Source organism: Epinephelus fuscoguttatus, linkage group LG2 (genome assembly GCF_011397635.1).
Source record: "Epinephelus fuscoguttatus linkage group LG2, E.fuscoguttatus.final_Chr_v1".
NCBI classification, from domain to species: domain Eukaryota; kingdom Metazoa; phylum Chordata; class Actinopteri; order Perciformes; family Serranidae; genus Epinephelus; species Epinephelus fuscoguttatus.
This window is the reverse complement of record NC_064753.1, coordinates 51,694,780-51,914,015: the sequence shown is the minus strand read 5'-3', so window position 1 is coordinate 51,914,015 and position 219,236 is coordinate 51,694,780. Positions and strand designations below refer to the sequence as shown.

Here is a 219,236-nt window from a genome sequence, read left to right as displayed (position 1 = left end):
AAGAAGCCGAGTTAGTGACATGCAGAATGGCCGAGTTAGCAAGATGCAGTAATAGAATACGAGAGAGAGAGAGAGAGAAGGAGAGAAGGTGCCCGGTGTATTATAGGGGGGTCCTCCGGCAGACTAGGCCTAAGTCAGCCTAACTAGGGGCTGGTACAGGGCAAGCCTGAGCCAGCCCTAACTATAAGCTTTATCAAAGAGGAAAGTCTTAAGTCTAGTCTTAAATGTGGAGACGGTGTCTGCCTCCCGGACCGTAACAGGAAGATGATTCCACAGGAGAGGAGCCTGGTAGCTGAAGGCTCTGGCTCCTGATCTACTTTTGGAGACTTTAGGGACCACGAGTAACCCTGCGTTCTCAGAGCGCAGTGTTCTGGTGGGATAATATGGCACTATGAGCTCTCTAAGATATGACAGAGCTTGACCATTTAGAGCTTTATAAGTTAACAGTAGGATTTTAAATTCAATTCTGGATTTTACAGGGAGCCAGTGCAGAGAAGCTAAAGAAGCTGCATTCTGAATTAGCTGGAGCGTTTTTAAGGACTTACTAGAGCTACCTGATAATAGAGAGTTACAGTAATCCAGCCTAGAGGTAACAAAAGCGTGGACCAATTTTTCTGCATCTTTTCGGGTCAGGATAGGCCTAATTTTCACAATATTACGCAGATGAAAAAATGCAGTCTGTGAGGTTTGTTTTAAATGAGAATTAAAAGACAAATCTTGATCAAATATTACTCCGAGGTTTCTTACGGTAGTGCTAGAGGCCAGAGCAATGCCATCTAGAGAAACTATGTCATCAGATAAAGAGTCTCTGAGTTGTTTGGGGCCAAGAACAATAACTTCAGTTTTGTCTGAATTTAACATCAGGAAATTGGTGCTCATCCAGGTTTTTATGTCTTTAAGGCAATTATGGAGTTTAGTTAATTGGTTACTTTCTTCTGGCTTTATCGATAAATACAACTGAGTATCATCCGCATAACAATGGAAATTTATAGAGTGATTTCTAATGATGTTACCTAAAGGAAGCATATATAGAATAAATAGGATTGGTCCGAGCACAGAACCTTGCGGAACTCCAAAACAAACTTTAGTACGTAAGGATGATTCATTATGAACGTGAACAAACTGAAAACGATCAGATAAATAAGATTTAAACCAGCTCAGTGCAGAACCTTTTAGGCCAATTAAGTGATCCAGTCTCTGCAGTAGAATTTGATGGTCAATTGTGTCAAACGCCGCACTAAGATCTAATAAAACAAGTACAGAGACGAGTCCTTTGTCTGAAGCAATCAAAAGGTCATTTGTAATTTTAACTAGAGCTGTCTCAGTGCTATGATGCACTCTAAATCCTGACTGAAATTCCTCAAATAAATTATTATCATGGAGAAAATCACACAGCTGGTCTGCGACTACTTTCTCAAGGATCTTTGACATAAAGGGATGATTAGCTATTGGTCTATAGTCGGCTAACACTTCTGGATCCAGGGTGGGCTTTTTTAGTAGAGGTTTAATTACAGCTACCTTAAAAGACTGTGGTACATAGCCTGTTAATAAGGATATATTGATCATATCTAATATATGAGTGTTAACTAAAGGAAAGACCTCCTTAAGTAGCCTAGTTGGGATGGGGTCTAAGAGACACGTTGATGATTTAGATGAAGAAATCACTGCGGTCAATTCTTGAAGAGAAATTTGGGAGAAGCAATCTAAATATATATTAGATTTTACAGCTGTGTTTGAGGTTAGATAGGTACTATCTGAGGACAGGAGGTCATGAATTTTGCCTCTAATAGTTAGAATTTTGTCATTAAAAAAGCTCATAAAATCATTACTGCTAAGGGCTAAAGGAATACAAGGCTCAATAGAGCTTTGACTCTCAGTCAGCCTGGCTACAGTGCTGAAAAGAAACCTGGGGTTAATAAATATAGAAAAGATAGATAATATATAGATAAATGACTGTGACAGTGACTCTGATAAATGAAGAAATGAAGAACAGTCCCTCAGTGACTCTGATAAATGAAGAACAGTCCCTTAGTGACTCTGAGACATGAAGACATGAAGAACAGTCCCTCAGTGACTCTGAGACATGAAGAACAGTCCCTCAGTGACTCTGATAAATGAAGAACAGTCCCTTAGTGACTCTGAGACATGAAGAAATGAAGAACAGTCCCTCAGTGACTCTGATAAATGAAGACATGAAGAACAGTCCCTTAGTGACTCTGATAAATGAAGAACAGTCCCTTAGTGACTCTGAGACATGAAGAAATGAAGAACAGTCCCTCCGTGACTCTGATAAATGAAGACATGAAGAACAATCCCTTAGTGACTGTGATAAATGAAGAACAGTCCCTTAGTGACTCTGAGACATGAAGAAATGAAGAACAGTCCCTCCGTGACTCTGATAAATGAAGACATGAAGAACAGTCCCTCCGTGACTGTGATAAATGAAGAACAGTCCCTTAGTGACTCTGAGACATGAAGAAATGAAGAACAGTCCCTCCGTGACTCTGATAAATGAAGACATGAAGAACAGTCCCTTAGTGACTCTCATAAATGAAGAACAGTCCCTTAGTGACTCTGAGACATGAAGAAATGAAGAACAGTCCCTTAGTGACTCTCATAAATGAAGAACAGTCCCTTAGTGACTCTGAGACATGAAGAAATGAAGAACAGTCCCTTAGTGACTCTGATAAATGAGAAATGAAGAACAGTCCCTCAGTGACTCTGATAAATGAAGAACAGTTAGCAGCATTTAAATGTTGTCATGGTAGAACTCATTTTAACACCTGTCACTGGTGCACTAGTCTGATCTGTAACAACACACAGCAACTTGTAAATATGAAACTTACAACACATAAAACAAACTATCTGAATAATAACTATAGATATCAAGCTATAGCTTGAGCTGAATGTACAGTATTTCCCTCTCAGTATAAAGTAGCACAAAATGGAAATACCCAAAGTACAAGTACATCAGATTTGTACTTAAGTACAGTAGATACTTGAGTAAATATACTTAATTACTGTCCCTCACTGCATTTGTCTCATCATTATGCTTTCTGTCTACATTTTTATGGAGACGTGACAGTTTACTTGGTACACCTAGAACAAACAACAGCAGTTTAATATTCAGTCTGACATTTTATTGAAGTGTTGAGTTGTAGACTGTGGTGCTGTTGAACTGTACTGGATTACACTGACAGCAGTTTGACATTTAGTCTGTGCTCACCAATATAAATGGATCAAGCAGGTCAGATGTTCAGAGGAGAAGTTTATTCAGACATCAGGTATACAATTCATATCAGATAATCAATATTTAAAATGCTGTTGAATAAATACTACAATAAAGACAATTAATCTTTAAATACAATGAATAAATTACAATAAATTCTTAAAATCATTATTGAATGGTAAAAACACATCAATAAGAAAAAGAATACAAAGAACATTTAATAATATAATATCTTATATAGTGAGACTGAATGTTGCCTATTAGACATTCCCCACACGGATTACATGTCATATTTAACCACTACAGAGATATCAGTGACGAGGCTGCTCTCTGGGGCAGCCTGAGCGCTTATATACATGTTTATTATCTATGAGCGCTGACACCGCTGTCATCTAGCGGACCTCACATTGAGCTGGGCTGTGTATCAATACATTGACCACGGCTCTGAAGTTTAAACCATGCATGAAAACACTACGTTCCGTGACGACTCACGTGCCATTTCCGCTGATTGTTGCAAAATGCATGCTGGGATACCTGGCTGTCTGAAGTCCACACAAGTCTGCTCCGATGCATCCCCGGTGAAATGGGCGTGGCGAGAACACATCCGGGAATTTGGACTGAACTTGGCCAGATGTGAACTTTGAATTGGAACAGCACTTGGGCTGTGACTGATGACGTGTCACAAGTCCACAAGAACACAAGTCCGCACAAGAACGCATGTTGAGAAACGGCTCCTGTGTGTGTGTGTGTGTGTGTGTGTGTGTGTGTGTGTGAGATGGTGGGAGATAGGTGGGGCTCGTGTGTGGGCGGGGCTTACAGGGAGTGGGTGTAGCCTGAGGCTGAGGGACCAACTGACATGTTTGTTGTTTCCAAACAAACAGGAAGTAACTGAAGGTCCTGTGAGTCCTCATAAAGAGCCAAGCTGCAGGTGAGTCCATTCACCTGTTTGAGCTGCGACACGAGAGCATCGACCTGATGGAGGTGAGTGTGTGTGTGTGTGTGTGTGTGTGTGTGTGTGTAGTCAGAGCGCAGAGCTACAGAGTCTGATTCAGCTTTAACCTGATGTTCTCTGTAAACTGTGGTCACTGTCTCTGTCCTCCATATCTCCTCCATGTCTCTGTCCCTCATCTTGTCTTCATGTCTTCACTGTCTCTGATTATTTCTGTGATGATGTGCTGAGGGACTGGAGCTGTACAGATGGTTCCAGCTGTGGAAAGTAACTGAGTACATTTACGACAATACCCTTCCGAAGTAACAGATTACATGTTCCTGTACTTTACCCGAGTATTTATATTTTCTCAGAGGGAGATATTTTACTTTGACTGCATCACGTGTGTGGGCAGATTCAGATGATTGATCCATCCATCTTCTAACTGCTTCATCCTCTTGAGGGTCGCGGGGGGGTGGAGCCTATCCCAGCTGACACTGGGTGAGAGGCAGGGTTCACCCTGGACAGGTCACCAGACTATCACAGGGCTGACACATAGAGACAGACAACCATTCACACTCACATTCACACCTACGGACAATTTAGAGTCACCAATTAACCTGCATGTCTTTGGACTGTGGGAGGAAGCTGGAGCACCTGGAGGAAACCCACGCTGACACGGGGAGAACATGCAAACTCCGGGATCGAACCGGGAACCCTCTTGCTGTGAGGCGACAGTGCTATCCACCATACCACCGTGCCGTGGTATGGTGGCTGATACATGTGATCAGTAATAACTGATTGATACATGTGATCGGTAATAACTGGTCATTCTGAGCGGCTCCACCTTCACCAGCTGATCAACATCAAACTGATCAACACATAAATGATCAATAATTATAATATCATTTAGATTACTCTGCAGAAACAATACTTTTCCTTAAAGTACTTTATTAAGGATATGATGATGTTAATACTTTTTTACTTCAGTGAGATTTTAAAAGCAGAACTTTAACTTGTAATTGATCACAAGTTAATCACTAACTGTAACAAGTTAATCACTAACTGAGTATTTTTACTCTGTAACTGAAGTAAACGATGGGAGTCTGAGTCGGGGGTTTGAGGCGGTGACAGTTGATGTTTGCAGCATTTGTTTGTTCAGTGGAAACATGTAAATACAACCAGGTTCCTATCGGTTGACTTTCCCTCCGGCTCCCACTAAGAACCTCTGATTGGCCAAGGACAGGACAGGTGTGTGTCGTTACCTGAGGAGGTGATTAAAGCATATTGGAGATGAGACGGAGGAACATCAGACAGGAACACATGTGACAGGTCACTTTATAAACCTGACGGAGAAGGACATTTTAGCCTGATAGCTGAAGGCTCTGGCTCCTGATCTACTTTTGGAGACTTTAGGGACCACGAGTAACCCTGCGTTCTCAGAGCGCAGTGTTCTGGTGGGATAATATGGCACTATGAGCTCTCTAAGATATGACGGAGCTTGACCATTTAGAGCTTTATAAGTTAACAGTAGGATTTTAAATTCAGTTCTGGATTTTACAGGGAGCCAGTGCAGAGAAGCTAAAACAGGAGAAATATGATCTCGTTTCTTAGTTCCTGTTAGTACACGTGCTGCTGCATTCTGAATTAGCTGGAGAGTTTTTAAGGACTTACTAGAGCTACCTGATAATAGAGAGTTACAGTAATCCAGCCTTGAGGTAACAAAAGCGTGGACCAATTTTTCTGCATCTTTTCGGGTCGGGATAGGCCTAATTTTCACAATATTACGCAGATGAAAAAATGCAGTCCATGAGGTTTGTTTTAAATGAGAATTAAAAGACAAATCTTGATCAAATATCACTCCAAGGTTTGCTAGTGCTAGAGGCCAGAGCAATGCCATCTAGAGAAACTATGTCATCAGATATAGAGTCTCTGAGTTGTTTGGGGCCAAGAACAATAACTTCAGTTTTGTCTGAATTTAACATCAGGAAATTGGTGCTCATCCAAGTTTTTATGTCTTTAAGGCAGTTATGGAGTTTAGTTAATTGGTTACTTTCTTCTGGCTTCATCGATAAATACAACTGAGTATCATCCGCATAACAATGGAAATTTATAGAGTGATTTCTAATGATGTTACCTAAAGGAAGCATATATAGAGTAAATAGGATTGGTCCAAGCACAGAACCTTGCGGAACTCCAAAACAAACTTTAGTACATAAGGATGATTCATTATGAACGTGAACAAACTGAAAACGATCAGATAAATAAGATTTAGAGACCTGATATTTAACAGTCCGCATTTAATTCTCCTGTTTTGTCTTTCTGTCACAGAGGAGGTTTTAATTTTTATGAGGTTGTTATGCACAACTCCTCTTTGTTTAATTTTAGATTTAGATATGGGACCTGACTCCCAGTGATGGGACCTTTGTTATGTTAATCAGTGCACGCTCTTCCCACAAACATCCAACAGCCTCTGAAACAACATTTACCGAGTGTATTTACTCTGACTAACAGCTGATCACACTGATACGATATGATCTGAGGCTGTACTGGATCAGTGTGGACATGGGGGGGCAGCAGAGAGCTTCAGTCCTGATGACAGGGTTTAAATGTCGATGCTTTGAGCACTGTCAGTTCAGCAGGGGCTCTGTGTGTATAACTGGGTGTTTGATGAGCCCTTAAAGCAGACGCTCATGCCGACTCATATTTAACTCTGAGGCTGAATCCAGATGTTCAGACTTCACCACACTGACAGACTTTGTGTGTGCGTCCCCAGAAAGTCTGGGAGGACTGAGGGCTCCAGATCCTCAACTCATCCAGTCCACAGGACCCAAAGTGGACTGTGTGCAGACTTCACTGATTTAATTTCCCACAATTCATTGCAATCCAAATATGATGTTGCATTTTTTTGTAGCTGACTAAAAAACAAAACTTAGGTTTCTGTGACACAGTTACTGTAGAATATTAAACCTTGAAATAAAATTCAACACCATGATACAGAAACATGTAGAGATACAGGCTGTAGAGAGGAATCAGAACACATGTGTAACAGCAGTCTGCCCTGTGGGTGGCGCTGTGTGATGTCTAATATAAAGGCTGGAAACATGGCCGAACAACAACAGGAGATGTTGTGATGTCATTGACAGCTTGACCCGGCGTTTCTCAATGTGCGTTGTTGCGGACTTGTGACACGTCATTAGTCGCAGCCAAAGTACTGTTCCAATTCAAAGTCAGCATCCAGCCAAGTACAGGCCAAATGCCCGGATATGAACTTGCTCTGCCCGTTCCATCGGGGATGCATCGGGAGGTGACCTCTGTGGACTTTTGACAGCCAGGTATCCCAGAATGCATTTCTCACAGACCAGCATCAATGGCAGCCATCTTTGGGAGTTTGTACTCCTGAGTCGAACTTGCCAAGTCCAAACTCCCAAGTGCACAAGTCCAAACTTGGCGTACTTGGTATTGAGAAACACCTCAAGTTAGAGTTAGAGTTCGACTTCCTGAAGCTCCGCCTGCTGTGATGATATGTTAACTACTACTGTGGTTAATGCTAACATAGCTCCTTGGGGACTGAATCTATGTCCTGTAAGTTAGCGTAGCATAGTTAGCTCAGAGAGAAGGTCCCCTTAGAACAAACTGTCCTGTATGTTAGCGTAGCATAGTTAGCTCTGAGAGAAGGTCCCCTTAGAACAAACTGTCCTGTATGTTAGCGTAGCATAGTTAGCTCTGAGAGAAGGTCCCCTCAGGACAAACTGTCCTGTATGTTAGCATAGCATTGTTAGCAGGGTACCTGTAGGTCAGGACACAAGACACAGAGAGGCGGTCCGACCATTTAGCGCTGATCAATAACACGGATCGATCACATGACCTTCTGCAGGAGGCTGATCTGAGGTCTGTTTGTGTCTCAGCAGGATGGGTGTTGACAGACCCATAGCAGATGATTGGAAGAAACCCCCCACTCCTCCCCCCAACTCCTCCAGCCAATCAGAGATGGAGGTGGGGTCAAGGTGAGTCAGACATAGACAGTGCTTCTCAAAGTCAAGAATGCTTCCATGGTAGGACAGATCCTGCCATGTCAGGTCCAACAGAAACTTCCCAACATTCAGTGATCTCACATTTAAACAGGTTGGTGAGTATTCAGGTCATTAAAGAGGCTCCATTTTCAGTTCAGGTAAATCATGAGCACAGAATTTTGTGTACTTCAGCTGAGGATGAGGTGAGTGTGAGCTGTAGGTGAGTGTGAGCTGTAGGTGAGCTGTGAGCTGTAGGTGAGTGTGAGCTGTAGGTGAGCTGTGAGCTGTAGTTGAGCTGTGAGCTGTAGGTCAGTGTGAGCTGTAGGTGAGTGTGAGCTGTAGGTGAGTGTGAGCTGTAGGTGAGCTGTGAGCTGTAGGTGAGCTGTGAGCTGTAGGTCAGTGTGAGCTGTAGGTGAGCTGTGAGCTGTAGGTGAGCTGTGAGCTGTAGGTGAGCTGTGAGCTGTAGGTGAGTGTGAGCTGTAGGTCAGTGTGAGCTGTAGGTCAGTGTGAGCTGTAGTTGAGCTGTGAGCTGTAGGTGAGTGTGAGCTGTAGGTCAGTGTGAGCTGTAGGTGAGTGTGAGCTGTAGGTCAGTGTGAGCTGTAGGTGAGCTGTGAGCTGTAGGTCAGTGTGAGCTGTAGGTGAGCTGTGAGCTGTAGGTCAGTGTGAGCTGTGAGCTGTAGGTGAGCTGTGAGCTGTAGGTGAGTGTGAGCTGTAGGTGAGCTGTGAGCTGTAGGTCAGTGTGAGCTGTAGGTGAGTGTGAGCTGTAGGTGAGCTGTGAGCTGTAGGTGAGTGTGAGCTGTAGGTGAGCTGTGAGCTGTAGGTGAGTGTGAGCTGTAGGTCAGTGTGAGCTATAGGTGAGCTGTGAGCTGTAGTTGAGCTGTGAGCTGTAGGTGAGCTGTGAGCTGTAGTTGAGCTGTGAGCTGTAGGTGAGTGTGAGCTGTAGGTGAGCTGTGAGCTGTAGTTGAGCTGTGAGCTGTAGGTGAGCTGTGAGCTGTAGTTGAGCTGTGAGCTGTAGGTCAGTGTGAGCTGTAGTTGAGCTGTGAGCTGTAGGTCAGTGTGAGCTGTAGGTGAGTGTGAGCTGTAGGTGAGCTGTGAGCTGTAGGTGAGCTGTGAGCTGTAGTTGAGCTGTGAGCTGTAGGTCAGTGTGAGCTGTAGGTGAGTGTGAGCTGTAGTTGAGCTGTGAGCTGTAGGTGAGCTGTGAGCTGTAGTTGAGCTGTGAGCTGTAGGTGAGTGTGAGCTGTAGGTGAGCTGTGAGCTGTAGTTGAGCTGTGAGCTGTAGGTCAGTGTGAGCTGTAGGTGAGCTGTGAGCTGTAGTTGAGCTGTGAGCTGTAGGTGAGTGTGAGCTGTAGGTGAGTGTGAGCTATAGGTGAGCTGTGAGCTGTAGTTGAGCTGTGAGCTGTAGTTGAGCTGTGAGCTGTAGGTCAGTGTGAGCTGTAGTTGAGCTGTGAGCTGTAGGTGAGCTGTGAGCTGTAGGACAGTGTGAGCTGTAGGTGAGTGTGAGCTGTAGGTGAGCTGTGAGCTGTAGTTGAGCTGTGAGCTGTAGGTGAGTGTGAGCTGTAGGTCAGTGTGAGCTGTAGTTGAGCTGTGAGCTGTAGGTGAGTGTGAGCTATAGGTGAGTGTGAGCTGTAGTTGAGCTGTGAGCTGTAGTTGAGCTGCGAGCTGTAGGTGAGTGTGAGCTGTAGGTGAGCTGTGAGCTGTAGTTGAGCTGTGAGCTGTAGGTGAGTGTGAGCTGTAGGTCAGTGTGAGCTATAGGTGAGCTGTGAGCTGTAGGTGAGCTGTGAGCTGTAGGTGAGCTGTGAGCTGTAGGTCAGTGTGAGCTGTAGGTGAGTGTGAGCTGTAGGTGAGCTGTGAGCTGTAGGTCAGTGTGAGCTGTAGGTGAGCTGTGAGCTGTAGGTGAGTGTGAGCTGTAGGTCAGTGTGAGCTGTAGGTGAGCTGTGAGCTGTAGGTCAGTGTGAGCTGTAGGTGAGCTGTGAGCTGTAGGTCAGTGTGAGCTGTAGGTGAGCTGTGAGCTGTAGGTCAGTGTGAGCTGTAGGTGAGCTGTGAGCTGTAGGTGAGCTGTGAGCTGTAGTTGAGCTGCGAGCTGTAGGTGAGTGTGAGCTGTAGGTGAGCTGTGAGCTGTAGGTGAGCTGTGAGCTGTAGTTGAGCTGCGAGCTGTAGGTCAGTGTGAGCTGTAGGTGAGCTGTGAGCTGTAGTTGAGCTGTGAGCTGTAGGTGAGTGTGAGCTGTAGGTGAGCTGTGAGCTGTAGTTGAGCTGTGAGCTGTAGTTGAGCTGTGAGCTGTAGGTGAGTGTGAGCTGTAGGTGAGCTGTGAGCTGTAGGTGAGCTCTGAGCTGTAGGTCAGTGTGAGCTGTAGGTCAGTGTGAGCTGTGAGCTGTAGGTGAGCTGTGAGCTGTAGGTCAGTGTGAGCTGTAGGTGAGCTGTGAGCTGTAGGTCAGTGTGAGCTGTAGTTGAGCTGTGAGCTGTAGGTGAGTGTGAGCTGTAGGTGAGTGTGAGCTGTAGTTGAGCTGTGAGCTGTAGGTCAGTGTGAGCTGTAGGTCAGTGTGAGCTGTAGTTGAGCTGTGAGCTGTAGGTGAGCTGTGAGCTGTAGGTGAGCTGTGAGCTGTAGGTCAGTGTGAGCTGTAGTTGAGCTGTGAGCTGTAGTTGAGCTGTGAGCTGTAGGTGAGCTGTGAGCTGTAGGTCAGTGTGAGCTGTAGTTGAGCTGTGAGCTGTAGTTGAGCTGTGAGCTGTAGGTGAGCTGTGAGCTGTAGGTTAGTGTGAGCTGTAGGTGAGCTGTGAGCTGTAGGTGAGCTGTGAGCTGTAGGAGAGTGTGAGCTATAGGTGAGCTGTGAGCTGTAGTTGAGCTGTGAGCTGTAGTTGAGCTGTGAGCTGTAGGTCAGTGTGAGCTGTAGTTGAGCTGTGAGCTGTAGGTGAGCTGTGAGCTGTAGGACAGTGTGAGCTGTAGGTGAGTGTGAGCTGTAGGTGAGCTGTGAGCTGTAGTTGAGCTGTGAGCTGTAGGTGAGTGTGAGCTGTAGGTCAGTGTGAGCTGTAGTTGAGCTGTGAGCTGTAGGTGAGTGTGAGCTGTAGTTGAGCTGTGAGCTGTAGTTGAGCTGCGAGCTGTAGGTGAGTGTGAGCTGTAGGTGAGCTGTGAGCTGTAGTTGAGCTGTGAGCTGTAGGTGAGTGTGAGCTGTAGGTCAGTGTGAGCTATAGGTGAGCTGTGAGCTGTAGGTGAGCTGTGAGCTGTAGGTGAGTGTGAGCTGTAGGTCAGTGTGAGCTGTAGGTGAGCTGTGAGCTGTAGGTGAGCTGTGAGCTGTAGTTGAGCTGTGAGCTGTAGGTGAGTGTGAGCTGTAGGTGAGCTGTGAGCTGTAGTTGAGCTGTGAGCTGTAGGTGAGTGTGAGCTGTAGGTCAGTGTGAGCTATAGGTGAGCTGTGAGCTGTAGGTGAGCTGTGAGCTGTAGGTGAGTGTGAGCTGTAGGTCAGTGTGAGCTGTAGGTGAGCTGTGAGCTGTAGGTGAGCTGTGAGCTGTAGTTGAGCTGCGAGCTGTAGGTGAGTGTGAGCTGTAGGTGAGCTGTGAGCTGTAGGTGAGCTGTGAGCTGTAGTTGAGCTGTGAGCTGTAGGTCAGTGTGAGCTGTAGGTGAGCTGTGAGCTGTAGTTGAGCTGTGAGCTGTAGGTGAGTGTGAGCTGTAGGTCAGTGTGAGCTGTAGGTGAGCTGTGAGCTGTAGTTGAGCTGTGAGCTGTAGTTGAGCTGTGAGCTGTAGGTGAGTGTGAGCTGTAGGTGAGCTGTGAGCTGTAGGTGAGCTCTGAGCTGTAGGTCAGTGTGAGCTGTAGGTCAGTGTGAGCTGTGAGCTGTAGGTGAGCTGTGAGCTGTAGGTCAGTGTGAGCTGTAGTTGAGCTGTGAGCTGTAGGTGAGTGTGAGCTGTAGGTGAGTGTGAGCTGTAGTTGAGCTGTGAGCTGTAGGTCAGTGTGAGCTGTAGGTCAGTGTGAGCTGTAGTTGAGCTGTGAGCTGTAGTTGAGCTGTGAGCTGTAGGTGAGCTGTGAGCTGTAGGTCAGTGTGAGCTGTAGTTGAGCTGTGAGCTGTAGTTGAGCTGTGAGCTGTAGGTGAGCTGTGAGCTGTAGGTCAGTGTGAGCTGTAGTTGAGCTGTGAGCTGTAGGTGAGCTGTGAGCTGTAGGTTAGTGTGAGCTGTAGGTGAGCTGTGAGCTGTAGGTGAGCTGTGAGCTGTAGGAGAGTGTGAGCTGTAGGTCAGTGTGAGCTGTAGTTGAGCTGTGAGCTGTAGGTGAGCTGTGAGCTGTAGGTCAGTGTGAGCTGTAGTTGAGCTGTGAGCTGTAGGTGAGTGTGAGCTGTAGGTGAGTGTGAGCTGTAGGTGAGTGTGAGCTGTAGTTGAGCTGTGAGCTGTAGGTCAGTGTGAGCTGTAGGTCAGTGTGAGCTGTAGGTGAGTGTGAGCTGTAGGTCAGTGTGAGCTGTAGGTCAGTGTGAGCTGTAGTTGAGCTGTGAGCTGTAGGTGAGTGTGAGCTGTAGGTCAGTGTGAGCTGTAGGTGAGTGTGAGCTGTAGTTGAGCTGTGAGCTGTAGGTGAGTGTGAGCTGTAGGTGAGCTGTGACTCAGACACTGAACCCTCTCCTGGTTGTTTCAGTTTCAGTCCTCTGGACAGAGCGAGCTTCCTGTCCTACGCCACCATGTCCTGGATGGGTCCTCTGATGTGGTCCATGTCCAAGAAACAGCTGGACCTCAACTCCATCAGTCTGTCCCCTCTGGACGGAGCTGACATCAACGGAGATAGGTGAGACCATCATCATCATTACCATCATCATCATCATCATCACCAACATCATCATCATCAGCAGATCTTATCAGAAACTGAAATGTGTGCTTCGTGTGTGTGTGTGTGTGTGTGTGTGTGTGTGTGTGTGTGTGTGTGTGTCTATGTGTGTGTATGTGCAGGTTGCAGCGTCTGTGGGAACAGGAAGTGTCTGCGGTTGGTCTACAGAAGGCGTCTCTGACACGAGTCCTGTTCCGTTTCCAGAGAAACCGAGTGCTGGCAATCGTCGGTCTCTCCATCTTCTTCATGTTGGCTCTGTTCTGTGGCTCAGTGAGTGTCAGCGTTAGATGACATCATTGACTTAGAAAGAGGACGAAACATCTACATGTGTCTTTACTGTTTCTTTTACTGTAATGTCAGAGCTGCTCATGTGTTGGACATGTCCTCCAGTTTATTACACTGACATTATCAGGTACACCTGGCGGAAAAGTCTCGTGTCTCAGTGTGTCCTCTCAGTGTGTCCTCCCAGTGTCTCAGTGTGTCCTCTCAGTGTGTCCTCTCAGTGTCTCAGTTTCAGGTACTCACAATATTTGTCTGTCCCATCAGGGCGTCCTGGTCCATGAGATCCTGAAGTACATCATCAAACCGGAGGCGTCCACAGTTGGGGAGGGGCTCGGTCTGTGTTTCTGTCTCCTCCTGGTGGACTTCTCCAGGAGCGGGTGTCTCGCTCTGGTCTGGGCTCTGAACCTGAGGACAGGAATCAGACTGAAGACAGGGTTCTGTATGCTGGGCTTCCACAAGATCGTCACTCTGAGGACACACTGTGGACTGTCTGTAGGACAGGTCAGGAAGACACATCATGATGTCTGTTTCCTTCACAGTTCACATGTTTCACCTCTGAGTGTCCAACATGGACGGTGATTAGCTTAGCTTAGCTTAGCACCAAGACCTGAAGTAGGGGGAAACTTGTTAGCTTAGCTTAGCTTCTCTTAGTTTAGCTTGGCATAAAGACCTGAAGCAGGGGATTTATATATATAGATATAAAATTAAACACACAAATGTCGTGGTGAAGGCAAGTGAGAGACCTAAAGGATAAAAAATATAAAAAGTAAATAACTAAATACAAATAAAATAATGACTATGATAAGGGCAAAAAGATAGACTCATGAAGATAAATAAATTAACAGATAAAAAATAAGGTATAAAATCTAAAATAGACAAGATCACATAAAGGCGTCTGTGAAAGTGGGTGTTAAGAAGTGATTTAAAAGACGTCACTGAATCTGTGAGCCATATCTCCTCAGGCAGGTTGTTCCACCGCCGAGGGGCCCTGATCAGATCTAAGGCTGTGAGCTGGCTCACATGGTGTCAACATTTCTGCTATATAGCTTGGGGCCAGACCCAGGCGAGCTTTAAAAGTGATCAGTAAAATCTTAAAATCAATTCTAAAACAAACAGGAAGCCAATGGAGAGACATCAGGACTGGGGTGATGTGATGTCGTCTGTTAAAACCAGTAAGAAGCCCAGCTGCTGCGTTCTGAACTAGGTGCAGGCGGGACAGGGATTTTTGGTTAATGCCAGAAAGGAAGGAGTTACAGTCTTGAGAAAATGAATGTATGAACGACTTTTTTCCAGGTCTGAGTGTGAGAGCATTGGTTTTATTTTTGAGATGGTTCTAATTTGGAGAAAACGAGACAGGACAAGTTTTTTGATCTGTGGTCTGAAGGTGAGGTCAGAGTCAAATCGTACTCCCAGTGGGTTTTACATTAGCAGACAGTGGACCCAGGCTATTTTCAGTGAGAGTGGGTTTTGTGTTTGGGGGACTGAACAATATGATTTCTGATTTTGAGTTATCGAGTTGAAGAAAATTTTGTGCCATCAACAGCAGCTAGGCTTCGGGTGAAGGTATATCTGTGTGTTGTCCACGTAGCAATGAAAAGATACATTGTGTTGCTGAATGATTTATCAATCGATTGATCTATCAATCAGCTGACTCCCCTCTATCAATCAGCTGACTCCCCTCTCAATGTATTTATCCATTAATCTGTCTCTGTGTGTGTCAGATGGTGAATGTTTTGACCAGCGACAGTTACCGGCTGTACGAAGCCGTCCTGTTTGGTCCTTTCCTGCTGCCCTTCCCCATCCTCCTCATCGTCAGCGCCATCTACACCTGCACCATCCTCGACCACACCGTCCTCATCGGTTTCGTCATCTTACTCCTCTTCTTCCTCCTCCAGGTGTGTGGACACACTGCTGACTGTTTTACACTGTGACAGGGAGTGAGGTGCTGCAGACAGGATGTAGTTAGCTTAGCTTAGCATACAGGCAGGAAACAGCAGCTTTGCTGTGTCCCCTCTCAGGGGTCCAGATTTTATATAAACATGGAAACATGATATATATGATGAAAAATAGCAGTGTACACATCTCCCAAAATCATAGACAGTATAAAAATGTGCAAAGTGAAGATCAAAAAACAGATTGAGCACCAAAAGTATTTAATGTGGGCAAAAACATAAAGACACGGATGTGTTTCAGCTGAGGAGCCGTGGTCAGCATGATAAAACAACAGTGAATGGGCACTGACACACAGGTGAGGATAGAGAATAAGATCCACCTGTGTCTTTACCTGAAACCTGTCCATGTCTTTATGCTGCTGCTCATATTAAACTGAATCAGACATTCAGTCTCAGCTCCAGCTGCTGCAGCCATGATGACTTCATCAGTGAATTCATTCTGTCAGATACTTTTATTTATTCGTACTCATTAGTTTTTATCATGTTTATTTATTTTATTTGTTTATATTTGGTGAAGTTGTCGTTGACTAAAGGTTTGAACATTTTGCTCCGATCTCAGTCAAAGAAAAGTGTTGATATATTTTAGGTTATTTTAAATATTTCAGTCAAAACAAAACCAAAAATGTAATCATCAAAGATTTTTACCTTTTAATGACGTGATGAAAAACACAGAGAGCAGCAGACAGTATCAGATGTAGAGGTCTGATGTGGTCTGATGTGGACTGATCATGTTACAGCATTGCCTTGCTGACTGCACGGCGACCTTTGAATCCATTGACCTCTGAAGACAGGAAATATTGTTACATGTATTTTGTTTATTAAACTGAAAATATAAAACTGAACACCTGAATTTAAGTTTCTGTCATTCAGCAACAAAACAGACCGACGTTAGATAATGAAACAAAATAAACCCTCGTCTGGTTTATGTGATGTGAGAATGTGGTGTCTGTCTCTATAGGCTGTTTTTGTCCTGCTGTCTCATAGCATAATGACAGAAGAAGTAATCTGATTACATGTTGTTATGTTTTTGTGTGTGTGTGTGTGTGTGTGTGTGTGTGTGTGTCAGTTAGTGTCTGCGAGGCTCATCAATCACTTCCAGAAGAAGGCGGTTGAGATCACTGACAGTCGAATCCGAATCATCAACGAGATCCTCACCTACATCAAACTCATCAAGATGTACGTCTGGGAGAAGTCCTTCTACGGCAAGGCCACAGGTGAGAACGGTCACACGGTTCATCTGTACAGAACATCACTGTTACACAGGTACGAATGTGGCACCAATTCAGGTCTGCAAAGTGAAAACTTAAATAAATAAATATGTCTGCTGCTCTTTGTGATGAAACATCAGAAAAATGTAAAATAACAAAATTCAATTCAATTCAATCCAATTTTATTTATAAAGCCCAATATCACAAATCACAGTTTGCCTCACAGGGCTTTACAGCATACGACATCCCTCTGTCCTTATGACCCTCACAGCTGATCAGGAAAAACACCCCAAAAAACCCTTTAACGGGGAAAAAACGGTAGAAACCTCAGGAAGAGCAACTGAGGAGGGATCCCTCTTCCAGGACGGACAGACGTGCAATAGATGTCGTACAGAACAGATCAGCATAATAAATTAACAGTAATCCATATGACACAGAGAGAGAGAGAGAGAGAGAGAGAGAGAGAGAGAGAGAGAGATGCAGGTAATGACAGTAGCTTACAACAACATTATTGAAAGTAATAATATTATAGTTATAGTTCTGGCTACTGTGGTACAATATGTTGAAAGTATGTATTAATATCTGGCAGTATACATGTGTGACAATAGTCATATGTGTATAATAACAGTAGAAGTATGACTAATGACTAATGATGGCAGCAGCAGCAGCAGGAGGCATCTGGCAGGACCACGGCTGAACTGATCATTTTTTCTGAGTGATTTCTGATGTTGAACTGACTGACAGTGTAATGGATGAAGATGATAATGATGATGATGATGATGATGATGATGATGACAGTCAGCGGTGTGTTTACAGACATCAGGAAAACAGAGCAGAGGATGTTGGCAAAAGCTTCAGTCATCCAGAACTTCAGTGTGACCATCAGCCCCCTCGTCCCCATCTTCGCCATCATGGTCACCTTCATCGTCCACACGCTGCTGGGTCTTCCTCTCAACACTAGCTCCGTGAGTATTACTGATACCACTGTTGCTACCACAACCAGAGAGCAGATACATCTGTGTCCTAAGTGAAGCTAGCAGCATGAGCCAGCTCTGCAGGTCGACCTGCAGAGCTCTGCTGGCGTCTGCAGTACATCTGGAGACCTGGTGTTTTGTATCTTACTGTATGAGTGCAGCAGCAGTGTGTGTGATTCCATTCATTTATTTATTATTATTTATTAAATAGTCTGATATATGCACTATCATACCCTGCTGACCCCGCCCCCCGCTGACCCTACCGCACGGTGGTCCCGCCCCTGCTGGCCCCGCCCCCAGTCCTTTTTTGATGATTGACTCTGTGTTTGTTCATCAGGCCTTTCCTGTCGTCACCATCTTCAACAGTATGAGGTTTATTCTGTCCTTGTTGCCCACGACCTTCAACATCCTGGCTGAAGCTACTGTGTCTGTGGATCGACTCAAGGTGACTGATGATGACTCCGCCCACCTTCAACACCTTCTACCACCCAACCACTGTGTGCAGATTACCTGTCAATGATTAACTGTTAGATCAGTCCCTCCAGAAAATCGCAATCTTGCGATTGCAATTAACGCAAATTGAATGAAAGTTATTTCTGCGTTTTTCCGCATTTTCCGGCCGACCAGAAGTCGTCACGCATGTGATGTCATTTGAAACGTCATCAGACGCGTCATCAAATGCGCTAATGGCATTGCAGTTTTGCACTGTTTAAATGCAGACAATATGTGTTGAATGTATTAAAATGTACAGAAGATGGAGCTCACATGCTGTTGTACAGTCACATTGTCTGGTTTGAGAGCTACAATATTCACATTTTTTGCAACATTATTGGACTCCATGTTTTGAAACTAATTAAATAAGACTAAAGAAGAGAACTATAAAAAAACATTTGCAGCTATTTTTGTAATGTTTAGTATGATTATTATAGCAAGTGATTACGTGACTTATTTTTTTGGAGGTAGTGATTAAAAAAAAAAAATCACAGTTTTTTCTCCTCTTGTCATTAGCTGCAATTTCCCACAAAAATCACATAAAAATGCCATGATTTTTATCACAAGTTTTGACAAAACTGGCTGCAAAGGTTTTTTTGCCCTGAGATCCTGGAGGGACTGAGATACACATACAAACGTTTATAAAACACATAAAATGCCTTTTTAGATTCACAAAATAAAATGAATCAAAGGATAAAACATGCGTCAGTAAAAACAAAACAAAAGAAAAAACACAGAGCAGATACAGGTAACTGACGAGACAAACAGACACAGACCAGAGGACAAGGACTACACATGGTGGAGGGCTCTGTACATGAGAACCAGTATCTGGAAGTGAATCCTGAACCTGATGTGAAACCAGAGTAAAGAAACTAACCTGGGTCTGATGTGTGTCGACCTGTTGGAGCTGGTTCACAGACGAGCAGCAGCATTCTGGATTATTTTACGACTGTTCAGAGAAGATTTGTTCAGACTAGCAAAAAGAGAATTTCAGTCGTCCAGTTGGGAGGACACAGAAACACTGATCATCACCTCCGGCACAGGCCAAGACACCACAGACCTGAGCTCTGAAGTATTTATCAGCTGAATAAAACAAGTTCAAATCAATGATTTAACGTGATGGTCAAAGTACCTGGTCAGAAATAACAGCAGGATCCTAAAATCTGACCACATGGCTGAAGACAGGGACCCAATACTCTGAACAACCTTTGAAACTCTGCTGTCTGAAGCCATTATTAGAACCTCCCTGAGAAGTTGTTTGACATCCAGTCACTGATGCTAACAAACAGTTGTGTAATGTGACCCAGTGGAAGCATATAAAGTAAATAACATAGGACCTGACACAGAGCCCTGAGGGACACTGCAGACACACACACATACAGAGACAAAACTCCACCCATATATGTACATCAGCAGTCGGCTTTGGCAGCATCACTGTGTTATTGTGTTACCAGAGTCTTTAGAAATCCCACAGTCTGGGGCGTTGGTGGCTTAGTGGGTAGAGCAGGCGCCCCATGTACAAGGCTGTTGCTGCAGCGGCCCGGGTTCGAATCCAGCCTGTGGCTCCTTGCTGCATGTCCACCCCCTCTCTCTTTACCCCTTTCATGCTTACCTGTCCTCTCTTAAAGGCAAAATGCCCAAAAATATCTTTAAAAAAAGAGCAACGGTCAGATTTATAAACCGTCAAAACTACAAACGCTAACCCTTTCAGTTAAATTCAATCAAGATAATTACACCAACAGATCTTAGTGATTTCTGAATATGTTCTGAAATCATCTCCATATCAACTCTGTCATAAATCCTGAAGGTAAAAACTAATTCCTGTTTGTTTGTTTGTTTGTTTGTTTGTTTATGATCAGCTGGCTCACTTTCAGGAGACGTGACTGTGACGACAGATTCAGAAGGATTTAAAGTCCTGTGTGTTTATATCATGTGTATAATTGTGTTCGTGTGTGTGTGTGTGTGTGTGTGTGTGTGTGTGTGTGTGTGTTTCAGAGGTTACTGCTGACAGAGAATCCAGACTCGTACGTTGTCCGGAACATATACGACAAGTCAGCCGTGGTTGTCATGGAGAAGGCCACACTGTCCTGGACCAAACCAGTCCACCCCCCCGACACAGAGGACAGGGACGACCTGGTGTCAAAAAACCGACCCTGTGACGTGATGGCGACTCTGAGGAACATCTCCTTCACCCTGAACAAGGTCACACTGACGAGACGAGTGTTTCCATGGTGTTATTTAACAAGATGACGGCCTCTGTTAAATATGTCTATATTGATGAACAGTGACCTCAGAGGCATGTCACAGCGGACGGTTCAGATGGGTCATAAAAATCACTTCAGTTAAAAGAAAAAGGATGTGAAATAAGATTTATGATTATTAATATACCAATGTTAAATCAAGTTGTTGAAGTGAAGTCACCTCAGAGTTAGGGTTAGGAGTTAGGGTTAGAACAGCAACATCTGCATGATTTAACATGACTTCCTTAATAAACCACGCCCACTTCCTGTCTTCTATTCAAGTACAGATCAGTTTAGTCCTCACCTGGGCTGTGACATCACACCAGGTGATCTGGCTGATGTGTTAATGATGGTTTGTGTTTTCTCTGCAGGGCCAATTGATGGGTGTGTGTGGAAACGTTGGCAGTGGGAAGACGTCACTGATCTGCAGTCTGTTAGAACAGGTGAGTTCATCTGTGTGTCAGGGATGTCCCCCTGTCTGTCAGGTATGCTCATCTGTGTGTCAGGTATGCTCATCTGTGTGTCAGGTACACTCATCTGTGTGTCAGGTATGCTCATCTGTGTGTCAGGTATGCTCACCTGTGTGTCAGGTATGCTCACCTGTGTGTCAGGTATGCTCACCTGTGTGTCAGGTATGCTCACCTGTGTGTCAGGTACGCTCATCTGTGTGTCAGGTACGCTCATCTGTGTGTCAGGTATGCTCACCTGTCTGTCAGGTACGCTCATCTGTGTGTCAGGTATGCTCACCTGTGTGTCAGGTATGCTCACCTGTCTGTCAGGTACGCTCATCTGTGTGTCAGGTACGCTCATCTGTGTGTCAGGTATGCTCACCTGTCTGTCAGGTACGCTCATCTGTGTGTCAGGTATGCTCACCTGTGTGTCAGGTATGCTCACCTGTCTGTCAGGTACGCTCATCTGTGTGTCAGGTACGCTCACCTGTGTGTCAGGTATGCTCACCTGTGTGTCAGGTATGCTCACCTGTGTGTCAGGTATGCTCACCTGTGTGTCAGGTACACTCAACTGTCTGTCAGGTACACTCACCTGTGTGTTTGTATTTCAGCTCCACCTGCAGCAGGGCTCAGTGGCGGTGGATGGATCGATTGCCTATGTGTCCCAGCAGGCGTGGATCTTCTACGGGACGGTGCAGGACAACATCCTGATGGGGGAACCTATGGACCGATCCAGGTAGATAAACTTCTCTTCCTCCTGTGATGAAGGTGTCAGGTGACATCTGTAGTGACGTCCGGATGTTCTGCAGGTACAACAGAGTCCTGCACAGCTGCAGCCTGAAGGCCGACCTGGACATCCTGCCTCATGGTGACCAGACAGTGGTGAGTCCGACACACACACACATGACACACACACAGGTGTGTAGGTGTGAGCCCAGTGTTCTGTTATCATTAATCAATCAGTCTAATCAACGGCTACTGAGATGATCAATTATAAGTTCAGTTCAGTTCAGAGAGGTTTTAATGATATGACCTCACTGAAACATGGTCGTGTCAAAGTCACACTGTACGAGGTGCTAACAGGAAACAGTTTTTGAAATGCAAACAATAAAACATTATATAAACGTTATAGTGCGAACACAGCGACCAGGACACCTAAATGATCTGATGCAAGCTGAAACATTCTGATGAATATGAGCAATAATGTAAAAAAGAAAATAACATACAATAAAATAAAGATAAGAAAATAAAAGCTGCAGGTGTGTAAATTATTATTCGATCATCTTTTTTCACTCAGAATGTGAAACATCTTCTGGTTTTAAGCATCTGAACTGATTTCCTGTGGTTTGGTCGTGTAAACACTTCTGAAGACTTTTTTTTTCTTCGCATATTTAAGAATGACTGCAAAAGATAATAATTTATATTATTTTTAATTGACCACTTTATTAAAGTTATTTTCTTATAAAATATTGGAAAATACTTAAAATCTCCTCCAAACCCAGTCTAACATATTCACACTCACACTGTGTGTCTGAACAACATGGACACACACACAGTGTGTCATCAGTAGCAGATGTAACGGCCCTGAGCTGACGGTCCTCACAGATACAGCATAACTGTGTGTGTTTATGTCTCAGCTGGGGGAGCAGGGCGTGAACCTGTCGGGGGGGCAGAAACAGAGGATCAGTCTGGCCAGGGCCGTTTACTCCAACAAAGACCTGTACCTGCTGGACGACCCACTGTCCGCCGTCGACGCCCACGTCGGAAAACACATCTTCGAAGAGTGTATCAAGACGGACCTGCTGGGAAAGTCCGTCATATTGGTCACGCACCAGTTACAGGTGAGATTAAACTGGTCACCCACCTGCTACAGGTGAGTTTAAACTGGTCACCCACCTGCTACAGGTGAGTGTCCAGTTAACGTCAATGTCAAAGACCAATCAGACTGACTTGTGTCTGTCTGTCTGTCCATCAGTACATGGAGTACTGTGACAAGGTCCTGGTCCTGAAGGATGGGGTAGTCCTTGAAGCAGGAAGTCACTTGGAGCTGATGAGGGCGGGGCAGCACTACGCTGAGCTCATCACCACACACCTGACGGAGCAGCGGGTCACAGTAAGACACCAGCCAATCAGTACTCTCCTCTTGCCTCAGCAGGTGGACACTCCTCTGTCGTGACATCATCAGAGAAGATTTAAACTGTTTGATTTTAATCTCACAGAAACTCTGACAACGTTAAAATAAAAACAGGAAGTGTGTGTCAGCTGATCTCTGACTTCCTGTTTCCTGTTTTCAGCCTCATAAAGAAGAGAAGAAGAAGAAGAAGGAGGAGGAGATTAAACGTCACATGGACGGAGGGATCATCAACCCAGGTACACACACACACACACACACACACACACACACACACACACACACACACACACAGAGCAGCTGATTATTATTGTTGTTGTTGTTGTTGTTGTTGTTGTTGTTCCCCTGAGGACAATCAGTAATGTCTTTTATTCATGAGGTCATTATGAATCATGTTTACAGCTGAATCATTAACAGATATTAACAGATTTATGACCAGACGATCAGATGCAGAGTTATTGATTGATAACTGACTGATTATTAAAGTTATATTTGGATCTTCTCTCAGTGTCTGAATCAACATGTTGCTGTCTGTCTATGACAACATGAACTCAGTGCAGCAAAGAGAGATGAAACCATTCATCCATTCAACCATTAGTTCATTCATCCATTCAAAGGAATCAATAATTATTTGGATTTTGAAGCAGAAATGTTAAATATTAATATTCATAGTTTATTATAATCACAGGAAACATAACAGTTTGATGAGTGGATGATGTGATGAATGATGATCTGCTGTCACTGACTTCAGATCAGTGATTCAATCAGACTGACCACAGATCAGTCGTGTCTGTTGCTCTGTGTCAGAGAGGAGTCGTCCTGTTGAATCAGAGAGGGATTTTCTTCAGCAGTAAAGTGGTGTCAGGTAGGGCTGCATGGTATATGCGGTAGACGGTAGAAATGATATAAATTTGGCCCACGGTAGAGATTTGCACTCTACCGTCCTATCGTCGATGACGTCATCGCACCTGCCTCAGTGTGAAAATGGCTGCGAGCACAGAGACAGCGGAGCAAAAGGAGCTGGTTCACGTCCGTGATTTAGCGTAGCACGTGCAACATGTGTTGCTGGAGAACTTGTGAGTGAGTGAGTTAATGTCTTATGAACAGCCCCGGACTTCTCAGACTCTTTTAGCGACTTACCGCTCAGAGGGAACTCATTCAGTGTCTCCTCTGGCAGCAGCACAGCATCTCTCCCTCTCCTCTCTCGCCGTGCACACATGGGAGTTGGTTTTCGGCAAGAGAGTTTGTCATAAACCTTTGGTAATGTAAACCTATGTGACGCTAGGGGCTCCACAAAACTCCATATGTGAATGTGTGATAGTTGTGGTATCATAGCAGCCTGTCACAGGTTACAGCTGATGATTAGAGGAGAAATGGCAGAGCATAAAGGTCCAGGTGGAAAAAACACAACTCAGTCATTTAGGATTTTGCTAAAAGAAGGAAATTACCTTTTGATATAGATCCCAGGGGACATTTTGCACCATAGAGTACTGGGTTTTAATTTTGAGTTTTGAGATCTGCATTCTGCACAATAAATGCTCTAAAAAATACATTATATCTTTGCTTTTGTTGTTGTTGGGTTTTTTTTTTTTATCAATTTAGCTTTGCTAAGGGACTACAAAACCCATTCAGAAACACTTCTATTATAACTTTTACACTTAAATTTATACCGCAATATATACCGTTACCGTGAAGGGATTCGATTTATACCGTGATATAAATTTTAGGTCATACCGCCCAGCCCTAGTGTCAGGGTGCGAGGGACCGCTTCATCCCAGTGCTTCATAGGAACAAAAACCCTCGCAGCACTTTGAGTGACGTGCTCCACATGAGTTTGTTTCTATGACAACAATATCTTGACACTAGTCAGGTTTCCATCCACCCATTTTTATTCGCATTTTAAACAATTTCTAAAAAAAGACTTGAATGGAAACGCCAGAAATTCGAAAAAAGGCCGAAATATTGCAAAAAAGGTTTTACACTTGGAGGGGGTCGAAAAGTCAGCGTATCAATATTAGGAAAATGCGACTTTTGGCAATGGAAACAAATAAACAACAGCGAATAAACAATGATGTAGGCTACCGAATCCTACTTCTACTTCACACACACACCTGTGTGAACTTAGAGAGAGGTAATCACTCCAGTCTCAGGTGAGTGTATTTCACAACTTACCTGATTAAACTGGACGTGTTGAATACCGCTGCATCATGTGCACTGCCTGGTGTACCAACACAGACATCACAGCATTATGTAGGCTACGCTGACAACGCTGATATGAGTGTGATGAGAGCTCTCGCAGTGGCCAAGAGGTTCCCAAGGAATCTCTCCATCTCGTCATAGTCATGGATGTGCCGGTAATTGTTTACATCAGTTGTGGACATGAGACGCTCTCAATGACGTCATCTCACGGCGCCCTCTTTTTCTACGGGTGTTCTTTTGCATTTTTATATTTCATGAGAAGCGCCACCTTCTGCTCGACCTGTTGACTCCCAATAGTCGCAAAACAATAATGAATGGAAACGTGCATAAATTCGCATTTTCTTTTGCACATTTTCACAAAATTTGCTTAAAATTTGCGAATTTGGACGGAAACCCAGTTATTGATGTTAGGTAGGCTGGGATTCAACATGATATTGTCATGATATAATATCGCTGTGATTTTTAATCCCATAAAGCTTCAATTAATAGCCCAGGTTATTATTTGATTAAATGAGTGAACTCAGCAGACCTTTATTTGAGACAGGCCTTTAACTGAGACAGACCTTTATTTGAGACAGGCCTTTAACTGAGACAGGCCTTTAGTTGAGACAGGCCTTTATTTGAGACAGGCCTTTAACTGAGACAGGCCTTTAGTTGAGACAGGCCTTTATTTGAGACAGGCCTTTATTTGAGACAGGCCTTTATTTGAGACAGGCCTTTAACTGAGACAGACCTTTATTTGAGACAGGCCTTTATTTGAGACAGGCCTTTATTTGAGACAGGCCTTTAATTGAGACAGGCCTTTATTTGAGACAGGCCTTTAACTGAGACAGGCCTTTAATTGAGACAGGCCTTTATTTGAGACAGGCCTTTAACTGAGACAGGCCTTTAATTGAGACAGGCCTTTAACTGAGACAGGCCTTTATTTGAGACAGGCCTTTAACTGAGACAGGCCTTTAATTGAGACAGGCCTTTAACTGAGACAGGCCTTTAACTGAGACAGGCCTTTAATTGAGACAGGCCTTTAATTGAGACAGGCCTTTAACTGAGACAGGCCTTTAATTGAGACAGGCCTTTAACTGAGACAGGCCTTTAACTGAGACAGGCCTTTAATTGAGACAGGCCTTTATTTGAGACAGGCCTTTAACTGAGACAGGCCTTTAATTGAGACAGGCCTTTATTTGAGACAGGCCTTTAACTGAGACAGGCCTTTAATTGAGACAGGCCTTTATTTGAGACAGGCCTTTAACTGAGACAGGCCTTTAACTGAGACAGGCCTTTAACTGAGACAGGCCTTTAATTGAGACAGGCCTTTATTTGAGACAGGCCTTTAACTGAGACAGGCCTTTAATTGAGACAGGCCTTTAACTGAGACAGGCCTTTAACTGAGACAGGCCTTTAATTGAGACAGGCCTTTAACTGAGACAGGCCTTTAATTGAGACAGGCCTTTATTTGAGACAGGCCTTTAACTGAGACAGGCCTTTAATTGAGACAGACCTTTATTTGAGACAGGCCTTTAACTGAGACAGGCCTTTAATTGAGACAGGCCTTTAACTGAGACAGGCCTTTAACTGAGACAGGCCTTTAATTGAGACAGGCCTTTATTTGAGACAGGCCTTTAACTGAGACAGGCCTTTAACTGAGACAGGCCTTTAATTGAGACAGGCCTTTATTTGAGACAGGCCTTTAACTGAGACAGGCCTTTAACTGAGACAGGCCTATAATGGAGACAGGCCTTTATTTGAGGCAGACCTTTAATTGAGACAGGCCTATAATTCCTGTCACACAAAACTGTTGCTCAATAAACATGAAAATACAATCATATATATTATTAATATTTATTACCTTTTTTCAACATTAGTGTTTATGTAATCAGATAAAGTTTTCAGTCTGTTCATCACTTCAGACATTTCATTAGCAACTAAATCTTCATCTGTTGGACTGAAAAAGTAATTGATTATATTAATTTGAATTTGTCATATTGATAACTTAAATAATAAAAAAATCAATACTTGGCTTTGTGTGATGATACGATGCTGCCACATTAAATTATCATGATGCTTTGCTGTATGGATTTTTTTCCCCACCACTAGACGTTAACTAGGCAGCTAATGTGATGAGTGCTGACACAGTTCTGAGCTTACTGTGATTAAAGCCCAACAATCAGAGTCCTCCGGCCGATCTACTCCTGAGACATGAGCTGTTCTGTCTCTGCTGTGATGGCGGCTGAGCTGAAGAAGCAGCAGTGACATCACCGGCGCCTTCCTGAAACGTTCAGAGACCTTAAACTTAAAGCATTTAGAGCAGCCGCAGAAAAATGGCGGAGCGCTCTGAGAACAGATGCTGAGAGTGGCGCTCCAGGCGTCTGTATGCAGCCTGATACACTCTGTCCTCACTGGGAACAATTAAAAGTAAAGACTCTGTGTGGACTCAGGTCCTGATAATCAATAAACAGGAAGCAGTGTGTGACTGTGACTTCCTGTTTTTTACCTTTCAGCCTTTGATGCGTCGGACGAGGACCTGGACGCTCCGTCAGCTGACAGTAAACGTGAGTTTCTAAACCTGCTGAGGCCAGCTTCATTCCACACAACTCTCATGTTTACACGCAATCAGTCACCAATAATGGATCAATAACATGATTAATAACCAGCTGTTTGTTGTATGAAGCTGCCGATCAGCTGATCAGTCAGGAGAACAGCAGAGACGGACTGATCTCCTGGAGAACGTTTCATCAGTACTGTAAGGCTGCTGGAGGTCAGGACACACACACACACACACACACACACACACACACACACACACACACACACACACAGTGGCCCTTCAAAATAAAAGCCTGTGTGTGGTTTCTTCCTGCAGGATACTGTGTGTGCCTCCTCATCCTCCTCCTCTTCATCGTGCTGATGACAAATGCAGCTCTGAGTTACTGGTGGCTCAGTTACTGGTTACATCAGGGACACGGGGTGAGACACACTGCACTACACTTCCCATCATGCTTTACAGGAAGTTCAGTCATTGTCAGGGGACATCAGTTCCTGTCTGTCAGAGACAGGAACCAGAGGAAGAAGTGTCACACCTGTGATGTCATCAGGTAGAGAGACGTGGAGCTGAGTTACGTTTTCAGGTCGTCTGTCACATCCGTGTGAACACAATGTTTCAAGAACACCTGGAGGAGATTTCTTTGGCACAAACATCCACGTGGACGCAGCAAAGCTCCTGAATTAGATTCATTTAGATTTTTTATAAACAGTTACCAGCTCTGTGTGTGTGTGTGTGTGTGTGTGTGTGTGTGAGCACTAGGGCCCATCATAACTACTTTACCCCACTGTCACCAGCAGCTTCCTGTCGGACAGGAAACATCTTCATCCTCTCCTTTAGTGAAAGTACACCTCTGATCCTCTCTGGTTTTATCTGCTCGGTGTTCCTCCTCTCTTCTTTGGTGTTTTTTTGGCACCACGTTCCTGTTTTTTGTAGCATCCTGTTGGATGTGTGCTGCTCACGGTCGGATCACTACCTTCTTATAATGCCCCACCCTCAGCAGCGTGCTGTGACCAGGAACATGCTGAACACAGTAAATATAATGAACTCCAGTCAAGGGGCGGGGTCTCTGCAGATAGACACACCTCCATCGCCTGTGGGTGGGGCCACAATGATGACTGGGAGGAGTCACAGCTGTATGAGAACCTGCAGAGGAGATCTTTAATGTGACAGACGATCAAAGACAGGAAGTCTCACTTTGAGACATCTGATCATTTATAAACCAAACTATCAGCTGATTCACTGACAGAAAAAATAACTGTTAGTTTTTAATGTGAGGACTGACTGAAGGTGTGAACGCATATAAACACTGTTCAGCAGCAGCAGCAGATGTTGATCACAGCTGGACTAAGGTTGTTCTTGTTGTTGTCATGTTGTTCCTCAGAGCTCCAATGTGACGTCATCACAGCAAGGAGACGTGACTCTGAACCCAGAGCTCCACTACTACCAGGAGATGTTTGGGGGGATGATCCTCATCCTGCTTGCCATCTGCGTCATCAAATGCGTTGCCTACGACAAAGTATCGTTCCATGCCTCCACCACGCTGCATAACAACCTGCTGGAGAAGGTCAGACAACTCAACATGTTGTGTTGTCAAGGTGTGACAACGATGTTCAGATGAAGGGTTTACCCTACACCAGAGTGTAGCAGAGACAACAAAATACTGTAGAAATAACAGAGTACAGCAGAGACAACAGAATACTCTAGAAATAACAGAATACAGAGGAGACAACAGAGTACATCGAAGACAACAGAGTACATCAAAGTAAAGCAGAGAGACAGAAAAGCAAGCAGGCAGACACAGCAGAAGGACAAATGATCAGAGAGAGTTGCAGATATCACTGGATAGATTTGAAGATGACAGTTTTTATTTCGTGGTGTTGGTGAACATGGTCTGACATGTTGGTCCATGACAGTGTTGAGATGTGGTGACTGTGACGGCTGCAGAGTTTCATTCATGTCATTTTCACACTGACCTGATGACTCAGTGAGTCCTGGTGTGTTCCTCCTCTCTGAATCTGTCCCCTGATAGTGCTTCCTGTACTCTGTGATGTTTTATATGATGTGAGTCATGTAAAGTGTCACATGAATCCTCCTGTTATTGCTCTGACAGCTGTCACTGATGAGCGGTCTCAGCTGATTAGTCACTGTCTCCCACAGGTCATGGCCAATGCAATGAGCTTCTTTGACACAACTCCGTCAGGTCGCATCCTGAACTGTTTCTCCAGGTACCAGGTGGAGGTGGACACGTTGGTGCCTCATAACCTCAACATCCTGCTCATGTTCTCTCTGATGGGGCTCTGCATCTGCATCATCAATGCACTCATCTTCCCCGTCATGCTGCTGCCTGTGTTGATCGCCATCCTGTTCTTCATTTTCATCCTCAAGTGAGTCGGCGCTTTTCATCTGAGACAAACATGAACATGACCTTTAATTACTGAGGTGATGTCGCTGACCTGAAAACAGTCACGAAGGAAAACAAGTGCACGTCATGATCCTGACCTCATGTGAGTAAAAGAGGAAACACAAACAGACAGGGCTGAGTCATCTGCATAAAGATGGAGGTTATACATGAAGCATTAATTACTGTAAAATAAACCATGTAATGATGAATACTGAATCTCAAACTGTGAACACATGAACTGTTACACAAGCTGAAGCAGAGTCATCACATTTAACTTATGATCAGTTCAGTTCATATTAAATCACAGACTTTAACATTAAACCGACCTCGAGGCTCCGCCCTCTGGATGATAGCTCATTATTCTATTTAGTCTCTGCTCTGAAGTCACAGAGATCTTGACACGAGCTCAGTGACCATAGTGTTGGTTATAATCTGTGGTTTTGCTCGGCTGACATGAAGTCACACTGATTTGAGGTTTCAGTCTGTTTAGTAAAACTGTAACTTAGTTCGTCAGTAATGACGTTTGATTGGTTAAATCAGACATGTTTGGTTCATCAAAGAAATCACATATAATAAAAAGTATTTTTGTAGGAATCATGATGCAGCAGCCACTGAAATGTCTCTGAACTCAGATGGAAACATTGACAATGTCTCACAGTGTCAATATTCAATAATATTTGTTGATTAGTTGTGTCACTTCTTCTTCTGTGGTGAATGACTGTAACAACAGTCTGTTTCCTGCAGGATGTTCCTGAGAAACGTCTGTGTTTTAAAGAAGATGGAGAACATGAGTCGCTCTCCGTGCATCTCTCTGTGCACCTCCGTGGTTAAAGGCCTCAGCACCATTCACGCCTACAACAAGACGCACGACTACATCCAGCTGTAAGAGCGTCCTTCATCACTCCTCCTCTTCATCTCTCAGATAAAGCCTCTATTGTTCTGTTTTCAGATGCAGCACATGTTGTTGATAATTGGTTGTGAACGTGTTGATCTCAGCAGTTTAACAGAGCTGAGCTCTGATTGGCTGTTACAGAGTCAGACAGAGGTGACGTCTGTGTCCTGACTCATCTCATCCTGTTTTTGTTTCAGGTTTAAAAAACTGTCGGACATCAACGCGAATCACTTCTTGCTGTTTAACTACTCGATGCGTTGGCTGTGTTACCTGGTGGACTCTCTGTGTGTCGTCATGACGCTCATCGTCTCTCTGCTCGTCGTCCTGACCTCCAACAACTTCTGCAGCGCCCCCATGAAAGCCCTCGCTCTGTGTTACATCATACAGGTGAGACTGTCACCTGACACACACACACACACACACACACACACACACACTGACACACAAACACTGTAACAAACACACTCAAGTACATCATTAAAAATACCAATCAAAACAACTGAAGAAAATAAGATCATCAGTGCCAAAGATAATTTAAACTGAGTTCTGTTGGCCCACATTAAAAACACATTATTATCATTGTTATTACTATTATTATTATTATTATTATTATTATTAGATGATGATGATTTTATTATAAGATTCAGAGAGAGGATGATCCATAATGACAGACAGTGGCAGGTTTAACTGAGGACAGGAAGAGTTTCATACTGATGATGGATCAGTTCAGACAGCCTGAGGTCTGCACATGTCAAAATAAATATAACCCTCAGCTGATATCAGTGAACACATCATTTATCTGATTCAGCTGATGAGTCTAACATCGATATAAAGTGTGTATTTGATTGATAATAATCTGAACCTTTGTGTTTCCAGCTGACGGTGAACTCTCAGTACTTGATCCAGGCCATGATCGAGGTTCAGGCCAGATTCATCTCAGTGGAGCGACTGCTGGAGTACATCACGGTCAGTTTGCACCTCTGGTGGTGATGAACCTCCAGACAATCATCAGCTGAACCTGCTGCTCCTCTCAGCTCTACAGACATTTATACTTTCAGCTCATTGTGTATCTGTCCAACTACAACTTCACTGTCCTCATAGTGACTGTCCTCGACCTGCTCAGGTAGTGAAGTGAATGTCTGAGGCTTCAGGCTTCAACTTCTATCAGAATATCAATAAAATATATAAATGCACATCTAAACATGTTTTGTGTAAATATAGGCAATGCTGATGAAACTCTACATGACTGCTTCACCAGATTATAAAGGTTATGATTACAACTAACAATGACAACAGATAGCAGTAACAACAGATTCTCCATCAACATAGATTTTGAAAAATTCCCAAATACTCACAAAGACTCCTCCAGAAACCTCCAGACTCCTTCAGACTCCTTCAGACTGCTTCAGACTCCTCCAGACTCCTCCAGACTCCTTCAGACTCCTTCAAACTGCTTCAGACTCCTCCAGAAACCTCCAGACTCCTCCAGACTCCTTCAGACTCGTCCAGACTCCTTCAGACTCCTCCAGAAACCTCCAGACTCCTCCAGACTCCTTCAGACTCCCAGCCTACCTTCCAGACTGAGATGAACCCTGCTGCCTGCTGGTCTGCTCTCTGATAACTGTTGTTTTTTTGTTCAGGGCTCTGAATCTGAGGAGTCGCAGCAGCTGCAGGTGGATCAGGTCTCGGAAGACTGGCCTCAACACGGAGCCATCACCTTTGTGGACTATAAGATGAGGTACAGACCGAACTCACCGGTTGTCCTCAACGGGCTGCAGCTCCACATCAGAGCCGGGGAGAAGATCGGCATCGTGGGAAGAACCGGCTCAGGTAGGAACCGTTAGTGCAGCTGTGTCACTCGAGAACATTTATAATAAATGTACAGGTGATGTGTTTCTGCTGGTTTCTCCTGTGGTTCAGAAACTCTTGAAGTCCTCCTCACAATGTTTCACCTCAGCAGATCTCTGCAGGGCTCAGACGCTCTGTGAATAAGTTTTATCTTAACCAGAACCTTGTCTTAACTCAGAGGGGACCTGGACCTGGATCAGGAGTTGAGAGATGATGGATGTGTGGTTCATGTTGTAATGACACGTGTCTCTGTGTGTCCAGGGAAGTCGTCTCTGGCGGTGGCTCTGTTCCGGCTGGTCGAACCAGCTGCAGGAAGCATCTTGATAGACGGTGTGGACATCACGTCCATCAGTCTGTCTGATCTGCGCACCAAACTGTCCATCATCCCCCAGGACCCTGTGCTGTTCACTGGGACTGTCAGGTAACCATCGCTTCCTGTCATCCTCCACTTCCTGTCACCCTCGGCTTCCTGTCACCTTCCGCTTCCTGTCACCCTCCTCTTTCTGTCACCCTCCGCTTCCTGTCACCCTCTGCTTCCTGTCACCCTCCACTTCCTGTCACCCTCCGCTTCCTGTCACCCTCCGCTTCCTGTCACCTTCTGCTTCCTGTCACCCTCCGCTTCTTGTCACCTTCCGCTTCTTGTCACCTTCTGCTTCCTGTCACCCTCCGCTTCCTGTCACCCTCTGCTTCCTGTCACCCTCTGCTTCCTGTCACCCTTCGCTTCCTGTCACCCTCTGCTTCTTGTCACCTTCCGCTTCCTGTCACCCTCTGCTTCCTGTCACCCTCCGCTTCCTGTCACCTTCCGCTTCCTGTCACCCTCTGCTTCCTGTCACCCTCCGCTTCCTGTCACTCTCCGCTTCCTGTCACCCTCTGCTTCCTGTCACCCTCTGCTTCCTGTCACCTTCCGCTTCCTGTCACCTTCCGCTTCCTGTCACCCTTTGCTTCCTGTCACCCTCCGCTTCCTGTCACCCTCCGCTTCCTGTCACCCTCTGCTTCCTTTCACCCTCCGCTTCCTGTCACCCTCCGCTTCCTGTCACCTTCCGCTTCCTGTCACCCTCTGCTTCCTGTCACCTTCCGCTTCCTGTCACCCTCCGCTTCCTGTCACCCTCCGCTTCCTGTAACCCTCTGCTTCCTGTCACCCTCTGCTTCCTGTCACCCTCCGATTCCTGTCACCCTCTGCTTCCTGTCACCCTCTGCTTCCTGTCACCCTCCGCTTCCTGTCACCCTCTGCTTCCTGTCACTCTCTGCTTCCTGTCACCCTCTGCTTCCTATCACTCTCCGCTTCCTGTCACCCTCCGCTTCCTGTCACCCTCTGCTTCGTCACCCTCCGCTTCCTGTCACTCTCTGTTTCCTGTCACCCTCCACTTCCTGTCACCCTCTGCTTCGTCACCCTCCGCTTCCTGTCACCCTCCGCTTCCTGTCACCCTCTGCTTCGTCACCCTCTGCTTCCTGTCACCCTCCGCTTCCTGTCACCCTCTGCTTCCTATCACCCTCCGCTTCCTGTCACCCTCTGCTTCCTGTCACCCTCTGCTTCGTCACCCTCCGCTTCCTGTCACCCTCCGCTTCGTCACCCTCCGCTTCCTGTCACCCTCCGCTTCGTCACCCTACCCATTTGTCTCTACTGAGACAGAGGAGGAGATTCTTGACACGACTCAGAGATGTTTAATAATCAGATCCTCCTGAAGAGTGTCCATCATCATCATCATCATCATTGTCATCATCCTCACAGACAGGTGTGTATGTGTGTGTGTGTGTGTGTGCAGATACAACCTGGATCCTTTCAACAGATACACTGATGAAGAGATCTGGACAGCGTTGGACAAGACCTTCATGAAGGACACAGTACGTTACATCATCATCATCATCATCATCATCACTTATTAACATTATTATTGTTGTTGTTGTTTATTGTCAGTCAAAGTTTCTCCTCAGGACATGTTTGACTCTGATCAGGTCCAGCTGTGGTGACTGGACATTAGCGGTGTGGTATTTGTCTCTGATTGGTTGAACAATTTCTTCTTCTGTGGTGTTTGCTCAGATCTCCAGTCTGGACAGGAAGCTGCAGGCCGAGCTGACGGACAACGGAGGGAAGTTCTCTGTAGGACAGAGACAGCTGCTGTGTCTGAGCAGAGCACTGCTACGCAACTCCAAGGTCTGTCTGTGTGTCTGTGTGTCTGTGTGTCTGTGTGTGTCTGTGTGTGTCTGTGTGTCTCTCTGTGTGTCTGTCTGTGTGTCTGTGTGTCTGTCTGTGTGTCTGTGTCTGTCTGTCTGTGTGTCTGTGTCTGTCTGTGTGTCTGTCTGTGTCTGTGTGACTGTGTGTGTGTGTGTGTCTGTGTGTCTGTCTGTGTGTCTGTGTGTGTCTGTGTATCTGTCTGTGTCTGTGTGTCTGTAAGTGTGTGTGTCTGTGTCTGTGTGTCTGTCTGTGTGTCTGTCTGTGTGTCTGTGTGTGTGTCTGTGTGTCTGTGTGTGTGTCTGTGTGTCTGTGTGTGTGTCTGTGTGTCTGTGTGTGTGTCTGTGTGTCTGTCTGTGTCTGTGTGTCTGTCTGTATGTCTGTCTGTCTGTGTGTCTGTGTCTGTGTGTCTGTCTGTGTGTCTGTGTCTGTGTGTCTGTGTCTGTGTGTCTGTCTGTGTGTCTGTCTGTCTGTGTGTCTGTCTGTGTGTCTGTCTGTGTGTCTGTGTCTGTCTGTGTGTCTGTCTGTGTGTGTCTTTCTGTGTGTGTCTGTCTGTCTGTGTGTCTGTGTCTGTCTGTCTGTGTCTGTCTGTCTGTGTGTCTGTCTGTGTGTCTGTCTGTCTGTGTGTCTCTCTGTGTCTGTGTGTCTGTCTGTCTGTGTGTCTGTCTGTGTGTCTGTCTGTGTCTGTGTGTCTGTCTGTCTGTGTCTGTGTCTGTGTGTGTCTGTGTGTCTGTGTGTGTCTGTGTGTCTCTCTGTGTGTCTGTCTGTGTGTCTGTGTGTCTGTCTGTGTCTGTGTGTCTGTCTGTCTGTGTGTCTGTCTGTGTGTCTGTGTCTGTGTGTGTGTGTCTGTCTGTGTGTCTGTCTGTGTCTGTGTGTCTGTGTGTGTGTGTGTGTGTCTGTGTCTGTGTATCTGTCTGTGTCTGTGTGTCTGTAAGTGTGTGTGTCTGTGTCTGTGTGTCTGTCTGTGTGTCTGTCTGTGTGTGTGTCTGTGTGTCTGTCTGTCTGTGTGTCTGTCTGTGTGTCTGTGTGTCTCTCTGTGTGTCTGTGTGTGTGTCTGTGTGTCTGTGTGTCTGTCTGTGTGTCTGTGTGTCTGTCTGTGTGTCTGTCTGTGTCTGTGTGTCTGTCTGTGTGTCTGTCTGTCTGTGTGTCTGTGTGTCTGTCTGTGTGTCTGTGTGTCTGTCTGTGTGTCTGTGTGTCTGTCTGTGTGTCTGTCTGTCTGTGTGTCTGTCTGTGTGTCTGTGTGTCTGTCTGTGTGTCTGTGTGTCTGTCTGTCTGTGTGTCTGTGTCTGTCTGTCTGTGTGTCTGTCTGTGTGTCTGTGTCTGTGTGTGTGTGTCTGTCTGTGTGTCTGTGTCTGTGTGTGTGTGTCTGTCTGTCTGTGTGTCTGTCTGTCTGTGTGTCTGTGTCTGTGTCTGTGTGTCTGTCTGTCTGTGTGTCTGTCTGTGTGTCTGTGTCTGTGTGTGTGTGTCTGTCTGTGTGTCTGTCTGTGTCTGTGTGTCTGTGTGTCTGTGTGTGTGTCTGTGTCTGTGTATCTGTCTGTGTCTGTGTGTCTGTAAGTGTGTGTGTCTGTGTCTGTGTGTGTGTCTGTGTGTGTGTCTGTCTGTGTGTCTGTCTGTGTGTCTGTCTGTGTGTCTCTCTGTGTGTCTGTGTGTGTGTCTGTGTGTGTGTCTGTGTGTCTGTGTGTCTGTCTGTGTGTCTGTCTGTGTCTGTGTGTCTGTCTGTGTGTCTGTCTGTCTGTGTGTCTGTGTGTCTGTCTGTGTGTCTGTGTGTCTGTGTGTCTGTCTGTCTGTGTGTCTGTCTGTCTGTGTGTCTGTCTGTGTGTCTGTCTGTGTGTCTGTGTCTGTGTGTCTGTCTGTCTGTGTCTGTCTGTGTGTCTGTCTGTCTGTGTCTGTGTGTCTGTCTGTGTGTCTGTCTGTGTGTCTGTGTCTGTGTGTCTGTCTGTCTGTGTCTGTGTGTCTGTCTGTGTGTCTGTGTCTGTGTGTCTGTCTGTGTGTCTGTGTGTCTGTCTGTCTGTGTCTGTGTGTCTGTCTGTGTGTGTCTGTGTGTCTGTCTGTGTGTCTGTGTGTGTGTCTGTGTGTCTCTCTGTCTGTGTGTCTGTCTGTCTGTGTGTCTGTCTGTGTGTCTCTCTGTCTGTCTGTCTGTCTGTGTGTCTGTGTCTGTCTGTCTGTGTGTCTGTCTGTGTGTCTGTGTCTGTCTGTCTGTGTGTCTGTCTGTCTGTGTGTCTGTCTGTGTGTCTGCAGGAAACAGTCTGTGTCCCAGAGAGAAGCTCTGTGTGTGTCTCTTTCTCAGAGTGTGCAGTGGGCAGTTCTTTTCAGATTAAAAACACTTTGTCCGGGGTGTTGGTGGCTTAGTGGTAGAGCAGGCGCCACATGTACAAGGCTGTTGCTGCAGCGGCCCAGGTTCGAGTCCAGCCTGTGGCCCTTTGCTGCATGTCATCCCCTCTCTCTCCCCCTTTCACACTTGGCTGTCCTGTCCAATAAAGGCAAAAATGCCCAAAAACATATCTTAAAACAAAACAAAATAAAAATAAAAAAAAACCACTTTGTCCGTCTGTCTCTCTGTCTGTCCCTCAGATTGTCCTGTTGGACGAGGCCACAGCGTCCATCGATGCAGAGACAGATGCTCTGCTGCAGATCACCATCAGGGAGGGATTTAAGTCCTGCACCGTCCTCACCATCGCTCACCGCATCAACACTGTGATGCAGGCCGACCGCATCCTCGTCCTCAACCAGGGAGAGGTAAGACTGCAGACTGTCGTTCAGCTCATTTGTAACACAGGTGTAATACGGGTGTAACACAGGTGTTATACAGGTGTAATACGGGTTTAATACAGGTGTTACAAACACAGGTGTAATACAGGTGTCACACAGATGTAATACAGGTGTAATACAGGTATAACACAGGTGTAATACAGGTGTCACACAGGTGCGACACAGGTGTCACACAGGTGTCACACAGGTGTAACACAGGTGTAATACAGGTGTCACACAGGTGTAATACAGGTGTAACACAGATGTAATACAGGTATAACACAGGTGTAATACAGGTGTCCCACAGGTGCGATACAGGTGTAACACAGGTGCCACACAGGTGTCACACAGGTGCGATACAGGTGTAACACAGGTGTCACACAGGTGTCACACAGGTGTAATACAGCTGTCACACAGGTGTAATACAGGTGTCACAAATGCAGATGTAATAAGTGTCACACAGGTGTAATACAGGTGTTACAAACACAGATGTAATACAGGTGTCACAGACGTGTAACACAGGTGTAACACAGGTGTTATACAGGTGTTACAAACACAGATGTAATACAGGTGTCACACAGGTGTAATACAGGTGTAACACAGGTGTAATACAGGTGTAACGCAGGTGTCACACAGGTGTAATACAGGTGTAACACAGGCGTCACACAGGTGTAATACAGGTGTAACACAGGTGTTATACAGGTGTAACACAGGTGCTATACAGGTGTAACACAGGTGTAAAACAGGTGTTACAAACACAGGTGTAATACAGGTGTCACACAGGTGTAATACAGGTGTAACACAGATGTAATACAGGTATAACACAGGTGTAATACAGGTGTCACACAGGTGCGATACAGGTGTAACACAGGTGCCACACAGGTGTCACACAGGTGTAATACAGGTGTCACACAGATGTAATACAGGTATAACATAGGTGTAATACAGGTGTCCCACAGGTGCGATACAGGTGTAACACAGGTGTCACACAGGTGTCACACAGGTGTAATACAGGTGTCACACAGGTGTAATACAGGTGTCACAAATGCAGATGTAATAAGTGTCACACAGGTGTAATACAGGTGTCACAGAGGTGTAACACAGGTGTAACACAGGTGTTATACAGGTGTTACAAACACAGATGTAATACAGGTGTCACACAGGTGTAATACAGGTGTAACACAGGTGTAATACAGGTGTAACGCAGGTGTCACACAGGTGTAATACAGGTGTAATACAGGCGTCACACAGGTGTAATACATGTGTAACACAGGTGTTATACAGGTGTAACACAGGTGTAAAACAGGTGTTACAAACACAGGTGTAATACAGGTGTCACACAGGTGTTATACAGGTGTCACACAGATGTAATACAGGTGTCACACAGGTGTTATACAGGTGTCACACAGGTGTAATACAGGTGTAACACAGGTGTTACACAGGTGTAATACAGGTGTCATACAGGTGTCACACAGGTGTTATACAGGTGTCACACAGCTGGTTCAGGTGCTACACTGTTGTAACCTGGGTGTTTCACAGGTGTTTCACAGGTGTTTTTGTCTCTCTGTCGTCCCTCAGGCTGTAGAGTTCGATCACCCAGATGTGTTGAAACACAGACCACACTCACTGTTCTCGTCCCTGCTGGCTGCCTCCAACACTGTGGTGTCATGATATCCTCAAACACAGCGCAGTGACCTCGGAGTACTCTGACCAATAAGAGCAGTCTGATGAGTGACTGTAGTTCAGTTTGTTTCAACATGAATGTTTTTTATTGTTTTATTGTTACGTTGATGATATAATAACTGAGTGTGTCTGATGTGATGAAGAGTTTTTATCTGTTTCTGTATTAAACTGATTTATTTTTAACCTGTGATGAGTTCATGGTCGTTTGTGAGGATCACGGTCTGACTCCAGGTCTGATCCGTCAGTGGACACCTGGTCAGACCTGATCCAGGTGTTTGTCTCTGTAAAGACTGAAAAACAACAGAATCACCTGTCAGAGTCCAACAGAGGGACATTACACCTGACCGCTGTCCTCCTGTCACCTGGTTCACTCTGATAACAATAACAACCATGTGATCAGACTGTAGAGATAATGGGCGGAGCCACTGTGATGTCACACGTTAGTTTGTTGACTCCTGTTTAGAAGCCTGGAGTTCAGTCGTCACCATCTTGTTTTTTTGGAGCCAGTGGTGACCATATTTGGACCAGAGGTGGAGCTGTGAAGGAGTGAGGGGTGGATCTATTATCAGGCAGCTTGTCACTCAAAGAGGCCCCGCCACCTTAATGATGTGTAGCCTTAATAAATCATGAACAGGTGAGTTCTATAAAAATGTTGAAATGATCTCCAGAGACCAGACAGGCTGTAAACATGTTGGTTTCTACATGTGAACATGGAGCTCTGTGGGGACGCACTCTAGTGGTCATCAGAGGAACTGCAGGTTTTGGATGTTTTGGCCTCAGAGGCTGCTGATCAAAAAAAAGTACTGGACTCTCCTCGGCAGAGTCCAGGAGGTGAAGTGGTCTGAACAGACGACCTGCTGGACCTCAGGTCAGGTTCCTTCAGGCGGAGCTTCAGGTTTAGATGTTCGTCTGAAAGACAGTAAAATCTGATGTTTTATTAAAGTTCGTTGTTTCTCTGGATGAACTGCTGGATGTGTCTCTGGTGTCCTCCGGTGTCCTCAGATGTCCTGTAATCCGTCTGTCCACACTGACTCTAGAATAACATCAGTACTTCACTGTATCGTTCATCAGAACTGACAGTATTACTGCCTTAGATAATAAAACGTCTTGGTTTTCTATTTTCTATTTCTATTTTGGTACTTTCTATTTATATGAATAATTTAGGTATGGATGTAGATCCAACAAAAGCTCATCTTTATGCAGATGACACAATATTGTACACCTCTGCAACATCATTGCAAGAGGCAATGAATTACTTACAGTCTGTCTTTAATCAGGTGCAAAAATCCCTTATAGGTTTAAAGTTGGTATTAAATGCTAATAAAACAAAATCCATGGTTCAGGTTCTCCTGATTATGAGATAGTAACACAAAATGGTACTCCAATAGAGAGTGTAACCTCCATTAGAGAGGGTAACCTCCATTATAGAGGGTAACCTCCAATAGAGAGGGTAACTTCCATTAGAGAGGATAACCTCCAATAGAGAGGGTAACCTCCATTAGAGAGGATAACCTCCAATAGAGAGGGTAACCTCCATTAGAGAGGGTAACCTCCATTATAGAGGATAACCTCCAATAGAGAATGTAACCTCCATTAGAGAGGGTAACCTCCATTAGAGAGGGTAACCTCCAATAGAGAGGGTAACTTCCATTAGAGAGGATAACCTCCAATAGAGAGGGTAACCTCCATTAGAGAGGGTAACCTCCATTAGAGAGGGTAACCTCCATTATAGAGGATAACCTCCAATAGAGAATGTAACCTCCATTATAGAGGGTAACCTCCAATAGAGAGGGTAACTTCCATTAGAGAGGATAACCTCCAATAGAGAGGGTAACCTCCATTAGAGAGGGTAACCTCCATTATAGAGGATAACCTCCAATAGAGAATGTAACCTCCATTAGAGAGGGTAACCTCCATTAGAGAGGGTAACTTCCATTAGAGAGGGTAACCTCCAATAGAGAATGTAACCTCCAATAGAGAGGGTAACTTCCATTAGAGAGGGTAACCTCCAATAGAGAGGGTAACCTCCAATAGAGAGGGTAACTTCCATTAGAGAGGGTAACCTCCATTATAGAGGATAACCTCCAATAGAGAGGGTAACTTCCATTAGACAGGGTAACCTCCAATAGAGAGGGTAACCTCCAATAGAGAGGGTAACTTCCATTAGAGAGGGTAACCTCCATTATAGAGGATAATCTCCAATAGAGAGGGTAACCTCCAATAGAGAGGGTAACTTCCATTAGAGAGGGTAACCTCCATTATAGAGGATAACCTCCAATAGAGAGGGTAACCTCCATTAGAGAGGGTAACCTCCATTATAGAGGATAACCTCCAATAGAGAGCACTGTAAAAAAACAATGTAAAAAAACGGTAAATGACTGGCAGCTACGGCTGCCAAACAAAAACCGTCAAATAAAAGTAAAATATTGTAATTCAAATAAAGTTCAAAAACATTAAATTTACAGAAATTGTCATTAAAAGTTCTGCAGGAAAATACCGTTATTTTACAGATTTTTACTAAATTATTACAATCAAACACCTTCAATAAAGTGATAATTCTCAAGTTTTTGCAGAAAAATACCATCATTTTACAGATCTTTACTTAACTGTTATAGTTAAACACCTTCAATAAAGTGATAATTCTAAAATTTCTGCAGAAAAATACTGTTATTTTACAGATTTTTTACTAAATTATTATAATCAAACACCTTCAATAAAGTGGTAATTCTCAAGTTTTTGCAGAAAAATACAGTTATTTTACAGATTTTTACTAAATTATTATAATGAAACACTTTCAATAAAGTGATAATTCTAAAATTTCTGCAGAAAAATACCGTTATTTTACAGATTTTTACTAAATTATTATAATCAGACACCTTCAATAAAGTGATAATTTTAATTTTTCTGCAGAAAAATACTGTTATTTTACAGAATTTTGCAAAATTATTACAATCAAACAGCTTCAATAAAGTGACAATTCTAAAATTTCTGAAGAAAAATACTGTAATTTTACAGATTTTTACTAAATTATTATAATCAAACACCTTCAATAAACCCCAAAACACCTTTAAAATGCAGTCAAAATGACTGGCAGCAACGGCTGCCAAACAAAAACTGTAAAATGAAAGTAAAATATCCTAAAAATGCTTACATTTACAGACATTTTCATTAAAGGTTCTGCAGAAAATTCCATAATTTGACAGATTTTTCCTAAATTATTACAATCAAATGCCTTCAATAAAGTGCCAACACATGCTTAAGATTGTAAAATAACAAAGTAAGAAGTCTGAATACACTACATAAAACAGATTAAAATTATCTGTAACTTGCAGTGTTTGTTTAGATGTAAAATAATGTAAAAAAAAAACCAAAAAACTGTAGAAGTACAAACTCCAATATTCAATTATTCAGTTTTTTGTAGAATTACAGAATTTTTTGTCGAATTTAATATTTTAACTACTGTACTGATTAATAGCAGACTTTTTTCCAATCCTCATAAAACATAATCTTTAAGATTATTGTGAAATATCCTCAACCGAAAATATACTTAAGAAATAAAAAGTAGATACATCTAAAGATTTTCAGTTTCAATTAAAGTGGGGAAGGGAAACATAATTACAAATAAAGTACAAACCACAACTGATTCTAAAACTGTTTATTTAAAGTATTCAGATGTAAATTTACAATATCAACCAGTTATTTACAAACAGTTCTTCAGAGCCCCCCAGGAGGTACTGAAAACTAAAAATTATATTTCTCCATGTCTCTATTTTGTCTGTTAGCATTACTATCATGATGAGTTCATAATTTCACCTTTGAAACAGGTGGAGAGTCATTGACAGGGTGGTGGTCTGCTGTTTTTAGCTTGTTTTTTCCTGTTCAATTTTCTATTATTTTCTACAATATTCTCCTGACTCCTGGGGGTTCTGTAAACTGTAGTTTTGGTAATATTTGTGGACAAGCATATTTTAATTTAGAATCCTACCTATACAGTGCATTAAGTAAAAACAAAACATAACACAAAAGGTCAATGAATCCGTACCAGAAGTGACAGTGCAACATGGCAGATAACGAGGAATCCTCCTCCAAATTGGCAGCAATCAGTTGGATCTTTTGTGCATCTGCAAGGAAAAAGGGGGAAAAAGGACACAATAAGATTCGCTGAGAAGTCCTTCCTGTAAAAAGTAGGATTTCAGGTTTTTTTTACCATTTCTTTTAACATGCTTAAAGAAATATTTCACTTTACATGAAAATACAGTCAGTATCTACTCACTTTCATGCTCTTTCATGCTGTTAAAAGTTTCTAGTCCAAAAAACACTCCTGGAGTTTCACTGTTGTAGCATTTTCCCAAACAATTGCATTAAACAGTGACTACATTTCAAACGTGAAAAACATTTTTAAAATGCCTCCAGGTCTGGTCTGGTGTAATCCAAATCTCCCAAAGCCCCAACATGCAGAGTTGACTTATTTACACCATGTTTTCAGGCCAGAATTCTCAGGTTCTTAGCTCTGAGTCATGTTCAAGCTCACCTACAGTTCACACTAGGGCTGTCAAAATTGCTCAAAAATGACGTTCGAATATTCCTTCTAAAAATAACTCATAGGTTCGAACCATTCAAAAAAAAATTTTTCGCATTATGTCCACAAGAGGGCAAACTAATACAAGGAAACATACTTGTATATGTATTAATACAAGGAACCGTAACTACTTGTAGGTATTTTTATTTCAACATAAACGTTTTTGAAAACATTTACATACCTACACATTAAAACACATAAAACAATTATCTATAACATTAAGAGAGGGTAACTTCCATTAGAGAGCGTAACTTCCATTAGAGAGGATAACCTCCATTAGAGAGGGTAACCTCTAATAGAGAGGGTAACTTCCATTAGAGAGCGTAACTTCCATTAGAGAGGATAACCTCCATTATAGAGGATAACCTCCATTAGAGAGGGTAACCTCCATTAGAGAGGGTAACTTCCATTATAGAGGGTAACTTCCATTATAGAGGGTAACCTCCAATAGAGAGGGTAACTTCCATTAGAGAGGGTAACTTCCATTAGAGAGGGTAACCTCCAATAGAGAGGGTAACCTCCATTAGAGAGGGTAACTTCCATTAGAGAGGATAATTTCCATTATAGAGGATAACCTCCAATAGAGAGGGTAACCTCCATTAGAGAGGGTAACTTCCATTATAGAGGATAACCTCCATTATAGAGGATAACTTCCATTATAGAGGATAACCTCCAATAGAGAGGGTAACTTCCATTATAGAGGGTAACCTCCATTAGAGAGGATAACCTCCAATAGAGAGGGTAACCTCCAAAAGAGAGGGTAACCTCCATTAGAGAGGGTAACTCCCATTAGAGAGGGTAACCTCCAATAGAGAGGGTAACCTCCATTAGAGAGGGTAACTTCCATTACAGAGGATAACCTCCATTAGAGAGGGTAACCTCCATTAGAGAGGGTAACTTCCATTAGAGAGGGTAACTTCCATTAGAGAGGATAACTTCCATTAGAGAGGGTAACTTCCATTAGAGAGGGTAACCTCCATTAGAGAGGGTAACTTCCATTAGAGAGGATAACCTCCAATAGAGAGGGTAACTTCCATTAGAGAGGATAACTTCCATTAGAGAGGGTAACCTCCATTAGAGAGGGTAACTTCCATTAGAGAGGATAACTTCCATTAGAGAGGGTAACCTCCATTAGAGAGGATAACTTCCAATAGAGAGGGTAACCTCCATTAGAGAGGGTAACTTCCATTAGAGAGGGTAACTTCCATTAGAGAGGGTAACTTCCAATAGAGAGGGTAACCTCCATTAGAGAGGGTAACTTCCATTATAGAGGATAACCTCCAATAGAGAGGGTAACCTCCAATACAGAGGGTAACTTCCATTATAGAGTGTAACCTCCAATAGAGAGGGTAACCTCCAATAGAGAGGGTAACTTCCATTATAGAGGATAACCTTCAATAGAGAGGGTAACTTCCATTATAGAGTGTAACTTCCATTAGAGAGGGTAACCTCCAATAGAGAGGGTAACTTCCATTATAGAGTGTAACCTCCATTATAGAGGGTAACTTCCATTAGAGAGGGTAACCTCCATTAGAGAGGGTAACCTCCAATAGAGAGGATAACCTCCAATAGAGAGGGTAACTTCCATTATAGAGGGTAACCTCCAATAGAGAGGATAACCTCCAATAGAGAGGGTAACTTCCATTATAGAGTGTAACCTCCAATAGAGAGGGTAACTTCCATTATAGAGGGTAACCTCCAATAGAGAGGATAACCTCCAATAGAGGTAACCTCCAAAGAGAGGGTAACCTCCATTAGAGAGGGTAACTCCATTAGAGAGGGTAACCTCCAATAGAGAGGGTAACCTCCATTAGAGGATAACCTCCAATAGAGAGGGTAACTTCCATTAGAGAGGGTAACCTCCATTAGAGAGGGTAACTTCCATTAGAGAGGGTAACCTCCATGAGAGAGGGTAACTTCCATTAGAGAGGGTAACCTCCAATAGAGAGGGTAACTTCCATTAGAGAGGGTAACTTCCATTATAGAGGATAACCTCCAATAGAGAGGATAACCTCCAATAGAGAGGGTAACTTCCATTAGAGAGCGTAACTTCCATTATAGAGGATAACCTCCAATAGAGAGGGTAACTTCCATTAGAGAGGATAACCTCCAATAGAGAGGGTAACCTCCATTAGAGAGGATAACCTCCATTAGAGAGGGTAACCTCCAATAGAGAGGGTAACCTCCATTAGAGAGAGTAACCTCCAATAGAGAGGGTAACTTCCATTAGAGAGGGTAACCTCCATTATAGAGGGTAACTTCCATTAGAGAGGGTAACCTCCATGAGAGAGGGTAACTTCCATTAGAGAGGATAACCTCCAATAGAGAGGGTAACTTCCATTAGAGAGGATAACCTCCATTAGAGAGGGTAACTTCCATTAGAGAGGATAACCTCCATTAGAGAGGGTAACTTCCATTAGAGAGGGTAACCTCCAATAGAGAGGGTAACTTCCATTAGAGAGGGTAACTTCCATTATAGAGGATAACCTCCAATAGAGAGGATAACCTCCAATAGAGAGGGTAACTTCCATTAGAGAGGATAACCTCCAATAGAGAGGGTAACTTCCATTAGAGAGGATAACCTCCAATAGAGAGGGTAACTTCCATTAGAGAGGATAACCTCCATTAGAGAGGGTAACCTCCAATAGAGAGGGTAACCTCCATTAGAGAGGATAACCTCCAATAGAGAGGGTAACTTCCATTAGAGAGGATAACCTCCATTAGAGAGGGTAACTTCCATTAGAGAGGGTAACCTCCAATAGAGAGGGTAACCTCCATTAGAGAGGATAACCTCCAATAGAGAGGGTAACTTCCATTAGAGAGGATAACCTCCATTAGAGAGGGTAACCTCCAATAGAGAGGGTAACTTCCATTAGAGAGCGTAACTTCCATTAGAGAGGATAACCTCCATTAGAGAGGGTAACCTCCAATAGAGAGGGTAACTTCCATTAGAGAGCGTAACTTCCATTAGAGAGGATAACCTCCATTATAGAGGATAACCTCCATTAGAGAGGGTAACCTCCATTAGAGAGGGTAACTTCCATTATAGAGGGTAACTTCCATTATAGAGGGTAACCTCCAATAGAGAGGGTAACTTCCATTAGAGAGGGTAACTTCCATTAGAGAGGGTAACCTCCAATAGAGAGGGTAACCTCCATTAGAGAGGGTAACTTCCATTAGAGAGGATAATTTCCATTATAGAGGATAACCTCCAATAGAGAGGGTAACCTCCATTAGAGAGGGTAACTTCCATTATAGAGGATAACCTCCATTATAGAGGATAACTTCCATTATAGAGGATAACCTCCAATAGAGAGGGTAACTTCCATTATAGAGGGTAACCTCCAATAGAGAGGATAACCTCCAATAGAGAGGGTAACCTCCAAAAGAGAGGGTAACCTCCATTAGAGAGGGTAACTCCCATTAGAGAGGGTAACCTCCAATAGAGAGGGTAACCTCCATTAGAGAGGGTAACCTCCAATAGAGAGGGTAACCTCCATTAGAGAGGGTAACCTCCAATAGAGAGGGTAACCTCCATTAGAGAGGGTAACTTCCATTACAGAGGATAACCTCCATTAGAGAGGGTAACCTCCATTAGAGAGGGTAACTTCCATTAGAGAGGGTAACTTCCATTAGAGAGGGTAACCTCCATTAGAGAGGGTAACTTCCGTTAGAGAGGATAACCTCCAATAGAGAGGGTAACTTCCATTAGAGAGGATAACTTCCATTAGAGAGGGTAACCTCCATTAGAGAGGGTAACTTCCATTAGAGAGGATAACTTCCATTAGAGAGGGTAACCTCCATTAGAGAGGGTAACTTCCATTAGAGAGGGTAACTTCCATTAGAGAGGATAACTTCCAATAGAGAGGGTAACCTCCATTAGAGAGGGTAACTTCCATTATAGAGGATAACCTCCAATAGAGAGGGTAACCTCCAATACAGAGGGTAACTTCCATTATAGAGTGTAACCTCCATTAGAGAGGGTAACCTCCAATAGAGAGGGTAACTTCCATTATAGAGGATAACCTCCAATAGAGAGGGTAACTTCCATTATAGAGTGTAACCTCCATTAGAGAGGGTAACCTCCAATAGAGAGGGTAACCTCCATTAGAGAGGGTAACTTTCATTATAGAGTGTAACCTCCATTATAGAGGGTAACTTCCATTAGAGAGGGTAACCTCCATTAGAGAGGGTAACCTCCAATAGAGAGGATAACCTCCATTAGAGAGGGTAACTTCCATTATAGAGGGTAACCTCCAATAGAGAGGATAACCTCCAATAGAGAGGGTAACTTCCATTATAGAGTGTAACCTCCAATAGAGAGGGTAACTTCCATTATAGAGGGTAACCTCCAATAGAGAGGATAACCTCCAATAGAGAGGGTAACCTCCAAAAGAGAGGGTAACCTCCATTAGAGAGGGTAACTCCCATTAGAGAGGGTAACCTCCAATAGAGAGGGTAACCTCCATTAGAGAGAGTAACCTCCAATAGAGAGGGTAACTTCCATTAGAGAGGGTAACCTCCATTAGAGAGGGTAACTTCCATTAGAGAGGGTAACCTCCATGAGAGAGGGTAACTTCCATTAGAGAGGGTAACCTCCAATAGAGAGGGTAACTTCCATTAGAGAGGGTAACTTCCATTATAGAGGATAACCTCCAATAGAGAGGATAACCTCCAATAGAGAGGGTAACTTCCATTAGAGAGCGTAACTTCCATTATAGAGGATAACCTCCAATAGAGAGGGTAACTTCCATTAGAGAGGATAACCTCCAATAGAGAGGGTAACTTCCATTAGAGAGGATAACCTCCATTAGAGAGGGTAACCTCCAATAGAGAGGGTAACCTCCATTAGAGAGGATAACCTCCAATAGAGAGGGTAACCTCCAATAGAGAGGGTAACCTCCATTAGAGAGGATAACCTCCAATAGAGAGGGTAACTTCCATTAGAGAGGATAACCTCCATTAGAGAGGGTAACTTCCATTAGAGAGGATAACCTCCATTAGAGAGGATAACCTCCATTAGAGAGGGTAACCTCCATTAGAGAGGATAACCTCCAATAGAGAGGGTAACTTCCATTAGAGAGGATAACCTCCATTAGAGAGGATAACCTCCATTAGAGAGGGTAACCTCCAATAGAGAGGGTAACCTCCATTAGAGAGGATAACCTCCAATAGAGAGGGTAACTTCCATTAGAGAGGATAACCTCCATTAGAGAGGGTAACTTCCATTAGAGAGGATAACCTCCAATAGAGAGGGTAACCTCCATTAGAGAGGGTAACTTCCATTAGAGAGCGTAACTTCCATTAGAGAGGATAACCTCCATTATAGAGGATAACCTCCATTAGAGAGGGTAACCTCCATTAGAGAGGGTAACTTCCATTATAGAGGGTAACCTCCAATAGAGAGGGTAACTTCCATTAGAGGGGTAACTTCCATTATAGAGGATAACCTCCATTAGAGAGGGTAACCTCCATTAGAGAGGGTAACTTCCATTATAGAGGGTAACCTCCAATAGAGAGGGTAACTTCCATTAGAGAGGGTAACTTCCATTATAGAGGATAACCTCCAATAGAGAGGGTAACCTCCATTAGAGAGGGTAACTTCCATTATAGAGGGTAACCTCCATTATAGAGGATAACTTCCATTATAGAGGATAACCTCCAATAGAGAGGGTAACCTCCATTAGAGAGGGTAACTTCCATTATAGAGGATAACCTCCAATAGAGAGGGTAACCTCCATTAGAGAGGGTAACTTCCATTATAGAGGATAACCTCCATTAGAGAGGGTAACCTCCAATAGAGAGGGTAACCTCCATTAGAGAGGGTAACTTCCATTACAGAGGATAACCTCCATTAGAGAGGGTAACTTCCATTACAGAGGATAACTTCCATTAGAGAGGGTAACCTCCATTAGAGAGGGTAACTTCCGTTAGAGAGGATAACCTCCAATAGAGAGGGTAACTTCCATTAGAGAGGATAACTTCCATTAGAGAGGGTAACCTCCATTAGAGAGGGTAACTTCCATTAGAGAGGATAACTTCCATTAGAGAGGGTAACCTCCATTAGAGAGGGTAACTTCCATTAGAGAGGATAACTTCCATTAGAGAGGGTAACTTCCATTATAGAGGATAACCTCCAATAGAGAGGGTAACCTCCATTAGAGAGGATAACCTCCATTAGAGAGGGTAACTTCCATTATAGAGGATAACCTCCAATAGAGAGGGTAACCTCCATTAGAGAGGATAACCTCCATTAGAGAGGATAACCTCCATTAGAGAGGGTAACTTCCATTATAGAGGATAACCTCCAATAGAGAGGGTAACCTCCATTAGAGAGGGTAACCTCCATTAGAGAGGGTAACTTCCATTATAGAGGATAACCTCCATTAGAGAGGGTAACTTCCATTATAGAGGATCACCTCCATTAGAGAGGGTAACCTCCATTAGAGAGGGTAACTTCCATTAGAGAGGATAACTTCCAATAGAGAGGGTAACCTCCATTATAGAGGGTAACTTACTTACTTTTCATTTGGGGTCCATATTGAGAGCCTTTAAAAAAAAACTCAGGCCTAAGTTAAGTTTTTACTTAGATTAAAGACATGCTTTCCATACTCAGCAAGGCAAAGATTGGTGCAGAGCACATTCTTATCAGTGTTAGATTATGGTGACCTAATGTAGATGCATTCTTCTTCCTCTTTATCAAAAAAAGGAAGCAACGTCATACGCACGTGACGACAGGAGGGTACGGCGGTGCGTGAATGGATTTACCCCTCCCACTTGTGGTAATTGTACTGATATTTCTTATCCCGTGCAAATTGGCCATTAATAATACTGACGTCCTGTGGTAAAGTGACATTACCCCATGTGCCCATGTAAAACTAATCCCGTCCGAATAGTGCTTAAGAGTCACATGAGGCGCAGAAGGCGTCTTTTGACTGGTTTAATGTGAACATTCTCCGAGTCTGAAGCGGAAGGTGAACAGAGACAGCTGATGGTTCCTGTTCTCTCGGCCTGAGGCTGCAGGTTCGTTGAGTTCAGACTCTGTTGATCTGGTCTCATGGTTGGTCTCAGATTCAGTCGATCCTGGATTCAGATCAAATGAACTGCTGTCAGAGACAAACTGAACCAGCAGCTTTTCACTGTCTGAAGACGATGAAGGACACTGACCTCTGCTAGAACTTTACTGTGGACATTACGTAATCATATCAGCAGCAACGTGTTGTCTCACATCTCACACTGCAGTTTTGCACTGACTGGAAGTGACAACAGCTTTTTTGACAGCCTCTGCTTCTTTATAAACTACGATCTGCAAACAGGTGGTGGAGTGTCATCACCAACATCTGTCCACTGCCTCTTCCCACAAATTATCTACTTACTTCAATGAACCGGTGTTGTATCATATCATGGTTGTTGTCATTCAAAATGAGCGTATTTTCTTGGCCTTTACGTCGCAGTGTGTGCTGACGATGACGTGCCCTCCTCCTCCTCCTCCTCCTCATACTGGCTGTAATCATCCTGGAATGATGTCACATCAAATAGCCCCGAGGAACCTTCCTGATAAACAAACCATCTGAAGCTCTGATTGTCTGTCAGACACATGTCAGATCCTGAAAAGTAACTTTACCAACACAGCAAAGAGACTCCATCACAGGTGTCGTTTGTTGTTGTTGTTGTTGTTGTCAAACCTTCATCTGAAAGGTTTCCTGACGGCTTCTGTTCAACAACAGTTTTGGTTCTCAGTCCAAAGAACATGTAGAAGTTCATGTGTTCACTGTCACCAGCTCAAAGACACCGTGTCAGAAGTTAACGGTGACCGTTGAGGGAGAGAAGTGTCCGTCAGTCCACAGTTTGTTGGACAGTTTGAGTGCGTTAGCAGTAAACTGTATTTTCCTGACTGTGAACACACTCACCACGAAGTGTTCAGTCTGAGATCTGACACACACTGACTTGGGTCCTTCTTATGTTCTCTAATGATCTGCAGACTGTTTGATGTTGAAGACACATTAGTGTCTCTAAATGAACACGTCAGACTGTCTCAGAGGACTGAGGACAGTGTGGACAGAAGACAAGCTGTGACACTCTTTCAGAGGAGAGAACAGTGAGTTACACATGAATAAACCCAGAGAAGACACATCCACTTCCTGTCAGATAAAATATGTCCTGTCATGTAAACGTACTGAGATGAATGAATGGGTGAATGAATGAATGAAAATAGACCTAATGACAGAGAAGGTGCAGCAGGATGGAGGAGAGACTCCACCCACCAATCACAACAGGTGTCATCAGAAGATTAACAGGAAACACGGAAATCAAACAGGATGTGACAGAGGACAGAGGTCAGGTGGTTCCTGCAGCAGACAGATGGACGGACGACATCAGAGGGAAGCTGCTGAGATGTCTTTAATGTTCACACTGGGACTGTGACACCTGAGCCAAGATGGAGGACGGCGTTCACTCAGGTTATCAGCTGACTGACGGTGAGCAGCTGCTTTTACTTTTAAAAGACTCAGAGACAGGAAGTCCTGCTGTGCCTGTTTCCTGCTGTTTGATTTTAAATCTCACCGTCATCAGACTGTAGAGAAACATAACGAGCTCGCACTGCTTCGTCACGTCTGACGTCTTCATCTCTTCGTCTTCACATTAACATGATGTCCTCCTGATGTCTCTCCAACTGACTGTCTTTAAACATGATGCAGTTGGATCTCCGTCAGCAGCTGTGTGTCTGTCCTGACTTGATCATATTTTATTGTCTATGTGAGATGAAACATTAACCCTTCATCTGCTGATCAGAGCAATAATCCTTCAGTTTGTATGATCTGAGTAACAAGCTTTAACTCTCAGATTATCTCTGTAATCCTGCAGCTGCATTAATGATCCTCACTCACACATTCAATCACATTTATTTCACATTAAATTCACATAAAATCAAACACACGCTGACCTCACATCAGTCACTTCAGTCATATGACTGAGAAGGATTCGTTCAACTCAACTTCATTATCATTAAACTGGTGCAACAAAAAAAAACACTGAAGTTTTATATTCGTTTGACATTGTTAATGTTTTTGTTTTAACTGTGAGGCGTCTCCTCTCTGATATCTTTGTCTCCTCTCTCAAAGTTTTGGTAACATTTCATTGTCAGATTTTCAGTCCAGTCTGACAATGAATTTTTTTTTTTCTGACTGGAATATAAAAGCAATCATTTGGTTTTTCATGTGGACATAATTGGGTTTTTTTTTTTTTTGTTTTTTTTTTACATGTTTTTATTTCCATACTGAAATCTCTTGATCAGGCCGAAGTTAGGATCAGTTTTTGTGTGTTTACTCAGAGTAACATTTTATATGTTTTTGAGACATCAAAGACCATGATTTGGGTTTTCTTACATTTGACCTCCAGGTCCAGTTTCAGTAGTTTAGTTCTGAGGTATTCAGGTTCTGTTGGAGACGTCTCTGGTCGGGCACGGAACAGAATCAGGACGTCTGCGTGAAGCAGGCATTTAATCTGTGAGTCTCAGAGTGAGATGTCTTTGTCTCCTGTCTCTGATATCTACGTCTCGTCTGTCTCTTAACTTTGTTTCTTCTCGAGAGTCTTCAGTTCGTCTGATACTTTCGTCTTGTCTCTTTGAAGCATGAATCTTGTCTCTGTGATATTTTCATCTGTGCTGAGATAAACTCAGCGATGTTCCTGCGACCTCTCACTGTGACATCACATCAGACCTTTTATTATAATCATGACATTTTATTTCAATGAATCATAAAAAAATAAATCTCTGTCTCTGAGCTGCGTGTTGTCCTAAAGTAGATTTACCTCCAATCACCATTTATTAAATCTCCATCCATTAAAGAGCACCACCCACCCTCCACCCGTCCTCAGCCGCGTCCACTAATCCTGATTACAGAGGGGCAGAGAGGACAGGGTCTCTGCCTGAACACATCACTACTGACAGCTGGACCACAGGGACGAGACAAGAGCAGAGACAGGAGGACATACAGGAGGACAGACAGGAGCAGAGACAGGAGGACGTACAGGAGGACAGACAGGAGCAGAGACAGGAGGACATACAGGAGGACAGACAGGAGCAGAGACAGGCGGACGTACAGGAGGACAGACAGGAGGACATACAGCAGGACAGACAGGAGCAGAGACAGGAGGACAGAGCAATGAATGTGGAGGACAGCTGAACTCTATCAACATGGACAGCAGAGGGAGGAGAGGAACTAACGGATCGTTCAAACGTTCGTCCATCAAACGCAGCGCGTCGTCTGGATCACAGAAGGTAAGACCTCTTCAAACTCACACAACTTTAAGTTCACACACAGGGTGTCCACAGATCACAGGGTGTCCACAGATCAAAGAGTGTCCACAGTGTCCATCTCGTGTGTCTCAGTCAGGTGAAAACTGTTTTTTACAGCCTGATTGTTGAACCATGTCAGGAGGAGGTCTGAGACTCGGTCCAGATGTTAAACAAAGCAAATGTTTCCTTCTCTTTAAGACACATCCAGCAGTCTGTGGACTCATGAAGGAGTCTGAAACCTCATCTGAATTTTATCTGATAGGTGGACACATGGCCTAAACTCTGAAATCATGTGAAAATAAATGTTGAATATTTCCACCTGATGGATAACAGAGACGTTAAACAAGACAAAGTGACTTTGAGAAACTGCCTCTTCATGAAACATCAGTCATTAAATCGGAAGATCAGCCTGAAGTAAATCAACCAGCCAACTCATCGCAAGTCATTCACTCTGTGAAGACCTGAGGACACTCAATGTATCACACACCTCAGAATATACAGAACACACAAACACAACATCATCTGTAAAGCTGCAGTTATCTGATCTGAGCCTCCAGGAAGTTCCCACCCATCAGGTCCTACCTCCTTCAACCAGGTCTCACTCTGAAGTCGTTGAATACTGGCCTTCAGCTCAAGACTTCTGGCGTCAGGCACAAAGAAAAAAGATGTACTTTCACATCAGCATGATACACAGCTGGTCACTGTTATTGTGGAACGGCACTCAGTGGTGTTGGGGGGAAACGCCGCAGGTCAACAACAAATGTCAAGGTGGCAGAGTTTAGACACACACACCACAACCACTGACTTTCACCCAGGAGGCCGGGGTTCACTTCCTGTAAGACTGTAAAGCCAAACCTGGTTCTTTTTTCCTAAACCCAACCGTGTGTGTGTTGGCAAAACATAACCACAGGTGTGTGTGTGTCGGCTAAACGTAACCACGTGTGTGTGTGTGTTGGCTAAACGTAACCATATGTGTGTGTTGGCTAAACGTAACCGTGTGTGTGTGTGTGTGTGTGTGTGTGTGTGTGTGTGTGTGTGTTGGCTAAACGTAACCACGTGTGTGTGTGTGTTGGCTAAACGTAACCACGTGTGTGTGTTGGCTAAATGTAACCATGTGCCACCATCAGTTGGTGGTGTTTTACTGACGTAGTGCTTTTATTTTGAAAGAGACTGTATGCAAATTGTACATTTCCTGTGAAAACAGAAGTGTATTTTGAAAACAGACAATGTATGTAACAGGCTGAAGTTGACACGGCGTCCCAGAACGTCAACACGTACTTGATTCCCTCGTTGATTGGCTTGTTGTGGTAAGAGAACTGAGACTGGTTAGATGAGCCAACCAGAGGCCAAGCTGTTTCTCACCTGTGTGAAATCTTCTGCATTAAAACTAAACACGCCAGGTTCGATTTGAATTATCCGGCTGCCATGTTCCATTTCCATCCAATGAATAAATAAATAAATAAAAATAAGAAGGGCTAACGCTAACTACACAGTACACAAACTCATCAGAACCCAGATCTGCTGCTAACGTTAGCTGTTGTTGCTAACCCCGTTCAGTGACCAACAGGTAATGTTAGCATACCAGCTACAGTACAGTATGTTAATGTCTTCATCATATTCGAGCTGAAGCAGAAACCAAACTGATGAGATGCTCCCTCTGAAGATGAACAACTTCATTGGTCAATAATTATATTTCCTCTTTGACGTCAGGGTCGGTCACGTGAAGGTTCTGTTGGGCAGTGAGTGTTTGAAACAACCCTCTGAATCAGGTTTAAAAGTTTCAATGTGAATTTTTCAGATGAAATTTGATGAGCTGAACTTTGACACTGTGACTTAAAAAGGACCTGATGGATTAATGATCAGAATGTTAATTTAAACTGTACTGATCATTAAAAACAAACTCTTAGTTTTGGCCTCGTCCTCTCTGATTGGCTGGAGCTGCAGGTCCACTTCCTCTCCCTGATATAACGAGTCATTATGCAAACGAGTTGTTGGTCTGAACAACATTAATCTCATTTAAAACACTGATAATCCTGCTGCTGCTGCTCACACTCTGTTCACTGCTCACTGTAATCGGTTCACAACACACACACACACACACACACACACACTTCAGTGTGTGTGTGAGCAGCTTTGTAATAAACCTCATTTACATCCAGCACCACAATGAAAAACAGATAAGTTCCACCTTCAAAATGTGCTCAGAGGGGTTCCTAATATTCTGACCACCTCATGCTTGTAAACAGGAAGGACAAAATCATAGAAACACTGTTTCTTAGTGATCTGAGGCCCACTGCACAAAACACCTCCATCCATCACAGACAGGTAGTTACCCATGATGCACCTCCATCCATCTCAGACAGGAAGTTACCCATGATGCACCGCTATCCATCACAGACAGGAAGTTACCCATGATGCACCTCTATCCATCACAGACAGGTAGTTACCCATGATGCACCTCTATCCATCAAAGACAGGAAGTTACCCATGATGCACCTCCATCCATCTCAGACAGGAAGTTACCCATGATGCACCTCCATCCATCACAGAGAGGTAGTTACCCATGAGGCACCTCCATCCATCACAGACAGGTAGTTACCCATGATGCACCTCCATCCATCACAGACAGGAAGTTACCCATGATGCACCTCCATCCATCACAGACAGGTAGTTACCCATGATGCACCTCCATCCATCACAGACAGGAAGTTACCCATGATGCACCTCCATCCATCACAGACAGGTAGTTACCCATGATGCACCTCCATCCATCACAGACAGGTAGTTACCCATGATGCACCTCTATCCATCACAGACAGGTAGTTACCCATGATGCACCTCCATCCATCACAGACAGGAAGTTACCCATGATGCACCTCCATCCATCACAGACAGGAAGTTACCCATGATGCACCTCCATCCATCACAGACAGGTAGTTACCCATGATGCACCTCCTATCCATCACAGACAGGTAGTTACCCATGATGCACCTCCATCCATCACAGACAGGAAGTTACCCATGATGCACCTCCATCCATCACAGACAGGAAGTTACCCATGATGCACCTCCATCCATCACAGACAGGTAGTTACCCATGATGCACCTCTATCCATCACAGACAGGAAGTTACCCATGATGCACCTCTATCCATCACAGACAGGTAGTTACCCATGATGCACCTCCATCCATCACAGACAGGTAGTTACCCATGATGCACCTCCATCCATCACAGACAGGAAGTTACCCATGATGCACCTCCATCCATCACAGCTGCTGGTCCTGGAGGACAGGACGTCCATGATGAACTGGTCAGTCCATGTCAGATGAGCTCGGGCACAGAGAAGTGGGCGGAGCCTGGTAGAGTCTGAACTGTCATTGGTCGATGCAGCGATGTGTTTACTGGCAGTGGTTTTCCAAAGTGTTCCTGAGCCCATGTGGTGATATCCTATATACAGTCATGTTGGTTTGTAATGCAGTGACGTCTGAGGGGTCAAAGGTCACCCACATTCAGCCTTGTCCCTTACATGCAGAGATTTCTGCAGTCTCTGAATGTGTTGATGATATTATGGGATGTAGATGTGAAATCTGTTTGTCCTCACAGTTTGTATCAAAGTGTCCGTGCTGAGCAGCTGAGCCTTTAGAGGGCGCTGCGGTCAGAACATTTTGTTGTTGCTCCCGTAACAACTTTATTTCAACCTGCTGCAGCATCAAATTCAGAGTGAGTGTATGTTTACAAAGAAACAATAAAGTTGACCAGTTTGAACATTAGATATTTCTGGACTGTGTTCAGATGAATATGGGTCAAAAAGAATTTACAGATTGCTGCATTCTGTTTTTATTTATGTTTTGCACAACGTCCAGGTTGTAATTACACAGTCTGGGTTCAATGCTCCTGAAAAACACTGAAGCTCTTATTACTATTATTATTATTGTTATTATTACTATTATTATTATTATCATTATTACTATCATTACAGTGATGACAGTAACAGAGTCATTAGCGTGGATTGATGCAGTTTAAAGGGCCGTTCCGTGTATTTTCTGAGCAGCAGCAGCAGCAGGATCAGGACGTTAAGAGGATTTGATGCATAAAGAAATGGAAAGCTCTTCTGTCCCAGTAATTAGCCGGATACATTCAGACATGAACCGTTAGTGATGGTTTAATGTGGAGCTGCAGCTTAATGTACATGAGTACACCCCCCACACACAATGTATGTCAGATGTAAACCACTGAGGAGCTTCAGTTCATCACTCTGATGTTTCATCAGTGTTCAGTGATTGAAACAGGATGTTACCACAGGTCTTCATCTACAGTGGGCATGAGACGAGTGTGTTGTGTGTTCACAGGATCAGATGACAAACTGATTCACAGTGAAACATGTTGACGTTAAACATGAACAAAGTGTCGCTCCATTAGAAGACAAAGAGGACGACTTCTGATCTGTCCTCATTCAGCTGAAGGAAGTTCGTGATGTCCTTTGGACAGTTCATAAGACAGAATCAGACTCGTCGTTAGGTTTGAGACAGAGAGACAGCTGTGTGTCGTCAGCTTAGATCTGGTTAGAAACTTCTGAGAATATCCGTCAATAATTAGATTCTTTGTGGATCAATCAAACTGATCGGGAGGAGACAGAGCAGATTTTAATATTGTGATCAATCAGACAGCAGATTTCAAATGTGTTGTCTGTGTTTTCATCATTAATCCGCCTCCTAATTTCTCCTGTCGCATCGTCTATTTATCTTCATCTAAAATGTCCATCGTCAAAGTGACTTCAGTCCGTACTGAATCTGCTTCCACACACAGAACACTGCAGATCTCCTGCAGATTTTAGGAATATAGATGCTGAACGAGACAACGGAAAACAAAACAAAACAAAAAAAACCCCAAACAAACAGGGGGCAGGTTGTGGAGACAACGATAGGTGACAATGAGGAGTTTGAAGAGGATACGATGAGGGATGGGGAGCCAGTGGAGGTTATGGAGGACGGGGGTGATGAGGTCACAGGAGTGTGTGAGAAGACGAGCAGCTGAGCTCTGGATGATGAACCATGGAGGAGACTGTCTCAGTCTGGAGGTGATGAATGAGTGAATGAGAGTCAGTGCAGCTGAGGAGCAGAGGGAAGTCGAGGGAGGTGCAGCTGAAGAGCAGCGGGAGGTCGAAGGAGGCGCAGCTGAGGAGCAGAGGGACTGGGCTGAGGTGGGCGATGTTTGTGAGATGGAAGACGTTGTGTCGTGATGTGCTGGTCAGAGGAGAGGGTTTGCTCCAAGATGAAGGTTGCAGACATGAGGAGAGGAGGGAGGAGTAGGGTTACAGGTTGTAGAGGAGGGGGCCAAGAACTGAACCTTGGGGGACACCTTGAGGTGCCAACACCTCACAGCTTCTCCTTTCCTCTGGTTTTAAACTCACCTCTATTTGGCTTCGTTTAATCTGCTCAGACAGAGAACTCAATAACAAACAACTTCTCCCTTTTTTAACATGAGGAACACTGATGATGTCGTGTTTGCTCTTTGCATGGTGTCATCGTCTGACCTGACAGGTGACTTCATCAGACCTACTGAAGTTTAGTTGTTTAACTGGATCTTTGACAGGTCGTTATCCAACCTGCTTCATTCCTACAGGTCGTACATGATAAATGTTTGTTTGTTTGTTTGTTTACTTCCTGTCCTATATGATAAATGTTTGTTTGTTTGTTTACTTCCTGTTTGTCCTCAGACTCAGAGAGTGTGGATCGAGAGAACTTTCCAGAAGAGAGAATGTATCCAGATTATTCCCGGCAAAGACACCAGCAGGTACAAACACACCTGAACCACCTCACATGTGTCACTGTACCACCACGTAAACATGTTTCTGACACAGAAAAGCAGTGTTAGTGACGTCTATCAGTGAGGATTAGAGATTACAGATTACCGATTACAGATTACAGATTACAGATTACAGATCACACTTCACACATTACAGATTACAGATTTCAGATCTCAGATTACAGATTACAGATTACAGATCCTAGATTACAGATTACAGATCTCAGATTACAGATCGCAGATTACAGATTACAGATCACACTTCACACATTACAGATTACAGATTACAGATCACAGATTACAGATTGCAGATTGCAGATTACAGATTGCGGATTACAGATTACAGGTTACAGATTACAACCATCTGAAACTTCTCCTGGTTAGAATTCCTAGCCTGAGTGTCAGACTGAAGCTTCCAGAACCTTCAGTCTGACATGGCTTCCATTGAAGGCGATTTACAAGGGGGAGGGAATTTGATTTTTCCCTAACCAATCAGTAGAGATCAACGACTCACCCAGAATCTGACGTCATTAGTATCCATGCCTCGGGGGTGCCGAAAACAAGTGAGCATTGCCTGTTTAAAATGTCTCCGTCGTCGTGCACGCCCAGCCGCATCGCCATTAAATCCAGTTTAGCAGCTTCCTTAATTTGGTCCTCCATTAACGCGAGTAGTGGCGAAATACCTCGATAGCAGCGTTCATGTGGTCTGTAGGATCTTTAGCGGTCGCCATTGTTGCTATCCTCACCAGTTACCCACCGTACAGCTTGACATCAGCGTGGTGCTGATTGGCTAATCGCTAGACCCCCGGCGTTCATTGGTCCGTCCAGCGTTTGGACGAGATAAATCGCAAATTCATTGAAGTATGCCAGACCAGAGATGCAAGCCTACTCAGTTGAGTGACACTGGAACCAGGCTATAGAATTCCTTCAGTGTTGATTGTTGAGGAGCTGAATTATCCTCAGAGCTCTCTTCCTCTCAGAAACAAACACTGACACAGCTTCTTCTTTCTCTAATGGTCGACACATGAACATGATGTGATTCTACAGGTCAGCACACGTCACATGATGTCACATGACGTCACATGACATCAGTCTGAAGCTCCATCAGTGTTTCCTTCTGCAGCTGCAGCCAGTCACGACAGAGGGATGTCATATGTCATATGCTGTAAAGCCCTCTGAGGCAAATTGTGATTTGTGATATTGGGCTTTATAAATAAAATTGATTGATTGATTGAAAGATCTAATTTCCTGTTTCTACTGTCATGTTATTGTTGTTGTGGTTGTTGTTCAGGTGTGGTTGTGGTCAGTTGGTGGCGCAGCACACCTTGGTCCCTCCAGGGGCCAAAGAGGAGGGGGCTCCTGTGGTTCAGGTGGAGGTCCAGCCTGCAGAGAGGTGGAGTCCTCTGAAACACACCCAGACCTCATCCACCGACGCCTACGGAGTCATCGAGTTCCAGGGAGGAGGACACGTCAACAAGGCCATGGTACGTTAATATATGCTCTAATATTATACTTATATTTAATTTATAACCACCATCATCATTATCATCATTATCATCATATCAACAAGGACATGGTGATTTGCTATTTAATATTTATTATTATTATGGTTTCAAACTGCTGCTGGACCACCGGATCAATGTCATACCTCTCCTCCTCCTCCTCCTCCAGTACATCCGGGTCTCGTATGACTCCAAACCAGACCACCTGCTCCACCTGATGGTGAAGGAGTGGCAGTTGGAGCTCCCCACGCTGCTGATCTCGGTGCACGGAGGACTTCAGAACTTCGACCTGCCGCCAAAACTGAAGCAGGTTTTTGGAAAAGGACTGATCAAAGCAGCGGTGACCACGGGAGCCTGGATCTTCACCGGAGGAGTCAGCACTGGTACCGTCCCAGTAACTTACTGGTTTTTATGTGGAACAAATGAGATGTGACGTGTTGACAGAGACAGGCTGATTGTTTACAGTCTTTATGCTAAGCTAAGCTAAGCTAAGCTAACCACCTCCTGAATATCTCACTGTCTGATATAGAGACAGAAAATGATGAACTTCTTAAAGTCAGCAGGACGACGGACATCATCCAGACTGTGATTCAAACCTGAAACAGGACCCATGTCAGCAGCTCCACCTGTAACTGATGGATGATGTTTTGTTTAGTCATCACATGGGGGCGGCAGTAGCTCAGTCCACAGGGACTTGGGTTGAGAACCGGAGGGTCGCCTGTTCGAGTCCCCGTCTGGACCAAAAATATGGAGCGTGGACTGGTGGCTGGAGAGGTGCCAGTTCACCTCCTGGGCACTGCCGAGATGCCCTTGAGCAAGGCACCGAACCCCTCCACCACTTGGGGCGCCTGACCAAAGGGCAGCCCCCTGTGTGTAATTGACAAGCAAGAGTGAAAACATTGAATTTCCCCTCAGGGGGATTAACAAAGTGAATAAACTTAAACTTAAACTTAAACATGACATCATAGCACTCGTCCTCTAACAGGATCCTGATCTCTGTGGTGTTTCAGGAGTGATACGTCATGTCGGAGATGCTCTCAAAGATCATTCGTCAAAGTCCAGAGGGAAAGTCTGCGCCATTGGCATTGCACCATGGGGCATCGTGGAGAACAAAGAGGACCTCATTGGGAGAGACGTAAGATTAAATAAAAACACATCATTCACTTGTCTTCAAAAACATTTCTGATTTTTATGAGACACAGCAGCTGTGAGGTGTCACTGTGGTTGTTACTGCCGAAGGACCAAAATGGTCTCACTCTGAGGTCATTGAATATGCTTGGACGGTGACTTCTGGAGTCAGACACCAATGAAAACAACTTCTTACTCATCAGCATCATACGCAGCTGGCTAAACGTAACCGTGTGTGTGTTGGCTAAACGTAACCGTGTGTGTTGGCTAAACGTAACCGTGTATGTGTTGGCTAAACGTAACCGTGTGTGTTGGCTAAACGTAACCGTGTATGTTGGCTAAACGTAACCGTGTGTGTGTTGGCTAAACGTAACTGTGTGTGTTGGCTAAACGTAACCGTGTATGTTGGCTAAACGTAACCGTGTATGTGTTGGCTAAACGTAACCGTGTGTGTGTTGGCTAAACGTAACCGTGTGTGTGTTGGCTAAACGTAACCGTGTGTGTTGGCTAAACGTAACCGTGTGTGTGTGTGTTGGCTAAACGTAACCACGTGTGTGTGTTGGCTAAACGTAACCGTGTGTGTGTTGGCTAAACGTAACCGTGTGTGTTGGCTAAACGTAACCATGTGTGTGTGTTGGCTAAACGTAACCACGTGGGTGTGTTGGCTAAACATAACTACGTGTGTGTTGGCTAAACGTAACCACGTGTGTGTGTGTGTGTGTCAGCTAAATGTAACCGTGTGTGTGTGTGTGTGTTGGCAAAACATAACCACGTGTGTGTGTGTGTGTGTGTGTCGGCTAAATGTAACCACGTGTGTGTGTGTTGGCTAAACGTAACCGTGTGTGTGTGTGTGTGTGTGTGTGTGTGTGTGTCGGCTAAATGTAACCACGTGTGTGTGTGTTGGCTAAACGTAACCACGTGTGTGTGTTGGCTAAATGTAACCACGTGTGTGTGTGTTGGCTAAACGTAACCACGTGTGTGTGTTGGCTAAATGTAACCATGTGTGTGTGTGTTGGCTAAATGTAACCATGTGTGTGTGTGTTGGCTAAACGTAACCACGTGTGTGTGTGTTGGCTAAATGTAACCACGTGTGTGTGTTGGCTAAATGTAACCATGTGTGTGTGTTGGCTAAACATAACCACGTGTGTGTGTGTGTGTCAGCTAAATGTAACCACGTGTGTGTGTGTGTGTTGGCTAAACGTAACCACGTGTGTGTGTGTGTGTTGGCTAAATGTAACCACGTGTGTGTGTGTGTGTGTTGGCTAAGCGTAACCACATATGTGTGTTGGCTAAACGTAACCACATGTGTGTGTGTTGGCTACATGTAACCACGTGTGTGTGTTGGCTAAATATAACCACGTGTGTGTGTTGGCTAAATGTAACCACGTGTGTGTGTTGGCTAAACATAACCGTGTGTGTGTTGGCTAAACGTAACCACATGTGTGTGTGTGTGTCGGCTAAACGTAACCACATGTATGTGTGTTGCCTAAACGTAACCACGTGTGTGTGTCGGCTAAACGTAACCACATGTATGTGTGTTGGCTAAACGTAACCACGTGTGTGTGTGTTGGCTACATGTAACTACGTGTGTGTTGGCTAAACGTAACCACGTGTGTGTGTTGGCGAAATGTAACCGTGTGTGTGTGTTGGCTAAACGTAACCACGTGTGTGTGTTGGCTAAACGTAACAGTGTGTGTGTGTGTGTGTGTTGGCTAAACGTAACCACGTGTGTGTGTTGGCTAAACGTAACCACGTGTGTGTGTTGGCTAAATGTAACCACGTGTGTGTGTTGACTAAACGTAACCACGTGTGTGTGTTGGCTAAACGTAACCACGTGTGTGTGTTGTCTAAACGTAACCACGTGTGTGTGTTGGCTAAACGTAACCACGTGTGTGTGTTGGCTAAACGTAACAGTGTGTGTGTGTGTGTGTGTTGGCTAAACGTAACCGTGTGTGTGTGTTGGCTAAACGTAACCACGTGTGTGTGTTGGCTAAACGTAACAGTGTGTGTGTGTGTGTGTGTGTTGGCTAAACGTAACCACATGTGTGTGTTGCCTAAATGTAACCACGTGTGTGTGTTGGCTAAACGTAACCACGTGTGTGTGTTGCCTAAACGTAACCATGTGTGTGTGTTGGCTAAACGTAACCACGTGGGTGTGTTGGCTAAACATAACTACGTGTGTGTTAGTAACCACGTGTGTGTGTGTGTGTGTCAGCTAAATGTAACCGTGTGTGTGTGTGTGTGTTGGCTAAACATAACCACGTGTGTGTGTGTGTGTGTGTTGCCTAAACGTAACCACGTGTGTGTGTTGGCTAAACGTAACCGTGTGTGTGTGTGTGTGTGTGTGTGTGTGTGTGTGTGTGTGTGTGTCGGCTAAATGTAACCGCGTGTGTGTGTGTTGGCTAAACGTAACCACGTGTGTGTGTGTTGGCTAAATGTAACCACGTGTGTGTGTGTTGGCTAAACGTAACCACGTGTGTGTGTTGGCTAAATGTAACCATGTGTGTGTGTGTTGGCTAAATGTAACCATGTGTGTGTGTGTTGGCTAAACGTAACCACGTGTGTGTGTGTTGGCTAAATGTAACCACGTGTGTGTGTTGGCTAAATGTAACCATGTGTGTGTGTTGGCTAAACATAACCACGTGTGTGTGTGTGTGTCAGCTAAATGTAACCACGTGTGTGTGTGTGTTGGCTAAACGTAACCACGTGTGTGTGTGTGTGTTGGCTAAATGTAACCACGTGTGTGTGTGTGTGTGTTGGCTAAGCGTAACCACATATGTGTGTTGGCTAAACGTAACCACATGTGTGTGTGTTGGCTACATGTAACCACGTGTGTGTGTTGGCTAAATATAACCACGTGTGTGTGTTGGCTAAATGTAACCACGTGTGTGTGTTGGCTAAACATAACCGTGTGTGTGTTGGCTAAACGTAACCACATGTGTGTGTGTGTGTCTGCTAAACGTAACCACATGTATGTGTGTTGCCTAAAAGTAACAAAGTGTGTGTGTCGGCTAAACGTAACCACATGTATGTGTGTTCGCTAAGAGTAACCAAGTGGGTGTGTGTTGGCTACATCTAACTACGTGTGTGATTGCTCAACTTAAACACGGGTGTGTGTTGGCGAAAGGTAACCGTGTGTGTGTGTTGGCTAAAAGTACCCTCGTGTGTGTGTTGGCTAAACGTAACAGTGTGTGTGTGTGTGTGTTGGCTAAACGTAACCACGTGTGTGTGTTGGCTAAACGTAACCACGTGTGTGTGTTGGCTAAATGTAACCACGTGTGTGTGTGTTGACTAAACGTAACCACGTGTGTGTGTTGGCTAAACGTAACCACGTGTGTGTGTTGGCGAAATGTAACCGTGTGTGTGTGTTGGCTAAACGTAACCACGTGTGTGTGTTGGCTAAACGTAACAGTGTGTGTGTGTGTGTGTGTTGGCTAAACGTAACCGTGTGTGTGTGTTGGCTAAACGTAACCACGTGTGTGTGTTGGCTAAACGTAACAGTGTGTGTGTGTGTGTGTGTGTTGGCTAAACGTAACCACATGTGTGTGTTGCCTAAATGTAACCACGTGTGTGTGTTGGCTAAACGTAACCACGTGTGTGTGTTGCCTAAATGTAACCACGTGTGTGTGTTGGCTAAACGTAACCACGTGTGTGTGTTGCCTAAATGTAACCACGTGTGTGTGTTGGCTAAACGTAACCACGTGTTTTGGTTGTTGAAGGAAAAAAACATCAGTTGTTGGTGTTGTACCGACGTAGAGCTTTTATTTTGAAAGAGACTGTATCAAACTGTACATTTCCTGTGAAAACGGAAGTGTATTTTGAAAACAGACAATGCATGTAACAGGCTGAAGTTGACACGGCGTCCCAGAACATCAACAACCAACACACCCAGGGTACCTTGGACGTCATATGTGGACGAGTTTGTTCTGTGAGGTAAAACGAATGATGTTGGTGAGGGTGAACAGGAACAACAGTAAAACATATTTCAGCCTCCTTAAAAAGAAACTTCAGTTTCAGTTTGAGTGACCTCTGTACCTTACCGTCCGTTCGACGGTGTGTGTCAGACGGGGAGCTGAAGTCATTATGTGGCCCTCTGTGAAGACACCAGACATTAACATGAGCAGTAATATAAGCTGACAGAACTCAGGAGCTGCTGATCGACTCACTCAGCGCGTTTGTTACACTTTGAATTTACAGAACCAAACTAACATGGCGTCTACAGCAGGACTTTACTGTGTCATGTCTGCTGTCTGCTTCTCCAGACTAGAGGTTTGAGATTGATATCACACATGTTTATATGAAGAAAAGTCACATGGGTAAATGACTTCAGAAGGGATTGGGAAACTTTTATTTTATACTCAAGCTACAGACTGACAAACAGAGCCGCTCTATAAAGACTAAACACCTTCCCGTAATGACCTGAGACTGATGTGTGGCTCCTCCCACCTCTGATCAGACCAATCACATGTGTTCCTTACAGGTGAGTCGGCCCTATCAGACCATGTCTAACCCTCTCAGCAAGCTGTCCATCCTGAACAGCAGCCACTCTCACTTCATCCTGTCTGATAACGGGACCAGCGGGAAGTACGGCGCCGAGGTGCGGCTCCGCCGTCAGCTGGAGAAACACATTGCCCTGCAGAAGATCAACACACGTGAGTCACGCACCTGTGACACCATGTGACACGCTCAAACAGCCAATCACTGCTGTCCTGAGAACAAACAGGAAGTGTAGAGTAGCCTCAGTTTTTTAAAGGGCCAGTTCACCCAAACTAATGAAAACACGTTCTCTCCTCAGATACATGTGATGCGTTCGGTCCGATCTCAGACACATGTTTCATTTGTTCTGATGTCACATATAAAACATATAAATGTAACATAAACCTACACATAAACACTTTATTCTGGCAACTGCGCTGGTTGATCAGGACTCAATCAGCCAACAAACAAATCAGAACTCTCCAATAGCCACCTGGTCACCTGTCAGCCAATCAGGTGCTGTCCTTAGATGAAACCTTTAGCCCTGCTGGAGTAAACATGAGACACATCATGTGACTTGTGGGTTTCCCTTTGTCATCCTATGCCTGGAGCTGTGTGTGAGGCAGGGACACCAGAGGGAGGCTCAGACGTCACTTGATCCACCGCTAACCGAAAACACCAACATGACTCAGCTGTGGACAATCAGACGTCCTCACAGGGACAGGAAAACATGAAAAACTGAGGACTGTGTGTCTGTTTTATCTTCTTTCATCTGTTAGCCTAGCTTAGCACAAAGCCTGGGGGCAGAGGGAAACTGTTAGCCTAGCTTAGTACAAAGACTGGGAGCAGAACAATGTAAAACTTTATTATAAAATGATTCAGTTAGTGTGAAATCAAGGATCCTGAGAAACAACGTGAAGATGTGAAGCAGCATGACGTGTGTTCTGTGTGTGTTGTGTGTGTCAGGTTTGGGTCAGGGCGTCCCAGTAGTGTGTCTGATCCTGGAGGGCGGGCCTAATGTCATCTCCATCGTGTTGGAGAGTCTCAGGGAGGAGCCCCCGGTCCCTGTTGTTGTCTGTGATGGCAGCGGTCGTGCCTCTGACATCATTTCCTTTGCACACAGATACTGTGGCGAAGACGGGTGAGTGACATTCGTACATTAAACTCAGTTTGGTTCTCAGCCAGATGAGACATCTGCTGCAGGACAGACTTGATTCAGTTTGACTTTAAAACTCGGACAGTTAGAAACATGAACCATCACAGATCAACAGCTGGACAGATGGACCGTTTGACAGATCAACCGTTTGATGGATCGACTGTTGGACGGATCAACTGTTTGATGGATTGACTGTTTAACAGATGGACCATTGGACAGATTGACCATTTGATGGATTGACTGTTGGACAGATCGACCGTTTGATGGATTGACTGTTGGACAGATCGACAGCTTGACAGATCAACCGTTTGACGTATCGACAGTTGGACAGATAGACTGTTGGACAGATCAACCGTTTGACGGATTGACCGTTTGAAAGATTGACTGTTTGATGGATTGACCATTGGACAGATCGACCCTTGGATTGATCGACTGTTGGACGGATTGATCGTTTGATGGATTGACCGTTGGACAGATCGACTGTTTAACGGATCGACTGTTGGACAGATCAATCGTTTGACGGATTGACTATTGGACAGATCGACCGTTGGACAGATCAGCTGTTGGAAAGATTGACCGTTGGACAGATAGGTCACTGTAGTTTGTCAGTCCTCTTCAGGTTTCTGTAAATGGATGTGTTCAGGGACCAGTTTTCAGACAGGTTTGTTAGTCTTTTGATGGACACCTGACTGTTTCTTCTCCTGCTACTCTCCGTCGTCCCCCTGGAGAACGTCACATGACTGTGTACTGTTTTTCCTGCTCAGGTTGCTGACTGACAGCGTCAAAGATCAGCTGATGGTCACCATCCAGAAAACCTTCAACTACAGCCGCAGCCAGGCGCAGCAGATCTTCATCATGGTGATGGAGTGCATGAAGAAGAGAGCGCTGGTACATTGTGATGAGTTCAGTCCTCATTCACATCCAGCTGCCGTCAGTGTGTCGCAGTCACCATCATCATCATCATCATCATCATCATCATCAACCTGCCCTGTTGCCGAGTAACAACTTCAACATGTATGTTTTCCCAGTGATGAGGTGACAGAATCTGAATGATGTTTGTCTGACTGAAGGAAGCCACACAGTGATGTCACAGTGATGTCACTGGGTGGATGGAGGGTGGGGTTAGCTCTTCAGTGTTAACGCAGGTCAAAACTCTGCAGCATCTCGTAATATAAAATGTTACTATTAGACTGTTTCAGTTTGTGACCGTCATCATCATCATCATCATCATCAAACTCACTCCATAGGTCTGTTTCCTCCTCCAGCCTTCACTCTTCCTCTACAGTTCATCAACACGTGGCCTCTGCAGACTGTTACTGTGTGACATGAACACAGTCAGCTCAGTCTGTATCGGCGCGTCTGAATCATTTTACTGACACGTTCATTAATAACGTCTCTGTGTACATTAAGTCACTGCAGCTGTTAAAACCAGCTGACTCACCTGAAGCTCTGTGATTGACTCTTTGTTGAAATGAAGCTCTGATTGGCTGTTTGCTGGTGAAATGCACCCTGGGAGTTGTAGTTGATGCCTTGTAGTTTAGACTTTGAGTTTTCAGTTGATCATCAGAGGCTGTGAGTCATTAACACTGAATCATATTTAATTAATTAATTTCTGAATGAACAGAATATTTGAGTCCATCTGTTGGCAGAGGAGAGATGCTGATAAAATGCTGACATTTATCCTCTGCTGGTATTTATTAGTGTCTGTTGTCAGTTTTCAAAAATATATTCATATATAAATTGTACAGCAGCAGTCTTTGTTTTTCACTGAGAGACAGACGGAGCAGAGATCGTTCTCCTGTGTGTTGGATAAACTGTTTTATAATAAACTGGACTCACAGTTACGTTAGTGGTGACCTTCAGCTCCAGTATAAACCTTCCTTTTTATGGAGCACACAGTCCGACACTATTAGAATGATAATTATTGACAGATTTACATATTGAAACATCATGTTTTATGTTAAAAAACCATTTGGATGGCACTTTTTATTTCAGCGTTGGTCAGTGAGCCCACGTGATTCAATGTAATCGAGGGTTTGTATGATGTTCTACAATATGGTGGCTCAGCAATGACATTACATAACGAACATAAAGAGGTGAGGTTCAGGTGGAGACACATGGACGCACTTCACAGTGAGTTCACATGGTGTCTGTACTTTGGTCTCCTCGAGGAGACAGTCCTAAATGTTGTGACCCACCCACCTCCCAGACCGCTTCCTTAAAGACTGACTTTGTCTTTTTATACCATCACTCGGTCTGTTTCCATGACTACAGAGTACAAATGGATTTATAATGCTTCAGTTAAATCTGCTGCAGACCTGCTGTACAATCTGATGTTCATGTATCAGTGTCATCACTGATGGTCACAGTGGATTGTGGGTAACATGGTCTCAGCTCTGCTGATGTAAAACAGTAAAACACAGAGGAACCTGCTGACTGTTACATTAACATAATGACAAAGGTTTGACCTTCGACCCCAAACTACAGCGTTTAATGGAGATTGTTCTGTGACCCTGCAGCATTTATTTAATCCCACAATCCTCTGCTTCTTCCTGAGAACAGCTGCAGCAGCACGCCACTCACAAAGTCAAATAAAATCACTTCGATTCACTTCAACTGATACAGAGTCAGATTAACCTGCTGCTGACACAATAAATCAGTACTGTCTCTTTAAGAGTTTAAACCCACCTGTTCACAGCTCACCTGGAGATTCACATGAATCTGTTCAGCAGTTTGAACCGTCTCTCATGAGTCCTCAGTCTGTCCTCAGCTTGTCTGTCCTCAGTCTGTCCTCAGCCTGTCTGTCCTCAGTCTGTCCTCAGCTTGTCTGTCCTCAGTCTGTCCTCAGTCTGTCCTCGGCTTGTCTGTCCTCAGTCTGTCCTCAGCCTGTCTGTCCTCAGTCTGTCCTCAGCTTGTCTGTCCTCAGTCTGTCCTCGGCTTGTCTGTCCTCAGTCTGTCCTCAGCTTGTCTGTCCTCAGTCTGTCCTCAGTCTGTCCTCGGCTTGTCTGTCCTCAGTCTGTCCTCAGCCTATCTGTCCTCAGTCAGTCCTCAGCCTATCTGTCCTCAGTCTGTCCTCAGCCTGTCTGTCCTCAGCCTGTCCTCAGTCTGTCCTCAATCTGTCCTCAGTCTGTCCTCAGCCCGTCTGTCCTCAGCCTGTCCTCAGTCTGTCCTCAGCCTGTCTGTCCTCAGCCTGTCCTCAGCCTGTCCTCAGTCTGTCCTCAATCTGTCCTCAGTCTGTCCTCAGCCCGTCTGTCCTCAGTCTGTCCTCAGTCTGTCCTCAGCCTGTCTGTCCTCAGTCTGTCCTCAGCCTGTCCTCAGTCTGTCCTCAATCTGTCCTCAGTCTGTCCCCAGCCTGTCCTCAGTCTGTCCTCAGTCTGTCCTCAATCAGTCCTTAGTCTGTCCTCAGCCTGTCCTCAGCTTGTCTGTCCTAATGTCTGTCCTCAATCAGTCCTTAGTCTGTCCTCAGTCTTTCTTCAATCTGTCTTCAGTCTATCTTTGGATAAAAAGATTCAGCTAAACTGACCGTGGTGATTGAAGACAGACTCACAGAGCTGCTGACAGGACAGACAAGTGTTTCTCTGGTTTATATCAGGGGACGAGATGAGTCGAGTCAAGACGAGATGAGACGAGACGTTATATCAGTCAGGACAGAGCTGTTATTTCAACATGTTTATCATGAGCTGTGACGAGACAAGACGAGATGTGGTGTAGGCAGGTTGTGGTTGAGGACAGACATGTCTCCAGGTGTAAACGTGTGCAGATAAAGGTGTTGGACCTGCTGTAGGACAGCTTCCTATGGACTCTGTCCTTCTATACCTCTGCTCTGTCTGTCCACATCCTCCTTTACTTCCCTCAGACACTTCCTGTCTCCTCACAGTGTGCAGATGTTGTGTATTTTGTGTGTAGTTGACAGTGTTGTGTGTTGTGTGTGTAGATCACAGTGTTCAGGATGGGCTCAGAGGGACAGCAGGACATTGAGATGTCCATCCTAACGGCACTGCTCAAAGGTAACACAACAGATTTATACAGGTCACATGACATCACTCAGTCTTTTACCATGACAACAGATCTAACTCTGTAAACATGTCAGTGTGAGTGAAATGGTCCTGCAGTGAATGTGTCACAGTGGGACTAACACACCCAGATCATGTGACTCCTGCATGTATACAGTCAATCAGACCCAAACTGGCCGAGGCGCTCTGAGCATGCTCCACAGTTTCCGCCCCGGGCTTTGACCCGGAAGTCCAATAGCATTAAATGTGTAAGAGAAGAAGAAGCCGGTAACAACATGGAGAAATCTACATCCAGAGCCGTGACTTTTTGGACGGACCAAATGTACAGAGCTGTAAAGTTGTCCACCATGGTAGCAGTTAGCTGCTAGCTAACCGTAGCTAACTTGTTTGTCCATTGTTTGGTCTGTGACGTAATAGGTCAACAGGAAAAAGGTCCAATACTAACAAGCTGAAAGGGGGCATATCTCCACCTATCGTAGAGGAGTCGCACATACTTGGCTCAATAAATGGATTCCCCTCCCGTGCTTGTATACTGGGACAAGGACAGTAGGCCAGTTAGATGTCCTCGTCCAGCTGGGACTGTAGCTCCACTTCACTGTTTCCATGGAGACGGACTGAGTGATGTTGAAAACTGATCATGAGTATGACCTTCAGCTGACCTCCCTGTGACTCTGAAGTCTTTCTATCTATTTATCCATCCATCCATCTACTTTCATCCGCTTATCCGGGGCGGGTCACGGGGGCAGCAGGCCGAGCAAAGCACCCCAGACACCCCTCACGCTCCATTCTACCCTCACTCGTGACCAAGACCCCAAGATACTTGAACTCCTTTGCACGAGGCAGTAACTCTCCCCCAATCTCAAGAGGGCAATCCACTGGTTTCTGACAGAGAACCATGGCCTCAGACTTGGAGGTGCTGACTCTCATTCCAACTGCTTCACGCTCGGCTGCAAAACGCCCCAGTGCATGTTGGAGGTCACAGTGTGATGGAGCCAACAGAGCCACATCATCTGCGAAAAGCAGAGATGCAATTCTCTGTGCCTTGAGATCCTGTCCATGAAGATCACAAACAGGATTGATGACAAGGGACAACCTTGGCGGAGGCCAACACCCACCGAGAACGTGTTCGACTTAACACCAAGTATGCAGACATAGCTCTCAATTTGGTCATACAGGGACCGGATGGCTCGTAGCAGTGAGTCTGGCACCCTGTACTCCCGCAGTACCCCCCACAAGACCCTCAAGGGACACGGTCGTAAGCCTTCTCCAGGTCCACAAAGCACATGTAGACTGGATGGACAAACTCCCACGACCCCTCCAGCAGCCTCGCAAGGGTAAAGAGTTGCTCCACTGGTTCACTCTTCCACGGCCAGGACGAAATACGCATTGCTCCTCCTGAATCTGAGGTTTGACAATCGGTCGGAGTCTCCTTTCCAGCACCCTGGAGTAAACTTTACCCGGGAGGCTGAGCAGTGTGATGCCCCGGTAGTTGGAGCACACCCTCCGGTCCCCTCTATATTTTTTCTTGCATTTTGTTTTTATTTTCACTTTTGTTTTTATTCAGTGGTCTTATCTGTATTTTTTTTTATCATTGCTATTCTCCTGACTTTGATCTTGTTTTTATCTTCTATTATTTATTATCATTAATTATTATTGTATGACACAGTGTGCATTAGTTTCCCAGTCCTTTTTCTGATTTTACTTTTTTATTCTCTGTATTTTTCAATCAAAATGTAAAGCATTTTGAATGACATTGATTTGCTTTAAAAGGTGCTATATAAATAAAATTTGATTGAATGACTGATTATTTGAAGATGGGGACCCCAACCCCGGTCTGCCACTCTGCAGGCACTGTACCCAACCTCCACGTGACACTGAAAAGGTGTGTCAGCCAAGACAGCCCAATAGTGCCAAGATCCTTCAGCATCTCAGGGCGAGTCTCATCTACACCCGGCGCCTTGCCACTGGGGAGCTTTTTAACTAACTCAGCAACCTCTGCCAGGGATATGGGCGAGAGTTACCCCGAGTCTTCAGGCTCTGCCTCGTTCACAGTGGATGTGGTGGCTGGGTTCCTCAAAGTGCTCCTTCCATTGCCCGATGATGTCCCCCAGTTCAGGTCAGCAGTTCTGTTCTCTGCTGAACACAGCCTGAGACAAGCCCTGCTTTCACTTCCTGAGTCAGTTAACAGTCTGCCAGAACTTCCTTGAGGCCAACCGAAAGTCCATCGCCATAGCCTCCCCGAACTCCTCCCACACCCGGGTTTTTGCCTCAGTGACCACCACAGCTACAACCCTTCTGGCCAACCGGTACCTATCTGCTGCTTCAGGAGACCCCTGGGCCAGCCAGACCTGAAAGGCCTCCTTCTTCAGCCTGACAGCCTCCCTCCACCAGCGTGTTCTTTGGTTGCCTCCCCAACAGGCACTGACAACCTTCTGACCACAGCTCCTAGAAGGTGCCTCCACAGTGGAGGCTTTGGACATGGCCCACTCAGACGCCATGTCCCCAGCCTACCCCAGGATGCACGAGAAATTCTCCCGGAGGTAGGATTGGAATACCCCATGGACAGGGTCCTCAGCCAGATGTTCCCAGTTCACCCTCACTAGACATTTGGGTTTACCAGGTCTGTCCGGCAGCCTCCCCCACCATCTGATCCAACTCACCACCAGGTGATCAGTTGACAGCTCTGCTCCTCTCTTCACCCGAGTGTCCAAGACACATGGCCGCAGATCTGCTGATACGACCACAAGATTGATCATTGATCTTTGGCCTAGGGTGTTCTGGTACCAGGTACACTTATGAACCTCCCTGTGCTCAAACATGGTGTTCGTTATGGCCAGTCCATGATTCGCACAGAAGTCCAATAACAAAGCACCACTCGGGTTCAGATCAGGCAGGCTGTTCCTCCCAGTTGCCCCCCCTCCAGGTTTCTCCATCATTGCCCACATGAGCGTGGAAGTCCTCCAGGTGAACTATGGAGCCAGCACCCCTTGCAGGATGAGAGATTCCAAAAGAGACTCCAAGAAGGCCAAGTACTCTGCACTGCCGTGGTGCATAAGCACAAACAACAGTCAGAGACCTTCTCTTTGTGACCCGCAGGCGCATTGAAACGACCCTCTCATTCTCCGGGGAGAACCCCAACATGACGGCGCTCAGCCGGGGGCTTGTGATTATCCCCACACCTGTCTGGCGCTTCTCACCCTAAGCAAAAGCAAGAGTCCAGCCCCTCTCCAAGAGTTTGGTTCCAAAACCAGTGCTGTGCGTGGAGGTGGGCCCAACTATATCTAGTCGGTACCGCTCCACCTCCCACACCAGGTCCGGCTCCTTCTCCTCCAGAGAGGTGTCATTCCACATTCCAAAAGCCAGTCCGTGACACCAGGGATCGGCACGCCAGGGGCCCTGCCCCTGCCTGCCGCCTGGCACACAATGCACCTGACCCCGATTTCTGTCCCTGTGGGTGGTGGGCCCACAGGGCAACGGCTCCATGTTGTCTCTTCGGGCAGAGCTCACTGGTGAGCTCTCCCCCCGGTTCTGGCTCCAGGAGGAGGCCCCGGTGTCCCATTCCCAGGCAAGGTACTCTGCTCCTGAAAAGTCAGTTTCATCGAGGTCTTTATAATGATATATAATCTATAATGAATGTTATAATAGGCTGTGTTAATGAATGAATGAATGAATGAATGTACCCAGTGTGTGTTGATGTCTGTCCCTTTGGTTTCAGGGACAAATGCGTCGGCGTCTGATCAACTGAGTTTGGCGTTGGCGTGGAACAGAGTGGACATCGCTCACAGTCAGATCTTTGTCTATGGACTCCACTGGCCTGTTAGTCTGATTCTATCTGTCTCTGTCCTCCTGTCTCTGTCTCTGTCTCCGTCCTCCTGTCTCTGTCTCTGTCCCTCTGGTGGGACACATGGAGAGATGTTTATGTCCTCTCTAAAGTTAAACTTTAGAAAAATCAGAAAGATTTCTGTGAATTTATCTTGAACCTGTGAGTTTTTGTTGTGACCGACCTCCTCTTCCTCACATCTCCTCTTCCTCCTAATAAGAAGTGGACAGTTTGTCTTCCAGTTAAACCCTGTGATTGGATCATTATCTGTGTCTGCAGCCTGTCAGCTCGTTGTCCTCCGACCGCCCCAAAAGTCCACCAGCCCAGCGAGCAGCAGGAGGAGGAGCAGGAGGAGCAGGAGGAAAAGGGAAGACTCGAGGCAAGAAAGGAAAAGCAGGCAAAACCAAACCTGAACCACCCGAAGAGACCGACCCCCGAAAACTGGAGCTGCTCAACTGGGTCAGTCTGACACACTGGGATCAAACTGGGTCAGTCTGACACACTGGGATCAAGAGTTCTGATCCGTCAGAACTCACAGAGCTAGCGACAGTTATTAACTAACATGTTAAGACATCAGCATCACCGTTTGAACCTGAACCAACAACCTGCTGTCAGGGCGTCAGAGACAAACCGTAACACTCAGTCTTTATTCACAACAACACGTCTCCCACATGTGAAAGGATGAATTGGTTCATTAAGTCCATTAAGTTCATTAAGACAAACTTACTTCATCACTCTGACTCCTCCCCATCACTATGACTCCTCCCCATCACTATGACTTCTCTTCATCACTCTGACTCCTCTTCATCACTATGACTCCTCCCCATCACTATGACTTCTCTTCATCACTCTGACTCCTCTTCATCACTATGACTCCTGCTCATCACTCTGACTCCTCCCCATCACTATGACTTCTCTTCATCACTCTGACTCCTCTTCATCACTATGACTCCTGCTCATCACTCTGACTTCTCTTCATCACCCTGACTCCTCTTCATCACTCTGACTCCTCTTCATCACTCTGACTCCTCTTCATCACTCTGACTCCTCCCCATCACTCTGACTCCTCTTCATCACCCTGACTCCTACTCATCACTCTGACTCCTCCCCATCACTATGACTCCTCCTCATCACTCTGACTCCTCCCCATCACCCTGACTCCTCCCCATCACTCTGACTCCTCCCCATCACTCTGACTCCTTCTCATCACTCTGACTCCTCTTCATCACCCTGACTCCTCCTCATCACTCTGACTCCTCCCCATCACTATGACTCCTCCTCATCACTCTGACTCCTCCTCATCACTCTGACTCCTTCTCATCACTCTGACTCCTCCCCATCACTATGACTTCTCTTCATCACTCTGACTCCTCTTCATCACTATGACTCCTGCTCATCACTCTGACTTCTCTTCATCACCCTGACTCCTCTTCATCACTCTGACTCCTCTTCATCGCTCTGACTCCTCCTCATCACTCTGACTCCTCCTCATCACTCTGACTCCTCCCCATCACTATGACTCCTCTTCATCACTCTGACTCCTCTTCATCACTCTGACTCCTCCCCATCACTCTGACTCCTCTTCATCACCCTGACTCCTCCCCATCACTCTGACTCCTCCCCATCACTCTGACTCCTCCTCATCACTCTGACTACTTCTCATCACTCTGACTCCTCTTCATCACCCTGACTCCTCCTCATCACTCTGACTCCTCCCCATCACTCTGACTCCTCCTCATCACTCTGACTCCTTCTCATCACTCTGACTCCTCTTCATCACTCTGGCTCCTTCTCATCACTCTGACTCCTCCCCATCACTCTGACTCCTCCTCATCACCCTGACTCCTCTTCATCACCCTGACTCCTCTTCATCGCTCTGACTCCTCCTCATCATTCTGACTCCTCCCCATCACCCTGACTCCTCCTCATCACTCTGACTCCTCCCCATCACTATGACTCCTCTTCATCACTCTGACTCCTCTTCATCACTCTGACTCCTCCCCATCACTCTGACTCCTCTTCATCACCCTGACTCCTACTCATCACTCTGACTCCTCCCCATCACTATGACTCCTCTTCATCACTCTGACTCCTCTTCATCGCCCTGACTCCTCCTCATCACTCTGACTCCTCCCCATCACTCTGACTCCTCCTCATCACTCTGACTCCTTCTCATCACTCTGACTCCTCTTCATCACCCTGACTCCTCCTCATCACTCTGACTCCTCCCCATCACTATGACTCCTCCTCATCACTCTGACTCCTCCTCATCACTCTGACTCCTTCTCATCACTCTGACTCCTCTTCATCACTCTGGCTCCTTCTCATCACTCTGACTCCTCCCCATCACTCTGACTCCTTCTCATCACTCTGACTCCTCCCCATCACTCTGACTCCTCCCCATCACTCTGACTCCTCTTCATCACTCTGACTCCTCCCCATCACTCTGACTCCTCCCCATCACTCTGACTCCTCCTCATCACCCTGACTCCTCCTCATCACTCTGACTCCTCCTCATCACTCTGACTCCTCTTCATCACTCTGACTCCTCCCCATCACTCTGACTCCTCCCCATCACTCTGACTCCTCCTCATCACCCTGACTCCTCCTCATCACTCTGACTCCTCCTCATCACTCTGACTCCTCTTCATCACTCTGACTCCTCCCCATCACTCTGACTCCTCCTCATCACCCTGACTCCTCCTCATCACTCTGACTCCTCCCCATCACTCTGACTCCTCTTCATCACTCTGACTCCTCCCCATCACTCTGACTCCTCTTCATCACTCTGACTCCTCCCCATCACTCTGACTCCTCTTCATCACTCTGACTCCTCTTCATCACTCTGACACTTAGCTGTCAAGAATCTTCAGTCTGAGCTGGACTTTAAAGATGTGAGTCTGTCAGTGATGTCACAGGTTAGTGAGGTGACTAAGGTGTGATGTCATCCCAGGTGAACTCTCTGGAGCAGGCCATGATGGACGCTCTGGTGTTGGACAGAGTGGATTTTGTCAAACTGCTGATTGAGAACGGCGTCAACATCCATCACTTCCTGACCATCCCCCGCCTGGAGGAGCTCTACAACACGGTGAGACACATCCGAGGACGCCACACAGCAGTCAGTGTCCTCTGTGTCCTCAGTGTCTTCTGTATCCTCAGTGACCTCTGTGTCCTCAGTGTCCTCAGTGACCTCAGTGTCCTCTGTATCCTCAGTGTCCTCTGTGTCCTCTGTGTCCTCAGTGACCTCTGTATCCTCAGTGTCCTCAGTGACCTCAGTGTCCTCTGTATCCTCAGTGTCCTCTGTATCCTCGGTGTCCTCTGTGTCCTCTGTGTCCTCAGTGACCTCTGTGTCCTCTGTGTCCTCTGTATCCTCAGTGACCTCTGTGTCCTCAGTGTCCTCAGTGACCTCAGTGTCCTCTGTATCCTCAGTGTCCTCTGTATCCTCGGTGTCCTCTGTGTCCTCTGTGTCCTCAGTGTCCTCTGTATCCTCAGTGTCCTCTGTATCCTCAGTGTCCTCAGTGTCCTCTGTATCCTCAGTGTCCTCAGTGTCCTTTGTATCCTCAGTGTCCTCTGTATCCTCAGTGTCCTCAGTGTCCTCTGTATCCTCAGTGTCCTCTGTATCCTCAGTGTCCTCTGTATCCTCAGTGTCTTCAGTGTGTGTGTGTGTGTGTGTGTGTGTCAGCTCCAACAGCTGTGGACACGTGTGACACGCCGTCCTCATCCTATACACACCTGTCTGTCCACTGATGTTACAGCTGACAGGAAACACACAGTTACAGTTGATTAAACCTGCTGACTGTCATGTATTCATGTGTCAGTGTGTTCATGTGTCAGTGTGTTCATGTGTTAGTGTGTTCATGTGTTAGTGTGTTCATGTGTCGGTGTGTTCATGTGTCAGTGTGTTCATGTGTTAGTGTGTTCATGTGTCAGTGTGTTCATGTGTCGGTGTGTTCATGTCTCAGGGTGTTTTTGTGTCAGTGTGTTCATGTGTCAGTGTGTTCATGTGTCAGTGTGTTCACGTGTCGGTGTGTTCATGTGTCAGTGTGTTCATGTGTCAGTGTGTTCATGTGTCGGTGTGTTCATGTGTTAGTGTGTTCATGTGTCAGTGTGTTCATGTGTTAGTGTGTTCATGTCTCAGGGTGTTTTTGTGTCAGTGTGTTCATGTGTCAGTGTGTTCATGTGTTAGTGTGTTCATGTGTCAGTGTGTTCATGTGTTAGTGTGTTCATGTGTCAGTGTGTTCATGTCTCAGGGTGTTTTTGTGTCAGTGTGTTCATGTGTCAGTGTGTTCATGTGTCGGTGTGTTCATATGTCAGTGTGTTCATGTGTTAGTGTGTTCATGTGTTAGTGTGTTCATGTCTCAGGGTGTTTTTGTGTCAGTGTATTCATGTGTCAGTGTGTTCATGTGTCAGTGTGTTCATGTGTCGGTGTGTTCATATGTCAGTGTGTTCATGTGTCAGTGTGTTCATGTGTCAGTGTGTTTTTGTGTCAGTGTGTTCATGTGTCAGTGTGTTCATGTGTCAGTGTGTTTTTGTGTCAGTGTATTCATGTGTCAGTGTGTTCATGTGTTAGTGTGTTCATGTGTCAGTGTGTTTTTGTGTCAGTGTGTTCATGTGTCAGTGTGTTCATGTGTTCATGTGTCAGTGTGTTCATGTATTAATGTGTCATTGTGTTCATGTGTTCATGTGTCAGTGTGTTCATTTGTCATTGTGTTCATGTGTCAGTGTGTTCATGTGTTCATGTGTCAGTGTGTTCATGTGTCAGTGTGTACATTTGTCAGCGTGTTCATGTGTTCATGTGTCAGTGTGTTCATGTGTCAGTGTGTACATGTGTCAGCGTGTTCATGTGTTGATGTGTCATTGTGTTGATGTGTCATTGTGTTCACGTGTTCATGTGTCACTGTGTTCATGTGTCAGTGTGTTCATGTGTTAATGTGTCAGTGTGTTCATGTGTTAATGTGTCATTTTGTTCATGTGTTCATGTGTCAGTGTGTACATGTGTCAGTGTGTTCATGTGTCAGTGTGTTCATGTATTAATGTGTCAGTGTGTTCATGTGTCAGTGTGTTCATGTGTTAGTGTGTTTTTGTGTCAGTGTGTTCATGTGTCAGTGTGTTCATGTGTCAGTGTGTTCACGTGTCGGTGTGTTCATGTGTCAGTGTGTTCATGTGTCAGTGTGTTCATGTGTCAGTGTATTCATGTGTCGGTGTGTTCATGTGTTAGTGTGTTCATGTGTTAGTGTGTTCATGTGTCAGTGTGTTCATGTGTTAGTGTGTTCATGTCTCAGGGTGTTTTTGTGTCAGTGTGTTCATGTGTCAGTGTGTTCATGTGTCAGTGTGTTCATGTGTCAGTGTGTTCATGTGTCAGTGTGTTCATGTGTCAGTGTGTTCATGTGTCAGTGTGTTCATGTGTCAGTGTGTTCATGTGTTAGTGTGTTCATGTGTCAGTGTATTTTTGTGTCAGTGTGTTCATGTGTCAGTGTGTTCATGTGTTCATGTGTCAGTGTGTTCATGTATTAATGTGTCATTGTGTTCATGTGTTCATGTGTCAGTGTGTTCATTTGTCATTGTGTTCATGTGTCAGTGTGTTCATGTGTTCATGTGTCAGTGTGTTCATGTGTCAGTGTGTACATTTGTCAGCGTGTTCATGTGTTCATGCGTCAGTGTGTTCATGTGTCAGTGTGTACATGTGTCAGCGTGTTCATGTGTTGATGTGTCATTGTGTTCATGTGTCATTGTGTTCACGTGTTCATGTGTCAGTGTGTTCATGTGTTCATGTGTTCATGTGTCAGTGTGTTCATGTGTTAATGTGTCAGTGTGTTCATGTGTTAATGTGTCATTTTGTTCATGTGTTCATGTGTCAGTGTGTACATGTGTCAGTGTGTTCATGTATTAATGTGTCAGTGTGTTCATGTGTCAGTGTGTTCATGTGTTAGTGTGTTTTTGTGTCAGTGTGTTTTTGTGTCAGTGTGTTCATGTGTTAGTGTTTTTGTGTCAGTGTGTTCATGTGTTCATGTGTCAGTGTGCTCATGTGTCAGTGTGTTAATGTGTTCATGTGTCATTGTGTTCATGTATTCATGTGTCAGTGTGTTCATGTGTCATTGTTTTCACGTGTCAGTGTGTTCATGTGTTCATGTGTCATTGTGTTCATGTGTCAGTGTGTTCATGTGTCATTGTGTTCATGTGACAGTGTGTTCATGTGTTTATGTGTCTGTGTGTTTATATGTCATTGTGTTCATGTACTCATGTGTCATGTTCATGTCACAGATCCTGACATCATTACATCACATCACAGATCCTGACATCATCACATCACATCACAGATCCTGACATCATCACATCATATCACAGATCCTGACATCATTACATCATATCACAGCTCCTGACATCATTACATCATATCACAGATTATTAACTGTAGACAATATTATCATATCATTAATTAACCACACTGATTTTTATAAATAATGAATTGATATGAATTAAAACTATGAGTAATGTATTTTTGAAAAATAAAAAAATAAGATATGTGTGGTGTGTTATAAAAACAGTGGCCTGTTCAGTGTTATTATTTTACATGAACATGAATCCATGAGTCATGTTGTCATACATATGGATATTATTTCATTTCTCTGGTCGACAACACAATTATGGATTTAGGGTTCTGACATCTTTGTTGCTGTCTGATGTCAGAACCAGAGTCCATCTGATGTCACATTTTTCACAGATGTTCTCAGGCCTGTTTTTTTTTTCCAGGACCAGAGAAACTCTAGGTTTGTTGTTGTTGTAAATGGTAAATGTTAAATGGACCTGCATTTGTACAGCATCTTTCTAGTCATCTAGTGACCACTCAAAGCACTTTTTACACTGCGAGTCACGTTCACTCATTCACACACACATTCATACACTGGTGGCCAAGGCTACCATCCAAGGTGTCACCTGCTACTCAGTTTTAACACACTCACACACCGATGGAACAGCCATGAAGGGAGCCATTGGGTTCAGTATCTTGCTCAAGGGTACTTCGACATGCAGCCTGGAGGAGCCCGGGATCGAACCGCTATTCTTTCAATTGGTGGACGACCCGCTCTACCTCTGAGCCACAGCCGCCCATACTTGTACTTTTCATCAGCTTCCTGTTTGTTTGTTTGTTTGGTTGGTTGGTTGTTTTTCTTCCTTTTTTTTTCAATTTTTTTTTCAATTGTTTTTTTTCCTGTAGAAGTTGGGGCCAACCAACACGCTGCATTTTGTGGTCAGAGACGTCAAAAAGGTCAGTGTGTGTTTTTAATCATAAGGATTTTTTTGATTTTCAAAGAACAAAGCTGATTACCAATTATTCATTGATCTGTTAGTTATTATTTATTAATATACATCAGTATTTTGTCCTCTGAACTCTAATCGTGACATGAGTGAAACCTCATTCTGTTTCAGGGGAACCTTCCTCCAGACTATCAGATCACACTCATCGATATTGGCCTGGTGCTGGAGTTGCTGATGGGCGGAGCTTATCGCTGCAACTACACCAGGAAGAGCTTCAGGACTCTGTACAACAACCTGTACGGCCTCAAACGAGTGAGCATGCCTCTGCCAAAGACCATAACAAACTCTGTCATTCATTCATTCATAATATATATATACAGTACAGGCCAAAAGTTTGGACACACCTTCTCATTCAATGCGTTTTCTTTATTTTCATGACTATTTACATTGTAGATTCTCACTGAAGGCATCAAAACTATGAATGAACACATGTGGAGTTATGTACTTAAGAAAAAAAGGTGAAATAACTGAAAACATGTTTTATATTCTAGTTTCTTCAAAATAGCCACCCTTTGCTCTGATTACTGCTTTGCACACTCTTGGCATTCTCTCCATGAGCTTCAAGAGGTAGTCACCTGAAATGGTTTCCACTTCACAGGTGTGCCTTATCAGGGTTAATTAGTGGAATTTCTTGCTTTATCAATGGGGTTGGGACCATCAGTTGTGTTGTGCAGAAGTCAGGTTAATACACAGCTGACAGCCCTATTGGACAACTGTTAAAATTCATATTATGGCAAGAACCAATCAGCTAACTAAAGAAAAACCAGTGGCCATCATTACTTTAAGAAATGAAGGTCAGTCAGTCCGGAAAATTGCAAAAACTTTAAATGTGTCCCCAAGTGGAGTCGCAAAAACCATCAAGCGCTACAACGAAACTGGCACACATGAGGACCGACCCAGGAAAGGAAGACCAAGAGTCACCTCTGCTTCTGAGGATAAGTTCATCCGAGTCACCAGCCTCAGAAATCGCAAGTTAACAGCAGCTCAGATCAGAGAGCAGATGAATGCCACACAGAGTTCTAGCAGCAGACCCATCTCTAGAACAACTGTTAAGAGGAGACTGTGCGAATCAGGCCTTCATGGTCAAATAGCTGCTAGGAAACCACTGCTAAGGAGAGGCAACAAGCAGAAGAGATTTGTTTGGGCCAAGAAACACAAGGAATGGACATTAGACCAGTGGAAATCTGTGCTTTGGTCTGATGAGTCCAAATTTGAGATCTTTGGTTCCAACCGCCGTGTCTTTGTGAGACGCAGAAAAGGTGAACGGATGGATTCCACATGCCTGGTTCCCACTGTGAAGCATGGAGGAGGAGGTGTGATGGTGTGGGGGTGTTTTGCTGGTGACACTGTTGGGGATTTATTCAAAATTGAAGGCACACTGAACCAGCATGGCTACCACAGCATCCTGCAGCGACATGCCATCCCATCCGGTTTGCAGTTGGACGATCATTTATTTTTCAACAGGACAATGACCCCAAACACACCTCCAGGCTGTGTAAGGGCTATTTGACCAAGAAGGAGAGTGATGGAGTGCTGCGGCAGATGACCTGGCCTCCACAGTCACCGGACCTGAACCCAATCGAGATGGTTTGGGGTGAGCTGGACCGCAGAGTGAAGGCAAAGGGGCCAACAAGTGCTAAACACCTCTGGGAACTCCTTCAAGACTGTTGGAAAACCATTTCAGGTGGCTACCTCTTGAAGCTCATGGAGAGAATGCCAAGAGTGTGCAAAGCAGTAATCAGAGCAAAGGGTGGCTATTTTGAAGAAACTAGAATATAAAACATGTTTTCAGTTATTTCACCTTTTTTTGTTAAGTACATAACTCCACATGTGTTCATTCATAGTTTTGATGCCTTCAGTGAGAATCTACAATGTAAATAGTCATGAAAATAAAGAAAATGCATTGAATGAGAAGGTGTGTCCAAACTTTTGGCCTGTACTGTATATATATATATATATATATATATATATATATATATATATATATATATGCATGTATATATATGTATATATATATATATACATATATAGATATATAGATATATTTATCTATATAGATATAGATAGATATAGAATGAATGAACAGTATATACAGTATAACACTGTATATACTGTTCATTCATTCATAATACATGTGTATACTGTTCATTCATTCATAACCTGCTGTAGATCCAGAATCCAGTTTTCAGTTGAATGTAGATTTCCGACGATCTATCTAGCTGAGGTCACAGGTGGGTATTGCCACACTGGGCCCCAACGTGTAACAGCTCCTCCGTCATCAGGGACAGCTTACGAGTGGTTCAGTCCGCCCTTCTTAAGATCTACCCTTCAGAAGATAGATCTTCACTAAGGAAACTCTGTAAGCTTAAGGGAGACCTTAAGACACAACTTAGCATGCATGTAGTGCTACAAAGGCTCTGGGAAACGGGGCCCAGATAGTTTTCACAGCAGAGGACACAGAGTTAACAGCCTCTGATTTACCTGTCCCTGTCACACCTCTACTGACAGGAGGAAACAAAATATTCTTCTCTCTGAAATAATATCAGCCTCAGCATCAGAAACCTTTTCTTCTCTCTGTCTGTGTTTGCTCCATGTGTCCACAGGTTGACAGGATGCACCTATCATAGTAGTTATCACCTGCATTTATGATGTCAGTGGACATTCATGGGCGGGGCTGTATGCTAATTACTGACTAGCATTAGCGCGCTGTCAATTTACAACTGCTTGGCATATATGAACAAACACACGTTGCCTACTATCAAACCAGAGTTCACCGCAGCGTTCATGACTGATGCAAGTTTTTAGTACTGAGGTTTTACATGTGCAGATCTGCTCACAGATTAACAAATGTTTCATGAATGAGACTCGCTGAGTATAAAGCTGACAGGACTGTGATGATGACGTATTTCTGGAATAATAAAGTGATGTCTTTGTCTCTTCTCTCACAGCCGAAGGCTCTGAAACTTCTGGGAATGGAGGTTTGTTGTTTTCAGTACTTTCTGTTCTGTACATATAAGATCAGCTGATGGTGGACTGACATGTGACTTGTGAGGTCGCTTCCTGCAGGATGACGAGCCCCGCCCAAAGGGCAAAGGAAAGAAAAACAAGAAGAAGGAGGAGGAAGTGGACATCGACGTGGACGACCCCGAGGTCAGCAGGTTTCAGTACCCATTCCATGAGCTGATGGTGTGGGCAGTGCTGATGAAGCGTCAGAAGATGGCGCTCTTCCTGTGGCAGCGGGGGGAGGAGGCCATGGCCAAGGCGCTGGTGGCCTGTAAACTCTACAAGGCCATGGCCCACGAGTCGTCCCAGAGCGAGCTGGTGGATGACATCTACCAGGACCTGGAGAACAACTCCAAGTGAGTCCCACAGAGACCAGAAATCAGAGACTAGGGACCAGGTACCAGGGACCCGAAACCAGGGACAAAAGACCAGAGACCAGAGACCAGAGCCCATAAACCAGAGCCCATAAACCAGAGACCAGAGACAGACCAGGGCCCAGTAGACCACAGACCACAGACTACATACCAGGGCCTGTATTCACAGAGCATCCTATAGCAACAAAAAGAAAATCATTAGAGTGACATTTCCCCTGAAAGATAGACCAGGTCCTGGTTAAGATAAGGATTATTCTCAGAGCATCTTCAGAGAGCTGCTGTGGTGAATCTCTGTCAGAAACAGGGAGGAGGACTTTAAGAGTTTCTGAGTCAGCAAAGAGAACGATGGAAACATAACATGACAGGAGAAATACTGATGTATTGACAGGAAGTGTTGTGGTGTGTAGTGATGTCACATCCTATGGGGATGCTGCTGTGTCTCGTCTGTGCAGGGAGTTCGGTCAGCTGGCCTACGAGTTGTTGGACCAGTCGTACAAACATGATGAGCAGGTGGCGATGAAGTTGCTGACGTACGAGCTAAAGAACTGGAGTAACTCCACCTGTCTGAAACTCGCAGTAGCCGCCAAACACCGAGACTTCATCGCCCACACCTGCAGCCAGATGTTGCTCACCGACATGTGGATGGGCTGTCTGAGGATGGGCAAGAGCAACAGCCTCAAGGTACCTGCACAGCTGGACCCAAACAGGGACTCTGATACAGGTCCTGCAGAGTCTGGACCAGACCCTCCAGTCCAGGAATGAAGGGTCTGGATCAGACCCTGTAAGGTACCTGCAACAGCACACATTCAGGTCCAGAAGAGTCTTATCCAGACCCTGTAAGGTACCAGCAGCAGCACACAACCAGGTCCTGAAGGGTCTGGACCAGACCCTCTGGTCCAGGTCTTGCAAGGTACCTGCACCTCCACACATCCTTGAGGGTCTGATCCAGACCCTGTAAGGTACCCACACCACCACACACCCAGGTCCTGAAGTGTCTGGATCAGACCCTGCAGGGTCCGATTCAGGTCCTGCAGGGTACCAGCACCACCACACCCAGACAACGACCTTGATCCACATCCTGAAAAGTCTGATCCAGGTGCTGCAGGTTCTGGTGCAGGTCCTGAAGGGTCTGATCCAGGTCCTGCAAGGTACGATCCAGGTCTTGCAAGGTCCCAGCACCTCCACACCCAGACAGGGACTCTGATCCGGGTCTTGTAGAGTCCAGTTCAGGCGCTGCAAGGTCTGACCCAGGTCCTGCAGGGTCTAGTCCAGGCCCTGCAGGGTCTGATCTAGACCAGGGTCCAGTCCAGACTTGAAGTCAGTGAGGTCACAGTGACAACTTCCTGTGACTGTGAATGTGTCTGAATGTGTTTGGACCAAAAATGAACTGAGAGTGAACATGAATGATTCAATCAGCTGATCAGAGACACAGGAAACATCACAGTAACCTGTTCTCTACTACCCCACCTGTTGTCTACTGCCCCCCACCTGTTCTCTACTACCCCACCTGTTGTCTACTGCCCCCACCTGTTGTCTACTGCCCCCCACCTGTTCTCTACTACCCCACCTGTTGTCTACTGCCCCCCACCTGTTCTCTACTGCCCCCACCTGTTGTCTACTGCCCCCACCTGTTCTCTACAGCCCCCACCTGTTCTCTACTGCCCCCACCTGTTCTCTACAGCCCCCACCTGTTGTCTACTGCCCCCACCTGTTCTCTACTGCCCCCACCTGTTGTCTACTGCCCCACCTGTTCTCAACTGCCTCCACCTGTTCTCTACTGCCCCCACCTGTTGTCTACTGCCTCCACCTGTTCTCAACTGCCCCCACCTGTTCTCTACTGCCCCCCACCTGTTGTCTACTGCCTCCACCCGTTCTCAACTGCCCCCACCTGTTCTCTACTGCGTCCACCTGTTCTCAACTGCCCCCACCTGTTCTCTACTGCCCCCACCTGTTCTCTACTGCCCCACCTGTTCTCAACTGCCCCCACCTGTTCTCTAGTACCCCACCTGTTGTCTATTGCCTCCACCCGTTCTCACCTGCCCCCACCTGTTCTCACCTGCCCCCACCTGTTCTCAACTGCCCCCACCTGTTGTCTACTGCTTCCACCTGTTCTCTACTGCCCCACCTGTTCTCAACTGCCCCCACCTGTCCTCAACTGCCCCCACCTGTTGTCTACTGCCCCCACCTGTTCTCACCTGCCCCACCTGTTCTCAACTGCCCCACCTGTTGTCTACTGCCTCCACCTGTTCTCTACTGCCCCACCTGTTCTCAACTGCCCCCACCTGTTGTCTACTGCCCCCACCTGTTCTCTACTGCCCCACCTGTTCTCTACTGCCTCTGCCTGTTGTCTACTGCCCCCACCTGTTCTCTACTGCCTCCACCTGTTCTCTACTGCCCCCACCTGTTCTCTAGTACCCCACCTGTTCTCTACTGCCCCCACCTGTTCTCTACTGCCCCCACCTGTTCTCTACTGCCCCCACCTGTTTTCAACTGCCTCCACCTGTTCTCAACTGCCCCCACCTGTTCTCTACTGCCTCCACCTGTTCTCTACTGCCTCCACCTGTTCTCTACTGCCCCCACCTGTTCTCTACTGCCCCCTCCTGTTCTCTACTGCCTCCACCTGTTCTCAACTGCCCCACCTGTTCTCTACTGCCCCCACCTGTTCTCTACTGCCTCCACCTGTTTTCAACTGCCCCCTCCTGTTCTCTACTGCCCCCACCTGTTCTCTACTGCCTCCACCTGTTCTCTACTGCCCCACCTGTTTTCAACTGCCCCCTCCTGTTCTCTACTGCCCCCACCTGTTTTCAACTGCCCCCACCTGTTCTCTACTGCCTCCACCTGTTCTCTACTGCCTCCACCTGTTCTCTACTGCCCCCACCTGTTGTCTACTGCCTCCACCTGTTCTCTACTGCCCCCACCTGTTCTCTAGTACCCCACCTGTTGTCTACTGCCCCCACCTGTTCTCTACTGCCACCACCTGTTCTCTACTGCCTCCACCTGTTCTCAACTGCCCCCACCTGTTCTCTACTGCCTCCACCTGTTCTCTAGTACCCCACCTGTTCTCTACTGCCCCCACCTGTTTTCAACTGCCCCCTCCTGTTCTCTACTGCCCCCACCTGTTTTCAACTGCCTCCACCTGTTCTCAACTGCCCCCACCTGTTCTCTACTGCCTCCACCTGTTCTCTACTGCCTCCACCTCACTGGAGTGTATTAAAAGAACACAACACAGTATAATAATATTACAGACAGACAGACAGACAGACAGCAGGCTGATGTGATAATGAGTGTTCTGTCTCCAGGTGATTTTAGGGATCGTGTTCCCTCCTGCCATCCTCCTCATGGACTTCCGTCTTGGAGATGAAGCTTCATTTCATTTGTCCAAAGAGACAGAGGAGAGAATCAAGGACGACGACAACAAATCCAGCAAGGTACCAAACCACCGCCGCCGCTGGCAGCAGCTTCAGAGACTTTGTCTTCATCAGCAGTGTAAGTGATATGAGTTTGTTTTAGGACGCTGTCTCCAATGTGGACGCCACGTCAAAAAAAGGAGATGAAGAAGAAGAGCAGAAGAAACACAGGAGAAAGACTCCGGTCATGAGGAAGATCTACGAGTTCTACAACGCTCCTTTCACTAAGTTCTGGTTCAACACGGCAAGTTTCACATATTCAACTCCAGAATGTTCAGAAGGGTTATATTAACAGACAGGTCAGAGATCAGAGGTCAGGTTTTCATTCTGACTGCAGCGTGACATCACCCTTTTTACACTGCCAGATTTTACACGAATGTTGGGCCGTTTTGCCGGCAAGCTGCGAGCGTTCAGACACACAGAGCCGGATTGGCGAGCTGTTCAGAGCCGCCCAATTTTCGGCCACGTAGGGTAGACATGTTGGCGGAGCCTTTTTAGTTTAAACAGAGCGAGGCGCCCTTCTGCCACGGGAGGGGCTGTTGATGACTTGTGGGAGGGGCTGTTGATGACGCCACACGTGCGAGCCACTGGCGGTGGATAAACAGGAAACAGCTGATAGCAGGAATTAGCGAGCAGCTAGTAGCAAGAGGGAAACACAAACCTGACAGACACTGTGAAGATGAGCAACTGGGGAGACAAGGAATTGCGCGCCCTCCTTGTCCTCGCAAACGAAGAGGCCATTAACCGTCAGATGACGGGGACGGTGAAGAACGGGCCGACTTACGAGAGAATCACCGAAGGACTGACCAGCCGCGGCTTCCCTCCCACGTCACTGTTTACGTCACACGCTGAGCTACATGTTTTGTTACTTGCTCACGCCCCCCATTGCCCCGAAAAAGGCACATTCTGTATGAACAAAAGTAGGTAGGCAGCATTTTGCTGCACTCCCCGATTTTGTGTTTATACTGCCAATGCTGAAAAAAGACTGATTGGGCTTTCCTGCACATTTGCACAATTCCTGTTTAAAAAAAAAGGGCTAGAGACACAAATACTGAACGTTCGTTAACATTCAGGGACAGTGAGTTTAAACTGGGTTTGTATTCTGGAACAGTTTAACTGGATCATCATGGTCAACGTCCTCACTGCCAAAACACAGATCTATGAACACTCAGCCCGACTGCAGCTTACAGAGCAAAAACAAAGACTAACCAAACACAGAACTGATGACTCTCAAACACATGTTGTCCTAAAGTCACCTTCCTACAGACGCTGGTGGTCAAATCAGACATCTCATATTTTGATTTAAAAAAATAGAGTTAAAAAAAAAAACCAGAAGTTAAAGAATATAATTTCAATATTTAACGTCTCAAAATAACATTAGAATGAAAATACAACAACATAACTGAGACTCTTCCATCAAACAAAAAGTATTTATCATCTCAAAATCATTTCTTTTATTGTCCTTCTCTTTAAAAGATCAGTCAGAGCTCTGAGAGCAGTTTGATAAAAACTCCAAAGTAAAATCAGAGAACACACAGAACTACAGTTATATTAGTAACTGTACCAGTTAATAGAAATATGACTCAGTTTTGATACTGTAGGCTCTATTCTGTCTGAACTCTGACCTCTGACATGTTCATATATTTATTTATTTATTTATTTATATATTTGATATTTATTAAAATGTTCTGGAGCCCATGTTAGAGGAACCAATCACAGCTCAGAGCTGCTGCTGCAGTAGTGATGTCATAATGTTTTATTATTACCTTAGCTTCACCACAGATGTGCTAACTCCTGTTAGCTTAGCTTACAGTTAATGAGGCTCTGAAATGATGACACTGTAACACTGTTTGTGTGTGTGTGTGTGTGTGTGTGTGTGTGTGTGTGTGTGTGTGTGTGTGTGTGTCTCAGATCTCGTACCTGGTGTACCTGATGTTGTATAATTACATCATCCTGGTGAAGATGGAGCGCTGGCCAACTCTCCAGGAGTGGATCGTCATCTCTTACATCATCACTCTGGGCCTGGAGAAGGTCCGACAGGTAACCATGGAGACACACCTAACGTCACACTGACACGTTACGGATGACCTCTGACCTTTGACCACTGACCTCTGACCCCCCCCCCCCCCAACCAGATCCTGATGTCAGAGCCGGGGAAGCTGAAGCAGAAGATCAATGTGTGGTTGGAGGACTACTGGAACATCACAGACCTGGTCGCCATCTCCGTCTTCCTGTTTGGTCTCCTGCTGCGTCTGCAGAGCGAACCGTCCATGGGCTACGGCCGCGTCATCTACTGCGTCGACATCATCTTCTGGTACATCCGCGTCCTCGACATCTTCGGGGTCAACAAGTACCTGGGGCCCTACGTCATGATGATCGGGAAGATGGTATGACATCATCTAACCACTGAAGAAATGTCCTCATAATGTACAACTGTCCTCATCAATCAATCAATCAATCAATCAATCAAATCACAATTTGCCTCACAGGGCTTTACAGCATACGACATCCCTCTGTCCTTATGACCCTCACAGCTGATCAGGAAAAACTCCCCAAAAAACCCTTTAACGGGGAAAAAACGGTAGAAACCTCAGGAAGAGCAACTGAGGAGGGATCCCTCTTCCAGGACGGACAGACGAGCAATAGATGTCGTACAGAACAGATCAGCATAATAAATTAACAGTAATCCATATGACACAATGAGACAGAGAGAGAGAGAGAGAGAGAGAGAGAGAGAGAGAGAGAGAGAGATGCAGGTAATGACAGTAACTTACAACAACATTATTGAAAGTAATAATATTATAGTTATAGTTCTGGCTACTGTGGTACAATATGTTTAAAGTATGTATTAATACCTGGCAGTATACATGTGTGACAATAGTCATATGTGTATAATAACAGTAGAAGTATGACTAATGACTAATGATGGCAGCAGCAGCAGGAGGCATCTGGCAGGACCACGGCAGCAGCACAACCACACACGTCACGCTGTCCAGGCACCGCTGTGATATGAGTTAATCTGAGAGACAGTGGAGCACAAAGGCTCCGGAGAAGAAGCCGAGTTAGTGACATCCAGAATGGCCGAGTTAGCAAGATGCAGTAATAGGATACGAGAGAGAGAGAGAGAGAGAGAGAGAGAAGGAGAGAAGGTGCCCGGTGTATTATAGGGGGGTCCTCCGGCAGACTAGGCCTAAGTCAGCCTAACTAGGGGCTGGTACAGGGCAAGCCTGAGCCAGCCCTAACTATAAGCTTTATCAAAGAGGAAAGTCTTAAGTCTAGTCTTAAATGTGGAGACGGTGTCTGCCTCCCGGACCGTAACAGGAAGATGATTCCACAGGAGAGGAGCCTGATAGCTGAAGGCTCTGGCTCCTGATCTACTTTTGGAGACTTTAGGGACCACGAGTAACCCTGCGTTCTCAGAGCGCAGTGTTCTGGTGGGATAATATGGCACTATGAGCTCTCTAAGATATGACGGAGCTTGACCATTTAGAGCTTTATAAGTTAACAGTAGGATTTTAAATTCAATTCTGGATTTTAATGGAGCCAGTGCAGAGAAGCTAAAACAGGAGAGATATGATCTCGTTTCTTAGTTCCTGTTAGTACACGTGCTGCTGCATTCTGAATTAGCTGGAGAGTTTTTAAGGACTTACTAGAGCTACCTGATAATAGAGAGTTACAGTAATCCAGCCTAGAGGTAACAAAAGCGTGGACCAATTTTTCTGCATCTTTTCGGGTCAGGATAGGCCTAATTTTCACAATATTACGCAGATGAAAAAATGCAGTCTGTGAGGTTTGTTTTAAAAGACAAATCTTGATCAAATATTACTCCGAGGTTTCTTATGGTAGTGCTAGAGGCCAGAGCAATGCCATCTAGAGAAACTATGTCATCAGATAAAGAGTCTCTGAGTTGTTTGGGGCCAAGAACAATAACTTCAGTTTTGTCTGAATTTAACATCAGGAAATTGGTGCTCATCCAAGTTTTTATGTCTTTAAGGCAGTTATGGAGTTTAGTTAATTGATTACTTTCTTCTGGCTTCATCGATAAATACAACTGAGTATCATCCGCATAACAATGGAAATTTATAGAGTGATTTCTAATGATGTTACCTAAAGGAAGCATATATAGAGTAAATAGGATTGGTCCGAGCACAGAACCTTGCGGAACTCCAAAACAAACTTTGGTACGTAAGGACGATTCATTATGAACGTGAACAAACTGAAAACGATCAGATAAATAAGATTTAAACCAGCTCAGTGCAGAACCTTTTAGGCCAATTAAGTGATCCAGTCTCTGCAGCAGAATTTGATGGTCAGTAGTGTCAAACGCCGCACTAAGATCTAATAAAACAAGTACAGAGACACCCTCATAATGTACAACTTATTGTACACTGTCCTCACAATACAACAAGTAACCTGGGGCCGTAAATGGTGATGATCATGATGATCGGCAAGATGGTATGACATCACTTTAAATTCATTATTCAGGGACACGTTAACAAAATCTATCACAGCAGAAATGTCCTCACAAGACAGAACTGTCCTCATACAAAAATGTCCTCACTAAGCAGAAATGTCTCTATAGTGTAGAACTGCTCTCAATATACTAAAAAGTCCTCAAAAGGTAGAACTGTCCTCACCATGTAGGTCTTGATTTGATATTAATATTTAGAGAACTCCTCTGTTTAATTGATTTAAATGAATATGTTTGTTTTAGATATAAAATAACGTCAGATGGATTTCATGACGTTTGTTGTTTCTGTTTAAGTGACAAAAATATCACTGATGATGATGAAGGAGACTAAAACATGAAGGTCTGTGGTCTGACTGTCCTCCAGATGATCGACATGCTGTACTTCGTGGTCATCATGCTGGTGGTGCTGATGAGTTTCGGCGTAGCTCGGCAGGCCATCCTCCACCCGGACGAGGAGCCGACATGGCGTCTGGCTCGAAACATCTTCTACATGCCGTACTGGATGATCTACGGAGAGGTGTTTGCAGACTCCATAGACCGTAAGACTAGAGTTCATAGTAAGACTTCAGTCAGTCCGCCAGCTGTCTGTCCTCTGTCCTCACCCTCTGTCCTCTGTCCTCTGTCCTCACCCTCTGTCATCTGTCCTCTGTCCTCACCCACTGTCCTCTGTCCATTGTCTTCACCCACTGTCCTCTGTCCTCTGTCCTCTGTCCTCACCCACTGTCCTCACCCTCTGTCCTCTGTCCTCACCCTCTGTCCTCTGTCCATTGTCTTCACCCACTGTCCTCTGTCCTCTGTCCTCTGTCCTCACCCACTGTCCTCACCCACTGTCCTCTGTCCTCACCCACTGTCCTCTGTCCATTGTCTTCACCCACTGTCCTCACCCTCTGTCCTCTGTCCTCACCCACTGTCCTCACCCTCTGTCCTCTGTCCTCACCCTCTGTCATCTGTCCTCTGTCCTCACCCACTGTCCTCACCCTCTGTCCTCTGTCCTCACCCTCTGTCATCTGTCCTCTGTCCTCACCCACTGTCCTCACCCTCTGTCCTCTGTCCTCACCCTCTGTCCTCTGTCCATTGTCTTCACCCACTGTCCTCTGTCCTCACCCACTGTCCTCTGTCCATTGTCTTCACCCACTGTCCTCTGTCCTCTGTCCTCACCCACTGTCCTCACCCTCTGTCCTCTGTCCTCACCCTCTGTCATCTGTCCTCACCCTCTGTCATCTGTCCTCTGTCCTCACCCACTGTCCTCACCCTCTGTCCTCTGTCCTCACCCTCTGTCATCTGTCCTCACCCTCTGTCATCTGTATTTGCCCCCTGTCCTCTGTCCTCAGCCTCTGTCCCCACCCACTGTCCTCTGTCCTCACCCTCTGTCCTCTGTCATCACCCTCTGTCATCTGTATTTGCCCCCTGTCCTCTGTTCTCATCCACTGTCCTCACCCTCTGCCCTGTGTCCTCACCCACTGTCCTCACCCTCTGTCCTCTGTCCTCTGTCCTCATGCTCTGTCCTCACCCTTTGTCCTCACCCTCTGTCATCTGTATTTGCCCCCTGTCCTCTGTTCTCATCCACTGTCCTCACCCTCTGTCCTCTGTCCTCACCCACTGTCCTCACCCACTGTCCTCTGTCCTCACCCTCTGTCATCTGTCCTCACCCTCTGTCCTCAGCCACCGTCCTCTGTCCTTACCCACTGTCCTCACCCTCTGTCCTCTGTTCTTACCCTCTGTCCTCACCCACTGTCCTCTGTCCTCACCCACTGTCCTCGCCCTCTGTCCTCACCCTCTGTCCTCTGTCCTCACCCACTGTCCTCACCCTCTGTCCTCGCCCTCTGTCCTTACCCACTGTCCTCACCCTCTGTCCTTTGTCCTCACCCTCTGTCCACTGTCCCCACCCACTGCCCTCTGTCTTCACCCTCTGTCCTCACCCTCTGTCCTTTGTCCTCACCCTCTGTCCACTGTCCCCACCCACTGCCCTCTGTCTTCACCCTCTGTCCTCTGTCCTCACCCTCTATCCACACCCTCTGTCCTCACCCACTGTCCTCACCCTCTGTCCTCACCAACTGTCCTCACCAACTGTCCTCACCCTCTGTCCTCACCCTCTGTCCTCACCCTCTGTCCTCTGTTCTTACCCTCTGTCCTCACCCACTGTCCTCGCCCTCTGTCCTCGCCCTCTGTCCTTACCCACTGTCCTCACCCTCTGTCCTTTGTCCTCACCCTCTGTCCCCTGTCCCCACCCACTGCCCTCTGTCTTCACCCTCTGTCCTCTTTTCTCACTCTCTGTCCTCAACCTCTGTCCTCATCCTCTGTCCTCTGTCCTCACCCACTGTCCTCTGTCCTCACCCACTGTCCTCACCCTCTGTCCTCACTCTCTGTCCTCTGTCCTCACCCTCTGTCCTCACCAACTGTCCTCACCCTCTGTCCTCTGTCCTCACCCACTGTCCTCACCCTCTGTCCTCGCCCTCTGTCCTGACCCACTGTCCTCACCCTCTGTCCTTTGTCCTCACCCTCTGTCCACTGTCCCCACCCACTGCCCTCTGTCTTCACCCTCTGTCCTCACCCTCTGTCCTTTGTCCTCACCCTCTGTCCACTGTCCCCACCCACTGCCCTCTGTCTTCACCCTCTGTCCTCTGTCCTCACCTCTATCCACCCTCTGTCCTCACCCACTGTCCTCACCCTCTGTCCTCACCAACTGTCCTCACCAACTGTCCTCACCCTCTGTCCTCACCCTCTGTCCTCACCCTCTGTCCTCTGTTCTTACCCTCTGTCCTCACCCACTGTCCTCTGTCCTCACCCACTGTCCTCGCCCTCTGTCCTCGCCCTCTGTCCTTACCCACTGTCCTCACCCTCTGTCCTTTGTCCTCACCCTCTGTCCCCTGTCCCCACCCACTGCCCTCTGTCTTCACCCTCTGTCCTCTTTTCTCACTCTCTGTCCTCAACCTCTGTCCTCACCCTCTGTCCTCTGTCCTCACCCTCTGTCCTCTGTCCTCACCCACTGTCCTCACCCTCTGTCCTCACTCTCTGTCCTCTGTCCTCACCCTCTGTCCTCACCAACTGTCCTCACCCTCTGTCCTCTGTCCTCACCCACTGTCCTCACCCTCTGTCCTCGCCCTCTGTCCTTACCCACTGTCCTCACCCTCTGTCCTTTGTCCTCACCCTCTGTCCACTGTCCCCACCCACTGCCCTCTGTCTTCACCCTCTGTCCTCACCCTCTGTCCTTTGTCCTCACCCTCTTTCCACTGTCCCCACCCACTGCCCTCTGTCTTCACCCTCTGTCCTCTATCCACACCCTCTGTCCTCACCCACTGTCCTCACCAACTGTCTTCACCAACTGTCCTCACCCACTATCCTCACCCTCTGTCCACACCCTCTGTCCTCACCCTCTGTCCTCACCCACTGTCCTCACCCTCTGTCCTCACCCTCTGTCATCACCCATTGTCCTCACCCTCTCTCCTCACCAACTGTCCTCACCCATTGTCCCCACCCTCTGTCCTCTGTCCACCCCCTCTGTCATCTGTATTCGCCCCCTGTTCTCTGTCCTCACTCTCTGTCCTCTGTCCTCACCCTCTGTCCACACCCTCTGTCCACACCCTCTGTCCTCACCCTCTGTCCACACCCTCTGTCCACACCCACTGTCCTCACCCTCTGTCCACACCCTCTGTCCTCACCCACTGTCCTGGCCCTCTATCCACTGTCCTCACCCTTTGTCTTCACCCACTGTCCTCACCCTCTGTCCTCACCCTCTGTCCTGTGTCCTCACCCTCTGTCCTGTGTCCTCACCCTCTGTCCTGTGTCCTCATACAGCAGGAGCAATGCTGGTTTTCACACAGATTAATAAACACTTGATGAGTTTTTTGATGAATTCACCACTTCATCATTAAATAATCTTAATCTGGACACATTTTGACACATTTCATGTTCAGCTGTTCAAAGTCACGGCTGAGTCTCAATAATAAATGGTAATCCTGTGTGTGAGACATGTCCTGTGTGTGAGACATGTCCTGTGTGTGAGACATGTCCTGTGTTTCCCTCTCATTGACTGTTATTGATTTCTTTCTGTCTCCTCTCTGTTTCCCTCCAACTGCTGACGGACAGTTTATGCGATGGAAATAAATCGTAAGTATCTGACACAACTTCCTGTGGATGTAAATCAGTAACAGCTCATTATTTATTTTTCCCTGTAGCTGCAGACAGGAAGTTCAGTTATATACACAGACAAATACAGTGAAATACATATTTTAATATGAAGCAGAAACACTGGATCACCTGCCGAACTGTTTCCTGTTGATACAAAACTTTTTCCTGTTGTTGCTGAACTGTTTCCTGTTGATGGCAAACTGTTTCCTGTTGATGCTGAACTGTTTCCTGTTGATACAAAACTGGTTACTGTTGATGCCAAACTGTTTCCTGTTGATGGCAAACTGTTTCCTGTTGATACAAAACTGTTTCCTGTTGATACAAAACTGTTTCCTGTTGATGCCGAACTGTTTCCTGTTGATGCCGAACTGTTTCCTGTTGATGCCGAACTGTTTCCTGTTGATGCCAAACTGTTTCCTGTTGATGCCAAACTGTTTCTTGTTGATGCCTTGTGTTGTGTTTGAGGGTCATTTGAAAACAGAGCAGTGGAATCTGCCACAGAGAAATAAAACTGTGCAGCCACCAGGGTTGTTAGGGGTTGATATTTGGCTGAAGTTATGTTGTGATGTCAGGTGACCGAACCTTAATGTCAGGACAACATCTAATTCCAACATCAGCTTGGTGTGGAACACTGTTGACAGACAACACTGATAATCTGTTGGTTTTAATGTGAATTACAAAAATCCAGTGTCTTCCAAATGTCACAAACATGTTGAGTTTAAAAATAATGTAATCCACTTTCAACATATATATATATATATATATATATATATATATATATCGATGTCTTCTGTGTGAAGTAGACATGAGTGAGACAGTGTGTCTTGTTTGTGTCTCAGCTCCATGTGGAGACAACATGTATGATGAAGATGGGAAGAAGCTTCCTCCATGTATCCCCGGAGCCTGGCTCACTCCGGCCATCATGGCATGTTACCTGCTGGTCGCCAACATCCTGCTGGTCAACCTGCTCATCGCCGTCTTCAAGTCAGTGTCTGCCTCCTGATCCTGCTGCTGAGGCCACACTCACTGACCTCAGATCAGTTGCTGTTTAAACACACTGACTGCAGCACACATAATATATCTGCAGGAAAACCTTTTTCAAAATAAAAGCCCTGATAGTTTAGATTCAGTTCAGCTCTGTAGGTTTCATGAGTTCATAAGCAATTAAGTAACAAAATGAAAAGCAAAGAAAGGAAAACATACTACTTTATTACAGTAGAATTAGTAATCAATCAATTCAATTTCAATCAATCAATTTTATTTATAAAGCCCAATATTACAAATCACAATTTGCCTCACAGGGCTTTACAGCATACGACATCCCTCTGTCCTTATGACCCTCACAGCTGATCAGGAAAAACACCCCAAAAAAACCGTAGAAAAAACGGTAGAAACCTCAGGAAGAGCAACTGAGGAGGGATCCCTCTTCCAGGACGGACAGACGTGCAATAGATGTCGTACAGAACAGATCAACATGATAAATTAACAGTAATCCATATGACACAGGGAGAGAGAGAGAGAGAGAGAGAGAGAGAGAGAGAGAGAGAGAGAGAGAGAGAGAGAGAGCGAGAGAGAGATATGCAGGTAATGACAGTATCTTACAACAACATTAATGGAAGTAATAATATTATAGTTATAGTTCTGGTTACTGCGGTACAATATGTTGAAAGTATGTATTAATACCTGGCAGTATACATGTGTGACAATAGTCATAATATTAATAGAGTTTGTAATAAGTGGGAACAATCAGATTGTGCTAAGCTAACTGCTGCTATTTAGTAACTCAGTTATGATTAGGGTTGGGACTCGTTAGGATTTTAACGATTCCAATTCCTTACCGATTCTTAAATTATATTCATTATACTTGCTATACTTAAACAAGTATATAATAAACACAAATGCAATCACAGAAATACAAAAACTTTATTCTAACTGTTGCACAGTACAATTAGATGAAAATACACATTTGTGTGTGGTGTGTATTTCAGATTTAGAGCTTGTATCATCTCCCTGAGAATATATAACAACAAAAAGTGATTTTCTGATTTCTACAGTAACACTTTTACCTCAAATTAACCACAGCAATGTAATAAAAAATATGTATATGCATTCATGCTTGGGCACTGTTATTTACCTGACAACACCTGAACATAACACACACACATTGGCTGTTAGTTTCTACCTCTCCCCTCACTGGAAGCGTCGGACCTTCTGCCGCCCGCCTCCACCGCCCGCCTCCGCCTTGATTAAATGCTGAAAATAAAATAAGAGAGGGAGACAGGTTTCTCCTATTTTATCTTATTTTGTTATATTTCTCCCTCTCCCCTCGCTGGAAGCGTAGCACCTCCCGCCTCCCGCTCCCGTCTCAAACACGGAGGTCTCCCTCTCCGCTGAGCACCCACGGCGCACGCCTGGCCTGTTAAATAGCCTGTAACCATGGCAACTGTGTGACACAAACTCAGTGCTTTAGTGATTAGATAATGTCGGGCTCGGTCGGGTTCGGACAGAAATATGCAGCCGTGCCGCACTCTAATGGAAATGCATGTGATGTTTTGGTTTTTTTGTTTTACAATCTAGGAACCGTTTGCAGGAACCGTTACTCCAAATGTGATGGAACCAGTTCCAAAAAAGAACCGGATCCGGATCCCAACCCTAGTCATCATGACATCATCAGCAAAATGTGTTTGTCAAATGTAGTTTTAAACCTCAATAATAAACGTCATCAATAAGTTTCAGGTCAGACGTGTTGACGGTACTCCACGTGACCTCTTTTACTCTAATATGCTCAGATGCTAGCATGCTAATGTTAGATGTCAGTTAGATACAGAACAGCGCCACCTGCAGTCAGTGGCTGTAAATATTTGGTGACCTGTGTTCAGTTCTTGAGAAACATGACCTGAGCAACATCACACCTTCCTCCTCTTCCTCTGCACAGCAACACCTTCTTTGAGGTGAAATCCATCTCCAACCAGGTGTGGAAGTTCCAGCGGTATCAGCTGATCATGACCTTCCACGACCGTCCCATCCTGCCCCCCCCCCTCATCATCTTCCCCCACATATACATCGTCCTGAGAAGGCTGTGCTGCCGCTGCAGACGGAGGACAGAAGGAGACCACGACGAACGGGAGAGACGACTCCGTAAGATCTGGTTCTGTGTGTCTGTCTGTCTGTCTGTCTGTCTGTGTGTCATTGTGTCTGTCTGTCAGTCTGTGTGTCTGTATGTCTGTCTGTCTGTCTGTGTGTCTCTCTGTGTGTCTGTGTGTCATTGTGTCTGTCTGTCAGTCTGCGTGTCTGTATGTCTGTCTGTCTGTCTGTCTGTCTGTCTGTGTGTCTGTGTGTCTGTATGTCTGTCTGTCTGTCTGTCTGTCTGTCTGTGTGTCTGTGTGTCTGTATGTCTGTGTGTCTGTCAGTCTGTCTGTCTGTCTGTCTGTGTGTCTGTGTGTCTGTGTGTCTGTCTGTCAGTCTGCGTGTCTGTATGTCTGTCTGTCTGTCTGTCTGTCTGTCTGTGTGTCTGTGTGTCTGTATGTCTGTCTGTCTGTCTGTCTGTCTGTCTGTCTGTCTGTGTGTCTGTATGTCTGTGTGTCTGTCAGTCTGTCTGTCTGTCTGTCTGTGTGTCTGTGTGTCTGTGTGTCTGTCTGTCAGTCTGTCTGTGTGTCTGTGTGTCTGTCTGTCAGTCTGTCTGTCTGTCTGTCTGTCTGTCTGTCAGACCTGGTGCTGGAGAGTGTGTTTGAGTTGCTGTGAAATGTTTGTGTGTTTCCTCAGAGCTGGTGCTGAGTCCTGAGGAGCTTAAGAGCCTGTATGAGTTTGAGGAGCAGTGTGTGGAGGAATATTTCAGAGAGAAGGACGATGAGAAACAGTCGTCCAACAACGAGAGGATCAGAGTCACATCTGAGAGGTCAGGAACAGACAGGTGTATCAGTGTGATTCACATACTGTCTCAACCAAACTGTTTTTATCTGTATGAACTTCATTTTGTCTTAAGAATATTAATAAAGTATATTTGTACTTTATATATTTGTTTTTATAAACCTACGTCTCATGGGCTTTTCGTATAGCATGAAAAAACCTAAATAAGTCATAGAATATTATGTCGCAGACAAAACAGTAAATAAAGTCAGTCTACAGTGACATAGAAAAAGTCGTACTAAAGCACGTAAAAAAGAATATAATTTAAATGTCACAGTACATAATTCCAAGGAAATTATAAAATTAAGTCACAGTAAACTATGTCGAAAAAACTCATAATGTGGCATGACAATCATGAAGAGTATAGTATGTCGTCAAAAATAATGGAAAAACATCATAGTTTAGCATGTTGTCAAAAATAATGGAAAAAAGTCATAGTATAGCATGTCGTCAAAAATAATGGAAAAACATCATAAAATAGCATGTGTTTTCACCGGTTCTGATATGCATGCCAATTTTGGTGAGTTTTTGAGCATGTTTAGGGGGTCAAATTCCACTTCAAAGAGGCGGCGGGAGAAAAAGAATAAACGCACCAAAAACAATAGGGTCTTCGCCTTTGGTGAGGACTGCTCTGTGAGCAGTCCTCTGCCTCTAGGCTCAGTCCCTAATAATTACAAAACGTCATAGTATAGCATGTTGTCAAAAATATTGAAAAAAAGTCACAGTATAGCATGTCGTCCAAAATCATGAAAAAAGTCATAGTATAGCATGTCGTCCAAAATCATGAAAAAAGTCATAGTATAGCATGTTGTCAAAAATATTGAAAAAAAGTCATAGTATAGCATGTCGTCAAAAATATTGAAAAAAAAGTCATAGTATAGCATGTCGTCCAAAATCATGAAAAAAGTCATAGTATAGCATGTCGTCCAAAATCATGAAAAAAGTCATATTATAGCATGTCGTCCAAAATCATGAAAAAAAAGTCATAGTATAGCATGTCGTAATAAATCATGAAAAAAAGTCATAGTATAGCATGTCGTCCATAAATAATTAAAAAACGTCATAGTATAGCATGTCGTAATAAATCATGAAAAAAGTCATAGTATAGCATGTCGTAATAAATCATGAAAAAAGTCATAGTATAGCATGTGGTCAAAAATCATGAAAAAAAGTCATAGTATAGCATGTCGTCCAAAATCATGAAAAAAAGTCATAGTATAGCATGTGGTCAAAAATCATGAAAAAAAGTCATAGTATAGCATGTGGTAATAAATCATGAAAAAAGTCATAGTATAGCATGTGGTCAAAAATCATGAAAAAAAGTCATAGTATAGCATGTCGTCCATAAATAATTAAAAAACGTCATAGTATAGCATGTCGTAATAAATCATGAAAAAAGTCATAGTATAGCATGTGGTCAAAAATCATGAAAAAAAGTCATAGTATAGCATGTCGTCCTAAATCATGAAAAAAGTCATATTATAGCATGTCGTCCAAAATCATGAAAAAAAAGTCATAGTATAGCATGTCGTAATAAATCATGAAAAAAAGTCATAGTATAGCATGTCGTCCATAAATAATTAAAAAACGTCATAGTATAGCATGTCGTAATAAATCATGAAAAAAGTCATAGTATAGCATGTCGTAATAAATCATGAAAAAAGTCATAGTATAGCATGTGGTCAAAAATCATGAAAAAAAGTCATAGTATAGCATGTCGTCCAAAATCATGAAAAAAAGTCATAGTATAGCATGTGGTCAAAAATCATGAAAAAAAGTCATAGTATAGCATGTGGTAATAAATCATGAAAAAAGTCATAGTATAGCATGTGGTCAAAAATCATGAAAAAAAGTCATAGTATAGCATGTCGTCCATAAATAATTAAAAAACGTCATAGTATAGCATGTCGTAATAAATCATGAAAAAAGTCATAGTATAGCATGTGGTCAAAAATCATGAAAAAAAGTCATAGTATAGCATGTCGTAATAAATCATGAAAAAAAGTCATAGTATAGCATGTCGTAATAAATCATGAAAAAAAGTCATAGTATAGCATGTCGTCCATAAATAATTAAAAAACGTCATAGTATAGCATGTCGTAATAAATCATGAAAAAAGTCATAGTATAGCATGTGGTCAAAAATCATGAAAAAAAGTCATAGTATAGCATGTGGTCAAAAATCATGAAAAAAAGTCATAGTATAGCATGTCGTCCAAAACCATGAAAAAAAGTCACAGTATAGCATGTTGTCCAAAATCATTAAAAAAAGTCATAGTATAGCATGTCGTAATAAATCATGAAAAAAGTCATAGTATAGCATGTTGTCCAAAATATTGAAAAAAAGTCATAGTATAGCATGTGGTCAAAAATATTGAAAAAAAGTCATAGTATAGCATGTGTTTTCACCGGTTCTGATATGCATGCCAATTTTGGTGAGTTTTTGAGCATGTTTAGGGGGTCAAATTCCACTTCAAAGAGGCGGCGGGAGAAAAAGAATAAACGCACCAAAAACAATAGGGTCTTCGCCTTTGGTGAGGACTGCTCTGTGAGCAGTCCTCTGCCTCTAGGCTCAGTCCCTAATAATTACAAAACGTCATAGTATAGCATGTTGTCAAAAATATTGAAAAAAAGTCACAGTATAGCATGTCGTCCAAAATCATGAAAAAAGTCACAGTATAGCATGTCGTCCAAAATCATGAAAAAAGTCACAGTATAGCATGTTGTCAAAAATATTGAAAAAAAGTCATAGTATAGCATGTCGTCAAAAATATTGAAAAAAAAGTCATAGTATAGCATGTCGTCCAAAATCATGAAAAAAGTCATATTATAGCATGTCGTCCAAAATCATGAAAAAAAGTCATAGTATAGCATGTTGTCAAAAATATTGAAAAAAAGTCATAGTATAGCATGTCGTCAAAAATATTGAAAAAAAAGTCATAGTATAGCATGTCGTCCAAAATCATGAAAAAAGTCATATTATAGCATGTCGTCCAAAATCATGAAAAAAAGTCATAGTATAGCATGTCGTCCATAAATAATTAAAAAAAGTCATAGTATAGCATGTCGTAATAAATCATGAAAAAAGTCATAGTATAGCATGTGGTCAAAAATCATGAAAAAAAGTCATAGTATAGCATGTCGTCAAAAATCATGAAAAAAAAGTCATAGTATAGCATGTCGTAATAAATCATGAAAAAAGTCATAGTATAGCATGTGGTCAAAAATCATGAAAAAAAGTCATAGTATAGCATGTCGTCAAAAATCATGAAAAAAAAGTCATAGTATAGCATGTCGTCAAAAATATTGAAAAAAAGTCATAGTATAGCATGTCGTAATAAATCATGAAAAAAGTCATAGTATAGCATGTGGTCAAAAATCATGAAAAAAAGTCATAGTATAGCATGTCGTCAAAAATCATGAAAAAAAGTCACAGTATAGCATGTCGTCCAAAATCATGAAAAAAGTCATATTATAGCATGTCGTCCAAAATCATGAAAAAAAGTCATAGTATAGCATGTCGTCCAAAATCATGAAAAAAAGTCATAGTATAGCATGTCGTCCATAAATAATTAAAAAAAGTCATAGTATAGCATGTCGTAATAAATCATGAAAAAAGTCATAGTATAGCATGTCGTCAAAAATCATGAAAAAAAAGTCATAGTATAGCATGTCGTCAAAAATATTGAAAAAAAGTCATAGTATAGCATGTCGTAATAAATCATGAAAAAAGTCAAAGTATAGCATGTGGTCAAAAATCATGAAAAAAGTCATAGTATAGCATGTCGTCAAAAATCATGAAAAAAAGTCACAGTATAGCATGTCGTCCAAAATCATGAAAAAAAGTCATAGTATAGCATGTCGTAATAAATCATGAAAAAAGTCATAGTATAGCATGTGGTCAAAAATCATGAAAAAAAGTCATAGTATAGCATGTCGTCAAAAATATTGAAAAAAGGTCATAGTATAGCATGTGGTCAAAAATCATGAAAAAAAGTCATAGTATAGCATGTGGTCAAAAATCATGAAAAAAAGTCATAGTATAGCATGTCGTCAAAAATATTGAAAAAAGGTCATAGTATAGCATGTCGTCCAAAATCATGAAAAAAAGTCATAGTATAGCATGTCGTAATAAATCGTGAAAAAAGTCATAGTATAGCATGTGGTCAAATATATTGAAAAAAAGTCATAGTACAGCATGTCGTCAAAAATATTGAAAAAAAGTCATAGTATAGCATGTCACCCAAAATCATGAAAAAAAGTCATAGTATAGCATGTCGTAATAAATCATGAAAAAGTCATAGTATAGCATGTCGTCCAAAATCATGAAAAAAAGTCATAGTATAGCATGTCGTAATAAATCATGAAAAAAGTCATAGTATAGCATGTCGCCCAAAATCATGAAAAAAAGTCATAGTATAGCATGTCGTAATAAATCATGAAAAAAAGTCATAGTATAGCATGTGGTCCAAAATAATGGAAAAACATCATAAAATAGCATGTGTTTTCACCGGTTCTGATATGCATGCCAATTTTGGTGAGTTTTTGAGCATGTTTAGGGGGTCAAATTCCACTTCAAAGAGGCGGCGGGAGAAAAAGAATAAACGCACCAAAAACAATAGGGTCTTCGCCTTTGGTGAGGACTGCTCTGTGAGCAGTCCTCTGCCTCTAGGCTCAGTCCCTAATAATTACAAAACGTCATAGTATAGCATGTTGTCAAAAATATTGGAAAAAAGTCACAGTATAGCATGTCGTCCAAAATCATGAAAAAAGTCACAGTATAGCATGTCGTCCAAAATCATGAAAAAAGTCATAGTATAGCATGTCGTCCAAAATCATGAAAAAAGTCATAGTATAGCATGTCGTCCAAAATCATGAAAAAAGTCATAGTATAGCATGTCGTCCAAAATCATGAAAAAAAAGTCATAGTATAGCATGTCGTCAAAAATATTGAAAAAAAAGTCATAGTATAGCATGTCGTCAAAAATATTGGAAAAAAAAGTCATAGTATAGCATGTCGTCCAAAATCATGAAAAAAGTCATAGTATAGCATGTGGTCCAAAATATTGAAAAAAAAGTCATATTATAGCATGTCGTAATAAATCATGAAAAAAAGTCATAGTATAGCATGTCGTCAAAAATCATGAAAAAAAGTCATAGTATAGCATGTCGTCAAAAATCATGAAAAAAGTCATAGTATAGCATGTCGTCAAAAATCATGAAAAAAAGTCATAGTATAGCATGTCGTCAAAAATCATGAAAAAAAGTCATAGTATAGCATGTCGTAATAAATCATGAAAAAAAGTCATAGTATAGCATGTCGTCAAAAATCATGAAAAAAGTCATAGTATAGCATGTCGTCAATAATAATTGAAATAAGTATGATTGACAAGATTGTGTTAGTTTATATTTCTGTTTATTGACTTTGGTAAGCAGATGAGAATTTTAAAGCCTGTTTTTTCTCTGCAGTTACTTCTCTCTGCCTGCAGGGGGCAAATTTTTTGAGACAATGAATAACAAAAATTATTCTCATTAAAGAGCAGATAGAGTTCAGTGATGATGAAGTTAGTTTCAGAGCAGTGAGACAAACCAAACATTGGATCATGTTCTGCTGTGTGTCGTCAGGGTGGAGAACATGTTCATGCGTCTGGAGGAGGTGAATGAGAGGGAGCACTCCATGAAGGCGTCCCTGCAGACGGTGGACCTCCGCCTGGCTCAGATGGAGGAGTTGTCTGGCCGCATGATGAACGCTTTGGAGAAGCTGGCGGGCGTTGACCGGGCCGAGCTCGTCCGTACTCACTCCAGAGGATCGTCGGTCTGTGAGCCGGCTGCCCTGCTGCGACACAGTAGTGTCAACAGCGCCGATGGTTACAGTCTGTACCGTTACCAGCTGGAGCACGAGGACAAGATCTCTGTGTCTGGAGACATGGAGGGAAACAACAGGAGGGTCCAGCAGAGTCCAGAAAGACAAGGAGGAAACACCGAGGAAGGAAACACAACAGGCACGACCAGACTCATGACACATTAAGGCTCGTTCATGCTCAGCGTCAGATAGAGACGGACGAAGCCTTCGGTCTGTACTCTGCGTTCAGTTTGTCCATATCTGTGCACGTTTTCTGAAAACTTACAGACAAACTGAAGCAGAGCCAACGGAGATCGATGAAGTGAAGCACAGTTCAAGTGAGACACGTCTGTAGGAGACGACCAAGACATTTATTAAATGTCAGAACGTCACGGATCAGTAATAGAGTGAAAGAATTTTGCTGTTGTATGAAACTTCTGACTCCGCCCTCTAGTGCCATCTATTGGCTGTATCTACGCTAACATAAAGGACACATGGAGGTATGAGGACTGTGTTGTTTACACTGTTTGAAACAGACGAGTCCTGTGTCAAAAGATTTACACAACTACAAACGAGGTGACGGTGGAGGAAGTCGTAATATTTTACCTTTAATGTGAGGCAGTGCTGTAGACAGCGACAGGCTGTGTGGCCATCGAATACATCTCAACATGTGGATGTTTTTCATTCTGTTAGCAATTTGTTTCGTTCTGCCATATTGAAATGTCTCTGTCGCGTCCTACAGTCGTATCTCGCTTGAACTACACTATGCTGCCTCCACCATGTCCAGCAACTCTGCTCTGTTTGATCCACATCTGTAAGCCTTCAGACAACATGCACAAATACAGATGAAATGAACACAGAGTGCAGACCGAACCTCCGTCCTGTCTGTATACGTATCTGATGTTGAGCCTTTACGAGACAAACATGACCTGACATGATTTATTAACATTCAAACATGAACAATCAGCTGCACAGACAGAGAAAGAAAAGAACCAACACACAGTTAACTTGTTCGTAGTTCACAGACTGTCAGACACAAGCCCTCTGCCTCGGGTCATGAATTGATCTCATCTTTTTTATCCTCTGATAATGTTCAGAATATTTGACATCAGTCACATCTGATGCAGAGCAACAGTGAGCAACAGAAATGTTCAGCTCTGGGATCAAAGAACAGAGTCACCTGATCGGGTCACAACTGGAACAGATGTTCTGTTTAGACTCTGACAGTTGGTTCATGAAGGTGACATCGTGTTTATGATGTTAGGAAAAGTGATGCTGAGGTGAAACAGACTCACAGAAGTAAACTTGAGTTTCTCAGACTCACCGTACGACCAGCACATTAAGTCGAATATAAAAATGTCATATTTGAGAGAAATGTGATAAAAACATGATGAAGAGTCGCTGTGATGATGAATCATATTCTGATCAGTTTTCTGGTGTGTGTGATGAAGATTTCAGCCTCAGGGGGGCGCTGGTGTAGCAGCTGGCTGTCAGGTCTGAGGTTTGATCCTCTAACAGACTGAAGATACCTGCAGGTAAATGATGATGATGTGAGCTGATGAAGTCATGCTTCCTGTTTACAGGTGAGATGAAGGAGTTCGGGTCGACCCTCGAGGTGAGAGGAATGAGAGAGAGGACTCAGTCTCTGTCCAATGTCGACATCCTGATCTCCCCCTGCGATGCCGACCGCGGACCCGCCCACACCCGCGCCGCTTCACCTCAGGCTGACGCCACTGACGCTGACGTGGAGAAACCAGCAGAGAAAACCCGACTGGAGGCGGCTCAGTCCTTCCCTCTGGACAGGTCAAAGGTCACTCAGTATTTACCCTCTCCAACCCTCAGCGGCTCCCTCTCTCCCAACAGGAAGTCCATCAGCAGCATTGTCTACAGCCCCGCCCATCACCACCAGGAGGGGCTGACCATTGCGACCCAGCAGGCATCCAGATCTTCCACAGTGACGCTGGAGAAGGGTGGAGGCGACGAAACCAAATATGAAGTAGAGGAAAGAGTATCTGTGCTGTCTCGTGGGGAACTGGAGGGTGAGACAACAGACAGTAACCATGGTAACAGAGACGAGGAGGAGCTGCTGTTGGGGGAGGAAAGGATGTATCCGACACTACGCTCCAAGAGTCTGAACGCCAACCCGAGGAAGACGAGGATGAAGAAGAAGGACAGCGATGAGATGCCTCGCTCAGCCGGCAGCGTCAAAGATCTGGTGTCAGCATTCAGCGGGACGGGGGGACGGACACGATCCAGGACCAGATCCAGAGACTCCGACTGTTGATCCTGAAGGACTGAGGTGACTCTGCACCGTCCAATCAGCTCAGCTCACAGCTCAGGACACAGAAACTACAAAGAGACGGCAAATGACCACAAAGAGACAAACGGGGACATCAAAGTGGTGACATAGTTTATTACTGCAGAGCAGCGAGGAGTCTGCATGTTTTATTCTGTATGTGACATCATATGTTTACTGTTTGTTGTTCACTCTGGTTTTATGAACAACATCAGAGACTCACAGTCTGCAGGATGGTGTTGATCTGGTTCAGACTCTTTGCTGAGAACTTTGAAGAACGTCTTGTAAAATACATGAAGCAGAAACGTGACATCACTGTCACATCCAGCAGAATGAAAGCTGATGGAGTCTACTGTTGGAGAACAGCTGATGAAAATGTTAAATCATATTTGTGTGTGTCAGGATTCTGCCTGTTTGACCCGATGACTTATTTCCATTTTATTATTTGGTTTCTGTTTTTTAATTTTCACGTTTCAATGTTGTGTGTTGTGTTTTTAGCGTTATCAGCAGTAACCAATCAGCTGCCTGATCTGAGAGTCACTTCACAGATCTCAGTCATTCAGTAAAACTCTGACGTGTATTAAAGGGAATAAAATCTACCTCTGCAAAAAATCATGAAGATTAAAGACTAACTCATCACCTCCTGATCCGTCTCCATGTCTCCTTCAGTCCTGTCTTCTCATCTTAGTTGGTTAAAGATCAGTCAAATATCTGACAAAAAAAAATGATAAATTATCCAAAAAATATTGTTAAAAAAACTGCGAAAATGTGTCAGCATAATAAAAAACATATGAGCAACATATACAGTGAAAATTAGTAATATATGCAAATTATATTTAGAACATGGCATTCTTAAATACTTGATTCGGATTGGTCAATCAACAAAATTCTGCAGTGTTTATTTTTTGAGGTATCACCGCTGCTCTGCTGCTCCGTTGTTAGGGACGCCATAGCAACATGCATTCGCATTCAACACACTCTGCCAGCAATTTAATAATATTGATGCCAGTTGTAACATTTGAATGTTTCAGTAGTAAGCCATGTTCTTACGTAAAATATCTCGTCAGTATTCATTTTCAGAAACCACTTATCCTGTTGGTGGTCATGGGGGTGGAGAAGAGACAGACAACCATTCACACTCACATTCACACCTACGGACAATTTAGAGTCACCAATTAACCTGCATGTCTTTGGACTGTGGGAGGAAGCTGGAGTGCCCGGAGAGAACCCACGCTGACACAGGGAGAACATGTCAGAGCACCTGGAGGAAACCCACACTGACACAGGGAGAACATGTCGGAGCACCTGGAGGAAACCCACACTGACACAGGGAGAACATGTCAGAGCACCTGGAGGAAACCCACGCTGACATAGGGAGAACATGTCAGAGCACCTGGAGGAAACCCACACTGACACGGGGAGAACATGTCAGAGCACCTGGAGGAAACCCACGCTGACACGGGGAGAACATGTCAGAGCACCTGGAGGAAACCCACGCTGACACAGGGAGAACATGTCAGAGCACCTGGAGGAAACCCACGCTGACACAGGGAGAACATGTGGGAGCACCTGGAGGAAACCCACGCTGACACAGGGAGAACATGTCAGAGCACCTGGAGGAAACCCACGCTGACACAGGGAGAACATGTCAGAGCACCTGGAGGAAACCCACGCTGACACAGGGAGAACATGTGTGAGCACCTGGAGGAAACCCACACTGACACAGGGAGAACATGTCAGAGCACCTGGAGGAAACCCACGCTGACACAGGGAGAACATGTCAGAGCACCTGGAGGAAACCCACACTGACACAGGGAGAACATGTGGGAGCACCTGGAGGAAACCCACGCTACACGAGGAGAACATGTCAGAGCACCTGGAGGAAACCCACACTGACACAGGGAGAACATGTCGGAGCACCTGGAGGAAACCCACACTGACACAGGGAGAACATGTCAGAGCACCTGGAGGAAACCCACGCTGACACGGGGAGAACATGTCAGAGCACCTGGAGGAAACCCACACTGACACAGGGAGAACATGTCAGAGCACCTGGAGGAAACCCACACTGACACGGGGAGAACATGTCAGAGCACCTGGAGGAAACCCACACTGACACAGGGAGAACATGTTGGAGCACCTGGAGGAAACCCACACTGACACGGGGAGAACATGTCAGAGCACCTGGAGGAAACCCACGCTGACACGGGGAGAACATGTCAGAGCACCTGGAGGAAACCCACACTGACACAGGGAGAACATGTTGGAGCACCTGGAGGAAACCCACACTGACACGGGGAGAACATGTCAGAGCACCTGGAGGAAACCCACGCTGACACGGGGAGAACATGTCAGAGCACCTGGAGGAAACCCACACTGACACAGGGAGAACATGTCGGAGCACCTGGAGGAAACCCACGCTGACACAGGGAGAACATGTCAGAGCACCTGGAGGAAACCCACGCTGACACAGGGAGAACATGTCGGAGCACCTGGAGGAAACCCACGCTTACACAGGGAGAACATGTCAGAGCACCTGGAGGAAACCCACACTGACACAGGGAGAACATGTCAGAGCACCTGGAGGAAACCCACGCTGACACGGGGAGAACATGTGGGAGCACCTGGAGGAAACCCACGCTGACACAGGGAGAACATGTGGGAGCACCTGGAGGAAACCCACGCTGATATGAGGAGAACATGTCAGAGCACCTGGAGGAAACCCACGCTGACACAGGGAGAACATGTCAGAGCACCTGGAGGAAACCCACGCTGATATGAGGAGAACATGTCGGAGCACCTGGAGGAAACCCACGCTGACACAGGGAGAACATGTCAGAGCACCTGGAGGAAACCCACGCTGACACAGGGAGAACATGCTAATGCCACACAAGGGCTCAAACCAGGAACCCTCCTTCTGTGAGGCGACAATGCTAACTGTTGAATCAACTGTGTGACCAAACATTTCTAAAAATTTGATAAGTTTCAGTTAGTTATCTATAAAGTAAAATTTCCAACAAATACCTTAAAAAATAAACGTATCCAAAATTAATTCACAACATATTCAACAACGTACGGGTTCAATACCCTTCCAAGAGTCAGTACAAAAAATACATCTGATCAGAAAATGATTTTAGTGTTAGTGAAGTGTTAGTGAAATATTATTAGAACATACAACATCAAAAATATCAGAAAAACTCAGCAGTCTGAACTTTTTTAATAATTCTTTCTTTAGTTTTTTCTTTCTGCGTTTTCTCTTTTTGTTTTTCTTTTCTGTGTTAAGAACATGATTTCTGTAAAGTGTGACTGAATCATCAGAAGAAAAACAAGTTGTAAAATGTTCCTCAGCTCTGGGGAGAAAAAGTTTACAGGTGGAATCATCGTCAGCAGGCCAACGTGACATCAGCTGAGAGGTGTTTGTTCGACCTGAGGAGATGAGCATCATGTGACCCGATTGTACGTATCATCATTACATCATAACATCACCTTTCTCCTCCACCACATCTCTCTGGGAGATGATGAACTTTTTACTGCTCTACATTTATCTGACAGCCTTAGTTACTTTACAACAAAGTCTCACTCCAAAGTCGTCGAATACCAGCGCTTGGTCAGAGACTTCTGGTGTCAGACACCAACAAGAAAAGCCTTTGTTTCATATTGGCATTGGCACACAGCTGGTTGCCTCTTACTGTGAAACAGTGCCCGAAGGCATCAGGATGATGCCACAGAAGTTGGATGTCACTAACTCGGCTTCTTCTCCGGAGCCTTTGTGCTCCACTGTCTCTCAGATTAACTCATATCACAGCGGTGCCTGGACAGCGTGACGTGTGTGGTTGTGCTGCTGCCGTGGTCCTGCCAGATGCCTCCTGCTGCTGCTGCCATCATTAGTCATTAGTCATACTTCTACTGTTATTATACACATATGACTATTGTCACACATGTATACTGCCAGATATTAATACATACTTTCAACATATTGTACCACAGTAGCCAGAACTATAACTATAATATTATTACTTTCAATAATGTTGTTGTAAGCTACTGTCATTACCTGCATCTCTCTCTCTCTCTCTCTCTCTCTCTCTCTGTCTCATTGTGTCATGTGGATTACTGTTAATTTATCATGTTGATCTGTTCTGTACGACATCTATTGCACGTCTGTCCGTCCTGGAAGAGGGATCCCTCCTCAGTTGCTCTTCCTGAGGTTTCTACTGTTTTTTCCCCGTTAAAGGGTTTTTTGGGGAGTTTTTCCTGATCAGCTGTGAGGGTCATAAGGACAGAGGGATGTCGTATGCTGTAAAGTCCTGTGAGGCAAATTGTGATTTGTGATATTGGGATTTATAAATAAAATTAATTGATTGATTGATTGATTGATTGATTGGAGGTCAGTGTTCACTACCTGTAAGATTGTAAAGCCAAACCCTGTTCTTTTTTCCAGTGAGACTGTTGTGAAAAGACGACTTGATGACAACGCCAGGACAAGATTTTTTGTAGCATGAATACTTTTCCTCCATCCAATGCCTGTGCTGTTGATGATCTAGTATTTGATTTTAACAAAAATTAAGATCCTCTTTAGACATTGCTGTTCCTCCAAGAATTCAAAAAAGAGAAATAACTCATAAGCTACCATGGAAAACTGATGCCATTTGCCAGTTTAAAAGAAACTGTCATAGAGCTGAGAGGCAATGGAGGAAAAGTAAACTAAATGTTCACTTTGACATTATTAAATACCATATTGGCACTTACAATAATGTTGTTAGACAAGCAAGACAGGCCCATTTCTCAAAAATCATTATTGAAAATAAACACAACTCTAAAGTCCTTTTTTCCACGATCAACTCTCTTTTAAATCCAACACCAATGCCTTGCTTAAATGATCAAAACTCAGAAAGTAAATGTCAAGAATTTGCACTCTTTTTTAAAGGAAAAATTGATACCATTAGGTCCAGTATTTTAGTCACAGATTCAACAACCATCTGCGATCTACCTGTTAGCGAGCCTCCATCTATGACATCTTTTAATTTAGTCACACATAGTGAAATTAGTGCCAATATAACCAAAATGAAGTCATCCACATGCTCACTAGACCCTATTCCAACTAAACTTTTTAAATCCAGTCTCTTGTGCCTTTCTAATGACACTACCAGAATCGTCAACACTTCTCTACAGTCTGGTATTTTCCCTGCTGCTTTTGAAACAGCCATGGTGAATCCTTTGCTCAAGAAACCTGATCTCGACGCTAGTGACTTAGCCAATTACAGGTCTATTTCAAATCTCCCTTTTATCGGTAAACTGTTAGAGAAAATTGTTTTTAATCAACTATTTAATCATCTTAACACTAATAATTTATTGGATGAATTTCAATCTGGCTATCGCAGTAACCGCAGTACAGAAACTGCCTTATTTAAAGTAGTTAATGACCTCAGAATCGCAGCTGACTCAAATAACGTTGCTGTCCTCTTTTTACTTGACTTAAGTACTGCGTTTGATACCGTTGATCATTCCATATTAATTTATCGACTTGAGAAATGGATGGGTCTTTCTGGTACTGTGCTTGACTGGTTTCGTTCTTACTTGTCTGGCAGGAAATTCTTTGTTAGCCTAGGTGATTCTGTATCACAGACATTTGATGTTGAGTATGGTGCACCTCAGGGGAGCATCCTTGGTCTGATCCTCTTTTCTTTATATATGCTTCGTCTAGGTAAAATAATTAGTCTTCATAATGTACATTACCATTGTTATGCAGATGATATGCAATTATATATCTCTGTTTCATCAGGAGAATCTAGTGCGTTAAACAGTCTTTTTTCCCGTCTTACAGATATTAACACCTGGATGAAAAAACATTTTTTAAAGCTAAACAAGCAGAAAACAGACATTTTACTTGTTAGTCCACTAGAAGAAAGACAGAAACTTCAGTCAAAGTTTGGCAGTCTGACAAGCCTAAGAGTGATTTTAGACTCTGATCTTAATTTCATTGCCAAAATTAGACCTTTTTTAACTCAGGTGATGCTAAAATACTTGTACATGCTTTTATCACTAGCCGTTTGGACTACAGCAATTCCCTTTTTACTGGTCTCCCTAGAAAGTCACTGAAGAAACTACAAGTTATTCAGAATGCTGCAGCCAGGATTTTAACAAATACAAAAAAAAGAGATCACATTAGTCCTCAGCTTGCATCATTGCACTGACTGCCTGTTTCTTTTAGGATTGATTTTAAAGTTCTGTTACTCACTTATAAGGCCTTAAATAATTTAGCACCATCTTATATCAGCGATTGCCTTTCTTCTTATGCCCCAACAAGAACTCTCAGATTCTCCATTGTCTTTTAGTTGTTCCCAAGGTGTCCCACAAGAGAACTGGTGAAGCTGCTTTTTGTTTTCATGGCCCTAAACTATGGAACACTCTCCCTTTAGATCTGACAATGGCAGACTCCTTAACTATTTTTAAAAAGAAATTGAAAACCTATCTTTTTAATTTGGCTTTTAATACGGGTTGATATGATTTGATTTTTATCACTGTTATTGTTTTTGTTTTGTTGATGTTGTTTAAATTGATGTGTTGTTTTTAACTGTTGTTGTTTTGTTTTTTCTGATATTGCTTTGTTCAAGCACGTTGGGCTGCATTCGTGCATGAAAGGTGCTCTATAAATAAAGTTTATTATTATTAATATTATTATTTCCTAAACCCAACCATGTGTGTGTGTTGGCTAAACGTAACCACGTGTGTGTGTGTTGGCTAAACATAACCACGTGTGTGTGTCGGCTAAATGTAACCACATGTATGTGCTGGCTAAATGTAACCATGTGTGTGTGTTTGCTAAACATAACCACGTGTGTGTGTGTTCCCTAAACGTAACCACGTGTGTGTGTTGGCTAAACATAACCACGTGTGTGTGTTGGCTAAACATAACCACGTGTGTGTCGGCTAAACATAACCACGTGTGTGTGTGTTCCCTAAACGTAACCACGTGTGTGTCGGCTAAACGTAACCACGTGTGTGTGTCGGCTACACGTAACCACGTGTGTGTGTCGGCTACACGTAACCACGTGTGTGTGTGTTGGCTACACGTAACCACGTGTGTGTGTCGGCTAAACGTAACCACATGTGTGTGTGTTGGCTAAACGTGACCACGTGTGTGTGTTGGCTAAACGTAACCACATGTGTGTTGGCTAAACGTAACCACGTGTGTGTTGGCTAAACGTAACCACGTGTGTGTGTTGGCTAAACGTAACCACATGTGTGTGTGTGTGTTGGCTAAACGTAACCACGTGTGTGTTGGCTAAACGTAACCACGTGTGTGTGTTGGCTAAACGTAACCACATGTGTGTGTGTGTGTGTGTTGGCTAAACGTAACCACGTGTGTGTGTTGGCTAAACGTAACCACATGTGTGTTGGCTAAACGTAACCACGTGTGTGTTGGCTAAACGTAACCACGCGTTTGTGTTGGCTAAACGTAACCACACGTGTGTGTGTTGGCTAAACGTAACCACGCGTTTGTGTTGGCTAAAGGTAACCACGTGTGTGTGGTGGCTAAACGTAACCACGTGTGTGTGTTGGCTAAATGTAACCACGTGTGTGTGTTGGCTAAACTTAACCACGTGTGTGTTGGCTAAATGTATCCATGTGTGTGTGTGTTGGCTAAACGTAACCACGTGTGTGTGTTGGCTAAATGTAACCACGTGTGTGTGTTGGCTAAACTTAACCGTGTGTGTTGGCTAAATGTATCCACGTGTGTGTGTTGGCTAAACGTAACCACGTGTGTGTGTGTTGGCTAAATGTATCCATGTGTGTGTGTGTTGGCTAAACTTAACCACGTCTGTGTGTTGTTGAAGGAAAAAACATCAGTTGGTGGTGTTGTACTCATTGCATTTCATTTATTCCTTTTGAATAACACTGACACAGTGCTTTTATTTTGAAAGAGACTGTATGCAAACTGTACATTTCCTGTCAACACAGAAGTGTACTTTGAAAACAGACAAAGGATGTAACACGTAACACACACCATATGTGGACGTGGAACGTCCATGACCAAATGTGGACATGTGATGAGGTTGGTTGGATGAGCTGGACTATTAATAGAAGTTTTACAGTATTATAACACAGTCACATATATTATTCTGCAGAATGATACTCTTACTGTTGGTACTTTAAGTGTATTATGACATTGATACTTTGGTACTTTTACTGTTAATAGAGTAACAGAGTATTTACTTTGGTGTGTTACTGAAGGACTTTGTCATCGTCTGCAGAGCTGTTAATCTGGAGCTGACACGTCTCCACTGAGAACTACCTGAATGTCTCTGTCTAGAGTCAGTGTTGGGTTTGTCCACTCTGGGCTCCCGTAGAAACATGGTAGTACAACACGAGGACCTGCTCCCTGTGTAAATATAAACATCTCATTCTAAGGTAACAAGACCACATCAGTTCTGATTTTCAGCTTATTAAAGGAAACAGAGTTATTATATTTCTGCCCTTTAATCTTTCAGATGAAGTCCATGACTGTAAAGGGTTAACAGAGACAGAAGCTTCATTCAGACTGGACCAACGTAACAGGAGGTGGGAATGAAACCTGTAACCATGGTGACATGACAGGATATTATGGTGTGTGAAGCCCAGTTGAGACCAAAGATCCATGACAAGACAAAACTGTTTCAGAACATCACAGAGAAAAGTGTCAGCGGTGTGAACTGTCCAATCTGAGCATGACTCAAGCCGGCTGATGATGTCATCTGGTCAAATTGCTGTTGTCTGGTTTTATTAGTAAAACTCATCATCACAGATCTTCAGTCTGAACTGGGCTGTAGAGATATTCAGCAGGACAGAGACTAACATCTCCACAGGGGGGAGCCAGAGAGCTGAGACTCTGCAGGAGGTTAATCAGACTGAAAAACTTCCCTCTCCAGTTGGAACTTCAAACTGTGATGCTCTGCATGGCTGCAGTGGTGATGTAATGATGATCCAATCAGAGGTGGACATCAGCTGACGTAGTATGAAGAGTGACAGAGTCTGTGTAGGGACGAAGTCAGGGTGGACGAATGTATTGAACAAACACAGGACTTTGACCCAGGAGACGGAGGTCTGTGTCCCGTGTAAAAATCTACTTACTTTAGGTTATGTATATGAGAACTTTACAAAGTGTGGTGACTCACAGCATGCTGGTTTTATTGTTCCTGATTCATTTGTTTTCTGTGAGGGTAATTTTAAAAGACGCCATGTGCCTGTAAAGCTGACGCTGAGGGGTTGGTAACGTGTCACAGTCTGAAGCAGGAGGCGCTGACTGAGCTGCTGTGCCCGATCAGACGTGTGCGAGGAGGTGTTAAAACACATACTGACATCATTCAGTGGGACGTCAGGCTCCGACATCACGTCTGTGTTAAACGTCCCTGTGGCGCTCGACACACGAGGTTCCATCACACAACAACTAAGGTTTGAGTCAGTCTGGTCTGCCACGCACAGACTGTAAAAATAATGGACCTAACAACCGTGATGTCACCTAGCAGTTTGTGAATTTCTGTTTTGAAGCTTTGAGTTCAGCATCTCAGCTTCACCATCTTGGTTTTTTGGAGCCAGAAGTGACCATATTTGGGCCAGAGGGCGGAGCTGTGGAGGAGTGAGGGGTGGATCTATCATCAGACAGCTTGTCCCTCAAAGAGGCCCCACCCCCTCAATGATGTGTGACTTTAATAAAGTGTAAACAGGTGAGTTCTATAAAAGGTTGAAATGATCTCCAGAGACCAGACAGGCTGTAAACATGTTGATTTCTACATGTGAACATAGAGCTCTGTGGGGACGCACTCTAGTGGTCATCAGAGGAACTGCAGGGTTGGATTCATGTTTCAGCCTCAGAGGTTGCTGCTTGGTCCCATGTGTGCACTCTCCCTGATCCACACTCCGGTCCAGATGGTGGCAGTAATGCTCCATACCAGTTTGTCAACCACCAGAAAAACCAAGAAGAAGAAGAAAAGAAAATGGTGACCTCACAACAAAAGAACTCCTGAGTTTGATGGTTTTGGCTGAAAAACATTTGTGTGAAGACAGATGACATAAACGTCTCCTGACACAATCTGTCTTCAGAACAAGCATCTGCTTTGTTTTCTTCTTCTTCTTCTTGTAAAACCATCCCGAGGTGCAGACGCCACCACCACCTGGGCCGCAGTGTGGAACCACAGATCATATTCTGTAACTGAGCATGTGCAGTTGATCTGCATGGTTACCTGACCGTCCGTGAGGACGATGCTAACAGGAGCTGTTCACTCATCGTTCAGCTCACTGGGAACAGAGACACTAATAGAGACATGTCTCTGAAGACAACAGCAGCCCCTCCCTGCAGCTGACATCACATCACATGACATCATTTCTGTCACACTGGTTCCCAGTAAGGCCTGTATGTTGGTGTTAGCATCATTAGCTCAAGTCACCTCCGCAACAGACCAGTCCAGTCTGAATGAAGCTACAGCCATGGACTAATAAAGAGATGGTGGGACATGGACCTTACAGTCCAAGGGTGGAACATAATGATGAGTCTGAGAGAGGGGGCGGGGCTGCTGACAGCTGGTCAGGTTTCATTACTTACAAACATCCTTTGTGTCTCAGACTCTGTGGTTCTGATCTGAAAACAGTTCATCACACTCACACAGAGGGGTCAGAGTTCAAGGTTTGGTCCACACTAAGTGCTGTCGAGGAGCTAAACTTCCTGTCAGCTCGCATGAAGCGGCGCTGCCTCGTTATTTCTCGGCCTTTATCTTGCTGTCATAGGTCCCGGCGTTCTTGTACGCTCCCACGTAGCCTGTGTTCTCAACGATCTCCTCGCGGCCCTCTCGACCTTTGCCCCTGCCGCTCTCGTCGAAGCGCTCCTTGTGTGACCCAGTGTAACGGGATGCATCGGTCAAGCGGTCCACGGCCCCCGCCTTCGCCACTTTCTGATGGAAACACAGAGGACAGGAAATAAATCAGCTCAAAGCTCCACACTGCCCCCTGCAGGTGAGAACATGCTGCTGTCTGACACTCTAAGATCTCTCACTGAGAACATGGGAGACGTGTTCATATGTTTCAGGTCCTGTAAGAACCCTGGCTGAGGTATTTTAGACAAGTTGCTGTGTGGCTCAGTGCTGATTGGACGCTGTGTGGCTCTTGACTGAGGAGAGTTTAATGAACTGAGCGTGATGTTGGCTCAGACTCTGATGACTTCATCATGGCAGTAATGAAAGTGTCTGATGATGGGAGACATCAGAGCGGAGTCAGAGGCGTGTCGGTGTCTCAGCAGCAGCTCTCGACTTGTTTCCTGCAGCTCAACCATGAAACATGAAGAGCCAGCGGTGATGTCACAGCTGTTTGTGCCCGACATTAAAGACAAAAACTACACTTCATGTTTCAGCACGTTTCACCAGCAGACACTCGAATGTCTCGTCTTTCATCTCAGTCTGTCTCTCTCAAACTTCACAGTTTAACCCCCTCCCCCCCTGGAGGGCAGGGGCGTGGGGGCATGTCCTCTCTAACATCTCTTTCACGTCTGTTTTGATATAGATGATAGTCCTTAATGCGCCGCGCTCCGCTCCGCCCACAGGAGGGTTTACAGAGCAGATTCAGAGACATGAGTTCAACATTAAACTGATAAACTGATTATAAAGAGTCGCATCAGGGCGTCTGCAGCTCAGGAGGGAGGACGGGTCGTAAACTCTCCAGTTTTATGTCAGTGAACTTTATCAGTTTGTCTTTAATGCAAAAACACTCTTCACACTTTAGACTGAAGTTAAACAGATTATAAACAGTTTGCCTGATGGTCACATGACCAAGAAAAGATGTGTCAGTGTCGTCTCACCGTCACGCCGACGTTGGTGGGCTCTTTGCCCTCCACAAGTTTGAAGATGGAGTCCCGTGCCTTCTCTGTACTTTGACCTTTGAACCTTTTTGGGGCCAGCTCCTCCAGAGCTCTCTGAAACTCCTCGTAGGTGATGACCCGAGACGTCTTCTGTCTTCACACACAGACACAAAGACACCAAACTGGAGTTACTGTGAACTTCACACTGTGAGACACAGCTGAGGACAGATGGCTTGTCTGTGGATTATTTCTACCAGAAATCATTTTAGAAATTTATCATCAATCAGTTTCAATTTTACTTAAATTTTTTTCATATAAATCTTTTGTTGGCTCAAGAACTCTAAAGTGTAAGCAAACAATGTGGGTTTCGTTAATACGTGTGTGGTTGTGCTGCTGCCGTGGTCCTGCCAGATGCCTCCTGCTGCTGCTGCCATCATTAATCATTAGTCATTAGTCATACTTCTTCTGTTATTATACACATATGATTATTGTCACACATGTATACTGCCAGGTATTAATACATACTTTCAACATATTGTACCGCAGTAACCAGAACTATAACTATAATATTATTACTTTCAATAATGTTGTTGTAAGCTACTGTCATTACCTGCATCTCTCTCTCTCTCTCTCTCTCTCTCTCTCTCTCTCTCTCTCTCTGTGTCATATGGATTACTGTTAATTTATCATGTTGATCTGTTCTGTACGACATCTATTGCACGTCTGTCCGTCCTGGAAGAGGGATCCCTCCTCAGTTGCTCTTCCTGAGGTTTCTACCATTTTTTTTCCCCGTTAAAGGGTTTTTTTGGGGAGTTTTTCCTGATCAGCTGTGAGGGTCATAAGGACAGAGGGATGCCGTATGCTGTAAAGCCCTGTGAGGCAAATTGTGATTTGTGATATTGGGCTTTATAAATAAAATTGATTGATTGATTGAATAATTGGCAAACTTTCTGGGGAAAACCTGGTCTTATTAGGAGAGACGGCATTCATCCCACTTTGGATGGAGCTGCTCTCATTTCTAGGAACCTGGCAAACTTTATTAGTAATTTAAATCCCTGACAACCCAGAGTTGAGACCAGGACTCAGAGTCGCAGTCCTATACGCCTCTCTGAGCTTCTAGTTCAGTTACCCAGCCATAGTTTTCATAGTTTTATACAAACAGTGTCTGTCCCCCGACCGCCTAAATTATTTAAATCTAAAATTAAACAAAGAGGAGTTGTGCATAACAACCTCATAAAAATTAAAACCTCTTCTGTGACAGAAAGACAAAACAGGAGAATTAAATGCGGACTGTTAAATATCAGGTCTCTATCGTCTAAAGCAGTGTTAGTAAACGAATTAATATCAGATAATCATATTGATTTACTCAGTCTCACCGAAACCTGGCTGTGTCCAGATGAATATGTTAGTCTAAATGAATCCACTCCTCCCAGTCATAATAATACCCACATTCCTCGAGGCAGCGGCCGAGGAGGGGGAGTTGCAGCCATTTTTAACTCTAGTCTGTTAATCAGCCCTAAACCTAAACTAGATTATAATTCATTTGAAAGCCTCGTTCTTAGTCTTTTACATCCGACCTGGAAAACCTCGCAGCCACTTTTATTTGTTATAGTGTACCGTGCTCCTGGCCCGTATTCTGAATTTTTATCTGAATTCTCAGAGTTTTTATCCAGTTTAGTTCTTAAATCAGATAAAGTTATTATTGTAGGCGATTTTAACATTCATGTCGACGTTGATAATGACTCCCTGGCTACCGCGTTTATCTCATTATTAGACTCCATTGGCTTCAGTCAGGGTGTACATGAACCCACTCACTGTTTTAACCATACCCTCGATCTAGTTCTGACGTATGGAATTGAAATTCATAATCTAAAAGTCTTTCCACAGAATCCCTCGCTATCGGATCATTATCTGATTACTTTTGATTTCTTTTTACTCGATCACACGCCACTCAGCAACAGTTACTATACTAGATGTTTATCAGATAGTGCTGTCGCAAAATTTAAGGAAAAGATTACTCCGTCGTTAAATTCAATACCAAGTCCCTCAGTAACAGAGGTTTCCCATACCGACTTTGATCATCTTGTTGATAGCGCTGTAGGCTCGCTGCGAACAACACTTGACTCTGTAGCTCCTCTTAAAAAGAAGTTAAAAAAGCAAAGAAAGTTCGCTCCTTGGTATAACTCTCAAACCCGTAAGTTAAAACAAATATCGCGAAAATTTGAAAGGAATTGGCGATTAACCAAACTGGAAGAATCTCGTTTAATCTGGACAGACAGTCTCAAAACTTATAAGAGGGGCCTCCGCAATGCCAGAGCAAACTATTACTCAGCTCTAATAGAAGACAATAAGAACAACCCCAGGTTTCTTTTCAGCACTGTAGCCAGGCTGACTGAGAGTCACAGCTCTATTGAGCCTTGTATTCCTTTAGCCCTTAGCAGTAATGATTTTATGAGCTTTTTTAATGACAAAATTCTAACTATTAGAGGCAAAATTCATGACCTCCTGTCCTCAGATAGTACCTATCTAACCTCAAACACAGCTGTAAGACCTAATATATATTTAGATTGCTTCTCCCCAATTTCTCTTCAAGAATTGACTTTCTTCATCTAAATCATCAACGTGTCTCTTAGACCCCATCCCAACTAGGCTACTTAAGGAGGTCTTTCCTTTAGTTAACACTCATATATTAGATATGATCAATATATCCTTATTAACAGGCTATGTACCACAGTCTTTTAAGGTAGCTGTAATTAAACCTCTACTAAAAAAGCCCACCCTGGATCCAGAGGTGTTAGCCAACTATAGACCAATATCTAATCTTCCCTTTATGTCAAAGATCCTTGAGAAAGTAGTCGCAGACCAGCTGTGTGATTTTCTCCAGGATAATAATCTATTTGAGGAATTTCAGTCAGGATTTAGAGTGCATCATAGCACTGAGACAGCTCTAGTTAAAATTACAAATGACCTTCTGATTGCTTCGGACAAAGGACTTGTCTGTACTTGTTTTATTAGATCTTAGTGCGGCGTTTGACACAATTGACCATCAAATTCTACTGCAGAGACTGGATCACTTAATTGGCCTAAAAGGTTCTGCACTAAGCTGGTTTAAATCTTATTTATCTGATCGTTTTCAATTTGTTCACGTTCATAATGAATCATCCTCATGTACCAAAGTTTGTTTTGGAGTTCCGCAAGGTTCTGTGCTCGGACCAATCCTATTTACTCTATATATGCTTCCTTTAGGTAACATCATTAAAAATCACTCTATAAATTTCCATTGTTATGCGGATGATACTCAGTTGTATTTATCGATGAAGCCAGAAGAAAGTAATCAATTAACTGAACTCTGTAACTGCCTTAAAGACATAAAAACCTGGATGAGCACCAATTTCCTGATGTTAAATTCAGACAAAACTGAAGTTATTGTTCTTGGCCCCAAACAACTCAGAGACTCTTTATCTGATGACATAGTTTCTCTAGATGGCATTGCTCTGGCCTCTAGCACTACCGTAAGAAACCTCGGAGTAATATTTGATCAAGATTTGTCTTTTAATTCTCATTTAAAACAAACCTCACAGACTGCATTTTTTCATCTGCGTAATATTGTGAAAATTAGGCCTATCCTGACCCGAAAAGATGCAGAAAAATTGATCCACGCTTTTGTTACCTCAAGGCTGGATTACTGTAACTCTCTATTATCGGGTAGCTCTAGTAAGTCCTTAAAAACTCTCCAGCTAATTCAGAATGCAGCAGCACGTGTACTAACAGGAACTAAGAAACGAGATCATATTTCTCCTGTTTTAGCTTCTCTGCACTGGCTCCCTGTAAAATCCAGAATTGAATTTAAAATCCTACTGTTAACTTATAAAGCTCTAAATGGTCAAGCGTCATATCTTAGAGAGCTCATAGTGCCATATTATCCCACCAGAACACTGCGCTCTGAGAAAGCAGGGTTACTCGTTGTGCCTAAAGTCTCTAAAAGTAGATCAGGAGCCAGAGCCTTCAGCTATCAGGCTCCTCTCCTGTGGAATCATCTTCCTGTTACGGTCCGGGAGGCAGACACCGTCTCCACATTTAAGACTAGACTTAAGACTTTCCTCTTTGATAAAGCTTATAGTTAGGGCTGGCTCAGGCTTGCCCTGTACCAGCCCCTAGTTAGGCTGACTTAGGCCTAGTCTGCCGGAGGACCCCCCTATAATACACCGGGCCCCTTCTCTCCTTCTCTCTCTCTCTCTCTCTCTCTTATACTATTACTGCATCTTGCTAACTCGGCCATTCTGGATGTCACTAACTCGGCTTCTTCTCCGGAGCCTTTGTGCTCCACTGTCTCTCAGATTAACTAATATCACAGCGGTGCCTGGACAGCGTGACGTGTGTGGTTGTGCTGCTGCCGTGGTCCTGCCAGATGCCTCCTGCTGCTGCTGCCATCATTAGTCATTAGTCATACTTCTACTGTTATTATACACATATGACTATTGTTACACATGTATACTGCCAGATAGTAATGACAGTAGCTTACAACAATGTTGTTGTAAGCTACTGTCATTACCTGCATCTCTCTCTCTCTCTCTCTCTCTCTCATTGTGTCATGTGGATTACTGTTAATTTATCATGCTGATCTGTTCTGTACGACATCTATTGCACGTCTGTCCGTCCTGGAAGAGGGATCCCTCCTCAGTTGCTCTTCCTGAGGTTTCTACCGTTTTTTTTCCCCGTTAAAGGGTTTTTTGGGGAGTTTTTCCTGATCAGCTGTGAGGGTCATAAGGACAGAGGGATGTCGTATGCTGTAAAGCCCTGTGAGGCAAATTGTGATTTGTGATATTGGGCTTTATAAATAAAATTGACCTGAGACCTCCACAGATCTAACTCTGGGCACTGGTCCTCAGACTTACTTGACTTTGGAGAAGACGATGTCGACGTCGGTGCCGGTGACGTTCTTGCCGTCGATGATCTTGCAGTCTTTGCAGAGTTTGGCCCAGTTCTTCCCGTTCAGCTCCTTCCCTGTGGCCTTCATGTCTCCGTGGACAGCAAACTTCTTAAAAGACGTCAGGAGCTGCTCCATGTCTGCACTCTCTGCCATGACGGGAAAATATCTGAGAAACAAGATCAACAAGAAACAGAAGAACACAGATGATGACGTGGTGTGGAGGACATGACTTGACGCAGTGCTCACACAACAACATGTCTAAAACGCCTCAAAGGAAACTGATGAAGTCTCGTCTTGTTTTTGAAACATCTGATGAAAACGATCCAAAACAGAAACTAACTATAGTGGCCACAAACATTTAGATTTCATGGAATCAATCTGACCACAGAGATTCTTCTTTTTATTTTTAAAGAAAAGCTTCAGTAGAAAATCTGCTGAAGAAGAGAAATGACGTTCACTGGCTCAGCTCAGAGCGTCTCATCGCTGTTCCACAACACCACTGAGCTGTGAGACAGGAGACAGAGCATGGACACCATGATGGAGGTGTAGAGGTGCTCCATCTTTGTCTTTAGCAGGTTGAACTACTTCAGCTGCGACAGGAAATACGTCCTCTACTCAGCTGTCCTCATGTTAAATCAAATCACATGTATGTCTAATGAGTGACCGCAGTGCTGCACAATCAAGTAAGATCAATAAAATAATGTGACGTGGAAACAGGGTTAGAACGAGAGAGACAAAACAGAACAAACTAAAAACCTGCTGAAATAAAGCAAAGCTCAGAGCAGTCAGATCTGACATGATGATGTGTGATGGAGGTGGGCGGGGCTGCATTCTTCTTAAAGTCCATGCCCGTCTCTTGTCATCAGATGGTCAGCCCCACCCGATATAGGCGGAGTCATCCCCCCGAGACGAGTCTGGTGAGGGCGGTGTCATCCCTGAAGGACAGGAGCTGGACAGAGCGGTGGGTGGAGGAGCAGCTGTTTGTGTTCAGGGAGGAGGGAGGAGGGAGGAGGGTAGATGGTGCCTGAGTCGGTCCAGTGGAGCTGCTCACCTGGTGCATACAACAAATAAAGTTTCTATCTTCAGGTTTTTTTCTCTTTGATCATAAATCTGTCTCCTTCATTATGTTTCAGATAGTTTGTGTCTGTGCTGGATGAAACTCTGACGTTGGTCTGTGAGGAAATGAGTTCTGTCTGCAGGACGAGTGGACATCAGGAGGGACTGTCTGAAAGGTGGAGCGGTGTCTCTGGAGGTCTGACCTGGTACTGATGGTTTCCACCTGCACCTTCCTGTCAGACAGGAAGTCTGTGATCCACCCGTAGGTGGCAGAGCTGGGATGATGGTGATGATGTCACAGACAGGATCCTGTGTAGGTCCATGTTGACGGTGTCATCCACAGAGCAGGATGGGGACAGAGATGGTCCTGATGTGGGACAGAAGGACAGAGGTCAGGATGAAAGATCTATAGCTGTTCAGTCCACGCCACAGGAGGACAGGCCACGCCACAGGAGGACAGGCCACGCAACAGGAGGACAGTCCACGCAACAGGAGGACAGGCCACGCCACAGGAGGACAGGCCACGCCACAGGAGGACAGGCCACGCAACAGGAGGACAGGCCACGCCACAGGCCACGCACCTCCTGCTGGTGCCCAGAGTCAGGACTAAACATGGGGAATCAGGATTCCAGTTTTATGCAGCTAAAATCTGGAACAGTCTTTCTGAAGATGTGAGACAGGCCTCTACTCTGACAATGTTCAAATCTAGGCTCAAAACAGCTCTGTTTCACTGTGCATATGACTGAAAGGATCTTATCTGCACTCTTCTCTTTTAAAGTTCATTTTATAATGATTATTTATGTTTTTATTTTGTATTGTGATTTTAATGCATTTTCTTGTTCTGTAAAGCACTTTGAATTACTTTGTGTACGAATTGTGCTCTACAAATAAACTTGCCTTGCCATAGGAGGACAGGCCACGCCACAAGAGGACAGGCCACGCCACAGGAGGACAGGCCACGCCATAGGAGGACAGGCCACGCCACAGGAGGACAGGCCACGCCACAAGAGGACAGGCCACGCCATAGGAGGACAGGCCACGCCACAAGAGGACAGGCCACGCCATAGGAGGACAGACCATGCCACAAGAGGACAGGCCATGCCACAGGAGGACAGACCACGCCACAAGAGGACAGGCCACGCCACAGGAGGATAGGCCACGCCATAGGAGGACAGACCACGCCATAGGAGGACAGACCACGCCACAGGAGGACAGGCCACGCCACAGGAGGACAGGCCACGCTACGTGTCTCCAAGATGTCTGTGGACACTGGAGACACTGATCAGCTGATCAGGTGTCTCAGCATGGTGGACAAACAACCACACAGAGGTGGCCATCTTGATTTACAGCAAAGGTTGAAAAGATTCTGATCATCTGTTGGACAGCAGTATGTGTGTGTATGTGTGTGTGTGTGTGTGTGTGTGTGTGTGTGTGTGTGTGTGTGTGTGTGTGTGTCGGGGTGTGAGACATGACCTCATTCTGGCTTCTCAGACTTGTGTGATTACACACGTTGATGCAATCCCATACACAGCGGTTGTCATGGTTACTGAGTTTCTGTTCGCTGACATGTGACAGACAAACAAACCAATCAGAGAGGGCATGAGCTGTGGTGGGCGGGGCTCAAGTTAGTGATGTTAAGACAGATCCTGTTTGTGTTACAATGAGTGTGCGTGCGTGCGTGTGCATGTGTGTGTGTGTGTGTGTGTGTGTGTGTGTTTACACCCAGCTGTCAGATTCCTGACAGTCGAGACAGTTTTAGTCGACCTCATTAAGCAATGATGTCATCAGTGACTGTGACAGTGACAATCAGAATCATCAATATGAGTGATCAGCTGCTGGTTTGTGTTGATTTGGTCTGATGATGTCAGCTGGTTCATGATGACCTCATCACATCATTAATTTAACTCCAGATCAACCACAGACTGAAGCAGACTTCATCCTGTCACCATCTCTGCCGCTCACATACAGATAACCACCAGGACAAATTAACGCCGGCAAAGAACTCCAAATAGCTTCTGTTCTTTCCTGTTTCAGCAGGTGTCCCCGTGACCACACACACACACACACACACACACACACACACACACACACACACACACACCACGCCCGTTTAATCAGCAATAATGAAGTTAAATGCTCTGAATGACCTTCAGACCTGAGCTGTGGATTTATAGAAGGTTTAAATATGTTGCGTTTATTTCAGTAACAAAAACATGATGAAATTTTTTCCACGACAAAAACAAGATGATGATGAGCTGAAAATAAAAGCTAAGATGAAGTCTACATTTTATTGTCGCTGACGAGATGTGATGTAAATGTTGGTGGACTGTCGGACACTGACAGCTTGTAATGATCTTCAGATGCCTGATGAGCCACAGGCTGTAAACTCCAGTAAATAGTCTGCACCAGGATGTTTGGGTTGGTGCGAGTTGTGAGCTGTAATTCAGCAGTAAATAATCAGCCGTGTGTGTCTGACTGTGGATGGTGGAGCTGCTGAATGGATTTGTGGAGTTTGTTAGTTGCAGTTAGCAGCTAGCTCCGCTCGCAGCCTTCACAGCTTCACCCCGCAGGACTCCACTCAGTCCGGACTGGAGAAGGTTTGTGGGTTGATGGTGTTTGACAGGCAGGTAGGAGGCTCAGTTATCTGTGAGTGTAGCTGTGCTGTAAGTAAACAGTCTGAACTCAGATCAGTTTTCTGTGACAGAGATGAAAGTTTAGTTTGAATCACCAACTCTGTGAGAGGACACCAGTTTAAACCTCCAGACTAACATGTTGCACATGAAGAAACAAGTTATGTTTCTGCTTCTTAACAGTCACATGGATAAGTCAGAGTTTACAGTGAACCTGGGGACAAATCCTAGTTGGCTCACATTAGTTATTTGTTGAGAGCATAAATAGAGAGATGTTGAGCTTTTCAGATGATGATCAGTAAGTGTGTGCTCATGAATCAGCCCTTAAACCTGTCACACACTGCTGGAAACATGACACACACATTATCTTATACAACCTGACACCTTGAGTCTGATTTATGATCCATCAATTAGTAAAAAACAGAAACATCAGAACTGAAACTATCAAGGAGAAAAATTTTTATTTTAAACTTAATTTTAAGTTTAATTTTTAAACTAATAAACATTAGGACTAAATCTGAACATCTGTCAGAATGAACAGAGAATATGAATCTGACTGTTCTGGATTCTAAAAGCTGAAAGATGAACTTTTTAAATTTGAATAAAAATGAATCTGCAGGTTGTATTTCTACTGTGTGCAGTCTGTGTGTAGTTTCAGTGACTGTGTGTACTGTATGGGTGTGTCAGTGTGTGTGTTGGTATGCACACACACACACACGCACACTCGCACACTCACACACACACACGCGCACACGCACACTCACACACACACACACACGCACACGCACACGCACACGCACAGTCACGAACAAAGAGGTTGACTGTTGATCCAAATATAACCTCACAGAACATGAATGTGTTTCTGTACATTAAATATTTTAAAACATTTTATATTGGTGCGGAGGAGCTCGTCTTCATCATCATCATCATCATCATCATCATATTTAAACATGCACAGTGTTTATTACAGATCAGTGTGAAGAACAGTGAACCAGCTGCAGATGAATCTATCAGTCCATTTATTGAACTGGTGAATGAGCGTCTCTCTGCAGACCGACCTGTCCAGAGGTGATCTGACCTCTGACCTGCAGCTGTCTCATTTGTCTCTCAGTCTTCATCCTCTGGTCTTTTGTCCCTGTTTCAGACTGTTTTTTGCTGACAAATTTTTTGTCTCCAAACATCAGCTGATTATTTGTCTGACCGTAACTCAGGCTGAACCTCCACACTTCACTTTATTTCCTGTTTAAACTCTGCTTCAGATTCAGACTCACACACTCTGTCTTACCTGTATGTCCTCTGTCCTCTGTCTGTCTCCTCGGTCTCTCCTCTGTCTCTTCTGGCCCTCAGCAGCGATCTCAGGATCCAAATGAGCTCTGCAGCGCTCAGGGCTTGTTATCGTCTGTTTACCCTGTCACCATGACGACATCCTGTCCCACATCAGGGGAGGGTAATAAAAAGGAGGAAGGAGAGGAGAGGAGAGGAGAGGAGAGGAGAGGAGAGGAGAGGAAGGTAGGACAGGAGGGAAGGAGTGTTGGTCCTCTAGCAGGACAGTGTCCACACAGGCTGCTCCCACAGCAGCAGGTCAGAGCTCAAAGGTCATAGGTCAGATAGGTTCATTTCAGTGTTATTAATAGTTACATATTCTGCAAATACAAACAAACTGATTAAAGAAAAGTAAACATACAAAAAGCCCTTCATTTAATGAAGTTTATAACTAAGTTTAATTAATGTCACGATAAGTGATTTCAGGTTTAATAACACCAGGAGCCCCGAGTGACAAACTACAGAAACCAAAAAATAAACAAACAAAAAAACTAATGAGACATAAGAAACTACTACAGAGACAGGGTTGGACATGAACTCCACCTGCCACTGTGGCTGATGGACTCCTTGATCTACCCGCCACTGTGGCTGATGGACTCCTTGATCTACCTGTCACTGTGGCTGATGGACTCCTTGATCTATCTGCCCGCCACTGTGGCTGATGGACTCCTTGATCTACCTGCCACTGCGGCTGATGGACTCCTTGACCTACCTGTCACTGTGGCTGATGGACTCCTTGATCTACCTGTCACTGTGGCTGATGGACTCCTTGATCTACCAGTCACTGTGGCTGATGGAGTCCTTGATCTACCCGCCACTGTGGCTGATGGAGTCCTTGATCTATCTGCCACTGTGGCTGATGGACTCCTTGATCTACCCGCCACTGTGGCTGATGGACTCCTTGATCTACCTGCCACTGCGGCTGATGGACTCCTTGATCTACCTGCCACTGCGGCTGATCACCACTGTTTCTCTGGCTGGTGAGTCCTGATCGTCTGACTGGACCAGTGAGAGTGTGACCAGCTGTGTGACGGTCTGTAATACTGATGTTCTGATGTAGTTCTGCTGTTCTTAAATTTGGATCCTGTTAAATTCAATTCATCAACAATGTTCTCCTGTTTTTGGATTCTCTGTTCACCGTGGAGACACAACAGAAACACTAAGTTAACTTCACACAGTACACAGAGTGAGTAACCGATACACAGACATCCTTTTTGTGAGCAGAGTTTTCCTTTAATGTCTCCAATCAGTCTTCAGGTCACCTCCTGACTGCCTGTGAGTCATGTTTGTTCATGCGGCTCAGTCTCTTCTCACCTCTGTTATAGACTCCGCCCTCTGAGTGACAGCTGCTGTTCGTCTGTTTCAGGCCTCGATTGTTAGAAATGAAGCTGCTGCTCTGACTGAACCTGAAGAACACAAACTGTGTGATGATTCTGTCTTCAGCTTGTCTCACACTGCACAGAAAAATCCACCAATATGTGGTGTTTGTCCTCAGTGTGAAAGTCAGCACTGATTTCCAGGTCAGCTAACTGCAGAAGTGACAACCAGCCGTCACTTCTGCAGCTCTCTGTCATCTCAGCTTCTGTAGCTGTCCAACAAGGAGGTGCATCACTTCACCCTCCAAACAGTCGCGCCATCAGACTTTGGGGCAGAACTCCTCCATCACAGCAGACAGACCCAGTGATGGAGGAGGCTGTTAAACATCCTGATGACTGTTGTGACGAGCGCCTTGCTTCACATCTCCAGCATGTGTACGTGGGTTTTTAAACACGAGGAAACCTGCCAGGAAAACATCAGTAGTTCAGAGCCGTCTGCGCAGCTCTACAGCAGACAGGGACATCTTTCTATTTTTATTTTTCCTGGTGTGTCACATTCAATGTCATTAGCCCCTTTTACACTGCCAGATTTTCGGCGAATGTTGGGCCGATTTGCCCGCAAGCTGCAGGCGTTTAGACACACAGAGCCGGATTGCTGATTTGACCCGAGGCGCCCAATTTTCCACCTCGTAGGGTAGACATAGTGGGGGAACCTTTTTGGTTTAAAAAGGACGAGGCAGCCTTCCACAATGGGAGGGGCTGTTGAAGACTTGTTGATGACACCGCACGTGCGACCCACTGGCGGTGGATAAACAGGAAACAGCTGATAGCAGGAATTAGCGAGCAGCTAGTAGCAAGAGGGAAACACAAACCTGACAGACACTGTGAAGATGAGCAACTGGGGAGACAAGGAATTGTGCGCCCTCCTTGTCCTCGCAAACGAAGAGGCCATTAACCGTCAGATGACGGGGACGGTGAAGGACGGGCCGACTTACAAGAGAATCACCGAAGGACTGACCAGCCGCGGCTTCCCTCCCACGTCACTGTTTACGTCACACGCTGAGCTACATGTTTTGTTACTTGCTCACGCCCCCCATTGCCCTGAAAAAGGCACATTCTGTATAAACAAAAGTAGGTAGGCGGCATTTTACTGCACTCCCCGATTTTGTTTTTATACTGCCAATGCTGAAAAAAGACTGATTGGGCTTTCCTGCAAATTTGCACAATTCCTGTTTAAAAAGGAGACAGGCCTGAGAACAGGTGAGTAAACTGCCGAAAGCAGCATGGAGGCCTGAGGAAATGTTACAGAGGTCACTTCTTTTATATCTCTGACTGATTCAGTCTGTCAGACTGGGTGCAGACTCATCTGGATCCATGTGTTGCGTGGACGGAGACAGACGGTATTTTGTGATAACCTGTTGTTGCACCTCGCTGGTTAGGAAGTTAAATTAGCACATCCAGCCAGGTGTTGTGTTTCCATTGCTGCCAAGAGGAGCCAGCACTAATAAGTACCCATGACTACAGCAGAGCTGTCATGTTAGCAGGTTTTTTGTTCAGTGAGAAAGGAAGTACAGCAGCAGCCTGGATTTTTCTCACTGCTTTGAGCCCTTTAGATTTGATGAACGTGTCACATGAAGAAAAAAACTTCTGTAAACTTCTAGAATCACATTTCAAACCGCCGCCACAGATGGATCAGATCTGACTTACATAAAATCACATTTGTTGTTTTGGTGTCTCCACTGTCTAAAGCCTGGGCAGTACCCACAGTGTGACTCTGGTCTGTCCCAGACTGAAGACGACCAGCAGTAACGAAACGTGTTGATATCTTTGGCGTGGCTCTAACACGGTGGTCCTACGTCACACAGTCAGAGAGGGTCAGGGATGGTCGTAGACAGCCTGGGATCAGGACAGGGACAGTGTGAAGCTGTCACCACCCACGTCTACTAAGTATGACTAATGATAACAGCAGCAGCAGGAGGCATCTGGCAGGACCACGGCAGCAGCACAACCACACATGTCACACTATCCAGGCACCGCTGCAATACGAGTTAATCTGAGAGACAGTGGAGCACAAAGGCTCCGGAGAAGAAGCCGAGTTAGTGACATGTAGAATGGCCGAGTTAGCAAGATGCAGTAATAGAATACGAGAGAGAGAGAGAGAGAGAGAGAGAGAAGGTGCCCGGTGTATTATAGGGGGGTCCTCCGGCAGACTAGGCCTAAGTCAGCCTAACTAGGGGCTGGTACAGGGCAAGCCTGAGCCAGCCCTAACTATAAGCTTTATCAAAGAGGAAAGTCTTAAGTCTAGTCTTAAATGTGGAGACGGTGTCTGCCTCCCGAACCGTAACAGGAAGATGATTCCACAGGAGAGGAGCCTGATAGCTGAAGGCTCTGGCTCCTGATCTACTTTTGGAGACTTTAGGGACCACGAGTAACCCTGCGTTCTCAGAGCGCAGTGTTCTGGTGGGATAATATGGCACTATGAGCTCTCTAAGATATGACGGAGCTTGACCATTTAGAGCTTTATAAGTTAACAGTAGGATTTTAAATTCAATTCTGGATTTTACAGGGAGCCAGTGCAGAGAAGCTAAAACAGGAGAAATATGATCTTGTTTCTTAGTTCCTGTTAGTACACGTGCTGCTGCATTCTGAATTAGCTGGAGAGTTTTTAAGGACTTACTAGAGCTACCTGATAATAGAGAGTTACAGTAATCCAGCCTTGAGGTAACAAAAGCGTGGATCAATTTTTCTGCATCTTTTCGGGTCAGGATAGGCCTAATTTTCACAATATTACGCAGATGAAAAAATGCAGTCCGTGAGGTTTGTTTTAAATGAGAATTAAAGACAAATCTTGATCAAATATTACTCGAGGTTTCTTACGGTAGTGCTAGAGGCCAGAGCAATGCCATCTAGAGAAACTATGTCATCAGATAAAGAGTCTCTGAGTTGTTTGGGGCCAAGAACAATAACTTCAGTTTTGTCTGAATTTAACATCAGGAAATTGGTGCTCATCCAAGTTTTTATGTCTTTAAGGCAATTACAGAGTTTAGTTAATTGATTACTTTCTTCTGGCTTCATCGATAAATACAACTGAGTATCATCCGCATAACAATGGAAATTTATGGAGTGATTTCTAATGATGTTACCTAAAGGAAGCATATATAGAGTAAATAGGATTGGTCCGAGCACAGAACTCATGGAACTCCAAAACAAACTTTAGTACGTAAGGACGATTCATTATGAACGTGAACAAACTGAAAACGATCAGATAAATAAGATTTAAACCAGCTTAGTGCAGAACCTTTTAGGCCAATTAAGTGATCCAGTCTCTGCAGTAGAATTTGATGGTCAATTGTGTCAAACGCCGCACTAAGATCTAATAAAACAAGTACAGACAAGTCCTTTGTCTGAAGCAATCAGAAGGTCATTTGTAATTTTAACTAGAGCTGTCTCAGTGCTATGATGCACTCTAAATCCTGACTGAAATTCCTCAAATAGATTATTATCCTGGAGAAAATCACACAGCTGGTCTGCGACTACTTTCTCAAGGATCTTTGACATAAAGGGAAGATTAGATATTGGTCTATAGTTGGCTAACACCTCTGGATCCAGGGTGGGCTTTTTTAGTAGAGGTTTAATTACAGCTACCTTAAAAGACTGTGGTACATAGCCTGTTAATAAGGATATATTGATCATATCTAATATATGAGTGTTAACTAAAGGAAAGACCTCCTTAAGTAGCCTAGTCACTGCAGTCAATTCTTGAAGAGAAACTGGGGAGAAGCAATCTAAATATATATTAGGTTTTACAGCTGTGTTTGAGGTTAGATAGGTACTATCTGAGGACAGGAGGTCATGAATTTTGCCTCTAATAGTTAGAATTTGTCATTAAAAAAGCTCATAAAATCATTACTGCTAAGGGCTAAAGGAATACAAGGCTCAATAGAGCTGTGATTCTCAGGCCTAGTCCACACGAGCGCAGGTATTTTTAAAACCGAACTTTTTTGGCCTCCAGTTTTTAAAAAATCTGCATCCATACGAGGGGTGTAATAAAAATACCTCCGTCCACATGACACCGCAAATTCCACTATCAAGCAATGTAATACACATGCCAAAGCAGTAGGTGGCGATATAACTCCTAAATGTAAGGCCATTGTAGCCAATCAGAAGGCAGTAAAATGTCATTACCAGAAAAACAACAACAAGCGTACTATTATGCAGCAGGAGCAGTCTCTGTAACAGCACACTCTTGTGCCTCTGTTGCTGGATGTGGTTGAGTAGCGTTAGTTGTATGATACAGCCACAAAGTGCTGATATGCTGCTAAATAGCAGCAGTATTTTGTTTAGGTCCATCCTCAAATCGTCTCTCGCACACACTGGATCGGGTAATAACACAGCTGTTTTCTGTTTACGTCGCACACTGTGACGTCATACAATGGAGACGACACAAAATAACTGCGGTTATCCTGTTGACACATGACTGCTGACACCGTACTTTTCCAAAAAGTTCACCCTGGACTCCGGTTACAAATAACTCCGGCTACAGGGCCCCAAAACTGCGGTTACGTGTGGATGAAAGGCCAAACTGTGAGCAAAGAGTCACGGTTATATAAATACCCGGATTGGTGTGACAGTCCCTCAGTCAGCCTGGCTACAGTGCTGAAAAGAAACCTGGGGTTATTCTTGTTTTCTTATATTAATGCTGAGTAATAGTTTGCTCTGGCATTGCGGAGGCCCCTCTTATAAGTTTTGAGACTGTCTGCCCAGATTAAACGAGATTCTTCCAGTTTGGTTTAGCAAAGGACAGCCCAAAATGTCTGAAGACTTTGAAATTGAGGAGGAACAGCATTTCTTTGTTGAGCCGTATTTGTTTGAGCCCGACTATACGGATGTAACTCAGGCCACTGGACGAAGCAGCCGCCGCAGCTCATGAGCCTAACCCTCAGCCAGCCGCAGAATACCGGAGTCGAGCACTGGAAACCTGGTGGTGTAGTTGTTTCAAATCCAAAGCAATGCCAACGGATGAGGAAAGTCTTTGCTGCTCAGACTGGGAATTGGCGATGCCTGCACTTGAGAATCTGGACATCAGTACTGACGAGACTGCTGCTCTTCAGAGACCGTGCATCACCGATCACCCTCAGCGCGCACACGTGAGCGTGGAGCACAGAGAAGCAGTCAGAGCTACAGGCTACAATGAGGCTAAAAACAGAGTTCAAATGACGTTTTTCCAAACAACTTTTTATGTCGGGGCGGCAGCACACTTGGATCACTACGGACGAGCAGTATGGAGATATTTTGTGGATTCAATTTTGTGTTCTTGGACGTTAGTCTGGGGCGCCGTTAGCCATTAGGTGTGCTAGCCGCTCCCCCCGCCGAACTTTGCAAGTGATGTGAGGACTCTGAAACTTCACCAGAGCCTCCGTTGGCATATGGGTGAGTAGATAATGGCTGAATTTTCATTTTTGGGCGCACTATCCCTTCTCTGTGAGATCATGTTACAGGACTAAAATAATTTAATGTGTTTCCTCTTTAAAGAACAAACAGTCCTGATGTCCAAACCCGTCTCCATGACGACAGATGTGAACGTTCACACAGACACACACACACACACACACACACACATACACACAGTCTCAGAGGACACAGCAGGATGTGACCTCATGTCAGTGGTGTCAGCAGGAAGCAGCTGTCAGTATGACATCACATGTTGCAAGCAGCTAAAAACTGTGTTCATAAAAACTGTCAATGAGAGTTTTGTTTTTGGATCAATGTGATAAAACAGAAACATTCATGTGTTCATCATTAATCTGATTATTACAGTGCTGACCTTCGTGTGATGGTGACAGAGCCCACTGAGCCCACGGTTCTCTGAGGAGCTGGGGGATTATTTAATTTTGTCGTCAACAAGGTAACAAACACAAGCGTTCCTCACAACACGCAGCAGGAAGACCAGAGAATATGTCGGGAGAACTGCGACCTGTTTGACAAACAATAACATTCACAACTTGGATTCAATTTGAACTGAAAAACTCTTCTGACTCTCTGATTGGTGGACGTGTGCGGCCTGAAGGAACAGAGCTGAGACTTGAGGATTCCTTCAGTCACCACTTCCTCTTCATGTCTCTTGTTCACCACGACAGTAAATGTGACAGAATGAAACTCTGCTCTGTGAAATGATCTGTGGAGAACCTGACGGAGCTCACCATGTTCAGCACCTCCATACTGACATGAGACATGACTCCATGGGCAGAGACTCCACACAGCATCAGAAAACACCAGCTGCGAGGACGGAGAGATCGCTGCCCAGAGACTGATCACTCAGGAGAACCTCACCAAGGGAGGTCAGATCGAGGCACCGCCTGCAGGCGCTTCAAAGACTGAGGAAGCTGCGATCACTGACCGCCATCCATGAACCGCTCTCGTTATGACGGGCTGTGAGGGTTAAAGGTCACGTTGATGCTCTGGCGCAGGTTGTGATCCATCATTTTAGGCTTTATAAAAAAAGGTGAATTGAAAAAAGAAAAACTTTGTTCATGAAACTTTGTGACAGAGATGTCTTTCTTCATTTAAACCCAGAACAGGAAATTAAAAACCTCTCCCCACATCCTGACGACCTCAACGCTGAACTGGAAACCAGTATGAGACCAGTACCAGGCTGTGTGTGTGTGTGTGTGTGTGTGTGTGTGTGTGTGTGTGTGACATACGTCTCAGTGCCGCTCCTTTCTGATTGATGTTGTTTTGATGTTGTCGTGGTTTGTTGCCAAGGCAACCCCTCCTAACATCGCAGAGGGATGATGACATGCAGCGCACACACACACACACACACACACACATTATCAGACTTCTCATCAGATGACAAAATAAAAGCCTCCTGATCTCTGATCTATCAAAGTGTGAAGTTCTGGACTGGTCCCAGTGTGTGTGTGTGTGTGTGTTAATGGTGTGTGTGTGTGTGTGTGTGTGTGTGTGTGTGTGTGGTGATCCAGCTGACAGGAACAGTAAGGAGCTCATTAACCCTCCACATGGTTCACATTAACACAGCTGATGGAGACACAGACTGAATGATGGACAGCTCTCGTCAGATGCTCCAGTACAACTTCCTGTCACTGAGCCAGCTGCTGAGCTCTGAGTCTGAAACCACCTGGAATCATTTATTGATAAAATCAGGTGACAGGTGTAAAAATAACAAACATCTCAGAGGAGCACTGTTAAAGGAACAGTCCAACATTTACATTCTTCATCCTCCTCCTCCTCTTCCTCTCTGACAGTCACATCTTCACATCATAGATCCTATCAGTCAGTTCATTCTGCAGTACCACGAGAGGCCACTGGGGAAACCGGGCTGCAAGGCTGAGCAGCGTTCTGAGGACCTGATTCAGACTGATTCCACTCTCACATCTGTACAGCAGCTGCTTAGCTTAGCATTAGCATTAAGCAGCTGGTTAGCATAGCTTAGCATTAAGAGTGAAAACAGGTGGAAACAGTTAGCCCAGGTGCTCTACAGCTGATCGTGTTTCCTGAAGTGTACCAACATCTCACTGGGTCATGTGTCGGACTGTTTGTTGGCCAGGTGAAAGCTAACGGTTTCCCTTTGTTTCCAGTCTTTATGCTAAGCTAAGCTAACCAGCTGCTGACTGTAGCTTTCTGAGAGAGTGAACTCTCAAGAGGAGGAGGAGACTAAATGTTGAACTGTTCCTTTAAATCCTGGGCTGCAGTTCGCAGCTCAGCAGTGCGGCGTCGCTACACAACAACAACAACAAGCTGGAGGCGTGTGATTGGCTGAAAAGTGACATCAAATAAAAGTGCTGTAAACAAGATTTGTGAAATAAAATATCTTCATGTAAACAAAGATGAAACTGTGAGAGTTCATGTGATCAGTCATGTGATCATCCGTCAGAGCTCCACGGCTGTCAGCCATCATGTGTCAGAATGCATGCTGGGAGTTAGCATTAGCATCAGGGGCCGTACACATGCTGCGTCTTTAACCACCTGGGAAACACGAGGTCGGGTGCTGGGCGCTACTCTGTGCCAACTCAAGGACGCAGCGGCAGGTTGCATCTGAATTTGCTAAGCAACCATCACCAGTGCCGTGTCACAGCGTACTGACAGGAAGTCCTGAGGTCAGAGCTGATCTACTTCCTGTCTGTCTGGAGGACAGATGTGACGCTCTGACAGCTCTGCACTAAGATGTTCAACTTCTCGTCACATGACATTAGCTGCTGCGTTCTAAAAGCTGAACTCTGTTTATCTCAGAGCTGTCACATCCTGAAAAACAGGCGCTCTGGAATCGACACAGAAAACAATGAATTTGAGGGCGTTAAATCCGCAGCATAAGAACGACTATTTTAGCAGCGTGTTTGGGTTGTTGCTGCAGAAATAAACAGGAAGTGATGTCAGGACTTCAGTTCTGTATCCACGTTGTTCTGAGCCTTCATGATACCTTGTGTGAATTACGGGCGTGACCTCTGGCGCAGAAATGGGACCAGTGTTTTCCAGTTTGGCTAACAGTACTCTGATCCTTCTTCCCGCAGCAAAATAAACAAAACGTGCTAATTTAACATTAATTAAATATCTGAAACAAACCAATTAAACTGAAGAAAAAATCATTTCCAGTTAGCTGTTAGCTGTTAGCCACTGTGATGACCAGTTGGGACTCACCACAGACAATCAGCAGGACTAACGAGCTTCCTGTCTCACCTGAGGACACACCCATAATCAGATGTACTCTCAAGAATAAGGTGGAGACACCACTCCGCCCCTCTGGCTCCGGGTTACCATGGAGACCAGCCAGGAAACAGTAAAACAACAGGAAGAGATGGCGTGTCAGGGCGGTGAGGGGGGGCGTACAAAGTGAAGGTTCCTTCAGTTATAAAGATTGTGCACAGACAGGAAGTCACCTTTGGCGTTCATGATTAAAAACAATAAATAGTGTCTGATATAAAACCCATCTGTCAGATCATTGTGCAAGGCGTCACAGAGCACAGGTGATCAGACTGTTCCAGATCACAGCTCCATCCAGGAGCCCACACCTGAGCCCAGAGACGCCCGAGACACCGGCCTGGAGCCAGGCCTGGAGCTGGGCGGCCTCCTGCCCACGCTGAGTCCATCCTCTCGGGGCTCAGCGGCCTCTCCGCTGGCCCGGCTGACAAACACCATCGGGGGCTGGGTGGAGGCCATCTCAAACCTCAGCTCCACAGCGTTCTTATTGGGGCGGGAGGAGGCGGCCTTCCTCTTAGTCCTGGGCTGGGGGGAGGGGAGGGGGAACGCTGGGACAACTCTGTGCGAGGACGTGGAGGCATCTCCAGTGGCAGCAGAGGACGAAGACCCCAGTTTGGCCAACGCCACCGGGATCTCCTCCAGAGACTCAGCAGAGTCCGAGTGATATTCAGCAGGAGGGGCGGCAGCCTGGACGGGGCCCGTGGCGGGGGCCAGGGGGGGCAGGGAGGCCCTCAGAGGGAACGCTGGGAAGGGAAGGCGCTGACCCAGGGACACAGTGGACACACCGCCAGGCTCTGCTGGAGAACGACACACAACATATGAACCATACACATTTTTACTCATTCTGGAGAGTTTGGTTTTGATGAACTTCCTGATTTTAGTATTCGAGAACCAAAAGTAGAATTAAAATGTGTATTTACAAAAAATAATAATGTTTATAATAATAAATTGATTCCTAGCCTCCGTACAAAAATACTAATCACCATGTCAAATATCGGCACACTATGCCACCAAAGTCTTCTTCACTTCCCTGGAGCCACTGAGCGTGAACAGAGAGTTGACAGGAGTGGCAGGACTCCATAACGCAAAGTGTTTAAGTTTGCCAGACTAACTTCTAAAAACATTACAGCCACAAAAATACAGCTGCTAATTATATCAACGCTCTACGTCATAACTGCTGTGACTAAAGCAACAGACTAATATTTGGAAAGTGTATTTCCTGGAGATGATTCTCATCTGGAGAAGCTGTTACAGGTGTGCTGATGTGTTTCTGAGGGGCAGATTCAGGGTCGGGGCTTCGGACCAACTGTCCAGCTTTGCTTTTTACTTTTTCTCTAACTGGGAGTGTTGGTAGTAGGACTGCAGTGATGTACTGGTTTTAAAGTGCACTGTATTATAAAAGCTGACAGTTATTACTCCGTGTACATTTGTTATCTACAACGCTGAAAAACAAAAAGTCCAACTGGACATTTCTTCTCTCTTTTGACTTATTTTCTTTGAGGAAACTTTTTAAACATTTTCATTGACTAAATGTTTCATGTTTCAGTTTTAGTAATAAAACATTTGTTGAACCAACATTAACTTTTCTGTTTTCATTCCTTTAACATGACTTTGGCGTGAACAGAGAGTTGTGTGTGTGTGTGTGTGTGTGTGTGTGTTTAAGTTGTGCAGCAGCCACAGTGACCTCTGCTGGAACTTTAACCTTCTTCTTCTGTCAAAACAGTCATAACTGCTGTGACTGCAACAGACTAATATTTGGAAAGTGTATTATCCTGGAGATGATTCTCATCTGGAGAAGCTGTTACAGTGGTCCCTAAAGTGTTTCTGAGGGCAGATTCAGGAGCCGGACCAACTGTCAGCTCTCTCCTGTGGAATCATCTTCTAACTGTGTTGGTAGTAGGACTGCAGTGATGTACTGGTTTTAAAGTGCACTGTATTATAAGCTGACTTATTACTCCGTGTACATTTGTTAGGGCTGGCTCAGGCTTGCCCTGAAAAACCAGCCCCTAGTTAGGCTGACTTAGGCCTAGTCTGCCGGAGGAAACTATAAACGGGCACCTTCTTTCATTGACTAAATCTCTCTCTCTCTCTCTCTCTTTTAGCTCTCTCATTTGTTGAACCAACATTAACTTTTCTGGCCATTCTGCATGTAACATGATCAAACATTTTCTCCAGAATCATCAGGAGCCTTTGCTGATCTCCACTGTCTCATCAGATTAACTCACTTTGTGTGTGTGTGCCTGGACAGCGTGTGCGTGTGTGTGTGTGTGTGTGTGTGTGCCAGATGCCTCCTGTACTGCTGCGCTCATTAGTCATTAGTCATACAGAACCTTCTTCTTCTTCTGTCAAAACACAAAGACACACTCACACATCTGCCAGATATTAATACAGTGCCATATTTCAACATATTGTACCACAGAGCCAGAACTATACTATAATATTAAAGTCTCCAATAGATCAGGAGCCAGCCTGTCATTATCAGGCTCCTCTCTCTCTCTCTCTCTCCTGTCTCATTGGTCATGTGGTCATTACTGTTAAGACTTTATCCTGCTTTGATCTGTTCATAGTACGCTGGCATCTATTGCACGTCTGTCCAGCCCCTGGAAGAGGACTTCAGTTGCTCTTCCTGAGGTTTCTACTCCTGTTAATACACCACATATGACTATTTCCTGATCAGCTGTGAGGGTCATAAGGACAGAGGGATGTCGTATGCTGTAAAGCCCTGTGAGGCAAATTGTGATTTGTGATATTGGGCTTTATAAATAAAATTGATTGATTGATTGATTGATCACAAGGCAGTGCTCCCTCTGTGTGTGTGTGTGTGTGTGTGTCTGTGTGTGTGATACCTGTGTGCGTCGGTGTGTGTGTGCTGCTGTTTTCAGCTCTGTAGACACAGCAAGCTGAGCGTCTTCCTCCACAACAGGACTGGACACAGTCCTCACTCTGCTGTTAGACAGGAACCTGACACACACACATGCACAGCACACAGATTGTTGCGGTTGTGGTGATTAAACTGATTATTGATCAGTAAACTCAAAGTGACATCATGCTGTTTAGCATGAAGCTGGTGTTCACGGTAAAAAGGCTGCACCCAGAGAAAACCCACGCTGACACAGGGAGAACATGTCAGAGCACCTGGAGGAAATTGGGCTTTATAAATAAAACATGTCAGAGCACCTGGAGGAAACCCACGATTGACACAAGGCAGTGCTCCATGTCGAGCACCTGTGTGTGTGTGTGTGCTGACACGGTGTGTGTGATACCTGGAGGAAACCCACGCTGACACACGGAGAACATGTCAGAGCACCTGGAGGAAACCCACGCTGACACAGGGAGAACATGTCAGAGCACCTGGAGGAAACCCACGCTGACACAGGGAGTACATGTCGGAGCACCTTGAGTAACCCCACGCTGACACAGGGAGAACATGTCGGAGCACCTGGAGTAACCCCACGCTGACACAGGGAGAACATGTCGGAGCACCTGGAGGAACCCCACGCTGACACAGGGAGAACATGTCAGAGCACCTGGAGGAAACCCACGCTGACACAGGGAGAACATGTCAGAGCACCTGGAGGAAACCCACGCTGACACACGGAGAACATGTCAGAGCACCTGGAGGAAACCCACGCTGACACAGGGAGAACATGTCAGAGCACCTGGAGGAAACCCACGCTGACACACGGAGAACATGTCGGAGCACCTGGAGGAAACCCACGCTGACACAGGGAGAACATGTCAGAGCACCTGGAGGAAACCCACGCTGACACACGGAGAACATGTCAGAGCACCTGGAGGAAACCCACACTGACACAGGGAGAACATGTCAGAGCACCTGGAGGAAACCCACGCTGACACAGGGAGTACATGTCGGAGCACCTGGAGTAACCCACGCTGACACAGGGAGAACATGTCAGAGCACCTGGAGTAAACCCACGCTGACACAGGGAGAACATGTCAGAGCACCTGGAGTAAACCCACGCTGACACAGGGAGAACATGTCAGAGCACCTGGAGGAAACCCACGCTGACACAGGGAGAACATGTCAGAGCACCTGGAGGAAACCCACACTGACACAGGGAGAACATGTCAGAGCACCTGGGGGAAACCCACGCTGACACAAGGAGAACATGTCAGAGCACCTGGAGGAAACCCACGCTGACACAGGGAGAACATGTCAGAGCACCTGGAGGAAACCCACGCTGACACAGGGAGAACATGTCAGAGCACCTGGAGGAAACCCACGCTGACACAGGGAGAACATGTCAGAGCACCTGGAGGAAACCCACCCTGACACAGCTAGAACATGTCAGAGCACCTGGAGGAAACCCACGCTGACACAGAGAGAACATGTCGGAGCACCTGGAGGAAACCCACACTGACACAGAGAGAACATGTCAGAGCACCTGGAGGAAACCCACACTGACACAGGGAGAACATGTCGGAGCACCTGGAGGAAACCCACACTGACACGGGGAGAACATGTCAGAGCACCTGGAGGAAACCCACGCTGACACAGGGAGAACATGTCAGAGCACCTGGAGGAAACCCACGCTGACACAGGGAGTACATGTCGGAGCACCTGGAGTAACCCCACGCTGACACAGGGAGAACATGTCGGAGCACCTGGAGGAAACCCACGCTGACACAGGGAGAACATGTCAGAGCACCTGGAGGAAACCCACTCTGACACAGGGAGAACATGTCAGAGCACCTGGAGGAAACCCACACTGACACAGGGAGAACATGTCAGAGCACCTGGAGGAAACCCACGCTGACACAGGAGAACATGTCGAGCACCTGGAGGAAACCCACGCTGACACAGGAGACATGTCAGAGCACCTGGAGGAAACCCACACTGACACAGGGAGAACATGTCAGAGCACCTGGAGGAAACCCACACTGACACAGGGAGAACATGTCGGAGCACCTGGAGGAAACCCACACTGACACAGGGAGAACATGTCAGAGCACCTGGAGGAAACCCACGCTGACACAGGGAGAACATGTCAGAGCACCTGGAGGAAACCCACGCTGACACAGGGAGAACATGTCAGAGCACCTGGAGGAAACCCACACTGACACAGGGAGTACATGTCGGAGCACCTGGAGTAACCCCACGCTGACACAGGGAGAACATGTCGGAGCACCTGGAGGAAACCCACGCTGACACAGGGAGAACATGTCAGAGCACCTGGAGGAAACCCACACTGACACAGGGAGAACATGTCAGAGCACCTGGAGGAAACCCACGCTGACACAGGGAGAACATGTCAGAGCACCTGGAGGAAACCCACGCTGACACAGGGAGAACATGTCAGAGCACCTGGAGGAAACCCACGCTGACACAGGGAGAACATGTCAGAGCACCTGGAGGAAACTCACGCTGACACAGGGAGAACATGTCAGAGCACCTGGAGAAAACCCACGCTGACACAGGGAGAACATGTCAGAGAAAACCCACGCTGACACAGGGAGAACATGTCAGAGCACCTGGAGGAAACCCACGCTGACATAGACAGGCTCCCCACCCCGGGGTTTCACACCAGGAACCCTCTTGCTGTGAGGTGACCATGTGAACCACTGCACTACCGTGTGGATCAGTGAGTCAGTCCACTTATTTCACCATAACAATACTTTTAACTTTATTATAACAGTAACTTTATGTAACTGTTTTTAATTTACTTTATTGTAACAGTAGTTTTTTTTTTAGAAGTATTTTAGTAGTTAAAGGAGATTTGAGAATAGGAGGTGTTTATTGAGTATCACATGATGTTTTCTTGCTCTTAGGGGGAACATCACAAATTTCGTTTTTCAGATCTAAACAGAGAAAAAGAAATAAGTGCTGCTGTAATAAAGATGACAGGATGAGTGTTTGGTCTGAAACATGTGTGTTAATGTCATCAGAGACGCTGTCCTCTGTCCACTGTGAGAGCTGCAGGATAAATAAAGAGAGTCCCAGCAGACGAGCTCTGAGTCAAGTTATTTATGAAGACCTTCCGTTAGACGCTCACACACACACACACACACACACACACACACACACACACACACACACACACACACAGCTCCCTCCTCCCTCAGCTCACACACACATACAATACACACTTTGTTTGCTTCCTGGAAGTCACGGCCAAAGAATTTCATTTTGCACACTTTGTTTTCTGTAAAGAAAACAGTGTCCATGGCGACCGCAGTGGCTGGAGCCTCATTGTGTTATGAAATGACTGTTTACTGAAACATGTCGGGACCAGGTCAGCCGGCCTCAGCCAATGGCAGCAGGTCGTGGGCCGAGCCCAGCCCGCCGCAGAGAGGCGCGGTCTGCAGTGACTTAATTCTGTTTTAATGAGGTGTGTTAACAGAGACTCACTCTGACTCCCCCCGCACTGCCACAGTGGTAGCTTCCTCTACGTCCAGCTGTGGGTTGGTGTAACCCAGACTGCCTGGATAGTTCACGTCCTGAGGGGGGACAGCAAAGGACAGACACTCAGTCCAGGAATTAGACCAGACCACACACAGTCAAATAGTACAGGTACTACAGCTCATGTTTCCACTGTGAGGTCACACACACACTGCTGTTGAATACTGAAGGATTTATTTTACACACTGATGAGTTCAGACATGAATCATTTTATGTTCTGTGTTTTAAATATCTTCCTCCTGCAGAGCCGGAGAGAGGGCAGGTATCTGTCAATCATTTTTAATGTGTCCAATCAGGGGCTCACAATCCTGTCAGTCAAAAACTCAGCTAGCTATGCTAGTGCTAGCTAACGTCTGAGTATCAACTCCCCGATCATAACATAATATAGAAACTTCACCCACTGCTCATTTTAACAGGACCACCACAAGAAAACATGTTCTCTGTTTGTTTGTTTGGACTCTCTCTCTGACTGGCTGCAACCTGCAGAGTGTCGCTGCTGATTGGCTCTTCACATCATCCCTCCTTTTAAACTGTGTCACTGAGTTTGTTTCCTTCTGATAGTTACCTTGATAAGGTGAACAGATGGAGCCGCCGTCGCTGTCTCCTTCACTGGTCCTGGTTTCCTCGAGTCTCTGTTGTCCTGGCGGTGACGCTGCCGCACGATGTATTCATACGTACTGAGTCTGTTCCACACTGCACACGCACGCACGCACACACACACACACACACACACACACACACAGATAAAAAACATCTGTGGATCAGCCAAAGTGACGTGGTCTCCTGGGTGGGGAGTGAGGTGGAGAGAGTGGAGGCTGAGCTGACTAGAGAATGTTAACTGATCTCATTTAGCTCGTCTCATATGTGTTCTAATAAACAGACAGAGCAGGGCAAGGAGAGCACGCTGCTCTACATTCAAATAAGATTTCACCCCTTTTAAATACAACAGTAACAAAAAAAAAAATCTGTTATCAGTTGGCTGTTAAGGCCCTAACACACTGAGCCAACTGTCAGCCATCAGTCCGTGTCTGGCTAGTCTGTCGCCCTTGTCTTTGCCATGTGTCCCACATCGTCAGCCCTGATTGACTTTTTCTCAGCTGAATCAGCGTGTTGAATCAGAGAAGAGAGAAGCATCAGTGCGTAAAGGAGGAGCAGAAACGTTTCCTGGTGGTTTGTGTTATTATTCACTGGCGCACAGTAAATATACTCCATTTGTGTTGTTAAAAGTGCTAACTGGCTAACTAGCATCAAGACACTCTTCCTGTTTCCTTTTTTCAACGATGAATACAGACGACCGCCGTCTGCTGCTGTGGAGAGTCATTTCCTCTCAGCAGGAGCAGAACGGATGAGGTGATTGGCCGTCGGCTGGAGTCTTTATGATGTCTTTAGGAGCACGCAGCAGTCGGTTTTTGTTACCGCTACTTCTCTGAAGTCAGTTTGGAGTGTCCAGACCTTTACACATAAATCAATATGAGGGAAATACTGATATGTTAATACTGATGATGTATAGAGTTTGTGTGTGTGTGTGTGTGTGTGTGTGTGTTCTTACTCAGGTAGATGTGGAAGCAGAGCAGGTGACAGAGCAGCACAGATGACAGCAGACCCAGAGCGATGGTGACAGCAGCCAGAGCAGGAATCACTGCTGCCGCTGACCTGAGAGGAGCCACCGGCAGGAAGACGAACCACACACCTGTCTCATTCCTCACTGTGCGCGCGCGTGAACACACACACACACACACACACACACGCACACACACACGATATAATCATACAGTTGATACTGACATCACATCTGTGCTTCACATGAGAGAGACACAGACAGGAAATCAGGGCTGTAGTTTCCTCTGGTCCTCATGTCTCTGCTGTCCCAGTCTGAGGGGAGTGAGCTTAACATTCTGATGGCAAACCGAAAAAGGACTTCCTGTGGCGTTCTGTGGTGCATCGTGTTGGTATCAGACTGCATTTTGATGTGCAAATGTCCTCCCAGGTCCCTGTAGTCCTGAACAGTGTCCACACTCTGGGTGGAGACGGGTGTAGTGAGTGTTTTCAGACTCCTTCCTGGTGTCAGTGTGAAGCTGCAGGTGTCTCGGCTCACACCGCTTCATGAAGAGGTCCTCACCACCAGAGTGCCCCGCCTCCATCTTCTGATACAGCCAACAGTTACATCGGCGTCATCGGAGAACGTCTGCAGGTGGCAGGACGGGGAGATGTAGGTGAACGCTGAGGTGTAAAGGGCTGACAGGAACAGTGACAGGAACATCCTGTGTCGCTCACCACAGTGGCGGACATGCAGCCCTGTAGTCTAACATGCTTCGGCCGACCAATCAGATGACGCCAGGGAAGCGTCTGCCTGCGTCACCATCAGCTTCTTCCCCAGCAGGATAGGATGGGTGGTGATGGAGAGGTCAAAGGTCATGACTGTCACAGTGCTCTCTGTCTCGTCCAGTTGAACGTGAAGGTACCACATGTAGACAAACTGAAGGGGTCCAGTGATGGTTTAACACGGGGCTGAAGGTATGAGAGTGATGTCATTAGACAGGAAGTCAGCGCCTCCGGTCGATGGGGAGCCCTCTAGGAACCAAACCAGATGTCCTCCACAGCACGGGAACCATCTCTAGGCTCATGTTTAAGATATGTTGGAGAACACTCAGCTAGGTGACACATGCTCTGAACACCCTCAGGCTGACACTGTCAGGACCTGCAGCCTGTTTGGGCGGAACCTGTACAGCTCTCCTCTCACCTGCTCCAGTGTTATCACAGGATTACAGTCTGTGTGTGGCCGTGGATGATAACTTCCGATGGACCCTGATGGCCGCAATCTGTTGCAGCTGGTTGAGGTGTCAGGCGTGTTGAAGGCCTCCGCTCATGCTGCCCCTTTCTCTGTTTGCAAAGGCCACCAGAACAGGCCTCCTGTGGGCCAAGACTGGAGTTCAGCAGATGGACGGGACCAAGAGGAACCTGTCAATGTTTGAGGCAGTAAAGTTTTCACTGAAATTGGACAGGACTGGTCAGAACTGGTCCCGCAAACTGAAGAAGGTCATTAGTCCGTCAAAAGTGATCTTTCTCCAGTTTTACGTGAACGCTTCTCAACAGCACCTCCAGAGTCCCTTTAAGTATCCTGATGCACAGGTTAGGGGGATAGGGCAAAGGTTAGATGACCGTGACCTAACTTCAAGCCCTCAATGTGTCAGAGAATTTAAAAAAAAAAAAAGTCTTTAAAATTCAAGATCCTCACTTCCAATTTCAAGGCTAACTAGTAAATGGACTTGTACATCATCTTACAGTCTTTTGACCAGTCTGAGCACTTTTACACTTCTACATAGAGTCACACACTGGTGGTCGAGGCCACCATACAAGGTATGGGGTTTGGGGTTCAGTGTCTTGCCAAAGGACACTTCCACTACACACTGGAGGAGTCACAGGATAGGGTTTGAACCTGAGTTAGGATCAGGGGTCAGATGTCAGGGGTTAAAGGTCAGCTCTTACCCAGGAAGTGTTTGTCAGTGCGGAGTTTGGACGGGTCCAGAAAGAACTCAATGAAGACGTAGGAGGCAACAACCAGAACCAGACAGACCCCGAGAAGAGCCGAGACCACGCTGTGAAGGAACAACCTGCAGAGTACACAGTACACACTGTACTGAGTACACACAGTACTACTGAGCACACACAGTACTACTGAGCACACACAGTACCACTGAGCACACACAGTACCACTGAGCACACACTGTACTACTGAGCACACACACAGTACTACTGAGCACACACTGTACTACTGAGCACACACAGTACCACTGAGCACACACAGTACTACTGAGCACACACAGTACCACTGAGCACACACTGTACCACTGAGCACACACACAGTACTACTGAGCACACACTGTACTACTGAGCACACACAGTACCACTGAGCACACACAGTACTACTGAGCACACACAGTACCACTGAGCACACACTGTACCACTGAGCACACATGGTGGGTGCAATTCATCGATGTGGCGATGCATCGAAATGCGGCACGTGACGATTTGGCATCGATTAATTAACGTCGATGCTTTGCCGCATGACCGGAACAAAAAACACGTAACCGGAATCTTAACGCGCGCGCCGCCCGGACTGTTTAGTGAGTGAGACCACTACAAACAGAGCACGTTAGCTTCTTTGCAAAATGGCAACAGCTTCAGCAGCCTCCAAAGAGTGGCCGATTCTCTCGCCACCGGGGTTGACTGCAACCGTGTGGCAGTACTTTGGATTTTATGAGAGAGAAAACAAGACGACTGACAAGACCTACGCGATTTGCAAGATTTGCAAAGCAAAAATAAAGTACCTCAGCAACACCACAAACATGAGGCAGCACCTTGTACGCTTTCATCCCGAAACGGAGAAGGTTCCTCCGGCCGTGCCCACCACACAGAGGACCATCCTGGAGACTGTCTCCAAACTTCCCAAGAACTCGGAGAAGGCGAAGAGCATTACAAAAGCAATAGCTACTTTCATTGCGACGGATTTACGCCCGTATTCAGCCCAGCGTAGCACACTCAATTCGGAGCACATTGACCAGCTGGTATTCTTGCACAAGAATGTGTGTGTCCCAGATTCTGGCACTGACGATGAAGAGTCTGATGAAGATGAGTAGCACAATGTGGACATTTGCCTCTCTCACACAACAGGAGGATGTAGGGGGTCAAGAGGGGAGGGAATATGGGAGCACAGTTAACTTTAAGATGAGTGTGAGTGCCACTCTGCTCTACTGTGTTTGTGTTGTGTTTACCTCACTGTACTGAAGCTCCAGACTGAATAAGTTCAGTTGAATAATGCACTTTTGTTCTGAAGAATGCAATTTGTTACCTTGGAATATGGCAGCTTTTTTGTTAAATTATCCTATCTATATTCCAGACTGAATAAGTTGAATTATTTAATTTTGAGGAATGCACTTTTGTTCTGTATGGCAGCTTTTTGTAAAGTTATCCTATTCATATTCCAGACTGAATAACTTTCCATTTTCCATTAAATAAATTTGATGGAAGTACATATCTTGTTTACTTGAATTAATGACCTCATTAAATCCAGGGCTTGACTGTTTTCAGTGTTTTCCGCCAATAGAGGGGACTCTCGTGCAAGTGGAGCTTTCCCTGGTCAAAGTTAAGTAGGTCCAAGTGCAAATGTTTACATAACAGTTATAAAATAAAATATTTTGTGTCTTTGAAAAATACAAGTCAAATGTTCAAAAAACCTTGTTATTTACTTATTGAGTGTAGTTTTAGAGGAACTGAGTTAATTGATAGGCTATTTATTTAAAAATGTAGCCACAGATGAAGACAAAATCAATCTTGTATGGAAGAAAGCATTAAAAAGTGCAATAATCGAAGAATCGTGGCACCAATAAGCGAATCGAATCGACAAGCGCCATAATCGAAGAATCGAAGCGCCCATAATCGAAATCGAATCGAATCGTGAGGTACCCTTGTTGGAACACCCCTAGCACACACAGTACTACTGATCACACACACAGTACCACTGAGCACACACACAGTACTACTGAGCACACACACAGTACCACTGAGCACACACACAGTACCACTGAGCACACAGTACCACTGAGCACACACACAGTACTACTGAGCACACACACAGTACCACTGAGCACACACAGTACTCCTGAGCACACACTGTACCACTGAGCACACACAGTACTACCGAGCACACACAGTACTCCTGAGCACACACTGTACCACTGAGCTCACACAGTACTACTGAGTACACACACAGTACTACTGAGCACACACTGTACCACTGAGCACACACAGTACTACTCAGTACACACACAGTACTACCGAGCACACACAGTACTCCTGAGCACACACTGTACCACTGAGCTCACACAGTACTACTCAGTACACACAGTACTACTGAGCACACACACAGTACTACTGAGCACACACAGTACTACTGAACACACAGTACTACTAAGCACACACTGTACCACTGAGCACACACAGTACTACTGAACACACAGTACTACTAAGCACACACTGTACCACTGAGCACACACAGTACTACTAAGCACACACTGTACTACTGAGCACACACAGTACTACTGAGCACACACTGTACCACTGAGCACACACAGTACTACTAAGCACACACTGTACCACTGAGCACACACAGTACTACTGAGCACACACTGTACCACTGAGCACACACAGTACTACTGAGCACACAGTACTACTGAGCACACACTGTACTACTGAGCACACACTGTAACACTGAGCTCACACAGTACTACTCAGTACACACACAGTACTACTGAGTACACACAGTACTACTGAGCACACACACAGTACTACTGAGCACACACACAGTACTACTGAGCACACACTGTACCACTGAGCACACACAGTACTACTGAGCACATAGTACTACTAAGCACACACTGTACCACTGAGCACACACAGTAGTACTGAACACACAGTACTACTAAGCACACACTGTACCACTGAGCACACACAGTACTACTGAACACACAGTACCACTGAGCACACACTGTACCACTGAGCACACACTGTACTACTGAGCACACACTGTACCACTGAGCACACACTGTACCACTGAGCACACACTGTACCACTGAGCACACACAGTACTACTCAGTACACACACAGTACTACCGAGCACACACAGTACTCCTGAGCACACACTGTACCACTGAGCTCACACAGTACTACTGAGTACACACACAGTACTACTGAGTACACACAGTACTACTGAGCACACACACAGTACTACTGAGCACACACTGTACCACTGAGCACACACAGTACTACTGAACACACAGTACTACTAAGCACACACTGTACCACTGAGCACACACAGTACTATTGAACACACAGTACCACTGAGCACACACTGTACTACTGAGCACACACAGTACTACTGAGCACACAGTACTACTGAGCACACACTGTACCACTGAGCACACACTGTACTACTGAGCACACACTGTACTACTGAGCACACACAGTACCACTGAGCACACACTGTACCACTGAGCACACAGAGTAATTCTGACATGGTTTAGACTTCCACATTTGGTAGGACCAGTAACAGTCAGTTATCTTACTGGACTCAGATGCTCAGAGAGACAAGTCTGTTCAGGCTGTTTGTGAGGTAATTAACATTCTAATAAACATGAAAAGTAGAATAAAAATAAAAACAGCTGCTGATGACCTCACTGGTGATTGCTTTCTTCTGAGGTGATTAAAGGTTCATCGTGTTGCCGTGAGACGTTTGAAACCTCGGGCTCTAGTTTCCTGGCACAGTGCAGGGTGGTGCAGGGTGGCGAACCCCGCGCAGAGCTACGTTTCGAGCAGCGCAACCTGAGGCGCGCTCAGTTTGGTAGTTTGGCGGACCGAGGTGCGCTGAGATGGGTGTGGCAGCGCAGCAGGGGGAGGTGTCGACAGATCCAGCTTGGCGCAGTGACAGCTTCATGCCAAAAGCCTTCGCAGAAGATGCGCTAAAAGCTCGCCAGCTGAAACCAGGTCTACTGTCAGCACAGCCGCTGTAAGCCGAAGTTTGGCTGACCGGCGGACAGTGCGCACACGTCACCAAAACCTCACAGGCAGGTTTCCAGAATATCAGGCACATTAACGATGCAATAAATACCCAAAAAAAACACTATTCAATGCAACTATCTGCAATCGGGACATAAATGTATCTTTATATCGACTGTCCCGTCACATCTGATGTCAGATCAAAGGGGATTGGCACCGTTTGGCACATTTGGCACGCGTAATGGAAACCCAGCCTGATTTGATTAACACAGCTGCAAACTAATGAGTTCACATCCCTCTCAGCCAACCACAAACAGCCACAGCATCAGATAGGGAGTATATATTCAGCATCTGCCAGAAAAGTCAAAAGAAAAGAAACAGAGTGAGACTGCGAGAGAGAAAGAGAGAGCGCGCACACGAGAGAAACGCAACACTGATTTATAATTGTGATGACCTCCTCCCAGGCTACCTTTGCATCATCAGCCCGTGGAGGTCTGCTCGCAGTTCAGTATATTCGGACACTGCGAGCAGACCTCCCGGACCAAAACATCAGTTTCCTCCTGGGGGAAGTTTGGCCGTCTGACGCTGCTGCTCTCTTCTGCCATGGCGAATTGAGTAAACTCTCATTACGCCTTTTCACGGTGCATTTAAGGGCGAGGAGAGGGGCTCATTTGATTGGTGTGATGTGTGTAAAACCCACTCCACGCCTTCTCTCCTCCCTCTTTCCAACTTGTGCAGGTAGGAGGGACGGAGGTGGGAAAGAGGAGTAGCTGCGCCAGGCGCACGGTGTGCCAAACTTACAAAATCCGCCTGGCCACACCCAGTTGGCGAAGCGCAGGTGCACTGCGCCCCTGCCGCGCCCGGTCTGCAAAACTAGAGCCCCTCATCTTAGCAAACTTTACAAGTAATTGCTGTTCGCAATGTGTCAGTTTTGGAAAATCCAAACCAATTCCATATCACCAATGTTGAGTTTTTTCTAGTGACCAACTCCTCTGTGATGTCAGCCGTGTTGCTACGTTCCCGAATACAAAGGGGGAGGGGCTACAGGATGTGTGTATGAGCCATAGAACTGTAACTCACAGAATGTGAACTGTAGCGTGATACTAACCATCCCTCTTAATTGTTCATGATCTAATATCATCACACCGCCCACCCCTACCTTGGATACAATGGACCATCCTTTACCAAAGAAGATAATAACATCTCAAAAGGTATTGAGGCAGCATTATTCAAAGTGACACTCCGTTCAGCTGTTCAAGAGAACAAATCAAATATGCCTACGATTCTAGGGGTGTTCCAACAAGGGTACCTCACGATTCGATTCGATTTCGATTATGGGCGCTTCGATTCTTCGATTATGGCGCTTGTCGATTCGATTCGCTTATTGGTGCCACGATTCTTCGATTATTGCACTTTTTAATGCTTTCTTCCATACAAGATTGATTTTGTCTTCATCTGTGGCTACATTTTTAAATAAATAGCCTATCAATTAACTCAGTTCCTCTAAAACTACACTCAATAAGTAAATAACAAGGTTTTTTGAACATTTGACTTGTATTTTTCAAAGACACAAAATATTTTATTTTATAACTGTTATGTAAACATTTGCACTTGGACCTACTTAACTTTGACCAGGGAAAGCTCCACTTGCACGAGAGTCCCCTCTATTGGCGGAAAACACTGAAAACAGTCAAGCCCTGGATTTAATGAGGTCATTAATTCAAGTAAACAAGATATGTACTTCCATCAAATTTATTTAATGGAAAATGGAAAGTTATTCAGTCTGGAATATGAATAGGATAACTTTACAAAAAAAGCTGCCATACAGAACAAAAGTGCATTCCTCAAAATTAAATAATTCAACTTATTCAGTCTGGAATATAGATAGGATAATTTAACAAAAAAGCTGCCATATTCCAAGGTAACAAATTGCATTCTTCAGAACAAAAGTGCATTATTCAACTGAACTTATTCAGTCTGGAGCTTCAGTACAGAAGAGCAGAGTGGCACTCACACTCATCTTAAAGTTAACTGTGCTCCCATATTCCCTCCCCTCCCTCTTGACCCCCTACATCCTCCTGTTGTGTGAGAGAGGCAAATGTCCACATTGTGCTACTCATCTTCATCAGACTCTTCATCGTCAGTGCCAGAATCTGGGACACACACATTCTTGTGCAAGAATACCAGCTGGTCAATGTGCTCCGAATTGAGTGTGCTACGCTGGGCTGAATACGGGCGTAAATCCGTCGCAATGAAAGTAGCTATTGCTTTTGTAATGCTCTTCGCCTTCTCCGAGTTCTTGGGAAGTTTGGAGACAGTCTCCAGGATGGTCCTCTGTGTGGTGGGCACGGCCGGAGGAACCTTCTCCGTTTCGGGATGAAAGCGTACAAGGTGCTGCCTCATGTTTGTGGTGTTGCTGAGGTACTTTATTTTTGGAGGATGCGGACAGAGTTGTCTCGCCTTTAGCCCGCCACGGGAGGAAGTGACAGCATCGAAACTGTGTACAAACAGGACAGCTGGCAGCGCGGGTGGGACGTTCTGACGACGTGTCCTGTGTGCGACCCATTGCCGGAGATTTTAAAGTAAAGTCCAGGTCAGACCAAAGATTCACGATGAGATGAAACAGTTTTAGAAAGATGCAGATAAAAGTGTCAGCGGTGTGAACTGGCTGGTCTGAGCTCGACTCAAGCCAGCTGATGGTGTCACCTGACACTCAGCTGGTCAAGTCAGAACAGGATCATCTTTTCAAACAAACAAACAAACAAACAAACAGTGTATCTGACAGACTGAGCTCTGTGAAGTGGTTCATGTTTCAGACCTCACTGTTTTAAAGACATAAAGTCAAAATCATAAACTCCTGATTCACAAACTGACATCACATGAAGACACATAAACATGAATCATTTCACAGCCCCAGTTTTAAATATTTCCACACGTCTCATACGGGGAGGTCAGAGGTTATATCAATTCTTTCTCATGAGGCCTGCTGAGCTGCTGGAGGACCACAGAAGAAGAAGACTCACTTGTAGTTTCTGCTCCCCACACAGTTGTTGAGCCAGCGACAGTGGTGGTCGAAGTTAGACACACATTTGTTACAGGCGCTGCAGTGCTTCGACTTGGGACCCCTGAAACAACACACAACACACACATTGTCAGGTACACACAGCGCACACACACACGCACACACACACACACACACAGAAACTGAAAAGATATTAATAGTTTGTTTGTTTTTTGTTGCAGAACTACATATATTTATTTTTTAATTTCGGTTCACCATGAAAAATCACTAAAGACAATAATGAGGAAAAAATGTTTTCTGTGATTTCATGTGTTCATTTATAATCTCACAACAAAAACAATAATTACTAAACAACAACCACAAAAACAGATCTTTATATGTTCAATCACCGAGAAACGTTTTCTGAACAGAAATCTGAGTTTCACGAAACTTTATTTATTTATTTATTTATTTATTTATTTATTCATTCATTTATTTATTTAATATGCATGAAATAAATATGATTTATAAAAGTATTTTCTGTTTTCATTTTTAAACTTCTGTCAGAAAACAGCTTCGTCCTAGACAGGAAGTCACAACTTCAAAATATTAAACTAGAATCACCACCCTGTGGTTGTGTAGCTCCGCGCCCCAGCCCACACCATTGTTGTATAACTCCGCCCAGCAGCCCCACACCATTGTTGTATGACTCCGCCCACCAGCCCCACACCATTGTTGTATGACTCCGCCCACCAGCCCACCCTGTCTGCAGGTCTGCAGGTCTGCAGGTCTGACCCACTTCTCTGCTCCTCTGGGAGGAACCAGACCACTGACCTGGTTTCATCACGCAGCTCAGGATCAGATCCATCAGGAGGATTCACATCAGACCTTCACTGAGCTGCTGGATTATTTACAGCATGCTGCATTAAACATGGCGGCTGCTGCGAGCCAGGAGGAAGCAGCTCAGAGCGCTCTACCTGAAGACCGCCACACCTCCTTAGAGAGTCTCTTCCCTCTGCTGCAGGGGTGCTTAGGGTCTCACACTGTGGACAAACACCCAACCCCTCACCTATGGTTACCATGGATACAGTGAGTGGTTTGGGTGAGGATGAGGCTGATGTGACTGTGGACGCTGTGATTGGCTGAGGAGCTTCAGTCTGTGTTTAGATTCATGGTTACATCTTTACAGTACGACCTCAGGCTCACTGACAGAGTCTCTGTTGGACCTCTTTAACTGAAACAAACAGACACTGTGTCCTCCACTGAGACACCCAGCTGGGACATGACGTCTGTCCAACACTCTGGAGGACACACACTCACCTGCTCAGGTAAACACACCTCAATCATCAGCAGGAAGCAGCACTTTGGTTCACACTTAAATATCAGATATATATATATATATATATATATATATATATATATATATATATATATATATATTTATAAACCCTCATTTAATGTTGTTCAGACGCTCGTGGTCCCCTGAGGATCAAACCTGTGACACTTCAGACCACCACGCAACACACAGGAAACAGTGAGTGTGTGTGTGTGTGTGTGTGTGTGCATCTGGTACTCACACATCCACCTGACAGAGGTAGCAGTGACAGTTCTCGATGACATGGGCGTGTTTGGAGCGGTCGAACACGGGGACCGGACCTTTATCGCTCTTCGTCCTGACGTTGTAGTCGGCCGGGTCGATGGACACGGCCATCACATGGACACACAGGTGACACACGAACATGACGCCCGTACACTGACGCACAGATCAGGAAACTAAACGCTCACAGCTCATTCATTCATTCACTCACTCATTAACAATGTCTGTCAATCTGTTCCTACTGAAAACAAAAACCAGGCAATGACCCGTCAGTCAGACTGAGACATCAGCTGTTTGGAGACATCAGCTGTCAGCTGGGAGGTGACATCAGACACTCCAACAAAATCTGACTCACCAACAGCGTCTCTGTGAAATAAACGACTAAACATGATCAATAAATAAAAGGACGAGGAGAACTGTTCAAATCCCAGATTAAAGAATTAAAGCTCCCTTGAGAGTTTTTTATTGAAACAAACACAAGTTCAGTTTTTGTGTGAATCAAACCAACACACTGAACGTGTCTCCCCCCCATAAAACATCTGCTTCAAATGCTGCTCTGTTTCTTGTTCACTGTTTGTTGTTGTGTCAGTGCCACCTGTAGCTCAAAGACAGTGTGACACCATCCTATCTCAGCTCTAATATTTACAGTTCAAGTTGTAATCAGATATTCAGAGATAAAGTCACAATATTTAAAATCAAAAGGTGTCATTTTTAGAGATGTACCGCCGCACTGCTGCACTGCAAACTGCTGCACTGCTGCACTGCAAACTGCAGCTCAGGGTTTAAAGGAAGAGTCCAACATTTAGTCTCCTCCCCCTCTCTGAGAGTTCATGCTCTCAGGAAGCTTCAGTCTGCAGTAGGGCTGGGCGATATGGCCTAAAAAACATCAAATCCGATTCACAATTTTAATCGATTTTTCCTCTACTTAAAATCAATTTTCAGAAAAATATTTGCGGCCTGGTAGCACGTACCTGGGCTCCAAAACTTTCAGCATGTGAATAAACCCCGGCTTTTCCACGGTAAATATGGGCACCATATCTCTTGCAAGATACATCACGACTGCATCCGTGATTGCTTTCCACCAGACCCCTTTCTCATCATACAGCAATGTTTCCCTTACCATTATATTACCCCCCCACCCCCGACCTTTGAAGATCAAGTTAGTTTTATTTCATTTTATTTTCTAGCTCCAGATCACAACAGAGGTCATCTAAGGTCACCTTTCCTATAGAACAAGATCTAAACCCTGTCCTTTCATTAAACTAACTAAAGAGCCTTATGTTATTTATCTTGTTTACACAACGGCATGTCGTTCTGTCTCTACACGGTACACGTTTACAGTCCTCCTCTGCTCTGTGTCGCGCACGGCGGAGTTCGGTCCCGATGCGCACACACACACACACACACAGACACGCGCGTGCACACACACACACACACACACACACACACAGAGACACAGGTGACCACACTAGAGCACGGCTCGGGACGCATTTTCCCGAGTCTGAGACAATTATAACCAAGCCTGGCCCAAACCTGCAGCACGGCACCGAACACACAGTCTATGGAGAGGAGCCTGTGTTGCGTTCAGGCGCTGTCACGTAAATAACAAATTCAAGCCCTTGAATAGGGATATTTTCAAAGGGAGCAACAACTCTCCCACTCGGCAGCATGCCTCTGTTTGAGGTGCTGCAGTATATTGGTAGTACTGCTACTTTGGGTAGCAACAGCCTTCAAACACACTTTGCAGCGGGGTGCTGTTTGTTCTGTGTCTGACGCCATAAAACTGAACTTGTTCACTTTTTTGGGAACGAGTTAATCCCCGCTCGCTGCCGTGATGTTTGTGTGTCAAGCGTACGGGGGTGAGGGGTGAGCCCACTCTGAACTATGGGAGCCCAGCAGGGAGCGTCGGTGACGGATGTTAAAGAGAAACTCGATTTTCATTAAAACAAATCGACCTAAACTACAAATTCGAATTGATCGATAAAATCGATTTATCACCCAGCCCTAGTCTGCAGCTCGTTAGCTTAGCTTAGCATAAAGACTGGAAACAAATGTAAACATGTTGATAAGCCGTAGAGGAGCCAGGCTGACTGTTTCCACCTGTTTACACTCTAAATGCTAAGCTAAGCTAACCAGCTGATGTGCACATATAAGAGTGGAATCAATGTGAATCAGACCTCCGGGAATGCTGCTCAGTCTTCCTTCTATTTTTCCCAGTGGCCTCTTGTGGTACTGCAGCGACAAAAAATCCCCTGCGTCCCAAAAATCATTTTCCCCTCACACCTCCGTTATAACAGAGACGTCTGCAAACTGTAAACAGGACGCGTTCTCCTGACAACACGCTCAGTTATTCTGATTTTTTTTTGTCCATGGAGGTTTTATATCTATAAAACTTTCCTAAAGCTAAGAAAAGAAATGTTTGACTCTGTTGGTGAGCGGAGCTCTTCCAACCATGTTCATCTGTTTTCATTTTTACGTCGATGTCCTAAAATCTGATACGTTTTTAGTAGTGAACCTCTGACAGCAGACCGACCGCCTGGACGTATTAAGTATCCTGTAATATTACAACAGTTTAGTGTCTTCGTGATTTTATTCTTGAACCTCAGGTTATTTTTTGTTTCTGCTGACAGCGGCCCTGAGGCTCCGTCACCATCAGTTAAAGGATACGATGTAGCCTGCAGGGATCCAGTGGGTGGGCAGCAGAGGGACGAACACGCCGAAGCCGGTGACGGCAAAGTAGACGTAAAGCAGCCAGGCCAGCAGCTGGAAGGGGTGGGGGGGCCAGCTCCACCCATTGGTCCGGGAGCAGAGTGGCACATCACCTCCCTGCAGGCCGTCATCACCGACTGGCGCTGTGCGGTTTGGGTTCCTACTGCAGAGATCCATCCTGCACAGAGATATATAGAGACATATTAAGAGATAAAGTCAGAATATTTAGAGATATATTAAGAGATAAATAGAATATAGAGATAATGTTATGAATAAGTCAGAATATTTAGAGATAATATTAAGAGATAAAGTCAGAATATTTAGAGACAATATTAAGAGATAAAGCCAGAATATTTAGAGATAATATTAAGAGATAAAGTCAGAATATCTAGAGACAATATTAAGAGATAAAGTCAGAATATTTAGAGATAATATTAAGAGATAAAGCCAGAATATTTAGAGATAATATTAAGAGATAAAGTCAGAATATTTGGAGACAATATTAAGAGATAAAGTCAGAATATTTAGAGATAATATTAAGAGATAAAGTCAGAATATTTAGAGATAATATTAAGAGATAAAGTCAGAATATTTAGAGACAATATTAAGAGATAAAGTCAGAATATTTGGAGACAATATTAAGAGATAAAGTCAGAATATTTAGAGATAATATTAAGAGATAAAGTCAGAATATTTAGAGACAATATTAAGAGATAAAGTCAGAATATCTAAAGATAATATTAAGAGATAAAGTCAGAATATTTAGAGACAATATTAAGAGATAAAGTCAGAATATTTAGAGATAATATTAAGAGATAAAGCCAGAATATTTAGAGATAATATTAAGAGATAAAGCCAGAATATTTAGAGATAATATTAAGAGATAAAGTCAGAATATCTAGAGACAATATTAAGAGATAAAGTCAGAATATTTAGAGACAATATTAAGAGATAAAGTCAGAATATCTAAAGATAATATTAAGAGATAAAGTCAGAATATTTAGAGACAATATTAAGAGATAAAGTCAGAATATTTAGAGATAATGTTAAGAGATAAAGCCAGAATATTTAGAGATAATATTAAGAGATAAAGTCAGAATATCTAGAGACAATATTAAGAGATAAAGTCAGAATATTTAGAGATAATATTAAGAGATAAAGTCAGAATATTTAGAGACAATATTAAGAGATAAAGTCAGAATATTTAGAGATAATGTTAAGAGATAAAGCCAGAATATTTAGAGATAATATTAAGAGATAAAGCCAGAATATTTAGAGATAATGTTAAGAGATAAAGTCAGAATATTTAGAGATAATGTTAAGAGATAAAGCCAGAATATTTAGAGATAATATTAAGAGATAAAGTCAGAATATTTAGAGATTCTATTTAAAAGATAAAAATACAAATGTGTAAACGTGTTTCCCAGAGCAGCTGTAACCATCACACTGTTCACTCATTCACCTTCTGAAAATAAATCTGTAAATATGTTAATGATGAATCATTCATTCATCTAACCGCTTCATCCTCTTGAGGGTCGCAGGGGGGCTGGAGCCTATCCCAGCTGACACTGGGTGAGAGGCAGGGTTCACCCTGGACAGGTCACCAGACTATCACAGGGCTGACACATAGAGACAGACAACCATTCACACTCACATTCACACCTACGGACAATTTAGAGTCACCAATTAACCTGCATGTCTTTGGACTGTGGGAGGAAGCCGGAGTGCCCGGAGAGAACCCACGCTGACACGGGGAGAACATGCAAACTCCGCACAGAAGGGCTCCCACGCCCGGGATCGAACCAGCAACCCTCTTGCTGTGAGGTGAGAGTGCTAACCACCACACCACCGTGCCACCCTAATGATAAATCATTTAAAGTGAAAACAGACAACTTGTCTCCTGCAGCGTCTTTGAGTGGTCTTTTAATTGTTGGCGTCTCCGTCTCAGAGACACCTGGATCTTTCAGTTGTCCTCAGGACAGCAGAGGACACAGTGTCTTCCACCTGTCCTTCAGGAGTTCCTCTGCAGGGATCATAACTGCAGAGAACTTACACTGATACTCTGCTAACTGGAGACGGCTGCCAACAGCTACCAGAGAAAACAAAGCTCTGTCTTTATGCAATTTCCTTCGGGATTAATAAAGTACCTACCTACCTTCTACCTGTTTAATGACGCATGCCCTTTGTGCTGCTAATTCATTTTGTGAGGAGACTGAAGCAGGTGAGCAGAACACAGAACTGCTCACAGGGAACCAGTCTAATCATCTGTAGACACTGTCCGATCAATATTCACCTCATTATGTTGAGAAGGATTTAAATATAATGTTATGCTTGTGTTCTTGTTCCCTCAGAATGAGACGTTTATATCTACAGTGGTGGAAAAAAGTTTTCGGACACCCCATGCATTTGTGAAATATTGCATTAAGAATCACTCTTAGGTCTTCAAGTGCAATTTCTTTTAGTACAGTCACAGCCAAAATACTAAATAAATCCTAAAAAAGCCATTAAAAACTTAAAATTGATTGGTTCCATAAAAATACATAAGAAATTTTGAGTATTGGGTCATTTTGGTACCAGTGATGAAGGTCGTTCTTTTTATTAAAAGACACAGTTTTTGTTGCCAAGCTTCGTGTCTACATAAAGCCAGCACATTTGAAAGTTCTTCAGACACAAAAATGGCTAAAACAAGGAACCTAACGCAGGAAACACGCCTGAAGATAAAGATTCTCAGCCAGGAAGGGTACAGCTGCCGCCAGATAGCCAGGAAGTGCAGATGCAGTCCTTCAGCAGTTGGATACACTCTGCAGAAATACAGACGAACCAACAGCTTGGAAGACAAACCAAGATCTGGGCGCCAAGGGTTTCTTCAGCAAGAAATGACCGCATCCTGATCCGCATGTGCAGGCAAAACCGCCGAATGACATCACAGGAGCTTCAGCAGCAGTGGTCAAACCAAACTGGTGTCCAGTGTTCCACCCGCACTGTACGTGGCCGACTTTTAGATCATGGCTTAAGGTCCTACAAGGCTATCAAGAAGCCCCTGATCAATGAGAGACAGAGGTTAGCCCGGCGTCGTTGGGCCCAGGCACACAAGAACTGGACAGCCAGGAACTGGAAGAAGATTTTGTGGTCAGATGAGTCCAGTTTCCAGCTTTATCTTCCTCCTACTAATGTGAGGGTACGCAGAAGGCCAGGCGAAGCATTATCTCCAGCATGTACAGTACCTACTGTCAAGCATGGTGGAGGCAGGATCATGGTTTGGGGATGCATGAGTGCTGCTGGTGTTGGTCATCTCACTGTCTGTGATGGCACATTGAACTCTACCAAGTATTGTACCATTCTCCAAACCCACATGCTCCCTTCTGCACGTGCACTGTTCCGTCGAGGTAAAAACTGGATGTTTCAACAAGATAATGCCCCTTGCCACACATCCAAGGCCAGTAGAACTTGGCTGCAGGAGCACAGTATCCAGGTCTTAGAGTGGCCAGCTCAATCCCCGGACATGAGCCCCATTGAAAATCTGTGGTGGATTATCAAAAGGTCTGTTTCAAAGCATAAACCAAAGAATTTAGAAGAATTAAAAGCAGTAATTCAAGAAGAATGGGACAAGATTACCCCTCAACAGTGTGAAAGGCTCGTGGGGAACATGCCAGCCAGGATTAGAGCTCTACTACGTGCCAATGGCAGGACTACTAAATATTAATTTGATGATGTGATGGTTTATTTATTTTTTGTTCAGTTTTGAACACATTCTCTGTTATTCGTTGACTTTGATACCGACAATGTTGAGAACTGACATATTGAAACTGTCAAGAATTTAGTTTTGTTAGTTTTTCTTGTAAACAATAAACAAAAAAATATAATTTGTATTTGTTTGTATCTGTCTAATGCAGCCACACCTTTTGAAACACAAAAAAGATTTTTCCACAAATATTTCATGATAATATTTGAGATTGTGTAAAATTTTAAGGGTGTCCGAAAACTTTTTTCCACCACTGTATATAGGGAGAAGGTCCTCGTCTACAGAGATCATCATGTCACATGTTTCTACAGTAGCCCAGAACAGACAAACCTCTCTGGAAACTGATCAAAACTTCTGAGTATTTTGTCATTTCATGGACCAGTTCATTAATCAGCTGACTGAGTAACTCATCTGCAGATTTAATAAGGAGTAGCTCAGTGACTCGGGTTGCACGATAATATCAATACGTCATTGTTGTCAGACGGTATCAGCTTTGAAATCAAATATCGGAATTGGCCAACGTGCAGATTTCTGCCAATATGATAGATACATTTTTTAGAAACAGAGATGACCGGCTGCTCTGCGTAATCAAATGTAGATCAGAACATTGTGTCAGGTGCTGATGGAGAGCAGGAAACAACAGGATACACAAGAAGGCGATCAATATAGGAGACCAGGGAGAAAGTATTAAAAAGCCTTTATCGTAATGGCTAAATCATTCAAAGAGCCGACACATTTGGACCGCTGCAGGTCTTCATCTGGGATTTAAACACGAGTTTTTACATCTGTTTGACAAATGTCTTAAACCAACACAAAGTAAAACTCGATGAGAAAACAGAAGGCTGTGAGGTATTACTGTACTCAGGGCTGTTTTCAAACTTTAAAGAAAAAACGTTCTTTATAATTAAGACAATGAACAAAGAGTAGTACACAGTACAAATACATGATCTTACAGCAGGGTGTGACATCAGTTCACCTACAAACATGAAAACACATATAAAGATAAACCCGGAGTACAAGCACACCGTTGAAGATGTGTATTCAGTCAGAAGACAGATGCAAGAGTTTCCATAAAATATGAACACATCTGTATCGATTATCAGCCAAATGAGTTGTTATATATCAGCAAAAACTAATATCATGCATCCCTATTAGTCAGTTAGTTACAGCCCTAACTGTGACAGTAATTATTATTATTGTTATTTTCTGTCATTTGACAGAATATATAAACAGACATACATCTCATCCTCTAAAGAGCGACAGATATTTTCCTTGAGCCTCCCTCAGACACTGAGGGGAAATACTTGACGCTCACTCCACCATATATAACCAGGTATTTTTAATATTCACGCCAAAAGCACCGAGCAGCACCCCGCTAACTGTAATTACTTCTGACTGATCACATCATTACACAATCTGTGTGTGAACTCCTGCAGGACCTGCAGCACGGTGTCATGTGACAACAGGACCATGTTTTACAGATCCTGACTTTTATAAATGTAACAATTTTGTCAACTTTTTAAAGAACACGAGTCTTTTAAACAGGCTTTAGGGTTCAGAAGGTATTTTACAAATACAAATTACAACCTTTAAAGTTGTGCGTCCCTCCATTAAACAAACAGTCCCTCCACAAAGCTTGAACAGTCACCTGATATGCCTCCCCAGTTCAGCAGCACCTGCTCCCCTCAGAAGTAACGAACAGTGCCTTAATCAGCTCAAACTCCTGCAGCCCTACCTGTCCACGCGCACCTCACATCACAGAGTCAATCATTTCATTATTACTTTGATACTGCAGCAGCAGAACATCTGGACTCAGTGTTTAACAGAACCGGAGGGTGTTCACACCTGAACCATCCCGGTATACCGGCAAGCCTACCTGTTTAACATGGGTTAACGGGCCCTCCGGTCCGCTGCAGCTCATCTCATCACAGACTCGGGGCCTGACAGGCGGTGTAGAGCTCTGCCGTCCCCCGGCCCCGGAGGACCGGGCTGCTGCTGGGGGGAACCCCTCGGCTTGACTCGACACACGGGTTGCGTCCAGAGAAGCTCAGACCCGGGTCACACCGGCCCAGTCCGCCCGTTAACTCACATCCATCCCGGGTCACACCCAGCAGGTATCTCCCTGCTAACGGGCTACACTCCGCTGAGCCCGCGGACCTTCAGTCACTATTATCCGGATAATATTTAAATTTGCTTCGGTTAGCGTGCTAAGCTAATCACCTGCCGTTAGCCTCGGTAGTTAGCTGCTGCCATGCTAACTGGCTAACTCCGACACACTGCGGGGCGGTGACCGCGGGAAACAGACCAAACCCCGGCGACAACTTTAATGTTTAACGAGGAGAATTATTTTAAATATTAATCAGCCGCTGATTATTCAACTGTGAGCTAACGAGCTAGTTAGCCTGTTAGCATTTTTGCAGCAGCCTCCACCGTCTCTCAGACCTGTACGCCGTTTCCTTGGTAACGCTCCTGCTCCGCTCTTATTGGTCAGTGGAGCTGATCCCGCCCCCTGCCTGCTGTAATACAAACTGACCTGAGACCAGCTGTCACTCACTGACAGCTGTGATGACGTGTTATGTCCAGCAGGGGGCAGCAGCTCCACTGAAGCTGAATATAAACACCTGGGAACAGGTTCATGTCTCTGACCAGTATAACCAGTATAACCAGTGATTGTTTCTCCTGACCAGTCCCCAGACAGTCCTTCATACACACGAGTCAACATTCAAACACACAAAGGAATAAACAGACTCCGCCCCTGATCGGAACTGACCACTGATTGATCAATTATTTCTGATACATGTTGTGTGTGTGTGTGTGTGTGTGTGTGTGTGTGTGTGTGTGTGTGTGTGGTTTTACTGAAGGAAATGTTCCACACACACACACACCTGACAGGTCGCAGGTCACATGATCGAGACCCCATTCAGTCTCTGGAGAACATGGCAGTGATGACATCATATTAGCTTTGTGTGTGATGTGCCAGGGAAGGAGAAGTGTGTCACACACACACACACACACACACACACACACACACACAATGTTGGCTGCTGTTCAGGTGAATGACCAGAGGGGGGCAGCATGTATACTCTGTTATTAAGTGAAGGTGAGGTCACCTGAGAGGAGCAGGGAGGAGTGTTTGATTTACCTTCCCTGTTTCAGGTGAGTCAGGTGATCTCCCTTCTGAGGACTTTATGCAGTTACTGTGTGGCTGTGTTTCACTCGAGCTATTATCACAGTTTGCCTCACAGGGCTTTACAGCCTATGACATCCCTCTGTCCTTATGACCCTCACAGCTGATCAGGAAAAACTCCCCAAAGAAACCCTTTAACGGGGGAAAAAAAACAGTAGAAACCTCAGGAAGAGCAACTGAGGAGGGATCCCTCTTCCAGGACGGACAGACGTGCAATAGATGTCGTACAGAACAGATCAGCATGATAAATTAACAGTAATCCACATGACACAATGAGACAGAGAGAGAGAGAGAGAGAGAGAGAGAAGGAGAGAAGGTGCCCGGTGTATTATAGGGGGGTCCTCCGGCAGACTAGGCCTAAGTCAGCCTAACTAGGGGCTGGTACAGGGCAAGCCTGAGCCAGCCCTAACTATAAGCTTTATCAAAGAGGAAAGTCTTAAGTCTAGTCTTAAACGTGGAGACGGTGTCTGCCTCCCAGTTCTATTTCAATGACTTCATCAGAGTAATGTAACTATTTCAATGACTTCATCAGAGTAATGTAAATATTTCAATGATGTCATCAGAGTAATGTAACTATTTCAGTGACTTCATCAGAGTAATGTAACTATTTTAATGACTTCATCAGCGTAATGTAACTATTTCAGTGACTTTATCAGAGTAATGTAAATATTTCAATGACTTCATCAGAGTAATGTAACTATTTTAATGACTTTATCAGAGTAATGTAACTATTTCAATGACTTCATCAGAGTAATGTAACTATTTTAATGACTTCATCAGAGTAATGTAACTATTTCAGTGACTTCATCAGAGTAATGTAACTATTTTAATGACTTCATCAGAATAATGTAATGATTTCAATGACTTCATCAGAGTAATGTAACTATTTTAATGACTTTATCAGAGTAATGTAACTATTTCAATGACTTCATCAGAGTAATGTAACTATTTCAATGACTTCATCAGAGTAATGTAAATATTTCAATGACTTCATCAGAGTAATGTAACTATTTTAATGACTTTATCAGAGTAATGTAACTATTTCAATGACTTCATCAGAGTAATGTAACTATTTTAATGACTTTATCAGAGTAATGTAACTATTTCAATGACTTCATCAGAGTAATGTAACTATTTTAATGACTTCATCAGAATAATGTAACGATTTCAATGACTTCATCAGAGTAATGTAACTATTTCAGTGACTTCATCAGAGTAATGTAACTATTTCAATGACTTCATAAGAGTAATGTAACTATTTTAATGACTTCATTAGAATAATGTAACTATTTTAATGACTTTATCAGAGTAATGTAACTTGTTATATTTGATTATGTTTGATGACTTTTCTAACAAATGTTTAAAATGTCCAGTGAAGCTGAAGTCCCACAGAAACAAAAGAGCTTAAACGTTACACTCAGATGTGTCCCAGTGTCTTTGTTGAGCTACGTCATCCATCAATCTGCCGACAGAAGACACTCGTGCACAGTGAGAGGAGACAAAGAGACAAAGACACAGAGAGAGACAAAGAGACGAGTTTTATTCTACATAGTTTTCAGTGTAAAGATGTTCAGTGACCTCCTGGTGTTTCAATCAGCTGACTCTGTTCATGTCTGTACATCATGTCTAAGCCATGCACACGATTGTGCCCCGCCCACACAGCCTTCAAGACACTAAACCATATCAGTACAAACATTCAAAGGTAAATATATATCACAGACTCATGCCAAGACCATTTCAAAATAAACAAACAGATAAAAGCTTTTCCAAGATATACAGGGCAATAAGAGGAGCTCATGGTGTCACACAGTGTTCTGTTTCTGTGTTTCTTTACAGAGGCAGCTCAACATTTCACACTCACACGTGCAAAACAAGTTGCAGTTCTTCTCCTGGACATTTTCAGACAGATGTTTTCTCAGGTCTCAGGTTGCTGTACGCATGGCACTGAAACAGGAAATGAACTTCATCTTCAACCTTTATACCTGAACACTTTAGTCACCAGAGGGAAGGTGCCACATCTTACCTGTGCACACAGTGACCTCTGACCCCTCCTTAAGTTTAATGTAAATACAGTTCTGTGTAATGATCTTCTTTCATTTGAAAATAATTTCCAAGTTTGGGTTTATTCCAAATTTCCTCCTTCCTTTGTTTCTGATGATGAAGGTGAAGTTGTTTTTGTTTGTATTAATGTTACACTGCAAATTATGGCTGAGAATGTGGTTTAAACGTCAGACACAGAGACGTCTGCTGCCCAGGAGTGACTGTGTGCTGCTGAACTGTTTCATCTTTGCTTTACAAGACAGGTTCCCTTCCTGTGTCCTCATCTACAGCACATTTTGCAGGATACTTGTAAACTCAAATGCAACACGTCAGAGCTCGACTCTGAGTGACTTTACTTTCAGGTGAATCCCTAAAACTCCAAAACTCCAGCAGGATGATATCAAACTGAACCAATCACTGAGTCATAGAGCTCAGAGGATGCTGAACAACCAGAGGTCAGGACACAGTTTGGTTTTATCATGTCCTCCCTGCTGACTCTGACGGTGCTTCACTTCCTAATGAAAAACTCATATTTCATATTTTAAAAACAAAACCAAGGTTCGAATAAGAAGTGATTTACATTATATTGGTGTGTCTGTGGATATTCTCATTTATCCAGGTCAATTCCATTTTGGCAACAATTAAATCGTAGGCAACTGGACTTTGATTTTGTCTAGAAGACGTTTCGCCTCTTATCCAAGCGGCTTCATCAGTTCTCAACGCATCGGTCTGACTAGTCCTCACTAGTCTGACACTCTTAACGACTGTCGTTCACTAGTGTGACTCACCTGACCCAAACAATGGTCCAGTGAAACTCCACTAACGAAGTATTGTCTTTTGAGGGTGGTGGGTGTACACCTCCACAGAGGTTAAAAACCTGAGTCTTACTCCACTGTTTGTCAGACTAGTGAGGACTAGTCAGACCGATGCGTTGAGAACTGATGAAGCCGCTTGGATAAGAGGCGAAACGTCTTCTAGACAAAATCAAAGTCCAGTTGCCTACGATTTAATTGTTGCCAAAATTATATTGGGGTGTGTGTGTGTGTGTGTGTGTGTGTGCATGTTTTATTAGTGTCACTTTTGTTTTATATTTACTGCACCAGATAAAGTTAGTATTATTACCATTACATTTATTTTGTAATGTAATTATGTAACCTGGTTGAATGTAACTTGGCTCTTCCCCATCGTCACTGACCACAGACTGAGTCCTCATTACTGAGCTTCACTAGAGGAGACACAGTGTGCTGCTGTCCTTTCACACAGGACACATCAGTTCTGTCCCAACAGGTCAAACTGTCCTGGACACAACCTGCACAGCACACACACACACACACACACACACACACACACACACACACGCACACACTGAGGAAGACTCCTCCTGTCCTTTATCACCACACTGATGAGGTCTGTTCCATCTGAACGTCATCAGCTCTGACAGGAAGCAGCTTCATCAGTCTGTGTGAATGAACACTTTGGCCCAATCCCAAACCGGCCCCTATCCCCTCGCCCTATTCACTCCCCCTCCGTTTGCGCGGTCACGCGGAGCTCCGCCATATTAAGGGCTGTCCCAAACCAATTACCACTGAGTGGAAGTGGCTTGTCAAACCCTTAAATAGTGAGTCTGCACAGGTGCAGGCTCCCCGATGGTTCCAGCAGAAACTACGTCTGGACAATGGAGGAAACATCATTCAAGTGTAAGTTCCGTCTAATTTTTCAAGTATTTTAGATCAAACACACACCATTATTTCCCTCACAGTGACATCTCAAACTAAATCATAGAATATGTAGAGTTAAAAGATCACCAACAAAAAAACATAAATTAAAAGGAGATAATCACATTGTCCCTAAGGTCGCTTGACTTGTGGCGAACCCACAAATACCTGTATGCATAAATAAACATCATCTACCTCATATCTCATGTTTTGAGATATTATGTGTTTACAGGGACAGTGGAGCAAACAAAACAGCTGATAGAGCTCAGAATGAAAAATGACAGCCTCTTCACAAAGAAGAGAAATGCTGCAAAACAGGCATGGGAGTAAGTATTTGATTCATCAATTTCACATGGCACTTTGTAAATCCTGTTTGTAGAACACATGAACAAGGTTATTCTTTTGATTCTATAACATTGTAACTCCTATGTTCAATTTTATGTCATATTTTAGTCTTGATTTAACCCATTTCAAATCCTATTTAAATGTTTTGTCCTTCACATTGCACTGTTTTGCTTCTACATTCTGTCCTCATGTCTGTTCTTTATTTATGTAAAGCACTTTGAATTGTCTTGAGTTTAAAGTGTGCTGTACTATTAAAGCAGCCCAGCTGTACCTTGCTTAAATGAGCTAGGTTCTTACACCAAAGACAAGCATCTTCCTCTCCTTTTTATGTTGTACAATAGCTTTGTGATTAAGGAGATGGGGCTGCAGGATGCCATATCCCACAAGCAGGCCTCCAAAAAGTGGGAAAATCTTAAAAAGAAATATAAGGTGAATCATGTTATCTCTGGTTAATCGTTAGTGTTATTGCTGCTGAGAGCTAACATACTGTACATTATTACCCACAGGAACTGAGAAAGCCCCCAACAGGGTCAGGAACTGACCGGGGAGAGGACACTCCAAGCACCTGGCCTTATTATCTTGAAATGCATGAGGCACTGGGGGCAAGGCCTTCAATATCCCCCCAGTGCTTGTGTCATCATGCTTGCCAGACCCCACCATTCTCCCTCCCTCACCTGCAGAGAGCAGTCCTGGACCCTCATGTCCCAGCAGCCCTCCTGACCCCTCTAGTTCCCCCTCCCTCATCTGCCCCTCAAGCCCAGCTCATACACCTGGCCCTCGGCCCTCACCTGACTCTCCCCAGCCACCAGTCTCCAAAAGGAGGAGACATGCACGTGAGGGTGTCCTTCAATTCCTGGAAAAGGAGTTGGCAAAAGAGGACCAGAGACAGGAGGATTTCAATAAACAAACTGAACGTTTAGTTTCGGCATTTGTTTTTTATTTTTATCAATGAAATATGCAGGAATTTATTTTGTCTTAGATACAGTAAACACTTTTTTGCTTTTGTTTTTTCTTGGAATTTATAGTTTTGTCCAGTGAATTTAAGTTATTCACAGCAAAAATAAAATGATTTTTGCTGGGACCTTGTTTCATAGACTGGTTTATTTGTCAGGGACAATGCAAAAAGGAAAGAGACACATTCTAGATGTGCATGGATCAGTACATATTAGGTTACATCAAATCAAACTTGCTTTATATAGCACTTTTCATACAATAAAAATGCAACACAAACTGTTTCACAAAATCAAACAAAATGCTTCACAGAATAAACAAAGCGCTCCACAAAATGTGAAGGTTACAATGACCTTGAAATGTTCAGAAATAATCATGCTCCTGCAGGTGCTGTGGAAGGAGGGCAGGTGCAGACAACTGGGCAGCTATCCTTTCCCTGATGTGATGTCCGGATGTTTCAGCTCTGCCAGGTGCGACATGGAGGGGAACTGGGTGGTTTTCGGGTTCGATGTCCTCCATCTCCAAGATGTCATCTGTCTTAAGGCACAGATTGTGCAAGAAGGCACAACAGGCAACAATATCGGGAGCAAAGGCTGGACTGACCTCCAGTGCCTTGAAAAGCGTGGCCCTCCATCGCGCTTTCATCATTCCAAAGGCACGTTCAACCACTGAACGAGCCCTTGAATGATGGGTGTTGTAACACTCCTGTACTCGATCCTGTAGAGGCAGTTTGTATGGTGTGATGAGTGAAATCGGCTTTTCCAGACATGGATAGCCACCATCTGCCAGGAGGGAAAAGCCCGCTGGTGGGTCGAGTGCCTGGCTGAAGATGGGGCTATTTCTCAGGACCCTGGCATCATGCACAGACCCCGGGTACCCCACAAAAATGTCCAGAAATCTGTCAGTTGCGTCACAGATGGCTTGTAGTTGTATTGATGGAAATAACTTGTAGTTTATGTAATCGGCACGATGTTGGTTACCTGGTGGTTTGATTCTGATATGACAGCCATCGATTGCATCAGCAGCACGAGTGAAAACTGGACTTCGGGCAAGCTGGCAGAAACCCATACCGATGTCTGGCAGCATGTCCTGAGATGGCAGTGAGATGAGTGTTCCCAGTTTGGCTTTGATCTCTGCAGCTATCCTATGAATTACCCGGTGCACGGTGGACCTGGGGACCCCAAAGACATGGCACACCACTGACAGGGAAAGGCCGTGTGCCAGGCTATATAAAAACATGAGGACCTCCAACTCCTGGCCCCAGCCATGGTCCCTCGGACTGTGGATAATCCTCAATAAAAGGTTGACAGACTGCCGGGTGAGCCGGAGATCTCTTTTGAGGCAGCTCTCTGGATCATTGTACACCCGCAGAATTGGACTATTGGGGTTCAGCTGCATGTACAGCATTCCACGTCCCTAGGAAAATACAGGACATATATTTTCATAACTTGATCTCAAGTCCCAAATCAAAACAGATAACATGCACCAGAGTGGCAGTTTGAATTAATACATCACTTGCAAAATAAATAAATAATTGCTTCCTATATTTAATATTTGAATTATTTAAGCACATATTGCTTGCTGTATTGATAATGAAGCCTACATCAAAGATGTACAGTGTTAATAGCACTGTCAACAATGGCCAGGTTATATTTATACAGGTCCATGTCAAGAAATTAGAAAATGGTGTAAGAGTTCAATATTTTCTGTCAGTTATTCCAGGAACGAAAATTGTATATAGGCTACCCTGGACTTCATCATTGTCATTTTAGTGCAATTAATGTAGAATTTAAGTTTCACTTTTTGAATTGAATTAAGTTATTATAATTAACTTTGCTGTGATATTCTATTGTTTTAGATGCACCTGTGTTTTATTGGTCTATTATCACTTCATGTACCCTCATAACAAAATACGTCAGTGATACCTGAGCTGTGGAAATTCAGATCTGTTGCAGTAGCGACAGACATGGGTAAATATTTATGGAATGGTAGGAGTCATGTAACCTTATCTAAGAGGCTTGATGAATTACCTCTTGCTCATACAACAATGCAGCGACACGTTGTAGACGCCTTTGTCTTTTGTGAGATGCCATTCTTGCTCCTCTTAGCCTGTCAAACAGCATGACAGCTGCGGCACAGGCAATGTGTTTGTCCATCTCCATGGTAACGGTTCCTTCCTGTTTCCGGTAAGGTGGCGAGGGCGTCCCACTTGTTTGGCTTCTCTTTTATACCCTCCCCCTTAATCAGGAGTGCCCTCCACGGCTGCAAGTGGAACTCCATTTGGAGTGGCACTCAGTAGTGAAGTGGTAGTGGGTAGGGAGTGGTTTGGGAATGGGCCTTTGATCCATCAGATGATGATGTCATCTCACTTTAGTCTCCTGATGATGATGTCATCTCACTTAAGATCCAATCTGCTTCTTGTTTTTAAATGTCTTCAGTCCAATCTATGACTTCATTTTTAGTTCAAAGTTCAAACAAAGGTCCAAATCTTAAATGTCACTTTCTGTTGTCATGTTTAATTAATTTCACCTGCAGCGACCGAATGTTTGTTAAACCTAAAATCAGCTGATCTTCAGAGATCAGTCTCCAGATTGACTCCTGCTGGTTCTCATCCCAACTCGTCAAAGATCACTGCTTCATCAGCGTCAAACACCGACGCAAACACATTTTACATCGACTAAACTGTAAATAAACTATTTAAAATATTTAAAAATGTAATTAATGGGGGTGTCGGTGGCTTAGTGGTAGAGCAGGCGCCCCATGTACAAGGCTGTTACCGCACCGTCCCGGGTTCGAATCCAGCCTGTGGCCCTTTGCTGCATGTCATCCCCCCTCTCTCTCTCCCCCTTTCACACTTACCTGTCCAATAAAGGCAAAATGCCCTAAAAATATCTTTAAAAAAAAATGCAATTAATAAATAAATTCTTATTTGTTTTGGTATTTTTGTCAGATACATTTTTGCAGTGATGGCTGATAACATATATGTGTTATGTCTGTATTTGATCATGTGAACAAACTATGAAATATATAGTAGCTTTTTCAATACATGATACTATGCACTGGGGCCCATCCTGACTCCTGTACGCCCCTGTTCCTGTCTGTGGGTTTATGGAGCCGAGTCACTTCCTATGCTCTGTGATGGTGGAACATAGAGACCGGAGGTTGTTCTGAAGTTTCTCTGTGAGCTGAATAGTCATGCAGAGTCTTTATGAGTCTGCAGCTCAGCATCCCTCAGTTTGCTGTGGAGCTCTTGGATCCTGACGTGTTGACTTGCTCTTGGAGAGCTGGACGCTGCATCTCTCCGCTGAGGCCTCTTTTCATTGGACCAAACTACGACTCTTAAAAAACTGCCTTCAGAGAATTTCTGCTGTTTCCAGGAAACATCCAGAGACTCAACACACACACACTGAGACATCTGCTGCTGCTGATCTAACCTCCAAACACATTACAATCAGTCAATCAACCAATCAATCAACCAATCAATCAATCAACCAAACAGTCAGTCAGTCAGTCAGTCAGTCAGTCAATCAATCAATCAATCAATCAATCAATCAATCAATCAATCAGTCATTTATTTGTCACATGGAAATATTAAACTCTGTCAGCTCCTTTAACTTGTTCACTGTCGTCTTCTTACTTTGTCTTTGCTGCTTTATAATCCTCCATGTTTCCGGATGGTTCTGGTTTCCATGGTTACAGTCTACACATCCCGACCCCAACATGACGTCCGTATGGTCGCTCCTCCTGAACATGGGCAGCGCCACTCTGCAGCCGCCTCTGAGCGGCGTACAACAGTGATCCACTGCAGGAACAGGACCTGCAGCTCACAGCAGTCCTTATTAAAGCCACGCCTCCTCTCCTTCTCTCCCAGAATCCTCTGCTCCATCACATCAGTCCTTATTTTACAATTATTATAGAAAATACTTGTCAGTGACCATTTTTCCCACAACAAAGACACGACGCTGACAAGCTACAAACCGATATTGATAATAAAAACTCTGATGAAATGATTTTATTCATTTCAGAGAAATAAAAGTTAGTAAAGGTGTAGAACCAAATGATGGGTAGATGAAATTTAAACCCTGGATACAATCTGTCAACATGATCTCAGTTTCTAATCCCTGATATTAACGGGATTAAAGACAAAATCATTTTGACTAAAATGTAAAAACTCAGACCAGACTGAGACTGTGGAGGATAGAAATGACTGAAACTCAGACTGAATCTGAAATAGCTGCCAAAATTAACCCTGATAATAATTGTTATTATTATAGTATTTCTTTTTTCAGTCTAACCTTGAAGAGGGCTCTAACCCTGTTCCCAGTGCTCCCAGTGCTCCCACTGAGGGGGGCACAGTTACTGGAATGGGGTGGGGGGGGGGCTTCCCAAAACTTTGTTGGTCACAGTGTGTGTGTAGGTGTGTGTGTGTGTGTGTGGGTGGGGGGGGGGATGCTCACAGTGTGTTCCTCCGTACACACAAACATCACCGCTCCTCCTCAGTACACTCAGTACGGACCAGTTGTCCTCTGGTCATTCATTTCTGCATTCATCAGAAATGAATGCAGGTAAGTATGTTAACTTTACAGGAACACACTGTGAAATTGCAGTATTCAGGTATAACTGCTGTCAGATCACAATCATTTACTGTGAAAGTGATGCAGCTAGTATCCAGTCATTTACTGTAAATGTGCAGTCAGATATTTGACAGCATGTGAAAAGTGATGAACCCAAATTCATACATATCCTGCGTAATGTTGAGTGGGTAATTCCTGTATACCCACGTACTTGGACAGGCTGAGATCATGTGACCAACATGCTGACGGGTGTAAAGGAGGACTTTCTGAATTTCTGAAGAGATAAAAGAAGGAAGTGGTTTCTCTTCAGTTTGAATTCAGAACAGAAAATAAACAGTCTTTCTGTTTCCTCATCAATCAGGTGATAATAAACTAGACTGGAATCTGAATAATCTGTCACCACACTATCACCGTACTGCCACCACATTGTCACCGTACTGCCACCACACTATCACTGTACTGTCACCACACTATCACCGTACCGCCACCACACTGTCACTGTACTGCCACCACATTGTCACCGTACTGTCACCACACTGTCACCGTACTGCCACCACATTGTCACCGTACTGCCACCACACTGTCACCACACTGTCTCCGTACTGTCACCACACTGTCACCGTACTGTCACCACACTATCACCATACTGCCACCACACTGTCACCGTACTGTCACCACACTATCACTGTACTGTCACCACACTATCACCGTACCGCCACCACATTGTCACCGTACCGCCACCACACTGTCACTGTACTGCCACCACATTGTCACCGTACTGTCACCACACTGTCACCGTACTGCCACCACATTGTCACCGTACTGCCACCACACTGTCACCACACTGTCTCCGTACTGTCACCACACTGTCCCCGTACTGTCACCACACTGTCACTGTACTGTCACTGTACTGTCACCACACTGTCACCACACTGTCACTGTACTGTCACCACACTGTCACTGTACTGTCACCACACTGTCACCACACTGTCACTGTACTGTCACCACACTGTCACTGTACTGTCACCACACTGTCACCACACTGTCACCATACCGTCACCACACTGTCACCGTACTGTCACCACACTGTCACCGTACTGTCACCACACTGTCACCGTACCGTCACCACACTGTCACCGTACTGTCACCACACTGTCACTGTACTGTCACCACACTGTCACCACACTGTCACCGTACTGTCACCACACTGTCACCATACCGTCACCACACTGTCACTGTACTGCCACCACACTGTCACTGTACTGTCACCACACTGTCACTGTACCGTCACCACACTGTCACCATACCGTCACCACACTGTCACCGTACTGTCACCACACTGTCACTGTACTGTCACCACACTGTCACCACACTGTCACCGTACCGTCACCACACTGTCACCATACCGTCACCACACTGTCACCACACTGTCACCGTACTGTCACCACACTGTCACCACACTGTCACCGTACCGTCACCACACTGTCACTGTACTGCCACCACACTGTCACTGTACTGTCACCACACTGTCACTGTACTGTCACCACACTGTCACTGTACTGTCACCACACTGTCACTGTACCGTCACCACACTGTCACTGTACTGTCACCACACTGTCACCACACTGTCACCATACTGTCACCGTACTGTCACCGTATTGTCACCACCACACCACACTGTCACTGTACTGTCACCACACTGTCACCGTACTGTCACCACACTGTCACCACACTGTCACCATACTGTCACCACACTGTCACCACACTGTCACTGTACTGCCACCACACTGTCACTGTACTGTCACCACACTGTCACCACACTGTCACTGTACTGTCACCACACTGTCACCGTACCGTCACCACACTGTCACCGTACTGTCACCACACTGTCACTGTACTGTCACCACACTGTCACCACACTGTCACCGTACTGTCACCACACTGTCACCACACTGTCACCGTACCGTCACCACACTGTCACTGTACTGTCACCACACTGTCACCACACTGTCACCGTACTGTCACCACACTGTCACCACACTGTCACCGTACCGTCACCACACTGTCACTGTACTGCCACCACACTGTCACTGTACTGTCACCACACTGTCACTGTACTGCCACCACACTGTCACCACACTGTCACCACACTGTCACCGTACCGTCACCACACTGTCACTGTACTGTCACCACACTGTCACTGTACCGTCACCACACTGTCACTGTATTGTCACCACCACACCACACTGTCACCACACTGTCACTGTACTGTCACCACACTGTCACTGTACCGTCACCACACTGTCACCACACTGTCACCATACTGTCACCGTACTGTCACTGTATTGTCACCACCACACCACACTGTCACTGTACTGTCACCACACTGTCACCATACTGTCACCACACTGTCACCACACTGTCACTGTACTGCCACCACACTGTCACTGTATTGTCAGCACACTGTCACTGTACTGTCACCACACTGTCACCACACTGTCACCACACCGTCACCACACTGTCACTGTACTGTCACCACACTGTCACTGTACTGTCACCACACCGTCACCACACTGTCACCACACTGTCACTGTACTGTCACCACACTGTCACCATACTGTCACCACACCGTCACCACACTGTCACTGTACTGTCACCACCACACCACACTGTCAGCACACTGTCACTGTACTGTCACCACACTGTCACCACACTGTCACCACACCGTCACCACACTGTCACTGTACTGTCACCACACTGTCACTGTACTGTCACCACACTGTCACCATACTGTCACTGTACTGTCACCACACTGTCAATGTACTGTCACCACACTGTCACTGTACTGTCACCACACTGTCACTGTACTGTCACCACACTGTCACTGTACTGTCACCACACTGTCACCACACCGTCACCACACTGTCACTGTACTGTCACCACACTGTCACTGTACTGTCACCACACTGTCACCATACTGTCACCACACCGTCACCACACTGTCACTGTACTGTCACCACACTGTCACCATACTGTCACCACACCGTCACCACACTGTCACTGTACTGTCACCACCACACCACACTGTCACCACACTGTCACTGTACTGTCACCACAATGTCACCGTACCGTCACCACACTGTCACGGTACTGTCACCACACTGTCACTGTACTGCCCCCACACTGTCACTGTACTGTCACCACACTGTCACCATACTGTCACCACACTGTCACCACACTGTCACTGTACTGCCACCACACTGTCACTGTATTGTCACCACACTGTCACTGTACTGTCACCACACTGTCACCACACCGTCACCACACTGTCACTGTACTGTCACCACACTGTCACTGTACTGTCACCACACTGTCACCACACTGTCACCACACTGTCACTGTACTGTCACCACACTGTCACCATACTGTCACCACACCGTCACCACACTGTCACTGTACTGTCACCACCACACCACACTGTCAGCACACTGTCACTGTACTGTCACCACACTGTCACCACACTGTCACCACACCGTCACCACACTGTCACTGTACTGTCACCACACTGTCACTGTACTGTCACCACACTGTCACCATACTGTCACCGTACTGTCACCACACTGTCACCGTACTGTCACCACACTGTCACTGTACTGTCACCACACTGTCACCATACTGTCACCACACTGTCACCACACTGTCACTGTACTGTCACCACACTGTCACCACACCGTCACCACACTGTCACTGTACTGTCACCACACTGTCACTGTACTGTCACCACACTGTCACCATACTGTCACCACACCGTCACCACACTGTCACTGTACTGTCACCACACTGTCACCATACTGTCACCACACCGTCACCACACTGTCACTGTACTGTCACCACCACACCACACTGTCACCACACTGTCACTGTACTGTCACCACAATGTCACCGTACCGTCACCACACTGTCACGGTACTGTCACCACACTGTCACTGTACTGCCCCCACACTGTCACTGTACTGTCACCACACTGTCACGGTACTGTCACCACACTGTCACTGTACTGCCCCCACACTGTCACTGTACTGTCACCACACTGTCACTGTCAAGTGGACCTGTGAGGAGGCGGGCTGTGGTCACTAATGGGTTTCATCAGTATGATGAGAGTTTGGAACTGTGGGAAGTTATTCTAACATACGTCCTCACCATGTTCCCTTTATTAAAACAAACCTCAGTTACTTTACGTGAAACACATTATGTCAGTCATGGAGCTCATGGAGTCGTAGGATATCATAAATTGTTCCTTATAATGATGTCATCCTGTTCACAGATCTCAGACGTTTTATTATTAATATTATTGGACTGAGATTGAAGAGGGCTCTAACCCTGTTCCCAGTGCTCCCAGTGCTCCCACTGCACTGAGGGGGGCACAGTTACTGGAATGGGGTGGGTGGGGGGGGCTTCCCAAGACTTTGTTGGTCCCAGTGTGTGTGTGTGTGTGTTGTGCTCACAGTGTGTTCCTCCGTACACACAAACATCACCGCTCCTCCTCAGTACACTCAGTACGGACCAGTTGTCCTCTGGTCAGGTGGTCAGGATGATGAACCAGAAGAAATGAATGCAGGTAAGTATGTTAACTTTACAGGAACACACTGTGAAATTGCAGTATTCAGGTATAACTGCTGTCAGATCACAATCATTTACTGTGAAAGTGATGCAGCTAGTATCCAGTCATTTACTGTAAATGTGCAGTCAGATATTTGACAGCATGTGAAAAGTGATGAACCCAAATTCATACATATCCTGCGTAATGTTGAGTGGGTAATTCCTGTATACCCACGTACTTGGACAGGCTGAGATCATGTGACCAACATGCCGACGGGTGCAAAGGAGGACTCTGATGAATTTCTGAAGAGATAAAAGAAGGAAGTGGTTTCTCTTCAGTTTGAATTTAGAACAGAAAATAAACGGTCTTTCTGTTTCCTCATCAATCAGGTGATAATAAATTAGACTGGAATCTGAATAATCTGTCACCACACTGTCACCGTACTGCCACCACATTGTCACCGTACTGCCACCACACTGTCACCGTACTTTCTGCCAATGATCTGAGTGACCACTGTGTGATCGGTGCTGTTAGGGACACTAAAATCCCTCTCACTAAGCCTCATATTGTTCTTAAAAGAAGCCTTAAGCACTTTGTTGAACAAACTTTTCTTCATGATCTTTCTCATTTTAACTGGGATTGTATTTTACTAATAGATGATTTAAATCTTGCATGGGAATATTTTTATGACAGTTTTAGTTTTTTTATGGACAAACATGCTCCTCTTCGTCGGTTCAGGGTGAAGGGACAAGAGAGTCCCTGGTTCACTGCTGAACTGACGGATCTCTCACACAAGAGAAATCAGCTCTGGGCCAATGCAAGGAAGAGGGCTTGAGGCTGACTGGTTACTTTTTCGGCAAGCTCGTAACAGCTGCACTAGCGCTATTAGGGAAGCTAAATGAGAGTACTATTTATCACAGACCACAGACAACTTAAACGACCCTAGGAAATTTTGGCATACCATAAAATCTCTTTCAGCCAATACCTGCTCTTCAGAGCTACCTCCCAATATTGTTGTTGACTCCACCCCTATATCAGACAAATCTGAGATGCTAAACTGTTTTAACAAACACTTTATAGCCTCCAGCTCCTTGTTTGATTCCTCTTGTGACGGTAACTCACCCACTCTGTCCCTCGTCAGCCCAGCCACGGGTAGCCAAGATTTCTCTTTCTCTTTTACCCCTTTTCTGTTAAAGAGGTTCTTACGGCCTTAAAAGACCTAGACCCTCGAAAATCAGCAGGTCCTGATAACCTTCCCCCTTACTTCTTACGTTTTCCTGCGTACATTATAGCTCAGCCGATATCTCACATCTTTAATCTCTCTATCCAGAGCAACGTTATTCCTGATGTGTGGAAAACTGCCTACGTGCTCCCCCTCCTGAAAGGGGGTGACCGCACTTCATTGAATAATTATAGACCCATTTCCAAGCTCTCTATTTTAGCAAAAGTTCTTGAAAGGCTGGTGAATGACCAGGTCAAGGATTACCTGAGCCTGAACAATATTTTATCTCCTTTTCAATCTGGTTTTAGGAAGCAGCATAGTACTGCAACTGCTACCATTAGGGTGATAAATGATATGTTGGAAGCCATGGATGCCAAGAAATATTGTGCTGCTCTTTTTATCGATCTTTCAAAGGCATTTGACACAGTCGATCACAGTATTTTACGTCAGCGACTGTCAACCATTGGAATGTCAGACCACGCAGCTGGCTGGTTTTCTAACTACCTTTCCAACCGTAAGCAGTGTGTGCAGTCAGATGGTCTTTGCTCCGGGTTCCTAAACACTGTAAATGGTGTGCCGCAAGGTTCTGTCTTAGGACCCACTCTCTTTGCTATCTATATGAATGAGGTGGGCCAAAATATTAATGCATCTGTACATCTTTATGCTGATGACACCGTTGTCTATTGTTGTGCATCTTCTGTTGCCCAGGTGTTCACAGATCTGCAGTCTGCATTTGACGCCATTCAGGCACAATTGTCTCAACTCAGGCTAGTTCAAAATGCAGGTAAAACTATTTTTATGTTCTTTTCAAATAAAAAGAAGGTGCCTGCTGTTCTACCCTGTATTACATCTGCTCAGGGTACCCTCGTTGAGTCTGTGGCCACTTACAAATATCTAGGCATCACAGTGGATGATAGGCTCTCTTTTAAATGTCATGTTGACCAGTTACTGAAGAAACTGAAGTTAAAGCTGGGGTATGTCTCGGACTGGACAGACGTGTGTTTACAGGTGGCTGGTCGGAGGTTTGGCCTGTTCCTGGAGGATTGAAGGGATCAGAATCTGGACATCTGGTGCTGACATGAGAACGTGGGTTTTATGGGTGTAAACATGTTTACAGAGCGGAGACAGAGACAGGGGAGTCCGTCCAGCAGGACGTCTGTCCACACAAACATGGGAATGTTCCTTTAACTGTTGTGAAATTCTCCATGTAGCGTTGCACAACAATCGTCCTGCACGGATCTGCTGTCATCTGTTGCTGCGCTCTGCGATCCCTCAGCCTCACACTGCACACACACATCTGCTCACACTTAGCTCTGTGTGTGTGTGTGTGTGTGTGTGTGTGTGTGTGTGTGTGTGTGTGTGTGTGTGTGGATTAAGGTTGAATGCAATCAAGTGTGACTTCTGGAACATGTGCATGTGTACTTCCTGGAAAACAACACAAACATATGCAGGTCCCCCCCACCACACACACACACACACTCAGAGTTAATCCTGTGAGGAATGTGGATGTTAGTTAACCAGCATGTGCAGACGTGAAGAATCCTGAACTCAGACGAGTCTGAAACTTAAACTTTCTCTCTAAACATTAATTTGATTATTTTTTAAAGGACCCCCCCCCCCCCCCCACACACACACACACACACACACACACACACACAAAACCATCAGAACCTTTTGGACTAGTCGCCCAGTAGCTCAGTGGGTAGGGTGGGCGTCCCAAGTACAGTGGTAATGTCCTTGCTGCAGCAGTCGTGGGTTTGATTCCAGCCTGTTGCCTGTTGCCTTGACGACACGCCTACAGAAGCACCTTTTGCCATAATGTCATACACACATCCATACAGGGCGAATTACAGATTTTCACTCAGAAGCCCATCGACCTTTAGACATTTTTATCTTTATCTTTTTTAGCTTTATTTAAAAAAATAAAATGGTACATTTCCTACAAAAATGGAAGTTTACTCTGAAAAGACACGATGTATTTAACAAGTGTAAACTGACACGCTGGACCTGAGTGTTCAAAACTGAATCAGGAAGATCCTTAGAGTGTCATATTTTGACGTCACCTGACAAAGTGGTGATATTGACAAGGGAGGATGACATGTCGGTGTGTCAGCGTCACTCCACTGTTGTCTGTGAACAGAAACATGGGACACCACACTGGAGACAAACCCTGGACACATCCAGCTGAAGGGACACCAGGACCTGCTGTACTTGTTGGATTATTAAACTTTAGTCAAGTGTCCAAATACAGATCAAAGATTAACAGAAAATGTGTCAAATAAAATATGACTGAAGTCTTGTTTCCATCCTCAGTATCAGTTATACAAGCAGCTGGTTGGTGCAGCGAAACACTGCAGAAGAAGAAGAAGAGGAAGAAGAAGAAGAGGAAGAAGAAGAAGAAGAAGAGGCGATTCGAACTGAAGAGAACATGATGGAAATGTTTCTACAGTCTCTTTATCATGTTTTTAGCTCTTCATGTCCGTCATCATTTCTTCACTCAGCCTGGTTCAGTTACACATCAGACAACAGGACACACCTCACAGATACTTCAGCCTGTGTCAAACCATGACACTCGAGCAGCGCCACCCTTCAGCGTCTGTATGAGACGCACTGTGCTCTCGACCAGCTCCAGTATACACCCAGGGACATCATCATGAAACATTCAGAGGACAGACGCAGAGTAAAGACAGAGAGAGTCTGAAAGTCAGTCGGGCGGGACTGGAGGTGAAGGAGTCGTGAGAGTAATATCGACCACGACCTTTCTCCGAAACTGACCACGTCGTTTTGTGTAACCGTCGATGCCCTGAGTGAAGACAGGACACACAGACTGCTCACAGTGTCACTATAATGACCGAGTGTAAAAGGTCAGTTTATGAATATGACATATATCAGTAATAAGACAACTCGGCGTGCTCGACAGGAAGCATCACGAGCATTGAGACAAGAAACACATTTTATAAACTCACTGAGACAGAATAAAAGCTACAGTGCAGTGTGAGAAATGAATATCTGATTTAATAAAAGTCTTCAGCTCTGATTTAAAGGTGCAGTCTGTCAGATTCAGGAGGACTCAGTGGTGTTGAGCGCTGAGGACTGCAGATTGTTACCAGCTGAAATGTTTGGTCAGAGTTTCTTCACTGTTCTTCTCAGAGGTGAGAGTCACAAGTTAATATCTTGTCTTCACCTTCAAGTCCCAAGTTACTGTGGTGAGAATTAAACAAGTCTAGTCGAGTCCTTGCTCCAAGTCAAACAAGAAGTCAAGTCATATGAAACTCTGATGATCTTTCTCAGTTTCTACATTAAAATCAGTTTAAAGGTCAAAGTTCTCATTTATTTATTTTATTTATTTTAATCCCTTTACTAACCCTAACCCTAACCCTAATGTTCACTACTTCCTGTGTGAATGTTCTGAACATAACCACATACCTTAAGTGTTTTACTGACATTGTAAGTTTGTTTTTAAGACTGTATCCATCTAACCTGCAGGACCTCAACATTTCCTGTGAAAACAGAACTTTATTTTGGAAATAACAAGCGCATATATTTCCATGCAGTCCTGGAGCACCAACAACATCATATTTAGAAATGAATGAGAAGTGACAGAGCGCTTGTCTCCTCCTGGTTTTTGATGAGTTGAGATGAAAACATGTGTTTGTTAGCTGATAGCAGGCTGACTTTGTGATCAGATCGCTCTGTGGTTTTTAACTTTTAATCGTCCCTCTTTGGCTCCAAAAACAACAACCTCAGTTTTGTCTTTAATTAGAGAAAGTTGCATCACGTCCACATCACTGGTGTGTTGAAGCACTCAGTCAGAGTCTGTGAGCAGCCGGGAGGAGATCACGTTGGATATTCAGAGGTCAGTGTGCAGTGTTTTTATGCTGAAATCTAAAAGGTGGATGGAAACACACTGAGAGCTTTGTCAAAGCTTCAGAACAGCTTCAGCCTCGAGCCGTGGTGGAACGACACGTTTCACTGCTGCCTGTTCTCTTTCACTTCCTGATTGGCTCATAATCAGCAGGTCCTCACTTACTGGAAGTGTTTCTGTGTTTGTCTCAGGGGAACTCACAAACTGCTGATAATCATCTTTTCACAGCGTTTGGGGGGCGTGTTTGTGTGTGTGTGTGTGTGTGTGTGTGTGTGTGTGTGTGTGTGTGTGTGTGTCTGTGTGTGTCTGTGTGTGTCTGGCCTAAAGTGAACTGCAACAGAAACAACAGGTGGAGACAGTTTATTCAGTTTTTCAAAGTGTAGTATTATTGTAATAATATTGAGGAGGTCTAGAGTTGAATATCGTCTGTCTGTGCAGTATGTTGGATGTCATAAATAAAATTACAAATAAATATTGATAATAGATTCCCAGCCTGCTTCTTCTCTGCTGTCTGGTCACTGCAGACTGGAAACATTACGACAAATAGAAACACTGTCACGCTGCCACGCTGTCACGCTACCACACTGCCACACTGTCCCACTGCCACGCTGCCATGCTGTCACGCTGTCACGCTGCCATGCTGTCACGCTACCACACTGCCACACTGTCACGCTGCCACACTGTGACACTGTGACACTGTCACGCTGTCACGCTGCCACGCTGTCACACTGCCACGCTGTCACGCTGCCACGCTGTCACGCTGCCACGCTGCCACACTGCGACACTGTGACACTGTCACGCTGCCACGCTGCCACGCTGTCACACTGTCATGCTGTCACGCTGCCACACTGTCACACTGTGACACTGTCACGCTGCCACGCTGTCACGCTGCCATGCTGTCACGCTGCCACACTGTCACACTGTCACGCTGTCACGCTGCCACGCTGCCACGCTGTCACACTGTCACACTGCCACGCTGTGACGCTGTCACACTGCCACGCTGTCACGCTGTCACACTGCCACGCTGTCACACTGCCACGCTGTCACACTGTGACACTGTCACACTGCCACACTGTGACACTGTCACACTGTCACACTGCCACACTGTCACACTGTCACACTGCCACACTGTCACACTGTCACACTGCCACACTGTCACACTGTGACACTGTCACACTGCCACGCTGTCACACTGTGACACTGTCACACTGCCACACTGTGACACTGTCACGCTGTCACACTGCCACACTGCCACACTGTGACACTGTCACACTGTCACACTGTCACACTGCCACACTGTGACACTGTCACACTGCCACACTGCCACACTGTCACACTGCCACACTGTGACACTGTCACACTGCCACACTGTGACACTGTCACACTGCCACACTGTCACACTGCCACACTGCCACACTGTCACACTGTGACACTGTCACACTGCCACACTGCCACACTGTCACACTGCCACACTGTCACACTGCCACGCTGTCACACTTACCCTGACCAGTCACTTGTTCAGGTATTTTATAACCACGTCCTTAATGGATGTTCAGACCACAGGTGTGTCCAACCACTCTCTGCACGCTGAGGAGGTACAGCTAAAGGAAACCAGCAGAGAAAGAGGACACCCCCTCCTTTCACCTATAACAGTTGTTTACACTTGTACACACTTGTTTAGGTCTGTGCACCTGTTCACTCGACGCATATTAAAAGGAGGTCGAAACAGGCTCTATGACACCAGTTTACATTCAGAACAAACTCAGACGCCCCTTTTGATGCATGTATTTTCTTGCCTTTATTTGATGATACAGCTGCAGACAGACAGGAAGAGGAAGAACGACCTGTAGAAAAGAATCTACCAGCTGAGCCACAGAGTGACCTTTCACCTTTGCCATAATCTGTTATCTTGCACTCATGTTGCAGATGTCGTACTAAGGGTCTGAATTGCTCTGCAAATGTGATATTTCAGTTTCTGACTTTACTATATTTGCAAACGTTTCCTGTTTCCCCTGTTATTAGGGAGTAAACAGGTCCGGGCTCCAGGTGAGAGGGAATGAAAACAGTCGGAGGCGTTGTTGTTGTTTCTGCGCTCTGATGGAGAAGTCGGCGGTTTGACTGCAGAGGAGCAGAAAATAGAAACTTCTCTTCTTATCTCATCTTGTTTTGATTTGTCAGGATTTTTCTGGTTATGAAACAGCAGTTAGTGAACGCTGCCTGTTCTGGTTCGGAGCATAATCACAATCAGCCTGTCTGAATGTACGATAACACATGATTGTGTTGTTATTTATATATTAAAATTATAAAGTCTGCTTCATGTTCAGTGTTTGTGATGAACAACTTCTTTGATAATATAAAAACTGGAAAACTGATTTAATAATCATAAGAATTAATTATGGAATATATTTCCACATCCTCATACTGTGTTATCTCTCTCTTATTCTTCATAGGTTTGTATTTAAGAAAATTACATTTCTTAAAAAAGGAAAACTTTTACTTATTTGAGGGGATTTTTATTTCCTAATGCCATGTTTCTATTCCAGCTCCTTTTATATCTATCTATGTAATGAAATACTTGGTGTTACGGTGTCCGAGGACGCTGAGTCAAAACACTGATCCATATAATACGTTACACTTTAGACAGATGAATGTTGACTCTAACAGAAGGTCTTTCAATCAGGAGAGACACGTTTTTATGGTAAAAGAATATTTATTAACATGTGAACTAATGAATAAGAATGTGGAACTTACGCTGAGCTTCATTTTTCTTGCTCTTTAAAATGAAAATTAACACATACTGCTAAAATCAAAAGGTTCTAAGCATCATTTTATGCATCATGAATAGTTCATTCAGCAGTTTTACAGAAAACACAGAAACCTTGATGTGTAAATCTTTGCCCTCAGATTTTGTTTTTCTCTGCACCAAGATGAAGGGGTGCCGCAGATGGGTATAAACAACCATCATTTAGCATCGTGCTACAGTAGCTCCCCACAGGTTTAAGCTTTTATTTAGCTAATTTTGACAACCATGAATGGATTACTGAATGGGCCCACTGGGCCCACAGGTCAAAATTTCACTCAAATTCAATTTCAGTTTACAATTATAAATAATAAATTAACATGAACTGATTGGGAAGAGATTCAGAGTGACTAAGATGAATGCAAAGAGACACAAAATAACTACAAAGGGGGCAAAACAGCCACAGAGACACATAAAATCACTGTATGCATTACAACTACAAAGTGATGCAAAACAATGACACAGAAAAGAGACTGAACAACTATAAAGTCTGTGTGTGTTGCTCCCATGTAGAAGAGGTGGGGGCCTTTTTCATATCTGTGCCCAGGGGCCCATTGTGTCATGATATACCCCTGGTCACACCACACTGACTGAAGCTGAGCATGCACAGTTTGATTCAAACCTGTTTCTTAACAGCACGACTGAATTTCAGCATTATGGTTTGCTGTGCAGTGTAAGGGGGCGAGCGAGGACCAACCGTGACCCGACCAACTGCTCACCACTGACCATCACATGTTGGGATGAATTTTTGACGTGCTAGAAATGTTGGTCGTTGTACAGTTGAAGCAGAGCAGTGCCTTTTTACTCACTGAGTCAGACATATGACACCCTGTTAATTCGTTGGTGCTTCTAAGTCGTGATAAACACAGAGCTGAAACTCAGAATAAACCTTCAGTCACTCAGTATGTTTACAGTAAAGTACTGGACCTTTTTCCTGTTGACCTATTACATCACAGACCAAACAATGGACAAACAAGTTAGCTACGGTTAGCTAGCAGCTAACTGCTACCATGGTGGACAACTTTACAGCTCTGTACATTTGGTCCGTCCAAAAAGTCACGGCTCTGGATGTAGATTTCTCCATGTTGTTACCGGCTTCTTCTTCTCTTACACATTTAATGCTATTGGACTTCCGGGTCAAAGCCCGGGGCGGAAACTGTGGAGCATGCTCAGAGCGCCTTGGCCAGTTTGGTCTGATTGACTGTATACATGCAGGAGTCACATGATCTGGGTGTGTTAGTCCCACTGTGAGACATTCACTGCAGGACCATTTCACTCACACTGACATGTTTACAGAGATTTTAAAAGTCCAGTTTTTAATAAATCCAGTTTCTCTGATGTCATGGAAATGGACTGACTGTTAGCAAACAGAAGGTCTAACTCTGCAGCTCATCAGTGAACACCAATGCTCCTCTGAATCATAACATGAATAGTTTTAATCTGATGAAGACTTTCTCTTCTTCAGCTCAGCGGGTGTGTCGGCTGATCACAGAACAGTGCTCAGCTTCATATTTCAGGTCATGTGATTCTTTTGTTCTGAGTGATTCTATAATGTGATTAAAGAGTGTTGTGATGTGTGTTTGGGTCACTAACTCCTCCTCCTCCACACTCAACTCAACATTTGGGAACAATTAGCACATTATGATGAGGATTAGGCTCCATAAGAGGTCCATAATGCTGGTCCTCGTGCTAACTCCTGATCTGTCATATGCAGGTCAGAACGTTTAGTTCAGAGGTTTAATGGTGTCGGATCAAACTGAATACGCTCACTCTAAAGAGATTTAAGAGACTTTGTTCTATGTCACAGGGAAATTTTGTTCTTTATCAGGAACAGAGTGAGAAACACATGCACCTGGTTTATATTCACAGTTCTTCACTTCACGTCAGATTAAAACTGTAGCAGATAAACAGCATCAGGACTCAGGACTGTTTGGACCCATAAACCTCTTTAAATGTTCACACAGCATCACTTTCTACAGACTTGACTTTTATATCACATGGGGTTGTTGGTGTCTTCAGTTCATATGATGATGAGAAATCAGGCTGCTTTCAGATTTCAGATTGACACTGTACGTCTGTTTCTCTTTCATCCTTTGAGTTTATATAAAGTCTGTCATAACTACTGACGGACAGATCAGACAGTTATCGCTGCATCAGATGTGCTCACCTGAATCACATACTGTTTCTTTTTACTCTCAGTATGTCCTGCAGCTGTCCTCACACCGTGTCGACTGTTGTGTGTGAAAAGCACATATGGGAAACACCACCTCATAACACTGCACCTTGAACTCTGACTCTCCTGCTCATGTATCTGTCACAGTCTGTAGCACGAAATCTGAGGTCAAAATTAAAAGTATGTGATTTGGAACACAGCAAATCTTAACGTTATCACTTCACGTTTCCATGGAGATAAAACAAAACACTGAGCTCAGCAGAGACGGAGGTCGACCAGGAGGAATCTGTTGGTGTTACTAGGCATAGATGTAGTTTTCCATCATCATCCTCACTGTGACCTCGTCACATGTCCACGTTTGGTCATGGACTTTCCACGTCCACATAAGACGTCCAAGGTACCCTGGGTGTGTTGGTTGTTGACGTTCTGGGACGCCGTGTCAACTTCAGCCTGTTACATGCATTGTCTGTTTTCAAAATACACTTCTGTTTTCACAGGAAATGTACAGTTTGATACAGTCTCTTTCAAAATAAAAGCACTACGTCGGTACAACACCACCAACTGATTTTTTTTTCCCTCACCCACACACCCAGCTGCGCAGGGATTTGTTCCCGGTTCCCGCTTCCTTTCAAGCACTCCCATTCATTCCCATTTGGAACAGCTGATTTCACTCATCATTCATTCAGCAGAAGAGAGGAGCATGTGAAGGAAATGTTGGACAAAGACATCATAGAGCCATGTGCTTCTCTGTACGCTGCTCTGGTTGTCTAGGTACCTAAGAAGAATGATCCTAAACCAAGGTTTTGTGTGGATTTCCGGAAAATTCATGCAGCTACGCATACAGATGCTTACCCCTTACCGAACATTCAGGAAATCTTGGAATCACTGGCTGGAGCTGCAGTGTTCATCACCCTGGATCTGAATAGCGGCTATTGGCAGGTCCAAATGGACAAGGACAGCAGAGAACAGACTGCCTTTATCTGTCCCTTTGGTTTATACCAATTTAAAGTTATGCCGTTTGGGCTTAAAAATGCCCCGGCCACCTTTCAATGACTGATGGAGCTTGTCCTTGGTGACTTACGGGGAAAAACCTGTTTTGTATATCTGGACGACATCATCATCTATTCTGGTACGCTAGAACAACACCGTTATGATGTCCAAGCTGTTCTTGATAAGCTACAAGAGGCAAAACTTACAGTGAACATGAGAAAGAGCCAGTTCTTCCGCAGCTCATTAAGGTTCTGGGCCATATTGTTTCCGCTGCTGGAGTTAAAGTCGACGCTGAGAAAACAAAGGCAGTACAGGACTTCCTTGTCCCTCGGAACATCAAAGAGCTGCAAAGGTTCTTTGGGATGGCAGGATGGTACCATCGCTTTGTGCCCCGGTTCTCTGGGCTGACTGAACCACTTAATCCCCTCAAAAGGAAAGAGGCCAAGTTCGTCTGGACCGCCTCGTGTCAAGCCGCCTTTGAGGCCCTGAAAAACCATCTGGTTTCTCCACCGATCCTGGGTCATCCTGATTTCACCCTTCCATTCATTGTGTATACTGACGCCAGTGATGTTGGCTTGGGGGCTGTCTTGGCACAACACACTGGACTGGGAACAGGGCAAGTCCTCACCTTCGCTAGTCGTACCTTGAATCAGGCAGAGAGGAATTATTCAACAACAGAACAAGAATGTCTCGCTCTGGGCCCTGGAGAAACGGAGGTATTATTTGGAAGGCAGGCATTTTACAGTGGTGACAGATCATTCTTCTCTTGTCTTGGTGTTCAAAACACAAAAGCCCAGTACCCGACTGATCCGATGGGCACTCCGTCTCCAAGAGTTTGCATTTACAGTGGAATACCATAAAGGTAAATATAACACTGTACCGGATGTATTGTCAAGAGCTCCCATAGAGGACCCCCAACACAACCCTGTCACTTGTGCTGCTGTGTTACGCTCCAAGAGGGACACCTCTGTAAACCTTCAGGTTACGGACGAAGACATCTGGAAAGCCTAGCAGGAGGATTCCGTCATCCAAAGCCTGTATGAAAAAATAATGGAAACTGAAGAGGTGATTGGAAGTCCTACGACCAAATTCACTGTCATGGAGGACAAAGTATACAGAGTGGTACAATTACCTCACAAGACTCTCTACCAGGTCTACATTCCATCTTCACTCTGCCCACAGCTTCTCCATCATTACCACAATGATCCTTTATCTGGCCATTTTGGAAGCTATACAACATACAAAAGGTTACAGGCCCTTGTGTATTGGCCTAAAATGAGCCTGGATGTAAGAGAACATGTGCGATGTTGCCAAATTTGCCAGCTCTACAAACCTGACACCCGGAAACCTCCTGGGAAATTGCAACAAACAGTGGTACATGGACCTTGGGAGATGCTTGGAGTTGACCTCATGGGACTTTTCCCTCAAAGCTCCAGTGGAAATGTCTACCTGATTGTCTTTGTGGGTTATTACACCAGATGGGTTGAGATGTTTCCCCTCCGCAAAGCAACAGCCGAGACAGTATCCCAAATCCTAATCAAGGAGATTCTGACATGCTGGGGTGTTCCAACTTACATCCTCTCAGACCAAGGTTCCCAGTTTGTATCATCTGTTTTTGAGGAAACCTGAAACAGAAAAGGACTTCGCCTTACCATCCTCAAACAAACTTGACTTAGAGGATTAACCGCAACATAAAGGCCATGCTTTCTTTGTATGTGCAGGACAAACACAAGAACTGGGACAAATACTTGGAGTTTCGTTTTGCACTCAACGGTGCACGAGTCCACTGGAGTTACACCTGCGGACCTCAACCTTGGTCGTCCACTGAGGGGTCCCTTGGATGCTGAGTTGAGCTCACAGCTGGGTGATCCAGACACACCTGCATATGGTACGGCTGGCCAAATAGCAGAGTTCCAGAAGCTTGTGCATTGAAACCTAACAAAAGCAAGACAAAGACGAAAACAGAACTATGACAAAGGAAGACGAGATGGGAGTTTTTTGGACAAAGATCGTGTCTGGGTCTGTGCTCACCCCTACTCAAAAGCTGATAAATCTTTTATAACAAAACTTGCCCCACGGTGGAAAGGTCCATATCGGGTTACCAGGAGAGTTGGTCCTCGAAACTTTGAGGTGGTCCTGGAAGATACTGGAGAAGACCTGCGTGTTGTCCACGTGGCTAAACTAAAGCCGTGCTATCCTACTGCTGACGAAATGGAACGAGAACAGCGTTGGCGGATTCTCAAAATCTTCAAAGAGGAAACATGACAAAGATTTCTGTGGATTTCCTACCATGGATGTGGAGGAAAAAGAAAGGAAAAGCAAAAACGGTAATATTTGTGTGGGATGGATTTGTTCCCAGTTCCGGCTTCCATTCAAACACTCCCATTCATTCCCATTTGGAACAGTTGATTTCACTCACTATTCATTCAGCAGGAGAGAGGAGCAGGAGAAGGAGACGGGCAGAGAAAGTGTGGTGTGGCGATTGGCCGGAGCAAACATCTCATAGCGCGAGGAATATTAAAAGTGAGGTCGTTTAAACCCTCACTCTTCACCCGCCGGGGCCATCATCTTTATCATCATCATCATTACTGCCACAGCGATCTCCGGATTTCAACGCATACATCTCCCAAACAGCTGATCCCTTGTACACAAGCCTGCAACCATGTCACCCTTGCCACAAAACCCGGAATGGAGTATCCCCACACTGGACTGGACTGACGGTGGCAGTCAGGGTGGGGGAAGCGTGACTATTTTTTGCTCAAGGAGTTTTTTTGTTAAAGGTTGCTGATATTTTTTGAACTGCACTGAAAGTAACTTCGTTGATGAACTGAACTTTGATTTTTCTTTAAACATTTGAAAGAGACTGAGTAAAAGGAAAAACCCGAAGTGGAATTTTGTGTTGGCTTGTTCTTTGTGTGGTGAACTTTGAGAATTGTTTATTTTTGCCGGTTTTTGAAATATACACTCATATTAGGTTTGACAATTGTTTGTGTTGTGGTTTTCACATTCATTCAAGCCAACACACACACGTGGTTACCTTTAGCCAACACACACACGTGGTTACGTTTAGCCAACACACACATGTGGTTACCTTTAGCCAACACACACACGTGGTTACGTTTAGCCAACACACACACGTGGTTACGTTTAGCCAACACACACACGTGGTTACGTTTAGCCAACACACACATGTGGTTACCTTTAGCCAACACACACACGTGGTTACGTTTAGCCAACACACACACTGTTGCATTTAGCCAACACACACACACATTAAGTTTAGCCAACACACACACGTGGTTACATTTAGCCAACACACACACATTGTTAAGTTTAGCCAACACACACACACTGTTGCATTTAGCCAACACACACACACATTAAGTTTAGTCAACACACACACGTGGTTACCTTTAGCCAACACACACACGTGGTTACATTTAGCCAACACACACACACATTGTTAAGTTAAGTCAACACACACACGTGGTTATGTTTAGCCAACACACACACACACACACACACACACACACACACACACACACACACGTGGTTATGTTTAGCCAACACACACACATTGTTAAGTTTAGTCAACACACACACACATACACGTGGTTACATTTAGCCAACACACACACACACACGTGGTTACATTTAGCCAACAAACAAACACGTGGTTAGTTTTCGCCAACACACACACACGTGGTTATGTTTAGCCAACACACACACGTGGTTACGTTTAGCCAACACACACACGTGGTTACGTTTAGCCAACACACACACACGTGGTTATGTTTAGCCAACACACGTGGTTACATTTCGCCAACACACATACCCACACGTGGTTGCGTTTAGCCGACACACACACGTGGTTACGTTTAGCCAACACACACACACGTGGTTATGTTTAGCCAACACACACACCCACACGTGGTTGCGTTTAGCCAACACACACACACGTGGTTATGTTTAGCCAACACACACACACACACACACACACACACACACACACACACACACACGTGGTTATGTTTAGCCAACACACACACACACACGTGGTTACATTTAGCCAACAAACAAACACGTGGTTAGTTTTCGCCAACACACACACGTGGTTATGTTTAGCCAACACACACACGTGGTTACGTTTAGCCAACACACACACACGTGGTTACGTTTAGCCAACACACGTGGTTACATTTCGCCAACACACATACCCACACGTGGTTGCGTTTAGCCAACACACATACCCACACGTGGTTGCGTTTAGCCAACACACGTGGTTATGTTTAGCCAACACACACACACGTGTTTACATTTCGCCAACACACACACATGTGGTTACGTTTAGCCAACACACACACATGCGTGGTTACGTTTAGCCACCACACACACACACACACACACGGTTATGTTTAGCCAACACACACACACATGTGGTTACGCCCTGCGACTCCTAACAGGACAAGCAGTTACAGGAAATGAATTAATGTATGATGGCATGGAAGCAGATAACTGCAGTACATGAAACGCCCATCATGGAGTTGTAGCTCTTGGACCAACTTGTCTTTCAGTGCCTCATGTACCCACACAGGTCTCTGTTTATCTGCTGACAGTCTCTCAGCAACTGCGTATTTTGTTGATGTGAAAGGACACTGATGAAGTGCCGGTATTTTATGATTTTGGAGTGTTAGGGTCTGACTCCTCCTGACAGCTTCTGGTCCTGTTGCACTGCTGATATTTACACTTTTAGCTTTTTACATACAAGAATCAGGATTCTGTCAATACAGAGGTCCGTCTTTTAAATCCCAGGTGCACAGTTGGGGGTTTCTGGGTAGTCTGTAGCATTAAACCTTCTCAGGAATGTGAACAACTGTTTCCCAGAATGTTTGTGTTTTTTTATACTTGACCAGAAAATATGTGAGTGGTTGGCGTTGATCCGCCTACACAGTCTCCAGCAGAGCTGCTCTTTATTTTCTTTAATGTGGAGGAATAAAAAAAGGGCTTATTAACTGGATGTGTTCTGACCTCTGGTTCCTCCTCCACAGTTTCAGGTTAACTTCTAGTTCCTGTGTCAGTTTTACCTGTTTGAATTTCTCCTGTTGGATTTTTATAAAGTGCTGAACAGAGAGCGTCTTTGTTTGTGTGCGTCTGTCAACACCTGAGCCTGCTGTTTGTGATGCACTGATAGTGCAGTGACACTGTATCTGCGCCTGAACAACAACAGGTGTCTGTGCCGGTAATCCTTCCCTCAGCTCTGCACCAGGACAAAGGCTGGATGTGTTTGGGCCGGCGCTCCGCCCCCACACTGAGGACGAGGGGTTCAGTTCAACCAGAACAACATGTTCTGCAAATCTGTGTCACATTCTCTGCTGCGGCGTAAATAATGGAGAGCAGCCAACAGGGCTGACACCTCGGTGCGGAGTGAGCAGAGAAAACGCCGCAGAGCTGCTTCATCACCGAGAACTCTCATTAAACACATCATTTACTCCGTCAATACACACACACACACACACTCACACACACACAGGGTTTATTCTCTACACACTGAAGGAATTATGTCTCAGACAGATCTGTGATGCTTCTCTGCAGATTTACAGCTTTTTATTTCTTTTTCATTAATTCACAAAGACACAGGAAGCGTGCTCTGAGACTTTATAATCTCATTTTTATCAGATCATATTTTATTTTATTTTTTTCACTTAGACCTTTAAAAAAAACTTGAGACTGCACAGCCTTCAGGGCTCTGAGCTGATATTCAGACAGTAACACAGATTATTATCATCAGACAGATTTGTGACCATCAGGAACTCTCTGATAAATGAGCTTCTGTATGAACTCATGTGAACGTGATGTTGTTTAAGGACACTGAAACGTAGCTGCTGAAGTTCTCTGCAGCCTGCCGTTATAAGAATATAGATTACAAACAGAAACATTCACACGATGTGTCTTCATATAATGAGACAGAGTTTTCACACAGGTAAATATAATACATCAGAGTCCTGCGCCGGGTCAGGTACCCAACAGGTAACCCACAACTAGCTGTGTAATGGGTAGAAATATGTATTTACATATAAACTGATGGTAAAACTGAGCTCCAGTCGGGCAGCAGGTCAGAACAACAATATAGTTTTAATCTTTCATAATAAAGTGCAGTAAAAAGATGTGCAGTATGTGTGTAATATTTTGACACCAGTGTAACCTTTGACCCCGTGGTCACATTGGTCACCGACGTGGAGGACTCCAGCCATGACACTTTGCAGCCCGAGGATGAGGTGGCAGCCTACATGGAGTTCGGGTCTTTTGGAGGTTTGATGGTGGTGGAAGGAGCATGCTAACATGTTTCCTAACCTGGCAGTGATTGAATGTTTTCACCATCCAGTCAAAGAGACGTCCAATTCAAGAACGGAGACCCAGCTTCATGTGAGGGACTGGAGCCTGGGGGGGGTTGATCATGGGTGGAGGGTCGTGGGACTTTTATTAACAGGTAATGATGGGTGACGAGTCGGTTCTGGTACTGAGCTTTATGGGTATGGGCAGGATTTAAAAAATGGACTCATGTAGTAACACGTATTACTCAGAGTCGGACTGAGAGGAAAACAACAGTTGAGTAAAATAAGCAGTGACTCCAGGGTTCACGTCAACACTGACCATTTCTAGTTAAAAGCTGCAAGTATGAAGACCTCTGACAGTTTACGACACCTTTGTGAAGATGACTAACAAACACCCATTTATTTACGTCCAAATCTCTGCCGGGCTGCGCTCCTCTCTGGCAACACTGTTCACATCTGCACATTGTGAGGTGATGCTTTAATGGCTTAGTTAAAAATATCCCCAGTGTTTGGTGACGTTTGAACAAACAGTCACTGATTTATGGCCAAATTTCGCACCAGGTCATTGCACCAGTTTGGAACTGGTGGCGCCCCCTGTGGACCACTTTCAAAATGATTAAACACGTGATCAATTTTATTGTTTAACATCCTGCAGGTTTGGTGATGATTAGACAATCAATTTCTGATTTATGTTGTGCCGTGCTCATTTGTTTTTCATTCATATTGCCCCCCAGCTTAACGTATGTGGACATTTCCTTGTGATGATTGGCTCAGTGGTTCTGGAGTTAGGTCTGTTTATGTGCTGAGCCACGCCCCCTCTGAAGTTCAGTGGTCAGTATTGTAAAAAACAACAGCTTGGTCAAATAATCAGCCACAGAATATTTCATATTAATTGGACTCACAGTTCAGGAGGATATGTCAAAAATGTGTTTTTCAAAAAATTCAAAATGGCTGACATCTAGTGGGTGGACTTTCATGGTTTTTGTGTGTTTTTCTTAGAGCACACTGAGCTAGACAGGTGTGTGGAATTTCAAGTCATTCGGACACACAGCGTGATGGATGTGGCCTTTCCAAAGTTGAATTTTTTGACCTTAGCACCCTCGTCTGGTTTATTGACCTTGCATTTAATGAGCAGCATTTTCACACAATTTCAAAACAAAAAGGTTGAAAAAAACGAGACATCAGAACTGGAACTTTTTACAGTGTTTGTGTTTCATGTCAGTCACATGTTGTGTTTCGTGTCAGTAATATGTTGTGTGTTGTAGCTTCATCACTTCACAAAGAAAGTGCTGCAACAGTCAGATCTTCAGTTTCAGGAGTTAGTTAGGGTCATTTCCATGATGAGAGCTACAGGGATGAATCTTTACATGTGTGATGTCATTTCCTCTGAGCTCCAACTGGACTGCTGTTGATCGTCATGAGGAATGAACTTTGTCAGCGATGTCAGCCTCAGACACAGATGCTCAGAGGCGCCCTTCACAGCAGCACGTTATGTGTAATGTGTGTTTTGAACCAAAATGCAGCCTTTCCAAAGGTCAGCGACAGTTGGCAATGACTGATGCCGTGGTCGAGCAGGCGACGGGTCTGGAACCAGAAGAGCAGTCCAGTGAAGCAGCAGAGCTGACGAGGGACGTCAACGTCGAGGCAGCGTGTGATGTCTCAGACAGTTTCCAGTCCACAGCAGACAACTGGCGAGAAGTTGGGAGCACTCACGCTGAAGCGTCGTCACAGGAAACCACCACACAGCCACAGGCAGACGGAAACCAGGGACGTAGAGGCAGAACTCATGTTTGGGGGCAGAGGGCTGGTGAGTTTACCAGGAAACAGACGATGTAGGCAGGGTCGGTAACAGGAGATCAGGCAGGTGAGGAGCACTGGAAAGTCTTGCATGTGCGTGAAGAACAATCTGGCGAGGAGAGTCTGTGAAGCAGCTGCAGTGTTTATTGTGGCAGGAGACGATGGGCCACAGCTGAGAGCCCTGATGAGGTGGGTGTTGCAGACAGGCAGGAGCGGGAAATGTGTGGGCAGGTGATAGGCTGGCAGGTAGGTGTGGTGGAGAGTGAGTGGAAAATTACTGGGTTAACTTAGAGGATGGTCTGTATGGCAGGTGGAAAGTGCCCACTGTGACAATTAAGCACCAGGCAGCAGCAGTTTGTGATGCTGGCGGCAACTTTCACAGTATAAAGACTGAGAACGTCCATGTGGGAGGTGGAGGGTGGGTCAGACAACCTGTAGACTGTCACCATGGAGACCGCTGATTGTTCCCCTGTGAATTCAAACCAAACCAGGATGTTTTTATTAAAGCTAACCACGACTGTTGTTGCCTAAACAGACAGCAGCCTCTGGGACAGACACCATCCTCAGACCTCCTGCATGTTGTCCCGCAGCCTCTGGGACAGACACCGTCCTCAGACCTCCTGCATGTTGTCCCGCAGCCTCTGGGACAGACATCATCCTCAGACCTCCTGCACATTGTCCTGAGTTTCGCTGCAGATTTATTGTTTGTTGCTGCAGATCGGGGACAAAGTTCTGCTCCATAAAATGTGAGGAGACTTTACGACCCACATGTGTCTTGTCTTCATAACGAGGGTGAGACTGTGTTTGTTAAAAACAGTTTTTACATGCATCATTTCAACAGACTGAACTCAGACCCGTCTCTCTGCTGCGTCTCATTTCTTCCTGTGTCCTTTATAAATCACGTCACTGACTCACTGTTACTGTGAGACATTTTATTAAAGTTTCGACTCTGTCTCCTGGAAATGACATTTGTACGTCACTAAATTACTTTCTTTATGACATCACGGTGAAAACATAATCACAACATAAAGACATGCATCGTGTCCCGTTACATAACTCTGTGAGGATAAAACAATGAAGCGGTAAAGGGCTATAAAGTGTCTAAACGCGTTTGAACAGTTTCAGCAGTTTTATTGTTGTGTTGAGGTTTTTCTGAAATATTGTTTATGTCATGTTATAAAGTGTGATCATGTGCCTCATGTGTTCAGACAGACGAAGTTATTGTGATGAAAATCAGCTGTTTATGGAGAGTCAAAGATCATAAATCAGATCAGACAGAACTTCAGTTATTCAGAGGGAAACTGCAGCAGCTGCGATACAAAGAAACAGATGCAAAGTTATTTATTCCATGGTGACCCCCCCAGTGCAGAGAGTGGCTGGACACACCTGCGATCTGATCGTACTCAGACGCGAATGGTCAGGACCATGGCGGCTGTGCGTTGTCGCAGACTGAAAAAAGTTGTTTACTCACGGGGGAGGAGTACGGGTTCAAGCTTTTTCTTTAGTTGTTCATTTTAGTCATTTAATTAATTTTCTATTCACTCTGTTTACTTCTTAGCAATTTTTGTTAATTTAATAGACTTTATGTTCATCAATATTTCCCTTTTTGTTGTAAAATAAATCCACACTTTTCTTTACACCCACACCTCTGCCCGCCTTTTTCCTTTTTCCCTGGTTTCATTTTGATTGTTTCTTCCCAACATCCTGAGCCTGACCGGGGAACAGAACAATGACCACCAAGACACACTGTGATCCGATCACTCAGACCACCTGCTGACAAGGTCGGGGACACATTGTCTTTTGTAGCATAAACACTAATATGTCCTGATGACAAGGACGATGTCATTGTTGCTGGCCATGGTGGCTGTTTCGGTGACAACGCTTTATAACTTGTCCATTTTACACCAAGTTGGACACCGTGTCATGTGACCCTGCACTGTGATGTCCTGTGGAAGGAGACATGTTGAATTCTGCTGACAGTGATATCTCCAGTTGTTCCGACACAACTGCTAACATGACGCCAGCAGCCAGCGAGAGTGTGGATGCACTAAAGTTGCGATGGGCCCTTTGACCTTCTGAGGTAAGTGACGGGCAGTCGTGTAATCTGAACACAAGCAGTCAGCTGGAGACGCATGATGTGAACAGTGATGTATCTCGGCTGTCCATTTGGTGTTTAAAAAACTGCTGTAAGTTGTTAGTTGGTCGGTCAAGTCAAACTCAAAGCCCCTCCCATAAGGACGCTCCCATGTACTGCACTCCATGAGGCAGCTCACTAACCAGGAGAATTTGTTCTGATTCTCCGCAGCTTCACTTCAGCAGCAGCTGAGAACAAACACAGAGCTGCTGCTTTATTCATGTTTTGATTCTGTTCGATGTTGAAAGTTTTACGGTAATAAAAAAACAGCTGCAGCAGATTTCAGAGCGGCTGAGGTCGATGACACCGAATATTTATAGTGCATTTTATTAATGAAACTTTTTAAAACAGTTTTGGGCCTGATTTGAAAGAAATGAGAGTCCGAGCGGAGCTGCGGTTTGTTTCAGATTATAAAAACTGAAAGCTTCCTGTCCAGGGTTCGTCTGGACTCTGGGGACAGGAAGTAGACCTGAACAAGAACATCTGAGAGGTCGGGACGATTCGTAAAGGAGCAGCAGATCACAAAGAAACCACTCATACTTTACAGTCCGTCCTCTGACAGACAGGAAGCTGGTCTCTCCGGGTCTCGGTGAGAAGCAGACCGCTGTTTCAGTTCAGCCTGTGCTGACTGGTCGGGTCAGGAGGGCACGTGTCCCTGTTCCTACTGGCAGCTCAGACTCTGCTCACATTCACACACTTCTCAGTAATTAACCAGAGAAAAGCAACGTGTTCCCGCTGATTTGATTATCAGGTTAGGGCTCAGGTTGCGCACGAGTGTGTGTGTGTGTGTGTGTGTGTGTGTGTGTGTGTGTATGTGTATTAACGTACAAAGGGCAGTACACTCTCAGAGGAAACATGTCGCAGGTCATTTGTCTCACTGTTTTGACTTTTCCTTTAGTTTAGGCACCATTGTCTCCATGGACACCTGAGAGACAGACAGACAGACACCTGAGAGACAGACAGACACCTGAGAGACAGACTGTCTGTCAGGTGTCTGTCTGTCTGTCTGTGTGTCTGTCTGTCTCTCAGGTGTCTGTCTGTCTGTCAGTCTAAATTTATCTTTGAGCTTTGTTGCTTCCTCTTACTCAGCGTTAGAACCAAACGTTCCTCTGATCAGAAGCATCACATCATGTGTCTCTGGGATGTGTTGGAGGAATCCTGATTCCCAGTGTGACACCAGCAGCATCAGATGGAGGAGCGCAGTGTGTACAGAACGTCCTGACCTGCAGCAGCAGCAGATGTTTGAGGAGCGTCTTTACAGCATACGACATCCCTCTGTCCTTATGACCCTTGCAGCGGATAAGGAAAAACTCCCCAAAAAACCCTTTAACGGAGAAAAAAAACGGTAGAAACCTCAGGAAGAGCAACTGAGGAGGGATCCCTCTTCCAGGACGGACAGACGTGCAATAGATGTCGTACAGAACAGATCAGCATGATAAATTAACAGTAATCCACATGACACAATGAGACACACACAGAGAGAGAGAGAGAGAGAGAGAGAGAGAGAGAGACAGAGAGAGAGAGAGAGAGAGATGCAGGTAATGACAGTAGCTTACAACAACATTAATGAAAGTAATAATATTATAGTTATAGTTCTGGCTACTGTGGTACAATATGTTGAAAGTATGTATTAATATCTGGCAGTATACATGTGTGACAATAGTCATATGTGTATAATAACAGTAGAAGTATGACTAATGACTAATGATGGCAGCAGCAGCAGCAGGAGGCATCTGGCAGGACCACGACAGCAGCACAACCACACACGTCACGCTGTCCAGGCACCGCTGTGATATGAGTTAATCTGAGAGACAGTGGAGCACAAAGGCTCCGGAGAAGAAGCCAAGTTAGTGACATCCAGAATGGCCGAGTTAGCTAGATGCAGTAATAGGATACGAGAGAGAGAGAGAGAAGAAGAAGAAGAGAAGGTGCCCGGTGTATTATAGGGGGGTCCTCCGGCAGACTAGGCCTAAGTCAGCCTAACTAGGGGCTGGTACAGGGCAAGCCTGAGCCAGCCCTAACTATAAGCTTTATCAAAGAGGAAAGTCTTAAGTCTAGTCTTAAATGTGGAGACGGTGTCTGCCTCCCGGACCGTAACAGGAAGATGATTCCACAGGAGAGGAGCCTGATAGCTGAAGGCTCTGGCTCCTGATCTACTTTTGGAGACTTTAGGGACCACGAGTAACCCTGCGTTCTCAGAGCGCAGTGTTCTGGTGGGATAATATGGCACTATGAGTTCTCTAAGATATGACGGAGCTTGACCATTTAGAGCTTTATAAGTTAACAGTAGGATTTTAAATTCAATTCTGGATTTTACAGGGAGCCAGTGCAGAGAAGCTAAAACAGGAGAGATATGATCTCGTTTCTTAGTTCCTGTTAGTACACGTGCTGCTGCATTCTGAATTAGCTGGAGAGTTTTTAAGGACTTACTAGAGCTACCTGATAACAGAGAGTTACAGTAATCCAGCCTTGAGGTAACAAAAGCGTGGACCAATTTTTCTGCATCTTTTCGGGTCAGGATAGGCCTAATTTTCACAATATTACGCAGATGAAAAAATGCAGTCCGTGAGGTTTGTTTTAAATGAGAATTAAAAGACAAATCTTGATCAAATATTACTCCGAGGTTTCTTACGGTAGTGCTAGAGGCCAGAGCAATGCCATCTAGAGAAACTATGTCATCAGATATAGAGTCTCTGAGTTGTTTGGGGCCAAGAACAATAACTTCAGTTTTGTCTGAATTTAACATCAGGAAATTGGTGCTCATCCAAGTTTTTATGTCTTTAAGGCAGTTATGGAGTTTAGTTAATTGATTGCTTTCTTCTGGCTTCATCGATAAATACAACTGAGTATCATCTGCATAACAATGGAAATTTATAGAGTGATTTCTAATGATGTTACCTAAAGGAAGCATATATAGAGTAAATAGGATTGGTCCGAGCACAGAACCTTGCGGAACTCCAAAACAAACTTTGGTACGTAATGACGATTCATTATGAACGTGAACAAACTGAAAACGATCAGATAAATAAGATTTAAACCAGCTTAGTGCAGAACCTTTTAGGCCAATTAAGTGATCCAATCTCTGCAGTAGAATTTGGTGGTCAATTGTGTCAAACGCCGCACTAAGATCTAATAAAACAAGTACAGAGACAAGTCCTTTGTCCGAAGCAATCAGAAGGTCATTTGTAATTTTAACTAGAGCTGTCTCAGTGCTATGATGCACTCTAAATCCTGACTGAAATTCCTCAAATAAATTATTATCATGGAGAAAATCACACAGCTGGTCTGCGACTACTTTCTCAAGGATCTTTGACATAAAGGGAAGATTAGATATTGGTCTATAGTTGGCTAACACCTCTGGATCCAGGGTGGGCTTTTTTAGTAGAGGTTTAATTACAGCTACCTTAAAAGACTGTGGTACATAGCCTGTTAATAAGGATATATTGATCATATCTAATATATGAGTGTTAACTAAAGGAAAGACCTCCTTAAGTAGCCTAGTTGGGATGGGGTCTAAGAGACACGTTAATGATTTAGATGAAGAAATCACTGTGGTCAATTCTTGAAGAGAAATTGGGGAGAAGCAATCTAAATATATATTAGGTTTTACAGCTGTGTTTGAGGTTAGATAGGTACTATCTGAGGACAGGAGGTCATGAATTTTGCCTCTAATAGTTCGAATTTTGTCATTAAAAAAGCTCATAAAATCATTACACCTCTGAACATATAGATAATTATATCTTTACACACTGACTATGTTCCTGTTTACACCTCTGAACATACAGATAATTATATATTTACACACTGACTATGTTCCTGTTTACACCCCTGAACATATAGATAATTATATATTTACACATCAACTATGTTCCTGTTTACACCTCTGAACATATAGATAATTATATATTTACACATCAACTATGTTCCTGTTTACACCTCTGAACATATAGATAATTATATATTTACACACTATGTTCCTGTTTACACCTCTGAACATATAGATAATTATATCTTTACACACTATGTTCCTGTTTACACCTCTGAACATATAGATAATTATATCTTTACACACTATGTTCCTGTTTACACCTCTGAACATATAGATAATTATATATTTACACACTGACTATGTTCCTGTTTACACCTCTGAACATATAGATAATTATATATTTACACACTGACTATGTTCCTGTTTACACCTCTGAACATATAGATAATTATATATTTACACACTGACCATGTTCCTGTTTACACCTCTGAACATATAGATAATTATATATTTACACACTGACTATGTTCCTGTTTACACCTCTGAACATATAGATAATTATATATTTACACACTATGTTCCTGTTTACACCTCTGAACATATAGATAATTATATATTTACACATCGACTATGTTCCTGTTTACACCTCTGAACATATAGATAATTATATATTTACACACTGACCATGTTCCTGTTTACACCTCTGAACATGTAGGTAATTATATATTTACACATCAACTATGTTCCTGTTTACATCTCTGAACATGTAGGTAATTATATATTTACACACTATGTTCCTGTTTACACCTCTGAACATGTAGGTAATTATATATTTACACACTATGTTCCTGTTTACACCCCTGAACATATAGATAATTATATATTTACACATCGACTATGTTCCTGTTTACACCTCTGAACATACAGATAATTATATATTTACACATCGACTATGTTCCTGTTTACACCTCTGAACATACAGATAATTATATATTTACACACTGACTATGTTCCTGTTTACACCTCTGAACATACAGATAATTATATATTTACACATCGACTATGTTCCTGTTTACACCTCTGAACATATAGATAATTATATATTTACACACTGACTATGTTCCTGTTTACACCTCTGAACATGTAGGTAATTATATATTTACACATCGACTATGTTCCTGTTTACACCCCTGAACATATAGATAATTATATATTTACACACTGACTATGTTCCTGTTTACACCCCTGAACATACAGATAATTATATATTTACACACTGACTATGTTCCTGTTTACACCTCTGAACATATAGATAATTATATATTTACACACTGACTATGTTCCTGTTTACACCTCTGAACATGTAGGTAATTATATATTTACACACTGACTATGTTCCTGTTTACACCTCTGAACATATAGATAATTATATATTTACACATCGACTATGTTCCTGTTTACACCTCTGAACATATAGATAATTATATATTTACACATCGACTATGTTCCTGTTTACACCTCTGAACATATAGATAATTATATATTTACACATCGACTATGTTCCTGTTTACACCTCTGAACATGTAGGTAATTATATATTTACACATCGACTATGTTCCTGTTTACATCTCTGATCATATAGATAATTACATTTTTACACACTGACTATGTTCCTGTTTACACCTCTGAACATATAGATAATTATATATTTACACAATGACCATGTTCCTGTTTACACCTCTGAACATATAGATAATTATATATTTACACATCAACTATGTTCCTGTTTACACCTCTGAACATATAGATAATTATATATTTACACATCGACTATGTTCCTGTTTACACCTCTGAACATGTAGGTAATTATATATTTACACACTATGTTCCTGTTTACACCCCTGAACATATAGATAATTATATATTTACACACTGACTATGTTCCTGTTTACACCTCTGAACATATAGATAATTATATATTTACACACTGACCATGTTCCTGTTTACACCTCTGAACATATAGATAATTATATATTTACACATTGACTATGTTCCTGTTTACACCCCTGAACATATAGATAATTATATCTTTACACACTATGTTCCTGTTTACACCTCTGAACATATAGATAATTATCTATTTACACATCGACTATGTTCCTGTTTACACCTCTGAACATATAGATAATTATATCTTTACACATTGACTATGTTCCTGTTTACACCCCTGAACATATAGATAATTATATCTTTACACACTATGTTCCTGTTTACACCTCTGAACATATAGATAATTATCTATTTACACATCGACTATGTTCCTGTTTACACCTCTGAACATATAGATAATTATATATTTACACATCGACTATGTTCCTGTTTACACCTCTGAACATATAGATAATTATCTATTTACACATCAACTATGTTCCTGTTTACACCTCTGAACATATAGATAATTACATATTTACACACTGACTATGTTCCTGTTTACACCTCTGAACATATAGATAATTATATCTTTACACATCAACTATGTTCCTGTTTACACCTCTGAACATATAGATAATTATATATTTACACATCAACTATGTTCCTGTTTACACCTCTGAACATATAGATAATTACATATTTACACACTGACCATGTTCCTGTTTACACCTCTGAACATATAGATAATTATATATTTACACATTGACTATGTTCCTGTTTACACCTCTGAACATATAGATAATTATATCTTTACACATCAGCTATGTTCCTGTTTACACCTCTGAACATATAGATAATTATATATTTACACACTGACTATGTTCCTGTTTACACCTCTGAACATATAGTTAATTATATATTTACACTGACTATGTTCCTGTTTACATCTCTGATCATATAGATACTTATATATTTAAACACACACTATGTTCCTGTTTACACCTCTGAACATATAGATAATTATATATTTACACATCGACTATGTTCCTGTTTACACCTCTGAACATATAGATAATTATATATTTACACACTATGTTCCTGTTTACACCTCTGAACATATAGATAATTATATCTTTACACACTATGTTCCTGTTTACACCTCTGAACATATAGATAATTACATATTTACACACTGACTATGTTCCTGTTTACACCTCTGAACATATAGATAATTATATCTTTACACACTATGTTCCCGTTTACACCTCTGAACATATAGATAATTATATCTTTACACACTATGTTCCTGTTTACACCTCTGAACATATAGATAATTATATATTTACACACTGACCATGTTCCTGTTTACACCTCTGAACATGTAGGTAATTATATATTTACACATCGACTATGTTCCTGTTTACATCTCTGATCATATAGATAATTACATTTTTACACACTGACTATGTTCCTGTTTACACCTCTGAACATATAGATAATTATATATTTACACATCGACTATGTTCCTGTTTACACCTCTGAACATATAGATAATTATCTATTTACACATCAACTATGTTCCTGTTTACACCTCTGAACATATAGATAATTACATATTTACACACTGACTATGTTCCTGTTTACACCTCTGAACATATAGATAATTATATCTTTACACATCAACTATGTTCCTGTTTACACCTCTGAACATATAGATAATTATATATTTACACATCAACTATGTTCCTGTTTACACCTCTGAACATATAGATAATTACATATTTACACACTGACCATGTTCCTGTTTACACCTCTGAACATATAGATAATTATATATTTACACATTGACTATGTTCCTGTTTACACCTCTGAACATATAGATAATTATATCTTTACACATCAGCTATGTTCCTGTTTACACCTCTGAACATATAGATAATTATATATTTACACACTGACTATGTTCCTGTTTACACCTCTGAACATGTAGGCAATTATATATTTACACACTGACTATGTTCCTGTTTACATCTCTGATCATATAGATAATTATATATTTACACATCGACTATGTTCCTGTTTACACCTCTGAACATATAGATAATTATATATTTACACATCGACTATGTTCCTGTTTACACCTCTGAACATATAGATAATTATATATTTACACACTATGTTCCTGTTTACACCTCTGAACATATAGATAATTATATATTTACACACTATGTTCCTGTTTACAACTCTGAACATATATATAATTATATCTTTACTATGTTCCTGTTTACACCTCTGAACATATAGATAATTACATATTTACACACTGACTATGTTCCTGTTTACACCTCTGAACATATAGATAATTATATCTTTACACACTATGTTCCTGTTTACACCTCTGAACATATAGATAATTATATCTTTACACACTATGTTCCTGTTTACACCTCTGAACATATAGATAATTACATATTTACACACTGACTATGTTCCTGTTTACACCTCTGAACATATAGATAATTATATATTTACACACTGACTATGTTCCTGTTTACACCTCTGAACATATAGATAATTATATATTTACACATCGACTATGTTCCTGTTTACACCTCTGAACATATAGATAATTATATATTTACACACTGACTATGTTCCTGTTTACACCTCTGAACATGTAGGTAATTATATATTTACACGTCGACTATGTTCCTGTTTACACCTCTGAACATGAAGATAATTATATATTTACACATCGACTATGTTCCTGTTTACACCTCTGAACATATAGATAATTATATATTTACACCTCTGAACATATAGATAATTATATCTTTACACACTGACTATGTTCCTGTTTACACCTCTGAACATGTAGGTAATTATATATTTACACATCGACTATGTTCCTGTTTACACCTCTGAACATGAAGATAATTATATATTTACACATCGACTATGTTCCTGTTTACACCTCTGAACATGTAGATAATTATATATTTACACACTGACTATGTTCCTGTTTACACCTCTGAACATATAGATAATTATATATTTACACACTGACTATGTTCCTGTTTACACCTCTGAACATATAGATAATTATATATTTACACACTGACCATGTTCCTGTTTACACCTCTGAACATATAGATAATTATATATTTACACACTGACTATGTTCCTGTTTACACCTCTGAACATATAGATAATTATATATTTACACACTGACTATGTTCCTGTTTACACCTCTGAACATATAGATAATTATATATTTACACATCGACTATGTTCCTGTTTACACCTCTGAACATGTAGATAATTATATATTTACACACTGACTATGTTCCTGTTTACACCTCTGAACATGTAGATAATTATATATTTACACATCGACTATGTTCCTGTTTACACCTCTGAACATATAGATAATTATATATTTACACATCGACTATGTTCCTGTTTACACCTCTGAACATATAGATAATTATATATTTACACCTCTTAACATATAGATAATTAGATGTTGTTCCTGTTTACATTCAGTGTGTTCACTTTGCAGCTTCTGTCTCATTTATATTACTTTATTTAATATATCATTTTCTGTATCCCAGATTCTTTATGTTTAGATTCTCAGTTATAGATTTTGTACGGAGCGTTGTTGGAGGGATCCTGAGCCTGAGATTGTTTCCTTTCTGTGAGATTGCTGTGCAGATAATAAACAAAGAATTTGAACTTGAACTTAACCTGGAGCTACTACTGCCAATCAGCTTATCGGCTCACCTACTGCCGCCCCATCCGGAACATTACGTTTGGAATAGTAACCATGATGAGAAGTATTTACACCTCCGTCCAAAACAACAACAACAGCCCAGCCTTTATGTAACAGTCGTGTTCCTCTGGCCGTTAATCTGGCACTCTCTGTTTGGGAACTCTTGTTCCCGAGCAGATTATCCAGAACTGGTTCCTGACAGGAAACACAGGGATCTCTGTCATCACGTGTCTCACTGTAGTAAACACAGAACCTGCTGTTGTCATCACTGACATCAGAGCTGACTCGTCTGCGTGGAATCTTAAAACAAAAGAAGACGTCACAGATGAAAAAGCTGAAGAAAAAAACATAAATTTATCTCCGTCTTCCTCCTGATGCTGCTGATGAGTCCTGGCTGTAGGTGGAAACACTGACCTCAGGCTGACAGAGGCTGAACAGCCTGCCTAAACGTGGCCGATGGCAAATACATGTAAAGGCGTCCCTCAGGAATCCTGACTGGGTCAAATCATACTGACATCAGTTATCTGCTGCTGCTCTGAGTTTCTGGAGGTGAAATGAACTTGAACTTAACATTTAACACTGACACACATCTATAAATACCAACGCGCTCTCACCCTCACATGTCACCGCTTTGTCAGTGGACTTTCACGCATACATGTTAAACGCTAGGTATCCTCGTTTGCTGACATTCCAGGACACAAGCATGTGGTTAGGTTAGAAAAAAACATCATGGTTTGGCTCAACATCTGTGATGTTACAAACTACCAGGCAGATGCTGCGTTCACATGGAGTCAGGCAGATGGTAGACAGCAAAGATATCATGTTGGTGGATGAGAACAGGACGGTAACCTGAGGAGAGGCTGACGGTGAATACTAGTAACAGTGACAAAGGATGTTACTGCCATTCAGAGTTAAAATACTTTTTAATAATAATAATAATAACTTTTTTCCATTCTCTGTGTTGAAATAGCTTCTTCACACACAGAGTAAACTCAGGCGGTCTCAACACTTCCTGGGCTTTACTGGAAAAATGATCTCAAAAAATAAACACATGATAAATTTAGTTGATTTTTTTTATTTCATTCTTTGTAAATGACTCGGCACAACCATCACAACATGTCATCATGAGTGTTTGTTTTACATCCTGCCATCATGTCCAACTGTTTGTTTTGTCCATATCATCCATATCATCCAGAAGGTTTTTTCTGTCTGTCCTTGACCGTCTGCCTGATTCATGTGAATGCAGCATGAGCTACATGTGTGGTTTCACCATCACTTAGTCCATTTCCATGGAAACAGTGAAGTGGAGCTACAGTCCCAGCTGGACGAGGACATCTAACTGGCCTACTGTCCTTGTCCCAGTATACAAGCACGGGAGGGGAATCCATTTATTGAGCCAAGTATGTGCGACTCCTCTACGATAGGTGGAGATATGCCCCTTTCAGCTTGTTAGGATTGGACCTTTTCCTGTTGACCTATTACGTCACAGACCAAACAATGGACAAACAAGTTAGCTACGGTTAGCTAGCAGCTAACTGCTACCATGGTGGACAACTTTACAGCTCTGTACATTTGGTCCGTCCAAAAAGTCACGGCTCTGGATGTAGATTTCTCCATGTTGTTACCGGCTTCTTCTTCTCTTACACATTTAATGCTATTGGACTTCCGGGTCAAAGCCCGGGGCGGAAACTGTGGAGCATGCTCAGAGCGCCTCGGCCAGTTTGGTCTGACTGACTGTATACATGCAGGAGTCACATGATCTGGGTGTGTTAGTCCCACTGTGACACATTCACTGCAGGACCATTTCACTCACACCGACATGTTTACAGGGATTTTTAAGGTCTGGTTTTAGTAAATCAGTTTTCTCTAAAGTCATAGAAACGAACTGAGTGTGTTGAACGTGCAGCCAGAACAGAAAGTGATCGTTCCTGTCACCATTTTACGTCTCCTGCCCACAGAGAGGAACAGCTTGATACCCATCCTTTGATACCTGAATCTCATTCTGTATCTGACTGAGTTAATGTGATCTGTATTTCAAATCATCTGTTAGAAGGAGTATGTGTTCACTGTGAGCCAGCTCAGCTCCGTTGAATTCAACAACATGTTAATGTATCGAAGCAAGCTAATAGTTAACATGTTTGGTTAAAGAGGAAACCAAGCGATGCTTGGAGACGCTGTCAGAGGTGACACAGGTATGATCACATTACCCTGTCTGAGTTGTAACAGGTTTTGTGTCTCAAGTTTTATTTCTCAGTTGCTCTTGGAAAACACTGGTTCCAGTTCAGCGACTGGACACACAGGATGTTACCATCATAATTGGTGCGAGGGGTCATGTGGGAGGGAACAAGGTGGACATAATGTCCAAGTTGTCCCTCTGCAGGGAGGACACACCTTACTCTTCCTCCAACACAGATGATGAACTGAATCTACAGGCTGGATCTCATTCATTCTCACAGACACAGTGACTCTCCGACATTTGTGACCCAGTGAAGCTGTGAACAGACTCAGGGTCAGTTGGACTGTTAACCACCGTCACATGTGACGTTCTGCTGGGAACGAAACGAGCCTGTAAAACCTGTGTCCATCATGTCTTATTGTTCTGTTGAGATTGTCTGAAAGTGTTTTAGAACATCAGCGCTGAGCCCCGAGGAGACACAACAACAGGAAGTGTGTCTTTAACAGCGAGTCCCTTGAGTCGTCGTGACTCTAATGAGCTCACTGAGTGTCCTGTCCAAACTCAGGTAGGCTACGACTGTGGCCCAGGTGAAATCCTGCTCATCGTGTCATGGAAAAGAGTTTTCACTGAAAGTCCAAACTAAAAGCGAGCAGATTAAATCTTCCGCTGGACTTTGACCTTTCAATCCACGACAGACAGAAACAGACGGAGGGAAACACACGTACTGTTTGAGCAGTGGAGTAAATAACAGCCGCTCCAAGAACAGGATTTCACTTTGGGACAGTCTTAGTGTCTCAGTCATGGACACTAATGGCCTCAGGATCAGAGGCTTTGAGGCTCAGCTGGTGCCAGCAGGCCCATGACAGATTAACCCTCCAACAATCGCACAGATTCCTGCACTCACTGTATGCTGTGACCCTCAGCTCTGTCTGACAGGATGGCCATCACTGTTTATGATGAGTCTGCCGGGGCACAGCAGAGAGGTCAGGGACAGAGATCAGGGTCTGATCCCTCCAAGGAAACCATAATACAAGAATCCTTTCACATGACTCCTGAATTAAGTGCTCACTTAACCCTTGTTAACTTGTTAACTCTTAACGAGATGATCCTGCAGCCACACTGCAGCAGGAGGGAAGTCTCTGCCTGAGGATTAATGTAGCACGCCAGCTTTACACTGCAGAACATGGACCCTCACACTGAAACAGACATGCTCAGATGAACCTTTCTGACCCCACACTGAGATTCACTTTTATTTACACATGAACATCCAGGTGAAACTATAACGATCAACAAATATCAAGTTCACGACCAAAACGCATGCTGCTGCAGCTCTGAGCCAACGCCACTTTATGTCTGACACACAGAAAC

The 219,236-nt window shown here is 44.4% G+C and overlaps 6 protein-coding genes across 6 annotated transcripts; 2 read left to right on the top strand and 4 right to left on the bottom strand.

Annotated features, from left to right (window-relative positions):
• Positions 1-7,395: 7,395 nt before the first annotated feature.
• LOC125899674 (ATP-binding cassette sub-family C member 12-like) lies at positions 7,396-40,071 on the top strand. The gene is made up of 30 exons (XM_049594136.1): positions 7,396-7,492; positions 8,069-8,164; positions 12,773-12,919; positions 13,081-13,228; positions 13,505-13,741; positions 14,962-15,135; positions 16,259-16,406; positions 17,217-17,365; positions 17,712-17,819; positions 19,862-20,068; positions 20,478-20,549; positions 21,167-21,291; positions 21,365-21,437; positions 22,193-22,396; positions 22,531-22,668; positions 22,850-22,925; positions 27,384-27,434; positions 27,554-27,640; positions 27,746-27,849; positions 28,809-28,991; positions 29,585-29,811; positions 30,573-30,710; positions 30,918-31,107; positions 31,597-31,686; positions 32,361-32,550; positions 32,830-32,989; positions 34,332-34,410; positions 34,607-34,720; positions 37,310-37,474; positions 39,065-40,071. Exons 2-30 carry the CDS (start codon positions 8,070-8,072, stop codon positions 39,155-39,157), a joined length of 3,972 nt encoding a protein of 1,323 aa, XP_049450093.1. The 5' UTR covers positions 7,396-7,492; position 8,069; the 3' UTR covers positions 39,158-40,071.
• A 13,869-nt stretch (positions 40,072-53,940) lies between these two features.
• On the top strand, positions 53,941-108,979 carry LOC125900066 (transient receptor potential cation channel subfamily M member 1-like). Its single transcript, XM_049594833.1, has 27 exons — positions 53,941-54,024; positions 59,759-59,835; positions 61,139-61,331; positions 61,519-61,732; positions 62,360-62,484; positions 66,958-67,129; positions 67,920-68,094; positions 68,874-68,997; positions 72,044-72,116; positions 75,838-75,938; positions 76,222-76,401; positions 78,896-79,030; positions 83,156-83,206; positions 83,368-83,508; positions 86,205-86,234; positions 86,323-86,615; positions 87,086-87,314; positions 89,933-90,061; positions 90,144-90,284; positions 91,952-92,080; positions 92,176-92,427; positions 94,876-95,068; positions 98,598-98,618; positions 99,479-99,623; positions 101,575-101,777; positions 102,402-102,534; positions 108,170-108,979. The coding sequence occupies exons 1-27, from the start codon at positions 53,941-53,943 to the stop codon at positions 108,570-108,572; spliced, it is 4,146 nt and encodes a 1,381-aa protein (XP_049450790.1). The 3' UTR covers positions 108,573-108,979.
• A 9,565-nt stretch (positions 108,980-118,544) lies between these two features.
• Positions 118,545-135,854, bottom strand: tppp3 (tubulin polymerization-promoting protein family member 3). The gene is made up of 4 exons (XM_049595107.1): positions 132,405-135,854; positions 127,399-127,599; positions 122,504-122,657; positions 118,545-121,604 (listed from the first exon to the last, which is right to left on the bottom strand). The coding sequence occupies exons 2-4, from the start codon at positions 127,584-127,586 to the stop codon at positions 121,410-121,412; spliced, it is 537 nt and encodes a 178-aa protein (XP_049451064.1). The 5' UTR covers positions 127,587-127,599; positions 132,405-135,854; the 3' UTR covers positions 118,545-121,409.
• Positions 135,855-137,171: 1,317 nt separating this feature from the next.
• Positions 137,172-169,951, bottom strand: zdhhc1 (zinc finger DHHC-type containing 1). Its single transcript, XM_049594129.1, has 11 exons — positions 169,371-169,951; positions 163,711-163,930; positions 161,024-161,199; positions 159,469-159,570; positions 152,381-152,505; positions 150,444-150,599; positions 149,460-149,587; positions 148,844-148,932; positions 145,233-145,434; positions 143,500-143,512; positions 137,172-143,270 (listed from the first exon to the last, which is right to left on the bottom strand). The coding sequence occupies exons 1-11, from the start codon at positions 169,379-169,381 to the stop codon at positions 142,759-142,761; spliced, it is 1,734 nt and encodes a 577-aa protein (XP_049450086.1). The 5' UTR covers positions 169,382-169,951; the 3' UTR covers positions 137,172-142,758.
• On the bottom strand, positions 145,407-148,828 carry LOC125900176 (uncharacterized). Its single transcript, XM_049595065.1, has 7 exons — positions 147,536-148,828; positions 147,316-147,491; positions 146,924-147,099; positions 146,265-146,352; positions 145,913-146,000; positions 145,781-145,868; positions 145,407-145,608 (listed from the first exon to the last, which is right to left on the bottom strand). Exons 1-7 carry the CDS (start codon positions 147,655-147,657, stop codon positions 145,600-145,602), a joined length of 747 nt encoding a protein of 248 aa, XP_049451022.1. The 5' UTR covers positions 147,658-148,828; the 3' UTR covers positions 145,407-145,599.
• Positions 169,952-176,095: 6,144 nt separating the features above from the next.
• On the bottom strand, positions 176,096-177,139 carry LOC125899660 (uncharacterized). The gene has a single exon (XM_049594118.1). It carries the CDS (start codon positions 177,137-177,139, stop codon positions 176,096-176,098), a length of 1,044 nt encoding a protein of 347 aa, XP_049450075.1.
• Positions 177,140-219,236: the final 42,097 nt, after the last annotated feature.

Coding starts and splice junctions, on each gene's coding strand:
- LOC125899674 (XM_049594136.1), top strand. CDS start 8,070: ATGGGTGTTGACAGACCCATAGCAGATGATTGGAAGAAACCCCCCACT. Junction 8,165..12,772: donor GAGATGGAGGTGGGGTCAAG/GTGAGTCAGACA, acceptor TGGTTGTTTCAG/TTTCAGTCCTCTGGACAGAG. Junction 22,397..22,530: donor TGGTCACGCACCAGTTACAG/GTGAGATTAAAC, acceptor TCTGTCCATCAG/TACATGGAGTACTGTGACAA.
- LOC125900066 (XM_049594833.1), top strand. CDS start 53,941: ATGGACAGCAGAGGGAGGAGAGGAACTAACGGATCGTTCAAACGTTCG. Junction 76,402..78,895: donor AACTGGAGCTGCTCAACTGG/GTCAGTCTGACA, acceptor ATGTCATCCCAG/GTGAACTCTCTGGAGCAGGC. Junction 90,285..91,951: donor CTAAGTTCTGGTTCAACACG/GCAAGTTTCACA, acceptor TGTGTGTCTCAG/ATCTCGTACCTGGTGTACCT.
- tppp3 (XM_049595107.1), bottom strand. CDS start 127,586: ATGGCAGAGAGTGCAGACATGGAGCAGCTCCTGACGTCTTTTAAGAAG. Junction 122,658..127,398: donor ATCGTCTTCTCCAAAGTCAA/GTAAGTCTGAGG, acceptor CTGTGTGTGAAG/ACAGAAGACGTCTCGGGTCA. Junction 121,605..122,503: donor CCACCAACGTCGGCGTGACG/GTGAGACGACAC, acceptor TGTTTCCATCAG/AAAGTGGCGAAGGCGGGGGC.
- LOC125900176 (XM_049595065.1), bottom strand. CDS start 147,657: ATGTTCTCCCTGTGTCAGCGTGGGTTTCCTCCAGGTGCTCCGACATGT. Junction 147,492..147,535: donor TCAGTGTGGGTTTCCTCCAG/GTGCTCTGACAT, acceptor GGTTTCCTCCAG/GTGCTCTGACATGTTCTCCC. Junction 146,001..146,264: donor TCAGTGTGGGTTTCCTCCAG/GTGCTCTGACAT, acceptor GGTTTCCTCCAG/GTGCTCTGACATGTTCTCCC.
- zdhhc1 (XM_049594129.1), bottom strand. Junction 159,571..161,023: donor TACCTCTGTCAGGTGGATGT/GTGAGTACCAGA, acceptor GTGTTGTTTCAG/GGGTCCCAAGTCGAAGCACT. Junction 145,435..148,843: donor GCAGTGCGGGGGGAGTCAGA/GTGAGTCTCTGT, acceptor TGTGTGTGTCAG/GTTCCTGTCTAACAGCAGAG.
- LOC125899660 (XM_049594118.1), bottom strand. CDS start 177,139: ATGCTGTACATGCAGCTGAACCCCAATAGTCCAATTCTGCGGGTGTAC.